Genomic DNA, 248,387 nt, shown 5'->3' on the forward strand with positions numbered 1-248,387 from the left:
TGCAAAACGCCAGGCTCTGCCATTTTTAAGCTAGTATTTCTGGGAGTCCACCAAACAGCCTCTAAGATGGAACTGATTGTGAATACGCTGGTGCCGGGTGCAACGGCTCACACCTGTAATCCAGGCTACTTGGGAGGCTGAGATGGGAGAATCACTTGAAGCCAGGAGTTCGAGGCCAGCCTCGGCCTCTCCAAAAAAAAAAGCTGTAAGTCAAAATGATATAGCCTCTAGAAGCCACAGTTTGCTCATTTATAAACTGGAGGAGAATAAGATGAGAATTGCTTGATATTGAGGATCAGAAAGTGCTTCATGATGCATAAAGCGGATAATGGATTATCAATGCTTTGCTGCTCAGACATACAGCAATGGGTTCATACCATTCTGAGAGTCTGAATTTAGGATGTGATGTGACCAAAATTACCAGTAATTTTCTTATGCTTCTGAGGCTCTGCTTCCTCATCTGTACACTGTGGCAAGACCTTGTTCTGACTATGCACTGAGCATAAAATAAGGCTTTTTGAAAAAGAGGATGACACTGACCACTAATTAATGATTTCAATGTTCCCGTCCAAGGTCAGACAAAAGCGACGCAGATCCATAGAGAATGTTGGTGCAACACTGCCCTCTGCTGGTCAGTAGCAGCACCACCATGGTTACAGAGAAAAAGGTCTTTACAAACGGATTCCTGGGAAACTGAGGCAGAGAGGGGAAGGGATTTGCCCAAGGGCACAGAGTTAGCTTTGGACAAAGTGATGGCTCAAACTTGAGATTCCTGATTCCTAGTTCTTTCTAGAGGGAAAAAAATAAGGGCTGGAAACTAGTGGATTGTGGTTTCACTCTCACTAGGCTCTGCATGGCGTTTTAAATAGGCTGATTGGAATTTCTCTCTCCTTTTCTTCCCTTGCCACCCAAACTGCTTGGGTTTCTTGTCCTTTTCTTCATCCCAGGATAACCATCTGTGTGGCCCCATAAGGCCCAAAGTCCTCTTGGGTGCTGGGTGCTTTACAAAAATTACCTTGGATCTTTACAACTGCTTTGTAAGTTAGGCCAGGAAACTAAAACTCAGAGAGGTTACGACACTTGCCGGAGGTCCAACAGCCAGTAAAGCATGGAAGCTGGGATCTGAGCACTCACTTGAGACCCCAAAGCCCACAATCTATTTGCCACCAAAAAACAAGACAAAGCAAAACACCATGGTAACTTGTGTTGAAAAAGACGGATCTTGTGTTTTGTTATTTCCCCAAACAGTATTTGTTGGGCAGACACACGTGTGCGTACAGGGCAGCAGTCAGGATGGACCACAGGCCCCCACACCATGAAACCCTTTAGACTCTCCCAGAGAAATAAGGGGAACTGAGCCAGGTGCAGTGGCTGGTGCCCATAATCCCAACTTGGGAGACTGAGGCAGGAGGATGGCTTGAACCCAGGAGTTCAAGACTGCAGTAAGCCATGATTGTGCCACTGCACTCTAGCCTGGGGGACAGAGTGAGACTGTAACTGAAAAATAGAAGGGAAGGAAGGAAGGAAGGAAGGAAGGAAGGAAGGAAGGAAGGAAGGAGGGGAGCCAGGCACAGTGGCTCACACCTGTAATCCTAGCACTTTGGGAGGCCAAGGCAGGCACATCACTTGAGCCTAAGAGTTTGAGACCAGTCTAGGCAACATGGTGAAACCCGTCTCTACAAAACATACAAAAATTATCTGGGCATGGTGGCACGTGCCTGTAGTCCCAGCTACTCGAGAGGCTGAGGTGGGAGGATCACCTGAGCCTGGGAGGTCAAGGCTGCAGTGAGCTGTGATCGCCCCTCAGGACTGGAAGTCCTCCTGGTCTGGGTTCACATCCTGCATTTCTGAACACTACTGTGTGCCAAGCCCTGGCAAATCTTATTTCTTTTAATTTGATAACACTGTGAGGTCGGTACAATTATTATCGCCATTTTACAGGTGAGCAAATGGAAGCTCTGAGACATTAAGTATCTTAAAAGCAAGAGTTGTGGGCGAACCCAGGTGTTGATAATTTGCCAGCATTTGAAGTGATGCTTCATGGTTTTATTCCTCCCCATTTGCAGACAGGAAAACCGAGTTACAGACAAATGAAAGTGACTTACCTCAGGGCCTTTGCATGTGCCATCCTCTCTGCCTGGAATGTTCTTCTCAGATATCACCTTGGCATCCCCTATCACCTTCTTAAGGTCTTCACTTAAAAGCCATCATCTGGCCGGACGCGGTGGCTCACCCTGTAATCCCAGCACTTTGGGAGGCCAAGGTGGGTGGATCACGAGGTCGGGAGATCGTAGACCATCCTGGCTAACACGGTGAAACCCCGTTTCTACTAAAAATACAAAAAATTAGCTGGGCGTGGTGGCAGGCTCCTGTAGTCCCAGCTACTCAGGAGGCTGAGGCAGGAGAATGGCGTGAACCCGGGAGGCGGAGCTTGCAGTGAGCCGAGATCACGCCACTGCACTCCAGCCTGAGCAACAGAGCGAGACTCCATCTTGGAAAAAAAAAAAAAAAGTCATCATCTTAGGGAGGTCTTTTCTGATCACCCTATTTAAAAGTTCAGGCTGGGCGTCATGGCTCACACCTGTAATCCTAGCACTTTGGGAGGCTGAGGCAGGAGAATCACTTGAGACCAGGAGTTCAAGACCAGCCTGGGCAACATGGTGAAACCCAGTCTCTGTAGAAAATACAAAAATTAGCCTGGTGTGGTAATGCGTGCCTGTGGTCCCAGCTACACAAGAGGCTCACGTGGCAGGATCGCTTGAGCCAAGGAGGTTGAGGTTGCAGTGAGCTGTAATTGCACCACTGCACTCCAGCCTGGGTGACAGAGTGAGACCTTGTCACAAAAAATAAAAATAAAGGCCAGGCATGGTGGCTCACGACTGTAATCCCAGCACTTTGGGAGGCTGAGGGAGGAGGATCACAAGGTCAGGAGTTCAAGACCAGCCTAGCCAATATGGTGAAACCTCGTCTCTACTTAAAAATACAAAAATTAGCCCGGCATGGTGGCATGCACCTGTAGTCCTAGCTACTCGGGAGGCTGAGGCAGGAGAATCACTTGAACCTGGGAGGCAGAGGTTGCAGTGAGCTGAGATTGCGCCACTCCACTCCAGCCTGGGCGACAGAGTGAGACTCTGTCTCAAAAAAAATAAAAAATAAATAAAATAAAAATAAGTTAACTCCATGCTTTTAAATCAGTAACAAAAAGACAAATGACCGAAGTCAAAAGTGAGCAAAGGACTGTGTAAGAAGATATATACACATGGCCAATGGGCACATGAAAAGATGCTCACCACGTGATGATGTGCATTAGAGAAACACAGATCAAAACCACAGGACACTCGACTTCCTATCCCTAGGATGACTGTTATTTTAAAAATGGAAAATAACAAGTATTGGTGAGGAGATGAAGAAATTGGAACCTTTGTATATTACTGATAGGAGTGTAAAATGGTGCTGCTGCTGTGGAAAACTGGCCATCCCTAAAAAAGTTAAACATAGAATTACCATATACCCAGCAGTTCCACTTTTAGGTTTTTACCCCAAAGAATTGAAAATGGGGACTCAAGTAGATACCATTTTTATTTTTATTGTCTATTTTTAGTAGAGATGGGGTTTCACCGTGTTGGCCAGGCTGGTCTCGAACTCCTGATCTCGAGTGATCCACCCGCCTCAGCCTCCCAAAGTGCTGGGACTGCTGGCGTGAGCCACCATGCCTGGCCTCAAACAGATACTTGTAACCTAAATGTTCACAGCAGCACTATTCACTATAGCCAAAGATGGAGGCAACCCAGATGTCCCTAAACAGATGAATGGATTAACAAAATGTGGTCTATCCATGTAATTCAATTTTACTCAGCCATAAAAAAGAATGAAAGGCACATGCTACCACATGAATGAACCTTGAAAACAAGGTAAGATTCTTGTGAAAGGAGCTAGTCACAAAAGGCCACATAGTGTATGATGCCATTTATGTGAAATATCCAAAAACAGACAAATCCATACAGAGAAAGAAAAGCAATGGTTACCAGGGGCTGGAGGAAGGGGGAATGGCTGAATGGGTATGGGGTTTTCTTTTGGGATGATGAGAATGTTCTGGAACTAGACAGAAATAGTGGTTACATAACATTGTGAATCAATTAAATGCTGCTCAATTGTTCACTTAAAAAAAGTAGAGATGGTGTCTTGTCATGTTGCCCAGATTGGTCTCTAACTCCTGGGATCAAGCAATCCTCCTGCCTCAGCCTCCCAAAGTGCTGGGATTACAGGCCTGAGGCACTGCGCCGGCCAATTGTTCACTTTTAAATGATTAATTTCATGTTATGTGAATTTCACCTCAATGGAAAAACTCAACCCCAAACATGCCTTATCTTCCCTCCCTACCTGATTTTTCTCCTAATGCACAGGGCCCCTCACATATGGTATGTCCAACCTATGTGTCCATTGTTCATCTTGCTTCTTTAAAATACAAATTCCAACAGGGTAAGGATTTCATCTGTTTTGTTAACTCACATAGCCCAAAAGTCTCTGGTACTCAATAAATATTTGTTGAATAAATGAATTAGATAGGGTGTTGGTGATGAAGAGAGTTCCGCTGCCATCCCTGCCCCCATCTCTAATTCTAACGTTCTAACGGGCTCTTGACCTTGGAGCCAGTTAACAATGATCCTGTCTGGGTTCATTTTCCCTCCTTTTCCTGAAGAGCAGCATCCACAGGCCCTCACTCAGCTCAGCCCCTTTCAACCCTTCTCTGCTGAGAGTTTGAGATAAAGGGGGCCACGAGAGAAGACAATGAATCCATCACAATGTGTGATGAGCTGTCTGCCCTGTGGCTTCCCACAGCAATTTATCATGACCTGGAACCACAGCTGTGAGGCTGGGTGTTGCCCCGCCAGGACCCCACTCCCCAGCTGCTTCAGAGGGAACCTGTCCATACCTATTTAATGAACAGTTGCTCAGATGCAGCCCTGTCCCAGGCGCTCAGCCAAATGACACATGAACTATGTAATCATTCATTCATTCGATGATTCATTCAATGATTGATTCATTCATTCATTCATGTGGTTGTCAAACATTCACTGAGCACCTCCTATGTGCCAGACACTGTACCTTGCACTGTGGTCCTTAATATCAGAGATGTCAATGCGTTATAGACCAGGATTCCTCAGCCTAGGCACTGCGGACACTTTTGTTTTTTGTTTTTGTTGTTACTGTTTTTGAGACAGGGTTTCACTCTATGGCCCAGGCTGGAGTGCAGCAGCACAATCATAGCTCACTGCAGCCTCAGCCTCCTGGGCTGAAGCAATCCTCCCGCCTCAGCCTGTCAAGTAGCTGCGACTATAGGCACACGCCACCATGCCTGGCTAATTTTTTTGTATTTTTTGTAGAGATAGGTTCTCCCAATATTACTTAATCTGGTCTTGAACTCCTGAGCTCAAGCTATCCTCCTGCCTCGGCCTCCTAAAGTGCTGGGATTACAGATGTGAGCCACCATGCCTGGCTACTGTGCACATTGGAACCAGATATTTCTTTGTCACACGGGTTGTCCTATATATTAGCAGCATCCCTGGCTGCAGATGCCAGTAGCACTCCCTCAGTCATGACAACTAAGATGTCTCCAGACATTGCCAAACGTCCTTGGGGCACATAGCCACCCCTAGTTGAGAACCACTGGTCTAGACAAGTATATTTTCCTGAAATTATCAGAGAAAAAAATGCTTTTATTTTTGCTGTTTCCTCCTTCTCTCCCTCTCTCTCTACCCCTACTTACCTACCTACCTGGCTAGTTAAACTGGAAAGCAAAAGCATAATTACAGCTAACATTTGTAAACAGCACATAGTAAGGGGTCACTTTATCTTGGTTATTCTCGCAACAACTATATGGGCAAAATACCACCAATGTTCATTTTACAGATGAAGAAATCAAGGTCCAGAGATGCTAAGCAAGTTGTCCAGGGTGACACCAAGATGAAGGGGCAGAGCTGGGGTTCAAATCCAGGTCCATATGACTCCAGAGCCCGGGTGCCACCAGATTAAGATTAAGATTAAGAGACCAGATTAAGCAATATAGGAAGACCCTATCTCTACAAAAAAATTAGCCAGGCATGGTGGCATGCTTCAGCCCAGGAGGTTGAGGCTGCAGTGAGCTGTGATTGTGCTACCGCACTCCAGCTGGGCCATAGAGTGAAACCCTGTCTCAAAAACAATAACAACAAAAACAAAAAACAAAAGTGTCCGCAGTGCCTAGGCTGAGAAATCCACTGAGTCACACTCCCTGGCACAGAGCTTCACACACTGTAGTGACCAATAAGCATTTATTACCTCAGTGAATGAACACAAGAATGGGGCAAGGATTCTGAGAAAGGCCTGGAGAAGCATAGGCTGCAATTGGAGGCTTGATGTTCTGGAGGGATGTGTATCATCTTAATTATTTCCATCCATTAGTCCATCCATCCATCGATCCAGCCACTCATTCACCAAGCATTCCCCAAACACCTGAGTTGTGCCTGGCACCTAGGAGGAATTCTGGTTTCAAGATCTCATAGCCGGCTGGGCACAGTGGCTCATGCCTGTGATCCCAGCACTTTGGGAGGCTGAGGAGGGCAGATCACTTGAGGTCAGGAGTTCGAGACCTGCCTGGCCAACATGGTGAAACCCTGTCTCTACTAAAAATATAAAAATTAGCCAGGCGTGGTGACACGCACCTGTAGTCCCAGCTACTCAGGAGGCTGAGGCAGGAGAATCACTTGCATCCAGCAGGTGGAGGTTGCAGTGAGCTGAGATCGCACTGCTGCATTCCAGCCTGGATAAGAGAGAGACTCCATCTAAAAAAAAAAAAAGAAAAAAATATTCTCGTAGCCAAGGAGGATGCATTAAACATGCTCAGGAATAATTGCAACATCAGATGCAAAGTGAGAAGCCACGTTATGAAGGGACACAGAGATGCTAGTTTAGCTAAGACTCTTGGTCAAAAGTGATACATGTGCCTGCTCCAATTGGCTTTGGCAATAAAGGGAGGTTATTGGCTCCTAAATCTAGTGAGGTTTCAGGTATGGCTTGATCAGGGTGTTCAAATGATGTCATCAGAAATCCCTCCATCATTGCCCTCTGTTTTTCTCTGAGTCAACTTAATTCCCTGCTGGCATGATGGCCACCAAGAGCTTTAGGCTTATATCCTGCCAGCTTAGCAACTCCAACTCAAACAGCACCACTTTTTCAATGATTTTAGCCAAAATTCCAAGACTTGTCTCAGACCAACCTGAATCATGTGCCTGCTCTTGAACAAAGCACAGTAGCCAGGGAAAAATTGTGTTTTCATTGTCTAAGACTAGATCCTGGACCCCCCCCGGGACTTGTGGAAGGGGACAGCTCAACCTGAGCCATATCAACTGAGAACACAAGAAGCATGGTCCTACCAAGAGATGTCTATTCTAGGTATGGTGGAGCCTCAGAGGACAGCATGACTCCCTTTCAGCTGGTGGATCAGGGAATGGTCCAATAAGGCACAGCTGTGGATATGAAGGTCTGTTGATTTCAGGTTGAGCTAGAGGGGGATATAGGGCATGGCAGAAAAATCTATCAATCTCTGCTATAGTTAAATATTTGAATATTGGATTGTTTGCAGATCTTGTGAAATCAGTGACCTCTGGGTCATGTAGGAACCCAGCACATTCCCACAGGACACAGCCTAGCAGTTGATCAGAGCAACAGTTCATACCCGAGACCCTGGATTTTCAGACCCTCCCCCAGCCCCCACCAGCCTCTGTCAGTGCCAAGCTGGACAGAACAAACCTCATGAGGTTGGTCGGGCCTCTACCCCGTGGAAAAACACAGAATGGTGATTTTTTGCCTGTACATTCCTGGACAAATAAATTCTCTTTTGGGAGCTTTTTCCTGGCTGGGCTATGTTATATGCCTCAGAGCTGCCCAGATCCCCTGGAAACCCAAAGGTTTCCTTCCATGTGTAGGACTCATTCAGCCCCAGCTCAGAGGACTGCTTCATGGGTCTTGGTGGCAGGAATTCTTGGTTGTCTTCAATGTCTGGATCCCTGATTTTCGGTGGGGAACATGGTCAGCAGAATAAGGACAGCATTTCCTACCTTCTACTCCAGGTAGATGTGACCATGTGACTACGCTCTGGCCAGTGACCTGCAAGTGGCAGTGACAGATCACATCCTTCAAGGGAGGAGCATGCCCTCTCTTTCTCCTTTCCTCTTTCTTCCAGGCTTTTTATTTTTTATTTATTTTTTTTTTTGAAACGGAGTCTCGCTCTGTCACCCGGGCTGGGGTATAGTAGTGTAATCTCGGCTCATTGCAACCTCCACCTCCTGGGTTCAAGCAATTCTCCTGCTTCAGCTTCCCAAGTAGCTGGGATTATAGGCACGTGCCACCATGCCCGGCTCATTTTTTGTATTTTTAGTAAAGACGAGGTTTCACCATGTTGGCCAGGCTGGTCTCGAACTCCTGACCTCAGGTGATCCACCTGCCTCAGCCTCCCAAAGTGCTTCCAGTCTTTTTAGAATTCAGTTCTGGTGGGAACCATTTTGGATCATGCTGATGAAGGTAACACCATAGAGATGGCAGAGCTGGGGTTGGGTCTGGTGGCTCACGCTTGTAATCTTACCACTCTGGGAGGCCGAGGTGGGAGGACTGCTTGAGCCCAGGAGTTTGAGACCAGCCTGGGCAACATAGTGAAACCTCATCTCTACGAATAAACTCTTGGCTCAAGCAATCCTCCCACCTCAGGCTCCCAAGTAGCTGGGCTACAAGCACACACCACCATGCCTGACTAATTAAAAAAAATTTTTTTTGTAGAGACAGGGTCTCACTATGTTGCCCAGGCTGGTCTTGAACTCCTGGCCTCAAGTGATCCTCCTGCCTCGGCCTCCCAAATTGCTGAGATTACAAGCATGAGCCACTGCACATGGTTCATATTCTCAATAGAGTGGTCCCAATTGGCCACTGACCAGCCAATAGTCTGGCTCTCCTGGGCAGATGTTCACCCTGGTCCAAGAAGCCACATCTATGGATATGAAAGTCTGTGATTTCAAATTGAGCTAGAGGGGGATGTTGGGCATGGCAGAAAAATCTATCAATCTCTGCTACAATTAAGTATTTGAGGCCAGATGCGGTGGTTCATGCCTATAATCCCAGCACTTCGGGAGGCTGAGGCGGGTGGATCACGAGGTCAGGAGTTTAAGACCAGCCTGAACAAGATGGTGAAACCCTGTCTTTACTAAAAATACAAAAATTAGCTGGGCATGGTGGCAGGCGCCTGTAATCTCAGCTACTCGGGAGGCTGAGGCAGAGAATTGCTTGAACCCAGGAGGTGGAGGTTGCAGTGAGCCGAAATCGTGCCATTGCACTCCAGCCTGAGCGACAGAGCGAGATTCTGTCTCAAAAAAAAAAAAAAAAAAATTAAATATTGGATTATTGAACCTTGGCATAGAGTAGCCACTGTCCTTGTCTTCTAAGAGCTTATATCCTATTATTATTTTATTATTAATAATATATCATTATTAGTTAATAGCTGCAGTTCACTGAACAGTATTAGATACCAGGCATGGTGCTTGTAATTAGTCATCTCACTGAATTCCCTTAATGAAAATTAGGTAGTCAGAGACCTTTCTTCATGGATCACAACCCCAGGGGCATGTGGGATTTCAGAGATGTGTTTTGGGGAAAGAGGTATAATTATTCAACTTTCAGTTAATTAGCCATTTAGAGAAATTAAGTGGTAGGTGGAGTTGTAAAGGAAGGCAAAGAACTGGACAGGCATATGCTAAGTGGGAGACTGTTCCAGGCATAAGAGAAATGGGGGTGGGTATGAAAAAAAGCAAGAGACAGAGAAAGAGTGGAGCCAAGGGAAATTTGGTTTGACTGGATAAAAAGGCCAGTGAAAAGAGGGAGTTTTGGTAAGAGCTATGCCATGGGCAGGGAGAAGTACAGAGATCTTCAATCATGGACTCTATCGCCATCCCCTCTTCTCTTCCTGCAGGTGGGCAGAGCCAAGGTGCCCTCCCTATGCCTTCTTCTTAGGGCCGCCAGCGATCCTGAGCTCATCCTCCTGACCTGCAGACCCCTCAGCTCTGGCCCTCACGTCCTGCTTGCTGTACCTGCTTTATCCCATGTCACCATCTCCATTCCCCAGCATGGTGACAATCCCAGTTCCTACCCATTCCACTGGCTTCTCCATTTGGCTTGGAGCTCTTTAGCCGGACTGAGACGACTACTCTGATGAGTGCCATGTCACTGGCTCAACAGAATGGGCCCAAGTGAGTCAATGTCATTGACATGAAGGTGCTGTCAGTTTGGTGGGGACCAAGGGAATGAGACTGTGTTTTAGTTGCATTCGTTTGAACAGTTACACACTTGGGGCTTCTTATGCGGATGCTCAGAGAGAAATATGGAAGACGAGATCTCATAGAAAACAGGAAGACATGTTGTAAATGAGTCAGGCCTCCTGGAGTCCAGGACTAGGGAGGAACTCTCTATTGAGGATCACTCGAGGGAGTCTTGGGGCTGGTGGTCTTCACGCCACAGCCCTGTAACTCAGCTCCTCTCTTCCTTCTCTCAGTCCCTCTGCTTCTGTTTTTTTGTCTCATGTCCTAAATGTCCAACTATTCAGCATAACTTTATTCTGCTTCCCCTCTCTATCCTCTGTAGCAAAATGCACTGTTGGAATTACATTTTTATTTTTATTTTTATTTTTTTTTTTTTTTTGAGGTCTTCTGTGCTAGGTGGAGTGCAGTGCGCATCTCGCTCCTGCAGCTCCGCCCCGGTCACCCATTCCTCCCAGCCTCCGATACTAACACCCCCCCACCCCGCTTAATTTTTTATTTTTAGTAGAGACGTTTCACTGGTTCATCTCTGACCTCGTGACCGCCGCCTCGCCCCAAGTGCTGGACAAGCGTGAGCCACCGCACCCCTTTTTATTTTTTTAAGACGGAGTCTCACTCATTGCCTAGGCTGGAATGCAGTGGTGTGATCTCGGCTCACTGCAACCTCCACCTCCCAAGTTCAAGTGATTCCCCTGCCTCAGCCTCCTGAGTAGCCGGGACTACAGGTGCCTACCACCATGCCCAGTTAATTTTTTATTTTTAGTAGAGACGGGATTTCACCATGTTGGCCAAGCTGGTCTCGAACCCCTGACCTCAGATGATCCGCCTGCCTTGGCCTCCCAAAATGCTGGGATCACAGGCATGAGCCACTGTGCCCAGCTGGAATTAAATTAATAATTTTTATTTCTGCTTTAGCGAGAGAGGCAGTGACTCACTGATACAAGGAAGGTATTTCCCCTTCCAAGAGTGATGTACTCAGCTTTTGGGTTTAAAAGGAGATGCTATCAGGCACATGTGGCTATCCTGGTAGATTACATAAAAACACAGAAGAAATGCTCTTTGTGTTAAAAGAATAAAAAGAAAAAATAAAACTTGTTTCCTCAAAAACTTAAATACAGAATTACCACATGATTCAGCAATTCTACTACTGGCTATATCCCCCCAAAGAACTGAAGGCAGGAACATGAACAGGAATTTGTAGAACCATGTTTATACCAGCATTATCCACAGTAGCCAAAAAAGTGGAAAGAAACTAAATGTTCATCAACGGATTAATAGATAAACAAAATGTGGAATATCTGTACAACAGATTTATTATTCAGCCTTTAAAAGAAATGAAATTCTGGGCCAGGTGCAGTGGCTCCCGCCTATAATCCCAGCACTTTGGGAGGTTGAGGCAGCAGATTTCTTGAGCCCAGCAACATGACGAAACCCTATGTCTCCAAAAAATACAAAAATTAGCCCAGTGTGGTGATGCACACCTGTAGTTCCAGCTACTGGGAGGCTGAGGTGGGAGGATTGCTTGAGCTCTGGAGGTTGAGGCTGCAGTGAGCTATGATGGTGCCACTGCACTCTAACCCAAATGACAAAGCAAGATCTTGTCTCAAAAAAGAAAGAGAGCAAGAGATAGGAAGGAGGAAGGAAGGAAGGAAGGAAGGAAGGAAGGAAGGAAGGAAGGAAGGAAGGAAGGGCGGACTAGTGAGAGGCAGTCAACCCATCCATTATTTGAAAGAGAGCATCTCTTCTGTGTTAGTTGGACTAAAGGAGAAGCTTCCAGAACTCTCAAGGGGAATGAGAAAATGGAAGGGAATTGAGGCTTTGGTTCTATAAGGCAGTAGACACCTGAGCTACATTCCAGTACCTTATTCCAGGACATATCGATGACCAGGAGATGCCAGGGCAAGGACACCATAGGAAAGATGCCAGCGTGGGTGGCCCATTGTGTGCTAGATTTGAGACTAATCCCAGCACCCAGGCAGGTGCCTCCAGCAGGCGGATGTTTGCCTGGCTCTGTACTGCAGGGATGCTGTAGTCAGTCTTCTGATCATCACAGAATTCTTTGGCTATGAGTAAATGAAAGCCCAGTTAAAATGACTTAAACAATATTTCAGAGAGAGAGAGAGAGAAGTCCCAAGGTAGGGTGGCTCCTGGGTTAGTTAACTCAGCGGTTCAAACCAAGTTCTTTCCATCATTCTGCTCTACCACCCAGAGCATGTCATTTCAGAAAGGCCATCTCTTCTTGTGTCTGTTTCTTAGGAGTGACTCCTTCCTTCTTTCCTTCCCTCCTTCCTTCCTTCCTGGCTTCTTTCCTACTTTCCTTCGTTTCCTCTGTCCCTCCCTCCTGCCCTCCCTCCTTCCTTCCTTGATGGGCTCTCACTCTGTTACCCAGGCTGGAGTGCAGCAATGCGCAACCTTGACTCATGTGCTCAAGTGACCCTCCCACATCAGCCTCCCAAGTAGCTGGGACTGTAAGTGTGCACCACCCATGCCTGGCCAATTTTTAGCATTTTTGTAGGCGGGCTTCACTATGTTGCCCAGGCTGGTCTTGAACTCCTGATCTGAAGCAATCCTCCCGTCTCAGCCTCCCAAAGTGCTGAGATTACAAGTGTGAGCCACTGTGCCCAGCCCCTACATCTTTCTTTAGAAGCCCCCCAACAAGTTTCCTCTCACGTTTCGTAGCCATATACTCATTTTCATATCCATTCCTACACCAGTCACCCACAAGCAGAATGAGACTAACGTGATACTCCTGAATTGGGGATGAAGTTGGCTTTCTCTAGGGTTTCAAACCTGAACAAAATTGGGGATTCTGTTAATAAGGAAAATAGAATGGATTATTTATTTATTTATTTATTTATTGAGACAGGGTCTCACTCAGCACTCAAGGCTGGAGTGCAGTAGCGTGATCACGGCTCACCTTGACCTCCTGGGCTCAAATGATCCCCTGCAGCCACCACCCAGCTTCCAGAGTAACTGGGACTATAGGTGCATGCCCACCACACCTGGTTATTTTTTCTATTTTTTTGTAGAGAAAAGGGGTCTCGCTATGTTGCCCAGGCTGGTCTCGAACTCCTGGGCCCAAGGGATCCTCCTGCCTCAGCCTCCCAAAGTGCTAGGATTACAGGCATTAGGCACTGTGCCCTACCTAAAATGGATTTTGAATGGGCAACTAGGAGTGTCTGCTACACCCCTGATACTGACGAGCTCTAAGGATTAACGGACACGTGGGAAGGATTGTTTCAAGCACGCTTCTGTTACCAATTACCGGGTAGGGATATGACCCAAACTCTGGGTAAATGGTGGCTCACCTACAGATTCTCATTCCAGCCTGTGAGATGGAGAAAGGGAAGAGTGGAACGTGCTCTTTATTTTTAAGGTCCTGACCTCTGCATACAAAGTTCCTTCTACTTCCTGCCCTGAGTAAGACCTGGCTCTTCCCTGACAGTCCTTGAAGCCCTTCCCAGGGGATGGTGGTCCGTCTGCCACCTCTATGGTGTCCTCTATGCTCCACACCTCTATTTCCAGATCCATAGTCCTCCATCTTGAGTAAGCACTGAGGCTCCTGACATCTGGCTGTACCACCTTCTGTGCCTTCTCATTGATGATGCCTACTCAATCAACCTTTATTCATGCCTACTTATCAATCAATCAATCAACTGTTATTCTCAGAGGGCTTTGGCAACTGGCTTATCCTTCTTGCCCCAGTTCTTACTGCCATATTGGTGACTTTAATGACCCAGGACCTGGCCGAACTCCTGGCCCCTCAGCTCCTGTCCCTTCTTATTCCAATGACCTTCACCTCCACTCTACTTTAGCCACCATCTCCCTGGACCATGTACTGGCCCTCAGTTTCTCCTGGAACGAATCTTCCTCTAAAGTCTCAACATTTCTCTGATCACAGACTTGTACCTTCTGTTCTTTTGATCATTCCAGCTTAGCAGTTCTTTGAACTCCAGAATCCCCTGGCCCTTCCACTTTCTCCCTCTCAGGCCCCTCCTTCCTCCAATTCCTTTCTCGTCCAGCCTAGATTCCATGATCTTTGCTATGCCCAGTCATGGATGTTGTGAACGACTCCCCGACATCCATTCCAACCCAGACGGTTGGTCCAAGTTGGTCATGGTCATTCCCTGTCTCTTATCAGGAGAGGAACAGTCATGTGACTCACTTCTAGTTCTAGAGGGTAGAGTGAGGTGGGGTAAAGAGGACTCTGGGAAAGATTTTCCCATGAAAGAGACAAAAGAATTGATGATCTTTCCCTCTGAGGATGAACCCAACAACAAGGGTGGCAGGGCAGAGAGACAGGCAGAACCCAGATCCTTGATGATATTGTCAAACCACTAAATCAACCCCATCTGAAGTATGTTCCCCCAGGATATCCTAATACATGAAATAATAATTTATTTCATATTTAAGCCAGCTTGAGTCAGGCATTCTGCTACTTTCAGACAAAAGCACCCTAAATAACATAATTTGCAACTTGCAGCAAAAGCCCAGTCCTGGATCAATGTAAATTTCCTTCCATTCTGTTTTTTACCTGTTCTGCTTAGACTGGTGGAGAAAACAATAGGTCCTCAGTCCTCCAGAAACCTCAGACATCTCTCTACTCATCCACCATTAGGAGAGCCTGTCCCCATCCATCTCCAGCCTTTGTTTAGGGTTGCAGAAGACCTGCGTTTTTATGTGAAGTGGCCAGCTGTCTTGACTAGGAAATCGGTATTTTTTAAAGTTCCCGAGGATAGCATGAGTATTTGGCTTGGGTAGAGGGGAACAGAGGGGAGATCTTGAGGTTAAAAGAAATCCAGCATTCATAAGAAGGTAGGGTAGTTATACCCAGATTAAGTTGAATGAACCAAGTCATTCCCAGTGGCTGAGTTGAGTTAGGGGACAAAGAGAAGCTTCCTGCCCCGTGTTGTGGCCTGGCAGGGGTGCAAGCCCCAGGGAAGGGTGACCTATGGGCAGAGCAATAGAATCAGCCTTTTGCTCCTGTATCTTGGGCCTGACTAGTTACTGTCCCAGTAAAACATGTCGACACCATAACAAACATAGTAGATACCAATGATGACACATCTTAAAACTATGTGAACCAGTTGGCAAGTCCTGGTGGTTGCTGAGTGTGGAGGTAGGAGGCGGTTCCTGTTGGTGGGAAGGCCCCAGGCCCCTACCATAATCTCAGTCACCTAGCCTGTTGGCAATAACAAATTCATGGTCTCTAATTCTTACCACTACCCCAGAATTCCTGTTTTCCCTGTTGGCTCTCTCCTCCCCATTCACCATAGCAACTATTTTGAATCTTCTCTACACTCACCCCACCTCCCACCTGCCTGCCTTCCCTCTCACTCTCAGGCACCTCTGCCTCCCCTCCCTCCCTCCCTCCCTCCCTCCCTCCCTCCCTCCTCCCTCCTCCCTTCCTTCCTTCCTTCCTTCCTTCCTTCCTCCTTCTCTCTCTTTCTCTTTCTTTCTCTCTTTCTTTCTTCTTTCTCTCTCTCTCTCTCTTTCTCTCTTTCTTTCCTCCCTCCTTCCCTCCCTCCTTCCTTCCTTCCTTTGAATCTTCTCTATACTCATCCCACCTCCCACCCACCTGCCTTCCCTCTCACTCTCAGGCAACTCTGCCTCCTATTTCTTTTTCTCTCTGTCTTTCCTTTCTCTCTTTCTTTCTTTTTTTTTCAGGGTCTTGCTGTGTTGCCCAGACTGGGGTGCAGTGGTGCAATCATGGCTCACTGCAGCCTTGACCTCCTGGGCTCAGGTGATTCTCCCTCCTTAGCCTCCCAAGTAGCTGGGACTACTCTGCCTCCTATTTCACACAGAAAATAATTTTTTTATTTTCATTTCGTTATGTTGCCCAGGCTGGTCTCAAACTCTTGACCTCAAGTGATCTTCCTACCTCAGCTTCCCAAGTAGCTGGGACTACAGGTGTGAGCCACCACACAAGGCTTCACACAAAATAGATGCCATCTATCTCATTGGGACTATCCTTACCTTCCTTGCTTACCCGCAACTGTTGTAGCACTGTCCAATTGAGCTTTCTATACTGCTGGGCAAGTTCTGTATATCTTTGCTGTTCAATATGGTAGCCACTAGCTACATGTGGCTATCAAAATATGGCTTGTACAGCTGAAAACGTGAATTTTAAATTTTACATCATTTTAATCAATTTAAATTGAAGTAGGTATGAGTGGCTGCCCTATTAGGCAGCACCAGTTTAGCATAACTAAAAGAAAAACATTTGTGGATACCAAGGCACTGGGGTTTCTGCTAACCCTCTGACATCACTAGGCAATAGACTCTTGACCAACTATTATAGGAATTCTGAATTAGGTGATGAGAAGGAAGTAAGAGAGAGTTTAAAAAAAAAAAATTACATTCAGCAGGGTGCAGTGGCTCACGCCTGTAATCCCAGCACTTTGGGAGGCCAAGGCGGGCGAATCACAAAGTCAGGAGTTCAAGATCAGCCTGGCCAACGTGGTGAAACCTCGTCCCTACTAAAAATACAAAAAAGTTAGCTCGGTGTGGTGGCACGTGCCTGTAATCCCAGCTACTCGGGAGGCTGAGGCAGGAGAATCGCTTGAACCTGGGAGGCGGAGGTTGCAGTGAGTAGAGATCACGCCATTACTCTCCAGTCTGGGTGACAGAGTGAGATTCCGTCTCAAAAAAAAGGAAAAAGAAATAAAAAAGGCACATTCACTGAGAAATTGCCCCGGAGAAATAAAGAGGAAAAAATATTGCTTTGACATGTTGTTTTAGTCGTGGCAGTAATGAAGAAAGAAACCACACAGTGAACCATGGCTGGAACATTGGTTCCATGATGGTACATGGCTCTGTACACCTGACAGAGAAGGAAAGCCTTGTATCATGGCTGCAAAGCCCCACTGGTACTGACATGCTCGCAGCGTCTGTAGGAGGAAAAATGGAACATCAGCCACGTAGAGAAGAGAGTGAGGTGTCGTCATCAGTTGAGTAACTTCAAAGAGCGTCCAGTTATCTTTGTTTGCATTTTCTACCTTTCATGCAAAATGTGTGCAACACAATCAGATTGGTAACTTGCATGTCCCATTTTGTGTAGCTGATTTTGCTCACTTTTGGAGACTCTGCTGTTGGGGCAGTCCTGGAGAAATAGCTGAGAGAGCAAACCAGCTGAACACTCATTATTTTCTTAAGCAGTAGATAGCTGCAAAAGCTCCATTTCATTTCTTAAACAGTTTCTTTCAGTCTCTTTACCTGTAGGTATGCTAGTTTACAAGGACTCCAGATGGCCTCGGAGCTTCAGAACCTTTTGCCAACTATCAGAGAAAGGTAAAGCCTGCTGGAAACCAGAGCAACCCAGAATCAGGGACTCCTTGTTATCTTTAGACCATTAATATATCATTATAATACTAAAATTCCCACCCATAGAAGAAAATTACTATTTTTTTTTCCTTTTTTTGAGACAGAGTCTTGCTTTGTCACCAAGGCTGGAGTGCAGTGGTGCAATCTTGGCTCACTGCAACCTCCACCTCCTGGGTTCAAGTGATTCTCCTGTCTCAGCCTCCCAAGTAGCTGGGATTACAGGTGTGCGCCACCACACCTGGCTAATCTTTGTAGAAAATTGCCATTTTCTAAACATGCATCCTGTGAAGAGACATGTTTATGATTTGCACCTGCACATCTAAAGTTCCTCCCTACACAAACATACAAACCCCGCCCCATATCTAACTCCTTAAAATTCCCCAGCTACCCACAACTTGGGGAGGAGGTGTCTCTGGAGCAAGAGGTCATTCCTTCTCCTTCTCTGGCCAAAGAATAAATCCTGCTTGCCTTCCCCCACCCCATCCCCCAATTTGTGTGTTCTTTCTTTGCAACTGATACAAAGTAGGGAAAGGACTCAGTTTACCCGTGGCAGTTCTATCACATTTTAAATAGTTATACACCTTTGCAAATCTGTAAAGTTTGAGCACATTTTCCTGTCTCCTCTGACCTCCCCTGAATGAGCAACCAATTGTTTAAAGATCCTATTTGGAGGCCGGGCACAGTGGCTCACGCCTGTAATCCCAGCACTTTGGGAGGCCGAGGCGGGCGGATCACGAGGTCAGGAGATCGAGACCATCCTGGCTAACACAGTGAGACCCCGTCTCTACTAAAAATACAAAAAACTAGCCGGGCGAGGTGGCGGGCGCCTGTAGTCCCAGCTACTCAGGAGGCTGAGGCAGGAGAATGGCGTGAACCCCGGGAGGCGGAGCCTGCAGTGAGCGGAGAAGGCTCCACTACACGCCAGCCTGGGTGACAGCAAGACTCCGTCTCAAAAAAAAAAAAAAGATCCAATTTGGGGAAATTTCTTTCTCCCCTGATTTAAATGCTTTTATTACACACTAAGTTCCTACTCTTTTTTTTTTTTTTTTTTTTTTTCATTATTGCATACAGAGTCTCACTCTGTGGCCCAGGCTGGAGTACAGTGACATAACCTTGGCTCACTGCAGCCTTGACCTTCCGGGGTCAAACGATCCTCCCATTTCAGCCTTTCGAGAAGCTGGAACTACAGGTGTGCACTCCCACAACTGGCTAATTTTTTTATTTTTTTATAGAGACAGGGTTTTGCCATGTTGCCCAGGCTGGTCCCAAACTTCTGGGCTCAAGCAATCCTCCTGCCTTGGCCTCCCAAAGTGCTGAGACTACAAGTAGGAGCCACCGCACCCAGCCTGCACCTATCTTTGTGTTTAATACTTGACTCCACTCTGTTCCAATAATGTATCTGTCAGTTCCCTTACTAGAGCTGCTTTAATTACACAGCTTTACCATCGCTCTTAATATCTCCGTGGCCGCCGGTTTATTTGTGAAGTGTTCATCCCGTGGCCTTTGGGAACTCACTGTCTCCCGGATTTCCTCTCCTCCCTACTCTGCCTCAGCTTAGTCTCCTTCGTGTTGGTGTCCTTCAGGGATCTGTCTTCGGTCCCCCTCCATGTCACTGTACCCTCTCCCTGGGCAGACCCCTGGCTCCACTCTTACCCCTTCCGCCCGTTTTCCAAGGTGCAGCTAGAGTGCTCTGACTGAGCTGCAAATGAGATCATGCACACCCGTTTATAAACCCACCTACTGTTCTCAGGGTAAATTCCAGACAGACTCTTTAACACCAGCACAGAAGGCTGGACGAGATTCAGGTGCAAGTAGTTTGTTTGGGAGGTGACCCAGGAAGAGAAGTGGGGAAGTGAGACAAGGAAGGGAAGGCAGTCAACACAGGAAGCATTAAAGAGTAGGTCAGGAGGCCGGACGCAGTGGCTCACGCCCTTTGGGAGGCTGAGGCGGGCGGATCACCTGAGGTCGGCAGTTCTAGACCAGCCAGGGCAACACAGTGAAACTCCAACTCTACTAAAAATACAAAAATTAGCCGGGAGTGGTGGCACGCGCCTGTAGTCCCAGCTACTAGGGAGGCTGAGGCAGGAGAATCGCTTGAACCCGGGAGGCAGAGGTTGCAGTGAGCCAAGATCGCGCCACTGCACTCCAGCCTGGACGACAGAGCAAGACACTGAAAATAAATAAAGCTAATTAATTAATTAAAGAGCAGGTCACGGCTGTGGGCATCTGGGCTCAGTCCCCCTCAGGCCCTCTGGAGACTGCCTAGACTTGTCTCAGAGTTGTCCCACCTGGGGGAGGAATTGGGGTATTTAACCAGCAGTCCCTCAGCCTTGGAGCCTCTATTCTCTGAGTCACATCTTCATTCTCTCTCTCCCTCTCACTCTCCCTCTCTCTCTCTTCCCACCCCTCTCCTCGATCTGTCTCTGCCCTTCGGCCTTTCTTTCCTCCCTCCCTTCTCCCCTCACAGACGTTGGCCCTTGACGACGCCATGTTTGATTATGGCCCCGCCCACAGCCATAGCTGACTGGACCAGGGATAAAGAATTAGGCCAATCAGATTCATTCCCCTTGAGTTCTGGAACTGGGCAGGGGATCCGGGCTTGCATTTGAACTGTGGAACCTAACTTGGAGAGCATTGCTGAACCACGTGCCCTGGGAGAAACAGAGGAAACCAGTGTTTAGAGAGACTCGCAATGGGCACACAGAGACAAACAGAGGTGGGCTTCAGACAAACTGAAAGAGCAACCTCGGCACAGGACAGTTTGGTTTCTGATTCTACTAATAGGTTCTCATGAGGTTGGGCACATTTCCTGCACTTGCAGTCTGTGAGAGAAGTGTTTCCTCAAAAAAAAAAACTCCCTTTTCTGCTGAAGAATGTCACTTGATTTTCTGTGAATTGTAAACACACCCACACACTGACAAGACTAAGAAATCCACCATTCAATCCCCAATTTTTTTTTTTTTTGGTAACTTTACATTCTTTCCATCATGAAGTCAGAACATTTCATTGCTGCTGTGAGACTCTCCAGAGTTCTCATTGAAGAGTTCAAGAAAATGGCTGTTCCGTTAGCTTCGATCTCTGAGTGATTACAGAGAGCAGAGCCTTCTGGGAGACCCATGATGGACACATAGTGTGAGTGAGAATTAATTCATCACTGCTCTAAGCCATGAGACACTGAGAGTGCTTTGTTATTGCAGCATAACCTGTCCTATCCTGATAGAATCATAAAAAGTGCTGAGAGACAATTTGCTGGAATTGATATTTACAGGGAGAAGAGAGCCAGAGAAAGATAAGACAAAGGTTGGATGCAGTGGCTCATGCCTGTAACCCCACCACTTTGGAAGGCTGAGGCAGGAGGATCACTTGAGGCCAGGAGTTCGAGACCAGCCTGGGCAGCATAGCAAGACCCTATCTCTACAAAATTTAAAAAAAAATTTAAAGAGGCTCGGTGGCCTGTGCCTTGGTCCCAGCTACTCAGGAGGCTGTGGTAGGGGGATCACTGGAACCCAGAAGTTTGAAGCTGCAGTGAGCTATGATTGCACCACCACACTCCAGCCTGGACGACAGAGCAAGACCCAGTCTCTAAAATAAATTAATTAAATGAATTTTTTAAAAAGAAGGATAAGATAAAGAGTCATAGAAGTACGAATGAGAAACCAGGAGAACATGGGACCCTGGAAAGTCATGGAAACCAAGGGAAAAAACTGGTCCAAGACACAGAATGTGGCCAGTGATGTTGAATGCATCCAAGAGATCAAGTAAAATACGGAATAAAATATATCCACCCAGTCTGGCAACTGAGAAGTCTTTGGTAATCTCACTGAGAACAGAATCCATGGAGTGGTGGAGGTAGCAGTGGTGAAATAGTGGACAAGGGCTGAGGGAGTGGAGAGGGGACAGCATGAGGGACCAGTGCAAGAGTGCAGCAGAGAGACAAGAAAACAGGCCGGGTGTAGTAGCTCACACCTGTAATCCCAACACTTTGGTAGGCTAAGGCAGGCAGATCACTTGTGACCAGGCGTTCGAGACCAACCTAGCCAACATGGTGAAACCCCATCTCTACTAAAAACACAAAAATTAGCCGAGTGCGGTGGCACATGGCTCTAATTGCAGATACTCAGGAGGCTGAGGCACAAGAATCGCTTGAATCCAGGAGGCAGGGGCTGCAGTGACCCAAAATCTTGCCACTGCACTACAGCCTGGGCAACAGAGGGAGACTCCATCTCAAAAAAAAAAAGAAAGAAAGAAAGACAAGAAAATAGATGTCTTTGAGTGGTAGCAAGAGCAACACTGAAGTGGTGATTTGCCTATTCTGGACATTTCCTATAAATGGAGTCATAGAAGATGCATCCTTTTGTGCCTGGCTTCTTTCACTTAGCATAATGTTTTCAAAGTTCATCCATGTTGGAGCATGGGTCAGTCAGTATTTCATTCCTTTTTATGGCTGAATAATATTCCCTTGTATGGACTTTTGTCCTTTGGTGTATCCATCCATCAGTGGATGGACATTTGACTTGTCTGCCTGTTCACTGCCATATCTACTATTCCTGGTGCTCTTGGGAATGAGTGAATGAATAGTATAAACAGAGCTGTCCAAGGTCACAGAGCTGGTAAGATGTGAAGCCAGGATTGGAAGCCAGGCCATTAGTCCCCTAGAGCCTATGTTCTAAGCATCAGGCTTTACCTGTGAATCTCCTCTTTTTACAGATGAAGATGACCGTATCACTCAGATTCCCGGCAGGAAAGCAATGGCATACTCAAGCGGGGTAACTAATGATGGAACCATTTACAAAGGTGTGGACAGAGTTAAGAAAAAGCAATAGGAGATAGTGAGCTCCCTGGGGCTGGCAAGAGTGGGGAGCCCGTACCACTCCCAGGACTAAAGGAGGGAGTGGTGCCCAGAAGCCCTGCCTATATGCAACTGAGAAGGGTGGGGCCAGGGACTCACGTCCATCCTCACTGCTGTCCAGTCTCCTGAACTGGAAGCCAGAGGGTGAGGGGAACCCTGATGCAGTTTGTATGGGTGGGAAAGTACAATTAGTTTAGACTGAAAAACTAAAAATCTACCCGGCCACTTAGCAGGCTGGAATAACAGAAATAGATCAAGCCAGCTGTAAAGGTAACAGGGAACAATATTTCTCTGTAGCTGTAAAGTGATAATACAACCCTGCATTTTTGAGTGACTGCTGAAACATTGTCCTTAAAAATCAGAGACCCTCAGAAACTCTGCTGTTTGAAATTACATGACTAAGACTGAAATATTCCAATTTTGCCTGGAGGATCTAACTCATCTTGACACAGAGAAGCAGCCTCAATTTACAACTCAGGAGCAGAGCTTCAGATAAAGACTTTCTGGACACATTCGACATTTATCTTAGCTATGTTGCTTCCTAGGAAACAGGGCCCTGGGTCCTCTTTGCAATCCAGACTTGAAGTTGACTGCTTTGTACAGACCTGTTTTGCTTTGAGTCTATCAAAACATGACTTCATTTAGATTTTATCTAAACACCACTTTCCTCAGAATCCTATAATAAATCACTGTCTTCCTTTGTTTGATGATGTGCAGTAGCTCTTCTGGTGGGTGGTGTCCCTCACTGAATAGGTCAATAAACCTAACTTTGTTGGACTGCCACTGTGTCCCTGGTGATTGATCTAGGTCATGGGTCAACCTTCCGGGGTGCAGAGCAGGGTGGAGAGTAACTCAGAGGTTCAAGCATGAAAGATCTGGCAGAAAAATAAAGCCTCTCCACCCCCACCACCCCTACCCCTGCAAATCTGATTTCCCTACCAACTGCAGACCAGAGTATTATAAGGGGTGGTGGAGGAAGAGGGGGAGATCTTCATTTACCCAGAGCTCCTATACATCAGGGGCTGAATAAAGGGTTGTAGAAATGAGTGAATCAATCTCTGAGTGGGGCTTCAGGCAACGGAAAGATCTCAGTCCTTTTCTGAGGCACAATGGAAGCTCCGGGTCTTGTGACATTTGCAAGCCTGCCCCTTTCTCCCAACAGACATGAGACCAAAAAAATGAAAGGAAAGGGGGGAAAAGGGAGAATTCTAAAAATGCCCATCCTCTGAACACCATCTTTGTGTAGGCATCTGGGGGAGGCCAGCTGGGGCGAGGTCATCTGCCAGCCAGGCCTGTAGAACTTGGCGCTTCTTGTTTATCGCAGCCATATGCGGGGCCACTGCCAGGGCCCGCCCCACCTCTGCAGTCATTGGAGGAGCTTGAAGTTAAAGACTCCTGCTAAAAACCAGTAGGTTTCATTTCGCAGTTACTGGGAGGGGGCTTGCTGTGGCCTGGTCAGGAGAGTAGAGCTCTGGTCCAGCTCCGCGCAGGGAGGGAGCCTGTCACCATGCCAGCCTGCTGCAGCTGCAGTGATGTTTTCCAGTATGAGACGAACAAAGTCACTCGGATCCAGAGCATGAATTATGGCACCATTAAGTGGTTCTTCCACGTGATCATCTTTTCCTACGTTTGGTAAGTGGGATCTTGGGAGGACACATATCTCTGCAGTGGCCGACAGCACAGAAAGCCCCAGGGGGAAGCTTCAGGTGCACATTCTGAATCTCACATGGTTTTCGAATCTGAGACGTGCTCTCACAGCCAGCTGCGCGGGAGGGAGGAAGCAGCAGCAGGCAAGAGGAAACGGTGCCAGGCTGCAGCAGAGAGAAGCCACAGGACGAGCGGGATTCCTTTCAGCTCTACTCCAGGCCCGCCAGGACGAGCAGGGCAGGGCGTGCCTGGGGAAGGTGGGAAAGCACAGGGTAACACCCTGGATTCCCAGGGAGGAGGCGAGGATCTCAGGGCACGCCTAGTGATTATGCTGGCATCTGAATCACCGTGCTTGGGAGGAATAGGACCAGGCTTGAAAATGTATTATAACTTTAGGTCCTCACCAATGTCAGGAAGGCCCTGCTTTTTGGTTTTTCTTTTTCCTAAAAGAAACTTACTGAGATATAATTTATACACCATACAATTTACCCATTGGAAGGGTACCATTTAATGATTTTCAGATTATTCTCAGAGTTGTGCAACCATCCCCACAATCAATTTTAGAATATTTTCATTGACTCGGCCGGGCGCGGTGGCTCACGCCTGTAATCTCAGCACTTTGGGAGGCCGAGGCGGGCGGATCACGAGGTCAGGAGATCGAGACCATGGTGAAACCCCGTCTCTACTAAAAATACAAAAAATTAGCTGGGCACAGTGACGGGCGCCTGTAGTCCCAGCTACTCAGGAGGCTGAGGCGGGAGAATGGCGTGAACCCGGGAGGCGGAGCTTGCAGTGAGCTGAGATCGCGCCACTGCACTCCAGCCTGGGCGACATAGCGAGACTCCATCTCAAAAAAAAAAAAAAAAAAAGAATATTTTCATTGACTCAAAAGGAATCCCACACTCCTTCGCCATCATTTTCAACACTGTTCCTCCTCCTTCCACCCATTAATTTACTTTCTGCCTCTATGGATTTGCCAATTCTGGACATTTCATATAAATGGAATCGCACAATATGCAGTCCTTTGTGGCTGGCTGTTTGCACTTAGCATGTTTTCCATGCTCATCCATGTTGTAGTATGTGTTGATACTTCATTCAATTTTTTTTTAAGAGACAGTGTCTCACTATGTGGTCCAGGCTGGTCTCAAACTCCTGGACTCAAGTGATCTGCCTGCCTCAGCCTCCCAAAGTGTCAGGATTACAGGCATGAGCCATTGCAGCCAGCCGATACGTCATTCCTTTTTATGGCTGAGTAATATTCCATTGCATGGATAGATCACTTTTATCTATCCATTCATCCATTGATGGACATTGGGGTTGTTTCTCTTTTTTGGCTATCATGAATAATGCCACGTGAACATTTGTGTACAAGGTTTTATGTGGATATAAATTCTCCTTTCTCTTGAGTATGTACCTAAGAATAAAATCGCTAGGTCATATGTTAACTACGCTTCACCTTTGGGGGGAATGTGGAGCTGAATTTCACAGCAGCTGCAATTTTTTATGTTCTCGTCAGCAGAGTATGAGGGGTCCAGTTTCTCCACATCCTCACCAAAGCTTGTTATTGTCTGCCTTTTTGGGTTTTGTTGTTGCTGTTTTGTTTTTGTTTTTGAGATGAAGTCTTGCTCTGTTGCCCAGGCTGGAATCCAGTGGCGCAATCTTGGCTCACTGCAACCTCCACCTCCCCGGTTCAAGCGATTCTCCTGCTCAGCCTCCCTAGTAGCTGGGATTACAGATGTGCGTCACCACTCCTGGCTAATTTTTGTATTTTTAGTAGAGACGAGGTTTCGCCATGTAGGCCAGGCTGGTCTCAAACTCCTGACCTCAAGTGATCCGCCCACCTCGGCCTCCCAAAGTGTTGGGATGACAGGCATGAGCCGCCACACCCAGCCTATTGTCTGTCTTTTTTATTAAAGCCATGCTAGTGGGTGTGAAGTGGTAGTTCATTGTGGTTGTGATTTGAATTTCCCTGATGGTGAGTGCCTCTTATTCTCTGTGCTGATTGATAATGATGATGGAGGAAATTTGTATCTATAGAGAGTGGCAGTGTAGTTTACTAAGAGTTAGGGTAACTTATTTCATAATACTGGTTATGTCTTCTGGGCCAAGTCATTAACTTCTCTGAGCCTCAGTTTCTGCATCTGTTCATAGGGTTGTGGCAATTAACCAAAAAAAAGGCATGAACAGCCCTTATCATGATAACTGACATAGGATAAGAGCTCCATAACTGGTATCTATTTTTAAAAATAATCTTAATAATCTTTTTGAGTCCGGGAGCAGTGGCTCATACCTGTAATCCCAACACTTTGGGAGGCCGAGGCAGGTGGATCATGAAGTCAGGAGTTTGAGACCAGCCTGGCCAATATGGTGAAACCCCGTCTCTACTAAAAATACAAAAATTAGCGGGGCGTGGTGATGCATGCCTGTAATCCCAGCTACTCGGGAGGCTGAGGCAGGAGAATCGCTTGAAGCCAGGAGGTGGAGGTTGCAGTGAGCTGAGATCATACCACTGCACTCCAGCTAGGCAACAGAGCAAGACTCCATCTCAAAATAATAATAATAATAATAATAATAATAATCTTTTTGATTATATAATAGTATATATGTATATAAAATACTTGTATGTATTTTTATATACATCCTCTGCTCTGGCCCTCAAAGTAACCACATCCAAGTTCAGGATTTGAGATCTGGAAATGTGGATTCAAATATCCTTCACTTCTTTGAGCCTTGGTTTCATCATCTGTAAAATGGGGAGAATTGTTGATAGGCATTTAATAAATGCAAAGCTGTTTGAGAAATATATGGCATATAGCAATCCCTGATTGTTAGTTCTTATTCTTAATAATGCTATTATTAGGATTATTATTATTTGATTCATATGTTTACTGTTCAACAAATATTGAATGATAAACATAAATGCTGGGTTGGGCACAGTGGCCCATGCCTGTAATTCCAGCACTTTGGGAGGCCAAGGCAGGCAGGTCACTTGAGGTCAGGAGTTCGAGACCAGCCTGGCCGATGTGGTGGAAACCCCATCTGTACTAAAAATACAAAAATTAGCCGGGCATGGTGGTGGCTGCCTGTAATCCCAGCTACTTGGGAGGCTGAGGCAAGATAATCACTTGAACCTAGGAAGTAGAGGTTGCAATGAGCTGAGATTGCACCACTGCACTCCAACCTGAGCCACAGAGCAAGACTCTGTCTCAAAAAATATATATATGTATTTATATATATTTTATATATATATTTATATATTATATATATGTTTTATATATATTATATATTTTATATATTTTATATATTTTTATATTTTTATATATATTTATATATTTTTTATATATTTATATATATATATGTGCTGAAATCTAAAAAAAGACATATTACTTAAATAAGCTGTCATAAGACCAATGGTAAAGAGCATAATTAGTAAATGCTCCCTTCTGCATTAATACATAGATTGTATGTCACAATTTCATGTAGCAAGTGATGAGACTTCCTGACATTCTTGGGCCCAGCATACAATCTTTTTATTTCTTTCTTTTTTAGAGACAGGGTCTCATTGTGTCGCCTTAGGCTGGAGTGCAGTGGCATGATCACAGCTCACTGCAGCCTCAACTTCTCAGGCTCAAGTGATCCTCCCACCTCATCCTCCCAAGTAGCTGGGACCATAGGCACACATCATGATGTCTAATTTTTTATTTTTTTTGTAGAGATGGGGGTCTCCCTATGTTGCTCAGGCTGGTCTCAAACTCATGGCCTCAAGTGATCCTCCTGTTTTGGCCTCCCAAAGTGCTAGGATTATAGGCATGAGCCACTGTATCTGGCCTACAATTCCTTTTTCTTTCTTTTTTCTTTTTTCTTTTTTTTTTTTCTTGACATGAGGTCTCACTCTGTCACCGAGGCTGTAGTGCAGTGGTGTGATCTCAGCTCACTGCAACCTATGCCTCCCAGGCCCAAGCAATCCTCCCACCTCAGCCTCCCAAGTAGCTGGGACCACAGGTGTACACCACCACGCCCAGCTAATTTTTTGCATTTTTGGTGGAGACAGGGTTTCACCATAGTTGTCCAGGCTGGTCTTGAACTCCTGAGCTCAAGCGATCCACCTGCCTTGGCCTCCCAAAATGCTGGGATTACTAGTGTGAGTCATCATGGCCAGCCTTCAATTTATTAAAAGTAGATTATTGTATAATAATAAAATTTCTAAAAACAGATTACTATGAGAACACCTTGTAATGATAAATATTTTTCTTTCACATAGTGAAATCATAACTTACATGTATTTAACTCCCTCAAATTCAGTTATACATGTTCCATGGGGACATGGAAAGAGAGAGAACAATATAAATAATGCAATGATTCAGCAACCGGATTCCCTGGAGTAGGTGTGAGATGGGGTACTGGCATCTGGTGTTCCCTCCGTCAGTCTCTGTTCCCACATGCTTTTTAGCGAGCATCTTGCTGCTCTACTTATTAATCTAGGTACATATTTTTCAGCCACACGACCCCTAAAATAAGTCAACTCCTTCACCTTCACCTGGAGCAAAACTGTAAAAACAGCAACTTGTTCTAGATCTGGAGGCAAAATTGGCTCCAGCAGACCCACTGGGAAGTGGGAGGTGTTTGCTATGCTTTGTGGACAATTTAAGGGTTTAAAAGGCAATTTTGATGAGCCATGATTTTCATCTTAAGTGCCAACTTTAGAAGATAACCTTCAAATAAAAGTTTCTCTACTGTTTGTATTTTAAAATATAAAATGGAAGAAAAAACTATCGCCAGCTTTGCTTTTTCCTCTTGGTTAATGGACTATCTATTAACATCTCACTAAATGGCCAAATGGAGTCTCACAGTACACAGGTTGGGAAATGCTGCCTTAAGTTGCTCTGTGAAGCCTTAAGTTCGTGTAACCATGACTTAGCCATCTGTGAAATGGGTGGACCCATGGGGCATAGGAATTGGGGAATGTATTTTGCATCAAGTAGGACTGGTGTGGACCATGGGTGGAAATCCAGACAGGCTAGAGCAATGTTCAGGATACAGCAGCGACAGGTTCTGGCCAGCTTCCCTACTGGGGCTGGAAGGACTAAGAACCAGGATAAGGAGACAGGACCTCGGTTATTGAAAATGTGATACAAAGCAGGGACTGGTTATGGAGGAAATGAACCAAGAGGCTGTTCAGCTTCTCCTATTCTCACAACCAAGTTCAGATCTGGAGTCAAAGGCAGGGATGCGGCTACAAGATGAGTTTGTGTTGGAGGTCTGTGTAGATAGGATGCTAAGCAGGTCTGTGTCAGCCAGGATCGTTTGGGCAGTAAGTGACAGAAACCCAACTTATTTAACCACAAAGCCTCAAAGGGGAATTTATTTGATCATGTAACTGGGCAGTTGAAGAGATGGTGCTGTCCTTGGACATGGTTGAAGATAAGAGTTCAAACTATGTCATCAGGGCAGATCCCTCTCCCTACATCCTGGCTCCATTTGCTTCTATTTGGCTTCTTTCTTGAACAACCCTGTATGTAGCAAGATATCCTCACATTCTCTTCTTTTAACAACCTCAGATGAGCAAACAAGTCTTTCCTGATAGCACTGCTAGGAAAGTCCCAAGAAAGACTCTGATTGATCAGATGTGAGTTACAGATCCATCCCTGAACTAACCACTGTGGCCAGGGCCAAGGTGTCATCCCATTGGCCAGCCTGGGTCATGTGCTGGCTCCCGTGGCAGGAAGTAGGGAGAAGACGAGGGAGCCGTGTGAGCCCTGTGTGAACCACATCCAGTGGATTTTCCTTAAGAAGGAAGATTCTGTTACCAGACAAAATGGGAAAAGTAAGTGGGGAGGGTAGGCAGACAAAAATCAGTGATCTATTACAAGGTCTTTCCAAAAGCCAGAAATTAGGGATTTCTAAGTCTACCTCTCTAGTCCTGGCTTGTCTCAGCCCTGCAGCTGGGCTGTGGAGACTCCATCAGCAATTGCTGACCTCCTATTCCTACCTCGGCCCCTTCCTGAGTCCCACCAGGAGCCCTGCTCCTCATCTGGGACGTGCTTGTTGGCCCATGGAGGTTGCCAGCTCACCTTGGTACTTTACTGCTATTTGGTTTCTGTGACCACCAAGCTGTTGCTTAAACCAAGCCGCCTATGGTGGCGCCACCTTGGAGAATTCTTTTTTATTTTTTGAAACAGGTTCTCACTCTGGTTACCGAGACTGGAGTGCAGTGGTATGATCTTGGCTCACTGCAGCCTCCATCTCCCAGGCTCAGGTGATTTTCCCACCTCAGCCTCCCCAGTAACTGGGGCTATAGGTGCATGCCACTACACCCGGCTAACTTTTGTATTTTTAGTGGAGACGGGGTTTCGCCATGTTGGCCAGGCTGGTCTCGAACTCCTGACCTCAGGTGATCTGCCCGCCTTGGCCTCTCCAAGTGCTGAAATTACAGGTGTGAGCCACGGCGCCCGGCTGGATAATTCTTTCGATTTTATTCCGAGTGGGTTGAGAAGCCATGGGAAGATTGTAAGCAAAGGAATAAAAGCTGGTTGCATTCTCTTTGGAGGATTTCCCTCTTCCCTGGAGACCAGTCCTCACAGAAGCTTTTTCAATGGCCACAGAAGACTAAGGAAGATTGAGAGAGGCAGAGGAAACAATTCCACTCAGAGCTGCTGCTTCTCCACTGCCCAGTCAGCCTCCACGGGCGCCAACAGTGAGCCTGTGCTGTCTGGTCCCAGGCTGGCTGTGACCGTGGAGATGGTGCTGCTATGCTAGTTTGTGGCTGTTAAAGTGGAGCTCCTGGCTGGACGCCTGTTTCCCAGTGGGTGGCCACAAACCTGTGAGTCTGGGCATCCTCCAGCTGAGGAGAAGTGAGCCCAGCCCAGAGGCCGGGGAGGCCGCAGATGCCAGCAGGAGCAAATCCAAATCCAACCCAAGCATGGCCCCTCTCATCCTGACCATTTTTTTTTTTTTTTTTTTTTTTGAGACAGGGTCTCCCTCTGTCACCCAGACTGGAGTGCAGTGGCACAATCTTGGCTCATTGCAACCCCCGCCTCCTGGGTTCATGCCATTCTCCTGCCTCGCCTCCCTAGTAGGGACTACATGCACGCGCCACCACACCCAGATAATTTTTGTATTTTTAGTAGAGATTGGGTTCTGCCGTGTTGGCTAGGCTGGTCTCGAACTCCTGGCCTCAAGCGATCCGTCTGCCTTGGCTTCCCAAAATGCTGAGATTACAGGCGTGAGCCACCGCACCCAGCCTGCCCCTGACTGTCTTCAGGGAAGTAGAAGCAGGAGGTCTGCCACATTCTCATCCCACCCTTGACACCTGGGTAATGTGCTAGAGCTTGAGTGGAAGGTCAGAGATAACCCAGTTCAGGAAGTGACCCCGTAGGAGGAGAAGAATCCAGCCACGTGACACACGGTACGAAGAGAACAGTAAATGCAAAGATCTGGAAACACAAGAGGAACAGCAAGGACAGCATGTCCCAGAACCTGGGGAGAGAGGAGGGAGCAGCCGCAGCTGAGGGCAGGTCAGGGGAAGAGTTGCTATTTGATTTTCAGTGCCATGGGAGGCCACTGAAAAGTTTTATGCTGAGAAGTGAAACCATCTCACTCATTTTTCTAGAAGCCTCATGGGCCACTGTGCAGAGCATAGAGTGTGGTGGGATAAGAATGACAGTGAGGGACCAGTGAGAAGGTTCCTGGGGTCGCCAGATGCAAGGAGATGGAGGCTTGGGCTAGAACAGGCTGGCGGAGCTGGAGAGAGGGGGACAAAGCTGGGATGTGTTTTGGAGGCAGAAATGACAGATTTGCTAGAAGGTGAAAGATGGCTCTCGATTCCTGAGGGACGATGATGCCTTTTACCAACTTGAAGAAAACCAAGGAGAGACTTGAGGACTAACACAGCACTGTGAAGGAGGCCAGGCAAAGGTGGACACTGCCGTGAGCTGTGATCACGCCACTGCACCCTCGCCTGGGTGACTGACTGAGACCCTGTCTTAAAATATATATGTAATAAAAAATAATAAATAAAGGGCCAGGCGTGGTGGCTCACGCCTGTAATCCCAACACTGTGGGAGGCTGAGGCAGCTGGATCACCTGAGGTCAGAAGTTCAAGACCAGCCTGGTCAACATGGCAAAATCCCATCTCTACTAAAAATACAAAAATTAGCCAGGTATGGTGGCACAAGCCTGTAATCCCAGCTACTTGGGAGGCCAAGGCAGGAGAATCACTTGAACCTGGGAGGCAGAGGTTGCAGTGAGCCTAAATCGTACCATTGCACTCCAGCCTAGGCTACAGAGTGAGACCCCATAAATAAATAAATAAATAAATAAATAAGTAAATAATATCAGGCAAGCAATTAAAACACCTGCCTACGGCCGGGTGCGGTGGCTCACGCCTGTAATCCCAGCACTTTGGGAGTCCAAGGCGGGTGGATCACGAGGTCAGGAGATCGATACCATCCTGGCTAACAGTGAAACCCCGTCTCTGCTAAAAATACAAAAAATTAGCTGGGCGTGGTGGCGGGCGCCTGTAGTCCCAGCTACTCAGGAGGCTGAGGCAGGAGAATGGCGTGAACCCGGGAGGCGGAGCTTGCAGTGAGCCGAGATTGACAGAGCAAGACTCCATCTCAAAAAAAAAAAAAAAAAACAAAAAAAAACACCTGCCTACTACCATCTATCCACATCCTTTTTTTCATGTCTAACACCAAAACACCAAAATAGCTGGAAGCACATCATGTCAAAAGATAAACATGATTCTTTCAAATGAATGGCTGTGGCCTTATGAAAAGCTGCCTCCGTGTCTGATTTTCTTGTTTCAAGGGGTAATGATGGAGGCTTCTCTCCTGCACCCGCAGGCCTCCGGGGATGCTGCCCCAGTCCAGCCTCCCACCCTGGGCTGGAGCCTCCCAGTCCCGCTGCATGGGTAGCACAGTGCTGGGAAAAGGAAGGAGCAGTTTGTCTGGCTTTTTTACAGGCCCACAGCTGGCCGGTACAGTGGCAGAGAAGGCGAGGCCGAGGTGGGGCTAGGGAAGACGGCAGGGGCCAGATCATGGAGTGCCTTGTGCTGCATCCAGCAGGCACTGAGAAAGCGTGGAGAGCTGTCCCCCAGCCCCCAGCATCTTATTAGAAAATATTCAAACGTAACAGAAAACATGAAGGGTTTTATGCTCATATTTTCATTTTAGAGAGATCATTCTGCTTGAAATATAACACCTACTGAGTACTGCTGAGGACTTAGCATGTGCCAGGTTCTGTTCTTAGCATGTGATGTGTGTTGGCCTATTTGATTCTCCTATATAATCCTGGAAGATTGGTTGTGGGAGTGGGTGATCATGACCTGAACAGCCTAACCATGTTTCGGGAACGCTCTGTGTTATGAGTTCCACTCCCCTAATCCATGTCACAGTTGAATGTCCCAGCTTCCCTTGCAGCTAGGACACAACAGGAGACCCAAGCTTTCCAAACATATGCCCCAGGCAACACTTTGATACACAAGGAATAACACTGGATGCTGGGTGTGCACAGAATTCAAATTCAGGAATGGAGGGAAGTACTGCCCTTTGACCCATACAATAGGGGATCCCCTTCCTTGGACCCCATGCCTTAGAGGGCCCCACTCTGTCCCTCTGCAGACTGTGAGCTGCCCTATGGAATGAGGGGTGTCTGAGGCTGTATTAGTTTCTATTTGTTACACAGCAGTGGAAACTAACACAGTCCCACAGGCCTAAATCAAGACGTCAGCAGGCTGAGTTCTGCCTGGAGACTCCAGGGAAAATTCACTTCCAAACTCATTTTTGTTGTTGGCAAAATTCAATCCCTTGAGGCTGCAGGACTGAGATCTGCTTCTCGCTGGCTGTCAGCCTGGGGCTACTCTCAGATTCTGATGTCCTCCCACATTCCCTGCCACGTGTTCCTCTCCATCTCCAAGCCTGCTATGACACAACACATTGTCCTTATGCTTCAAATCTCTGACTTCTCTCCTGGGTCCAGAAGAAGAACACTGTCTTCTTTTAAGGGGCTCATGTGATTGGGTCAGGTCAACTCTACCATATCATGGAGTCTCACCAACTTGCCCAGGCTGGTCTTGAACACCTGGGCTCAAGTGATCCTCCTGCGTTGGCCTCCCAAAGTGCTGGGATTATAGGTGGGAGCTGCTGTGCCCAGCCAAGGCCAGCATCTTCAGACCTCTCTGCCCTGTTTTCACATGGCCTTCTCTTTGTGCGTGTGTCAAATCTCCTTCTGCCTCTCTCTTATAAGAACGCATGTAATGGCACTTAGGGCCCACCTGGATGACACAGGGTCATCTCACCATCTCAAAATCGTTAACTTTGGCTGGGTGCAGTGGCTCATGCCTGTAATCTCAGCACTTTGGGAGGCCGAGACAGGTGGATCACTTGAGGTCAGGAGTTCAAGACCAGCCTGGCCAGCATGGTGAAACCCTGTCTCTACTAAAAATACGAAAGTTAGCTGGGCTCGCGCCTCTGGTCCCAGCTACTCAGGAGACTAAGGCAAAAGAATCGGTAGAACCTGGGAGGCAGAGACTGCAGCGAGCCGAGATTATGCCACTGCACTCCAGCCTAGGGGGCAGAGTGAGACTTCATCTCAAAAAAAAAAAAAAATGGCTGGGCACGGTGGCTCACGTCTGTAATCCCAGCATTTGGGAGGCCCAGGTGGGCAGATCACTTGGGGTCAGGAGTTCATTCGAGACCAGCCTGGCCAACATGGTGAAAGTCTATCTCTACTAAAAAAAAAAAAAAATTACCCAGATGTGGTGGCAGGTGCCTGTAATCCCAGCTACTTGGCAGGCCGAGGCAGGAGAATCACTTAAACCTGGGAGGCAGAGGGTGCAGTGAGCTGAGATCGCTCTGCCGCACTCCAGCCTGGGCGACAGAGCGAAACTCCATCTCAGAGTTAACCAGGCATGGTGCTGCATGCCTGTAGTCCCAGCTACTGGGAAGGCTGAGGTGGGAGGACTGCTTGATCCTGGGAGGTTGAGGCTGCAGTGAGCTGTGTTTGTGCCACTGCACTCCAGCCTGGGTGACCGAGTGAGACCCTATCTCAAAAAAAAATAATATCGGCCAGGCACAGTGGCTCACGTCTGTAATCCCAGAACTCTGGGAGACCGAGGTGGGTGGATCACCTGAGGTCAGGAGTTCGAGCCCAGCCTGACCAACATGGTGAAACCCCGTCTCTACTAAAAATACAAAAATTAGCTGGGCGTGGTGGCAGGCACCTATATAATCCCAGCTACTCGGGAGGCTGAGGCAGGAGAATCGCTTGAACTCAGGAGGCAGAGGTTGCAGTGAGCCGAGGTCATGCCATTGCACTCCAGCCTGGTGGCAGAGTGAGACTCCGTCTCAAAAAAAGAAAGTCTCTTTTTACAACTTTTTTGAGGTATAACTTACATATCATAAAATCACCGGTTTTAAATATACATTTCAATGACTTTTAGTAAATTTACCAAGTCGTGCAACCATCATCACAATCCGGTTTCAGAACATTTCATCAGCCCAGGAAGAGCCCTCACACCCGCTAAGAGTCACTCCCCACTCCTACTCCCTCCTGGTGGTTGCTCAACCCAGGTAACCATGAATCTATTCTCTGCCTCTGGGTATTTGTCTTTTCTGGTCAATCTTTCTTCTTAAACTCAGCAGAGTGAGTTCTGTTGTTTAGAACTGGAAACCCTGCCCAATAGAATACTAATATCCTCTTGTTTTGTGGGGCAGTCAGAGTCTCGCTCGGTCGCCCAGGCTGGAGTGCAGTGATATGATCTCGCCTCACTTCGACCTCTACCTTCCGGATTCAAGCGATTCTCCTACCTCAGCTTCCTGAGTAGCTGAGATTACAGATGTGCACCAACACACCTGGCTAATTTTTGTACTTTTAGTAGAGATGGGGTCTCACCATGTTGGCCAAGCTGGTCTCGAACTCCTGACCTCAAATGAGCCACCCGCCTTGGCCTCCCAAAGTTCTGGAATTACAGGCATGAGCCACTGCACCCAGCCCTAATATCCTCTTATTACAGAAGAAGAAACAATGACTTAGAAAGATTAAGTCACTTACCCAAGGTCGTGTAGTCAGTAAGCAATAGAGCTGAGATTGAACCTCACTCCAGAGCCTATGCTCTCACTAAAGTATTGCAGTGTAGAGAGTAGAGGGGACGGGGTGAGACTGGAGGAAGGGAGGGCATTTAGGAGACTATTGGGACGTCCAGATCTGAGAGGTGATGGTGACCTGGACTGAGGAGGTGATAGAGGCAGAGGAGAGAAGCAGATGAATTTGAGCATATTAGGAAGTGAAACAGTAGGATTTGGCAACTGAATGGGTGAGTGGACAAGAGGGAGAGGATGAGTCAAGGAGTGCGCCATGCTTCTGGCTTGGGCAACTGATGGGTACTGGAATAACTTGCTGGGATAGGAAATGCAGGAGAAACAGCCAATTTGGGGTGGAAGATGAGGTCAGGACTGAAGGCATTGAGTTTGAGGTGTCTATGGAATGTACAAATGGAGATGTTGAATGGATGGTTGGATATATGAATCTGGAGCTGAGATGTAGGTTTCTATAACACCAGCATATAGACGGCAACCAGAACCCTGGAAGAAGCTGCAACCGACCAGCAAGAGAAGATGTAGATGAGAAAGCAAAAGGGCCTAGAACATGCCCCCGAGGAGTGCTAACCTTTAAGGGGTGGGAGCGCAGAAGTCCCCAAAAGATTCTGAGGAGTCGCCATGGCGATCCAATGAAAGTCAGGCGCAAGTGGATTCCTGCAAGCTAAGGGAAGGAGGCGAGGGAAGTGGGGCATGGTCACAGTCAGTGTCAACTGCTGCTGACAGTTCCAGGAAGGTCAGGTCCATGGTGTATCTATTGGATTTAGTGACAATGATGTTGTTGTTTACTTGGCAAGAGAGGCTTTAGAGAAGGGATGGGGGTGGGAGCCAGACTGGAATGGGTAGAGGAGTGAGTGAATTGAGATGTGGAAGTGGATGTGATGACTCACCCTTTCTTTCTTTCTTTCTTTCTTTCTTTCTTTATTACTATTATTATACTTTAAGTTTTAGGGTACATGTGCACAATGTGCAGGTTTGTTACATATGTATCCATGTGCCATGTTGGTGTGCTGCACCCATTAACTCATCATTTAGCATTAGGTATATCTCCTAATGCTGTCCCTCCCCCCTCCCCCTACCCTTTATTTTATTTTATTTTTTTTGAGACTCAGTCTTCCTCTGTCGCCCAGGCTGGAGTGTGATGGTGTGATCTCCACTCACCACAACCTCTGCCTCCTGGGTTCAAGTGATTCTCCTGCCTCAGCCTTCCAAGTAGCTGGGATTACAGGCATGTGCCACCACACCCGCCTAATTTTTTGTATTTTAAGTAGAGATGGGGTTTCACCATATTGGCCAGGCTGGTCTCAAACTCCTGACCTCTTGATCCACCTGCCCCAGCCTCCCAAAGTGCTGGGATTACAGGCGTGAGCCACTGTACCCGGCCTGGTGACTCACTCTTTCAAGGGACTTGGCTATAAAGAAGAGAGGCATGGAGTGGTGGTAGGATGGATTAAGCTGGGGAGGGGAGGCATTTTTAAGATGAGAAATGATGTTTAAATGCAGATGGAAATGGGACAGTAGAGAAAGGGAAGTTGATGGGGTAAATGAAAATTATCATCGTCATCTTCCTCACCATCACCAGCAGCAACCACAAGGAAAGCTCGTTCTGCTCTGGGACTGCCCTGTTAGACATTTCTTCCTTATATTGAGCCACAATCTATCTCCCTGTAACTTTCGCCTTTGGTTAGAGTTCTGCCTTGTGTCCCTCTTCTACTCTTCAAATGGCTGCACACTGCTACTATGTCTGTCCTCTTCTTCAGACTCACAGCTCCCATCCTACAGGCGCTGTGCTCCCGGCCTGGAGACCAGACCCTCTACTGTCCCAGCCAAGTTCACATGACCATCCTCTTATTTGTCAAGCCTCTTTTTTTTTTTTTTTTTTTTTTTTTGAGATGGAGTCTCACTCTGTTGCCCAAGCTGGAGGGCATGGCACGATCTCAGCTCACTGTAACTTCTGCCTCCTGGTTTCAAGTGATTCTCCTGCCTCAGCCTCCCGAATGCTGGGATTACAGGCACACATCGCCATGCCTGGTTAATTTTTGTATTTTTAGTAGAGACGAGGTTTCACCATGTTGGCCAGGCTGGTCTTGAACTCCTGACCTCCAGTGATCCGCCCACCTCAGCTTCCCAAAGCGCTGGGATTACAGACATGAGCCATTGAGCTGGGCCAAGCCCCTCTGAAGAGGCAGTGTGCACACTCTTGCTTTGCTGATAGAAGCATGAAATGGTTTAAGCTTTTGTGATTTGGGAAAATGAACTCAGATATAAAATGTGCACACCCTTTGAACCAGAAGTTGTCCTATGGACTTAATGTCTTAGGTGTGAGAAGAAGCTTGTGCAGGGATTCCTGGCAACATGAATGCGGGGTGGACAGACAGTGAGCACAGTGTTTAGGAGCACAGCCTGAGTGCATCTCCCTGAGATCAGGAACAGGACAAGGATGCCTGCTTTCACCGCTGCCGTTCAACATTGTACTGGAAGTTCTAGCCAGAGCAATCAGGCAAGAAAAAGCAATAAAAGGCATCCAGATGGTAAAGGATGAAGTAAAACTATCTGTAGTCACAGGCGGCACAATCCCATATGGGGAGAATCCCAAAGAATTCACAAGAAAACTGTTAGATAGAGCAAATAAACCAATTCAGTCAAGTTGCAAGGAACAAGATCAACACACAAAATTTAATTGTGTGTTGTTGTCTTTTTCACACCAGCAATGAACGTTTGAAAAGGAAATTCAAAAAAGAATTCCATTTACTGTAGCATTTAAGAGAGCTGAGGCTGTGAAGCCACATGGCTGTGTTTGGAGCTGGTGCTGCTATTTACCATGTGACCTTGGACAAGCTTCTCACTTCATTCATGCCACCATTTATTCAGCTATTAGGTGGGGGTAATACTAGTACCTTCCTTATAGAATTGGTTTTTTGTTTTTGTTTTTTTGTTTTTGTTTTTAGTGGGGGAGAGTAAGGATTGAAAGAGTTAATATATGTTAGCAAAATGGACTTAGAAGAGTGGTTGGCACATGGTAAGGATTATATTAGGGTTACCAAAAGATGTTTATAATTGGGAAAATTGAACAAAGGTTTCAGCAAATATCCATCCTGGAGGCTGGTTGACAAATTATCACAATGTACCTTTTAGCTCGAACCATATGGAACTGCCTATATTCTATAGCTATGGCCTACAAAATGCAAAATGGGCAGTTTTTTTGCTTGTTTGTTTGTTTGTCTTGAGACAGTCTCAGTCTGTCACCAGGCTGAAGTGCAGTGGCACGATCTTGGCTCACTGCAACCTCCGCCTCCCAGGTTCAAGTGATTCTCCTGCCTCAGCCTCCCAAGTAGCTGGGATTACAGGTGTGCACCACCACGCCCAGCTAATTTTTGTATTTTTAGTAGAGATGGGGTTTCCACCATGTTGGCCAGGCTGGTCTTGAACTCCTGGCCTCAAGTGATCTGCCTGCCTTGGCCTCCCAGAGTTCTGGGATTACATGCGTGAGCCGCCGCGCCCAGCCAAAATGGGCCATTTCATATGTTCAATCTAAACACTAAGATACTCTTTAGCCACTGAAAATGACTGTATCACAGATCTATCTTTATCACAGATATATCTTTACTGTCATAGAAAGAATAACATATTATTGAATAAAAATAAATTACAAAACAGCTTGCAGCCACGTTTGTAACATCAGTATATCTATTTGTGTGTCTAGGTGTGCACATAAAGAGATATCTAGAAGACACTCCCATTGCCTATGGGAATGACTTGGGCTGGGATCTTATTTATTTATTTGTTTATTTATTTATTTATTTATTTTGAGACAGAGTCTTGCTCTGTCACCCAGGCTGGAGTGCAATGGCATAATCTTGGCTCACTGCAACCTCCGCCTCCCAGGTTCAAACGAGTCTCCCACCTCAGCCTCCCAAGTAGCTGGAATTATAGGCACCCACCACTGCACCTAGCTAATTTTTGCCTTTTTAGTAGAAATGGGGTTTCGCCATGTTGCCCCGGCTGGTCTCAAACTCTTGATCTCAAATTATCCACCTACCTCAGCCTCCCAAAGTGCTGGAATTACAGGCGTGGGTCACCGCACCAAGCTGTGATCTTAATTTATATTTTTTCTTTTTAACCCTTGATTTTTACCCTGTTAGACTGACTTTAGGAGTCTCACCCCCAAAACTGCAAAAGAATAAATTAGTGTTGTTGAAAGCCACTAAGTTTGCGGTAATTTGTTAGAGCAACAACCAGAAACTAATACAATCGGGATTTAACTTGCCCTGGGGGTGCTGGCTCTCCCCAACTTTCTTCTCAGAGCAGGGGTCCTTGCCCCTTGCTGAGCCCCCACCATGGCCGGGTGGACCAGCGATGAGCCTGATCAGTTCTCTTGGGATTTTAAATAAAATATTCAGAGGCTGCACGCCAAGCTTCTCTGTGCCACACTGCAGGCACAGTGCCTGGAGCTACCATGCTTTAGGGGTCCATGAAGATGTCTGTTGGCTTGGGTTGAGCGTGAGCTAAGAGATACAAGGGGTACACTTTGGGGCCTCAGCCCTTTGATGTTACCTTTGCTCTGGAAGCCCAGGGGCTATAAGACGGAGAGGAACTTTGCTGAAAGTGAGGTCCTCCCTGCAGAGCTTGAAGAACAATCTAACCATGCTGGCATGGGGCCCATCCCACCTGCAATGCCAGTGTAAGTCTGTGACAGTCACTCATATTCAGAGCATGTGGACTGAGACTCTGAAGAACGACTTTATGGTGGGCACCTTCATCTCCATCTGGTGGGTCCAGAGCAAGCAGCCTGAGGGTCCTATGGGCCCAACCTCACCCTCCATCCTTATTTCCCTGCCACTCCAGGGCTCCTCCTCAGCCAGACTTGCCTGTGAGTGCCCCTTGATGGCTGTATTAGTCTGTTCTCATGCTGCTAATAAAGACATACCCAAGACCGGGTACTTTACAAAGGAAAGAGGTTTAATGGGCCCACAGTTCCACATGGCTGGGGAGGCCTCACAATCAAGGCAGAGGTCGAAAGTCATGTCTTACATGGTGGCAGGCAAAAAGCGAATGACAACCAAGCAAAAGAAGAAACCTCTTATAAAACCATCAGATCCCATGAGACGTATTCACTACCACGAGAACAGTATGGGGGAAACCGCCCCCATGATTCAATTATCTCCCACAAGGTCCCTCCCACAACACATGGAAATTATGGGAGCTACAATTCAAGATGAAATTTGGATGGGGACACAGCCAAACCATATCGGTGGCCCTGGCTTCTCTCCCATTAGCTCTCTTCTACTTCCCAAAATCTTTCCAGCTTTGTTTTTCTGTTTTAGAGACTGGAGTCTCACTGTGTTGCCCAGGCTTGTCTTGAACTCCTGGGCTCAAGGGATCCTCCTACCTCGGTCTAACAAGTAGCTGTGACTATAGGCGCACACCACTACACCCCCACAACTTACCCATCCTCCCCGGCCCAGTGAAATCCCTAGGTTCTTCACACTCCCGTTAGCTCCAGGCACCAGTGGCTTTGCCTTCTACAGAATGCATAACATTATAGCCTCTTAGAACAAAAAGGTCATGGGGATTGGGGAGGCTGGGAGCTCTCTCTTCATTTGGGGATTAAACCTACCACCTGGAGGGGTGACATGGCTTGCCTTAGTCACCAAGCAAGGTTGGGAGAGTATTTCTGGGATGATCATTAGCACTTTCTTTCCAAAGGAAGGACACTACAACTCACTTTCATGATCACAGGATCCCCCCGACAGGTAAGGTGTGCAAACTCGCTTTCATTCCCTTTTTGTCTTTGACGCAGCTCTGAAGCATTTTAATTCTTAAAATTTACATGTTCATGATGACACAGAGACAGGTTTTCTGTTTAGGAGAGGGCCTGATTCCATTAAGGCTGATCGATCTATGTTGCACATTGTGGGATGAACATGAGAGATCAGAACTGAGCTTCCCAAATGGTGGGTCACATGACCCAGTGTTGTTCCAGGAGAACGTTGCAACATTCAGCATGAGAAAGCGCTGCACGCACCATGTATGTGTTGGGATGCTGGGCCGAAATGTATTAATGAGCAAGTGTTATCATATTTGTCTATGGAATTCTATTTAATAGCTATGTCTTGTATGTGCTGATTGGGTCTCAAATCTGGGTATCTTACCCCAACATCTTTCTAGAAAATCCTTCTTTTTAAATAAATGTTGGCTGTGTGCAGTGGCTCATGCCTGTAATCCCAACACTTTGGGAGGCCAAGGCGGGTGGATCACCTGAGGTCGGGAGTTCAAGACCAGCCTGACCAACATGGAGAAACCCCGTCTCTACTAAAAATACAAAAATTCGCTGGGCATGATGGTGGGTGCCTGTAATCCCAGCTACTTGGGAGGCTGAGGCAGGAGAATCACTTGAACCTGGGAGGCGGAGGTTGCAGTGAGCTGAGATCGCACCATTGCACTCTAGCCTTGGCAACAGAGTGAGGCTCCATCTCAAATAAGTAATAAATAAATGTTATAGAAATACTAAAATGTATTGTGAATAATATAACACCCACGTACCACCATCCAACTTAAGAAATAAAGCATTACTAATCCAGTTTTGCTCCCTGCAAACTCATCCTTCATCCCATTCTCTTTCCTTTCGCTTTATAAACATCCTGCAGCCGGGCACAGTGGCTACACCTGCAGCCCGAGCTACTCAGGAGGCCGAGATGGGAAGATCACTTGAGCCCAGGAGTTTGTGGCTGTAGTGTGCTGATTGCACCTGTGAAATAGCCACTGTGTTCCAGCATGGGCAACATAGCAAGACTCCATCTCTAAACGAAATCCTTTTCTTTTTGAGACAGAGTCTCACTCTATCACCCAGGCTGGAGTGCAGTGGCGCCATCTCGGCTCACTGCAACCTCTGTCTCCCGGGTTCCTGCCTCAGCCTCCGGAGTAGCTGGGACTACAGGCACACACCACCACAACTGGCTAATTTTTGTATTTTTAGTAGAGACGGGGTTTTGCCATGTTGGCCAGGTTGGTTTCAAACCCAGGGCCTGAGATGATCTACCTGCCTTGGCCTCCCAAAGTGCTGGGATTATAGGCATGAGCCACGGCGCCCAGCCTAAAAGAAATCCTGAATTTGACATTTTTAATTCCCTTGTTTGTTTTAATATTTCTATAGCACATATATGTCTACATATGTAAAAAATATAATTTGTATTGGGGTGAAATTCACATAACATTAAATTAACCACTGTAAACATGAACAATTCAGTGGCATTTTGGGCTGTGCAACCACCACCTCTATCTATCTAGTTCCAGAACATTTTCATCACCCCAAAAGGATGCCCCATGCCCCTCAGGAGTCACTCCCCATTTCTCCCCACTCTGTCCCCTGCAACGACCAATCTACTCTCTGTCTCTGTGGATTTACCTATTCTGGATATTTCATATAAATGGAATCATACAATATGTGGCCTTTTGTGACTGGTCTGTTTGACTTAGCTGGGTGTAGTGGCACCAGCTACCCACCTACCTGGGAGGCTGAGGCAGGAGAATCGCTTGAACTCCAGCCATAAATTATATTGTTTTCAAGGTTCATCAATGTTATTTGCCCAGGCTGGAGTGCAATAGTGTGACCTTGGACACCTGCAACCTCCACTTCCCTGGTTCAAACGATTCTCCTGCCTCACCCTCCTGAGTAGTTGGGATTACAGGCGCATGCCACCACACCCGGCTAATTTTTTGTATTTTTAGTAGAGAGAGGGCTTCACCATGTTGGTCAGGCTAGTCCTGAACTCCTAACCTCAAGTGATTCACCCGCCTTGGCCTCCCAAAATGCTGAGATTACAGGTGTGAGCCACTATATCAGGCCTAGTCAATTCATTTTCACTGCTGCAAAGCATCTCATTTTTAAAAATTATTTTATTATTATTTTTTGAGACAGGGTCTCACTCTGTTGCCCAGGCTGGAGTACAGGGGTGCAATCACAGCTTACTGTAGCCTTGACCTCCTGGGCCCAAGCAATCCTCCCACCTTGGCCTCCAGAGTAGCTGGGACTACAGGCATGTGCCACCACACCCAGCTAATTTTTGTTCTTTGTTTTTTGTTTTGTTTTGTTTTTTGAGACGGAGCTTCGCTCTTGTTGCCCAGGCTGGAGTGCAGTGGCGCAATCTCAGCTCACTGGAACTTCCATCTCCCAGGTTCAAGCGATTCTCCTGCCTCAGCCTCCCGAGTAGGTAGGACTACAGGCTCACGCCATCGTACCCAGCTAATTTTTATTTTTAGTAGAGACGAGATTTCACCATATTGGCCAGGATGGCCTCAAACTCCTGACCTCAGGTTATCCATCCGCCTCGGCCTCCCAAAGTTCTGGGATTACAGGCGTGAGCCACTGTGCCTGGCTCAAAGCATCTCATTGTATGAATCCAACAATTTATTTATCCATTTGTTGTTTGAGTACATTTAGGTTATTTCCTCCTTTCCCTCTTACAAGCAATGCTGCAGAAACATTCTTGTCCACAGCTCCCCCGGCACATGTACAAGAGTTTCTCTAGGGCACAAATGTAAGAGTTTTATTGCTGGGCCATGGGGAATGCTCTTCTTCAAATGTACTTGCTATTGTCAAATCTGAGCTGTCTTTTCAGGAGCCTACTAGTGGTTCTCAGCCCTGGCTATGCATTAGAATCACTTGGGAACTTTTAAAAAATATGTGGGTGTCTGGATAACTCCCCCAACCCATGGAATCATAGTCTCCAGGGATGGGACTGGGGACCTGCAATTTTGAAAGCTCCCTGGGTGATTTACACAGCCAAGGTGGAGAACAGCTGGGACTGAGCCTTGGCCCACTCTGTCTCAGCTTCCCAAGGTCAGCTCACAGAGGGCAGCCAGCATCTTAGACTTGCTAATATCACTCAGCAGCTGGGCAGAGAGAAGGGACTAAATAAATAAAGTCTGAATGAGTAAACAAAGCATTTAAAACAAACCCTTTAGGGCTGGGTGCGGTGGCTCACACCTGTAATCCCAGTACTTTGGGAGGCTGAGGCGGGTGGATCACTTGAGGTTGGGCATTCAAGACCAGCCTGACCAACATGACGAAACCTTGTCTCTACTAAAAATACAAAAATTAGCCAAGTGTGGTGGTATGCACCTGTAATCCCAGCTACTCTGGAGGCTGAGGCAGGAAAATCACTTGAGCCCAGCAGGCAGAGTTTGCAGTGAACTGAGATGGCGCCACTGCACTCCAGCCTGGGCTACAGAGCAAGACTCCATCTCAAAAAAACATAATAAAACAAACCCTTTGGGCTGGGTGCAGTGGCATATGCCGGTAATCCTGGTAACTATCTCCTACTGTTGTGAGGATTAAAGGAGATGGTGCGTGTAGAGCACTTGGCACATATGAAGTGCTCAATAAAGAGCAGCTTCTGCAGCCTGGTGTGGTGGCCCATACCTGTAACCACAACATGTTGGGAGGCTCCGGCAGGAGGATCAGTTGAGGCCAAGGGTTCGAGACCAGCCTGGGCAACATAAAGAGACTCCATCTCTACAAAAAATAATAAAAACTAGCTGAGCGTGGTGGTACATGCCCGTAGTTCCAGATACTCAGGAGGCCGAGGTGGGAGGATCAACTTGAGCTCGGGAGTTGGAGGCTGCAGTGAGCTACGATCACACCACTGCCCTCCAGCATGGGTGACAGAGCAAGGCCCTTTCTCTGGAATAAAAAAAAAAGAGAGGCTGGGCGCAGTGGCTCACGCCTGTAATCCCAGCTACTTGGGAGGCTGAGGCAGGAGAATCACTTGAACCTGGGAGGTGGAAGTTGCAGTGAGCTGAGATCGCACCATTGCACTCCAGTCTGGGCAACAAGAGCAAAACTCTGTCTCAAAAAAAAAAAAAAAGAGAGAGAGCGCAGCTGCCATTTTCAATGTTATTGATAAAAGCAGATGGGTGTTTCTGAAAATGCACCAGATACAGCCTTAGACTGGAAGGTGCTGATGTCTTACTGAGCCTCCAGACAAAGCTGGTGAACCCACCAGGTCGGGACTTTATGACTTGAGAAGCTGTCCTATCTATGAGGGTCCGTGTTAGGGAATATTAAAGAATAGGATTGGGGGCAGTAGCTTTCCTGTAGCAAGTGCTCACCTGTGCCAGATACTGGGCAAAGGAGTCTGCAGACATCCCTCATTTCATCCTCACAATCCATGAGGCAAGTATGACTATTCTTCCCATTGTCCAGAGAGGGAAAACAAGTCACAAGGAAGCAAGTCACGCAGCAGAGCTAGGATTGGAATGGAAGTGCCTGCATCCTCCAACGCCTGCATCCCAACCCGCTGTGCTATGCCTCCCGTTGATGCTTTCCCATGTCTGCCATTTAGCTTTGCTCTGGTGAGTGACAAGCTGTACCAGCGGAAAGAGCCTGTCATCAGTTCTGTGCACACCAAGGTGAAGGGGATAGCAGAGGTGAAAGAGGAGATCGTGGAGAACGGAGTGAAGAAGTTGGTGCACAGTGTCTTTGACACCGCAGACTACACCTTTCCTTTGCAGGTAAGCACCTTGTAGCATCTCCCAGGCTCGTTGCTGGTCACCATCGCCAGGGCTTTGCTCCTTTCCCCCAGGATCTAAAGCCTCACTCCAGAAAAAACGCTGGTCCTATTTTAAAAGCTCTGTGAACATCCCAACTGAGAAAACCTAAAAATTGCAAAACTGGGTGAGATCCAGGAGATGATTCTTTGCTTTATCAAGTCCTACAGGGTTTCTCAAAATAGCCTCATGTCCTGGTGCATTGAAAACAGGATTTGATTCACTCACGCTTGATTTATATGCAACTTTTTAGAGGCACAGCCACCAAGCCAGCAAGGTCTGCCTAGATTCAGAAGGACAGAGAACTTTCTACCAAAGAGTACCAGCCCTTCTAGATTGTGTAGCATTTCATCAACAAAAACGACTCCAGGAGACCATTCTTGGGTACATTTTTCCACAAAGAAAGGATATAAATGACAAAAAGAAGAAAGGCATTGGTCACTGAGAGAAGGCGTGTGACTTCTAAATTTGCAAGCAGGGAAAATGAAAGCAGAATTGCCAAAAAGGAGAAATTAAAGTAGGGTTGAGGAGGCCAAAAAACAGATAAGGGGGCAGGAGGAACAAAGGGGCGTGTTTGTGGCCTGAGGAGCTAAAATGCTTTGCAAAAACCCATAAAGCCCAAGCTGCTATCCATTTGTTTCTAACAGTGGGTCATTAAAATCCTGTGATTACTCAGTTGGTGGGATACCCTAGTGCCCTTTCATTAAAGTCCGGGAAAATCTGAACAGTGTTCCGATGAAGTATGCTCCCCTACCCTCGCCTCCCCAGGTCTCTTGAGTTTCAATTTAATGAGATTTTACTGTGCAAAAAAAAAAAACATGAAAAAGCTGCTTTTGAGATTGCACTGGTAAATGACTCCTCAACCCATGCAAATGCTCCTTCACTCTCCCTCAGCTCAGCAGGGCTGCTCGTCCAGCTTTGATATTAAGCCCTCAGTATATTCCAAGTTGCCCACAGATCCTGATTTCTAGAAGCTTAGAAAAGTGGAGAGGTTCACCCAGCAAGCTGGATTATTATAATTAAGTAGTTCTCTTTTTAAAGGCCTTGCATTTTCTTAGCCTCTCCTTCTCCACAGGGGAACTCTTTCTTCGTGATGACAAACTTTCTCAAAACAGAAGGCCAAGAGCAGCGGTTGTGTCCGGAGGTAAGGAGGGGACCTGGAGTGGTGGGTCAGGTCGTAAGAGTTCCTGGGGGAGGTACAAGTCAGAAGAAGCAGAAATGAGGACCCGGGGTGTATTTGAGCCCACAAATATTTACTGAGCACCTGTCTCTTTTGTGGGGTAGGGCTGGGCTGAGTGGAGGAAGGGAGAGAACACATGGCAGTGTCTCTCCATGGCCACCAGATCTTTGTCTGCCTGCCTCAGTCTCTGGTTCTAGCACTAGGGACCCGTGCAGATGGCAACCCTGCTCTTTCTATCTCTGGCTCTCTTTGCAGCTTATGACAATGGTGATTCTTGGCATTTGCACAACATTTCACATTTGATTTGAGGCTCACAATGACTTTAGGAGAAAAATGGCATTTTACAACGCAGGACACAGATTCAGAGAGGTTGTGACTTCCCTAGGGTCACACAGCTTGCTGCAGGCAAAGCCAGGGTTAGGACCTGAGTGTCCTCACTCACAGCTTCTCCTACCACGGTTCACAGTGAACTGTCTGCAGGGCTGGTCTTGGAAAACCCTGGCACACAGCTCTCTTGCTCATTCATCCACTTCTTAGGGTCTCAGCCTCTCCATCATGTGCCTGTGCCCCCATGACTCCCTGCCACCACCCCAGACAATCTTTCCCAACTTGGCTTTGCCCTCTCCAAAGAGCTGCCTCTTTCTGGAAGAGCTTCTTCCCTATCAAATCATATTTGTTTTATTCTGTGCTAGGCATGGTGGCTCACACCTATAATCTCAGCACTTTGGGAGGCCAAGGCAGGAGAATCACTGGAGCCCAGGAGTTCAAGACCAGCCTGGGCAACATAGTGAGACCTTGTCTCTAAAAACAAAACAAAACAAAACAAAAACTGTATTTGTCCTATTCTTTACCTCACCATCCTGCTCTCTGCTCTTAAACCAGCTTTTCTTCTAAGTTTATCTATATCAGCGTGTTACTGCTAGGCATTACCTGTAACTCCCAACCTCCCAGCCTCCCCTCTCAGGTAACGTAATTGTGCTGTACCAGGGACCATTTCCAACACTGACAGTTGCAGCAGCGCTGGTGATACCCAGCCAGATCCTCCACTGATGAGCAGGACCAGCCCTGCCGGTGGGGTTTTGCTCACAGGCCCACTCTGGCAACAAGGTCTAGCTTCCTGAGTGTCCAGGACCTCTGGGCAAAAGTGCTGTCTTTGAGTACAGTCTTTGCCATCATTTGTACCCAAACGCAGAACCAAGATAACATTCCCTTGGTGTCTATCTTGGTAACGCTTCCTCTAAAAGGAGAGCTTTCTACATTTGTTTTGTCCTCATCGCCCCTTAACTTTCCCTGCTGCTCAGATGAAATCTCTGACAGCCAGGCCAGCCAAGCCCTCCCTTCTGTCTCCCTTCCCAGCAGTGTTCCGTCTCCAATCCAGTTTGGGGGCCTGTTTCTCGTTTGTCCCGTCCTTTGGTCATCTCTACACCACACTCTACCTCCATGTACACATAAAGACACTTTTGGACTTGTTGAGACTTGGAAGAAAAAGAATTAGGATAGCCCAGAGATTAAGAGCCTGGGCTCAGAAGCTAGACTGCTAAAGGTTCAAAACTTAAACTTCTTAGCTCTGTGACCTCAGGCAGGTGACTCTTCACCTCTCTGTGCCAAGTTGTGTGCATCTGTGAAATGGGGCTGAGAACAAAACCTAGCTGTTCGGATCATTGAAACAAATGAGTGAATACCTGTGACATGCTTAAAACAAGGCATGGTACATTATAAGCACTCAATGAATGTCAGTTGTTATGATTCAAATGACATGTTACTCCTCAGATAGGATGTCACTCAGAGTGGCTGGAACCCAACAGGCTCCATGGAGGCACTACCAGCCCAGAGAGCACATGTGACTCTTTGGGATTTTAACTTATGCTCCAGGCTGGTTTGGGCTGGTCTAATTGGGCATTCACCTCCTCTCTGCCCGTCAACACCCCTCTATCTCGGGTTGTCTCGGTAAATATGACCAAGTTCCAGTTACACACCAACATGAATAGATAATTACTCCAGTTATCTGTGGCTGCAAAACAAACTACCCTGATCATGGTGGGCTTAACACAAGCATTTTATTAACTCTCACAGTTCAGTGGTTGACTGAGTTCAGCTGGGTGGTTCTTCTGCTGGTCTCACTAGGGATCTCTCAAGGAGCTGCAGTCAGATGGCAGCTGGGGTTGGCATCCCTTGGAGCCTCAATTGGCACCCAGGGATAGCTAGACATCTCTTCCTCTCTGGGAACCCCTAAGAGTTAACCTCTCTTCAAGGTCTGTCCACATTGTCTCTCCAGCAGGGTAGTCAAACTTTCTAATAGTGGCTCAGGTTCCTCAAAACAAAACAAAAAAATAGAAGCTTCCAGGCCTTCTTAAGGCTTAGGCCTGGAACTGGCAACAGCATTCCTTCTGCTACTTCTATTGGTTTTGCAGTCACAGCACAGGCTCAGCTTCAGAAAGTAGGGGAAACACTCCACCTCTCAATGGGGAAAGTGACCAAGAATTTGTGGCCATCTTTAATCCATGAAACAATCACAAAAGAGAAGATTAAAACAAAACTAATGCTGTTTTTTTTCTAATTTTAGAATTCCTTTTGGAAAGCAAAATAAAACTGATTTCTCTTCTTTCCTGAGATTCATCTCCAGTTGATAATGAAAATGTAAACTTTCCATGAGCCACAGTTAATGATCACACATTCATTCCTTCCATGACTATCAAGACCTACTATTTGCCAGGCACTTGGGCTACAAAGATATGACCTTGGCTCTGTATTCAAAGGGTTCATAATTTAATTTGGGGAGTCACAAGGAGAGGAGACCAACGGCATGCCATGTGACAAGGCAGCCTGGGAAATAAAGAGATCATGAGAGAGTCTGAAAACTACAAGAAACATTCATTGAGCATGTACTATGTGCTAAACCCTTTCTTTTCATAACTCATTTAATCTTCACAACAATCATGCAAGACAATTTGTTGGCTGGGCATGATGGCTCACGCCTATAATCCCAGCACTTTGGGAGGTTGAGGCAGGCGGATCATGAGGCCAGGAGTTCAAGACCAGCCTGGCCAAGATGGTGAAACACCGTCTCTACTAAAAATACAAAAATTAGCCAGGCGTGGTGGTGCGTGCCTGTAATCCCAGCTACTCAGGAGGCTGAGGCAGGAGAATTGCTTGAACCCGGGAGGTGGAGGTTACAGTGAGCCAAGATCACATCATTGCATTCTAGCCTGGTCGACAGAGCAAGACTCTGTCTCCAAAAAAAAAAAGACAAATCTGTTCACCCTGCTTTTACAGATGATGAAACTGAGGCTCAGAGAAGTGAGTGAGCTGGCCGAGGTCTCTGAGCTAGAAAATGGTGCAGCTACTGCTGAACCAGATATACCTGGGTCCAAGACCTAGGTCCTTGACCTGAATCACTGTAGAAGCCACAAATTGCACAGATGACAAGGAGCAGAGGCTATTTTCACACCTATGTCATGTTCTGGCTTCCCCAAGACTGGCCATGAAGCCTGCTCCCTAGAAAACAGGAAGAGAAATATGCATAAACCAGGGCAGCTCATTTCTCTCTTCCATGTTCTGTCTTTCAGCCCTGAGACCAAGCTGGTCTCGTTTTCTTGGGCCAGGCGAGTGTCCTGGCCAATGTCTCTCAGTTCCATGTGTCCTGCTGAGTCTCCGCACCTGTTTGCCCTGCTCAGTCCTTTCAGCCACAAGGCCACTTGGACCAAGCCACCTGTCCTCCACCCCAGCCAGCATCCCTGAAAGTGATCCCTAGCTGCCCAGACTTCTGCTTTTCCCATTTTTATTTATTTGTATTGGGATATAATTCACATACCATAAACCCCACCATTTTAAAGTATACATATGATTCAGTGGTTTTTAGTATATTCACAGAGTTGTGCAACCATCACCACCGTCTAATTCCAGAATATTTTCATCTTTCTTTCTTTCTTTCTTTCTTTCTTTCTTTCTTTCTTTCTTTCTTTCTTTTTCTTTCTTTCTTTCTCTTTCTTTCCCTTTCTTTCTTTCTCTTTCTTTCCCTTTCTTTCTTTCCTTTCTTTCCTTCTCTTTCTTTCCCTTTCTTTCTTTCTCTTTCTTTCCCTTTCTTTCTTTCTTTCTTTCTTTCCTTTCTTTCCTTCCTTCCTTCCTTCCTTTCTTCCTTTCTTTGTTTCTTTTTTTAGGTGGAGTTTTGCTCTTGTCACCCAGGCTGGAGTGCAGTGACACAATCTCAGCTCACTATAACCTCCGCCTCCCGGGTTCAAGCGATTCTCCTGCCTCAGCCTCCCTAGTAGCTGGGATTACAGGCACGTACCACCACACCTGATAATTTTTGTATTTTTAGTAGAGACGGGGTTTCACCATGTTGAGCAGGCTGGTCTCAGACTCCCGACCTCAGGTGATCTGCCCGCCTTGGCCTCCCACAGTGCTGAGATTACAGGCATGATGAGCCACGGTGCCCGGCCTCCAGAACATTTTCATCACCTACAAAGGAAACCCCAAATCCAATAGCAGTCACTCCCCATTCTCCCCTTCCCCTGTCCCTGGCCACAGTCTGCTTTCTGTCTCTATAGATGCCTATTCTGGACATTTCCTATAAATAGAATCGTACATGGTGTGGCCTTTTGTGTCTGGCTTCTTTCACTCAGCATCACGTTCTTGAGGTCCATCCATGTTGTAGCCTGTGTCAACGCTTCATCCTTCCTATGGCTAAATAAGATTCTGTGTATGAATGTACCACATTTTATTTGTCCATTCATCCATCAGTGGCCACTTGCGTGGTTTCCACTTTTTTGGTGATTCTGAGTAGTGCTGCTATAAGCATTCATGTGCACATCCTGATGGATATCGAATCGCTTCTCCATGTCTTAGTAACACACGTCACTTACTCCCCACTCTCTCATCCTTCTATCTGCAGTATCCCACCCGCAGGACACTCTGTTCCTCTGACCGAGGTTGTAAAAAGGGATGGATGGACCCGCAGAGCAAAGGTACCTTCTGTTTCTTTTCCCGAGACCCTAGGGGTGGATGGTCTGGCATCTTGGTGACATTTGTGATGCCCAGTTCAGGTCTTCAGCCTCTGCTCTCAGCTGCCCTCTTCCACCATCACCAAGCCATAGGCGAGTCTGCCCATGCTTCAGCTCTGTCCCCAGCAGACCAGCTGTTGACTGTAAACATGACTCCAGTTTTCCAGTGAGAGAAGAAGCTCCTAAAAACCTAGCAGGTTCAGGGTTCTTATCGGTAGAAAAATCACATGGCCTATAGCATCATCTGAGTATTCTAAACTTTCCCCCTGAACCTCCTCAAAGGTTGAGGACCATGAACTTATACCCCCAGGGAACCTGGCAGCAACATCCATATTAACCTGCAGATTTTTTTTTGTTTTTTATTTTATTTTTTTAAATATTTTTTGTACTGTTTTATTTTATTTTTCTTTTGATTTTATTTATATCTAAGAGCAGTGCTATTGCGATACCTGCAGAATTTCTTTATCTCACATTTTAACTTAAAAAGGCACAGGGCACCGAGTGCAGAGGCTCATGCCTGTAATCCCAGCACTTTGGGAGGGTGAGGCAGATGGATGCTTGAGGCCAGGGGTTCAAGACCAGCCTGGAAAACATGGTGAAACCCCATCTCTACTAAAAATACAAAAATTAGCCAGATATGGTGGCGCACGCTTGTAATCCCAGCTACTTGGGAGGCTGAGACATGAGAATCACTTGAACCTGGAAGGCAGAGGTTGCAGTGAACCAAGATCGTGCCACTGCACTCCAGCATGGGTGACAGAGCGAGACTCCGTCAAAAAAAAAAAAAATCAGTGGTTATAATGCAAACACACACAAAAAGGCATATGCCCATTACTGCATTCTACTCCATACTGTATGTGTATTTGAGTTGGTATAAAAGTTATTTTAACATTGCTCACTATTTAATTAATTCTCCCTTGGAAACTGATTAATCATCCTGACACTCCAGGAAGATAACGCCATGCTGATTTCATGGCTTTGCGCATCCTGGACAGGCTGTGTGCCCCTTGAGGGACTTATGCCCCTTTGAGAGGCCATGTTCTAGTCCATTTATACTAAGTGAGAGTGTACACCTGTTCCGCTCCCCTCATGGGCACCTTTTCTTGTAAAGAAACAAAAGAGCCAGCAGAATCCACAGTCTTTCTGTGTTCTCTCTGCTCTTTATTATGTTTTGCTTGTTTGCCTTGCCTTGTGTTCACTGTGGTTAGGATGGGCTTGATGGAAGCTGAAGCTGCTTGGGTTGGAAAGCCTGGTCAAAGCCTAGACTCTTGCCTGGGTTGAGTTAATGACGTCCCTCCTGGAGAATGTCCTCTCCACAGTTCTTTCACATCTGTGGTTCTACGATGCTTTGACCCCCATAGGAATTCAGACTGGAAGGTGTATAGTGTATGAAGGGAAGCAGAAGACCTGTGAAGTCTCTGCCTGGTGCCCCATCGAGGCAGTGGAAGAGGCCCCCCGGTGAGTCGCATGGGTAGACAGACACAGCGGCCCTCAGCGGCGACCAGATGAGGCCTTGCCGAGGCTGCTTGGGCCTTCCCCTCTCAGCACAGCTCTGCAAAGTCCTGGGTCCTACCGGCTTGGAGACCCCTGCGCTCTGGATGCACTGCTTGGCACAAACTAGTGTCTCTGGGAGGGCCATGGTGGTTGGTAAACTATTGTAACAATCCTGTACCAACTGGTAAATAGCTACTACCCTGAGCATCCTTGGGTGTCCCTGGCCCCCTTCCCTCCCCCAGAACTTCCAGGATACCCCCAGACCCCCTCCTCCAGTGCCACAGCAGGATCCCTTCCGACTTGTCAGTGTCCATACTGAGTGGTTAAGGATAGGAAGGAAGGAGGGAGATGGAAGGGAAGGATGAAGGAAGGAAAGAGAAGGGGAAGGGGAGGAAAAAGGAAAAGGGGTGAGAGTAAAAGAGGGGAGGGAAAGGAAGTTTTCTCAAATTAAATGCTTACAATGACATACAGATTTGGTGGCCCCTTGTATTGATGCTTCGCTTCAATACACAAAGTCACAACGTTAAATCTCGGAAGCCACAAGGGCTGATGGATTTCAGTGGAGAATAGTCAGAAAGACCTGGATTCAATTCCTAGCTCTAACACATTTTTGCTGTGTGTCCTTGGGCAAATGGCTTAACCTCTCTGAGTTTCAGTGTCCTCACCTTTAAAAGCAGAATAATAATTTCACCAACTTCATAGGGCTGTTGTAAGGATTAAATGAGATGATACTTGTACAGTTATTGTAAGGTAAGCCCCTGGCTTACACACACACTCACACACACACACACACACACAATCTGCCCCTAGAAGTGTGGTGGTTCCAGACCAGCACTGTCCAATAGAACTTGATGCAGTGATGGAAATTTCTGTATCTGTGCTGTCCAATAGGGCAGCTACTAGGCACATGTGGCTATTGAGTACATGAAATGTGACTACTGAATTTTTGAAAGATAGATGATAGATGATAGATAATAGATAGATAGATAGATAGATAGATAGATAGATAGATAGATAGAGTCTTGCTATGTTGCCCAGGCTGGTTTTGAACTCCTGGGCTCAAGAGATCCTCCTGCCTTGGCCTCCCAAAGTGCTGGGATTACAGGTGTGAGCCATTGCTCCCAGCCTGAATTTCTAATTTAATTTAAATTTAAATAGCCACACATGTCTAGTGGCTACCATATTGGACAGCGCAGTTCTAGACTGACGTGATTCAGGATCATTCCCTCAGCATCGTGGGGCAAAGAGAAAACTGCCCCAAGCTGGCTTGTAGAAGGCTCAGGCGAAGGTTTTCCAGTGCCTGGATGGGGGGTGCACTCAGCAGCATCACCCCTTATGGTTCTCAATCACTAATAGCTCCACTCAGGTTCATTTCTAGGTCAGGGGCGTTTCTTTGTCACAGAAGGAATCACCCAGCTCTGGGAGATACAGCAGCCTCCACTCAGGTAGTCCTTGTTCAATACAAGCAGTCCTTGACTGGCTGTAGTTTCAGTTCCATCTCTGCCATCAACTCACTCATTAAATAAACTGCATCTCCAGTGTGCCTGCCTCTGGGCTGGATTTTGACATGACCTGGGCAAGCAACTCCCTGAACTTCAGTTTATCATATATTATATGAATTAGCTAAGATGGTTCGTTTAATCATTCATTCAACACATCCATCACCACGTAGTAGGTGTTAGATATTTATTTCATACGTAACTACGTAACTACGCATAAGAGACTTTGCTAAGTTTTAGGTAAAATACAAGTCCCAGATACGGAGCAAGTCTCAACACTGTACATACCTGAATGTGTAATTTCATCAGTGTGAGAGGTGCCACAGTAAATGCCACTGGGTCTTGTATTATTCCGTTCTCACACAAAGAACTAGCTAGCCAGGTGCGGTGGCTCACGCCTGTAATCCCAGCACTTTGGGAGGCTGAGGCAGGTGGATCACTTGAGGTCAGGAGTTGGATACCACCCTGGCAAACATGGTGAAACCCCATCTCTACTAAAAAATACATAAATTAGCCAGGTGTGGTGGCACACGCCTGTAATCCTGGCTACTTGGGAGGCTGAGGCAGGAGAGTTGCTTGAACCCAGGAGGTGGAGGTTGCAGTGACCCGAGATCGCGCCACTGCACCCCAGCCTGGGTGACAGAGTGAGACTCCATCTCAGAAAAAAAAAAAAAAAAGAACTACCTGAGACCGAATACTTTATGAAAAAAAGAGGTTTGACTCGCAGCTCCACAGGCTTAACAGGAAGCCTTAGGAGACTTACAATCATGGCAGAAGGCAAAGAGGAAGCAAACACATCTTACCATGAGGGAGCAGGAGGCGGGTTGTAGAGGATGTGCCGCACACTTTTAAACGATCAGATCTCGTGAGAACTCCCTCACTATCACGAGAACAGCAAGGGGGAAGTCCGCCCCCACGATTCCGTCACCTCCCACCAGGCCCCTCCTCCGGCACACAGGGATTACAATTCAAGATGAGATTTGGGTGGGGACACAGACCCAAACCATATCAGATCTCAAGAAGGGAGAAATTCTTAGAGGAGCTGGAGGGGCTTTGTGGAGAGTTTCAAAATGCTTTGCCCACTAGGTTTGCTGTATCCATTTCTCTTCACGCATCCCAAAGACCAAGCCAAGAAACCAGAAGCCTCTGGTCCCACTGGCCCATGGGCTCCCTCGGTCCCCACTGTCGCTAATGGCCATTTTGCATGTCTCTCTCCCAGGCCTGCCCTCTTGAACAGTGCTGAAAACTTCACCGTGCTCATCAAGAACAATATCGACTTCCCCGGCCACAACTACACCACGTAAGTACCCAGGCTGCCTGGCTGTCTTAGTTATCTACTGCTGCGTAATAAATTATCCCAAACCTCAGAAGCCTGAAACAACAAATGCCTATTGTCTCCCACGGTTTCTGTGGGTCAGGAATCTGGGAATGACTTTGCTGTGTGGTTCTGTCTCAAGGTCTGTCAGGTTGTAGCCAAGCTGTCAACCAGGCCTGCAGTCATTTCTAGGCTTGCCTGGGGCTGGAGAACCCTTTTCCAAGCTCTCACACAGTTGCTGGTGGGAGGGCTCAGTTCTTCACCACGTGAACCTCGCCCTAGGACCACTTGAGTATCCTCGGTACATGGTGGCTGGCTTCTCCCAGAGCAAGTGACCCAAGAGAAACAGAGCAAGCAACCAAGAGTGCAACCAAGATGGAAGCCACAGTCTTTGGGAGTGAGACCCCAACACTTCTGCCATATGCCATTGGTCACACAGATCAACCCTGGTCCAATGTGAGAGGCCACTGCCCAGGGGTCCCAGGAGGCAGGGATCATTTAGGGCTTTCATGGAACCTCTCCACTGCACTGGCTCACTCCTGGGAAAGAGACAGATCTGTTTTCAATCGAGATGTCCGTTTGTTTGCTTTTAATTATGCACAGGAGAAACATCTTGCCAGGTTTAAACATCACTTGTACCTTCCACAAGACTCAGAATCCACAGTGTCCCATTTTCCGACTAGGAGACATCTTCCGAGAAACAGGCGATAATTTTTCAGATGTGGCAATTCAGGTTGGTGGTGCTTTGTACACTGGGATGTGGGGCTGTGTGTCTGGGGGATGGAGGATGTCAAAACAGCCAAGAGGCCGGGCCACTGGGTCTTCATAATGTGGCTCACATTTACTGAGCATTTAGTAAATCCACCCACTGCGCTAAGGACTTTACCTACGCTGCCTCGTCAAATCCCAAAACAATCTTATGAGTGAGAGCTTCTTGGTATTCCTTTCCTGTGGCTGCCGTAACAAGTTACCAAAGCTTAGTGGCTTAAAACAACACATATTTGCTTATGTTGCCAGAGATCAGAAGTTGGAGATGTTTTTCCCTGAGCCAGGGCCATGCTCCCTCCGGGGTTTTAAGGGAGAATCCAGTTCCTCAGCTTTTCCACCTTCTGGAACTGCATTCCTTGCATTTCTTCAAAGCCAGCAGCATAACATCTTGCCTCAGTGGCCACTTTCACTCCCTATCCTGTGTCCAATCTCTCTTTGCCTCTGTCTTACAAAGAGAGAGAGCATTTACAAGAGGGGGCATTTAAGGACCAGCTGGATAATCCAGGATAATCTCCCATCTCAAGATCCTTCATTTAGGCTGGGAGTGGTGGCTCACGCCTGTAATCCCAGCACTTTGGGAGGCTGAGGTGGGTGGATCACCTGAGATCAGGAGTTCAACACCAGCCTGGCCAACATGGTGAAAGCCCATCTCTACTAAAAATACAAAAAACAAAAATAGCCAGGCGTGGTGGCAAGCTCCTGTAATCCCAGCTACTCGGGAGGCTGAGGCAGGAGAATCACTTGAACCTGGGAGGCAGAGGCTGCAGTGAGCCGAGATCGCACCACTGCACTCCAGCCTGGGTGACAAGAGCGAAGCTCCATCTAAAAAAAAAAAAAAAAAAAAATCCTTCATGTAATCGCATCTGCAAAGAGCTTTCCCTAGGGGAGTACTAGGAGGTAAAGCAGAAAAGATATTTGATAGAGTGCCCTGAATTCCAGTCTAATAAGTTTGGACTTGATCTTTAATGGGGGCGTGGGGGGCATTACAGGTGTTTGGGTACAGGAGTGGTCTGTTGAAGTTGTATTTTAGGACAATGAGTTTAACTGTGATGTGTCCCAGACGGGAGTAGGGAGAGTGAGGAGATGCCATTGTGGCCGCCACAATAACACTTGTGCGAGTTAGATGGGGCTGTACATATGGTTCTTCAGTCAGCATTTTTCCTCTAAAAACCTGAAGCAATCGTGGCTATGCAGGGAGATGTCTGGCGGTTGCATAACTCACACCCAGCAGCCATAGAGACTGTCTCTTGTTAATCCTTCAGGGCGGAATAATGGGCATTGAGATCTACTGGGACTGCAACCTAGACCGTTGGTTCCATCACTGCCGTCCCAAATACAGTTTCCGTCGCCTTGACGACAAGACCACCAACGTGTCCTTGTACCCTGGCTACAACTTCAGGTAACTCCAAGGCCCAGGTCGAACTCACGCAGTGGCTGAATCGCATTCCCAGGAACTGGTGAGACTAATTTTGATTTCCAAGGCAACAAGATGAATGAAAAAAGACTTTCTCTAAGAACTAGGTGATAACTGAATTTTTTCCATAAGTTTTTAAAATTCTCAAAAGAGATGCACGCTCTTTATTTTTTACTTATTTATTTTTTTGAAATGGAGTCTCGCTCTGTCACCCAGGCTGGATGCAATGGTGCCATCTCAGTCACTGCAAACTTCCGCTTCCCAGGTTCAAGCGACTCTCCTGCCTCAGCCTCCCAAGTAGCTGAGATTACAGGCAGATGCACACTGTTTATAAAACAAAACTATTGGGAAACAGAAAAGCATAGAGGGGGATCAAAACCACCCATAATTCCCCTACCCTGAAATAATCGATGATAACCCTCGGGGAAATTTTCCTCATCTGTACCGATTATTTCATACAGCTCCTACGAGATCATAGCATATATATATATATATATCGTGGTATTCTGCGGGGTTTTTCATACCCCAGTCACTCAAAATTCTTTGTAACCATCACATTAATGATCATAACATTCCATTTTGTAGGTGAACAAATAACAACTGCTACAATTCAGGGAGTGCTTTCTTTTCGTTTCTTTTCTTTTTTTTTTTTTTTTAGATGGAGTCACACTCTGTTTGCCCAGGCTGGAGTGCAGTGGCACGATCTCAGCTCACTGCAACCTCTGCCTCCTAGGTCCAAGCGATCCTCCCACCTCAGCCTCCTGAGTTGCTAGGACTACAGGTGCACACCACCATGCCCAGCTAATTTTTAAAATTTTTTTGTAGAGATGGGGTCTCACTATATTGCCCAGGCTGGTCTCAAACTCCTGGCTCAAGCAATCTGCCTGCCTTGGCCTCCTAAAGCGTTGGGATTGCAGGTGTGAGCCACTGTGCCTGGCCTCTAATTTTCATTTCTAGGATTTTTATTTGGTGCTTTTTCAAAGTCATGTATTATTGTTCCAGTGAGTCCCATTCTAACTTTAAGGATCCTACTCCTTCTATCTATTCTACTGTATCATTCTTTTCATACTGACCTATTATCCGAAGTAACTTGGGTGGGAGTTCTCCTCGTGGGCTTTGAAATACTGTCTTCAGTAGAAAAGATCTTATGCAAAGTTCTGCATGTGCTGTGTGTTATGGAGGTATTCCTTATATATTACTCAAAGCAGCCTCATAAACTGGCAGGCAGCCCCTTAAATGTGTTTCTGTTTCTGTTTTTTTGTTTTTTGGCCTGCATGAGACAGGGAGGTGTAATGGCTTGAGACAGGTCAGGTGCGGTGGCTCATGCCTGTAATCCCAGCACTTTGGGAGGCCAAGGTGGGAGGATCACTTGAACCCAAGGGTTTGAGGCTAGCCTGGGCAACATAAGGAGACCCCATCTCTACAAATAATAATTTTTAAAACATCAGCCAGGTGTGGGGGCATGCAACTCTGGTCCCAGCTACTCAGGAGGCTGAGGCAGGAGGATTGCTTGAACCTGGGAGGTTGAGGCTGCAGTGAACCGTGGTTGTGCCACTGCACTCCAGCCTGGGTGACAGAGTGAGACCCTGTCTCAAAAATAAATAAGTAAAAATAAAATTTGAGACATTCAATGTAAAACCTTGGACTTTCTGCTTTTCTTGAAAAATTAAACTATTTGATTAAAAAAATTAAACTATTTGACAACCCAAGGTCCGTATCTTACATGGTGACCACTGGCTGGAGCTGAGTATCAGGGGTCCTATTTAGAAAGGGGCTGGGCCTTCTGCTTCATCACTGTCCCCGTCACTCCTGAGTGCTTATACCTGGCCTGCATCACTCATTTCTGTCATCTGCCTGGCCCCTGTAGGCATTTGAGTTTGAAACCCTTGACTTAAAGGTGGGCTGATGCTTTTTGCTTCCTCTGGGTCAATGGAATTTCATCCAGGGCACTGAAACCAGCTCCCAACTGAGATAACTTTTTGATCATCCCCTGCTGCTGTGCTGAACAGGCTTATGGCCATTAGTAAGAAGAGAGGACAGGATGAGTGGTCCCCTGACTGCCCTTCCAGGGTGTTGTTTTAGCTGTCAGCAGAAGCATGCGGCACAGCGTACCAATCAGGTGTCAGCCAATGTCCTTCCAGTGGCTGAGTTGAGCCCAAGAACATCCGCTTCTGGAAAGATCTGAGCCCTCTGAAGGCCTGAGCCAGTTATGATGTTAATATTCTTTTAGAACAAAGTGGTAGAGCATTTGTTGTCTAGAATGAGCACCAGAAGAAAGCTTTGGCCAAAAATAAATTGTTGAGGGCTGGGAGCAGTGGCTTATGCCTGTAATCCCAACACTTTGGGAGGCCGAAGCAGGAGGATCAGGAGTTAGAGACCAGCCTGGCCAACATGGCGGAATGCTGTCTCTCCTAAAAATATAAAAATTAGCTGGACGTGGTGACAGGTGCCTGTAGTACAGCTACATGGGAGGCTGAGGCAGGGAGAATTGCTTGAACCTGGAAGGTGGAGGTTGCAGTGAGCCAGGGTCATGCCAGTTCACTCCAGCCTGGGCGACAGAGTGAGACTCTGTCTCAAAAAAAAACACTTAAATGAATAAATAAATAAATAAATAGTTGAGGTCTGATGAGTAAGTGGACAAGATATTTTCCAGCAGACACACAAAAGAGAAGGAAATTACAGGTTATAGGAGATATTTCAGAAAATATAACTTTCTAAAACATAGGAAGTTGAAGAAGTTGATCACATTACAGAATTCTGTCCTTTACAAAACGATCTGTGGCGAAATGTCCTTATTCAGTGAATAGGTGATTCCGCTTATGCACGACCTGTGTGAAGTGGATCAGGCCACACAGAATGCACGACGCGCTTCTCAGGCCCAGCAGGAGTTATGTATCTGTGTTAATTTCCTGTGGCTGCTATGACTCATTGCCACAAATGTGGTGGCTTAAAACAACAGAAATTAATCTTCTTATAGTTCTGGAAGCCAGAAGTTTGGAATCAAGATGTCAGCAGGGCCACACTCACTCTGATGCTCTACGGGAGGGTCCTCTCTTGCCTCTTCCAGCGTCTGGTGGCTCCAGGCATTCCATAACTTTATAGCAGCATCACTCAAATCTCTGCCTCCATCCTCACATGGCCTTCTCCACTGTGTTTCTATGTCTTCAGTCTCTTTTTCTTTTTCTTTTTCTTTTTTTTTTTTTTTTTTTTGAGACAGGGTTTCACTCCAGTCTCCTAGACTGAAGTGCAATGGCATAATTTCGGATCACTGCAACCTCTGCCTCCCGGGCTCAAGCAATTTGATCTCTCCTTTATCTTATAAAGATACTAATCATTGGATTTGGGGCTTACCCTAAATCCAGGATAATCTCATCTTGAGATGTTTGACTTAATTATATCTGCAATCACTGTATTTCCAAATAAGGTCATATCACAGCCACTAGGGATTAGATACTGGAACATATCTTATTTGGGGGCTCAACCCATTCCAGTGTACAAAAAACACTATTGTTCAAGGCCCAGTGTTTCTCAGGGCATGGCCCACTGACTACCTGCAACAGAATAATCACTTGGTACCTGTACTGGAAATACAGATTCCTAGAAACATCTCAGAGCTTCTGCAACCACTCTTTGGAGGAGGGGCTCAGGAGTCTGCCTTTGAACATACTCACCCCAAGTGATTCCTTTTTTTTTTTCTGAGATGGAGTCTTGCTCTGTCACCCAGGCTGGAGTGCAGTGGCGTGATCTTGGCTCACTGCAAGCTCCGCCTCCCAGGTTCACACCATTCTCCTGCCTCAGCCTCCCAAGTAGCTGGGACTACAGGCGCCTGCCACCACACCCAGCTAATTTTTTGCATTTTTAGTACAGACGGGGTTTCACCGTGTTAGCCAGGATGGTCTCGATCTCCTGACCTCGTGATCTGCCTGCCTCGGCCTCCCAAAGTACTGGGATTACAGGCGTGAGCCACCGTGCCCGGCCGTCACCCCAAGTGATTCTTGCCTTCAGTTTAAGAGCCACCATAACAAGACTCTGGAAGCAGAAATTCGCATGCTTACTACACAATGTTAACCTTCCCAGGCAAACCAACTCACATAGGGAGATAATGCCAATCCCAGGGCAGGCAGTGGCAATGCATGCTTGCTTGCGTATTAAAAAACAAATCACTGCCTGGGCATGTTGGCTCATGCCTATAATCCCAACACTTTGGGAGACTGAGGTGGGTGCATCACTTGAGCTCAGGAGTTCAAGCCAGCCTAGGCAACACAGTGAGACCATCATCTCTATAAAAAATTTTAAAAAATTAGTTGGGTGTAATGGTTTGCACCTGTAGTCTCAGCTGCCCAGAGGCTGAGGTGGGAGGATGACTTGAGCCCGGGAGGCGGATGCTGCAGTGAGCTATGTTCGAGCCACTGCACTCCAGCCTGGGCGACAGAGCCAGATCCTGTCACAAAAAACAAAAACACACAACAAGAACAACAACAATAAAGATAAATCACTCAATATAGCAGCAGGAGAAAAAGCTCTCTTGAAATAGTCACATGCAAAGAAATTGAATTCCCTCCAGTCAGAAAGAGGCACTGAAGTGCCTGAGAATTTCTGATCGATTTCAACGTCAGGTTTTGAGAGGTTTTTTAAAAACAGTTTCAGATGTTTCTTACTATTTTTTTGGCAGAACATCTGCCATCTGCTTTCTTCTCTCCCCACATCTTGTAACTAGATGGTGAATTAATAATTCAGAAAAAATATATATGTATATGTAACCTTATCTAAAAACAATCACCAAATGTGGTGAGAAGAAGGGGCAGATTTAAAAGTTTTATGAAGCATTCGTTTTAAGCCTCCTTAATTATTCTTGAAAAACAAAACACACCACTTTTCCTGACTGCAGCACTGGTGAGGGTTGCATATTACGGGTGACTGTGATGATTTGTGTCTGGGGCTTAATTTTTAAAGTTAGTACTGAGTGATGACAGAGAGAGGTCAATGCCACTGAAAGAATATTTTGATTGTTTGTTTGTTTGAGAAGGAGTCTTACTCTGTCACCCAGACCGGAGTGCAGAGGCGTGATCTTGGCTCACTGCAACCTCTGCCTCCTGGGTTCAAGTGATTCTCCTGCCTCAGCTTCCCGAGTAGCTGGGATTACAGGCGTCTGCCACCACACCCAGCTAATTTTTGTATTTTTAGTAGAGACAGGGTTTCATCATGTTGGCCAGGCTGGTCTCAAACTCCTGACCTGAGGTGATCTGCCTACCTTGGCCTCCCAAAGTGCTGGGATTACAGGCGTGAGCCACTGCACCTGGCCAAGAAGAATTTATTACATACTTTTCCCAAGAGATGGGGCCATACCACACCATGCCAGGCCACACCAGGCCATGCCACGGTAGACAGGGCCACAGGAGGAAGTACCAGATTCGGTCAAGAGGCAGAATAAAAGGGAAAGAATGGTCCAGAGCTTTATTGTGTTACCCAATGTAAGGGCAAGGCAGGACTGGAGAAACAGCTTAGGGTTAACTACTTTGAAAAATGCCAGTGGGTTCTGAGTTACAGGAATGCTCTCTAAATGTCTGGCCCTCACCCTACCTGTCCCTAAGGAGAAATACTGGAGAGTTAGAAAAGGAGGTGGTTGAGGGATTGGTTGAAGGGTTTGTAATATGATTTTCACACCCTCACAAAAGCTGGATTGCAGAGGAGATGTAAACAACTTCAGCCTCGGGAAGCCAAGATGAAAGGATGGCTTGAAGCCAGGAGTTCAAGGCTGCAACAAGCTATGATCACACCACTGCACTCCAGCCTGGTTGAAAGAATGAGATCCTGACTCTACAAAACATTTTTGAAAAAAATTTTTTTTCTTTTTCCTTTTTTTTTTTTTTTTTCTTTAGACAGTCTTGCTCTGTCACCCAGGCTGGAGTGCAGTGGTATAATCTCGGCTCATGCAACCTCCGTCTCCTGGGTTCAAGTGATTCTCATGCCTCAGCGTCCTAAGTAGCTGGGATTACAGGCATGTGCCACCATGCATGGCTAATTTTTGTACTTTTAGTAAAGATGGGGTTTCACCATGTTGTCCAGGCCGGTCTTGAACTCCTGACCTCAAGTGATCCACCCACCTCGGCCTCCCAAAGTGCTGGGATTACAGGCGTGAGCCACCGTGCCCAGCCGAAAAATTTAAAAATAAAAATTAGCCACGTGTGGTGGTGCACGCTTGTAGTCCCACCCAGCTACTTGGGAGGCTGAGGTGGGAGTATCACTTGGGCCCAGGAGATGGAGGCTGCAGTGAGCTCTGATCATGACAGTGCTGTCCAACCTGGGTGACAGAACAAGACCCCACCTCAAAACAAAACAAAACAAAACAAAAAACACAACTTCAGCCTTTAGTTTGGCCCTGTGATTAGTGATTGCCAAATAGACGTATACACAATCTAAGAAAATACAGTGTGCCTGTCCCCAGTCCAGTAATTAGTATCTAAGATTTACCACCACCCACTCCTGCTTTGTTCTAGATGCCAAACCTCTTCTTCCCCCTTCAGGAATAGTCATATTGCGTGAAGTTATTTTTTTTAATTTCTCTGCTTGTTGTTAATCCTGTATTGGTTTAAAATGTGCATTTTAATCTTAAGCGACAAGCTGATTTTCTGTCACTCTGAGATGATGCAAGTACAGGTGGTGACACGGGGAGGGGGGAATGCTCTTTGGTTCCAGGTGGTTGGAGAGAGTCACCCAGGGCTTTGCATTGTGTTCCTTCCCCTGCCATCTGTCACAGAGCCAGGGGACAGACCAGGAGGACTAGATGGGCCACGGTTTCGCCTTTTCCTTCCATAAAATACCAGCATTTTTTGCCAGATGCAGTGGCTCATGCCTGTAACCCTAGAACTTTGGGAGCCTGAGGCAGGCAAATCACTTGAGCTCAGAAGTTCGAGACCAGCCTGGGCAACATGGCAAAAGCCCGTCTCTACAAAAAATTAGCCAAGCATTGCATACCTGTAGTCCCAGCTACCTCAGAGACTGAGGTGGGAGAATCACCTGAGCCTAGGAAGTCAAGGCTGCAGTGAGCGGTAATTCTGCTACTGCACTCCAGCCTGGGTGACAGAGTGAGACCCTGTCTCAAAAAAAAAACAACCCAAAAACCCAGCACTTTCAAAGAGATCTTATAAATACAGATCCTTTTCTTCCACAGATACGCCAAGTACTACAAGGAAAACAATGTGGAGAAACGGACTCTGATTAAAGTCTTCGGGATCCGTTTTGACATCCTGGTTTTTGGCACCGTAAGTCTCCTTTCCCAGCTCCGGGTACCGGCATCCTATGACTGTGTCCTACTTATTGCTGTGGGGCCTCCATGGAGGGAAGGGTTTTGGTCTCAGCCATCAGCTAGCACTGGGCATTCCGCACATGGGATAAAAGAGGAAGATGATGTTCTCGGGGTGCTGTCCCTGAATGAGTCATCTGACGAGTACAGGAGTGGGCCTGGAAAGCAATTCTAACATTCGGCTTTAAAAATACTCTGATACTTAACAAGAGAGAGAAAGAAATCTCTCTGTAAAATAGTTTGTAAGTAACAGAATCCAATTCAAATTGGCTTAAGGGGAAAAAAACGTTTTGAGTGGGCTTTTTTGGGTTCACGTAACTGAAAAAATCCAGGGGTTATTTTTAAGCTACAAGCATGGTTGGATCCAGGTGTTCAAACAACAACATCATCATCAAGAACTTGCCACCCTCCGTGTCTTATATACGTCCTCCTTGGTCTTGACAGCCATCTCTCTATGAAGGTATCAGGCAGTACCTTCGATCTGACCAGTTTAGCAACCTCAGTGAAAAGAAAACACCTCTTTGCCAGAAGGTTCAGCAAAGGTCTCAGACAAATGTCATTGGCTCTGATTGGCCCGCTATGGATGACATGCCCACTGCTGAACTAATCACTGTGACCAGGGTCATGCCATACTCCCAGTGGTTGGTCTCGAACCAGCCCTAACCCAGCCCAGGGGCCAGCGGAGAGGCCAACACCCCAGCCCCTTCAACACACACACACACACACACACACACACACACACACACACACACTACATGGACTGAAAAGAAAATTGGAGTGTTGCCTTCTGAAGATGGAAGGAAAAGATGCCAGGTATGCAAAAATCAACATATCCCACCATATCCTGTCCAAGAGCATGTTATCTATGTAAGATGGTGATAAGCAGGACGAGAAGCAGTAAGATATAGCTGAGAGAATGCAAAGACCACTGGGAATAAAAACCACAAGGCTGGGCCGGGCACAGTGGCTCATGCCTGTAATCCCAGCTCTTTGGGAGGCTGAGGCAGGTGGATCATGAGGTCAGGAGTTCAAGACCAGCCTGGCCAACATGGTGAAACCCTGTCTCTACTAAAAATGCAAAAAATTAGCTGGGTGTGGTGGCGGGTACCTGTAATCCCAGCTACTTGGGAGGCTGAGGCAGGAGTATCTCTTGAACCCAGGAGGCGGAGCTTGCAGTGAGCCGAGATCGCACCACTGCACTACAGCCCGGGCAACAGTGCAAGACTCTGTCTCAAAAAAAAACAAAACAAACAAACAAACAAAAAACAAACAAAAAAAACCCACGAGGCCACCCAGACATTCCTTCCTTCTGCTTCTGAAGTAATGTCAAACCTTTTGGAGGAGAAGCTTGTCTGAAACCCTCACCTTGTATGGAGAAACGATAGCCCTTCAGTGGGTCTCCCCTTAATGTGTGGGCCTCAGTGCTTGCTCATGTAAAACCTTTATGAGTCCAAGCACACCCTGCACGGCTGAAGCAGGATGCCTGAGAATCAGCTTCAGTCTGCATAGTCTCCGCCTCAGCCAGCACTTGAATGCATCTATCCAAGTCACAGCATGAGGCTCCGCTCCCTGATAGAACCAACAATTGCACGTTGAAGCAAAAGAGCGTTGTTCTGAATTTCACCTGAGTAAACTCTCCCACTCTGTTTTTAGGGAGGAAAATTTGACATTATCCAGCTGGTTGTGTACATCGGCTCAACCCTCTCCTACTTTGGTCTGGTAAGAGATTCTCTTTTCCACGCCTTAGGAAAATGGTTTGGAGAAGGAAGTTACTAACGTGGCGCGTGTCTGCATTTTCCCGAGGCCACTGTGTTCATCGACTTCCTCATCAACACTTACTCCAGTAACTGCTGTCGCTCCCATATTTATCCCTGGTGCAAGTGCTGTCAGCCCTGTGTGGTCAACGAATACTACTACAGGAAGAAGTTCGAGTCCATTGTGGAGCCAAAGCCGGTGAGGCCGCTGTGTTCACAGGACACCAAGACACGGAGAGATTCCGTGAAATCACTGAGAAATGCACGAAAGTTAGGCCCAAATCACAGGCTTCATCCTGTAGTGGATACGTCTCTGGGCTCTATCCGATCAACCAACTCTCAGATAAATTTTTTGGTCTTAGAGAAGAATAGAAACAAAAATGGAGGGGCAAGATAGAGGGAAGGCAAATTTTTATGTCCAGGACTTGCCTATTTTGTCAGTTATTTATTTATTTATTTATTTATTTATTTATTTTCAGATGGAGTCTTGCTCTATCACCCAGGCTGGAGTGCAGTGGCATGATCTCCGCTCACTGCAGCCTCTGCCTTCCAGGTTTAAGTGATTCTCCTGCCTCAACCTCCCAAGTAGCTGGGACTACAGGGGCACACCACCACACCCGGCTAATTTTTGTGTTTTTAGTAGAGACCGTGTTTAGCTATGTTGGCCAGGCTGGTCTCAAACTCCTGACTTCAAATGATCCACCCACTCGGCCTCCCACAGTGCTGGGATTACAAGTGTGAGCCACTGAGCCCAACTTGTTTTGTCATTTATTAAATTGGTTTAGCCAAAAAAAAAAAAAAAAGAAAAGAAAAGAAGAATAACGACTTTGGAGAACAATTTGGCAGTGACTAATGTTTAAATGGGACATACTTTACAGCCTGGCATTTTCAGTTCTCCATACCTGCCCTAGAAAAACACTCACATGAGTCCCCAAGCAGTACATGAGTATAGGATGTTCAAAGCAGGATCGTTTATTAAATTATCAATAATATATGATTATTAACAGTGAAGAAATAGCATCTAACCAAATATCCAACAGGTGAATGGTGAAAGAAACTATGGTAAATCCATAGAAACGAATACCAGGCACCAATTTAAAAAAATGAGATAGATAATAATAATGGCAAACATTTACACAGCACTTCTAAATGCTTTATCTATTAACTCACTCAATCTTCACAGCAACCTGATGTAGACAGATGCTACTATTATCTCTTTCTATATATGAGGAAATTGAGCCACAGAAAGGTTAAATAATTGGCCCAAAGCTGGGCACAGGGGCTCACACCTGTAATCCCAACACTTTGGGAGGCTGAGGCAGGCAGATCGCTTGAGGTCAAGAGTTCGAGACCAGCTTGGCCAACATGGTGAAACCCCATCTCTACTAAAAATACAAAAATTAGCCAGGTGTGGTGGTGCATGCCTGAAGTCCCAGCTACTTGGGAGGCTGAGGCAGGAGAATTGCTTGAACCTGGTAGGCAGAGGTTGCAGTGAGCCGAGATCATGCCATTGCACTCCAGCCTGGGTGACAGAGGGAAACTCTTTCTTAAAAAAAAAAAAAAAAAAAAAAAAAAAAAAAAAAAAAAAAACAGGGCTTGACAAGACCAGATCTCCAAGACATTTTGTTAAAAGAAAAAAAAGCAAACTGCAGAACAATATATATGATATAATATATAGCTAAAAAAAAAAAACACTACACATAGAAGCTAATCTATATATTTTCTGCATGTATATTCTATATATACACAAGAATATATATACACAAATATATATTCTATATACACACATATACATATGTGTGGGTGCATATATGTACACAAAATTGTACCAGTGGCTGCTTCTGGAAAGGAGCTTAGGGTGGGGGAGTAGTCAAAGAGATTTTAGCGTCATCTGTATTGTTTTGATTTGATTAATTTGGACTTTATTAAGCAGGTCCTCTGCGTTCAACTCCATGATTTCCCCCAAAGATAAATCTCTGGTACCTAAAAACAAAGATGATTGGCCGGGTGCAATGGCTCACGCCTGTAATGCCAGCACTTTGGGAGGCCAAGGTGGACGGATCACCTGAGGTCAGGAGTTCAAAACCACCCTGGCCAACATGGAGAAACCCCGTCTCTACTAAAAATATAAAAAATTAGCCAGGCGTGGTGGCGCATGCCTATAATCCCAGCTTCTCCGGAGGCTGAGGCAGGAGAATCGCTTGAACCCAGGAGGTGGAGGTTGCGGTGAGCCAGGATCGCGCCATTGCACTCCAGCCTGGGCAAGAAGAGCGAAACTCCGTCTCAAAAAAAAAAAAAAAAAAAAATGATTTCTTTGTCTTTCCCTCATCCAAAAACATGATTGTCCTGTTCCAGCAGCTGAATGCACAATTCACTGTCCATTGTATATGCATTCGCAATTTGAAATAAAAGTTCATCTTTGCAGCTAAAACTAATCACCACTTCATGGCCCAAGATGAGATGAAATTTAACAAACATAAATAATTTAAGTTGCAATAGTACAACTTTCTGGAGATACTGAATGTAGAGTTACTGAAATTGAGAGAATACAACAAAGAAATTTTACGCAGCAATTGGGGGATCCAATGTAAAAACATTAAGCAGTAAGCTGTGGCTGTGTTGAATTTACAAGTTAAGATGCATTGGGGTTCCACCCGGCTCGGTGGCTCACTCCTGTAATCCCAGCATTTTGGGAGGCTGAGGCTGGTGGATCACCTGAGGTCAGGAGTTCAAGAACAGCCTGACCAACATGGAGAAACCCCAACTCTACTAAAAATACAAAATTAGCTGGGCATGGTGGTGCATGCCTATAATCCCAGCTACTCGGGAGGCTGAGGCAGGAGAATCACTTGAACCTGGGAGGCGGAGGTTGCAGTGAGCCAAGATCGTGCCATTGCACTCCAGCCTGGGCAACAAGAGTGAACTCCGTCTCAAAAAAAAAAAAAGCATGGGGTTCCATTTCTGATTTACTTACCTTTAGACTCAGAAATCATTCATTCTTGGTTAATGAGAGCTTTGAGCCAGCTTGTTCAATAGTCTATCATTTGGCAAATAGGAATTACAGTTGCCTTTAGATAGGCAATTCTTGATAATTCTGTACAAAAATGGGTAAACTTTTAAACCATCTTTTCCTAGACATTAAAGTATGTGTCCTTTGTGGATGAATCCCACATTAGGATGGTGAACCAGCAGCTACTAGGGAGAAGTCTGCAAGATGTCAAGGGCCAAGAAGTCCCAGTAAGTTAAATCATTTTGTCTTTTTTTTTTTTTTAAGGAAATTTACTATTAAATATAAACACATCTAGAAACTTGTACAAATCAAAACTGATGGATTTTAACAAAGTAAACATACTCATGTAAACAGCACTCAGATTAAACAATTGAAAATTACTAGCAGGAGTCCCTTTTATGCCCCCCTCCAATCACTACCCCCTCTTTCCCTTTTTTTAATTTTTAAAATTTGGCTGGGCACGGTGGCTCACACCTGCAATCCCAGCACTTTGGGAGGCCAAGGCAGTTGGATCACTTGAGGTCAGGAGTTCGAGACCAACCTGGCCAACATGGTGAAACCCCGTCTCTACCAAAAATACAAAAATTAGCCGGGCGGTGTGGTGGCACACATGTAATCCCAGCTACTCAGGAGGCTGAGGCAGGAGAATTGCTTGAATCCAGGAGGTGGAGGTTGCAGTGAGCTGAGATTGTGCCATTGCACTCCAGCCTGGGTGACAGAGCAAGACTCCATCTCAAAAAAAAAAGAAAAAAAAATGTATATTTTTAAATTACAAACGAGGTCTCACTATGTTGCCCAGGCTGGTCTCAAGCAGTCCTCCCACCTCAGCTGTACCAAGCCTGCCCAACTGCCCTCTCTTAAAAGTAGTCATTATCCTGTATCCAAAGATTAACTTTACTTCTGCTAGAATTTTCTAAAAACTGAATCATGTAGTGTGTAAGTGGTATATACTCGGTTGAGTGTCTGGCTTCCTTTACTCAACATTATTTTTATGAGAGTTGTTCATGACGCCATGTATAGTTCATTCTCATTGTATAATTCTGTTTTATAAATATCCATCTTATTCAGCCATCCTACTGTTGATGGACATTTGGGTAGTGTCCAGTTTGGGGCTAATGCCAATAATGCTGCTATGCTCAACATACGGCACTCTACTGGGCAGTTACCTAACAGTGGAATTGCTGAGTCATAAGGCAGACATATGTTCAGTTTTAGGAGATACTAACAAACAGTGCTGAAAAATGGTTGTTCACATTCACACTCTCCCCAGCAGTTCTGGTTGCTGGGCATCTTCAATTTCCTAGGGCTGAATTACCAAAAACTAAGTGGCTTAAAACAACAAAAATGGCCAGGCATGGTGGCTCATGCCTGTAATCTCAGCACTTTGGGAGGCTGAGGCGGGTGGATAACCTGAGGTTGGGAGTTTGAGACCAGCCTGACCAACATGAAGAAACCCTTTCTCTACTAAAAATACAAAAAAATAGCCAGGCGTGGTGGCGGGCGCCTGTAGTCCCAGCTACTCAAGAGGCTGAGGCAGGAGAATGGCATGAACCCGGGAGGCAGAGCTTGCAGTGAGCCAAGATCGCGCCACTTTGAGAGGCCAAGGTGGGCGGATCACCTGAAGTCAGGAGTTTGAGAACAGCCTGGCCAACATGGCGAAACCCTGAAAAATACAAAAATTAGCCAGGCATGGTGGTGCACACCTGTAATCCCAGCTACTCAGGACACTGAGGTGGGAGAATTGCTTGAACCTGGGAGGTGGAGGCTGCAGTTAGCTGAGATCACGCCACTGCACTCTAGCCTAGGCAACAGAACAAGACTCCATCTAAAAAAAAAAAAAAAGTTTTTTCTGCTCCTTTTGAAATATCAATGAGTTTTCTTCTTTTTTTCTGTTAGGTGAATTGTACCGATTGATTTTCAAATATTAAGCCAACCTTGCATTCCTGAAGTAAACTCAATTTGAATGTGTTGTACTATTCTTTGTATTTATTGCTGAATTCCATTCACTAATATTTAGGATTTTTACATCTCTTCTTGAGAAAGACTGACCAAAGTGTTTCCATTTTTGTAATGTTCTTGTTGGATTTGTGTATGAAGTGAACTACAGTCATGCATCACTTAACGATGGGGATATGTTCTGAAAAATGCATCAGTAGGTGATTCTGTGGTTGTCTGAATATCATAGACTCTATTTACACAAACCTAAATGGAATAGCCTATTATACTTAGGTTATATGGTGTAGTCTATTGCTCCTAGGCTGCAAACCCGTACAGCATGTTACTGTATTGAATATTGTAAGCAAATGTAACAGAATGGCAAGATTTGTATATCTAAATATAGAAAAGGTACAGTGAAAATATGATATAAAAGCTTAGAAATGGTACATCTGCATAGGGCACTTACCATGAATGGAGCTTGTAGGACTGAAGGTTGCTCTGGGTGTCAGTGAGTGAGTGGTGAGTGAATGTGAAGGCCTAGGTTGTTACCGTGCACTGCAGTAGACTTCATAAAGACTGTACACTTAGGCTACACTAAATTTACTTCAAAATATTTATCTTCAATAATAAATTAATCTTAGCTTACTGTGACTTTTTTACTTTATACATTTTTAAATTTTTTAAACTTTGTACAATGGTATAAAAATATTTTCTTTCTCACCGGGCATGGTGGCTCATGCCTGTAATCCTAGCACTTTGGGAGGCCGAGGCAGGCAGATCACAAGGTCAGGAGATTGAGACCATCCTGGCCAACATGGTGAAACCCCGTCTCTACTAAAAATATAAAAAAAATAGCCAGGCGTGGTGGCAGGCGCCTGTAGTCCCAGCTATTCAGGACGCTGAGGCAGAAGAATGGCGTGAACCTGGGAGGTAGAGCTTGCAGTGAGCCAAGATCGCGCCACTGCACTCCAGCCTGGGCGACAGAGCAAGACTCCATCTCAAAAAAAAAAAGTTTCTTTTTCTATATCCTTATTCTATATACTTTTTTCTATTTTTAACATTTTTTATTTTTACTTTTTAAACATTTTTGTTAAAAACAAAGTCACAGCCAGGTGCAGTGGCTCACGCTTGTAATCCCAGCACTTTGGGAGGCTGAGGTGGGTGGATCACTTGAGGTCAGGAGTTCAACACCAGCCTGACCAAGATGGTGAAACTCTGCCTCTACTAAAAATATAAAAATTAGCCAGGCATGGTGGTGCATGCCTGTAGTCCCAGCTACTTGGGAGGCTGAGGCAGAAGAATTGCTTGAACCCGGGAGGCGGAGGTTGCAGTAGGCCGAGATCATGCCACTGCACTCCAGCCTGGGAGACAGAGCAAGACTCCATCTCAAAAAAAAAAAAAACACAAAAAAACAAAAAAACACACACGCACAAAAACCATTTACAATAGTGCTAAGTCCTTTGAAGAATATGGAATACCACGGTGTGATCAGGGAACCATGTGGGAGAAAACCTGCTACATAGGGTGGTCAGGACAAGAGGTGACATCTCAACAGAGGCCTGGCTTTTCTGAACTTCATTTTCCAAAATCTGTAAAATAGGCAGGGTGCAGCTCATGCCTGTAATCCCAGCACTTTGGGAGGCTGAGGCAGGTGGATCACCTGAGGTCAGGAGTTCCAAACCAGCCTGGCCAACACGTTGAAATCCCGTTTATTACTAGAAATAGGAAAGAATTAGCTGGGCATGGTGGCGTGCACCTGTAATCCCAGCTACTTAGGAGGCTAAGGCATGAAAATTGCCTGAACCTGGGAGGTAGAAGTTGCAGTGAGCCAAGATCACACCACTGCACTTCAGCCGGTGATAGAGTGAGACCCTCTCTCAAAAAAAAAAAAATCTGTAAAATAGAGACACGGATACATTATCTCACAAGCATCTTCAAAGGCTTAAATGAGGCAATGCTTACAGAACACATGCATGGTCCTGATATCTACACCTAATAAATGATGGCCACTATAACTCATGTAATACTAAATGTAACTTTATAACTTAATAAAATTAAAGAACCTAGAACCTGAGGGCTTGTCATTGCTAATAGGTTTGGAAACTTGCTTTTTCAGAGACCTGCGATGGACTTCACAGACTTGTCCAAGCTGCCCCTGGCCCTCCATGACACACCCCCGATTCCTGGACAACCAGAGGAGATACAGCTGCTTAGAAAGGAGGCGACTCCTAGATCCAGGGATAGCCCTGTCTGGTGCCAGTGTGGAAGCTGCCTCCCATCCCAACTCCCTGAGAGCCACAGGTGCCTGGAGGAGCTGTGCTGCCGAAAAAAGCCAGGGGCCTGCATCACCACCTCAGAGCTGTTCAGGAAGCTGGTCCTGTCCAGACACGTCCTGCAGTTCCTCCTGCTCTACCAGGAGCCCTTGCTGGTGCTGGATGTGGATTCCACCAACAGCCGGCTGCGGCACTGTGCCTACAGGTGCTACACCACCTGGCGCTTCGGCTCCCAGGACATGGCTGACTTTGCCATCCTGCCCAGCTGCTGCCGCTGGAGGATCCGGAAAGAGTTTCCCAAGAGTGAAGGGCAGTACAGTGGCTTCAAGAGTCCTTACTGAAGCCAGGCGCGGTGGCTCACGTCTGTAATCCCAGCCCTTTGGGAGGCTGAGGCAGGCAGATCACCTGAGGCTGGGAGTTGGAGACCCGCCTGGCTAACAAGGCGAAATCCTGTCTGTACTAAAAATACAAAAATCAGCCAGACATGGTGGCATGCACCTGTAATCCCAGCTACTCGGGAGGCTGAGGCACAAGGATCACTTGAACCCGGGAGGCGGAGGTTGTAGCGAGCCCAGATTGTGCCACTGCACTCCAGCCTGGGAGGCACAGCAAACTGTCTCAAAAAAAAAAAAAAAAAAAAAAAAAAATGAGTCCTTACCAATAGCAAGGGCTGCAGTAGCCATAGTAACATGAGCTTTACCAGCAACTTGAACTTCACCTGCAAAGCTCTGTGGCCACATTTTCAGCCAAAGGGAAGTGTGCTTTCATCTTCTATAGCTCTCTGTGTCTGAGAGCAAAGTGACCTGGTTAAACAAACTAGAATCCCTCTGCATGGACTGAGAGCAAAGAGATTGAGATGTAAGTCTCAACTCTGTCCCCAGAAAGTTGTGTGACCTTAGGCCTCTCACCTCTGTGCCTCTGTCTCCTCGTTGCCCAACTACTATCTCAGAGATATTGTGAGCACAAACTGAGACAGTGCACATGAACTCTCTTGTTAATGTGTAAAGATCTACATGAATGCAAAACATTTCATTATGAGGTCAGACTAGGATAATGTCCAACTAAAAACAAACCCTTTTCGCCCTGGTTGGAGAATGTGGAGGACAAAAGGTGGCCACAAATTCTTTGATACTCAAGTCCCCCAAGACCTAAGGGTTTTATCTCATCCCCTTGAGTATGGGTGGCTCTGATTGCTTTATCCAAAAGTGGAAGTGACATTGTGTCAGTTTCAGATCCTGGTCTTAAGAGGCTGACAGCTTCTACTTCCTGTCCCTTGGAACTCTTGCTATCAGGGAAGCCAGACTCCATTTAAAAGTCTGCCTATCCTGGCCAAGTGTGGTGGCTCACACCTGTAATCCCAGCACTTTGGGAGACCAAAGTGGGCGGATCACTTAAGAGTCTGAGACCAGACTCGCCAACATGGTGAAACTATATCTCTAATAAAAATACAAAATTTAGCTGGGCATTGTGCGGGCACCTGTAATCCTAGCTATCAAGAGGCTGAGACAGGAGAAACACTTGAACCTGGGAGGTGGAGGTTGCATTGAGCTGAGATCGTGCCACTGCCCTCCAGGCTGGGTGACAGAGCGAGACTCCATCTCAAAAAAAAACAAAAGTCTGCCTATCCTGAGACTGCCCTGCTGTGAGGAAGCCCAAGCAGCCACGTGGACAGTGCCTGACCAGCCCCAGCTTTCAAGTTATCCAAGCCCAGTCACCAAACATGAGAGAGAAGAAGCCTTCAGGTGATTCTGGACTCTACTAACATATGACTGATACCGCATGATACATCCCAGGTGAGAACTGCCCCATAAATCCAGAAAACCACGTTGCTATCTTAAGTCCCTAAGTTTTGGGCTTGTTTGTTCCACAGCAACAGATAACTGGAACAGAGAGCAAGCCTGACGAATGGGCACACAGACTCAGCCCATACCTTCCCTGGTTCTAATGTTCTTAGGGAGCCCGGACCAACCCTGGAACCCTCAGGAACTTAGGCTTCCACTGGACACTTCTAGAAGGGCTATAGACCAAATCAGGTAACTCACCAGACCAGCCTTGGAATCTATTAAATCTAACTGCTGAGCTACCCAATGCATTCCAATCCTCATCACGGTTCTTTGACTGAAGGCCGGGCGCAGTGGCTCATGCCTGTAATCCCAGCACTTCGGGAGGCCGAGGCGGGTGGATCACCTGAGGTCAGGAGTTCGAGACGAGCCTGGCCAACGTGGTGAGACCCTGTCTCTACTAAGAATACAAAAATTAGGTGGGTGTGGTGGCACACACCTGTAATCCCAGCTACTTGGGAGGCTGAGGCAGGAGAATCTCTTGAACCTGGAAGGTGGAGGTTGCAATAAGCCGAGATAGTGCCACTGCACTCCAGCCTGGATGACAGAGCAAGACTCTGTCTCAAAAAACAACAACAACAACAACAAAACAAAACAATTCTATGACTGAAAGTGACTAAAAAGCTGCCTTTATGCCATTAACACCCTGTACTTTGCAGCCAATCAGAAGTGACGCAGTCTGGGTGTTAGCTGCTTCAAAAGCAACCCACACCACACCATTACCATTTCCATACATCAACTGCTGAGAATATGAAAATGCACAGTGACAGGTTTTAGGATCCTGCTTCAGGATTTCCTTTTCCTGGTTTGGTCACTAGAGTTGGCTATTTATCTGTTTCTAAACAACAGCCATTTTATCAAATAGTTTAGAGACCACTATTAAATGTTGTGACTGATGAAGGATCTGTGAATTTTTTTATACATATTCTAAGAGTTACCATTTTGATTCCTTTTAAAAACCAGCAGCTTTCTACTATATTCATGTAAAACAGCATGAATAAAAACGTTTTTTGGTACAGGGTTTTACCTGGCTTTAAACTCAGGAACCAAGTTAATTACGCCAGATTGAACTTTGATTTTTACTACCTTTTCAAATATATTTTAAAAAGTGGATTATTATATATGATTTCTTTGGAGCTGACATTTCTTTACTTCACGAATTCTATGTCACTGTTACAGGTTGCCATTCTGATGGCCTCTGGGCCTTTGTACCTTTGTTTTTGTGCCTTATTCCTAGTATGTTTCTATCACCTTAATGAGGCCGCAGATGGAGTCAGAATGTGAAATTACAAATAATCACTGGATCCATCTACTGTTTTCCTTCACCTTCCCCACTGATGGTCTGGGCGAGAGAGTGATGTGTCACTTCAACTGTGTGTAATATGTCAGACACGTCCTACAATAACAGGCATCATATTTGTATTCTTATTTTTAGTTTACTGTAGAAAATAATGTCATCGCCAAAGGTGATGAGAGTCACATTTTGTAGGATCTGTTTTCTTATACTTAAAGACAGACTTCTGTTATGGTAATTGCCAGTATTCATGGCTTCCTCTCTGCCTCAGAAGAGAAGGGATCTGCTTTCTCTTGGCTGATTTCACATAGTATTGGTAATAGACTTGCATTTCTCTTTCTAAAGGGGAATAACTTTTTAAACCCTTCCTGATTTTAGCCTGGCAATGTAAGTGTCCTTAATGTGACTGTTTTGATAATTAAAAAAAGATGTATAATTGGTTTATTTAAATCTTCATTTCCTTTCTTTTCAGAAGGTCCTCAAATCACTGTTAACTCATTCATTGACGCATTCATTCAACAACTATTCAATGAGGCACTCTCTAGAGACCAAGGAAAAATAAGGTTGCCGGTCTCATAGAGATATGAGAAGATGGAAATTAATCAAATAATTCAAGCAAATAGAATCTTGCAGCTTGTGCTGAGTAGCATGGTGAAAAGGCAAATGATGGCATGAGAGCTTATAGTAGGGGAATTTGGCCTATTTGGAGAGATCAGCCTACCTGAGGAAGGAATGTTTTAGCTAAAATCTGAAGAATGAGTATTACTTAACTAGTGAATGGGGGAGGAAAGAGCATTCTAGGCAGAGGACAGTATGTGCGAAGGTCCTGGGGCAGGAAAAGCACAGCAGGTTTATAGAACTTAAAGAAGACCTGTATGACTGTGCCATAAACAGTACAGGAAAGTAAGGCATGCATCACAGTTGGACAAGCAGGCGGGGGCTAGGCTGCCTGGAGCCTGTGGGCCACAGTAGAGTTTGTCTTTATCCTAAGACCTAAGCCACATAAAGGTTCTAAGCAGGAATCTGGTAAGATCGCAGTTAATTTTAATTTTATTTATTTTATTTATTTATTTTTTTTGAGAGGGAGTCTTGCTTTGTTGCCCAGGCTGGAGTGCAGTGGCTCAACCTCAGCTCACTGCAACCTCCCTCCTGGGTTCAAGCGTTTCTCCTGCCTCAGCCTCCCGAGTATCTGGGATTACAGGCGCCTGCCACCACACCCAGCTAATTTTTGTATTTTTAGTAGAGACGGGGTTTCACCATGTTGGCTAAGCTGGTCTCGAACGCCTGACCTCAAGTGATCCACCGGCCTCAGCCTCTCACAGTGCTGGGATTACAAGTGTAAGCCACCACACCCAGCCATATTAATTTATTTTATTTTATTTATTTTGAGACAGAGTTTCACTCTTGTTGCCTAGGCTGGAGTGCAATGCCACTATCTCAGCTCACTGCAACCTCCACCTCCTGGGTTCAATCAATTCTCCTGCCTCAGCCTCCTGAGTAGCCAGGATTACATGTGTGCCACCATCATGCCTGGCTAATTTTTGTATTTTTAGTAGAGACGGGGTTTCTCCATGTTGGTCAGACTGGTGTCAAATGCCTGACCTCAAGTGATCCGCCAGCCTCGGCCTCCCAAAGTGCTGGGATTACAGGCGTGCGCCACGGCGCCCAGCCACCAAATTAATTTTTAAAGATCACTGTGATCGCTGTGTGGAAAATGAGCTGGGAGTAGTGTTGGATATAGTTTTTGTTTTTGTTTCAGTCTTTCCCTACTCCATGAAACATTTGCACTATATATGCGGCCAAAGGGAATGTTTCTCTTTTCTCCCTTCCCCTTCCTCTTGGGAAGTCACCAAAAAAAAAAAAAAAAGAAAAGAAAAAAGAAAAGAAAACATATCAACAGCAAGAGAAAAGGAGGAAAAGCTGTGGTGGCCTTGAATTTTGGAATGGCCCCTGTCCCAAGCTGGCAGGGGTGAGGCTGTGTGTTGAGCTTCAGATCACAGGAAGAAGTGCACCAAATCAGGAGACGAAGGGCAGTCAGCAGGACCCACTGGGTACCCACCCTGTGGTGTAAGGCCTAAAATCAAGCTCTAATATGAGGTGCTGCCTTGACATCAGGTGAAATCAGGAGCACCTGGAATAGCCTCACTCCAAGTTTCTCTCCCAGTCCTCCCTTGGCAAAGGGCGCCCAGTGAAACAGCCTTCCTTATCAAAAAGACCAGATGCAGTTCCTGCTAATCCCTGAGCGGCAGGTGTGAGTCTCCTGCCAATCCATGGAATTGTCCAAATGAGCCAGTCACATCCTCCGGGGAATCAGGGCCTCCTCATCCTCTTGGCGCTACAAAGCCTGCCCCCTACTGGCCCTGGTTGTTCACTCTGTTTCTGTGTAGCCCTGCACGGCATGTGGGGTCTTCCTCCCCGAGCTGTGTGTGTGACCAAAAACTGCTGCCAATCTCATTTGCCCAGTGTTGGGTGTCACGTGTTCAGCCACCGCCATAACCCTGGGGTGGGAACTGGGAATCCCTCCCTCACCACTGAGGTAAAGAGGTTATTAAAACATCCCTAATTCAGCTGGGTGCGGTGACTCACGCCTGTAATCCCAGCACTTTGGGAGGCTGAGGTGGGTGGAGCACCTGAGGTCCGGAGTTCGAGACCAGCCTGGCCAACATGGTGAAACCCTGTTTCTACCAAAAATACAAAAAATTAGCTGGGCGTGGTGGCGCATGCCTGTAATCCCAGCTACTTGGGAGGCTGAAGCAGGAGAATCGCTTGAACCCGGGTGGCGGAGGTTGCAGTGAGCCACGATTGCACCACTGCACTCCAGCCTGGGCAACAAGAGCGAAACTCCGTCTCAAAAAAAAAAAAAACACCCTAATTCCAGGCCAACCAGCAGCCCTAAAAAATTAATCTTGGTTTGGCTTCTGCCCAAAGTCATGGTCTACACAAAGCCCTGCCTACTAGTGGCAATAAGGAACCATGACCACCACCCCCATTTATTCAAATTACCACTGGAATGCACCGAGTGGGGTTTCACCCTCTGCTGCTTATATGTTTCTCAACCCATGTTCTAATCCCATGCAGTCGTCATTCAGGAATCCCTGAGGATCCCCTGACTCAACTTCTCTTTTTTGAATAGATTAGAAATTCCTATTTTCTTTCACTTTTACTGTGACTTTTCAGCTTCCTGTTTTCCATTCCTGAGGGCTATGAATCATATTTCCAAAATAAATGACGATCTATGGAGAGGATTTTGCATTTCCAACATCCTTAGCTAACTTTAATGAATTATCATGGTCACATGATCCTAAGGCTTCAGAAATCGGAGGAAGTGGCTGACACTGGCTTACCATTTTAACCAAATAATCACCGCAAGCTTAGATAAGGGTCAACTAAAACTAACAGGGCTCTTATGCAAGCCCTTCCAGTCTGGTAAGTTATGAGTATTTATGTTTTATTTCCCCCAAAAAACAATAAGACCCTCAGAGGCAAGGAACTCATCTTGGTTTTTGTCCCTTACACACCTATCTCAGCCCAGTGGCATGGTGGACACTGGACAGACCACCTGGGTTCAAATCCTGGCTTGGTGACTTATTGGCCAAGTGGCCTGATATGGTTTGGCTGTGTCCTCACCCAAATCTCATCTTGAATTGTAGGTCCCATAATTCCCATGTGTTGTGGGAGGGAGCCGGTGGGAGATAATTGAATCATGGGGGCAGTTTCCCCTATACTGTTCTCGTGGTAGTGAATACGTCTCACAAGATCTGAGGGTTTTATAAGGGGTTTCCCCTTTTGCTTGGCTCTCATTCTCATTTTGCCTGCCACCATGTAAGACATGGCTTTGCTCCTCCTTGCCTTTGTCATGATTGTGAGGCCTCCCCAGCCCTCTGGAACTGTGAATCAATTAAACCTCTTTTCTTTATAAATTACCCCGTCTTGGGTATGTCTTTATTAGCAGCGTGAGAACAGACTAATACATGGCTTTGGGCGTCTTCTCATGTCTAGCCATGGTAGCTATTCTTATGATTTGGATGGTGCCCAAGCATTGCTCTTGAGCTCCAGGCCCATATATTTAACCACCTCCAGATATTCTATACTTAAGTGGTTTAGAGGCAACTCAAACAAGTACAAAAGACAAATCATGATCTCAGTTCACCCCACCCACATGTGACTTCCAGAGCTCCCAAGATCAGCCAGTAGCACCACCTGCCATCAGTTCAACTTCCCAAGCCAGAAATTCAAAGGACACCTTGATGTCTCCCTTCTCCTTCCCCATTCTGTCCAATCTCATCTGTTCATTCAGCAAACACTTACTGAGTACCCCAGCACTGTACAGGAGCTAGGGATGAACAGGTGAATAAGACAGGCTCTTTGGGAGGTTAGGTGCAGTGGGGGAGACAGGCAATCACGGTGAAAAGAAATGGGGCGAGGACAGCTTGGGATACAGAGTTTGAAAGAAACAAGCAGGATGCTGTGATAGGAGCAAGGGAGTTACTTCTGATGGGGCAGGGATAGTGTCTCCAAGGAAGTGACATTTACACTAGATCTGAATATTGAGAAGGAGCCAGCTGTAATGAGTTGAAAGAAGGGCATTCCAGGAAGAGGGACAGAAAACATAAAACTGAGGGGTGAGAGAGAAATAAGAGTGTTCCAGAGCCTGGTGCAGAAGCACACACCTGTAGTCCCAGCAACAAGAGATCATCCCTTAAGCCCAGGAGTTTGAGGCCAGCCTGGGTAACATAGTAATAATCTATCTCAAAAAGAAAGAAAGAAAAGAAAAGAAAAGAAATTAGTGTGCTCCAGGAACTGTCAGATGGCCAGTGCAACTATGCGATGAGAGACACAGGCTTGCTTGTTTTCTTACTGCCTCCTAAACTGGGTGGTTCCATCTCACTGAAACAGACGCTCAAAGAAAGGCGAAATTCACACAGGCAAGCACAGCCTTGGGAGGGTTATGAAGCTCCTGAGATGTAAGCGGGCCCTCACTGGAGGAAGGGGCTGGAAACGGTGGGATGAGAGGAGGCATTCCCAACAGGACCAGCGGCACAAGCCAGGCCCAGAAACAAATGACTATCATAGTGGAGGGAGATTAAATGGGACTGATTTGGGGAAACCTTCAAAAAGAAAAAAAGGCTGAGATGTTTGAACCAGTTGCAAAGTTAAGATGGAGCCATTCTTGGGGCTGACAGAGGACATGAGAAAAGCAGTGACTTGAGAACATCCCAGCTGGGTGCGGCGGCTCACGCCTGTAATCTCAGCACTTTCGGAGGCCAATGCGGGTGGATCATGAGATCAGCAGATCAAGACCATCCTGGCTAACACGGTGAAACCCTGTCTGTACTAAAAATACAAAAAATTAGCCAGGGGTGGTGGCATGCACCTATAGTCCCAGCTACTCGGGAGGCTGAGGCAGGAGAATCGCTTGAACCCGGGAGGCAGAGGTTGCAGTGAGCCAAGATCGCTCCACTGCACTCCAGCCTGGGTGACAGAGCGAGACTCCTTCTCAAAAATCTAAAAAAAAAAAAAAAAAATCCCTCAGACTGACATGAGGACGTGGGATGGGAGGGGAAGCCTGGGGAAGTGACATCATTTAGAAGTCAGCTGGGATTATATAGGAGTGACTCAGTAAGCCACCTGTGCTACTGAATTGGTGGTCATAGAAAAGGAAGATATATATATATATATATATGTGTGCGTGTGTGTGTGTGTGTGTGTAGGGGTGTTTTGTTGTTATTTTTTTGGTTGTTGTTGTTTTTGTTTTTGTTTTGTAGAGAGAGGGTCTCCGTATGTTGCCCAGGCTGGCCTTAAACTCCTGGCCTCAAGCAATCCTCCCGCCTGGGCCTCTCAAAGCTCTGGAATTATAGGTGTGAGCCGCCACCCCCAGCCTGGTTAAATGAATTTTTAAAAATTCCTCTAAGTCCAACAGGAGGAGATTGGTTAAGTAAATTATGCCACAGTCATATAACAGAAGGGTATGCAGCTATTTTAAATGATGCCATAGCAAGATAGTTAATGGGCCGGGCGCGGTGGCTCATGTAATCCCAGTACTTTGGGAGGCCGAGGCGGGTGGATCATGAGGTCAGGAGTTCGAAACCAGCCTGGCCATATGGTGAAACCCCGTCTCTACTAAAAATACAAAAATCAGCTGGGCGTGGTAGCACGCACCTGTAGTCCCAGCTGCTCAGGAGGCTGCAGCAAGAGAATCGCTTGAAGTCGGGAGGTGGAGGTCGCAGTGAGCCGAGATTATGCCACTCACTGCACACCAGCCTGGGCGACAGAGCAAGACTCCGTCTCAAAAAAAAAAAAAAAAGAAAATCCAATTGATAAAAATCTACATTTACAAAAAAAGTAAATGGGAGGGGCGAGAGTAATTTTTGCTTTACAGAGGAGTTCATAAGAAGATAAGATTCCTTCAAGAACATCTGAATGAAATTGTAAGAACTGAGTCCTCCTTTTCAGGAGCTTGTCTATGGAAGAGGCAGAGGGATGCGCAGACCCTGGCTGTGAGAACACTTTAGAACTCTTCTTAGTTTCCCTATTTGCAAAAGAAAAAGGATTAGGCTAAGCATGATCTCTAAGGTACTTTTAAAATTTTTATTTATTTATTTGATTTTTTTGGAGACAGGGTCTCACTCTGTCACCCAGGCTAGAGTGCAGTGGCATGAACACAGTTCACTGTAGCCTCAATCTTCTGGGCTCAACTGACCCTCCTGCCTCAGCCTCCCAAGTAGCTGGGACAACAGGTACGTGCCACCATGCCTGGCTAATTTTTTTATGTTTCGTAGAGTCGAGGTCTCACCATGTTGCACAGGCTGGTCTCAAACTCCCAGGCTCAAATAATCCTCCTGACTTGGCCTCCCAAAGTGCTGGGATTACAAGTATGAGCCACTGCACCCAGCCTGTAAGGTATTCTTAATCTCAGAATGTGAGGATGGGACGGCCTCGGCCTCCCAAAGTGTTAGGATTACAGGCGTGAGCCACCACGCCTGGCCTAATCTAGCACTTTAAAGACAAATACTAGGGAAGAAAAGAGATTGATTCAAAGAATCATTCCGGGTCAGGCGCGGTGGCTCACACCTGTAATCCCAACACTTTGGGAGGCCAAGACAAGAGGTTTGCTTGAGCCCAGGAATCAAGACCAGGCTGGGTAACACAGTGAGACTCCATCTCTGTCAAAAAAAAAAAAAAAAAAAGATGAAGCAAGATGCTTCTCTTCTTTTGATGTGTATAATTTGGATTCTAACACTTTTGCATTACAAAATCTCACACTTGTAATCCCAGCACCTTGGGAGGCTGAGCCGGGCGGATCACAAGGTCAGGAGTTCAAGACCAGCCTGACCAACATGGTGAAACCCCGTCTGTACTAAAAATACAAAAATGAGCCAGGCGTGGTGGCGGGCGCCTGTAATCCCAGCAACTCCAGAGGCTGAGGCAAGGAGAATTGCCTGAACCTGGGAGGCTGAGGTTGCAGTGAACCAAGATCACACCAGCCTAGGTGACAGAGCAAGACTCTGTCTCAAAAAAAAAAAAAAAAAGTAATAATGATAATAATCTCAAAATGCTCTCTCCATTGTATAAGATGAGACGAATTTGTACCTGACATTATGCTTCTATGAAGTGCTTGGCAAACCACCCGTAGGTATCAGTGAATGTACTGCATTAGCTAAAGCTGAAGTCCATACTCTGGCCTCGAAGGCCCTACTCGATCTGGCCTCTGACTATCTCCCAAGAGATTAGCTCACATCACTCTCCTCCTTGCCCACTATGCTCCATTCATATTGACTTTCCTTCTGTTCCTGGAACATATCAAGCTCATTCCTACCTCAGGGACTTTGCACCTGCTATTCCCTTGCCTAGAACACTTTCTCCTAGGAAAAGTATTCAGAGAGCTGGCTCCTTCCTGACATCCAGATCTCAGCTCAGATGGACTTCCTCAGAGAGGGCCTCACTCAAGCTATCAGATATAGAAGGTACATTCTTTTTTTTTTTTTTTTTTTTTTTTTTTGAGATGGAGTCTCGCTCTGTGGCCCAGGCTGGGGTGCAGTGGTGCGATCTCAGCTTACTGCAACCTCTGCCTCCTGGGTTTAAGCAATTCTCCTGCCTCAGCCTCCCAAATAGCTGGGATTACAGGCGCCTGCCACCGTGTCCGGATAATTTTTGTATTTTTAGTAGAGACAGAGTTTCACCATGTTGACCAGGCTGGTCTCGAACTCCTGACCTCAGGTGATCTGCCCGCCTTGGCCTCCCAAAGTGCTGGGATTACAGGCATGAGCCACCGTGCCTGGCCCATACATTCTTTTTTAGGATGCACAAGGAAGGGTTATAACAACAGATATGCATTAGATCATGTATTTTCCTCAATACATTCCCAACAGCAATATGATACAGACCAGGTTCTCTAACCACATTTCAAGGAAATTAGAAATTCATTTTCTTTTTTTTCTTTTTTTTTTTTTATTTGAGACAGAGTCTCACTCTGTCACCCGGGCTGGAGTGCAGTGGTGCACTCTCGGCTTGCTGAAACCTCCACCTCCCGGGTTCAAGCAATTCTCCCTATCTCAGCCTCCCGAGTAGCTGGGATTACAGACGCCTGCCACCATGCCCGGCTAATTTTTGTATTTTTAGTAGAGACAGGGTTTTCCTATGTTGGCCAGGCTGGACTCGAACTCTTGACCTTAGGTGATCTGCCTGCCTCAGCCTCCCAAAGTGTTGGGATTACAAGCGTGAGCCACCACGCCAGCCAGAAATTAACTTTTAAAAGGTAGATTTTTAAAATATTTGGAAGCTGATTGAAATATTGTAAGAAATATTGCTAAATGACTCAATAGAACTGGATAATGAACGTAATATATGTCAAAATCGGTGGCACACAGCTAAAGCAGAGCTTTATTTTTTATATTTATATTATTATTTTTATTTTTATTTTTTTTTTTTTTTGAGATGGAGTCTCGCTCTGTTGCCCAGGCTGGAATGCAGTGGCACGATCTTGGCTCACTGCAAGCTCCGCCTCCCGGGTTCACACTATTTTTATATTATTATAATTATTATTATTATTATTTGAGCTGTAGTCTTACTCTGTCATGCAGACTGGAGTACAGTGGCGTGATCTTGGCTCACTGCAAACTCCGCCTCCCAGGTTCAAGTGATTCTCCTGCCTCGGCCCCCCAAGTAACTGGGATTACCAGTGTGCACCACCACATGCAGATAATTTTTGTATTTTCGTAGAGATGGGGTTTCGCCATGTTGGCCAGTCTGTTCTCGAACTCCTGGCCTCAAGAAATCTGCCCTCCTCAGCCTCCCAAAGTGCTGGGACTACAGGCATGAGCCACTGAGCCCTGCCAAATGGCAGATTTTGTCCAAATGGAAGGCTAAGGCTGACCCTAAGGCTAACCCTAACCTTAGCCCTAATGCTAACCCTAATTGGGTTAGGGTAAAATGACTAAAGGCAAGAGATGAGCATTCTGGACATTTCTCAGGGCAGGAAAGAAGCAACTTTTATCCTCCACTGACCCAAAGAAATTGACTGTACTTTGTCCCCCACTTCCCACTCAATTTCCTACTTTGATGCCCATTCCCCCTCCCCTTGTCCATCCCAAGCTTCACTCTGGAGACAGTAGCTAAACCTGTGCTAGTTAAACTTGACCCAGATCTGTTAGAAAAGAAGGGGCTATTGCAAGAAGCAGGGCGGCTTCAAAGAAAGCCAAAAGAAACTAACTGTACTGAGTCACCCCACTTCCCTCTCAATTTCCTATGGCCCAGAGAATGGAACTCATGAGATGGAAAAATGAGAAAAAGGGAAGCAAGTGAAGAAAGGGACAGGGCGCTACTCTCCACAAACACTTCCTGTTGGCTGTGCTGACATCACGGCACACCATGTATCTCATGACTTGGGGTGTAGCTCACACACCTAATGCCTTAGACAACAAGAGCGAAAATCCGTCTCAAAACAAATAAATAAATAATAATAATTAGGAAAATCTCAACAGAAAGTTTTGTGATTCTTATGTGGACTTAAAGGTTATTCTTATCAACCTGTAAAACAACTAAAACACAAAATGTTATAACACGTTGATAGTTTTGGAGTCTGAGGAGTCCTGCTTTCCTTCCTTCCCTCTTAGCGACCAACTATTATCTTTTTTTATTATTTTTTTTTATTTTTAGATGGAGTCTCGCTCTGTTGCCCAGGCTGCAGTGCAGCAGCACAATCTCGGCTCACTGCAACCTCCGCCTCCTGGGTTCAAGCAATTCTCCTGCCTCAGCTTCCTGAGTAGCTGGGATTACAGGCACCCACCACCATTCCCAGCTAATTTTTGTATTTTTAGTAGAGATAGGGTTTCACCATATTGGTCAGGCTGGTCTCGAACTCCTGACCTCGTGATCCACCCACCTCAGCCTCCCAAAGTTCTGGTATTACAGGCGTGAGCCACCGTGCCTGGCTATCTTTTTTTAAATTATTTTTTAGAGACATAGTCTCACCATGTTGCCCAGACTGGCTTTGAACTCCTGGGCTCAAGCCTCCTGAGTAGCTGGGACTATAGGCTATCAACTATTATCTTATGGAGGATAAAGGGAGGCATAATGAACCAGAAAAATTTGCAAGGAGACCTCCAGAATGTTTTATCAGACACAAATGAGTTTGAGCTTTCACTCGACTGTAAAATGGGATTCTGAGTATCACTCACGTGAAGGTGGTTTTCAAAAGATAAAATGCTGTTCAGAGCCAAAGAAACGTGCATTCTTGTGTCAGATTTAGATCTACTGGAGAATGCTTATTTAGCTAATAATCCAATAATTGTTGAGGGATAGGAAAGACTTAGCACTGTGTGTTTCAGAAAACCTGTCTTCACCAGAGAAAAAAGCAGATGGGTCTTCACAACGAGACAAGTTATATAAAAGGCACACTTTGTTATTTTGTTTTGATTCAAACTTTCAGGTAGGCTTGAAGATGTCTGATACAAGATCACAAGAAATGTGGTTTTCTTTTTTTTTTCATACCTTAAAAAGAAATTCCCCACAGCTTTTGTTTTGTTTTTGAGACACAGTCTCACTCTGTCGCCCACAGCAAGTGCAGTAGCGCGATCTCGGCTCACTGCAACCTGTCTCCTGAGTTCAAGCAAATCTCTTGTCTCAGCCTCCCAAGCAGCTGGGATTACAGGTGCCCACCACCTGACACCTGGCTAATTTTTGTATTTTTAGTAGAGATGGGGTTTCACCATATTGGTCAGGCTGGTCTCAAACTCCTGATCTCAGGTGATCCACCCACCTTAGCCTCCCAAAATGCTGGGATTACAGGTGTGAGCCACTATGCCCGGCTGGTTTGGTTTTTTTTGAAACAGGGTCTTGCTCTGTCACCCAGGCTGGAGTGCAGTGGTATGATCTTAGCTCTCCGCCTCGTGGGCTCAAGGGATCCTCCCACCTCAGACTCCTGAGTAGCTGGAACTACAGACATGTGCCACCATGCCTGGCTAATTTTTTGTACTTTTTATAGAGATGGGGTCTTGCCATGTTGCCCAGGCTGGTCTTGAACTCTTGGACTCAAGGGATCTGCCTGCCTTGGCCTCCCAAAGTGCTGGGATTACAGATGTAAGCCACTGTGCCCGACCAGAAATATGGTTTTGGAAGCCACATTTCCTGGAAAGCCTCCGTGCTTCTTGCAATAGCCCCTTTTTTTCTAACAGATCTGTTTCAAGGTTCTTTGTTTCCTTGATTCCCCGACGCCTGCCCCCGCCGCCCCACCACCCCGTAAAACTGTCTTTCAAGGAAGGTTTGAGTTTAACTAGTACAGGTTTAGCCATTCTCTCCAGAGTGAAGCCTGGTATGGACAAGGGAAGGAAGAGAGGGTGTCATGGCTTGTAGAGTTCTGGCCTGAATACAACCTGTCATCAGTCTTCCTGAAGTCCATTGACTTAATCCTTCTGAAGGTGACCGACTCATCCTGTTTGGCCTTGACCTTCCCAGTTTTAGCAGAGAAAGTCCCTTGTCCAGGAAACCTCTCTGTCCCAGGCAAATCAGAGGGCTGATCAGCCAAGGACTTACCTTCCTTGCTTCCATCTGTAACAGATACAAATACATAGCTTGAGTGGGATTGAAATTACTGTAAGCTTTTTTTTTTTTTTTTTTTTGAGACAGAGTCTCGCTCTATTGCCCAGGCTGGAGTACAGCGGCACAATCTCGGCTCACCGCAGCTTCCGCCTCCTGGGTTCAAGCAATTCTCCTGCCTCAGCTTCCCAAGTAGCTGGGACTACAGGTACGTGCCACCACGCCTGGCTAATTTTTTGTATTTTTAGTAGAGATGGGGTTTCACTGTGTTAGCCAGGATGGTCTTAATCTCCTGACCTCATAATCCACCCGTCTCTGCCTCCCAAAGTGCTGGGATTACAGGCTTTTTTTTTTTTTTTTTTTTGAGCCGAAGTCTCCCTCTGTTGGTGTAGTGGTGTGATCTCGGCTCACTGCAACCTCTGCCTCCCGGGTTCAAGCAATTCTCCTACCTCAGCCTCCTGAGTAGCTGGGACTACAGGTGCATTCCACCATGCCTGGCTAATTTTTCTATTTTTAGTAGAGATAGGGTTTCACTATATTGGCCAGACTGGTCTCGAACTCCTGACCTCGTGATCTGCCCACCTCGGCCTCCCAAAGTGTTGGGATTACAGGCGTGAGCCACCGCACCTGGCCTAATCTAGCACTTTAAAGACAAATACTAGGGAAGAAAAGAGATTGATTCAAAGAATCATTCCGGTCAGGCACGGTGGCTCACACCTGTAATCCCAACACTTTGGGAGGCCAAGACAGGAGGTTTGCTTGAGCCCAGGAATCAAGACCAGGCTGGGTAACACAGTGAGACTCCATCTTTATCAAAAAAAAAAAAAAAGATGAAGCAAGATGCTTCTCTTCTTTTGATGTGTATAATTTGGATTCTAACACTTTTGCATCTTGCCTTGCCTTTTTCCTCACTTAACATTACAGCATAAGCATTTCCTCCAATAATTAAATATACTTCATAAACATTTTTAGGAGTAGCTTTAAAATTGTTTTTTCTTTTCTTTTTTTTTTTTTTTTTTTTGAGACAGAGTTTTGCTTTGTCACCCAGGCTGGAGTGCAGCAGCACAATCTCGGCTCACTGCAACCTCTGCCTCCCAGGTTCAAGCGATTCTCCTGCCTCAGCCTCCAAAGTAGCTGGGACTAGAGGTGCCCGCCACCACACCCAGCTAATTTTTGTATTTTTAGTAGAGATGGGGTTTCACCATGTTGGCCAGGCTGGTCTCGATCTCTTGACCTCGTGATCGGCCCACCTTGGCCTCCCAAAGTGCTGGGATTACAGGTGTGAGCCACCGTGCCTGGCCTTCTCTTAAGTAATCAACTTCAGAGTAGACATTTTTAAAAATGCAGATAAGTATGCAGAGCAAAAATCATCTATAGTTTTACCCTTCCCAGAAAAACCAGTTAAGATTTTAATTTATAATCTGCCACACTTTTCTATAAACACAAAAATTTGAAGACCAGTACACATATTGCCCTGTAATCTTTTTACATTTAATTATCTCGAATATCTTTCCACATCATACTATTATTTTATTTTATTTTTATTTTATTTATTTTATTTTATTTTATTTTATTTTATTTTATTTATCTTGAGATGGAGCCTCGTTCAGCCAGGCACGGTGGCTCACACCTATAATCACAGCACTTTGGGAGGCCAAGGCAGGTGGATCACCTGAGGTCTGGAGTTCGAGACCAGCCTGGCCAACATGGGGAAACCCCATCTCTACTAAAAATACAAAAAATTAGCCAGGCGTGGTGGTGGGCACCTATAATCCCAGCTACTTGGGAGGCTGAGGCAGGAGAATTGCTTGAACCCAGGAGATGGAGGTTGCAGTGAGCCAAGATGACGCCATTGCACTCCAGCCTGGGGGACAGAGCAAGACTCTATCTACAAAAAAATAAATAAATAAAAAATAAAAAAGCTTTTCAATAGTTTTGCCTTGCTGGACTCACTGGCTCATGTCTGTAATCCCAGCACTTTGGGAAGCACAGCTGGGAGAATTGCTTGAGACCAGGAGTTTGACATCAGCCTGGGCAACATAGTGAGACCCCATTTCTCTTTTTTTTTTTTTAAGAATTTTAAAAAATGGGCCTGGCACAGTGGCTCACGCCTGTAATCCTAGCACTTTGGGAGGCCCAGGTGGGCAGATCACCTGAGGTTGGGAGTTCGAGACCAGCCTGACCAACATGGAGAAACCCTGTCTCTACTAAAAATACAAAATTAGCTGAGCATGGTGGTGCATGCCTGTAATGCCAGCTACTTGGGAGGCTGAGGCAGGAGGATTGCCTGAACCCAGGAGTTGCAGTGAGCCAAGATTGCACCATTGCACTCCAGCCTGGGCAACAAGAGCAAAATTCCATCTCAAAAAAAAAAAATTTTAAAAAAAGTTAAAAACTAAAAAAAAATCATAAATGTTATACATTTTCAACTAACTAAAACAAATATAAAATATATAGATTTTATATTATTTCCATTCTATGTATTACAATTTTTTCTTTGTGGCACAGTGACATGAAATTTCATTGTGAAATTAAAAAAGAAACAAACAAAAATTTGCTGTGAAAATCACATACCGGATTGATGAATTTGGGGCTGCCTGTTGTTTTCAGCAGTATCAGACAATTCCCCCACACTGCCTCTTGCAGTCACAGGTTATTCCCCATCCACCTTTTATTCTATGCTGCCTATCAAAGGGTATGATCTCTGAGGTCTTTTACAGCCTAGAGACCGAATGTCAAATGTACTAAGATGTCAAGATCCAGGTATTAGGATAGGTCCAGCTCATCTGCAGGAATATCATCCTTCCCCTTCTCCTCAGTTTCAACAACCTGTAATTCCTCCCACCCACTGAATGGGAGGAAACATCTATAGATCATATATCTGATATGGAATTTGTATCTAGAATATATAAAGAAGTCTTACACTTTAAAGCCATAATACAAGTGGCCGGCATGGTGGCTCACGCCTGTAATCCCAGCAATTTGGGAGGCCGAGGTGGGCAGATCACCTGAGGTCAGGAGTTCGAGACCAGCCTGATCAACAGGGTGAAACCCCGTCTTTACTAAAAATACAAAAATTAGCAGGGCATGGTGGTGGGTGCCTGAAATCCCAGCTACTTGGGAGGCTGAGGCAGGAGAATTGCTTGAACCTGGGAGGCGGAGGTTGCAGTGAGCTGAGATCCTGCCACTGCACACCAGCCTGGGCAACAGAGACAGACCCTGTGTCAAAAAAACAAAAAGGACATTGGGTCTGATGGGGTTGAGAGGATTATCTGTGATCAACATATGGCCTGTTAGATAAGAGTCAGGGTTTTTCTGTTCTGTTTTTTTGCTTTTTGGTTTTTTTTTGTTGTTGTTCCACAATAGATTCAGTCTCAAGGACTACCCGGGGAAAGCAACAGCAAAATTATAAAATAATTTATTCCTCACTTCTGCTATCAACTTGTTCTTTATTTAGACGTTCTGTTTCTGGAAGTATGTATAATTATACTGTGTGCCACACGTATCTGTCATTCTGTTATACAATGACGTATTTCACAATGTCTATGTGCCAGATAAGCGAGTCTTACATCTTTAAATGCCTAAACATTTAATTTAAACATTTTTTCATTGTAGATTCTCCTGAACAAATGACACTGTCTCTTCCGACTGGCCTTTTGTGGCTCAAGGCCATTGTGACAAATGTTAGTCTTACATAACTATAACCAAATGACACCCTAAGGCACACTGAGGTCTCTAAACTAAATGGCCCCAGACTGATGAGTTTTTTGGAGTTCTTGGCTCTGCTTTTTATAGAAACATTTCTTTTTTTATGGGCCATTTGTGTATCGCTGCTCTTAGTATTGGTGGCCTTGGGCAATGAGTCCCATCTCTTTCTAATTTGCTGCATTCAAACAAATGTTTGTTTTACCACCTATGTTACTGGTGACATAATACATTTTTCATCTGTTAGATCCTAGGGCCATAGCCATAGTCTTTTTAATTCCAAGTTTCAGAAGGCTACTAGGTTAAGTAAAAAATGAATGTTTATTATAAGATTATGGGGGTATCTCAAAGGTAAAGGTGACTGGGGGGAAGGGGCAGAACCAAGAAGTGGAAGCTCAGCAAAAACCAGAGGCCATTCTCTTCGTCTCTCTCACCTCTGTGCATCTTTGCCCAGCTGTTTCATACTTTTGCTTCTGCAGATTACTGTTCTCAGCTCCTCCATGCATACGATGGTTATGTCAAATCAGTTCCAGTCATCTGCAGAGAAGAAAGAGTTGTCACTATCCCAATGCCAAAGCCAGAGGAGAGACTGGCCCGGTTGGGTCAGTTTCCCACCTGTGGTCCAGTCAGCTGTGGCCAGGAGGATAAGGTCACATAGTATAAAAACAGCTGCTGCACCGCCTCTGCGAGAAATGACAGCCTAGAGAAAGCAGGTACTGATGAACCGGCTTCACCAGCAACAAAGGAACCAGAAAATTGAAACTGCTCCAATCGCATCTGAACTAAAAGGAGGCCGGGCGCGGTGGCTCACGACTGTAATCCCACGCTTTGGGAGGCCGAGGCAGATGGATCGCTTGAACTCAGGAGTTCAAGACCAGCCTGGGCAACCTGGTGAAACCCCAACTCTACCAAAAATACAAAAAATTAGCTGGGCATGGTGGCACGTGCATGTAGTCTTAGCTACTTGGGAGGCTGAGGTGGGAGGATTGCTCGAACCCAGGAGGCGGAGGTTGCACTGAGCCGAGATCACGCCATTGCATTCCAGTCTGGGTGACACAGTGAGACCCTGTCTCAAAAAGAAAAAAAAAAAAAAAAGGTAAGCTTGGTGTGAGGGCCTGAGATGCTCCCCTGTGAAGAAGGAATATGACGTCTGGCCCCATGGATTCGTGGTATATACTTTGCTTTTCTTGAGACCTTGATTGTTTACTCCCTGTTTATTGGAATTATTACTGAGACATAACTCACATACCATAAAATTTACTCTTTTTAAATGTACAATTCAGCGGCTTTTAGTATATTCACAGGTTCCGCAACTATCACCACTTTCTTTTCCAGCACATTTTCATCACCCTAAATGGAAACCTTGTATTCATTAGCAGTCACTTTCCATCCTTTCTTTCCCCCAGCCCCTGGCAACCACTAATCTACTTTCAGTTTTGTTTTGAGACGGAGTTTTGCCCTTGTCGCCCAGGCTGGAGTGCAATGGCACGATCTCAGCTCACCACAACCTCCGCCTCCCAGGTTCAAGCAATTTTCCTGCCTCAGCCTCCAGAGTAGCTGGGATTACAGGCGTGCACCACCATTCCCAGCTAATTTTGTATTTTTAGTAGAGATGGGGTTTCTCCATGTTGGTCAGGCTGGTCTCAAACTCCTGATATCAGGTGATCTGCCCGCCTCAGCCTCCCAAAGTGCTGGGATTACAGGCGTGAGCCACCACACCCGGCCTCTACTTTCAGTTTCTATGGATTTGCCTATTCCAGACATTTCCTGTACACAGAATCATAGAATAAGTGCCCTGTCGCATCTGGCTCCTCTCACTCAGCGTGATGTTTTCAAGGGTCATCTGTGGTGTGGCGCGTGTCAGCGCTTCCTTCCTTTCTGTGACTGAATCATATTCCATTGTATGGATGGACCACATTGTGTTTATGTGTTCATTAGTCGACGGACATTTAGGTTGTTTCCCCTTTTTGGCCATTATGAATGCTGCTATGAATACTCATGTACAAGTTTTCGCATGAACATTTTTTTTTTCAGAGCAGGGGTGGAAGTTTATTTGAAATGCCTTAGAACGGGAAAGGAAGCTGCACTTGGAAGAGACCCAAGTGGGCATGGGAAGGTTAAAGAGACAAGGTCAAATGCCGAACATTTCTTTTTTTTTTTTTTTCTTGAGACGGAGTCTCACTCTGTCACCGAGGCTGGAGTGCAATGGTGCGATCTCGGCTCACTGCAACCTCCACCTCCCAGGTTCAAGTGATTCTCTTGTGTCAGCCTCCTGAGTGGCTGATTACAGGGATTACAAGCGTGCACCACCATGCCTGGCTAATTTTTGTATTTTCAGTAGAGATGGGGTTTCTTCATGTTGCCCAGCCTGGTTTCGAACTCCTGGCCTCAAGTGATCCACTCACCTCGGCCTCCCAAAATGCTGGGATGACAGGCGTGAACCACTGAGCCCCGCCCAGAACATATCTTTTTAATTCTCTGGGGAAATCCTAGAAAAGGAATATCTTGGTCCTACGGTAATTCCATGTTTAACATTTTGAGGAACTGCTGTTTTCCGAAGCAGCTGGACCATTTTACATTCCCACGAGTAATGTGTGAGGGTTCCAGTTTCTCCACATCGTTGCCAGCTTTTTGATTGTCCATCTTTTTAATTATAACCATGCTAGTGGGGAGGAAATGGTATCTCACTGTGGCTTTGATTTGCATTTCCCTAACGATAATGATATCGAGCATCTTCTTGTGTTCATTAATCTCATGTGTATATCTTCTTTGGAGAAATGTCTATTCAGATATGTTTGCCCATTTTTAAATAGGGTTGTCATTTTATTGGTGAGTTGTAAGAGTTCTTACAATATCTGAAATACTAGATCCTTAACAGATACAGGATATGTGAATATTTTTCTCATTCTGTGGGTTTTTCCCTTTCTTAATGGTAACTTTGAAGCACAAACTTTTCAGTTTTGACAAAGTAGTCCAATTTATCTATTTTTTTCTTTGGTTGCCTTGCTTTAGGCAACAAATTCTAAATCTAAAAAACCACTGCCTAATCCAAGGTCACAAAGATTTGCCCCTATGTTTTCATCAGAGAGATTTATAATTTTAGCTCTTATATTTGTGTCTTTGATCCATTTTTAATTTTCTCTCTTTCCTTATTAATTTATTTTTATTATTATTTTTTAAGACAGAGTCTCACTGTGTCACCCAGGGTGGAATGCGGTGGCACAATCTCAGCTCACTGCACCCTCCGCCTGCTGGGTTTAAGCAGTTGTCCTACCTCACCCTCCCAAGTAGCTGGGATTATAGGCATGCGCTACCACACCTAGCTAGTTTTTGTATTTTTAGTAGAGATGGGGTTTCACCATGTTGGTCAGGCTGGTCTCAAACTCCCGAACTCAAGTGATCCACCTGCCTCCATCTCTCAAAGTGCTAGGATTATAGGTGTGAGCCACACCTGGCCAATTTATTTTTTTAAAAATTTTATGTAGCTGGGACTACAGGTGCGTGCTACCATGCCCAGCTAATTTTGTACTTTTTGTAGAAGTACAAAAATTCACCATGTTGCCCAGGCTGGTCTGGAACTCCTGAGCTCAAGTGATCCACCCACCTCGGCCTCCCAAAGTGCTGGGATTACAGGCGTGAGCCACTGCGCCCGGCCTTCTTATTTATTTTTGAGACAGGGTCTCACTCTGTCACCCAGGCTGGAGTGCAGTGGCACAATTGCAGTTCACTGCAGCCTTGACCTCCTAAACTCAAGTGATCCTCCTGCCTCAGCCTCCCAAGTAGCTGGGACCACAGGCATGCACCAGCATGGCTGGCTAATTTTTAAAGTATTTATAGAGATGGGGGTCTCCCTATGTTGTCCAGGCTGGTCTCAAACTCCTGGGCTCTAGCAATCCTCCCAACTTAGTCTCTCAAAGTGCTGGGATTATAGGACTGGGCCACCATGTCTGGTCAATAAAGTTATTTTTTAAAAAGAGACAAACCAAGGGCAACAGTGTAAACAAAATAACTTTCTTTTCCAAATCATTTTTTAGGATCAGCTTCTTTGGTCAGGCCTAATGATGTTACCAACTAGTAATTTATGAAAACTTGCATTTCTACGCTTTTCTTAACTGACCCCATGCCAAAACACAAGCAAACCATCTAAATTCAAGATTTGTAAGGTTGGGACTAACTCATTACTATAGGGTAAGTATGAATGAAGGCTGGAAATGTGTTTTGATTACTGCCATTATTTTTTACTTTTATTTTTTCTGAGATGGAGTTTCACTCTTGTCGCCCAGGCTGGAATGCAATGGCCTGATCTCAGCTCACCACAACCTCCACCTCCCCGGTTCAAGCAATTCTCCTGCCTCAGCCTCCTGAGTAGCTGGGATTACAGGCATGCGCCACCACGCTCAGCAAATTTTTGTATTTTTAGTAGAGACAGGGTTTCTCTATGTTGGTCAGGCTGGTCTCGAACTCCCAATCTCAGGTGATCCACCAACCTCGGCCTGCCAAAGTGCTGGGATTAAAGGTGTGAGCCACCGTGCCTGCTGTTTTTTGGGGGGTTTTTGCTTGTTTGTTTGTTTGTTTCGAGATGGAGTCTGTCACCCAGGCTGGAGTGCAGTGGCACAATATCAGCTCACTACAACCTCCGCCTCCCAGGTTCAAGCAATTCTTCCTGCCTCAGCCTCCCGAGTAGCTGGGATTACAGGCACCTGCCACAACGCCCAGCTAAGTTTTTTATATTTTTAGTAGAGATGGGGTTTCACCATGTTGGCCAGGCTGGTCTCCAGCTCCTGGCCTCACAAGATCATCCGCCTGCCTCGGCCTCCCAAAGTGCTGGAGTTATAGGTGTGAGCCACTGTACCCAGCCATGTTTTGATTCTTAAGGAAATGATTTTTAAGTCCCCTTCCAATGAGGATTTAGCAATGGAGTTTTCTTCTACAGATAATTTGAGGCTTCCCAATTGCACCAAGCTCCATTTGGGCAGAGACCTCACCTGTCTGTTCACTCCATATCCCTAGCATGAAGAAAAGTGCCAAGCCCACAACAGGCACTCAGTAAATTTCTGTCAAATGAGCGAATAAAATACCACCAGCTTTTCCTGAGACCATTTTGGACCAAGGCTGGCATGGGCATCTCTGTTCCTCCCTCTAACTTAAGAATTCCATCTCTTAGAGGCAGATGCTGCCTGTTTTCTGCAAATTTTATTATTCACCTTTCTATATTTGGAAAAACAAGTTGGTGTGGCTTACTTAGGAATCTCACATCCAGGAAATGAACTAAAAATGTTGTATCAAAGATTATGCATAGGATCCACAAACTAAGAAGCAAGCAGATGAGAGCAGTTAGAGATATGGTAATATTTTCCGGAAGAAATGGTCCATGGATTAAAAATTATCATTATGATGAGTCTGCAGGAACATAGAAACCAAGTAGTGTGAATCAGAAAATGAAAAGCACAGCCATTGACTATGATACAAACCAAAACATTATACCAATTACCTGCTGGAATTTATGCTGCATGAAGGCAGGATATTTTGCTTGTCCTGTTCTCTGGACAGTACTTGGCATAAAGGATGTGCTTATGAATATTTTCTGGGAAACTAAATATAACATTCACCTATGAAAACACATCTGGGCCAGGCGCAGTGGCTCACACCTGTAATCCCAACACGTTGGGAGCCCGAGGCGGGTGGATCATGGGAGGTCAGGAGCTGGAGATCAGCCTGGCCAACATGGTGAAAACCTGTCTCTACCAAAAATACAAAAATCAGCTGGGCGTGGTGGCAGGCACTTGTAATCCCAGCTACTCAAGAGGCTGAGGCAGGAAAATTGCTTGAACTTGGGAGGCGGAGGTTACAGTGAGCCGAGATCGCGCCACCGCACTCCAGACTGGACAAGAGTGAAATTCCGTCTCAAAAAAAAAAAAAAAGAAAAGAAAAAGAAAAAACATATCTGAAGGGAATGAACAAATATACATGCAGAAAATTGTATTCATGGGGTAGAACGGTGGCTGTTTCCCCCACTTTCACTATTTTCTCTCCTAAAGTTGTGATAGCATTTTCTCAGTGGAAAGGATGACCACAGAATCATCTCCCCTGGGCGGCAGCTAAGGAAGTATTTGAATTGGAGTGAGAATGCGACCAGGCTTCAAATCCAGGAGGGGCATTTTACAGGGCGTGTGGCTCTCACCCAGGGCTCACAGGACATCTGATATTTAGGCTGTTCCCCAAGAGGCTGAGGACAGCGCGGCCCCAGCTCCCCCAACCACAGCTACCCAAGTTTAGGAGCCCGCACTCGTGAGTGATGGCTGCTCCGCATAGCCCCGGGGTCCTCTACGGAAGTCCCTGGCACCTATCAGGACCCCTAAGGGAGGTCGCTCGTTACCCCTCACTTGAACTCTGTCCCAAATGGGAGGTCACTCTCTCTTCGCGGACCCCATCTTCCCCGAAAGGGTCTCTTGTTCTCTCTAGCCCTCCTGAGAAGGTCATTACTCCCCAACTCGCCTTTTTTGTTGTTTTTTGGTTTCTGGTTTATTGAGGCAGGGTCTCGCTTTGTCTCCCAGAGTGGAGTGCAGTGGCGCGATGGCAGCCTCTACCTCCTGGGCTCAAGCGATCCTCTCACCTCAGCCTCCCTGGGACCACAGGCGAGCGCCATTACGCCCGCTTTTTTTTTTTTTTTTTTTTTTTTTTTTTTTTGATAGAGACGAGGTCTCGCGATGTTGTCCAGGCTGGTCTCTAACTCAAGATCCTCTCACCTCGGCCTCCGAAAGTGCTGGGATGACAGGTGTGAGCCACGGCGCCCGGCCCCTCGCCCGCCTTCTGAAGGAGCCTTTCGTCCTCAAGGGCGAGGCCACTCCCTCCCCGCGAGTTCCATGCCCCTTAGAGGGTCATAGTTCCCTACGGGTAGGTGGCGCCCTCCCCCAGGCCCGGGGCCCCGACCGCCCGTGCCGCCTCCTTCCGGACCCTCCTCTGCGATGACGGCGCCGCGAGCAGGCCGGGCGGACTGGGCGGGGCTCCGAGAGGGGACTGGGACCCAGACCGGCTAGGAGACGGGGAGCGGGCGGCGCGGCCATGGCTGGCTGCTGCGCCGCGCTGGCGGCCTTCCTGTTCGAGTACGACACGCCGCGCATCGTGCTCATCCGCAGCCGCAAAGTGGGGCTCATGAACCGCGCCGTGCAGCTGCTCATCCTGGCCTACGTCATCGGGTGAGCACGGGGCCGCGCGGGGGACGCGGCGGGGGGCGCGGCGTTTGCTACCCTCGGGTCCGCGCCGTGCGGCGGCTCATCCCGGCCTCGGTCACCTGGGCGAGTCCGGGAGCGGCGAGCCGAGGCGGTGACACCTTCCCTGGGCCCCAGCCGCCGCGCCGGGGCCCCAGGGGCGGGAGGCTGCTTGCTGCTGTTTTAAAGCCACAGCCTGGGCCGGGCGCGGTGGCGCACGCCTGTAATCCCAGCACTTTGGGAGCCCGAGGTGGCACCATCGCCTGAGCCCAGGAGTTCGAAACCAGTTTGGGCAACATCGTAGGACCCCTTCTCTGCAAAAAATTAAAAATCAGCCGGGCCTGGTGGCGCGTGCCTGGGGTCCCAGCTACTTAGGAGGCTGAGGTGGGAGGATCGCCTGAGCCCAAGAGGCTGAGGTTGCAGTGAGCTATGATCACACCACTTAACTCGAGCCTGGGAGACAGTCCGAGACCCGTCTTTTTACAAAATAAAGGCAAAGCCTGGCTAGGCCGTTACCCTCTCCTGCCTGACCCCCCATAGTGCCGCTTGGCTGTAGGGGCTTCGTCCTGAACATCTCAATCTTCGCTCTCCACTTCCCATCTTGCTGATTTGCTGACAAAACCAAAGCTTGGAATTTCCGCTTGGTTCCTTCTGGGTCGGTGGCTTCTGGTCATTCCTTTTGATCACTATGCGGTGTCACTATGTGGTAGTAACGAGGTCAGTCTTCAAGGGTGTTTAAAGTTTGCTTCCTTTGTTTTCTGGGGTTGTGGAGCTTTTTGTGGTACCTGCCCTAGCCTAGTCAGTCATTCCCCATGCTGCCCCCTTAGGCTAGAGATGCCCTGCCGCCTTCAGGCCTCGCTGAATGTGCCATTGTACTTGAAGGCACCTGTTACTTTTTTTTTTTTTTTTTTTTTTTTTTTGAGACAGAGTTTCTCTCTTGTCGCCCGGGCTGGAGTGCAAAGGCACGATCTCGGCTCACTGCAACCTCTGCCTCCCGGGTTCAAGCAATTCTCCTGTCTCAGTCTCCCGAGTGGCTGGGATTACAGGCGCCCGCCACCACGCCCGGCCAATTTTTGTATTTTTTAGTAGAGACTGGGTTTCAGGCTGGTCTTGAACTGACCTCAAGTGATCCGCCCACCTCAGCCTCCCAAAGTGCTGGGATTACAGGCGTGAGACCCCGCACCGGGCTGGCACTTGTTACAATTGAATACAACCCGAGAGAGAAGATGAGAATTACCTTGCCACCTGGGGCCACTTTAAAGGCTTACCTGGGGTGTTCTGGTGTCTACAGCTGCTGGGCTGACACGTATTGCCTCGTGCAGTGATCCCCAAACTGCACATTGGAACCATCTGGGAATCTTTGGCTCCCATCCCCAGACCCTTTTTTATTTTTTTGATGGAGTCTCCCTCTGTCGCCCAGGCTGGAGTGCAGTGGTGCAATCTTGGCTCGCTGCAACCTCCACCTCCCTGGTTCAAGCGATTCTCCTGCCTCAGCCTCCTGAGTAGCTGGGATTACAGGCACCCACCACCATGCCCGGCTAATTTTTGTATTTTTAGTAGGGACAGGGTTTCACCATGTTGACCAGGCTGGTCTTGAACTCCTGGCCTCAGGTGATCCACCTGCCTTGGCCTCCCAGAGTGCTGGGATTACGGGCGTGAGCCACCGCACCCAGACGCGTCCCCAGACCTTCTGATTTAATTGCTGTAGAGTATGGTCAGCTGCCCAGGTGATTCTGATGTTCAGCAACATTTTGGAACCAATGAACTGTGTTTCCCAAGTTTACCTGATCATGGAAGACTCATCTGAGGAATTGTTTAAAAGTAACAAATCCCCCCCTCTTTGGGGTGAGGTTTGGAATCTTAACAGTGCCCAAGGGAAGCCCAAGCAGGTTTGGCTTCCAATATCTGTCAGCAGCAGCAGTAGATACAGACAGTATTCAAGAGGATGGCTTTCCAGGTGCAGACGCAACATCAGAACCACCAGGCCCACACCCAGATTTGGACTCATTGGCTCACACCTGTAGTCCCAGTGCTTTGGGAGGCCAAGGTGGGAGGATTGCTTGAGGCCAGGAGCTCAAGACCAGCCTGGACACAAGACCAGCCTGGACAACATAGCGAGACCCCATCTGTAAGAGAAAAATAAAGGTTAAAATGGTAAATTGTACTGATGGAGGTGTGCAAAAAAAAGACTTTTTTTTTTTTTTTTTTTTTTTTGCCAAGCACCGTGGCTCATGGCTATAATCCCAGCACTTTGGGAGGCTGAGGAGGGTGGATCACCTGAGGTCAGGAGTTCGAGACCAGCCTGGCCAACATGGTGAAACCCCATCTCTACTAAAAGTACAAAAAATTAGCCAGGCCTAGTGGCTGATGCCTGTAATCCCAGCTACGTGGGAGGCTGAGGCAGGAGAATCGTTTGAATCCAGGAGGCAGAGGTTGCAGTGAGCCGAGATTGCGCCACTGTACTCCGGCCTCGGCAACAAGAGCAAAACTCCATCTCAAATATATATGTGTGTATATATATATATATATATATATATATATATATATATATTTTTTTTTTTTTTTTTTTTTTTTTTTTTTTTGAGACTCACTGCTAGCCAGTTAACTGAACTCACATCCCTGGTTGGACCTGAAGCATTTGGGGGCAGGAGCTCCCCTGCAGCTTTTTGCTTTTGGCGTTTGCTGCTAGTGGGAGGATCAGTGCACATCTACCTTAGGGTACCTGTAAAATTACGACTGTAGAAAATATCCATAGTGGTGTTGCACTGTATAGTAGCCACTAGTAACTTGTATCTATTGAACGCTTTAACTCTTCCTACTCTACACTGAGATGTGCTATAACCATAAAATACACACTGGATTTCAAAGACATAGTACAGAAAAAGAGGCTGGGCACAGTGGCTCATGCCTGAAATCACAGTACTTTGGGAGGCTGAGGTGGGAAGATCGCTTGAGCTCAAGAGTTTGAGACAAACCTGGGCAACATAGCAAGAACTTGCCTCTACAAAAAAATACAAAAATTAGCCTGGCATGGTGGCACACACCTATAGGCCTACCTATTTGGGAGGTTGAGGCAGAAGGACTGCTTGAGCCTGGGAGGTTGAGGCCACAGAGAGCTGTGATCACACCACCACACTCCAGCCTGGGCAACAGAGCAAGACACTGTCTCAAAAAAAACAAAGAGTACCACTATCACATGAATACATTTTTTATTGATGACATGTTAAAATATTTTGGATATATTGGGTTACACAGAATATATCATTACAATTAATTTTTCCTGTCTCTTTTCTTTTCTTTTTTCTTTTTTTCTTTTTAAACGGCGTCTTGCTTTGTCACCCAGACTGGAGTGCAATGCACTGCAACCTCTGCCTCCCAGGCTCAAGTGATTCTACCATCTCAGCCTCTGGAATTATGGGCCTACAGGTGCACACCACCATGACTGGCTAATTATTGTGTTTTTGTTTGTTTGTTTGTTTGTTTGTAGAGATGAGAAATCTCATCTCTACAATCATGAGGTTTCCATGTTGCCCAGGCTGGTCTCGAACTCCTGAGCTCTAGCAATCTGTCTGCCTCAGCCTCCCAAAGTGCTAGGATTACAGGCATGAGCCAACGTGCCCGGCCCTTTCTATTTCTTTTTACTTTTTGACATGGCTCCTAGAAACTTTCAAATTACAGGGTCTTGCCCTGTGGTAGCTCATGCCTGTAATCCCAATAGTTTGGGAGGCTGAGGCAGGTGGATCCCTTGAGCTTAGGAATTTTGAGACCAGCCTGGGCAACATAGTGAAACCCCATCTCTACCAAAAATACAAAAAATTAGCTTGGCATAGTGGCGCACACCTGTAGACCCAGCTGCTTGGGAGGCTGAGGTGGGAGGATTGCTGTAGCCTGGGAGGCGGAGGTTGCAGTGAGCCGAGATTGTGCCACTGCACTTCAGCCTGGGCAACAGAGCGAGAGCCTGTCTCAAAAAAAAAAAAAAAAAAAAAAAAAAAAAAAAAAAAAAAAGGGCTTGCATTATGTTTTTATTGGACAGCACAGCTCTGTAGGATTCCTTATGATGTATTCACTGTCTCGGTCATGAGAATCTTTAAAGCAGTAAATGCTTTGCTTTTGTCCATCTTGCTATAATCAAAACTGACTCAGGACCTGAATTAAGGCTCTTTTTTTTTTAACCTCATCTCTTTAACTTTTTGATCCAACTCATCTTGGTGAAATTGTGGTCTCCTACAGCAACCCTTCCTCAAAAAGAGACCGAACATGCAATTCTCATCTAACTCTGTTAACAGTCATATGATGAGGAAATAATCACATGATAATGAGTGGCATGAAACCCTGTGTCTCTAAATTAAGCAACTCACTGTACTTGATGAGTACATCAGTCTTCCTGCCCCAAGCTTTTGTGTGTCAGACTGGAATTAAATGGAAGCTTACACTGCAGCTGAATTCCTAGAAGCCCTGGACTTGTCAGGGGAAAAGCCCATCGGGGGAAAGCCTATCTCTAGGCTGGGCAATGAACTTGGAGACTGCTTGATCACACACACTCATAAGTAACCAAAACCATTAATTTCTTTTCTTTTTTGGCGGGGGGACAGAGTCTCATTCTTGCCCAGGCTGAAGTGCAGTGGCATGATCTCAGCCCACTGCAATCTCCACCTCCCGGGTTCAAGTGATTCTCCTGCCTCAGCCTCCCGAGTATCTGGGACTACAGGCACCCACCACCACACCCAGCTAATTTTTTGTATTTTTAGTAGAGACGGGGTTTCACAATGTTGGCCAGGCTGGTCTTAGACTCTTGACCTCAACAAAATCAGTGAATTTCTGAAGTCTCAGCACCTAGAACTTAGAAGAAGGAGAAACCTAGCATTTCCTGATTCTATAAATAACAACACTGATAGTCTCTAGTAGATGTTTAACAGCAGTTCGAAGGGGAGGGGTTCTGATTTGTAGTACTGGCCAATTTCCATGGTGTCAGTACTTGCTCCGTGACCAACGATGACTTACAAACATTGTTGTAAGCATTTGACATACATTAATTCATTTACCCTCACAAGAATCCTGTGAAGTTCTACTATCATTCCCAGATTATAGATGGGAAAAACTGAGGTACAGTGAGGTTAAGCACCTTGGCCAAAGTTATGCCTCGTGAATGGTGGAGCTGAGCCATGAACCAAGACCTGCTGCCTCCAGTCTGTCCTAACCCCTATCAGCTAATGCCTGTAGATGGTTTTTTGTTTTTTGTTTTTGAGACAGAGCCTTGCCCTGTCGCCCAGGCTGGAGTGTGTTGGCATCACAGCTCACTGCAGCCTCTGTCTCCCAGGCTCAAGTGATCCTCCCACCTCAGCCTCCCAAGTAGCTGGAATTTTTATTGGACAGCACAGCTCTGTAGGATTCCTTATGACGTATTCACTATCTCAGTCATGAGAATCTTTAAAGCAGTAAATGCTTTGCTTTTGTCCATCTTGCTATAATCAAAACTGACCATGCCCAGCTAATTTTTTATTTTTTGTAGGGATCCCTATGTTGCCCAGGCTTGTCTCGAGCTCTTGGGCACAAATGATCTTCCCCCCTTGACCTCGCAAAGTTCTGGGATTACAGGCATGAGCCACTGTACCCAGCCCCTTTGGATTTTTAATTGTTCAAACTGGTAGTCATAATCCCACTTCAGAGGAGAGAACCATATATGTGACCAGAATTCTTGGGGGAAAAGTAAGAAACTACTCTTAAAAGTTCCTTAAACGGTAGAATTCTCTTTTTTAGAAAGAGTAGCCTAGGGGTGTCCAATCTTTTGGCTTTCCTGGGCCACTTTGGAAGAAGAATAATTATCTTGGGCCACACATAAAATATGCTAACACTAACAATAGCTGATGAGCTAAAAAACAAATTTTTTTTTAATCACAAAAAAAAACTCAACGTTTTAAGAAAGTTTACGAATTTGTATTGGGCCTCATTCAAAGCCATCCTGGGCCACATGTGGCCTGTGTGCTGTGGGCTGGACAAGCTTAGAGCAGAGCATAGTGGGTGAGAGAAGAGGCTTCAGATGCTTCTGGCTTGAGTTCAAATCCTGACTCTGCCACTCACTAGCTGTGTGACCTTGGGCAAGTGACTTAACCTCTCTGTGTTTCCATTTCCTCCTCTGTAAAATGGAAATAATAATAATGATACCTGTCTCATAAAGTGGTCAGGATTAAATGAGTTAATACATATAAAGAGCTTAGATCTGTGCCTGGTGCCTATAAACACTCCAGTGGTAACTATTATAATTTGTATTATCCCTTGGTGATTCCCATAGGTCACAAGCATTGAAAGTGCTCAAAGGGCCAGGTGCGGTAGCTCATGCCTGTAATCCTGGCACTTTGGGAGGTCGAGGTGGGCAGATCACTTGAGGTCAGGAGTTCGAGATCAGCCTGGCCAACATGGTGAAACCCGTCTCTACTAAAAATACAAAATTAGCCAGGTATGGTGGCACATGCCTGTAATCCCAGCTACTTGGAAGGCTGAGGCAAGATAATTGCCTGAACTCAGGAGGCGGAGGTTGCAGTGAGCCGAGATCGCGCCATTGCTCTCCAGCTTGTGGGCAACAAGAGCGAAACTTCGTCTCAAAAAAAAAAAAGAAAGTGCTCAAATGTCATAAAGACAGTATTCATCGAGTGTTTTCTCTGTGCCATCAGTGTGCTGAGTGCTTTACCTGCACCACCTCATTTATTTCCCACAAACCCTCCTGTGGTTTAGGTGCTACTATCCCCATTTGGCAGAAGTGGAAATAGAGCCCCCTGGAAGGTACGTAGCTTGTAGAAAGTCATGTAATTAGTCAACACCGGACTTCCCACCACTGGCCAGCAGAAGCTTCCCCATCAATTCAAATCCATTGAATCCTAATGGCAATTTAAGAGGCCTGTTTTATTTTATAGGTGGGTGTTTGTGTGGGAAAAGGGCTACCAGGAAACTGACTCCGTGGTCAGCTCCGTTACGACCAAGGTCAAGGGCGTGGCTGTGACCAACACTTCTAAACTTGGATTCCGGATCTGGGATGTGGCGGATTATGTGATACCAGCTCAGGTGTGTCTCCCACTGTGTCTTCTGTCTAACACTGACACCTTGCTCTTTACTGAGTTTGCACACTTGATTAATGATTGACGTGGCCTAAGTCCTGACATCGCCGATGCCCAGAATGATTGTTTTAGTCCAAGAAAACGGTGCAGCCAGATCTCTTTTCAGCTTAGGATCTAACGGAGTGTATCCAGGCAGCTGTGCTTCCTCAGCCTGAAAGCATGGCAGGCTGAAAGACAGGAAGCCTTCCAGGTAGACATCTCGGTCTCTCTCAGGCCCTGAAAGATGAGAAAACAAATGTCTTAAATCCTGATAAAAATTCAAGTGGAAATATCACCTTTCCACATTTGGGTTTGTGTTATTGTCCCAAATCCACAAAGTAAATCTTTTCAGACAGTGTAAAAACTTTAGGCTGGGCACGGTGGCTCACACCTGTAATCCCAGCACTTTGGGAGGCCAAGGCAGGTGTATCACGAGGTCAAGAGATTGAGACCATCCTGGCTAACACAGTGAAACCTTGTCTACTAAAAATACAAAAATTAGCGGGGTGTTGTGGTGGGCGCCTGTAGTCCCAGCTTCTAGGGAGGCTGAGGCAGGAGAATCTCTTGAACCTGGGAGGCGGAGGTTGTAGTGAGCCAAGATGGTGCCACTGCACTCCAGCCTGGTGACAGAGCAAGACTCCGTCTCAAAAAAAAAAAAAAAGATCAAGTGGAACAGGGGATTTGTAGTTGGCTGGAGGGGGCAGTCCTGTTAGCATGCACCTGTCTCAGCAGAGAGACAGCTGTCTCCTGTGCAGGCATAGCCTTGTCCCGGTGAGCTCTGGGAATGTCATGCTCGGTGTGTTTACTGGGCAGATGAGGAAGGGCACAAGCCCCACTTTTGTCCCTTGGTGGAAAGGAGCACCCCCAACTCAGCCTTCGGTGGATCTGGGCAGGGGCTGTATGAGTTCCCCAGGGCTTTCCTCATGAGCTTTCACAACGTCTGTGTTCTTCGTAGATGGAACACAGTCATCTATTGGCAGCCCCTTGGCTCATCTCCAGATTGAAATTCCCCTTAATTTGAAGTAGATAAGAGATAGGAAACAGACCAGATGTGGTGGTTCATGCCTGTAATCTCAACACTTTTGGAGGCCAAGGCAGAAGGATCGCTTGAGCCCAGGAGTTTGAGGCTGAAGTGAACTGTGATCACGCCACTGCACTCCAGCTAGGGCAATAGAGCAAGACCCCAACTCTAAAAGAGAGAGAAAGAAGGAGAGATAGGAAACAAAAAGTAGACCATACTGGATTGCTCCAAGTATAACTCAGGAGGGTCGTAGGAGCGGCCTTCTCTAACACCAAACGCGGAGTGTGTTTGTACATTGAACACCTGGGAACATGACAGCATGGTGGGAGAGAGGCTGCAGCTCATGCCACATCCTCACGCCTGCTCCTGTGGCCTTCTCCTTGTCTCCCAACATAGTTTGCCCTAGGCCTTTGGAGGACGCCAGCTGTTCCTAGAGCTTCCACCACATGTCAGACGTGGGGTTGGGGATGTCTACAGACTGGTTGGTTTCTGAGTTGCCCTGATCCTCAAGATGGCTCCCACTACTGACTGTTCTTCTCAGCAGTGTGAAATGCTGAAAGCTTTGGGCATCTCCTTTTAAAATGCCTGGGCCCAGCCAGGCGCAGTGGCTTACGCCTGTAGACCCAGCACTTTTGGAGGCCAAGGCAGGAGGATCACTTGAGCTCAGGAGTTCAAGACCAGCCTGGGCAATATAGTGAGACCCCATCTTGATTGGATGGGTGGTGGATGGATGGATGGATAGATGGATGGATGGATGGATGGATGGATGGATGGATAGATAGATAGATAGATAGATATAGATAAATGATAGGAGAAAGAAAAAGAAAGAAAAGAGAAGAGAGAAAAGAAAGAAAGAAAAGGAATAGATAGGATAGATGACAGATAGATGATAGGATAGATTAGATAGGTGATAGATAATAGATAAATAGAAAATAGATGATAGATATAGGATAGATTACATAGAGAGATAGACAGACAGATAATAGATTAGATTAGATAGATGGATACCAGCCCCCAATGAGAGGAGGATCCAACTAGAATCTTTTGGGGTCTTTGCCTTTTATTCCTTATATGAGGAGGTCATTATCAGCAATTTTTCAGTCTCATCCCTAGCAAATTGCTTTCCAGAAACTCTAAATCAATTATTTGGCACCTTTATACGTATAAGGAGGAAACAGAACCTTCTCAAAGAGAAATGTCACTTGCTGACCCTGACCGAGTCTTCTCTAGAATGTTTTATTTATAATTTCAGTTAGGAAAGAAAACCAGCCAGATTTGAGCCCCATGAGGCCTCATGTTTTTATTCCTCTGAGATCATCTGATTGGCAGGGAATGTTTTTAGCACTTGTTGGCTCTTTCCCTCAATAAGTCAAGTTTGATTGAGAAACCATTGTTTCAGTTTGCAGACGCCCCCCCCTTTTTTTAACTGCAGTCAAATTCACTTACAGAAATTAACCACTTTAAGTCAGGCACAGTGGCTCATGCTTGTAATCCCAGCACTTTGGGAGGCTGAGGCAGGTAGATCACTTGAGGCCAGGAGTTGGAGACCAGCCTAGCCAACATGGTGAAATCCTATCTCTACTAAAAATACAAAAATTAGCCAGGTGTGGTGGTGTACACCTGTAGTCCCAGCTACTCAGAAGGGTGAGGCTAGAGAATCGCTTGAACCCAGGAGGCGGAGATTGCAGTGAGCCAAGATCGTGCCACTGCCCTGCAGCCTGGGTGACAGAGCAAGGCTCCATCTCAAATAAATAAATAAATAAGAAAGAAATTAACCATTTTAAAATGAAAAATTCAGCACATTTAGTGCATTCAGTGTTATGAAAGCATCACCTCTATCTAGTTCAAAACATTTCCATCACCCCAAAGGGAAGCCTCGTATGTTACACAACCACTCCCCATTCCCCACTTCTCTCACTCCCTGGCAACCCCTAAGTGCTTTGTCTCTATGGACTTGACTGTTCTGGAAATTTCACATCAATGTAATCGTGTCCTGTGTGGCCTTTGTGTCTGGCTTCTTTCACTCAGCATCATGTTTTTGGGGTTCATCCATGTCGTAGCCTGTGTCAGTGGTTTATTCCTTTATTTTATTATTTTATTTGTTGAGACGAAGTCTCACTTCGTCACCCAGGCTGAAGTGCACTGGCGTGATCTTGGCTCACTGCAACCTCTGCCTCCCGGGTTCCAGTGATTCTCCTGGCTCAGCCTCCTGAGTAGCTGGGATTACAGGTGCCTGCCACCACACCCGGCTCCGTGTGTGTGTGTGTGTGTGTGTGTGTGTGTGTGTGTGTGTGTGTGTTTTAGTAGAGACGAAGTTTCACCGTGTTGGCCAGGCTGATCTGGAATTCTTGACCTCAGGTGATCCGCCTGCCTCAGCCTCCCAAAGTGCTGGGATTACAGGTGTGAGCCACCGTGCCTGGCCCCTTCATTCCTTTTCATTCATGGCTGAATCACATTTCATTGTGTGACTAGACTAGGACAGACATTTGGGCTGTTTCCACTTTTTTTTTTTTTTTTGAGACAGAGTCTCATTGTGTCATCCAGGCTGGAGTGCAGTGGCGTGATCTCGGCTCACTGCAACCTCTGACTCCTGGATTCAAGCAATTCTCCTGCCTCAGCCTCCCAAGTAGCTGGGACTACAGGCACCCACCACCACGCCTGGCTAATTTTTGTATTTTTAGTAGAGACGGGGTTTCACTGTGTTGACCAGGCTGGTCTTGAACTCCTGACCTCGTGATCCGCCCGCCTCAGCCTCCCAAAGTGTTGGGATTACAGGCTTGAGCCACCGCGCCTGACCTGTTTCCACCTTTTGGCTCTTGTGAAAAGTGTTGCTCTGAACATTTATGTACAAGGATTTGTTTGAGTCGCCGTTTTCCATTAGGTTATAAACTTTGATGGGAGAGAGCGGGAGACCATGCGGTCAGTGTTTGAGTTGTCCTCTTCAGTCAGCGTCTGCCTTTCTTGGCTCTCCGTGAGTCCTCTGAGCGTGACTTGCCCGTGCTCTCTCCCCTCTGCAGGAGGAAAACTCCGTCTTCGTCATGACCAATGTGATCCTCACCATGAACCAGACCCAGGGCCTGTGCCCCGAGGTAGGAGGCCCCCCGGGGAAGAGCTCCAGGCCCCACACCCCTCTCCACGCCTGTCCACCTGTGTGTGGGGCCTGACCACGTGGACCTTGTTTTCACTCCTTCTTTTTCCAGATTCCAGATGAGACCACTGTGTGTGAATCAGATGCCAGCTGTACTGCCGGCTCTGCTGGCACCCACAGCAACGGTACGAGCTTGCGGCCTCCTGGGGAGGGCAGCCCCTGAGCAGATCGCCCCCACTGTGGAGCCTCTCTGATAGAGAAATCCTCCCAATTCCTTCACGTGACCCTGGGTGAGCCAGGTGTCGAGGTTGGGGTCCTGGAACCCTCTCTACATTCACTGCTGTCATTGGAGCCCCACAAACCATCCCAGCTCTTGCCCTACTCTCAGTTTTGGTTTTTGGTTTTTGGGTTTTGGTTTTTTGTTTTTTGTTTTTTTTTTTTTGAGCCAGAGTCTCGCTCTGTCGCCCAAGCTGGAGTGCAGTGACGTGATCTCGGCCCACTGCAACCTCCACCTCCTGGGTTCAAGCAATTCTCCTGCCTCAACCTCCCGAGTAGCTGGGATTACAGGCACGCGCCACCACGCCCAACTAATTTTTGTATTTTTGGTAGAGATGGGGTTTTACCATGTTGGCCAGGCTGCTCTCGAACTCCTGACCTCGTGATCCACCCGCCTCAGCCTCCCAAAGTGCTAGGATTACAGGCATGAGCCACCGTGCCTGGCCTCTTGTCCCATTCTTTAGCTTGGCGTCACCCTGGCTGAGATGTGGATGGGAACTCCTGAACACTGACACTGTCTAAATCCCAGATTTGCACAGCTCAAGACTGGCACATGGGAGGCTGGATGGGACTCTCACTCTCTACTCCAAAAAGGTAGAAAATAGGAGACCCCTGTGGACGTGGGACCCCCCCTTGTGCTTGTAGGAGTCTCAACAGGCAGATGTGTACCTTTCAACCGGTCCGTCAAGACGTGTGAGGTGGCAGCCTGGTGCCCGGTGGAGGATGACACACACGTGCCACAGTGAGTCCAGCCCTAGGGAAGGAAGTGCTTTTTTTTTTTTTTTTTGAGACACAGTTTCACTCTGTACCCCAGGCTGGAGTGCAGTGGTGCGATCTTGGCTCACCACAACCTCCGCCTCCTGGGTTCAAGCGATTTTCTGTGCCTCAGCCTCCCGAGTAGCTGGGATTACAGGCGCCCGCCACCACGCCCAGCTAATTTTTTGTATTTTTAGTAGAGACGGGGTTTTGCCATGTTGGCCAAGCTGGTCTCCAACTCCTGACCTCAAGTGATCCACCTGCCTTGGCCTCCCAAAGTGCTGGGATTACAGGCAGGAGCCACCACACCCAGCCGGAAGCCACCACACCCAGCCGGAAACACCTTCAACTCTGGGTGTCAGCCTTGAGCAGAGGTGGTCAAGGAGTTACACCTGTGTGTTTCTGGTGTCTGTGTGGAGTCAGGCTGCCCTAGGATGGCTGCTCTCAACCACAAGGCAGCGACCATCAGTGGCAAGGTGGGCCACAAGTGTCTGTCACTCACGAGAAGGGTGCAAGTGACCTCCTTGTATGTTAGGACTCTGTCAGTTGCAAATAACTGACAGGAAACAGTTCTCAGTGCCTTAAGCACATGTACACACACACACACACACACACACATGCGTGCATAGCGGGGAACAGTGTATTGTTCGGCTAACCAAAAAGATCCAGCGTGGCCATGAGAATCTTATGCCACGCTGAGGCAGAAGAATCTCTTGAACCTGGGAGGCAGAGGTTGCTGAGCTGAGATGGTGCCACTGCACTCCCTCCTGGGCAACAGAGGCCACTGCACTCCTGCCTGGGCGACAGAATGAGGGATAAAGGACAACACCCTAGTCTCCCCTCCTGGCTCTGCGTCCCTCCATGCCAGCTTCACTCGCAGGACCCACAGCATAGCCCAGGAGGCAGCGCTGCACTTACAGCCCCCCAAGGCTGGGTCTCCCTTTCCAGCTGTCCCTGGAGATTCTAGACCTGTCCATCATCACATCAACGGCCATATCTCTCAACACATCTCTGTGGCTGGGGCATGGGTTTTGCTTATCGGCTTGGGCCTGGGTCACATGCCCACCTCTGCAGCTGGGGCTAGAGTCAGACCCACCCAAGTGACACAGGCAAGCATTGGGGAGATATGGCTTCCAAAGGACATTTGGGGTTCTGTTACCAGAAAAGCTGGGAGCAAATGCTGGGAAGAAAACAACAGATGTTTGCTACAGTGTATTTTAAACTAAACTAGACAGGTTCGTCCTGGCACGGTGGCTCATGCTGTAATCCTAGCACTTTGGGAGGCTGAGGCAGGCGGATCATCTGAGGCCAGGAGTTCGAGACCAGCCTGGACAACATGGAGAAACCCCGTCTCTACTAAAAATACAAAAATTAGCTGGGCATGGTGGCGGTCGTCTGTAATCCCAGCTACTTGGGAGGCTGAGGTAGGAGAATTGCTTGAACCCGGGAAGTGGAGGTTGCAGTAAGCTGAGATCGCTCTTCTGTACTCTAACCTGGGCGACAGAGAGAGACTCTGTCTCAAAAAATAAAAATTTTAGAAAATAAATAAAAATTTAAAAATCAACTAAACTAGCCAGATTCAAGGTTGCTCTAGAATAACATTCTTCGTGGTTGTAATTGGCTGTGCTTCGTGGGGTGGAGTCCAGGCAGCACTCTGAGAAGTGCGTGCAGCCCAGGGCCTTTCTCACCGAGAGCTCAGACTGAGGCCTCCATGAGCCCCGGGGAGTAGGAAGTCACTGAACCTCATCCTGGGTGTGTTGAGACAGAAGGAAAGGCTGAGAACTGCAGATTTAGAGATTGCTAAGGCAAAGGAAGGAGATAGAAAAAGAAAAGGAATCCTAGCATCTTAGAGCTGGAGAGGATCTCACAGAGCTGTGCTCTCCAGCACAGGAGACTCTGACCACGTGTGGCTATTGAAAATTGAAATATGGCTGGGTCCGAAAGGAGATGGGCTGTCCATAGGAAGTGCACTCATCATCAAATCCGATTGTTGTTTTTTTTTTTTTTTTTTTTTTGAGACGAAGTCTCACTCTGTCGCCCAAGCTGGAGTGCAGTGGCGTGATCTCGGCTCACCGCAACCTCCGCCTCCTGGGTTCAAGTGATTCTCCTGCCTCAGCCTCCTGAGTAGCTGGGATTATAGGCACCCCCCCCACCACACCTTGCTAATTTTTGTATTTTTAGTAGAGATGGGGTTTCACCATGTTGGCCAGGCTGGTCTCAAACTCCTGACCTCAGGTTATCCACCTGCCTCAGCCTCCCAAAGTGCTGGGATTACAGGTGTGAGCCACCGCGCCCAGCCTGATTCTGAATATTTATTATTTGTTTATTTTTTATTTATTTTTATTTATTTATTTATTTATTTTTTTGAGACAGAGTCTCGTTCTGTCGCCCAGGCTGGAGTGCAGTGGCGCCATCTCTGCTCACTACAAGCTCTGCCTCCTGCACTCACACCATTCTCCTGCCTCAGCCTCCCAAGTAGCTGGGATTACTGGGACCCACCACCACACCCAGCTAATTTTTTTTGTAGTTTTAGTAGAGACGGGGTTCCACTGTGTTAGCCAGGATGGTCTCGATCTCCTGACCTCGTGATCTGCCTGCCTTGGCCTCCCAAAGTGCTGGGATTACAGGCGTGAGTCACCGCGCCCAGCCCTGAATATTTATTATGAAAAAAAGAATGTATAATATCTCATTGATTTTTTTATGTTAGTTACATGTTAAAGTAATATTTTGGGTTACTGTACAAAATTTTACTTGTTTCTTTTACTTTGTAACGTGGCTATTAGGAAACTTTAAATTGGAGTGTGGCTTGTAGTTGTGTCTCATAAGATGCTTTTTTTTGACACAGGATCTTGCTCTGTCACCCAGTGCAGTGATAACGATCATGGCTCACTGCAGCTTCGAACTCCTGGACTCAAGTGATCTTCCCGCCTCATCCTCCTGTGTAGCTGGGACCACAGGGGCGCACCACCATGCCCAGCTAACTTATTTTTTGTAGAGACAGGGTCTCGCCATGTTGCCCAGGCTGGTCTTGAACTCCTGGGCTCAAGCAACCCACCTGCCTTAGCCTCCCAAAGTGCTGGGATTACAGCGTGAGCTACCACACCTGGCCTCACAATATACTTTTATTGGACATCACTGTTAAAGATCTAATGCAGTGTAACATGATTTTTAAGTGCACACTGATGTAAGAAATAACACTGGCCGGGCACGGTGGCTCACGCCTATAATCTCAGCACTTTGGGAGGCAGAGACGGGTGGATCACTTGAGGCCAGGAGTTCAAAACCAGCCTGGCCAACATGGTGAAACCCCCTCTCTACTAAAAATATAAAAATTATCCAGGCGTGGTGGTGCGCCCCTGTAATCCCGCTACTCAGGAGGCTGAGGCACGAGAATTGCTTGAACCTGGGAGATGGAAGTTGCAGTGAGCCGAGATCATGCCACTGCGCTCCAGCCTGGGCGACAGAATAAGACTCTGTCTCAAAAACAAAACAAAAAATAAAACGTTTTGGAACTAGATAGAGGTGATGATTGCACAACATTACGAATGTACTAAATGCCACAGAATTGTCCAGTTTAAAATGGTTAATTTTGTGTTATGTGAATTTCATCTCAATTTCTCTAAAAAGGTGAGCTGATCTTAAAGTATTACATATGAGGTACACAGGTGTGTGTGGGGGGGTGTTATGGTACAGGAAATGACAAAAACTTGAACACCCCTGTTGTAAGCCATCCCTCTTGAGGGAGTGGGGACTTTGAAAACCTGAGAGAAGTCCAGGCATGGTGGCCGATGCCTGTAATCCCAGCACTTTGGGAGACCGAGGTGGGTGGATCACCTGAGGTCAGGTGTTCGAGACCAGCCTGGCCAACATGGTGAAACCCCATCTCTACTAAAAATATGAAAAAATTAGCCAGGCGTGGTGGTGCATGCCTGTAACCCCAGCTACTCGGGAGGCTGAGGTAGGAGAATCACTTGAACCCAGAGGTTGCAGTGAGCCGAGATCGCGGCATTGCAATCCAGCCTGAGCAACAGGAGCAAGAGTCCATCTCAAAAAAAAAATCTGAGAGAAGCTCCTTGGTCCCAGCCTTTCTCTGACAGCAGCAATGACAGGCTCAGCTCTCCTCAGAGTGCGGCCCTGTCACTGGCCTTGCTCCTGTCTCAGGGCTGGGAAGACTGTTGACGTTGTCATTCCAAAGATCCCACCTGGATCAGGGGAACATCCCCCACAGAAGAGTTAGCCGTACAGTGCCAGATTCTCCAGGAGAAATTCACCAAAGAAATGGAGTCCCCTTGGGGACAGATTCAACTTGTATTGTCAGCCAGGAGCTGACGTGGCACTTCTGACAAGAGGCAGGCGCACCTGCTGGCAGGTGCTTTGTGCACTTTTCAGACAGATCAGGATCCAGCCTGTAGGCAAATTTACTTTTGCTTTGACTTGTAAAACCGGATCTGCCCAGCCTTCATTCTTTCCCTGGAGAACACCTGAGGCCCCAAAGCCTGGCCTCCTCTGAGGCCACAAATCCCCTCCCTGGTTAGCAATTCAGTTTTCACTGCCTTGGGGGAGAGGGCCTGCTCTTCCTTGAGAGGAAGAACCTGGAAGGCTTGGCTCAGTGTCTTCTCTTGGAAGAGAAGAAGAGTGTGTATGCAGAAGGGAATAGAAAATGCTAGACGTGTTTCATCTTCTTGACAAAATGGCATTGTAAGATGTGTGTATATGTTTTTAAAAATATTACATAGGGGCTGAACATGGTGGCCCACTCCTGTAGTCCAGCACAGAGAGGCAGAGGTGGGAGGATCGCTTGAGGTCAGGAGTTCCAGGCCAGCCTGGGCAATGTAGCAAGACTTTGTCTCTACAAAAAAAAAAAAAAATTTAATTAGCCAGGCATGGTGATGCATGCCTATATTTCCAGCTACTTGAGAGGCTGAGGTGGGAGAATCCCTTGAGCCTGGGAGGTGGAGGCTACAAGAAGCTGTGTTCATGCAATTTACTCCAGCCTGGGCAACAGAGCAAGACCCTGTCTCAAAAATATACATAGGCTGGGCGTGGTAGCTCATGCCTGTAATCTCAGCACTTTGGGAGGCTGAAGCAGGCAGATCACTTGAGGCCAGGAGTTGGAGACCAGCCTGATCAACATGGTGGAACCCCGTCTCTACTAAAAATACACAAAAAGTTAACCAGGCATAGTGGCACACGCCTGTAATCCCAGCTACACAGGAGGCTGAGGCAGGAGAATTGCCTGAACCCGGGAGGCTGAGGTTGCAGTGAGCTGAGATCATGCCATTGCACTCAAGCCTGGGTGACAGAGTGACTCCATCTCAAAAAAATAAATAAATAAAATATATATATACACATACACACTATACATATTTTATTTTTATATATATATATAGCATGGGTATGTGAGTATTTGTATATATTTGTATTTTATTAACAGTAATGTTATCATTGTTTTTCAGACCTGCCTTTTTAAAGGCTGCAGAAAACTTCACTCTTTTGGTTAAGAACAACATCTGGTATCCCAAATTTAATTTCAGCAAGTAAGTGGTGGCCAGGTGTGTGAGTTCACCAGGGTCTTGGAGAAACTTACGGCTCTTCCCTCTTCTCTGAGGTTTTTGTCGCTCTGATTTCCTGCTTCCTCTCGACTTTAGGAGGAATATCCTTCCCAACATCACCACTACTTACCTCAAGTCGTGCATTTATGATGCTAAAACAGATCCCTTCTGCCCCATATTCCATCTTGGCAAAATAGTGGAGAACGCAGGACACAGCTTCCAGGACATGGCTGTGGAGGTGGGTGCGGGCCCTGGCTCTCCTGACCCGGCCCTGGAGGCGTCTCGTGCCAGGCGCTGAGGAAAGCCTTGCCGTGTCTCTGCTGCTCACCCCCAGGGAGGCATCATGGGCATCCAGGTCAACTGGGACTGCAACCTGGACAGAGCCGCCTCCCACTGCTTGCCCAGGTACTCCTTCCGCCGCCTGGATACACGGGACGTCGAGCACAACGTGTCTCCTGGCTACAATTTCAGGTGGGCATGAGCTTGGGCCCCTCGCTCATGTTGTGGGGGGTGCTGGTGGCTGGGTACGCGCCAGTGGGCCGCCCACTGAAGACCAGCACTCAGGCAGCACCCCATGGGCAGGCTGCCGGTCCCCCGTCCAAGGCGGCGGGAAGGCCATGCTGGGAAAATGCCCTTAGTAGTGTCCTGCTCCGGGGCCATCCCGGCCCCCGAGACCCCTCCTTGCCCTTTCCTGCCGCAAGAAACGTGTTGAGATGGTTCTTAGAGCAGCCAGGAGAGGCTGGGGGCTCGAGCTTTCCAGCGCCAGGCTCAGCCATGACCTCCATTCACTGTCTCGAGGAGCGGATGATCTCGTGATCCTCCAGTCCAAAGGCCTCTGGGGCCTGGCGCAGGAATTGGTTTCTCGAAGGTTGAACCAGTGCCAGAATCTCCAGAGTGCAGGGGACACAGGATTGAGGCCCTGAAAGGCCTTGCTGGGTTCCCTGCTGCAAATGCTGTCATCTCGGTGTCCTGGGGCAGGTGTAAGCGAGTCCCACAAACAGTGGCTTGCAACCACGGGACTTGATTCTCTCGCAGTTCTGGAGGCCACAACCTAAAATCCAGGCGTCAGCAGGGCCGTGCTCGCTCTGAAGGCTCTGGAGAGAGTCCTTACTTGTCTCTCCTGGCTTCTGGTAGCCCATGGCATTCCTTGGTTTGTGGACGCATAACTCAAGTCTCTGCCTCTGCCGTCATGAGGCCTTCTGCCCTGTGTCTCTGTGTCTTTTCTTCTTGTAAGGACATCAGTTACTGAATTTAGGGCCCACCCTACTCTAATATGCCTCATCTTAACAAATTACGTCTGCCAAGATCCTATTTCCAAATAAGGTCACACTCCCAGGCTTCAGGTAAATGTAAATTTTTGGGGACACACTGTTCAACCCACTACAGCTGATGATCTCATGACGGGGTCTTATTGCCACTTCCTCGAGGCAGCAGAATCTGTAGCCAGGTACATTTCCATGTACCCTTTGTTGCATTTTTCACACTCCTTAAAAAATAGGCCCTCCAGGCCAGGCACAGTGACTCACGCCTGTAATCCTAGCACTTTGGGAGGCCAAGGCGGGCAGATCACCTGATGTCGGGAGTTCAAGACCAGCCTGGCCAGCATGGCGAAAGCCCGTCTCTACTAAAAAAAATACAAAAATTAGCAGGGCATGGTGGCGCATGCCTGTAATCCCAGCTGCTTGGGAGGCTGAGGCAGGAGAATCGCTTGAGCCAGGGAGGCAGAGGTTGCAGTGAGCCGAGATCGCACTGCTGCACTCCAGCCTGGGCGACAAAGCAAGTCTTCGTCTCAAGGGGAAAAAAAAAGGCCCTGCAAGGACGCTCCTGGGCGCATTCAGCGGTGCTTTGGGCTGCACTTGCCTCCCCCTAGTGGTGACGTGTGGAATCCGATCCATACGGGATCCTAAGACCTCTGTAATTGTAGGATCTGCTGGCTCACTGAGTAAAGCAGCTATTTGAATTTTTCTTTTCTAGCAGTTAGATTTGTGTTATTCCATCTCTTACTGTCACACACTTCTTGTGGAAACCTCAAGCTTAGGTCAGAGCCCTAAAACGGAAAGACCTCAGGACGCCTATCCCCTGACCTCGGGCAGCACCAGGTCCTGCCTGAGTCTCCCAGGCCTGGCCCATGGCATGGAAGTTGTGGGCCAGATAGAGCATGGAGCTAGGGTGCAGGCCGAGGCTCCTGGTGGATCCCTGGAGAACACGGGGCAGCAGATGGTATGTCTTGATGGTTCTTCACCAACCATCCATCCCCTGCTCACGCGTGTGCGCTCTCTGTTATATATATATATCCTTTTGCGTCTGGCTCCTTCCCCTTAGCCTGATGTTTTCAAGCTTCATCCATGTTGTAGCCTGTGTCAGTACCTCGTCTCTTTTTATGGCCAAATGATATTCTCTTGTGTTGACAGATGACGTTTTGTTCATCTCTTTATCTGCATGACGAATCAGTGGTTCTTTTTGTTGTTGTTCTTGAAGACTGCGTGCACAGAATCAATGTTTCTTTGAAAAAATAAAAAAATAAAAAAGCCCTGGGTCGAGAGATTGAGACCATCCTGGCCAACTTGGTGAAACCCCGTCTCTACTAAAAAAATCCAAAAATTAGCTGGGTGTGGTGGTGCGCACCTGTAGTCCCAGCTACTCGGGAGGCTGAGGCAGGAGAATTGCTTGAACCCGGGAGGCAGAGGTTGCAGTGAGCCAAGATTGATGCCCCTACACTCCAGCCTGGCAACAGAGGGAGACCATCTCAAAAAAAAAAAAAAAAAAGGCCCTGCACTGATGCTGTGTTTGGGGCTGGCTTAGTCCCCTCCTGCAATGCTGGCTGGTCACATTCTTACTGTTGGATGTTGGAGGCCAGGGTCCCTTGAGGGAGGCAGGCAAGATGTACCAGGTGGGATGTTGACAGCAAACTGTTCAGGTTCAGGAGAGGACGGTGGTGCTGGAGGAGGAGGTCTCCCTGTGCCCCTCCACCTCGTGGGCCCCGCATCCTCCTGCTTGCACAGCCTGCCTCAGCCAGGAGAGGCCCCGAGCCACTCCAGCATCCGTTCAGCCGGCAGAGTGGGCCATTCGCCTGTGCCAGCTCCACTCTAACATCCTCTCACAGGGCCCAAGGTCCTGCCCCAGCCATCTCCCCGATCCATCCTCTTTCCCCTCAGGTTTGCCAAGTACTACAGAGACCTGGCTGGCAACGAGCAGCGCACGCTCATCAAGGCCTATGGCATCCGCTTCGACATCATCGTGTTTGGGAAGGTAGCTCGCCGCCACTGGCTCCCCTCCGTCACTCCCTGCAGGGACAAGGGGCCTCTCCCTGCCCCTGCGGAAACACTTTTTTTCTTTTTCTCTGTCTTGGCAGGCAGGGAAATTTGACATCATCCCCACTATGATCAACATCGGCTCTGGCCTGGCGCTGCTAGGCATGGTGAGTGGTTTAGGCCCTGCCTTCACCCTCACGGTGAGGTGAGACCCTGGGCTGGGGTCCTGGTCCTGGCCCTGGGCCCTAGACCTCAGATGAGTTTCTAGACTTGACCCTCCCACCTTCTTTCCCTTGGCCCCCAGCCCTCCTCCCACCTTCCCTTCGCCAAGACCACCCCCCTCGGGTCCCAGCCTTCTCCCAAGAGATGGGAGTGCCTTTCCATTCCGGTAAAGATTCCAGGCTTCTCAGGAAGGGGCATGCAAAGAATAAGATGGGCTGCAAGCATCCTGGCTTACTCTCACCCTGTGCTAAATTCAGGCGACCGTGCTGTGTGACATCATAGTCCTCTACTGCACGAAGAAAAGACTCTACTATCGGGAGAAGAAATATAAATATGTGGAAGATTACGAGCAGGTAGGCCCCTCCTGGCCCCCAGCAGGCACAGACCTCTCATCTCCCGCGTGTGGGAGCCCTTGGCGTGGGCCCATCTGGGGAGGCCCTTCTGCAGGGGCTGGCACCAGTGTGGCGTGGTGTCCCCATTAACCCAGGCAGTCTCGCCACTCTCAGCAGCTGCGCCATCCCTAAGCCCCTGTACTAGATTGACTCTTTAAACCCAGCTTCGTTTCAATGAGCAACATCTCAGGTTGGTGATGATAGTGCATGCTCTGAGAACGCCTGTGTGCACACACGACTTCAGTTCACCTTGCCGAACAGGAAGGGTTGGGTTCCAGGCCTGGGACCAACTTGAGAACCCCTGGCGGTGAATTCCCGGGCGCGCACCTCCCTCCCGCCTGCCACAAGGGGTCCTGGGGGCACCTTGATCTGCTTGTGTCCTTCTTTGCAGGGTCTTGCTAGCGAGCTGGACCAGTGAGGCCTACCCCACGCCTGGGCTCTCCACGGCCCCATCGAAGAACAGAGAGGAGGAGGAGGGAGAAATGGCCGCCATATCACCCCAGAGAAATTTCTGGAATCTGATTGAGTCTCCACTCCACAAGCACTCAGGGTTCCCCAGCAGCTCCTGTGTGTTGTGTGCAGGATCTGTTTGCCCACTCGGCCCAGGAGGTCACCAGTTTGTTCTTGGCTGGGTCAACTCTGTTATTCCCGCAACCTGGGGTTGTCGAGGGAGTGCTGGCCCGAGGCAGTGGCACTGCTGTGGCTTTCAGGGCTGGAGCTGGCTTTGCTCAGAAGCCTCCTGTCTCCAGCTGTCTCCAGGACAGGCCCAGTCCTCTGAGGCACGGCGGCTCTGTTCAAGCACTTCATGCGGCAGGGGAGGCCGCCTGGCTGCAGTCACTAGACTTGTAGCAGGCCTGGGCTGCAGGCTTCCCCCGACCATTCACTGCAGCCATGAGGCAGAGCTGGCATTTCTCCTCAGAGAAGCGCTGTGCTAAGGTGATCGAGGACCAGACATTAAAGCGTGATTTTCTTAATCCCTGTCTGTTGTCTCGTAGCATGTGCTAGAACTTTCCTTCCTACCCTTTCAAGACAACCAGTAAATCCACTTGTCCGGCTCACTGTGCTCAGAAAAGGTCCATGGGATGGTCTATTTCTGGCACTTATGCACATTTTCCCCTACTTCTTTATTTATTTATTTTTGAGGCAGAGTCTCACTGTTGCCCAGGCTGGAGTGCAGTGGTGCAATATCGGCTCATTGCAACCTCCACCTCCTGGGTTCAAGCGATTCTCCTGCCTCAGCCTCCCGAGTAGCTGGGATTACAGGCGCGTGCCACCATGCCCAGCTAATTTTTGTATTTTTAGTAGAGACGGGGTTTCACCATATTGGCCAGCCAGGCTGGTCTCGAACTCCTGACCTCAAATGATCCACCCGCCTCAGCCTCTCAAAGTGATTGGATTACAGGGGTGCACCACCACACCTGGCCTATTTATTTTTATTACCCAGGCTGGAGTGCAGTGGTGCGATCACTGCTCACTGCAGCCTCCACCTCCTGGGTTTAAGCGATCCTCCTACCTCAGCCTCCCATAGTGCTGGGATTACAGGCATGAGCCACTGCACCCAGCCGCCTACTTTTTAAAGCCTAATAATTTCTGTCATTAGCTTGTCTTCCTATACAGTTCACAGGACACTTTTTCTCTAGTGACATCTTACCTGTGCTTCCATTTTGACATAAAATTACAATTCTATGCTGTGGGTAACACAATTTTTGGTAACATGGAAGTGGCTTCCTCTCCCCTCCCCATTTGCTTCCCAAAAGTCTCCAACCAAAAGCAGCAGCACGCATACCTAGCTCCGCACAGGTTCGAAATGTGATGAAGCTATTTCCAGCTGCAACTTCACACCAACTAAATGTTTGTGTTTTTTTGTTTTTGAGACAGAGTCTTGCCCTATTGCCCAGGCTGGAGTGCAGTGGCATGATCTCGGCTCACTGCAACCTCTGCCTCCCGGGTTCAAGCAATTCTCCTGCCTCAGCCTCCCAAGTAGCTGGGATTACAGGTGCCTGCCACCATACCCAGCTAATTTTTGTATTTTTAGTAGAGACAAGAGGTTCACCATGTTGGCCAGGCTGGTCTCGAACTCCTGACCTCATGATCCACCGCCTCAGCCTCCCAAAGTGCTGGGATTACAGGCGTGAGCCAGCGCACCCGGCCACACACCAGCTGAATTTTCCATCAGGTATTCAGAATTCCCCTAGAGGAAGCAGTTTGCCCTTCGCCTCTGCCATGAATTCACTTCCAAGTACTGAGGGGAACCATTATTTTAGAAATACTCCGCTTCTGCTGGATAAATGGCCAAGCTGGGTTTTTCTTGCTTTTGGAAAAAAAAAAAAAAAAAGTTTACCAACTCCCTTTATTGAAGCTCTGGCTCATGCTGCCTTTTAAAAAAAATGCTTGTTGCCTATAATCCCAGGACTTTGGGAGGCCAAGGTGGATCATTTAAGCACAGGCATTCAAGACCAGCCCGGTCAACATGGTGAGACCCTATCTCTACAAAAAATTAAATTAGCCGGGTGCGGTGGTGTACATCTGTAGTTCCAGCTACTTGGGTGGCTGAAGCCGGAGGACCACTTGAGCCCAGGAGGTTGAGGCTGCAGTGAGCGATGATGGTGCCACTGTACTCCAGCCTGGGCACCAAAGTGAGACCCTGTCTGAAAAAATAAAAAGTGCTTGCTTAGGCACATGGGTCAAATGAAGCTGGAATGTTTAGGAATGGTGATACGGGCTGAATGTGTCTACCAAAATTCACATGTTGGAAACTTAATCCCCAATGCAACCTTATTGGGAGGCGAAGCCTTGGGGAGGTGACTGAGTCAGGATTGCGCTGCCCTCATGAATGGGGTCGGTGCCCTATACGAGGGCTAGAGAGGGAGATCATCCCCTGTCTGCCTTGCCACTGTCTGCCATGTGAGGACAAGTGTTCCTCCCTCCAAAGGATGCAGCACCAAAGCACCCTCTTGGAAGCAGAGAGCAGCCCTCACCAGATACCAAACCTGCTGGCACCTTGATCTTGAACTTCCTGGCCTCCAGAAATGTGAGAAATCAATTTTTGTTCTTTATAAATTACCCAGTCTTAGGTCCCTGTAACAGCAGCACAAAACAGACTTAAGGGCAATGGGTGTGTTTATGATCTTGCTCGTCAAGGAGTGATGGTCACTGGCTGTCTTCCGAAGTGGGGGAGATGCTGTTTAGCCTCCTCTTTTCTAAAACAAATGTGAAAGCAAGCCAGTGTTGGGGTGAGGGGTGGGTGTGTTTCTAGATGCCACGAACACCAGCAGGAGGCTGGGTGTGGCGACGCGCGCCTGTCATCCCGGCACTTCAGGAGGCTGAGGCAGGAGGATTACTTGGTCCAAAAGTTTGAGACCAGCCTGGGCAAACACATAGTGAGACCTCATCCCTACAAATAATTTAAAAATTAGCCAGGCATGGTGGTGCACATCTGTAGTCCCAGCAACTCAGGAGGCTGAGGTGGGAGGACTGCTTGAGTCCAGGAGTTTGAGACCAGGCCTGGGCAATATAGTGAGATTCTGTCTCTATAAAAAATTTAAGAATTATCTGGGTGTGGGGGCTGCTGTGGTGGTGGGCCCCTGTGGTCCCAGCTACTTTGGAACCCAAAGTGGATGGATCACTTAAGCCTGAGAGGTGGAGGGTGCAGTGAGCCGAGACTGCCACTGCACTCCAGCCTGGGTGACAGAACGAGACCCTGTCTCAAAAAAGAAAAAAAGAAAACCAGAAGGGTTTTGCTGGCAAATTCTAACCCTTGGACAACTGACTTAACTTTTTGGAGCCTCACCTCACAGATGATGATCCATAAAACGGGGTTAATCCCTACCTCGTGGGGTAAAGTATCATGTGGCCATAGTTCAGTGTGACTAAGACTGCTCGGGGGCTGCCCACCTGTCTGGCCTCCACCAGAATCTTGCAATTACCTGCCTGCGAAAGCCGTGCTGCTCAAACGTCAGCACGCAGACGAGTCACCTGGGGAGCAGGTTTAAGCCAAGCCTGGGCATCTGCATTTCTTTTTTTCTTTTAATTTTTGAGACAGGGTCTCGCCCTGTTGCCCAGGCTAGTGTGCAGTGGCATGATCACAGCTCACTGCAGCCTTGACCTCCAGGGCTCACGCAGTCCCACCTCAGCCTCCCGAGTAGCTGTGGGACCATAGGCATGCACCACCACACTCGATTAATTTTGTAATTTTTTTTTTTTTTTTAGAGATGGGGTCTTGTCATGTTGTCCAGGCTGGTCTCGAACTCCTAGGCTCAAGCAATCCTCCCACCTTGGCCTCCCAAAGTGCTGGGATTGCAGGCGTGAGCCGCCGTGCCCGGCTGGCACCTGCGTTTCTAATCCACTCACAGGTGACACTGGCACTCCTGGTCTGGGAGCCACACTGAGTACCGAGGTCCTAGGACATGCTCTAAATTAGAGATTTGCTGAATACATTAGCCTTGACTTGGGCGTCTGACTCGCTGTCAGCCTGAGGAAGGAATACAGACATCAGGGCAGGCGGCCTGAATCAACAACCACCAATACAAACCTCCCGAAGAGGCCCGGGCTTGGCACCATTTTGCTGTCTGTTTATTTCAACTTTACAGAGAAGCTTAAACATCTGTGGAAAAACACGAAAGGCTTATTTTTCTCTTAAGTTCATGTACTTTTTAGTGATAAATACACAGTATTTAACTTTATACACCTGGTAAAAGGAAAATGCATAGTAGAAAGGGTCGGGAATGAAACAGAAGCATCGGGCATTGAATCGATCACAGAGTAGAAAAGTCTGCAGTCCCCAGAAACTCGGCCTCCAGCTGGAGAGGGGAACCAGCGTACCATGAAACTTCCCTAGCACCTTGGAAGCAAGTGGAGGTCATGGTTCTTCCACTCGGCAACGTGAAGCTCCCCGCTGGAAGACAAGTGAGAGCGACAGGCCAGGCCTGTGTGTCCACCTGCACAGGCATTCTCCTTGTTCCAGAAAGGCTCTGAGGACAGAAGACCTGCCTCTCAGGAAAGGCCAGACCAGTGGGGAGAGGGCTCCGCAGCCCCAAGTGTCAACAGGGGCTCAATAAGGCTTTCTGGGAGCCACTGGAAGCTGGTGGGATGGAAGGGGGAGGTGGAAAAGGGCAGAGGAAATGGGAAGTGGATGGAGGGTTTGTGCTTCCTTCGAGGCCACAGGTGCAGGCCACAGGTTGCTTACACCAAATTGGTCCCACAGATGAGCTAGCAATGGAAGAAATTATGGGCGTCCTCTTTGCCCAGTGGAAGAGCTGCTCATAAGAGCACCTCCTTTCCTGACAGAGCTGGCTTTTGAAAAATCAATGTGCTCCAAGAGTGGCAGCTCAAATGCTTTGTGTTTACAGCCATCTTGGCTTACCCTTTTCATGTGGGGCAGGTCCTTTCCACAGCTTTCTTTGGTGTTTCTTCGTTAAAAGAAAAAAAAAAAGTCATCAATGTGGGTCTCCCCAACCCCATTGCCCCACAGCTGGGTGCTGCCTGATTGCTGGCATTCCCCGGAAGAAATCTTAGATGGAAGTTTCCGTGGTGGGGAGAAATGGCATTGTCTGATGCAGCTGTGTAAACAAGAGAAGCCCTGCAGAAGCTCTGAGCACTGCCGCCCCCTGGGCCAGCCACCGGGCCAGGCCAGAGCCCACACAAGCAGGCTGGGCCTAAGATTAGGGACCCACTGGCTTTAACCTCTGCAAGGTGCTTATTGCAAACTAACCAAGCCCCATCTGGTGCCAGAAGGGGTGGAGCTATTGAGTCTTCTCCCCATAAATGTAAAGCCAGGAGGGCAAGAGGAAGTGCTGGGTTACAAACACCCAGCAAGCAGGCCAGACGACCCTCTCTAGACTACCTGTCCTTTGCTCTTCAAAACCAGCATTCCTTAATTCTGAACTGCTTATAAGATAGCAAAACAAGTCTGGCTAAACTACAGTCAAGAGCTTAGGATCTATGGAAGCCAAGAAAGCCCAGGGCTCCATGAATAGGCTGGGCAGGGGCACGAGGCCTTGCCTTTGTCTGAGAAGTCCTCACACCACGGCTGATCAGATGGAAACGATGGGGAAGTAGAGTTTCCCGGTGCCATCTTTCCCCAGCCCAGATTCCACCAAGCGCTGGAAAGCAGAGCTGGGAATCTCCCAGGGTAGAGTCCTTCCAGGTTTCCTCCCGCTCAACTTCACACTCCCCTACCTGTGGCTCTGGAAGGAGTCACACTTGAACCTCAACCAAACTTCCCAATATCAGTTGGAAGTCAAAAAGATGAACCCTTTCTTTCTGGACTTTTAACTACAAAGGAAAACTTCCTGTGCCAAGCCCTGGTTTCCTCATACCCTGAGGAGTGCTGTGGGTTTCAACAGTCTTCTCTAAAAGGGTGCCCCAAGGTTACTGTGTGGAGTCTAGGGAAGCTCAGATCCTCAGGATGATCATTTGTGTGTTGGACAGTGAAAGCATTTCCCACCTGGCCCTCCAGAAACTGGGTATTTCATTGACCACAACAATCAGCTAGGATTTAAAATGAAAACAAAACCTTAGCAGTCTTTAGAATATACAGGTTATGAACTAGCTAAGCTGCTAATATATACAGGCGGGCACAGGTTTCATCGGCTGTAACTCATCACATGCCTGAAGCCATGAAATATATCCTGGAAGCTCTAAATAATTTCTGAACTACTGTGCTCCAGAGTTCACTCTAGTTAGAGACTTGAAAATCTTTTTTGTTTAATCTTAAGCCATGTAATGTACATGGAAGCATAGGATTTCACCCTGAAGTTTTTGTAATTTGACAAAGAGATTTACCAGAGTTCGGTCAACTATCTCAAAAAACCTGCTTTGAGCAGCTGTCATGAAGAAACACGTTCAGTCTTTCAGGAGAAATGCTGCCCCATCACAGCTGCTGAATACCCTTCCAGGCTTGGAAAATCCCCTTCCAGAAGCACTTATTAAATTTCAAGCCCTTTCTGTTTCCCTGACTACAATTCTACCCATACAAAATTTAAAAATCCTTCTTACAAATAAGTTGCATCAAAGCTCCCTGCAACTACTGAGGGCCAGCCCTGCTCTGACTCCTTGAGACCCCGGCTCTGGAAGGTGCCGTGGTTTGGGGTTTGCACTAGGAGCCACATCTAGCCCCCTACTCCCTCTCGAATGCAGCAACCGCCTCCATGGCCTCAGACCGCCGGAGTTTTCTGCTCGCCTTTCCACAGGGTCAAACCCCACACACGGTCACTTGGTATATCTGACATGGTTCTGAAAATCACAATGAGGGATTTTTGGCATAAAAACGTTTTAAAAAGCAATTGTCCCAAAATACACGTGGGTTTGGGTCTGCAACTCCTCACACCTGCCTGTCCAGCCAGCCAGCGGCCACGGTCGACGTCATGGAGTCAAGTCCTTTTTTTTTTTTTTTTGTCCCCTTTAAAACAACAAAGGAAAAAACAAATAACCAGAGATGACGATCGAGGCTCTACACACGTGCTGGGTTTCCGTAGGACATGCTGCTATGGAAACGCGGTGCAGCAGCCCCCCAGAGGCGACGCGGCGTGCATGCGAGGTCGAGCGATCCAGGCAGCTACTCGGGCTCCATGGCCTCCTCCAGCCGCGGTGGATGCATGCGTGCGGGGGAGCCGGGGGCGGGGGCCCCGCAACTTTCCACGCAGGGACTGCCTCTCACAAGAGCACTTCCTCCTCCCCCACGGGGGGCGGGTTGGTGCCCTGGAGGTTGTCTTCGCTGCCTTGATTCCTGCTCACCGAACAGAAAACCAACATTAAGACTCTGAGAAATGCCAGCAAGGCCCTGAGCCAGCTGCTCCCACATCTGGGCCCCCTGCCCAAGTGGGCCGTCACGCACCCCCTGGAACGTGATCTACGTAACCCAATCTTTGAGATCCTCTCCCTTTTTCCTTGCTCACATAAATTTTTCAAAGGAGACTTTGCACCCAACCCCTCTGCAAATGAAAGACCAGCATCATTTGCCAAAAACAGCAAGGAACTGTACAACAGTTCCAAAACTATGTAACACCAAAATTCACTGCACAAATCCCAAGTAGAAGGCGCCCCCCCACCCCATGGCGCCTGTCATACCAGGTTTTTAGGTACTTCGATCCCCCACTATGAGCTCTTACAGGGAAGGGACTGTGACGCTTGTCCTCAGTCACCAGATGTTGAGTTCCTTGTGTGGGGCGGTGATCAGAGCCTCCCCTGCCTGGCCTGGCACACAGCTGGCGCTCAAGAAAGGGCTGATGACAACTGCTCCAGGGATCCTCCCGCCTCAGCCCTCCTGCAGCCAGCCCTGAGGGAGGAGCACCTCTGACAGAAGAGGAGGCCCCTTCCTTCTTGGAAGTGGCAGGAGGAGAGCCCTTGTGTCCCTGAAGAGCCCAGGCTAGAGCCGCCGCTGTGACAGCGTGGATGGTGTGACAGGTGCGAGGGGAATCCCCGAGGGGCCTATCCCCTCACCACCATCACACAGCTCCCCTGTTCTTAGGGATGCCACTGGGCATGCCACATGGGTTACTATCCTTCCCCAATAACAATCCGTGTCTCCTATCCAGGAGGGAGACTGTCCTTACACAAGGGAAGAGGAAGCATGATGTCTGGCTTGCTATGTTTCTGATGGAGAATGCGGGTAAGGTCCCCGGGGAGGAGGGCGCTGTAACTAGACGTTAGGTCAGGCCCTCAGTCTCTGCCCTCGAAGTTGCCTGTTGGTAGGGGCTGGGTCTCACTGCACACGGCAGGCAGGCCTCCAGTCCAAGACCCCCAGTGCCTCAATCAGCTCTGTGAGCTCCCATGACCAAGGCATCCCACCTGCTGGTGGCTGAGGGCAGGGGATCCCAGGTGAGGGAAGGAAGGGGCAGTACAGCCCTTTGGGCCAGTCTCCATCTGCTGGTGTCTTGTTTGATCTCATTGAAAATAAGGCCGGGCGCAGTGGCTCATGCCTGTAATCCCAGTACTTTGGGGGGCCAAGGCAGGCGGATCACCTGAGGTCAGGAGTTCAAGACCAGCCTGGCCAACATGGTGAAACCCCCGTCTCTACTAAAAAATTACAAAAACTAGCTGGGCATGGTGTCACACGTCTGTAATCCCAGCTACTCAGGAAGCTGAGGCAGGAGAATCGCTTGAGCCTAGAAGGCAGAGGTTGCAGTGAGCCGAGGTCACACCACTACACTCCAACACTCCAACCTGGGCAACAGAGCAAGACCCTGTCTCAAAAAAAAAAAAAAAAAAAGAAAGAAAGAAAGAAAGTAAATAGAAGAGAAACCAACAGCAGACTTGCTCACAGACAGGAGGCAGCCCCAGTTTGGCAGACCCTAAAATGGAGATTGAGAGGAGGAAGGCCGAGGAAAGGCCAGCCCGCTGGGTTTCCACTCCATCATCCGAGAGGCTCACACCCAAGGCTGGGCTGCTCAGGCATCTGTCTGGGCACAAGCTGGGGACTGTGTCCACCTTCTGAGGCTGCTGAAGACCGGTTCTGAAGGACTGCCATTTTCCCTGCTCTATGCTGGAGGGCAAGATTTCTCTCAAAAGCATAAATAATTCCCAAACAGGTGTTCCTCCTAGATTACTATATAAGCCCTGATTCCCACAGGATGGGTGGCCAATCCATTTCTATTTCTTTTTCTTTTCTTTTTTTTTTTTTTTTTTTTTGAGATGGAGTCTCGCTCTGTCACCCAGGCTGGAGTGCAGTGGTGCAATCTTGGCTCACTGCAAGCTCCGCCTCCCGGGTTCACACCATTCTTCTGCCTCAGCCTCCCGAGTAGCTGGGACTACAGGTGCCCGCCACCACGCCTCGCTAATTTTTTTGTATTTTTAGTAGAGACGGGGTTTCACTGTGTTAGCCAGGATGGTCTCGATCTCCTGACCTCGTGATTCGTCTGCCTCAGCCTCCCCAAAGCACTGGGATTACAGGCATGAGCCACCGTGCCCAGCCTTTTTTTTTTTTTTTTGAGACAGATTTTCACTCTTGTTGCCCAGGCTGGAGTGCAATGATGCGATCTCAGCTCACCGCAACCTCCACCTCCTGGGTTCAAACGATTCTCCTGCCTCACCTCCCGAGTAGCTGGGACTACAAGTGCGTGCCACCATGCCCCGCTAATTTTTGTATTTTTAGTAGAGACGGGGTTTCACCATATTGGCCAGGCTGGTCTCAAACTCCTGATCTCATGATCCACCTGCCTCGGCCTCCCAAAGTGCTGGGATTACAGGCGTGAGCCACTGCACCCAGCCTGCTGGTCAATCCATTTCATCTCGTAAGCCAACTCCTAACACTTGTACACGAATGTTCATAGCATCAGTCTTCATTCAATAGCCAAAAGGTGGAGACAAGTCCATCCACAGAGGAATGGATGAACAAAGTGAGGTGCATCCATACAATGCAATATTATTTGGCCACAAAAAGGAATGAAGCACTAATACATGTAGAGCATGGAGGAACCTTGAAAACATGATGCTGAAAGAAGCCAGACACAGAAGGCCACGTAGTGTATGACGCCATTTATACGAAACGTCCAGAATAGGCAAATCCATAGAAAACTAAGAGATGAGTGGTTACTGCGTGGGGGAGTTGGATGGGAACAGCTAAGGAGTGTAGGGTGTCTTCTCGGGCTGATGAAAATGTCGTAAAGTTGATGGTGGTGATGGCTGCAGAAGTCTGTATTAGGAACCACTGAATCATACACTTCCCATGGGTGAATTACATGGTATGTGAATTGTACCTCAATAAAGCTATTTTTAAGAAACAGAAGTGACTGCCTGGAAATCCCACCAAGTCAGGTGGCCAAGATGGGCTCAGTGGGAAGGGCAGTGGGGTCCCCACCCACCACAGCACCTGCAGCAGGGGTGCCCAGCAGGTTCTCCCAGTCTCATAAGGACACAAAGCCTCATCTGTCCTGGGAGGTTCTGGTCACCTGGGCTGGGTATGTGTATGAAGGAAGGGTGGCTGACAGCAAGGTCTGCATCCACTCGGGTGAGGGAACTCTTACGTTACTTTGCAACAGGCAGGAAGGGGACTTATTTTCTAGGTCTAAACACATCAAAGAAAGAGAAGTGGAGGCTGGAGAGCCCCTAGCGAAGAGCCACACAGTGCAGCATGCCTGACCTATGCGCTGACCATGCGGACTCGGGGGGCACCCACGGGCCCCGTGACAGAGCTTCAACGCCATTGACGTGCACTGAGAAGACATGGGTGCCACACAGGATCTTCAGACCTGGGTGCATTCTCAGGCATTCCAGCTGGAGCGCCATGCACCCGCAGCCCCAGCCCACATGCATGACCCACCATCGGGTCCAAGCCCCCGAGGCCCCTCATTCTAATACTGGGTCTGGAGGCCCGTGGTGAGCCGGGCCACAGCAGCCCAGGCTGGAAGGAGCATCTGCCTGGGTGGGGATGCCCCCGTGCTCTGCAGCTGCCCACCCACCCCGCTCAGGCCCCAGCAGAGGCTACAGCACAGGCAGGCGGTCGTTACCTTGAGCTCAGACAGGGACTCACATTCCCTGGTTGGTTTTTTGCTGGAATCACCAGAGGGAGGGAAAAGGGAAGTGAGAAGGGACCCTTGGGATCCACGGGATGGCCGTTCCCCCACCCAGAGACACTCAGACCCCAAACACCAGCTTCATAGAGCTGGAGCCAGGGTGGCGTTGACAGCAGATGAGTGGACACCTCTCTGCATGGACACACAGGGTCCTGAGTGAGACCACACTGCTCGCCCAGCACAGAGCCTCAAACCTCCCGATCAGGCACTCACGCTCCTGGGCCACAAAAGTGCTTTTCTTCTGACTGACCAAGAGCCCCCCAGCTACAGTGCAAGTCCCCGAGAAAGGTAAACTTCAGGTGGATTAACTGTCAGCAAAAGGAGGTGGGCTGAGCCCAGGTTGGGGTGCTGACTGTCCCATTGCACCAGGTGGGTTTCATCTGAGTCTCTCCAGATGGCACCACTTCAGGGAGGACCTGTGCAGAGTGGTCTGGGCAGGGCTGCCCCAAGCTCAGCCTCCAGCCACCACTCCCCAACCCAAGAAGGCAGGCGGCCACTCACGTGAGCAGGTTTCCAGGCGCTGACAGTGAGCGTTCCTCCCGCCGGCTGCCCTCGAATGGGTTCCCAAAGGAGCGTTTACGTATCATGGTCTTCACCAGGATCTGAAGAGGGAGAAAAGAGAAGGTGGCAGGCGACTGCTTGGCCAGGTGGGGGCAATTCTGGGCAACATCCTCCCTCTTCTTTCTCCCCAGCCCCTGCCAGCTCCCAGGGCTGGTGGCCGATGGCAGACTTTGAGAGAAACTGGGTGGCACCACCCGCAACCAACCCCCGCCGAAAGAATCCTCTGGGAAAAGGTGCTGTCCTGCACCACACCCTCAGCCACTGCTCAGCGTCTCTCCCAGGCCTCCCTGCTTTCCACCTCCCTCCCTCCCATCCCTTCCAAAACCCAGATCTGGTCCCCTCACTCCCTGACTCAGAATCCCCACCCAGAGGGGTCTGGAACTTGGGCTGTCGTCAGCCAGAGAGTCCCGGAAAGTTCTGGAGCAAGGACGTGAACCAGTCACTCTTGGTGATGCTCTTGGCTGCCATTTCCCATGAAGGGAATGGCCTGCGGGCCCCATAAGCATCACTGGGCCCCTCACCCCACCCCAACCAAGGCACGGTGCCCCTTCAAGCTGTTTCGGGAATTCACGGAGCTTCTGACTTTTTAAGCATTTGCTGCTAACAAGAAAAATAAGTGTTTAAGAAACACTGATTTACCAAAAGATGCAAACACCCAAATGCCCATCAAATGAAGAAGATAAACTCAAAGCGGTCTGTCCGTGCAATGGAACATGATTCAGCCAGAAGGAGTGAAGCACTGATCCATGCTACAACACGAACGGACCCTGAAAACCTTCTGCCACGTCAAAGAAGCCAAGCCCAAAAGGCCTCAGAGTGTAGGATTCCCCCAGAATACACAAATCTATAGACACAGAGGGCAGGTGAGTGGGTGCCCAGGGCTGGGGGAAGGCGAATGGAGAGTCACTGCTGATGGGCGGGGGTGTGAAGTAATGAAAATGTTCAGAACTATTGAGGGGATAATTGCATGTCACTGTGAATGTCCCAAATGCCACTAAATTATTCACTTTAATTTTGTGTTATGTGAATTCTACCTCAATTTAAAAGAAGGAGCAGGGGGTGGGGGGCAGGCGTGGTGGCTCATGCCTATAATACCAGCACTTTGGGAGGCTGAGGCAGGTGGATCACCTGAGGTCAGGAGTTTGAGACCAGCCTGGCCAGCATGGAGAAACCCCATCTCCACTAAAAATACAAAAATTAGCTGGGCGTGGTGGTGGGCACCTGTCATCCCAGCTACACGGGAGGCTGAGGCAGAAGAATTGCTTGAACCTGGGAGGCGGAGGTTGCAGTGAGCCCAGACCACACCACTGCCCTCCAGCCTGGGCAACAAGAGCAAAACTCCGTCTTAAAAAAAAAAGAGAGAGAGAGAATGAAGGCCTCTTTCCCTACTGAGGTTCTTACAGTCAGTCACTGGGACATGCCAGCCCCTGTTTCCTCTGAGTCTGGGCAGGTGTCACTCCCCAGGCGAGCCCACCCTGCTGCCTCCCCTGTTGTCTTGTCAACCCAGAGCAGGAGCTCCTCCTCTGTGAAGCCCCAGCCCTTGCATCTCTCTGCACTGGCCTCTGACCACACAGGAGGCTGATTCTTCCCAGGTCCATCTTTCTTATAAGGCCAGGAGCCCCTCCCCCAGCCTCCCAGCCCCCCACCCCTGAGAGCAAGCACTGGGCTGAGCTCATCTTTGACACCTGTGCCTGGCACATGCTGGCTGCTCTGTGAGTGTTTGCTAAATGATGAACACATGCAGGGAGCCTGGACCTTGCCATCTTGTCCCAAGTCAGACCACTTCCCAGTATCTACCTGCCCATCCCTGCTCCAGCTGCCCTGGTTCAAACCCTGATTCAAACCCATGCTCTTGGAGTAAAGATGTAAAACCTCGCCGCACCCTCCCTCCACCTTCCTTGCCCTGCTTCAGTGGCCCCACCCAGTGTGTGTTAGCCCCTCTGCCCTCTCTCGGCGGAGTTAACACCGTACCATCCTCTCGGTGTCTATCCACTTCTTCCCAGTGGGGCCAAGTGTGCCTCCATTAGGGGCATGTCCTGCAGTCCCTCTACTGCACTGTACGTACATTGTTGGTTTGACCAGCATCTGCCTCTCAAGCATGGCAGAGGCCATGGGGGTTTTGCTCATCACTCCACCCAGCCCCTGCTCCCAGCACAGGCCTGAGAAACCACTTGGTGTTCAACAAGTGTTTCCCGAATAATGAATGCCTACTCCAGACCTCCAGGGCCAGACGCTTTCTCCCAAGAACCTGCCCCTGAGACCCTGGAAGGGCAACTGATTCAGGACTAGAACCTCCTGAGCCTGGAACAGAGTAACCCATGGTGCGTGCAGAGTCCGACGCCAGCTGCCTCCTCGCCTGCGGGCACAGGGGGTGGGAGGGTGGCTGAGGAAGGGTGAGTGGGTGTGGCTGAGTCTTCAACAGTGAAGGTCATGCGCAGCCCTGGGTGGGGAAAGAGTGGAGGAAGATGTGCATGGATGCCCCAGCCAGGGCTCAGCTTTGGGAGGAGGAGAGAGGAAGTGTGTGGGGAAGCAAGGAGGAGAGGTGCAAAGCTGGAGGAGCAAGAGCAGCATCTGGGCTCCTACAGGGGCAATCTTTCACAGCTGGACCTTCTGTGCCTTTCCGGCCAGTCTCAAGGGTCCCTCCCAGAGCCCAGGGGCCTGCCAGCCCACTGGGACTAGTGCTGGCCAACTGCAGCCAGGCCTTTTGAGGTGGCTGTGGTGGGACAGCCTGCTGGTCTCTGTCCCCAAGCCTGCTGCCTGGAACCTGGATCCCTGGGACTCCTGGTCTCCCTCTTGGAGCTAACTGTCCTCCTGGACAGGGACTTGGTCAGTGGCGATTCCCAGAGCCTCCAAGGTTAGGCCTGACGACTCTACATTCTGGCTCCTTCTTCCTGGGTCAGGATCCAAATTCAAGGCCATAAAAGGGGACCTGCTGGCTCCTAAGCAAAATCTCACTCTCAGGAGATGGGCAGAACTTTCTGAGCATGTGCGTGGAAGTCCCTGCCCCTATCCCTGGTGGCTGCCCACACAGCAGGGATGTGAGATGTGCTACGCCATCCACCCTGGAGCCTAAAATTCCAGCTAAGCGGGAATCTTGGCTTAGAGACCTCGGCTCCGGCTCCCAACCCTTGCCCCTGCCTGATACTTCTCCTAGTTCCTCTCCCCTGATGAGCTCTGAAAGCAGGAATTCCAGAGGGAGAATCTCCCCCTCCCTATGGTAACACGGAACCTGGCTCAGAAGATGCAGGGGTCACCTGGCCTGATACGTGACCGAGGCCCAGAGGCCAGCAGCTGTGGGTTAGGGGCGGCCCCCGGACATCTCCTGACTCCCAGGCACCCGCCTGTGTCTGGCCTGTCCTGGCCAGGCCCCGCCTCAGGCTCCTGGGTCCCTGCTCTGGGTCAGGGGTCCATCCACCTTACCACGGTCGCCAGGCTGGGAATGTGTTTGACTGAGTTCTCAACCTCCTCTTCGGTCACTTCGACCAGCGTGCAGTTCTCATCCTCCGACGGCAACGGCTCCGCCCCATGCCTCGTGACCCAGGGGTGCAGCTTCAACGAACGACAGGAGGGGTGAGGGGCAGGTGAGGCTGGCTCCCGGAGGGCCCTGCCAGCGAACGGAGCCACGAGGGCATGCAGGAGGGAGAGGCGAGGGCCTGTGGTCAGGCATGCAGAACAGCTGGCGAGCAGAGGGTGGGGTGAGCGAAGGGGCGGAAACGTGAAGACGGAGTGACAGGACGGGAGGAGCTACGAGGCTGAAGTGGGAGTGGGGCAATTCTCCACTCGGCCCAGGTCTTGGCCGAAGTGATGGGAATTTGGCATCTGCCTTGCCTGGCTGCCCAAGGAGCATCCATCACTCCTCAGCCACAATCCCTGACACCTGGGAGGCTCAGCGCACAGCAGGCAGCATTCTCCCCATCTCACAGCAGGAGAGAGAGGCTTGGAGGCATGGTGGGACCAGCTGGCAGGACACGACCAGGAGAGGACCCAGGCAGGGGTCTGCCCCCTGGGGTCCAAGCCCCAACCCATGACTTTTTGGGCTGCCTTCTGTTAAGACCTTCAAATGCCAGTTAGCTAGCTGCCTAGGAGGTCCCAGGGCAAATCTCTAGATTTCTTAAAGGGCCAGATATATGTGTGTGGCCTTAGTGGAGATGTGTAGGGGAATACACTTTCCTAAAAGTGCTTTCTGCAAGAGGTGGGATTCAGCAGGCTGGGGAGGTCGAATTGCTCATTAACTTCCTCCCATCCTCACTGCAGTTTCTCAAAGGGACTGGCCTCTGGAAAGGACCTGAGCTCTGGGAGCAGGGTGTGGAGCACGGAGGCCCCATGCTGGTCTGCAGAGGGTGGATCCCATCAGCCCACGCCAATCGGAGCAAGTGCAGGCTGGCGGGTCATAGATCCCACTCCCACAATCACAGTGCACACAACGCCCAAATCTTCCTCCCCAGCCCTCAACAGCCCCCAGCAGCTCAGAGGCCCTGGGGCATGGGAGAACAGCGGTGCCAAGGAGGGTGCGGCGCTGTGGACACATGGGTGTGGGGTCTGGCTGAGGCAGGGCTGAGCCAAACAATTCCAAGCATGGGGCACAGGCCGAGCCAAGGGTACCTTGATTTCTGGCACCACGATCCTTGACTCGGGGTTCTTGTCCAGCATACGGGTGATCAGGTCCTTCAAGTCCTCAGCTATGTCAGGCCTGGGGATGGAGAGGCATCAGGGTGGGAGACATGGGACCGCCAAGAACTCGGACAGGAGAGATGCTGGACGGCGGGAAATACTCACTGGTCTGGAAATTCCAGGGCCTGACTCTTGATCTTACTGTGTAAACACATAATCCGCTCGTCCATGAATGGGCACTGCAAAGAGGCCAGGGACAGAGTGGCGGTCAATGGCGGCCACATCTGCCCTTCGAGGGCCACCTGTGCTGTGCCACTCCACATAGGATACAGCAGAGAAATCAACAATCGCGGCCCAGGCTAGGGGGCAAGCAGCTCCCATTCTCCCCAAGAATGGCCCAGACACAGGGGTGTGGGGCCTGGCCGACGCATGGCGGAGCCAGGAATGGCCCTCTCGAAGGGCTAGAGCCTTTCCCAGCACACTGCAGCCTCCCTATGTAGCTGGGCCTCAGTTTACCTCCTTACACCAAAGCAAACACTGCTCGTCACCCACTTGCCAGGTGAACAACAGGAACAATAAGAATAACACAAAAGACTGTGGCAGCGGCAGTGATTTTCAAGGGCTTAGCCTGGACCACGCCACACCCTGCCCTGAGGTTTTCATTCACTGTTCCGCATCCCTGGAATGTTCTTCCCACCAACATCTACGTGGTTGGTCTCTCCCAGCATGCAGGTGTCTGACTAAAGTTCACCTTCTCAGGGAGGCCTTCCTGAAGCCCTGTCTAAAACAGACAACCCCCAGTGCCGCCACCGCCCACATCACTCCTCATCGTAGCACTTATCCCTGACGTTATCGTACAGATTTGTTTATTGCTTAACCCCTCCCACGGGAATGTTAGCTCCGAGAAAGCAGGGATTTCTGTCTGTCTTGCTCACTGCGGACTCTCCTGTGCCTAGGAGCGTTCCTGCACAAAGTAAGGGCTCAGTAAATATCTGCTGAATTAATGGATACTTGAATTATTTCTGTCAATCCTCTCAGAAGCCATCAGAAATAATAAGCAGTATTCTCATTTTACAGAAGAGAAAAACAGAAGTTCAGAGAAATAACGTGTCCCAGGAAGTACGAAGAGGGATTTAAGCCTAGATTCAGCTGACTCCGAAGCCTATTTTTGCACCACCTTCTGGGTGACAAATCGATGCTTTCACCCAGCCGAGGGCCTGAGTCAAGAGCGGCTCGGTCATGTGTGCTGGAAAAGGAATCTTTACATGGGGCACTGAAAATGTTGGAGAAGGGGGCAGAGAGGTACCTGAACCACCCCTATCTAAGGAAAACGATTTCATTAAGAGCAGTGACTTGAGCTCTAGCTAATCACTGCCTTCTAAGGCATTTGGAAGGAAGAGCGGAGATGGTGGTAACTTACTCTGAAATACATTAAGAAACCAGATGGACTGAGGGATGGGTAAGGAATGAACAGACAAGCACAGGAAAAGGTTAATATAGTAGAATCCGGGTGGTGGGTATGTGGGTGTTCACTGGACAGTTCTTCCAGCTTTGCTACACGATTGAAAAATTTTCTAATCAAATATTGAGAGGCAATCGTTGTAAACTCCTTTACTTCTTCACGGGACCAGTTTCTTAGGCTTTCCTCAATAAGAATACAAGCTCAGGAAAGGGAAAAATCTACGTTTTTATTGCTCACATAATCAAACTGAACTTCAGAGTTAAAACGAGAGGGCCAAGCGTGGTGGCTCACGCCTGTAATCCCAAATGCTGGGAGGCCCAGGCTGGCAGATCATTTGAGGTCAGGAGTTTGAGACCAGTCTGGCCAACATGGCAAAACGCCATCTCTACAAAAATGCAAAAATTAGCCGGTGTGGTGGCTGGCATCAGGAGGCTGAGGCAGAAGAATGGCTTGAACTCGGGAGGCGGAGGTTGCAATGAGCTGAGATCGCACCACTACACTCCAGCCTGGGTGACAGAGCAAGACTCCATCTCAAAAAAAAAAAAATAAATAAAGAGAGAAACCCCTAGATATCAATAATAACAAAATAACAACAACAGGAAAGCCCAAACAGCACTCCCTAAATCAATAATGGTAAACAGCTTTTAACTTCCATTCCAATGCTACCCCTCTGACAAAAGCTTCTAGGAATACCCTGATGGAAAGAACATCAGAGCAGTATCAGGCTCAGGAGGAACGAGTACAGTTATTGATTAGTAATGTCTGTCTTGGGCTCAGAAATGGGAGAGGTGGCAGAACTGCTGTCCTTGCCCTAAATTTATCAACTATTTATAAACTCTAGAGCCTCTGCCAATCTTTCTGTTTTAACAGATCATTTTTTCATAGATATGATTATGACATACATACACATGTACATTTAGGAAGGCATCCTTTTTCACATTGAGATCTAGGTGCAGAAATAAAATAACTCTTATTTTATTTTTTGAGATGGAGTCTCACTCTTGTTGCCCGGGCTGGAATACAATGGTGCAATCTCAGCTCACTGCAACCTCCACCTCCCGGGTTCAGGCGATTCTCCTGCCTCAGCCTCCTGAGTAGCTGGGACTATAGGCATGCGCCACCATGCCCGGCTAATTTTTTGTATTTTTAGTAAAGACGGGGTTTCACCATGTTGGCCAGGCTGGTCTCCAACTCCTAACCTCAGGTGATCCGCCTGCCTCGGCCTTCCAAAGTGCTGGGATTACAGGCATGAGCCACCATGCCCAGCCTAAAATAACTCTTAAGTAAGTACTGTCTCCTGGCAAGGGTGACAATTAACCCAGGGGCCACCCAGCAGCACTGAGGGGACAGGATACCCCACCCTCTTACCTGGCCAAAGACAAAGCAATATAGTGTCACGCCCATGGCCCAAACATCCAAGGCCTGCAAGAAAAAGAGCTTAGTGTGAGGGCACAAGGGGCGGTCCAGCCTCCAATCCTCCAGCTTTCCTTTGGGGAGCCACCTCTTGACTCGCAGCCCTTGGAATTGGGGCGGGACCAATCCTGCCTCCTAGGCTCTGGGGCAGGCACAGGATCCAGGCCAGGCCAATGAGAGCACCACTACCCCCAGCCACAGTGATTGGTTCAAGCATGGGCACATGACCCACGTTGGGCCAATCAGAGCCAACCCCAGGGTTTTCATAGGCGCTATCTGAATAGCTCCTCTGAAGGAATGCTCTTGCCACTGAGGTTGGCAAATGATAGAAAGTAACCTGGTCCCTGGGTGCCTGACCCACCTGTGGAAGAAACCAAACAAGAAAAACAACTGAAAGATGGCAAGAGATGGTTTCTGTTTGAGTCCCTGGATCTAGCCAAGCCTGAAGCCTACCCCTCAGTATCTTGATCCAGTGGATTCACTGTTTAAGCCTGTGTGCATTGGGTTTCTGCTGCTTACAATCCAAAAGACACTAACACAGGCAGAACTCTGTGGCTGAGGCAGGCCCAAGCTTACCTTCCCAGAGAAGATCTTGCGGGTCTCAGAGAGCGACTCGGGCGCCATGAAGGCGGGCGTGCCCACGGTGTTGGAGAGGAGCGCGTCACTGCCCTTGAATTCATTGCTCACACCGAAGTCAGCAATCTTGATGTGCCCATCTTCTCCGACCAGGAGGTTGGAAGGTTTGATGTCACGGTGGATGATCTTCTGGTAGTGTACTGGGGAGGCGTAGACAGCAGGTGAGAGACGGGGGCAGGAAAACCCGGTGAGCACCTCTATGCGGCCACATGGCCTGGAGACACAGGCATGGCACCCTCTGGTGCCTTGTCTCCCACAGCCCCAGGCCTTTTCCAACCTTCCGCTCCCCAGACCCGCTGGGCACTGACATGCTCTAAAAGATGAGAGGAAAAGTGTCTTCAAGGAAGTCCCAGCCCACCATCACCCCACCCCTTCTCCACAATGACACATAAAACACTGCCAATAGCAATTTGTAATCGCCTGTTATTTATTAAGTCACAAGTGACAGTGCATGGAAAGTTTTTGCTGGGCTTGACTCGCAGCTAGGAGCAAAACTGACAGTGAAACATAGTTTCATTCACCAACAGCCAATACTCAACTGATTTACCAAATCGACAATGACCTGAGCATGCCGATTTGAAATGTGAACCACACACAGAACTGGGGGCTTGGCTAACTCCTCCTGGCTGGATATCAGCCCATGGTACAGGACAGTTCTACAGCCTGGAAGACTCAACTGCCATTTCTGGGGTGATGATGATGATGAAGATGATTTCAGTAAAAGCAGCAGCACAGCACCAAGTGAGGGGCAGAGCACCAAGTGAGGGGCCTGGCCCTGCGTTGTGTTTCACATTCACATTTTACATTTAATTAAACCTCACAATTAAACCTGTCACATCCTATGTGACAGGCAGGGATAAGAGATAATGTGGTGGCCGGGTGCGGTGGCTCACACCTGTCATCCCAGCACTTTGGGAGGCCAAGGCAGGCAGATCACCTGAGGTCAGGAGTTCAAGACCAGCCTGACCAACATAGCGAAACCCCATCTCTATGAAAAATACAAAAATTAGCCGGGCATGGTGGCATATACCTGTAATCTCAGCTACTTGGGAGGCTGAGACATGCGAATTGCTTGAACTCAGGAGGCAGAGGTTGCAGTGACCTGAGATGGCACCACTGCACTCCAGCCTGGACGACAGAGCAAGAATCTCAAAGAAAAAAAAGAGCTAAGATGTTTAACAAGCAGAAGCAGAAAGGACACCTGCCAATCAAACCACTGATGTGTACTGGCTGATCTCAGCCCTGGTGAGAGATATGTTATCCCCGTTTTACAGATAAGGAAGCTAAGGTTCCAGGAGGTTAACAGGACCCTGATCCCAGGGTCACTGGGAGGAATAAGAAACAAAAAAAATAGAGCCCCAAACAGTGCCTGGTGCACATAGAAAGTGCTAAATAGTCACTATTGCTACTGCTCTTCATTTTGCCAAGTGGCAGGAAGAAGGGTTTTGGCTCGTCTGGGCCATGGCCATAGGGTGGCTCTCTGCAGCTGGCCCTGATTGTGCATTTCACACAATTCTGTTTCCCACTATGGTGGTTAATACTGAGTGTCAACTTGATTGGACTGAAGGATACAAAGTATTAATCCTGGGTGTGTCTGTGTGAGTGTTGCCAAAGGAGATTAACATTTGAGTCAGTGGGCTGGGGACGGCAGACCCACAATCTAATCAGCTGCCAGCAAATATAAAGCAGGCAGAAAAACGTGAAAGGTGAGACTGGCCTAGTCTCCCAGCCTATGTCTTTTTCCTATCTGGATGCTTCCTGCCCTCAAACATCAGACTCCAAATTCTTCAGTTTTGAGAGTTAGATGGGCACTCCTTGCTCCTCAAGCTTGCAGACAGCCTATTGTGGGACCTTGTGATCATATAAGTTAATAGTTAATAAACTCCCTTTTATATATATATTATATACGTATATGATATATATGATATATTATATATGTATATGATATATATCATATATATCATGATATATATATCATATATATCATGATATATATATCATATATATCATATATATCATATACATATAATACATATATAACATATGATATATATATCATATATATATCATATATATATTTTATATAATATATATATCTCCTATTAGTTCTGTCCGTCTCGAGAACCCCAATCCACCCACCCACCTCCCTGTGCTCCAGGAAGAAAATAAGACACTTTCTATTTGCACCCACGCTCAGAATGCTAACTACCCACTGGGTGAGAGCCCTCCCGCAGGCCCTGCTTACAGTACTCGATGCCTTTGATCAGATCCTGGAAGTAGAAACGGGCCTGGTCTTCAGATAGTGGTTTGAGGGTGGGCACTTCCATCACGGGCCTGAAAGGTCGACACTTGTGTGAAACACAAACCGACCCGCCCAGCCCTTGCCCTCTCCATGAGCAGAGCCCAGTGGCACCTCACTCAGCTATGCAGCTAGAGAAGCTTCTCGCATCACCCCTGCCGGGAGCTGGGACACTCACCCTTGGTTGACCAGTTCGAACACTATAGGGAAGAAAAGGGAGTGAAACTGTTACATGGGAAACTGAACATCCATCTCTCTCTGTGTCCTCCCCACCTCCCAACCACCTCCAGAAACACCAAGAAAGACAGAAACTAGTATTAGAGCTGGGGAGAGGAACGGTCCACTGAACCAAGCTGGCCAAGGTCCTGCTTTGCTAAATTTCCATCAGAAGGCAAAGAACCAGGGATTTCTGACGTCCCCAGGCCCACAGTCTGGCTTGACTTCCAGTGCTCAAATGGGCCCAGGATCCACTGGTCAAAGAAAACAAGGCAGGGGACTGGGCATGGTGGCTCACGCCAGTGTAATCCCAGCACTTTGGGAGGCCGAGGTGGGCGAATCACCTGAGGTCAAGAGCTCAAGACCAGCCTGGCCAACATGGCAAAACCCTATCTCTACTAAAAATACAAAAATCAGCCAGGCATGATGGCAGGTGCCTGTAATCCCAGCTACTTGGGAGACTGAGGCACAAGAATCACTTGAACCTGAACAGCAGAGGTTGCAGTGAGCCAAGATTGCGCCACTGCACTCTAGCCTGGGCAACAGAGCAAGACTGTCTCAAAAAAAAAATTTTTTTGAGAGGAAATTTACGTAACTTAAAATTACCCATTTTAAAGCATGTAATTGAGTGGCATTTAGTATATTCACAATGTTGGGCAATCATCACAACTATCTAGTTCCAGAACATTCTCATCACCTCAAGAAAACCTTATACCCATTAGCAGTCACTCCCCATTCTTCCCTCCCTCAATCCCCTGGCCACCACCAAGCTGTTTCCTGTCTCTATAGATTTGCCTGTTCTGGACATTTCATATAAATGGAATTGTACACTATGTGGCCTTTTGTGTCTGGCTTCTTTGACTTATCATCATTAGCACGTTTTTGAGGTTCATCCACACTGGTGCATGGATCAGTGCTTCATTCCCTTTAATGGCTGAATAATATTCCATTGTATGAATAGACCACATTTTCTTTGTCCATTCATCTGTCGAGGGGCATATGGACTGTTTCTACTTTCTGGCTGTTGGGAAGTGCCGCAATGAACATTCGTGTACATGGATATGTCCGTGTGTGGATATCTGTTTTCGGTTCTTTTGGGTATATACCTAGGAGTGGAATTGCTGGGTCACATGGTATAGTTATTTATTTTGATTCTGCTATGACAAGCATAAATGGGAATACAAGGCTGTACTTTAGGAAGTAAAAAAAAAAGAGCACCGTCGATTTCAAAATCCAGTGGAGGATGACTCTGGGGTTGCTTGTTGTTCTGGAATCATACACCCACGATGAGATGAGCATGTAACAGAAACCAGAGGGGATACCCCATTTTCCATGATGGGATTATTATGCATTGCATGCCGGTATTAAAACATCTCGTGTAACCTACGACTATATCCACCCACCACGTACCCACAAAAATTAAAAAAACTTTTTTTTTTTTTTGAAATGGAGTCTTGCTCTGTTGTCCAGGCTGGAGTGCAGTGGCACGATCTTGGCTCACTGCAACCTCTGCCTCCTGGGTTCAAGCAATTCTTCTGCCTCAGCCTCCCGAGTAGCTGGGACTACAGGCGCCTGCCACCACACCGGCTAATTTTTTGTATTTTTAGTAAAGATGGGGTTTCACCATATTGGTCAGGCTGGTCTCGAATTTCTGACATCAGGTGATCTACCCACCTCGGCCTCCCAAAGTGCTGGGATTACAGGCAAAAAAATTTTTTTTAAATGAAACCAAAGGGTTGTTTCAAAGCTCGCCAAGGGCTGAGGTGGCCAAGGGGAACAGGGAAGCTACTCAGACAAAAAGAAGGCTTAAAGGTTCTGATCAGGAAAAGAACTGAACTCTCCCAGGCATTCCCCATCTTCAGTTTCATCAACCAGTGTGAGTTAGGGCAGATTTGTCATTGCTTCAGGCCATAGTTAAAAACAAAGGCAATGCTGCTAAGGTACAGCTTCTACAGACAACCCAGCGCTGGCCCCCTCAGCTCTGGCCTTTCCTGCCTTGGTTATTTCAGTCTTCACTTGCAAACTTCATGAATTTCTGCACCATCCTCCCACCCACCCAAGCACCATAAATCAGGTGGCATGAGGGAGGGTGGCCTGTTGAAACAGGTCTATTTTCAGTCGCTGACAGTTCAACCACTTTTGGGGCTGAGCAGTGGGTGGGAATATTTTAACCTCTAGAAATAGAGATTGAGTTTTCTACCTTTTTTTTTTTTGAGACAAAGTCTTGCTCTGTCACCCAGACTGGAGTGCAATGGCACGATCTCCGTTCACTGCAAACTCTGCTTTGCAGGTTGAAGTGATTCTCCTGCTTCACCCTCCCAAGTAGCTGGGATTACAGGCATGCGCCACCACATCTGGCTAATTTTGTATTTTTAGCAGAAACATGGTTTCACCATGTTGGTTAGGTTGGTCTCAAACTCCTGACCTCAGGGGATCCACCCGCCTCGGCCTCCCAAAGTGCTGAGATTACAGGCATGAGCCACCACGCCCAGCCCCCTCCCCCACCTTTTTTTTTTTTTTTTTATTGAGACAGGGTCTTGCTCTGTCGCCCAGGCTAGAGTGCAGTGGCAAAATCATAGCTCACTGCAGCCTCAAACTCCTGGCCTCAAGCAATCCTCCCACCTCAGCCTCCCAAGTGCTGGGGTTACAGGCATGAGCCACTGCTCCTGGACTGAGTTTTCTGCCCTTTGCATGTCAGGCCTGTAGCTGCAGACCCTTCTTGAAACCTACTACCTGGCCTCATGCACTGCCCTGTCTGTCTCAGGCTCACACAGCTGTGGCTGGAAAGTAAAATATAACCGTGTCAGGATTTTCAAAACCACTGGAATCACATACCCCAAATTAGCATGGCTCCTTTCTGCAACTGCCACCTCGAGGAGTGAAAAACGGTCCCTGCAGCTGCCCAGCTCAAGCAGATCACGAAACTCTTCTTTGAGGCTTGGACCATGTTCTCTTTATTCTCATTCCACCCGTCAGCTCAAACCCCCCAGTGGCTTCCATCACCCTCAGAGTCAAAGCCAAATTTTTTTTTTTTTTTTTTTTTTTTGAGACAGTCTCACTTTGTTGCCCAGGCTGGAGTGCAGTGGCGCCATCTTGGCTCACTGCAACCTCCACCTCTCAGGTTCAAGTGATTCTCATGCCTCAGCCTCCTGAGTAGCCAAGATTACAGGTACACACCCCCATGCCCAGCTAATTTTTGTATTTTTAGTAGAGACGAGGTTTCGCTATGCTGCCCAGGCTAGTCTCAAACTCCTGAGCTCAGGTGATCCACCCGCTCAGACTCCCAAAGCACTGGGATTACAGGAGTGAGCCACTGCGCCCGATCCAAGTTCTTTACAATGTTGTAAAATACCTGCTGCCACCTGGTCCTTACTGTTCTGCCCAAATGTCACCTTGGTGAGACATTCCCTGGGGAGCCACTGTATTTCTCCATCCCCCAACCCAAAACTGGCGGCCCCTCATGCCCTGCTCGGGGTTTTCGTTTTGTTACGGTGTTGTCGCTTTCGAAACCCATGCATCACACTCAGTGAGCTCCCCAAGGACAGGTGGTTTTGAATGTTGTCCCTGATGAACCTACAGCAGGGTCTGACAAATTGTAACATTTGTTGAATGAACAAAGGCACGCCTCAGAAAGAGCTCAAAGCCATTCTGACCTGGATCTGGGGTCCCAAGTGAGAGAATTATGCTAAGAATGCCATTCTGGGCCAAAATGACTTTTGACATACTGTGATTTCTGCTGTATCTCCCCAAACTTCATTTATTTGCCAACTATGTTTATAATCTGCCCATACTTATATGCCACATCAATTATTTATTGAATGTTTTTCTTTAAATTGCCTCAGTTTTCAGTTTTTTAGCCTTGTCCTAGATGATAATATCCATGAAATCATGAGCTTGGGGTACTGGTTATAGCTTTTCCTATACAATGTTAAATTAAATCTAAAATTGTTTTTCTACCTTTTTTCTATGTACCACCTAGAACAGTGCCCACCATGTAGGAGGTTGTCAATAAATACATGCTTTGGGAGGCCAATGCAGGAGGATCTCTTGGGCCCAGGCATTTGAGGCCAGGCTGGACAACATAGTGAGACTTTGTCTCTACAAAAATTTTAAAAATTAGCTGGGTATGCTGGCACATGCCTATAATCCAGCTACTCAGGAGGCTGAGGTGGGAGGATCACTTGAGCCTGGGAGATCAAGGCTGCAGTGAGCTGTGATCACACCATTGAACTGTAAGCCTGGGCAACAGAGCAAGACCCTAACTCAAAAAAATAAATACATGCAAATGAATGAATAGGGAATCCAGATAAAGTTCCAGCAAGAACTCCCTTCCAACTCCTGATCCCAACCAGGGATGTGGCCTCCGGTGGGGCCAGCTGGACCAGGAAAGGGAAAGCTGTCTTTGGTGGAAGGTGCCAGGGCACAGGCTGCCTCGAGAGAACCCCTGGGCATTGGCAGGTGTGGTGCCTGGGTGAGGGTGGCAGAAGAAAAGGGCTTCCTTACCCATGTACAGATGGTCCTCGTTGGGGTCATCCAGGACCTTGGCACAGCCACATGGAATAGGCAGGAGATGGACGGCGGGGGAGAAAAAGAGAGAACAGATATGAGCAGGGAGGAGGCAGCATCCGCATGGCTGCATTTGCCAACAGGAGGGCTGCACTTGGCAGTGTGTTTCCCAGTTAAGATGGAGGATAGGGAAAACCCCCAGAGTGTGAGATCCTAATGGCTATTTGGAAAATAAACACCTCTCTGTCTGATCCTCAAGGATCTGAACACTCAGATAGAAGGTTGCAAAAGGGAGGGGCCAAAATATCCCCCCGGAAACATCTCATGCTTGAATAAGAATCCAACCCATCTCCGGCTGGGTGCAGTGGCTCATGCCTGAAATCCCAGCACTTTGGGAGGCCGAGGCGGACGGATCCCCTGAGGTCGGGAGTTCGATACCAGCCTGATCAACATGGAGAAATCCCATCTCTACTAAAAATACAGAATTAGTCTGGTGTGGTGGTGCATGCCTGTAATCCAGCTACTCAGCAAGCTGAGGCAGGAGAATCACTTGAACCTGGGAGGCGGAGGTTGCAGTGAGCCAAGATCGCACCATTACACTTCAGCCTGGACAACAGAGCAAGACTCTGTCTCAAAAAAAAAAAAAAGAATCCAACCCATCTCCTAGGAGACAACGGTGTTCAGGGTGAAAATTCCAATCCTATCTGGGCTCAAGTGACTCCATGAAGCCTCCCCATTGCCCCTACCCCCACAGGAAATGATGTCTCCCTGCCCAGAACAGCCACAGCACTTTCTTTCCAAAGGGCAGGCAGCAGGCTACATCCACCTTGGTTTCCTCAGTGGCGTCCTGTACAGGGCACGGCATACAGAAGGTGCCCAGGGAATATCTGATGAATGAACAAACAGATGGGCTGGCAGAGAGTCTTGTTGGGTGAAAAGGCCAAATGCCATAGGGCAGCGGAGAGAAAAGACACCCTGCCAGGACCCAGGGCCCCTCGCTAACCAAATGCCCTTGGGCTTCCTCGAAAATGGCCAACTCTAGCACCAGCGAGTCGAGATTGTGGCACTTAGTGTAGTGGTGGTGGTGATGGCCTGCAACTGCCATCTCTCTTCTTTGGGGAGAAAAAAGTGCAGCCTCCCTGGCTAGACTAGTCCCCCTGATTCTTCCCCCATCATGTCCGCTTTCTCCAGCCACCCAAGATCAATAAGACAACAGGCCCCAGGAAAGGGAGGCACTCTAGGCAGAGCCTGGGCAAGCGGCCTGAAGCCCTGAGCCATGCCCTGTGGGGAAGGCACACCCAGGGCCTTGTCCACCTAGAGTTCTGCACCAGATGAGTCCCAGGCAAGGTGGTAACTAGCCCTCACATCTCCCAAAGGGACCGTGTACTCCCCCAAACAGAGGCTTCCAGCCCTTTCCACATGCAGCTCCCTGCCCTGCAATGACTTTCTCTGACTTCTCATCCAGGAACCACCCCAGCCATCTCAAACATCACTTCCTCTAAGAGGCCTCTCCCAGCTTCTCCCAGTGAGCTGGCTGCCCCTGCTCTGTACTCCCATGGCACTCTGAACATCCAGCATGGTGACAAGTCCTCGTCATCTAGACCAGAGGTGCTCCAAACATGATCTGGAGACGTCTGCAGATCCCCAAGATGCTTCAGGGAGTTTACAAGGTTCACTATTTTCACTTTAAAATGAAGACAATATTTGCCTTTTTGACTATCATTCTCCACTAGTCTACAGGGTTTTCCAGAAACCTGATGATATGTGATGTCACAACACATTGAATGCAAAAGCAGATATGAGAATCCAAATGTCTCCTATCAAGCTAAACAGTAACCCAAACAAAAGGCAAAAATGAAAAATGAAGCCACTCTTCTACTTTTTATTTTTCATAAAAATGTATTACTCAGCCAGGTGCAGTGGCTCACACCTGTAATCCCAGCACTTTGGGAGGCCAAGGCAGCCGGATCACGAGTTCAGGAGATCGAGACCATCCTGACTAACATGGTGAAACCCCATCTCTATTAAAAATACAAAAAGTTAGCCTGGCGTGGTGGTGGGCACCTGGAGTCCCAGCTACTTGGGAGGCTGATGCAGGAGAATCGCTTGAACCCAGGAGGCAGAGGTTGCAGTGAGCTGAGATCACGTCACTGCACTCCAGCCTGGGCAACAGAGCAAGACTCCATCTCAAAAAAGAAAAAAAATGTATTACTCATGTTAATATGTAATAAGCTTATTGTTCTCTTTTTGTTTTTTTTCTTTTCTTTTTTAGAAACGGGGTCTCACTCTCTCTCCCAGGCTGGAGTGCAGTGGCGCAGTCATGGCTCACTGTAGCCTTGAACTCCCTGGGCTGAAGCGATACTCCCGCCTCGGCCTTCGGAATAGCTGGGACCAAAGGCGTGCACCACCATACCCAGCTAATTTTTTAAATTTTTTGTAGAGACGAGGTTTCATCATGTTGCTCAGGCTGGTCTCAAACTGCTGTCCTCAGGCGATCCTCCCACCTCAGCCTCCCAAAGTGCTGGGATTATAGGCGTGAGCCATCGCACCCAGCCTATTGTTTTAAAATAATTAATAGTTTACATTTTCTCAGTTTTAAATGATAATGTGGTAGATATTAATAAATATAAGTCATATAAGTGAAAGTGCTTTTGGGTCTTCAAAAAAAAATTTTTTTTTTGAGACAGAGTTTCACTCTTGTTGCCGAGGCTGGAGTGCAATGGCGTGATCTCAGCTCACTGTAACCTCTGCCTCCCTGGTTCAAGCGATTCTCCTGCCTCAGCCTCCCAAAGTGGCTGGGATTACAGGTACCCGCCACCACGCCCAGCTAATTTTTTTGTACTTTTAATCGAGTACAAGGGGATCCTGAGACCAAAAAGTATGAGAATGGCTGATCTAGAGCAGGGGCTGGCAAACTACAGCATGTGGGCCAAATTCAGCCCTCTGTCTTGTTTGTTTGTTTTGTATTTTTAGCAGAGACAGGGTTTCACCATGTTGGCCAGGCTGGTCTCAAACTCCTGATCTCAGATGATCTGCCCACCTCGGCCTCCCAGAGTACTGTCATTATAAGCATGAGCCAGTGCACCCGGACTTGTTTTTGGAAATAAAGTTTTACTGGAACACAGCCGTGCCGTTTGTTTACATCATGTGTGTGGCTGCTTTTGCGCTGCAACTACCCATATGTGTAAGGAGAAAGAGAACCAGCTTCAAAGAGACAGAAATGCGTGAAGGGATCCCTCTGAGCCTCAATTCCTTTGTCCGTAAAATGAGAGTAATAAATATCTGACAGAAAAACAAAGCAGGCAAAAGAAAGAAGGGAAAAATAGTTAATGTGAGTAACAAATAGTCTTAGGGAGCAGTAAATACAACTCAGCCCTGCAGTGAGCAGTCTGGTGTGACCTGGCTCTCCCTGGAAACCAGTGGCGGGGTGTTTAGGTATTAACAAAGCCAGGGCCTCCCTCCCTCCTGGGCGCCTCCACCCTTTTACCTCCACCAGCTTCACCACATTGGGGTGGTCCAGCTTCTTGAGGATGGCAATTTCCTGGTACACCTGCTCAATGGGGCCCCTGGGCTGGATGCAGCCTCCAGGAGCTGGCCGGGTGCCTCGGGGTGGGGGGCGACCTGAAGGAAACAAAAACAGACCCAGGGTCAGGGCAAAGAGACTTTCCTCCGCAGAGGGCAGCTGCAGGTGGGATGCCAAAAGGGGGAGGGTCTCTGCAGGGCTGGAGTGGCTGCTGCCACCAGGGGCTTTAACTAGCCCTCTCCTCCTCTGTCTCCTCTGGTGCTGGAAGTGAGTAAGGGTGGAGCCCTCGGCTGTCCTGTGAATTCCCTCCTTCCTGTCACATCCCCAGTCCATGCCCCAGTCCACAGTGAAAGGCAGGAGTGCTGAGGCAACTGCAGTCTAGCTCAGCAATCTCAACACCCAGGGTGAGTCAATCACTTCCCCTCTCTGGGCTCAGTTTTTGCAGTCCATAAAATGGACATAAACATGAACTCTTATCTCCTTAACTCATAGCACAGATGGCCGGCTGGGCGCTGTGGCTCATGCCTGTAATCCCAGCACTTTGGAAGGCTGAGGCGGGCAGATTGCTTGAGCCCAGGAGTTCAAGACCAGCCTGGGCAACACGGCAAAACCCTGACTCTATAAAAATAATCACAAAAAATTAGGGCCGGGCACAGTGGCTCACTCCTGTAATCCCAGCACTTTGGGAGGCTGAGGCGGGCGGATCACGAGGTCAGGAGATCGAGACCATCCTGACTAACACAGTGAAACCCCATCTCTACTAAAAATACAAAAAATTAGCTGGGCGTGGTGGTGGGCGCCTGTAGTCCCAGCTACTCGGGAGGCTGAGGCAGGAGAATGGCGTGAACCTGGGAGGCGGAGCTTGCAGTGAGCCAAGATAGCGCCACTGCACTCGAGCCTCGGCGACACAGCAAGACTCCATCTCAAAAATAATAATAATAATAATAATAATAATAAAAATCACAAAAAATTAGCCAGGTATGGTGGCACATGCCTGTGGTCCCAGCTACTCAAGAGGCTGGGGTGGGAGGATCACCTGCGCCCAGGAAGATCAAGCCTGCAGTGAGAAGTGATCATGCCACTGCACTCAGCCTGGGTGACACAGCGAGACCCTATCAAAAAAAAAAAAAAATGAAATAGCACTGATTTAAAATGAAGCCAGGGAGAAGAAAAGAAGCAAGCATCAGGAGAGAAAAACAAAAGGCTATCCAGAAAGGAGAGGCACTCAGGCCACCGCTTGATCCTGCAGTAAACAATAGGCAGTCACAAGGATGTACAGGCCTACAGTGAAAACCCTCACGATGGCACACATCCCATGTAAGTAAGGCTCTAAGTGTGACTAACAGAATAGAACAGGGATGTGATCGGCCTTGGAAAAGGAAAGGCAAAAGTACAGGTGTCAGAGGGAGGATGTGAAAGGAGGAAAGCTGAGTTCAAAGGAAAAGGGAGGGCGTGGGGAGGTGGGAGACACTCGCCATACAGCTGGAGAGAGGGGAAAGTGGTGGGTGTGTGTCCACAGAGGAGCTGACCATCAGGAGAGCGTTCCACTGCCTGCTGGGGAAAGGCAGGTGCTACAGTCAGGATGTCTGTGCTCCTCCAAAATTCATATGTCAAAACCTAATCCCCAATGTGATGGTATTAGGAGATGGGACATTTGGGAGAAGAGTAGGTCACAAGGGTAGAGCTCTCATGAATGAGATTAGTGCTGTTATAAAAGAGACCCCAGGCCGGGCACAGTGGCTCAGGCTTGTAATCCAAGCACTTTGGGAGGCCGAGGCGGGTGGATCATGAGGTCAGGAGATCAAGACCATCCTGGCCAAACCCCGTCTCTACTAAAAATACAAAAATTAGCCGGATGTGGTGGTGCACACCTGTAGTCCCAGCTACTTGGGAGCCTGAGGCAGGAGAATCGCTTGAACCCAGGAGGCGGAGGTTGCAGTGAACCAAGATTGCGCCACTGCACTCCAGCCTGGTGACAGAGTGAGACTCTGTGACTCTGCCTCAAAAAAAAAAAAAAAAAAAGACCCCAAAGAGCTGTCTAGCCCCTCTGCCATGTAAGGATGCGGTCAGAAGGCACTACCTGTGTTTGTTTGTCTGTTTTGAGACAGGGTTTGTCTACCAGGCTGGAGTGCAGTGGCGCAATCAAGAATCACTGCAGCCTCGAACTCCCAGGCTCAAGTGATCCTCCCACCTCAACCTCCCGAGTAGCTAGGACTACAGGTGCACACCACCATGCCCAGCTAATTTTTAAATTTTTGGTAGAGGCAGGGGTCTCACTACATTGCCCACATTGGTCTCAAACTCCTGGGCTCAAGTGATTTGCCCATCACGGCCTCCCAAAGTGCTGGCATGAGCCACCACTCCCAGCCTGAGATGGTGCTAACTATGAACCAGCCTCCAGAAGCGTGAGAAATAAATGTCTGTTAGGTTAAGCCACCCAGTCTCTGGTATGTTGTTACAGGACACCATTTGTTATTTTGTTAAGACAGGAGGTAAGAAGGAGTGTTTAAGCAAGCGAAATCCTCTACTGTCACTGGAAGAAGCCAGAAGCAGATGCCAAAAATTGATAATAGTGATGTGAGGATTATGACCTGGTGCAGCGTTTGTATAAGCAGGATAAACCAGGGTCCTACGGTTAGGATGGGGTTTGTTTGTTCTTTTTTTTTTTTCTTTTGAGATGGAGTCTCGCTCTGTTGCCTAGGCTGGAGTGCAGCGGCGCGATCTCGGCTCACTGTAACCTCCGCTTCCCAGGTTCAAGCAGTTCTCTGCCTCAGCCTCCCGAGTAGCTGGGATTATAGGCGCCCACCACGCCTGGCTACTTTTTTGTATTTTTGGTAGAGACAGGGTTTCACCATCTTGACCAGGTTGGTCTTGAACTCCTGACCTCGTGATCCACCTGCCTCGGCCTCCCAAAGTGCTGGGATTACAGGCATGCGCCACCATGCCCAGCTGTTTTTTTTTTTTTTTTTTTTTTTTTTACTTTAGGGTTTTAGGGTACATGTGCACAATGTGCAGGTTTGTTACATATGTATCCATGTGCCATGTTGATTTCCTGCACCCATTAACACCAGCTGTTTGTTCTTATCTAATTTCTCTTTTTGGCCCAAGCTGACATTTTGCCCAGCAATGCTGACAGGGAGCTTATGTTGAAGCAGCCTCCAATACGCTCACCTGCAGCCTATCATCTGACCACACACAGGAGCTACCAGTAACTAAAAGTGCTAAAAGCCAAGGCTGCCTATAGGAGAAGGAAAGAGGTCAGCAAGAAACTGGTCTCCATCATGAGCCCTCCTGTGCTCTGGCCTTTTTTTTTTTTTTGTAGATATAATTCAAATACCTCGTGGTATTTAAATTTTTTTAATTTATCTTTTTTTTTTTTTTTTTTGAGAGATGGAGTCTCACTCTGTCACCAAGGCTGGAGGGCAGTGGCGCAATCTCAGCTCACTCCAACCTCCGCCTCCCAGGTTCCAGCAATTCTCCTGCCTCAGCCTCCCGAGTAGCCAGGGATTTACAGGTGCGTACCACCACGCCAGGCTAATTTTTGTATTTTTTAGTAGACGCAGGGTTTCACCATATTGGCCAGAATGATCTCAAACTCCTGACCTCGTGATCCACAAACCTTGGCCTCCCAAAGTGCTAGGATTATAGGCGTGAGCCACCGTGCCCTGCTAAATTTACCATTTTAAAATGTGTATTTTAATGGTTTTTAGTGCATCGACAAGGTTGTGCAACCATCACCATTATCTATTGCATAATTTTTTTTTCTTTTTTTGAGACGGAGTCTTGCTCTGTCACCCAGGCGGGAGTGCAGTGGCGTGATCTCGGCTCACTGCAACCTCCACCACCTTGGCTCATGCAAATTCTCCTGCCTCAGCCTCCCGCGTAGCTGGGATTACAGGCACGCACCACTACACTCAGCTAGTTTTTCTATTTTTAGTAGAGATGGGGCTTCACCATGTTGAGTCAGGCTGGTCTTGAACTCCTGACCTCAAGTGATCCACCCGCCTCGGCTTCCCAGAGTGCTGGGATTACAGGTGTGAGCCACCACGCCCGGCCAACTGCAGAATATTTTCAATGCCTCCCTAAATATCTATATACATATCTGATATCTATCAGCATTCACCCCTCATTTCCCCTGTTCCCCAGAGCCCCTAGCAATCACAAATCTACTTTTGTTCCTATGGATTGGCCTATTCTGGGTATTTCACATAAACAGAATCACATAATACGTGACCTTTTGTGTCAGGCTTCTTTCACTTAGCATAATGTCTTTAAGACCCCTCTGTGCTGGGGCATGAATTGGTACTTCATTACTTTTAATGGCTGAATAATATTCCATTGGATGCATATATAATCTATTCATTCTCTGAAGCCGTGTGTGCTGTTTCCACTTTTTAGTTATTGTGACTAAACCTGCTATGAACATTCACACACCAGCTCCTGTGTGAACATGGATGTTCCGTTCTCTTGGGTATATAAGTAGGAGTGAAATTACTGAGTCATATGGTAACATCATGTTTAACTTTTTGAGGAATTGCCAGTGTTTTCCTCTATTGGATTTTTTGACTTGATACCTATATAACTTTAATAAATATTTTTATTTTATTATTTTTTGAGACAGAGTCTTGCTCTGTCACCCAGGCTGGAGTGCAGTGGTACGATCTTGGCTCACTGCAAACTCCTCCTCCCAGGTTCAAGCAATTCTTGTGCCTCAGCCTCCCAAGTAGCTGGAACTACAGGCATGTGCCACCATGCCCAATGCAATGGTTCCCATTCAGGGGGCTCTGCCCTATCTTGCCCCAGCCCCTGTACCTAAGAACAAAGGCCCGCCAAACTCACGTGGAAAGCCGGCCTGCCGGATCAGCTTCTTTTTGGACAGCACCTTCATTGCCTGCAGGAAAAAAAGACCCCAGGTCCTGGTTAAAGCAGGGAGGAGAAGGGGAAGGAGGGCGCAGTGGGGGTTCCTCTGCTCCAAAGCCGGCCCAAGCTCCTGGTCCCCTGGCAGGCTCAGATCAACAGAGTGAGCCCCTCATTACCAGAGGGGGTCAAGCAGCCATGGGGTTGTAGGGAGGCTGGACTCCTGGGGTGCCTCCAGCCCTGAGGTGTTCCTGAGGCTGACAGTCGTCTCTCTCAGCTGGGAAACCACGAGCCTCGGGACTTGCTGCCATCGAATCAAAACACAAGTGAGCTGGAGTGATGGGCAAAGGAGGGGCAGGACTGGTTGTTTTACACATGGGGAAACTGAGGCTCAGCTGTTTTACACATGGGGAAATATCACTTGTCAAAGTCACATGGTTGGCACACAATAGAGTCAGGTTCAAAACTACGCTGGACTGACTCCAAAGCCACCCACGCAGACATCTGTCTCACTGCTGCCTTGTTCTCAGTACTATGGAGGATGCAGAGATGACAGCTCAGAGGAAGGGCATAAAAGCCTTTTGCTGAATGAGTAACTCTTTCTGGGCCAATCCCCTCACCTCCCCATTTTCCCATCTGTAAAATGGGCATACCACTTCCTTCCTAAGGCACAAAATAAACATGACCTAAGAATAAAATGAGACAACAGCTAGGAAAACTTCCCAGGAAGCTGAGTGCTGGAAAGGAGGCTCTTCTGTGGATAAGGATGGGGCAGGGAGGAGAATGCGGATACTCACATAGTAGGTATTGTCATTTTCATTGTAGGCCAACTTGACGACACCATAGGAGCCCTGGATAAAGGGAGATGCCCATGACATACTATCCAGAAGTTAAGATCTGCAAAATGAGAACCCTAATACAGACGTTGCAAACCGGCAGCCCATTGGTCAAATCTGTCCCGCAACTGTATTTTATTGGAGCCCAGGTTTTTACAAAGTTTGGATTAGTTGCCAAGATTTAAAAACAGAAAGATCTGGGCTGGGCGCAGTGGCTCCTACCTGTAATCCCAATACTTTGGGAGGCCGAGGCAGGCGGATCACTGGAGGTCAGGAGTTTGAGACCAGCCTGGCCAACATGGCGAAACCCCATCTTTACTAAAAATACAAAAATTAGCCGGGGCATGGTAGCAGGCACCTGTAATCCCAGCTACTCCGGGGCTGAGGCTTGAGAATCACTTAAACCTGAAAGTGGAGGCTGCAGTGAGCCAAGACTGCGGCACTGCACTCCAGCCTGGGCGACACAGTGAAACTCAGTCTCGAAAAAAACAGAAAGGTCCAATATAAAAATCTATATTCCTTGCCAGGCATGGTGGCTTACACCTGTAATCCCAGCACTTTGGAAGGCCGAGGCGGGCAGATCACTTGAGGTCAGGTTTGAGAACAGCCTGGGCAACACAGTGAAACCGTCTCTACGAAAATTACAAAAATTAGCCAGGTGTGGTGGTACACACCTGTACTCCCAACTACTTGGGAGGCTGAGGCAGGAGAATCGCTTGAGCCTAGGAGGCAGAGGTTACAGTGAGCCGAGACTGCACCACTGCACTCCAGCCTTGGTGATAGAGCAAGACCCTGTCTAAAAAAAAAAAAAAAAAAAAAAATCAAGATTCCTAGTTTCTTTTGAAAAAATGGAAAGATCTAGCTATAGGTAGCCCTCATTTCCATATGTTAATGGTTTGCCACCGTCCTTACCACTTCCTACTACCTTACAGCTGGCATGCCTCACTCCTTTATATTACTGACTTGTTTTCTATTGGCATTCGGATTTTTGACCATGGTGATGATACCCCCCATTGGCTAAAACAAAAGCAAAACTAGATGTCAGAGTACCTCAGGGTAAAACAAAACCCCAAATGTATTGGGAATGTAACTATCACCAAGGCGATATGGAATTTCATTGGAAGCTTTCTGAGCTTCTGCAGAAACATATTTAATTTTAAGATACAAGAAAACAAAACTAAACCAAAAACCTAGATCATTAATGACAAAACTCTCTCCACCAACCTCGCCTTCAAAGACTCCTCTCCTGCTCCCAGCTTTACTCCGTTCCCTCCACAGTATCTGAATGCCCCTGGTGAATGCAGAAAGCCAGCCTAGCCCCGGGGATATTTACCTTTCCAATTTCATCCTTCAGGGTATACTGATTCAGCTGCACACAGTCCTAGAGAGTAAGCAGAGACACGTGGAAAATGAATTTTAAGTTTGCAACTAGAGGCCAGGCGCAGTGGCTCACACCTATAAGCCCTTCAGGAGACCAAGGCGGGAGGATCACTTGAATTCAGGAGTTCCAGACCAGCCTGGCTAACATGGTGAAATCCCGTCTCTATTAATAATATAAAAATTAGCCAGGCGTGGTGGTGGGCACCTGTAATCCCAGCTACTCAGAAGGCTGAGGCACGAGAATCGCATGAGCCCGGGAGGTGGAGGTTGCGTGAGCCGAGATTGCACCATTGCACTCCAGCCTGGGCAACAGAGTAAAACTGTGTCTCAAAAAAAAAAAAAGTTTGCAACTAGATACATTTCTCCAAATTAAACACATACAGGTAACCAGAACCCAAATCAAGAAAGAGAACATCCCCAGCTCCCAGAAGCCACTCGCACCTCTGCCCTCCTCCGGGTGGCCACTCTCCTAACTTCTAACAACACTGATTTTGCTTGTTGTACTTTGTCAAAATGTAACCACACACTGTGGACTCTTGTAAAACCCATTTTTTAAAGAAAGTTGTTCCTACTTTTAAAAAGTAAATTTTAAATCAAACAAGTAATCCTTGGCTACATTGTCCTGTAAAAACATAAAGTGATACAAGAAAAGCAAGTCTGTGCAACCTTGGGGTAGACAAGGGTTTCTTAGATAATACAAAAAAGGTACAGACAAAAGAAACAAATGATAAATTGGACTTCACCAAAATTAAAACTTTGGCTCTTTTTTTTTTTTTGAGATGGAGTTTTGCTCTTGCTGCCCAGGCTGGAGTGCAATGGCACAATCTCGGCTCACCACAACCTCCGCCTCCCAGATTCAAGCAATTGTCCTGCCTCAGCCTCCCGAGTAGCTGGGATTACAGGCACCCACCACCACGCCCAGCTAAATTTTTTGTATTTTTAGTAGAGACGGGGTTTCTCCATGTTGGCCAGGCTGGTCTCTAACTCCTGACCTCAGGTGATCCTCCCGCCTTGGCCTCCCAAAGTGCTGCGATTACAGGCATGAGCTACTGGGCCTAGCCTATTTTGTTTTTTGTAGAGATGGGTCTTGCTATATTGCCCAGGCTGGTCTCAAACTCCTGGTCTTAAGTGATCCTCCCGCCTCAGTCTCCCAAGTAGCTGGGATTACAGGCATAAGCCATTGCACCAGGCCTTGGCAGTTTCTTAACAAACATCTGCCGTACCACAGACCATTCTACCCAATAGAAGTGAAAATGTGTTTACAAAGAATTGCGTATAAATATTAATAACAGCTTTAGTTGTAATAATAAAAAATTGGAAGCAGTCCAAATGTCCTTCAACAGGTAAATGAATAAACAACTGGTACGTCCATATAACTGAAATTATTCAGCAATAAAAAGGAACTACAGATATACGCCACAACATGGATAAATCTCAAAATAATGATGCTGTGAAAGAAGCTAAGCTAAAAAGGAGCCATTGCTCATAGGTCCTAGCTCTGTTTTTGGTTCATGCTGTGAATTCTCCCTCCTCTCAACTCTCCAGGGCCCCATCTCCAATTATGAAAGTTTTTCCTGGCCTTCAAAATGTAGTCCCTATAGCCCCTTCAAAATCAGCTTCTTTGGCAGGGCACAGTGGCTCGTGCCTGCAATCCCAGCACTTTGGGAGGCTGAGGCAGATGGATCACTTGAGGTCAGGAGTTCGAGACCAGCCTGGCCAATATGGCATAACCCCATCTCTACTTAAAAAAAAAAAAAAAAAAAAAAAATTAACTGGGCGTGGTGGTGCACACCTGTAGTCCCAGCTACTCGTGAGGCTGAGGCAGGAGAATAGCTTGAACCTGGAAGGTGGAGGTTGCAATCAGCCAAAATTGCATAACTGCACTCCAGCCTGGGCGACAGAGCAACCCTCTATCTCCACAACAACAACAACAAAAAAGCCCCTTTAGAAAGGCATTCTGATGCTGGGTCTTCTTCCAATTAAATTCATTCATTCCTTCAACAAATATTTTTGCACTCCTACTATGGCCAGGTACTGTGCTAGGCTCTGGGGATGGGATGGGGTGTGGGGGTGGATGTATGATCCTATGGAGCTTACGTTCTGGCTGGGAGGAGACAGGCAGTGAACAACTCAACCAACACACAGATAATCAGATGCTGATGAATGTTACGAAGGAAAGCAAATAGGGCCATGGGGCAGAGAGAGGCTGGAGGGTGCTTTAGGGAGGGTGGCCCGGGAAGCCTTTTGGAGGAGGTGATACTGGAACTGAGACTTGGACGTTAGACGGAATAGGCCTTACAAAGTTGGCATGGGGTGGTGGGGGAGGTGGTTCCAAGCAGAAGGAACAGCGAGAGTAGAGACCCAAGGCAAGAGCTTGGATTCCGAGGAATGCGAAGGCAGGAACGGAGGGAGCTTAGGGAGCTGGCAGCAGAATAGCAGGAGGGGTGGGAAAGGGTCAGACCACACAGGGCCCTGTGAACCCTGGTGGGGATCTGAGTTCTAATCTATCCCCCCAGGGTTTACGGTAAGGGTCTTGTGAGAAATGCACAGGAAAAGCTGAACCCAGTGCCTGGTGCCAACGCACACTCGGCCAGGCGGGTTGTCGCCAGGCTCTCAGTGACCCGCCTCATTCCATCACACCTTCACCCACACCTCAGTCTCTTTGCTGGAGGCTCCCTCTGGCCCTGCAGCTGCTCTGTCCACACCCGCAGCGGGTCACACACACCGCCCCAGCAGCCCTCACCCACGAGTATAAACACCCCAGCTCCCTCACCCCTGGCGGGATGACTCTGAGGCTGCTGTTCTGTGCTGTTTCCCAGGGTCCCCCAGAAGGAACAAGCCCCAGCGGCCCACACTCCACACTGGTAACCAGCTCCATGACCCACCCTTTGCTGACCACCTTCCCTTCCCCATGCTGATTCACGACCCACTAGGGCCCCTTTTTGGCCCCAGCTGCCCCCCAGGTTCCCTGGAGTCAACTCCTAGGTCAACCGTGGCACTCAAATCCTTCTGGGGGAACCCAACCTTCCACAGAGGCCCTGCTGGGGGCAGGGAAGGGCACCGGGGACCCCTAGGACCTGGCTCACCACCAGCTCACGCACCTGCATACCCGTGATGGAGACGTGGTGAGACTCCACTGTCGGCCGCCGGGGCAGCCGAGGCGAGGACTGCGGAGAGCCGACAGGCGAGTAGGGCAGGGACGGGCAGATGCAGCGTCCGTTCATGTCCAGGCTGCCGCCGGCTGCCAGCCCACCCTGGGACCGCTCTTGCAGAGACAGCTTGCGACCGGAGAGGTGGGGCCGGGCCTGGGACCCGGAGGTGTCGAGGGGGACCTCTTGGCCATCGGCCTCCAGGGGCCGGTCCCGGGCCAAGCCGAGGTCCACAGCACAGCCCGGCTCACACTCGGTGACCACAATGAAGGACTCCATGCCCAGGTGGATGCTCAAGGATGAGAGGCCCCGCAGGGCCTCACAGGGCTTCTGGCTTTCGCTGCTGCTGCTGCCCCTGCCCCCCAGCTCATCCTGGGGGGCGGCCCGGTTGCTGCTGGGCTGGCTAGAGACACATGATGACATGGTGCATGCGCCAGCTTCATCCAGCACACTGGGGCACTCCCATCCGGCAGCGGAGCCACCTGCAGAAAGAGAAAGGATCAGCCGGCCCAGCTCCTACAGGCAGAGACAGGAAAGGATCCCCTCTCCTCCTGGCCCAGGCTGCTGTCTAATTCCTGCCTCTAGTTGACATCCTAAAAAAATATTGCAAAACATGGTGTGATCCGATCTCTGAGTCTATACGGAAAAGCACAGTCTGCATCTTCTTATTTTTTTCTTTTATTATTTTTTCTTTTTGTCTTTTTTTTTTTTTTTTTGAGACAAGATCTCTCTCTCTCTGTTGCCCAGGCTGGAGTACAGTGGTGCAATCATAGCTCACTGCACCCTTGAACTCCTAGGCTCAAGTGATCCTCCCATCTTAGCCTCCCAAGTAGCTGGAACTACTTCTCACACACCATGACAATAATTCCTAACTCAATTCCTATAGGAACAAGTATAAGAAAACCCCCAAGTAGAGCACACATGTCCCCTACAGAATTGACAGCTGCTTCCAGCTCAAGCCAATTGTTGCTCGGCAGGAATTTGGGCCTACTATTGCTGGTCTTCCCTTTGTTTTTCCCAAGAGAAGCCCTAAGGAGGTTAATAAGGTTGCCTGACTTTTTATTTTTAAATGCTGGACATTAACAATGCAGGTCAGGGCTGGAGTCCGTGGCTCACACCTGTAATCCCAGCACTTTGGGAGGCTAAGGCAGGCAGATCACTTGAGGCCAGGAATTCCAGATCAGCCTGGCCAACATGGTGAAACCTCGTCTCTACTAAAAATACAAAAATTAGCCTGGCATGGTGGCATGTGCCTGTAATCCCAGCTACTCAGGAGGCTGAGGCAGGAGAATCGCTGGAACCCAGCAGGCGGAGGTTGCAGCGAGCCGAGATCATGCCACTGCACTCCAGCCTCAGCAATAGACCAAGACTGTCTCAAAAAAAAAAAAAAAAAAGGTCGGGGGGAATCAAGTATATGCCATAATATGGATGAACCTCTAAAATATTACGCTTACTGAAGGAAGCCAGTCACAAAAGGTCACATATATATGATGCTATTTATATGAGATTTTTAGAACACGCAACTCCACAGAGACAGAAAGTAGACTAATGGTTGCCTAGGACTATGGGGGTGGTGACACTAGCGGGTGTGGGGAATGGCTGCTTAATGGGCACAGGGTTTCCTTTTGGGGTGATTAAAACGTTTTGAAACTAGATAGAGGTAATGGTTGCACAGCATTGTGAATGTACTAAATGCCACTGAACTATGCACTTCAAAATGGTCAACTTATGTTATATGAACTTTTATCTCAATTGTTTTAAAAAAGGCCAGGCACGGCGGCTCACGCCTGTAATCTCAGCACTTTGGGAGGACAGGGCGGGTGGATCATGAGGTCAGGAGTTCAAGGCCAGCCTGACCAACATGGTGAAACCCCATCTCTACTAAAAATACAAAAATTAGCCGAGTGTGGTGACGTACACCTATAGTCCCAGCTACTAAGGAGGCTGAGGCAGGAGAATCACTTGAACCCGGGAGACGGAGGTTGCAGTGAGCCAAGATCGCGCCACTGCACTTCAGCCTGGATGACAGAGCGAGACTCTGTCTCAAAAAAACAAAAAAAAGAGAGAGAGAGAGAGAGAGAGAGAGGTCGGGCACAGTGGCTCACACCTGTAATCCTCCCAGCACTTTGGGAGGCCAAGGCAGGTGGATCACCGGAGGTCAGAAGTTCAAGACCAGCCTGGCCAACCTGGTGAAACCCCGTCTCTACTAAAAATACAAAAATTACCTGGGCATGGTGGTGGGCACCTGTAATCCCAGCTACTCGGGAGGCTGACGCAGGAGAATCACTTGAATCCGGGAGGTGGAGTTTGCAGTGACTGAGCCGAGATCGCGCCACTGCACTCCAGCCTGGGTGACTGAACAAGACTCGTCTCAAAAAATAAAAATAAAAAAGATTAACACATCCCCTTAGGCTGTCAATTCTTACCGTCTCTGGGACAGAACATTAACCTTTGGTTAACGTGTTTGACAAATTCTGCTGGACAAATGTCACAGGTACCGCTGGAATTCAGGGAGTACATTTGTGGACAGACACCTGTGGATGATGGCCACTCCATGCTAATTACCCACATCACAAAGTGTCTCTCTGGACCATGCTGGCCAACATGGTGAAACCCCGTCTCTACTGAAAATACAAAAATTAGCCAGGTGTAGTGGCGCATGCCCATAATCCTAGCTACTGGAGAGGCTGAGGCAGGAGAATTGCTTGAACCTGGGAGGCGGAGGTTGCAGTGAGCTGAGGTTGCGCCACTGCACACCAGCCTGGCAACAGAGGGAGACTCTGTCTCAAAAAAAAAGGAGGGGGGAATCTCTCTAGATGTCCCAGGAAACAGTGGGGGCTCAGCAGAGATTTTATGAATGAATAAAATGGTATCTCCGATGACACTGGGTGGTAGTGGGGTAACACAGAGGAAGGTACAGACAGCAGAAAGCCAGAGCTCCCTGGAGGATCTGGCTGAGAGGCAGAAAATGTCCCTCAGTGCTCTAGGAACAGTCCTTCCAGAAGAACTGATGGAGTAGCTACTATGCCAGGCATATGGCAGGGGAAGCCCAACAGGAAAGGCAAAAGGGAAAAACCCAATGTCCCAGCCCTGACACGGGCCTGACTCATGCACACAGAGTATGTGGTAAGAGAACGCCAAAGAGTCCAATCATGTGGCAAGATGTTCAACCTCATAGTAAGAGAACTGCAAATTCAAACTACAATCAGGCAGCCTGGTGGCTCCCCAAAAAGTTAAATGTAGAGTTACCATATAACCAGCAATTCCTCTCCTAGGTATAGACCCAAAAGAATTGAAAGCAGGGATTCAAACAGATACTTGTACACTAATGTTCATAGCAGCATCATTCACAATAGCCAAAAGGTATAACCAAGTGTCCATCAACAGATGAATGAATAAACAAAATGTGGCAGAGCCATACAACAGAATACTATACAGCCACAAAAAAGAAGGAAACTCTGACTCATGCTACAAAACCGACGAACCGTGCAGACGTATGTAAGTGAAACAAGCCAGATACTAAAGGACAAGTGTTGTAAGATTTCAGTTACATAAAGTATCTAGAATAGTCAAATTCAGGCCAGATGCAGTGGTTCGCACCTGTAATCCCAACACCTTGGGAGGCCAAGGCGGGCAGATCACTTGAGGTTAGGAGTTGCAGACCAGCCTGGCCAATATGGTGAAACCCCATCTCTACTAAAAATACAAAAATTCGCCAGGCGTGGTGGTGGGCACCTGTAATCCCAGCTACTCAGGAGGCTGAGGCAGGAGAATCACTTGAACCCAGGAGGCAGAGGTTGCAGCGAGGCGAGATTGCGCCACTGCACTCCAGCCTGGGTAACAGAGCGAGACTCCATCTAAAAAAAAAAAAAAAAAGTGTTTTAAAGGAAAGAAAATACCTGTAACCATGATCGGAGTTACGATGATAAGGCCTAGGATGCTACGGGATCAGACGGGGCAGGAGGTCGGGAGAGGGGAGCAGTTGGTCTTATCTCCTATTTCTCTGTCCCCCATTCCCCCTTACTGTATCCGAGAAAGAAATCATCAACTCTGTCCCTGTCTCAGCTTCCCCATCAATGAGAGAATACAACTCAAGTTTGATATTTCTCTGTGGCCCTAGCTGCTGCTACTTTACATCTCCTTTTCATGATCCTTATGTCCCAGAAGAGGAAACTCAGATCCCCTGAAGTTCAACAGCTTAAGGTCATTGACATCCTGTAAAGTTGGTGCCCATCCGATAGTCATAGGATTAGATGAACCAAGCACTCAGAATCATGCCCGGCACGTGGTTAAGTGCTCAAAAACTATTACTTCAACAAACGCCTGTTGGATGCTGATATGGTTTGACTCTGTGTCCTCTCCCAAATCTCATCTTGAATTGTACTCCCATAATTCCCGTGTGTTGTGGGAGGGACCCGGTGGGAGATAATTGAATCACGGGGGCGGGTTCCCCCATACTGTTCTCGTGGTGGTAAGTCTCACGAGATCTGATGGTTTTATCAAGGGGCTCCGCTTTTGCGTCTTCCTCATTCTCTCTGCCTGCTGCCCTCCAGGAAAGACGGGACTTGCTCCTCCTTGCCTTCTGCCATGATTGTGGGGCTTCCCCAGCCACGTGGAACTATAAGTCTAGTTAAACCTCTTTCTGTTGTAAATTGCCCAGTCTCGGATATGTCTTTACCAGCAGCGCGAACGGACTAATACAGATGCCCATGGCCTGCTCTGGTAGGTAGCCTATGCTCTGGAATGTTCCCACGAGGACTGATGTCCAAGCGAGCTGGCCTGCTCTTGAGTGTGTCCCTCAGCCCTGGCCGCGTGGCCTGCGTCCCCCAGGGCAGGCAGGTAGTCTCTCCCCCATCCTAGAGCTGCCTCTGATAGGGCTGCAAGAGTTCCTGAGAAGAAAATGAGGCCCAGCAGTGCCTGGGAAAGTCAATGAAGATTTGTTTTTTTCTCACCAACAGGAAAATAATTGCTTATCGAACTCTACACCAGGCCAAGGGCACCGAGCCATCCGCCCCCGGCAAGGCTGCTTTTAATCGGCCTCCTTGGCAAGTTGGCATCTGGCCCGGGCCTCCCTCACAGCTCTGACGGAGTCTCGGCCTCTGCGGTCTGGAGGAGGATGGAGAGGAGAGACGGCTCAGACCCAGGGCACGCACCTCGGCGCTGGCAGGGCAAGCATGAAACCCCAGAGCTCAGCAGAGAGGAGCCCCAGGGACGCAGGCCCTGACAGGAAGAGATGCATCCAGGGGCTTCTGGCCTCACAGACACCTACAGAGTCTAGGCCAGTGTCCTGAACGGTTTGGGGGTCACAGACCCTACAAAGATCTGATGAAAGCTACCAACACTCTGTGCAGAAGAAATCATGCAAAAAAACAATAGTTTAGCCTGGAAACAGCAACGGCTAACATTCAACTGAGCTCTCACCAGGCACCCAGCACCGAGATAACCGCCTGCCATGTCACCCTCACAGGACCGGGCCCTCAGCCAGGGAAGGACAGTGAAACATTCGATTCCAGGGGGCGGAGCGTGAGAGGACTTTTTCGCAAAGTTGCTTGGATTTGACAAAATGTCAGCCCCGGCCCTGCATCCTTCCCCATGAAATCCAGGCAGAGGCCATCCCCCAAGGCCGTGCTTCTACCCTGTTCCCTCTCACAGGGCAGCTCATCACAAGCCACCAGAGCCTTCCTAGAGCAGATGGACCCGGGACCTGGGCCAGGATGAGGGAAACGCTCCTTCCTCTGCCAGGAAGCTGAGTGGCGCAGGCCTCCAGGAAACACCTTCTCATTTCCTAGGGGCTGTTTCCAACCTGCATCCGCTACCTCCCGCGCAGCAAGCTGCCAGTGGGTGCCAAAGAGGTGCTCCCAAGCCCGGACACACCTGTGCAGGCTCCCCTGAGGTTGCCTCATCCCAGGCACAACAAAAAGGCCCAAAACAGCTCTGAGGATCCTGCCAAGGCCACGGACAATGTCCTGCCCGGGACATCAATGTCCTCCTTGGGAAAATGGGCTCAGCCAGCCACACCCTGTCTCACATGGGGAAACTGAGGCCCACGGAGGTCCTCAAGGAAATGCATTCATTCATTCATTCATTCATTCATTTGTTCTTTCATGTAGTAATTATAAAGCAATGATCATGTGCTGGATAAACAAAACAGATGTGGTTTTTGCCCCCGAGGGGACTGACAGTCCAGTGGGGGGGACCAACATTTAAAAGTAGGTGCACAAGGCCGGGCGCCGTGGCTCACGCCTGGAATCCCAGCACTTTGGGAGGCCGAGATGGGTGGATCACCTGAGGTTAGGAGTTCAAGACCAGCCTGGCCAAATGGTGAAACCCCATTTCTACTAAAAATACAAAAATAGCCAGGTGTGGTGGCGGGTGCCTGTAATCCCAGCTACTTGGGAGGCTGAGGCAGGAGAATCGCTTGAGCCTGGGAGGCAGAGGTTGTGGTGAGCCAAGATTGGGCCATTGCACTCCAGCCTGGGTGACAAAGCGAGACTCCATCTTAAAAAAGTAGGGCCCAAGTGAATCTATAAGCACAGACTGGGGCAGAAGACCAGGATGTGATCAAAGAGAATACCAGAGGGGACCATTTTAGATTTGAAGGGAGGCGGTGGGTGAAAGAAGGCCCCTCTTGGTGAACGTCTGTTCGGCTGAGACCTACAGGGTGAGTAGATACTAAAGGAGCAGGAACTTGTTCCCAGCAGAGGAAACAGCTTCTGAGAAGGCCCCCTGTGGAAAAGAGGCAGGAGAGTGGAGGCAACAGAAACAAGTTCCCTGGGTCTGGAGGCCGGGAGCAGGAATGAAGTTGGGGAGGAGGGGCTGGAAGGGGCTACAGCTTTGTGGGAAGTGGATGATGATGAGGAGAGCCAAGGGCAGCCCAGGGCAATGCTACAGGGACTGGGCTCAGACCCTGCTGTGGGTTGAACTGTGTCCCCCAAAAAAGTTATGTGGCAGTTCTAACCCTCAAGACCGCAGAATGTGGCCTTATTTGGAGACAGGTCTTTACAGAGATTATGAAGTTAAAATGAGGTCATTAGGGTGGGCCCCAGTCCAACAGGCCTAGTCCAATAAAGGGGAAAGGTAGACACACAGCCAGCCAGCACGGAGGGGGAAGGCCACACAGAGATGGAGGCGGAGACGATGCTCCTTCTAGAAGCCAAGGAGCATCAAAGATTATCAACAACCACCAGCAGCCAGATTCCCCTCGGAGCCCTCAGAAGGGACCAACCCTGCCAAGGCTTGATCCCAGACTTCTGGCCTCCAGAAATGACAGAATATATCTCTGTTCTTTTTTTTTTTTTTTTTTTTGACAGAGTCTTGCTCTGTCCCCCAGGCTAGAGTGCAATGGCGCAATTTCAGCTCACTGCAACCTCCGCCTCCCAAGTTCAAGTGCTTCTCCTGCTTCAGCCTCCTGAGTAGTTGGGACTACAGGCACCCACCACCACGCTTGGCTAATTTTTGTATTTTTAGTGGAGACAGGGTTTCACCATGTTGGTCAGGCTGGTCTCGAACTACTGACCTCAGGTGATCCACCCACCTCAGCCTCCCAAAGTGCTGAGATTACAGGCATGAGCCACCGTGCCCTGCCTAATATCTCTGTTCTTTAAGCCGCCCAGCATGTGAGACTTGGTCATGGCTTCTCTGGGAAGATAATACAGCACCCCACCCAACCAGTGGGGTTCAGAGAACCCGGCTGCCTTGGAGGCCACAGACTCTGAGGCATTTCCCAAAGCTCTAGGGGGAGACCTGAGAGGCTCGGCTGCATCCACGGAGGCAGTGCTGGAATATTTCAGACCCAGGGCCCTAGCCCAGCTAAGCAGGGTTATCAGATACAGTGACACCAACTGTTACAACCGGCTCTCCTTCAACACTCTTTAATTTGGGGCCACTGAAACAACTGGGTCCACAAAAACAAAGGCCCTCCCTTGTCAGATGGCAATAGAGATATCTCAGGCTTCAGAGACCCCATCCTCATCACAGTCCCTAGAACAAAAACGTTGCAAATGGTGACTCCTGTGTGACATCTGGCCACCCATATATTGGCCTTACACCAGGTTCAAAGCTATTTGAAGAAGAGGTGGCTCATGGCCGTAATCCCAGCACTCTAGGAGACCGAGGTGGGAGGATGACTTGATGCTGAATTCAAGATCAGCCTGGGCAACATAGTGAGACCCCATCTCTACAAAAAAAATTTTTTTAATTAGTTCAGCATGGTAGTCACACCTGTAGTCCCAGCTACTCAGGAGGCTGAGGCAGGAGGATGGCTTGAGCCCAGGAGTTGGAGGCTGCAGTGAACTACGATTGCACCACTGCACTCCAGCCTGGGTGGCAGAATGAGATCCTGTCGCTAAATAAATAAATATTTGAATGAGATGCCAACATTTCAGAGCCAGGAGATATCAGATAAAAGTGTAAATTTACAGATTCTCTTGAAGAACTGCACACTGATAGCAGTGGGCCTGTGTTCTATCCTGGCAACCACTCTCTGCAGCTCTGGGCAGGGGACACACTCGCCAGCACGCCACAGTCCTCACCACTCCCCAGTGCCTCTCCAAAGCTGAGGACAGGCTGCCTGCCACGGCCCACGCCCTCCCCTCGGCCCACATCTCATGCCCTGCCTCTCTGCTACAGGTGTGTGAGTCTGCAGCCCCTGCTTTCAAGCCATTGAATGTCAGTGCAAAGACAGGTGCACATCAGTGGTCACCTGCTCTGACCATTTCATTCGCCAATGAGGAAAATGAAGGTTCAGAAGGATTTACTGATTTGCCCGAAGTCACACAGTGGTTCTAGGCAGGGCGACAATTGGGCTGAGTTTTGTTGTTCTCGTTTATTTTTATTTTTATTTATTTACTTTTGAGATGGAGTCTCGCTCTGTTGCCCAGGCTAGAATGCAGTGGCATGATCTCGGCTCACCACAACCTCTGCCTCCCAGGTTTAAGCAGTTCTCCTGCTTCAGCTTCCCAAGGAGCTGGGGACTACAGGTGCGCCACCATGCCCAGCTAATTTCTGTACTTTTTGGCACCATGTTGCCCAGGCTGGTCTCGAACTTCTGACTTCAAGTGATCCACCTGCCTTGGCCTCCCAGAGTGCTGGGATTACAGGCATGAGTCACCGCACCCGGCTGGGCTGAGTTTTTCAGGAAGGGGCCAACAATTACAGGCACAGCCTTGCCATGTCCACATATTGCGTCCTGAATAAAGTCCAGGCTGGGCCAAAATCTCTAACAAGGGGGAGCACGCAGCCCATTCCTCTGCCTTCCTGGGACCTCGACCTGTGTTTGAGAGAGAAGAGAGCGAAAGCACAGGGTCTCAAAGTGCTTGGAGGAGAAATGCACAGGACTTGGGCACAGGGACATGGACGTGACTAACTCATGAGAGCTATGGCTTTGCCCTCCTTGTTTACAGCTGAATTCCTGGGCCTAGAACTTTCTAGGACACTGCTCGCACTCAGTAAATACTGGCTAGAAGTTGTTGTTTATTTCTTCTGTCCCATGGCCACTCAGAAGGTCAGAAGCTTTCTTTAGCTGGCCTAGACTTGACGTTTCTTTAGTCTGATAATAGCAGCCCAATTTATGTCTGGGAAGCCATCCCTCCATATGAGAGGTGGCCCTACAGGGCTGACCCCACCATCAGCTTCAGAGATTTGCATGTGACTCAAGCCTGGCCAGCTGGGTAGCAATTGCTCTGGTCAAGTGGGTAACTCAAGAATAGATATGAGGCCGGGTACAGCGGTTCACGCCTGTAATCCCAGCACTTTGGGAGGCCAAGGCGGACAGATCACTTGAGGCCAGGCATTCGAGACCAGTGTAGCCAACATGGTGAAACTCCACCTCTACTATAAATACAAAAATTAGCCAGGTATGGCGGTGCATGCCTGTTATCCCAGCTACTCAGGAGGCTGAGGCACTAGAATCACTTGAACCCAGGAGGAGAGGTTGCAGTGAGCCAAAATTGCACCACTGAACTCCAGCCTAGGCAACAGAGCAGGACCTTATCTAAAAAAGAAACAGAGTAGATGTGTGGGCCAGGCATGGTGGCTCACACCTGTGCTCCTAGCACTGTGGAAGTCTGAGGTGGGCAGATCTCTTGAGCCCAGGAGTTTGAGACCAGCCTGGGCAACATGGCAAGATCTCATCGCTACAAAAGTACAAAAAAAAAAACTAGCTGGGCATGGTGGCGTACACCTGTAGTCCCAGCTACAAGGGAGGCTGAGGTGGGAGGATCACTTGAGCTGGGGAGATTGATGCAGCAGTGAGCCATGATCACGCCACTGCACTCTAGCCTGGGTGACAGAGTGAGACCCTGTCTCAAAAAAGAGAGCAGATGTGTGACCCAAGTCAGTCTGTTGGATCTTATTCTGTGATTTTGTGGAAGTGTTGAAAAGAAAGAATGTCCTTTCTGTTGAACCTAGAGCTCAGAGGATATATTCCTAAAGCTGCCAGGGGCTGGAGAGAACCCTGCCTCAGAATGAAGTCTAAGAAGAGAGAAGAGAGGTAATGGAGGGCAAAGAGCTGAGGCTGAAGACACTGTTTAGGCACCTGGATTCAGCCATGCCTGAAGCTCATGTACCTCAATTTTTAACTACATGAGCCAACATATTTCCATTTTTGCTTAAGCTAGTTCATGATTAGTTTTCCCTCATTTACAGTCAAAGGCCCTGACTTACAAATGACAGAGCTGATTGACAGGGAAGCTGCTGTCTCCCTACACCCCAGGGCTCTCATCCAGGCCAAACTGCCAGGCAGCTACAAGGCTTCTGGCAACCTGGACAGCCTTCACCTTGACAGGCAGAAACCAGCACTTCCAACACTGTTTTTCTTCTTTCTTTTAATCTTAAAACATCAAGGATGGGGCAGGGAAGGGCTGATGAACAGGGAGAGAAGAAACTGGCATTTTCAACACAAGAACTGCATTGCTGCAGATGCAGTGATACTAATGCTTAGCCTTCATGAGTGCTTGGCACTCTTCTAAGCCTGTGTCATCTCATTTAATTGTCACAACCACCTTATGAGTTACAGATACTGTTTGGTTTGGTTTGATTTGGTTTGGTTGAGACAGGGTCTCACTCTGTCACCCAGGCTGGAGTACAGTGGCACAATCTTGGCTCACTGCAGCCTTGATCTCCTGGGCTCAAGCATTCCTCCCACCTCAGCACCCCAAGTAGCTGCAACTACAGGTGCGCACCACTACACCTAGCTAAATAGGTCCTGCTATTATCCCTGTTCCACCAGTGAGGAAACTGAGGCACAGGGAGCCTGGCTGACTTGCCCACAATCATCCAGCTACCGAGTGCTTCAGGAGGGCACAAGTGAATGCTCACTACATAGAAGCTGTTGCTAAGAAAGAACTTTGGCAGTTATTGAATTCACGGCCCTCAATTGGCTTCCATTTTTTTTCGGGGGGTGGGGGAGATAAGGTCTCACTCTATTGCCCAGGCTGGAGTGCAGTGGTGCAATCATAGCTCACTGCAGCCTCGAACTCCTGGGCTCAGGTGATCCTCCCACCTTACCTCCCGAGTATCTGGGACTACAGGCACACACCACCACACTTGGCTAACTTTTTGTATTTTCTGTAGAGACGGGGTTTTGCCATGTTGCCCAGGCTGGTCTCAAACTCCTGGGCTCAAGTGATCCACCTGCCTCAGCCTCCCAAAGTGCTGGGATTATAGGCATGAGCCACTGTGCCTAGCCGGTTTCAATTTATTTTAAAACAAAATCTCTTAAATCTCTAATCCCGCCATGCTAACTCTTCATCTTCCCCTCTAGCCCTTGTCCATATGCATCACATTTTACAAAATTAAAAATAGCATATGCATATCATTTCACATCCTTGCTTCCATGTGTCATAAGAGCACATTCTCACATGGCTTTTGCAATCAGCGCAACAGAGGCTGCAGATGGAGTCACTGAGACTCAGAGAAGTTGAGATGACCTCATCCAGGCAGCCCAGCAGGCTCGCAGTTGGGCCAGGAGGAGATCCAGGTGGCCGGCCCTGCAGCCCAGTGACCCCTGAGGCCCTGGATGCTCAAAGAGTAAGCAGCTCCCCTGTCTTGCTGCTCGCCAGGGCCAACTGTCTTAAGAGTTCTTAGGCAGCTATTACTTAGTCAATAATGAAATATCACTGAAGAATGGCCCTAGTCACGCAGTCAGGCATCTAAAGCCAGCTGTGGGCCAGGCACGGTGGTGGCTCACGCCTGTAATGCTAGTGCTTTGGGAGGCCAAGGCAGGAAGATCGCTTGAGGCCAGGATTCGAGACCAGCTTGGGCAACATAGCAAGACCCCATCGCCACAAAAAAAATTTAAAAATTAGCCAAGTGTGGTGCTGCACACCTGTGGTCCCAGCTCCATCGGAGGCTGAGGTGGGAAGACCCCTTAAGGCCAGGAGGTTGGGGCTGTATTGGGCTATGATTGCACCGTTGCATTCCAGCCTGAGCAACAGAGAAAGGCTCTGTCTCGAAAAATTTTAAATTTAAAAAATATAAATAAAAATAAAGCCAGGTGTGCATAGGTAGCCCCAGCGTTGAAGTGTGAGGAACTTACGAATGTGTGGGTGAGTTTGGGTATATGTTTAGGGGAGGGAGGTATTTGGAAATAAAATGTAGAAACCATCTTCCTTCCTTCCTCTTCCCCCACTGCATCCCTCCCAATCTTTCACTGAACCAAAGGAAGAGGCTGGAAAACAACTGGAATTTCAGTTTGTAATGAACAAGAAAAAGACTTCTACTCCAACATGCTCTTGGCAAATCAGAGATGGAGAGGGCCAGCTCGAAACCCACAGGCTGATATCAGCGCCTGGGCCACCCACGGCCCTTCTCCCTCCCTCCTCCCCACCTTTTGGACATCATGCTAAATCTAGCTGCAAGCCTCCTCAGCTGAGGGACAAGAAGAGTGCAGGGAGCCAGCTCTGCAGCTCTGCGGGGCCCAACGTCCCCACACCTGGACCTAGAGGGCAGAACTGTCCGGGATGAACCTAATAAAATATTTCTCTGCCAGAAGCCTTGAAGGCAATACCCCAAAGCACATTTCAAAAACAAAAAAGGGAGTGTGCTCTCCCTCCTGCACCCTGGCCCCCGCAAAACACTGGTTCCCCATTTAAACTTCTCTAACAGAAGCTTCTCTCAGGCACCACCCACAATGCTCCTACCCCACCCGCTGGGTTCCTGCCTCATGCCTAAGCCACGTGGGCAGAGGGGCAACACCTTGGCCTCCCCACTGACTCCCACCCCGCTTTCCTCCGAGGACCACCCTCCCTCTCTTTTCCAGGTTGGGATTAGCATTTTTATCTCTGCAACTGCCATCTCTCAACTATTTACAGAAGCCACCAGGATAAAAAGAGGCAACATAAAAATAGTTGCTCAGCAGCTTTCAGGATGGGGTGGGGTGGGGGTGGGGGCACAACAGAATCTTCTCATTTTCTTTCATTCCTTTTCAAAAGGGAAAGGATGTCAGAATTCTTCATCTTTTCCAAAAGGCTCCGAGACCACTCACCTGGGACAGGAACCAAGTCCCAGCATTTCTCGGTTCCCCAGGGTAGAGCCTGTCACCAGCACCAACCCCCCTACCCCACCCCAACCAAAAGAGCGGGCTGGGTGAAGGGTTGAGGCTGCAGAGCCAGGGCGCCCCACTCTGCCCCGTTTCCGTCACCTCCTGGGCCTCCTTCCAGCTTTCCAAAAAGCGAGCCAGTCCAAAAAAACAAAGCAAAACTTTGGCTTTTCTCTATGCTTAAAATGTTTCATAATTGGAAAAAAAAAAAAAAAAAAAAACCTTCAGTGGCAATACTACAAACATGACTGAAACCGAAAACACTGGCAGCTACAATAATCCCTTTCCCATTTGGATCAGTAACGTCCCCGACGGGGAAAGCAGGAGCCAGGGGTCTTCCCTACAAAATCTAACAGAACTCACATTATTTTAAAGATGTCTTTTTTATTATTATTATTTTGGTTTTGTTGAGAAAGGGGTCCAATCAGGGAAGAAAACAAATAATAATTCTAAATCTTATTTCTCAGAGCCCAAAACTATTCGGAAATGCTTTCCATCCCATAACCTCCCGGGGAAGGTGGACTCCACTCCATCAGAAAACGAGCATAATTTGCCAGTATAAGGAGCCAAAGCTGGGCGCGGTGGCTCCTGGGATTACGCCTGTAATCCCAGCACTTTCAGAGACTGAGGCGGGCGGATCACCTGAGGTCAGGAGTTCGAGACCAGCCTGGCCTACATGGTGAAACCTCGTCTCTACTAAAAATACAAAAATTAGCCAGGCGTGATGGGACGTGCCTGTAATTCCAGCTACTTGGAAGGTTGAGGCACAAGAATCACTTGAACCCGGGAGGCAGAGGTTGCAGTGAGCTGAGATCATGCCACCGCACTCCAGCCTGAGGGGCAGAGCAAGACCCTGTCTTTAAAAAAAAAAGGGTTGCGGGGGGAGCCAAGGGAGGCCTGAGACCTCAGGAAGAGAAGGTGCATCAGGAAATGATACAGATCCCAGAGGACCTTGAGCCTTGATTTTCTCATCTGTGAAATGGTGCCAGACCTACCTAGAGGGTGGCTATAGAGTTGATCTTCTCCATGGCAGTCCCTAGTACACAGCGTGGCTCAAGGTAATTGTTCCACAATGATCACGTCCTCCCTTCCTTTCTGCACTCCGCTTCCCTGGTCTGGAACATGGAAGGGTTCAGGAGCTGATCTCTGCTGGCCTTCCTCTCAGGCCAGCTTTCCATTTCTGCTTTCTTAGCGGGTATTCCTGGCAAAGCTATCAGGACAGACTGGGCTGACTCCACTCATGGCCACAGGGCCGTGGCACTATCTGTCTGGTTTTCTCTACTTTGTGGATTTACTTACCTGGAAAAAAGTCTCACAAAATATATAGTAATAAAATCACATGGGGACCTTCATTTAACAAAACATGGCCGGTTGTAATGGCTGACAACTGTAATCCCAGCACTTTTGGAGGCCAAGGCGGGAGGATCACTTGAGCCCAAGAGTTCGAGACTAGCCTGGGCAACAAAGCAAGACCCTGTCTCTACAAAAAAAATTAAAAATATTAGCCAGGCGTGGTGGCGCAGGGCTGTATTCCTAGCTACTCAGGAGGCTGAGGCAAGAGGATCTCTTGAGCCTGGGAGGTTGAGGCTGCAGTGAGCCATGATGGCAACACTGCACTCCAGCCTGGGCAACCGAGTGAGATCCCATCTCAAAAACAAACAAAAAGTCACCATAACTGAAAAGAATGGAACTGAATAAAATAAAGACTGTCCCTGAAAATTGTAATGAAATGACCATGAATTGATCCAGGAGGCAATGGGTTTGTTTTGTTGTTGTTGTTGTTTTGTGGGGTTTTTTTTTTTTGACATGGAGTCTCGCTCTGTCACCCAGGCTGGAGTGCAGTCACACTGATCTCGACTCACTGCAGCCTCCACCTCCCAGGTTCAAGCAATTCTCCTACCTCAGCCTCCAGAGCAGCTGGGATTACAGGCGTGCATCACCACACCTGGCTAATTTTTGAATTTTTAGTAGAGACGGGGTTTCACCATATTGGCCAGACTGGTCTTGAACTCCTGACCTTAAGTGATCCACCTGCCTCGGCCTCCCAAAATGCTGTGATTACAGGCGTGAGCCACTGCATCTGGCCAGCAATGGGTTTAAATGGGGAGCCACGATTCTTGTAGAGGGGTAGGTAAGGGTGCAATGAAGGGAATCCCGAAAACCTTGGGTTGGGAAACTGATTCCTGAGTGATTTCAAGAAACCTTTCTTCCATCACCTGCTCTCTCCAAACAGAGTGACAAAAAAATGTCTCATGCCCAGAAGTTCATTAACTGAGGGGCTACGGAGACACGGGAATAGACAAAGTAGCCTTAAGACGCCCTTATGATGGAAACAACCCAAATGTCTATCAATGGACGAATGAATACACAAAATGCGGTCCATCCACACAATGGAATAGTACTGGGCTGTAGAAGCGAATGAAGCACTGACAGCCACTACGGCGTGGATCAGTCTTGAAAGCATGATGCCAAATGAAAGAAGCCAGACACAAAAGTCATATATTACATGATTCTATGAAATGTCCAAAACAGGCAAATCCAGAGAGACAGAAAGTAGGCTGGTGGTTGCCAGGGGCTGTGGGGAGGGGCACTGGGAAGACAGAGTGATAGTTTAATGGGTACAAGGTTTCCTCTGGGGGTGATGAAAATGCTCTGGAACTAGACAGAAGTAGTGGTTGTACAACATTATGAATGTACTAAATACCACTGAATTGTTCACTTTAAAATGGTTAAGTTTAGGCTGGGCATGGTGGCTCACGCCTGTAATCCCAGCACTTTGGGAGGCAGAGGCGGGCGGATCACAAGGTCAAGAGATCAAGACCATCCTGGCCAACATGGTGAAACTCCATCTCTACTAAAAATACAAAAATTAGCTGGGTGTGGTGTCACGTGCCTGTAATCCCAGCTCCTCGGGAGGCTGAGGCAGGAGAATCGCTTGAACCCAGGAGCCAGAGGTTGCAGTGAGCCGAGATCACACCCACTGCACTCCAGCCTGGCGACAGAGTGAGACTCTGTCTCAAAAAAATAAATAAAATAAAATGGTTAAGCTTATATTATGTGAATTTCACCTCCATTTTTTTTCTTTTGAGAAGGTGTCTTGCTTTGTCGCCCAGGCGGGAGTGCAGTGGCACGATCTTGGCTCACTGCAACGTCCACCTCCCGGGTTCAAGTGATTCTCCTGTCTCAGCCTCCCGAGTGGCTGGGATTACTGGCACAAGCTACCAGGCTCGACTAATTTTTATTGTATTTTTAGTGGGGACGGGGTTTCGCTACGTTGGCCAGCCTGATCTTGAACTCCTAACCCCAAGTGATCTACCCGCCTTGGCCTCCCAAAGTGCTGGGATTACAAGCATGAGCCACCGTGCCCGGCCCTCCTCAATTTTTTTTAAAAAGAAGCCCTTATGAATCTCTACTAACAGGTCAGTAAGGTAACAAGCACAGCCTGAAATAAAGTCAATTTCAAAAGGGAAATGCAATTTCCTCAACTGTCAGGAAAGAGACACAGACGCAAGGCTGAGGCTGCAGCAGCACCATGCAGCCAGCCGGCCTGAACCCCATATCCAGGTTCTCTAACCCCATCCAAAGGCAAGAAGTGAGTGGGAAAGCAAAACATGGAAGAAAAATAGCAGTAGGCCAGGCAAAATGGCTATAATCCAATCCCAGCACTTTGGGAGGCTGAGCCTGGAGGATCATTTGAGTCCAGGAGTTCGAGACCAGCCTGGGCAAAATAGTAAGACCCTGTTTCTATAAAGAAATTAAAAATTTAGCCAAGTGTGGTGGCATGCACCTGTAGTCTCATCTGCTCTGGAGGTTGAGGTAGAAGGATCACTTGAGCCCAGGAGTTGGAGGCTACAGTGAGCTATGATAGCACCACCACCCTCCACCCTGAGCAACAGAGCGGGATCCCATCTCAAAAAAAAAAGAAAAAAATGCTGGGCGCGGTAGCTCACGCCTGTAATCCCAACACTTTGGGAGGCTGAGGCAGGCAGATCATCTGAGGTCAGGAGTTCGAGACCAGCCTGGCTAACATGGTGAAACCCCGTTTCTACTAAAAATACAAAAAATAAGCCAGCCGTGCTGGTGTGCACCTGTAACCCCAGCCACTCGGGAGGCTGAGGCAGGAGAATCACTTGAACCCGGGAGGCAGAGGTTGCAGTGAACCGAGATCACGCCACTGCACTCTGGCTCGGGCAATAAGAGCGAAACTCCATCTCAAAGAAAAGAAACAAAACAAAGCAATAAGCAATATAAGACCCTCTGATTTAAAGGAAAATCTGAAATAGCATTTGCCCCAAATCCCCAGGATCAGGAAATGAAATGTTCCCCATAACCACCAGAAGAAAGTATGCTGGGGAGGGAAGAAGATCGCAGGTGACCCTGAGCAAATTACTCAGCCTCTCTGAGCCCTTCCATAAAATGAGTTGATAGAATAATGGTGATTCTGTGGCCCATGTTAAAATTTGAGCCAAAATGCCTTGAAAACAGGCTTTGCCTACCCCACTTGGCCTGGTCCTCTCCCCTGAGAGTGGTGTCCCGCCACTCATCTTCCATCTAGGATGAGGTTCTCAAAGGGGAAACTGCCGGCTACTGCACAAAGTTCCCTGCTAGGTCACCCCACCCTATCTCCTTCCCCTCCTACTCCCATCCAATCTCCCATTTCTGGCCCATCCTCCAAGGCTCTGCACAAATGACAACTCTTTCAGGGAGTCTCCCAGATTCACACCAGTCTGAGGAGATTTCTCCAGAACCCTCAGTGCCCTGTGCTCCTTCGATCGCAACAGCACTGATTCCTTGTGGTGTTTCTCAACAGTGGCACTGCTGGCATTTGGGGGAGGGTGATTCTTTTTTTGTTTTTTGTTTGTTTGTTTGTTTTTTGGGAGGAAGTCTCATTCTTGTGCCCCAGGCTGGAGTGCAATGGTGCGATCTCAGCTCACTGCAACCTCCGCCTTCCAGGTTCAAGCAATTCTCCTGCCTCAGCCTCCCATGTAGATGGGATTACAGGTGTGTGCCACCATGCCCAGCTAATTTTTGTATTTTTAGTAGAGACGGGGTTTCGCCATGTTGGCCAGGCTGGTCTCGAACTCCTGACCTCAGGTGATCCTCCTGCCTCGGCCTCCCAAAGTGCTGGGATTACAAGCGTGAGCCACCACGCCTGGCCAGGGGAGGGTGATTCTTTATGTCGTGGCCCTGGCCTGCCTACAGGACACTTTAGTAGGCATCCCTGACTCCCGCCCACTAAAAGCCAGGAGTGCTTAGCATCATTTTGACAACCAAAAGTCGCCCCCACACTTTCCCAAATCCTTGCCAGAACGGTGGGACTACCCCCGGATGAGAACTAGTGCATTGTTATTAGTGACTATATTTGGCTACCAGCCCACTAGCCACATCTAAGGATGGGCAGTACTACAGACCCTGCATAGAGCTGCATCGGCAAACACTGATGTAGTGAATAAACAAAACAAAACAAACACCTGGGCTCCTCAAGAAGCTCAGAGGAGCCTTGCCAGGGTCTCTGCTCTTGAAGAGGTGCACAAAGGTTCTAAGGCCTGACATGCCTGCACTGGCTGTGTGACCCTGGCCAAGTTACTTAACTTCTCTGAGCCCTTCTATAAAATGGGGCTAAATCCTAGCAACACTGCAGGACTTCTGTAAACCTCAAACTCCTAATATCTACTATGGGGTTAAAATTCCCTACATGGTAGGATTTAGTAGGCATTAAATGAGATAATGCATGTAACACATAGCACAGAATCTGGCAGGCAGCAAGAACTCAATAGATGTTAGTTTTTAATACAGTTATTATTATTATTGTCCAGGGCCAGGTGGCAGCTCATGCCTGTAATCCTAGCACTTTGGGAGACTGAGGTAGGCGGATCGCTTGAGGTGAGGAGTTCAAGACCAGCCTGACCAACACGGTGAAACCCCTTCTCTACTAAAAATACAAAAATTAGCCAGGCATGGTGGTGGTGCCTGTAATCCCAGCTACTAGAGAGGCTGAGGCATGAGAATCGCTTGAACCCGGGAGGCGGAGGTTGCAGTGAGCCAAGATTGTGCCACTGCACTCCACCCTGGGCAACAGAGTGAGACTCCGTCTCAAAATAAATAAATAAATAAATAAGTATTCTTATTATTATCCAAGTTAGGGGCTCATCAAATGATGGCTATTACTCTTCATTACAAAAATATGTTTTGCATCCTCATCACCAATGCCTGCTTCCTCCATAGGAAGGGTGTGTGTCACCAATGCCTGCTTCCTCCATAGGAAGGGTGTATGAGCAGCAATCTGGAAGGGGTATGTGGGGCTTGCCCTAAAGCTGCATTTGCATGGCATGCACACTATTTATTCTGAAACTGCATGTTTTTGTGGAGTGATTAGGGAAGAGGGTGGCTAACTCCCCCAAAGCCCTCCCCTTTTTGCAGCCCCCGCCTCCTCCAAGGAACAAAGGAGCTTATGGGGACATAAAGCCATCATCTTCTCTCTCCTCTGGGGGCAGAGCTAGGGGAGGGGGAGTGGTAAATGGCAGCACAGCTCTAGGGCACCTGAAGTTTCTATCCCCTGCGTGGGGACTCCAAACACCAGGCTGGGGAAGGTAAAAGTTGCCTGTAGGGAGATGGACGCTGCAGGTCCCATCCGGAGGCCAGGTATCCCTCTCTTCCTGATAGCACTGAGACGCCCTCCCCAAAGCTCAGCCTTCTGGGGAGGATTGAAGGGGCTGAGCTGCATCCTGTCCAGCACCAAGTGAGAGTGGCCAGGAGGGTAGGCTGGCAGAGCTGTGAAAGCACCCCACTTCCCCAGCTAGGCAGTGCAGGGGGTGGGGGAAAGCCAGGAAAAGCTCAAGGCTGGGTCGGGTGGCACCCCAGGCACCGAGCCCCAATGCTGAGAGGGGCTGGGTCCAGTGTCCCTGAGAGTCAGGCGGACGCCTCTCCGCATTCACAGCATACTGCAACCCCGAGGTGAATTTAGGTCAGAAGGACCAAGCCTGTGAGGCTCCGGCTGAGAGAAGAGGTGCGGTGGGGGTGGTCAAAGGGCAAACCGAAGACAGCCAAAGGTCCCCTAGGTCCCCACAACTGCTGGCCTAGGGTCCTGCCACCTGGTGTCCAAGCCACCAGGGCCTGGGTTTGCCCCGAGACAGGCAGGCTGCGGGGTGGGGGTGCTCAAAGTCCGCTGGTCCTCTCTCCCCCGGAACGCTCCAGATTTCCCCACCTGTCAAGCGCGAGGGGGTGGGCCTAGGCCGCCTCCACGAACCCTGACGGACCCGGCCCCCGGTGACAGCGGTTCCAAACTCCAGGACCGCCCCTGCAACCCGGACAGGGCGCGGCCCAGCCGAGGAGGCCATCCCGAGGCCCAGGGCGCCCCGAGGACGCGGGGGAAGGGCTGTCGGGGACCGTGTCCCTCCACGTGGCGGGGCGTGGGGAGGCACACGTGGGGTCCCTCAGTGTTGGGAGCCCCAGGCCAGCATCGGGGCTTTGTGTGCCATCCCGGCAGCGGTCCCCCGCCTCGAGAGGGAAACGGAGCGGGCGCCCGGGGCCGCGGCGGCTCCGTCCCTTGCCCCGGGCCCGGCTACCGCCAGCTCACCTGGGCTCCGCGCCGCCGCCGCCTCCCGCGCTCTGCGCCCCCAGCTCGGCTCGGCTCGGCTCGGCTCTGCTTGCTCTGCGCGGCCGCGCGCTCCTCTCCTCTGCCCGGGCGGCGGGCGCGCGGGGGGCGGGGGCGGGAGGAGCCGCCCGGCTCGGCTTGGGCGCGACGCCGCCCCGGGCAGCGCGGGGATTGGCCACGGCCGCGGGAAACCCGAACGCGGAACCGCCCCCGCCCGCCGCGCACCGCCCCCTGCGCGCCCCCGCCGGCTCGGCCCTGCGCCGGGGAGGGGTGGGGAGGCGGGAGCCTGCGAAGACGAAAGTAGCGGCGAGGCGGAGGGCAAGGAGAAGAAAGGGAGGAGACGAAGAACGGGGGAAGAGAGGCCCGGCCGGGAGGATCGGAGGCGGCTGAGAGGAGAGCCTGGAGGGGCGTGGAGCGCGGGAGGGGGCGCCGCAACTTTGTACCCGCTCGCCCGCGGCGCGCACCTGCCCAGGTTCTTCCTGCGGCGCCCTCCGTCGGGCCGCGCAGGCAGCGCTTGCTTTGTTTAGCCAAATGCCGGGGCTGCCGGGCGCCTCCGGGCTGACCCTGGGAAAGTTCCCCAAGCCGGCGAGAACACCCGGGGCATTTCCTAGCGACCCGGCTGCTGTCCTGCGCTAGGATCCGGGCGGTGGATGCGGCCTGGACTTCGGGCCACCACCGACTCGGGGAGCCCCCTTCCGCAGCTGCCTGCCGACTGACCACTTGCTCAGGGCCGGCCCTAAAGGCTGAGGGAAGGCGTTCCTCTCCCATCCCCAGCCCACCTGGATGCACCATTGAAGTTCATTCTGGCTTTTCCAGATGGCTACTTAAATGCTTTTTGTGAAATAGAGCATATTCTTCCCATTCTCCCCTTTTTGGCACCTACTTTGCTGGAGCCTTAAGTGTGCGTTGGGTCCCCCAGCTGGATAACAGCACTGTGCGGGGAAGAGGGGAAACGAAGACCTGGAGGGCTCCCTGAACCGTCCTACGGGGTCCAGCGACCCAGGGGATGTCTCACTGACCCTGCCAAACAGCCAAAAGGGAATCGAGTTGAGAGGAGAGTCGACCTCCAAATTAATAAAAGGTTCAAAGCCCTCTAGTCAACTGTGTGGATTTCCAGCCGGTTCCAATGAGCTTCTCTGGTATTTCTAGGTCATAGGGACACTCACATGCAATGAGCAATGAGAGCTCCACCCCGACTCCCTTTTTTCTTTCTTTCTTTCTTTTCTGAGACAGAGTCTCGCTCTGTCGCCCAGGCTGGAGTGCAGTGACGCGATCTCGGATCACTGCAACCCCCGCCTCCCAGGTTGAAGCAATTCTCTGCCTCAGTCTCCCGAGTAGCTGGGATTACAGGCGCCGGCCACCATACCTGGCTAATTTTTGTATTTTTCGTAGAGACGGGGTTTCACCATGTTGTCCAGGCTAGTCTTGAATTCCTGACCTCGTGATCCAACCGCCTTGGCCTCCCAAAGTGCTGGGATTACAGGTGTGAGCCACCGTGCCCGGCCCACTACTTTTTTTTTTTTTTTTTTTTGAGACAGGGTCTCCCTGTGTTGCCCAGGCTGGAGTGCAGTAGCACGATCACGGCTCGCTGCACCTTCGACCTCCCCAGGCTCAGGTGATCCTCCAGCCTCAGCCTCCTGAATAGCTGGGACTACAGGCACACACCACCACACCTGGCTAATTTTTTCTATTTTTTGTAGAGACAGAGTTCTCCCTGTGTTGCCCAGGCTGGTCTCAAACTCCTGGGCTCAAGTGATCCTCCTGCCTCTGCCTCCCAAAGTGCTGGGATTATAGGCATGAGCCAACACGCTCGGCCATCCACCTCTTCTGATGTTACTCAACATGCATGCATTTGTTGGAAATGGCAAAAACCTGAGGCTGGGCATGGTGGCTCACGCCTATAATCCCAGCACTTTGGGAGGCCCAGGTGGACAGATCACTTGAGGCCAGAAGTTCGAGACTAGCCTGGCCAGCATGGTGAAACCCCATCTCTATCAAAAATACAAAAATTAGCCCAGTGTGGTGGCGGGTGTCTGTAATCCCAGCTACTCAGGAGGCTGAAGCATGAGAATCGCTTGAACCGGGAGGCAGAGAGATCGCACCACTACACTCCAGCCTGGGCGACAGACCAAGACTGTTTCAAAAAAAAAAAAAAAAAAGGCTGGGCACAGTGGCTCACCTATGTAATCCCAGCACTTTGGGAGGCCAAGGTGGGCGGATCACGAAGTCAGGAGTTCGAGTCCAGCCTGACCAACATGGTGAAACCCCGTCTCTACTAAAAAAAAAAAATGCAAAAATTAGCCAGGCATGGTGGTGCGCACCTGTAATCCTAACTACTCAGGAGGCTGAGGCAGGAGAATCGCTTGAAACCGGGAGGCAGAGGTTGCAGTGAGCCGAGATCACACCACTGCACTCCAGCCTGGGCGACAGAGCAAGACTCCATCTCAAAAACAAAACAAAACAAAACAAAAAAACAAAAACACAAAAAAAAAACCCACCTGGGAACAACTTCCTATGTCTTCATCAAAGGAATGGATAAATGAAACTCATTATAGTTGTTTGATGGAATACCATCTAATAGTTAAAAAGGGTGTATTGGATCTGTACTGACATAAGGAAATCCCAAAAACATAATGTTGAGTAAAACAGCAAGTTGCAGAATACAACATGATGCACAATTTGTGTAGATACTGTTCATGGACACATGCTTACATACAAGATTTTTAAAGTCAAAGGGAAGAATATACATTAAATTCATGACAGTCTGCCACAAACAAGGAAAAAAGCACAGAACGGGGCAGGGCGCATACGGAATGTTGTAAAGTTTTATTCCTTTTAGTACTTATAAATGGCTGTGAGGCAAATGGCAAACTTAGCAACAGTCAATTCTGAATGGGGGATGCATAGTCCCGTATTTTTCTATATTCTCATATTTTCTCCCCCCGCAAAAAAATATGTGTCAGGGCTGGTGGAGATTATCTGGGGCACTTTAAGGCAGGGTCAGCAAACTTTGTTAAGAGCCAAATAGTAAATATTTTAGGCTTTGCAAGCCATAGGCTCTGTAATGCAGCTACTCAACCCTGCCATCCTAGCAGCCACAGGAAATAGTAAATGAATGCATGCGGCAGTGTTCCAATAAAACTTTATTTACAGACACTGAAAACTGAATTTCATATAATTTTCATAAGTCACAAAATATTACTGTTTTGGTTTTTATTTAACCATTGAAAAATGTGAAAGGCCAGGTGCAGTGGCTTACACCTACATGCGTGATTACAATCTCAGCATTTTGGGAGGCCGAGAGGGGAGGATCACTTGAGCCTAGAAGTTTGAGACCAGCCTGGACAACATGGCAAGACCCATCTTGACAAAAAGAAAAAAGAAAAACGCAAAAACCATGCTTAGGCCATAAAAAACAGGTGGCATGACAGATTTAGCCTATGGGCAATACATAGTTTGGCAACCCTGCTTTACTAAGGTAACCAAAATAGATTTGGGTATCCTTTCCTGTTACTGGTTGTCTTTTCCTGGTACTTGTTAAACAATTCTGTATGTTTACATCATGTTACTAAATTGCCTAGGTTTTATTAGAACACTGTAGCTCACACAGGCAGAAACTTAGATATACACACAGCTCTGTAAACTTAAAAGCCAATTAAGTAAGAAAGGTTGGGAAGTGCCCCTACAAATCCAAACCCTAGCTCAAGAGTTGCTTCTCCTGATAGTTTCCTGAAATGCTGTGCGCCAGGCCCTCCCTGCCCTCTCCTCTCTCTGATGTCTTAAAGCAAGGACTGTACCATTTATTTGATGCTCAGCCACCTCCCTTCCTTCTTTATTCCTTCATTTTTCACTCTTGTGTTTTGACTTGCCAGTAGACCTATATCTTCCTGGCGTCTAGGCAGGTACCACATCTGAAACCTTTGTATACTCTCCGCATTGTGGGTGACAGCAATGACCCTGAAGTCAGATAGATTTTGTTCACATTCCAGTTTCACTAGTTACCAGCTCTGTGGCCTCGGGCAAATGACTTGATCTCTCCCAATTTGGTTTCGTCAGCTGTCAAATGGGGATAATAATAGTAACTAGCTCACAGGTTTCCCATGAGGTTTAAATCTAACGATGTATATATGTAAAGATGCTAGCTCTGTGCTTGGTACATAAGTCTTCAATGATGCTAACTAATTAAAATTAGCACAGAGCTAAAATTCCCATCAATGTATGTGCCTTCCTTATGAAAGTGAATTAGAACAAGACAGAAACATCACAGTTGCAATTCTTCTTTTTTTTTTTGAGACGGAGTTTTGCTCTTGTTGCCTGGTCTCACAGTTGCAATTCTTCTAAGAATCATCCCACTGCCAGGCGCAGTGGCTCACACCTGTAATCTCAGCACTTTGGGAGACTGAGGTGGGTAGATCACCTGAGGTCAGGAGTTTGAGACCAGCCTGACCAACATGGAGAAACCCCGTCTCTCCTAAAAATACAAAATTAGCCAGGCATGGTGGCGCATGCCTGTAATCCCAGCTACTTGGGAGGCTGAGGCAGGAGAATCGCTTGAACCTAGGAGGCAGGGGTTGCAGTGAGCCAAGATCACGTCATTGCACTCCAGCCTGGGCGACAAGAGCTAAACTCCGTCTCAAAAAAAAAAAACATCCCACTTAAGGAAACCATTTTCTTCTTAGAAATATGAAAATAAGAATTTGCTTTGTTTTTTGGATTTTTCTCCTCCAAGAACACCAGAAAATTCTATTCTAGGCAAACAGATCTTGTTGTCCTGACAACAGATTGCCAAGAAAATAAGTAAACAAAGCATCTGAATCATATTTTTACAGAAAACTTGAAGAGTACAGGGGAGGGGCTGGAAGCAAGAGTGTAAAATTACCTCACCCCCCCAGGACAGCACTGTAATTTCCTGCGGGGGTTTCATCCTTCCTTTCTGAACCGTGTGCCACTCGTGTTGCTCACTGGAATGTTCCACCTCCCAAACCTTGAACATCCAGATGCAGACAGCAGGATTCATCACACCAATGTACTGGGAAAGGAAAAGAAATCTGGGGACCCCAAACTCACTAAGCTAAAGGGAAAAGTCAAGCTGGGAATTGGGTCATGCAAACCTGCCTCCCATTTTGGTTCCTAAATAAGGTGGCTACAAAGATGAAAAGCGACACACCTCCCTCACATTTTGCCCACAAGGAAATTCCTGGTGGTCCCCAAGATCTTTACCCTAAAGCAGTTCTGTTGAAGTTCTCCAAGGCAATGCAAATGGATAGCTTATCTTCACAGGTGCGGGGGACATAGGACAGAACTCAAAGTCATCCCTCTACTCACCTGAGACAAATGCATATCTGATTGCTTCCTCGGCCCTATCTTCTGTGTTATCTTATATAAAAATTCAGATTCACCAAGCCAGGCAAAGGGATGAATGACTATTTTTCCCCTACCCACTCTCACATGAAAACTGTGTATTTCTCAATATCCTGCCCTTTCCCCTTTAAATACTGAAGCCCTCAAAATCATTTTCGGAGAAAGGCATACACCTATCTCCCAGGCAGTTCCTTAACTTTGGCAAGTAAGCCTCCTAAAATGATTGAGACTTGCCTCGGTCATTTTCTTTGATTTACAGCACTTGTTGAACTTTTTTTTCCCATTCACCAGGACAGTAGAAAAACATTGTCACTAGCTAGGCATGGTGGCGGGCACCTGTAATCCCAGCTACTTAGGAGGCTGAGTCAGGAGAATCACTTGAACCCAGGAGGCGTAGGTTGCAATGAGCCGAGATCGCGCCACTGCATTCTAGCCTGAGGGACAGAGCCAGATTCTGTCTCAAAAAAAAAGAAAGAAAAATGCTGTAGGGCTGGGCACAGTGGCTCATGCCTGTAATCCCAGCACTTTGGGAGGCCAAGGCAGGGGATCACTTGACGTCAGGAGTCTGAGACCAGCCTGGTCAACATGGTGAAACCCTGTCTCTGCTAAAAAATTCAAAAATTAGCCAGGTATGTTAGTGCGTGCCTGTTATCCCAGCTACTCAGGAAGCCGAGGCACGAGAATCGCTTGGACCCCGGAGGAGGAGGTTGCAGTGAGCTGAGATCGTGCCACTGCACTCCAGCCTGGGCCACAGAGCGAGACTCCGTCTCAGAAAAAAAAAAAAAAGAAAAGAAAAAGAAAAGGAGAAAAATGCTGTCAAGTCAGGCTCACAGGCACGGGCATGCAGTCCCAGCTACTTGGGAGGCTGAGGTGAGAGGATCACTTGAGCCTCAGATTTCAAGGCCAGCCTGGGCAACATAGCAAAACTATCTCTAAAACGAAAAGAAAAATGCTGTCAGAAAGAAGAAGATCTTGAGAAGTTTCCCTTCAACAGGCAGTGAGATTACTAGTCCCAAACATAAACAACATCATAGAAGGAGAAGTGATGGAGGCACAGGTGAGGAAGCTTTTCATTTGTCTCAGCATACATCTTCAAGGAAAAAAAAATGGCCGGGCATGGTGGCTCACACCTGTAATCCCAGCACTTTGGGAGGCCAACACGGGCGGATCACCTGAGGTCAGGAGTTCTAGACCAGCCTGAGCAACATGGAAAAACCCTGTCTCTACTAAAAATACAAAATTAGCCAGGCGTGGTGGCACATGCCTGTAATCCTAGGCTGAGGCAGGAGAATCACTTGAACCTGGGAGGCGGAGGTTGCAGTGAACCAAGATCACGCCATGGCACTCCAGCCTGGGCAACAAGAGCAAAACTCAGTCTCAAAAAAAAGAAAAAGAAACAGGAAAAAAAAAAAGCCAGTGTAACCACCCAAAAATATTAGGACCAAATTTAAAACACTTTGAACAAGTAGAAATATTCAGAGTATGGAGGTGAATACGAAGGCAGCCTGGTGATGAGAGAAAGAGCCTGGGCTGTGGAGCCCGTCACACCTGGGGCTGAATCCTGATTCTGGTCCTCACCAAGGTAGGGGCTGGGTCAGGCTCAACCTCCAGGGCCCGCTTTCCTGCCTGTAAAAAAGGGGTGATGTTTAGCTCACAAGCATTAGAGATGGTATGTGTGAAAGTACGTAGCAGTGTCTGGCCCATATTGGGCACTACATAAATAACAACTAATATTATTGTTTATGTGTTCAACAAACTGAAAAACAATGTTCACAAAAACAGGACAGTACTTTTCAAAATTCTAAGGGTAGGCCCAGCTCTGGAACCTATCAGCTGTGTGGCCTTGAGCAAGTGACTTAACCCCCTTATGCCTCCATCCTATCCTGTTCAATGGAATTCATGCTATTGCTAACTCTTGGAATTACTGTGAAGATTAAATGTGTTAATATAGCTAAGAACTTAAAACAGGGCACTCGGCTGCTGGGTAGAGTTCCCACCGTGCCACCAAGTCAGAACACCTTTTTCCTTCTCTCCCTTAGAGGATATATCCTGAAGATCTCTGGTATAGACCTGAATGCTGCTGCTTAAAAAGCTTCAATTCCGGCCAGGTGCGGTGGCTCATGCCCGTAATCCCAGCACTTTGGGAGGCCGAGGTTGGTAGATCATGAGGTCAGGAGTTCAAGACCAGCCTGGCCAAGATGGTGAAACCCTATCTCTACTAAAAATACAAAAATTAGCCAGGCATGGTGGCAGGTGCCTGTAGTCCCATCTACTCGGGAGGCCGAGGCAGGAGAATCGCTTAAACCTGGGAGGCAGAGGTTGAAGTAAGCCAAGATTGTGCCATTGCACTCCAGCCTGGGCAATAGAGTGAGACTCCATGTCAAGAAAAAGAAAAAAAAGAAAAAGTTTCAATTCCCTCTTCATTTAACCCTTTCCCCATTTAACCAGATGATCAATTCTTATACCCTTAAACCACTGATCATCACATCATTATGAAATTATTGATTCCTTTTTTTTCCCCCCACCAAATGCTCTATCAGGAGAAAAGCCAGTTAGCTGTCACCCCGACAGTTCTGAGTTTTGGGATCACAAATGTCTCTACTTTTCATTCAACCCACTCTTCCATCAGGGAGGAGACAAGCCCCTCAGTCAATAAATCTAAGTCACAGATAGCAGGAGACCCCAGACCCCTTCTATTAGCTTTGGATTTAGGCCCTGTCTCCCTGCTAGGGTGAAGTTGCCATCAGCTGAGAGCCGCTCTGGGCAGGCTGACTTTTCAGGTGTGCAAACTGTGTAGGGCTGTAGGCTCAGAAGGGCCCTATATTTGTTTAAGGATCTGCCGTTGCCGTTTTGAAATTATTTTATGTATTTTTAATTTTTTTATTTTGTTTTTTTTTTGAGACGGAGTCTTTCCCTGTCGCCCAGGCTGGAGTGCAGTGGTGCAATCTCGCTCACTGCAACCTCCACCTCCTGGGTTCAAGCGATTCTCCTGCCCCAGCCTCCCGAGTAGTTGGGATTACAGGTGCATACCTCCATGCCCAGATAATTTTTGCATTTTTATTAGAGATGGGGGTTTCACCATGTTGGTCAGGCTGGTCTCGAACTTCTGACCTCGTGATCCACCCACCTCAGCCTCCCAAAGTGCTGGGATTACAGGCATGAGCCACCGCGCCCAGCCTGTATTTATTTTTTTTGAGACAGGATCTCACTCTGTCACCCCAGACTGGAGTGCAGTGGTGCAATCTCAGCTCACTGCAACCTCTGCCTCCTGGGTTCAAGCGATTCTCCTGCCTCAGCCTCCCAAGTAGCTGGGATTACAGGCGCCCACCACCATGCCCAGCTAATTTTTGTGTTTTTAGTAGAGATGGGGTTTCACCATGTTGCAAAGGCTGGTCTTGAAACCCTGACCTTAGGAGATCTGCCCACCTCAGCCTCCCAAAGTGCTGGGATTACAGGTGTGACACACACTCGGCCTTTGAAATTTTTACTTTTTAATAGAGGCCTCACATTTTTAGTTTGCAATGGATTCCATGAGTTGCATAGCTGGTCCTGGTCAGGCGTGATGACATCAAGCTTTTATGTTGGTATCTGTGGGGTCACCTGACCCCATTTCTTCAACCTTCTGCTGAGGCAGAGTAGCTAAGGCCACTTCTTAAATTGAAAGCCTCTTACTTTAAATACATTAATCAAAAATGACATCAGATGAAAAAATATACTTGAAAGAATAAAAAAGGAACTGATAATAGTTATCTCCTAAGAGGAAGTAGTAATTTTTTTCTTTTTCTTGAGATGGAGTTAAGCTCTTGTCACCCAGGCTGGAGTGCAATGGCGTGATCTCGGCTTACTGCAAACTCTGCCTCCTAGGTTCAAGCGATTCTCCTGCCTCAGCCTCCTGAGTAGTTGGGACTACAGGCGCCCGCCACCACACCCAGCTAATTTTTTTATTTTTAGTAGAGACGGGTTTCACCACGTTAGACAGGCTGGTCTCAAACTCCTAACCTCAGGTGATCCACCCGTCTTGGCCTCCCAAAGTGCTGGGATTACAGGCGGAAGAATTACTTTTTACTACATAGCCTTTAATATTACTCAATGTTTACCATCTCTATAGATAACCTTTCAAATGAATTTAAGGAAAGATTTTCAACCAACATACCAATTAGTCTCTCCGCCAAGTCTCTTGTTTCCAGAGCAGCTGTCTTTGGCCAGCAAATGTACCGTAATGGACACAACTGTTTTACACTGCTTCAAAGAGCCCTGAAGAGAAATTACAGAAAGTTTTTCTGATGGGAAATTTAACAGAGAAAGAACCAATAACAGGAGCTGCAAAATTTAGTTGGTTCCCTGTTGCTTTATTAAGACTATTTGGGACGGGCACGGTGGCTCAGGCCTGTAATTCCAGCACTTTGGGAGGCCGAGGCAGGTGAATCACCTGAGGTCAGGAATTTGAGACCAACTTGGTCAACATGGTGAAACCCCATCTCTACTAAAAATACAAAAATTAGCCAGGCGTGGTGGTGCATGCCTGTAGTCTCAGCTACTCGGGAGGCTGAGGCAGGAGACTCCCTTGACCCAGGTGGATGTTGCAGTGAGTGAAGATCACGCCACTGCACTCCAGCCTGGGCAACAGAGCAAGGCTCCATCTAAAAAAAAAACAAACAAAAAACAAAAAAACAACTATTTGGATATAGCTGCTGCTTTGGACTTGAAACAATGGCATTTTACTGTGAACACTCAAGAATAAGAAATTCATGAACAGAAAAAGCAATTAACTGGCTCCTGCTTACTTGCAGGGTTAAGAAATGTAAACTATAATACATTGTATATTTGGTGATAGCATCTCACACCTCTGAGCTTTGGACCCTTTCTTATTTATTTATTTATTTATTTTTTGAGACAGTCTTGCTCTGTTGCCAGGCTGGAGTGCAGTGGTGCGATCTCGGCTCACTGCAACTTCCACCTCCCAGGTTCAAGCGATGCTCCTGCCCCAGCCTCCCGAGTAGCTGGGATTACAGGCATGCACCACTGTGCCCAGCTAATTTTTGTATTTTTTTTTTTAGTAGAGACAGGGTTTCACCATGTTGGCCAGGCTGGTCTCCATCTCCTGACCTCGTGATCTGCCCGCCTCGGCCTCCCAAACTGCTGGGATTACAGGAGTGAGCCACCGCGGCCGGCCCCCTTAATTTATAATCACCTTACTCATGATGAATTCCTGGACTTAATTTATCATCATCCCTCATTTATAGAGTTAAATATAGAAAAAAACAAAAACAAAAACAAAACAAACAAAAAAAAAACGTGCCCATGCAGAATATGTAAGAAAGCCAACACCTAGAATGGGACTGAAAAATGCTCCTGGTCATTGGTCCAAAAACCATGAAAAAATCTTTTCCTTCTTAATCTCCAGCCGGGGGCCAACAAGTACTCGTGAGCAGCCACGGGAACCACAAGCACTGGTTCAGTCCAACAAGGCAGGGAGGCCTCAGAAGAAAGTCCAAGCCTCATCCAGACCTGCACTGGCCACCCTGGAGAGATCCACCAATTCCAGGAAGAGCTCTTGTCTGAGAATAGGAGCTAAATGAATTTACATAATGATGGAGTGTGTACAATTTCTAATCAAGATATTGGCAATTTTGCCCAGAGAGAACATAATCTGAGATGCCTGCACTAACTTGTTAGGAAAATACCCACTTATTAACAAAAAGTTGGTGTCCTTTGCTACCAAAAGGGAAGAAAAGGGGAATAAAACAAATACGTAGTTACTAGCAACAAAATAAGACAAACTAATCAGAATGCTGTTTATTGACAAGATAGGGTGTCACAAATACATCATTTATAGGGAGAGAGGGGACATGAACAAGTCCAAAATCTTATACTCTGCACAGCAGCCCAGCAGGGATGTCCTCTCTAGAGATGGTTTATCAAGGGTACCCCGTGAGAGGGCAGCTCCTGATGCAGCTGCCGGAAGAGCATCGCACACCGATTCCTCTCCTGGGTCTTCCCCAGGGTATGGTAGAGTCTGGCCTGGAAGTAAACGACGTCCCTGATTCGCTCTTTGCAGTCAACCTTTGCAAAATAGTTCTTGGCTTCATTGAGGTTCTCAATGGCGGCCTCCAGAGCTGATGGAAAGGGGAAAATAACACACACATTTAACTCAACACTTCACATATAGTTTTCAAAACTTGGTATTTAGTTTTATTTGTTCAACAAGTACCAGAAGATTCTTTTATATTCTCCATTCTTTGAGAGAGAAAAAACAAACCACTAGGGTGAGGTTTTCAAAAAGGTCTTTAAGACTGGGTGCAGTGGCTCATGCCTGTAATCCCAGCACTTTGGGAGGCCGAGGCAGGTGGATCACCTGAGGTCAGGAGTTCGACACCAGCCTGGCCAACATGGTGAAACCTCATCTCTACTAAAAATACAAAAATTAGCCAGGTGTGGTGGTGGGCACCTGTAATCCCAGCTACTTGGGAGGCTGAGGCAGGAGAGTCACTTGAACCCGGGAGGCAGAGGTTGCAGTGAGCCGAGATTATGCCACTGCACTCCAGCCTGGGCGACAGAGTGAGACGCTATCTCAAAAAAAAAAAAAAAAAAAAAAAAAAAAAGGCCGGGCGCAGTGGCTCACACCTATAATCCCAGCACTTTGGGAGGCTGAGGTGGGCAGATCACAAGGTCAGGAGTTCAAGATCAGCCTGACCAACATGGAGAAAGCCCTACTAAAAATACAAAAATTAGCCAGTCATGGTGGTGTGCGCCTGTATATATTCAGGAGGCTGAGGCAGAATTGCTTGAACCCGGAAGGAGGAGGTTGCAGTAAGCCGAGATCGCGCCACCGCACTCCAGCCTGAACTACAGAGTGACACTTTGTCTCAAAAAAAAAAAAAAAAAAGGTCTTTAACTGCCTACTTCTAGCCTGGTACTTGGCTCTATAAGGTTAAAATAACCATTCACTTGTCCTCAATCTTTCTGCCAAGCATGCATGTGAAAGCACTTTAAATGCTGCATGAAATTTTAATATATATTTGTGAACACTCAGAACTTAAATGCTGTCCCAAATTTAATGTCTTTTCTTCTTCTGGGTCCTAAACTTTCAGTGCTTTCTGGGATAGCATTGCCTAACAGTCTTCATACAGCTTCCTACCTTCTGCTTTCTTCGGCTGATCATAGGAGGCTGCTGAAGCCACCTGGCACTTGGCCACTAAGAACATGGCACGACCTTTGTCCAGGATAGCCCCATCAGCCAAGATGGGCTCGATGGCCATGTGGAGAAGACTTAAGGCCTGTTCTGGGATTCCAAGAATAAGCTGAAAAAGAAACATCATGGCATTGTACATACCCAAACCCACTGCCCTTCACCAGGAAGGGTTTCGTTTCTGGCAGTTCTCTCCTGAATGGCTATCTCTGGCTTACCTTTTACCTGACATGTACTACATTAAAACAGGAACCACATTCCTAGAAAACACATGTGACAATCTGATTTCAGACTATGACAAATATAGCAGGGGGTGGTTATTCACACTATGGAAAGGTTCCTGTCTTTACAAAAAGATCCAGCATTAATATCCTTTAGCTTGGTGATTCTGAGGGGTTGAACTAGGTGGGAGAAAGGTAACAATTCAGAAAATAACTCAAAAGAATAGAGCAAAAGAAACAAGAGATTCCGGTTGGTGTTAGTATGTTAAAAAAAAAAGAGAGAGAGAGAGAGAATTAAAATGGTACACTAGAGCTGGGCACAGTGGCTCATGCCTATAATCCCAACACTTTGGGAGCATGAGGCAGGAAGATCACTTAAGGCCATGAGTTCAAGACCAGCCTGGGCAACACAGCAAGACCCTGTCTCAAAAAACAAATTTAAAACAATTAGCTGGGCATGGTTGCATGTGCCTGTAGTCCCAGTTACTCAGGAGGCTGAGACAGGAGAATCACTTGAGCCCAGGAAGTCAAGGTTGCAGTGAGCCACAATCGTGCCACTGCACTCCAGCCTGGGCAGCAGAGCAAGACCTTGTCTCAAAATAAAATAAAACTAGAAAACATCTACTTAACACACAAGAAAGCAGTAATGGAGGAACTGAGGGACAAAAAAGATATGACATATAGAAAACAAGGCAGGCGCAGTGACTCATGTCTGTAATCCCAGCACTTTGGGAGGTGCAGGCGGGCAGATCACTTGAGATCAGGGGTTCGAGACCAGCCTGGCCAACGTGGTGAAATCCTGTCTTTACTAAAAATATGAAAATTAGCCAGGCATAGTGGCATGCACCTGTAATCTCAGCTACTTGGATGGCTGAGACAGGAGGTAATGGATGCAGTGAGCAGAGATCACACCACTGCACTCCAGCCTGGGTGACAGAGACAGACTCCATCTCAAAAAAAAAAAAAAAATCAAATTAGAAGTAATGACATTAAATGTAAATGAGTTAAACTCTCTAATTAAAAGGCAGAAATTGTCAGAATAAACTTTTTTAAAAAGTGTCCACTGTATGCTGTCTATAAGAGACTCACTTTAGATTAAAAGACACAAATCGTATTTTAAAAATTAGTCAGGCATGATGGTGCTCTCCTGTAGTCTGAGCTACTTGGGAGACTGAGGTGGGAGGATCCCATCAGCCCAGGAGTTCAAGGTTACAGTGAGCTATGATTGCAGCACTGCACTCCAGCCTGGACGACTGAGTGAGACTCTAAAAAAATAAAATAAAGACACAAATAAGCTGAAAGTAAAAGGATAGAAAAATACTCCATGCAAACAATAACCAAAAGAAAGCTGGAGTGCCTATATGAGTATCATACAATATAGAGTTTAAGTTAAAAACCGTTACAAGAGACAAGGAAAAGGGAGGACATTATATACTCATGAAACAGTCAATTCATCAAGATACAACAATTATAAACAAACCAAACAACAGTGCTCCAAAGCATATGATGCAAAAACTGACAGAATTGAAGGGAGAAATAGACAATTCAACAATAATAGGCCAGGCACAGTATCTCACGCCTGTAATCCCTGCACTTTGGGAAGCTGAGGCAGGTGGATCTCTTGAGACCAGGAGTTTGAGACCGGCCTGGGTAACATGGCAAAATACAAAAAATCAGCTAGTTATGGTAAGGCACACCTGTAATCCCAGATGCTCAGAAGAGTGAGGTGGGAGGATCACTTGAGCTCGGGCAGTTGAGGGTGCAGTGAGCCATGATTGTGCCATGGTATTCTAGCCTGGGCAACAGAGTGAGACTCAGTCTCAAACAAAATAAAACAAAAACCACAATAATAGTTGGGGAGCTCAATATCCCACCTTTCAATCACAGATAGCAAAATTAGAAGATCGGCAAGGAAAGAGAAGACTTGAATGACACTACAAATGAACTGGCCCTAACATATATATATAAAGCATGCCACCCAATGATACATCAGAATACAAATTATTCTCAAGTGCATATGGAACATTTTCCAGGACAGACTGTGTTGGGCCACAAAATAACACTCAATAATTTTAAGAAGAATGAAATCATACAAAGAATCTCCTCTGATCACATGAAATCAAAAATCAGTAACAGAAGGAAACTAGAAAATTCACAAATATGTGGAAATTAACATACTCTTAAATAACCAATGTGTCAAAGAATAAATCACAAGAGAAATTAGAAATGCAATGAGGTGTATAAAAATACCACAGACTGGCTGGGCGCGGTGGCTCATGCCTGTAATCCTAGCACTCTGGGAGGCCGAGGCAGGTGGATCACCTGAGGGCAGGAGTTCTAGACCAGCCTGGCCAACATGATGAAAGCCCATCTCTACTAAAAATACAAATATTACCGGGGTAGCCAGCCAGAGCGGCTCACACCTGTAATCCCAGCACTTTGGGAGGCCGAGGCAGGCGGATCACGAGGTCAGGAGATTGAGACCATCCTAACACGATGAAACCCCATCTCTACTAAAAATACAAAAAAAAAAAAAAAAAAAAATTAGCCCGGTGTGGTGGCACATGCCTGTAGTTCCAGCTACTCAGGAGGCTGAGGCAGAAGAATCGCTTGAGCCCAGGAGGCAGAGGATGCAGTGAGCTGAGATCGCGCCACCGCACTCCAGCCTAGGCGACAGAGCAAGACTCCGTCTCAAAAAAAATTACCCTAGTGTGGTGGTGTGCATCTGTAATCCCAGCTACTTGGGAGGCTGAGGCAGGAGAATTGCTTGAACTCAGGAGGCGGAGGTTGCAGTGAGCCAAGATTGTGCCACTGCACTCCAACGTGGGTGACAGAGCAAGCCTCTGTCTCAAAAAAAAAAAAAAAAAAATACACAGACTCTCATTTATGAAATTTGTGGGATAAAGTACAAATTTATGAAATATAGTTCTCAAGGAAATTTATAACTATAAAGGCCTACATTACAAAAGAAGGAAGATCTCAAATCAATAAGCAAATCTTCCACCTTAAGAAACTAGAAAAAGAGGCTGGGCGTGGTGGTTCCCGCCTGTAATCCTAGCACTTTGGGAGGCTGAGGCGGGTGAATCACCTGAGGTCAGGAGTTCGAGGCCAGCCTGGCCAACATGGCGAAACCCCATCTCTATTAAAATTACAAAAATCAGCCAGGCATGGTAGCATGCGCCTGCAATCCCAGCTACAAGGGAGGCTGAGGTAGAATTGCTTGAACCTGGGAGGCGGAGGTTGCAGAGAGCTAAGATTGCACCATTGCACTCCAGCCTCGGTGACAAGAGCTAAACTCCATCTCAAAAAAAAAAAAAAGAAAGAAACTAGAAAATGAAAAGCAAACTAGACCTAAAGCTAACTAATAGAACCAAGGAAAAAATAAGGATTAAAGTGGAGATAAACAAAATGGAGACTAAGAGAACAACACAGAGAATCAATAAAACCAAAAGTTGGTTCTTTGAAGAGATCAATAAAATTGATAAACTGTTAGACTGACCAAGAAAAAAAAGGGAGAAGACTCAAATGACTGAAGTCAGGGATGACAGTGGGGACTTTACTAACAACCTTACAAAAGTAAAATGGATTATACAAGAATACCATGAACAATTCTATGCAAGAAATTAGATAAACTACGTAAAGTGAACAAATTCCTAGAAAGACCAAACTACTAAAATTGACTCAAGAAACAGGAAATCTGAATAGACCTGTAACAACTAAAGAGACTGAATTAGTAACCAAAAAAACTTCCAACAAAGAAAAGCCCAGGGCCAGACTGCTTCACTGGTGAATTTTACCAAACTTTTAAAGAATTAACACCAATCCTTCTCAAATTCTTCCCAAAAAAAGGAGAGAAGAGAATACTTTCTAACTCATTTTGTGGGGCCACTATTACCCTAATACTAAAGCCAAAGAAAGATATCACAAGAAAACTACAGATCAACATCCTTTATGAATACAGATGCAAAAATTCTCAACAAAATACTTGCAAACCAAATCCAACAGCACGTTAAAAGGCACATACACTATGACCATGTGAAATTTATTCCAGGAATGCAAGGTAGTTCAATACACAAATATATAAATAAAATGAAAGAAAAAATCGGGGCTGGGCGCAGTGGCTCACGCCTGTAATCCCAGTACCTTGCGAGGCAGAGGTGGGTGGATCACGAGGCCAGGAGTTCGAGACCAGCCTGGCCAACATGGCAAAATCCTGTCTCTACTAACATACAAAAATTAGCCGGGTGTGGTGGTGCACACCTGTGATCCCAGCTACTTGGGAGGCTGAGGCACAAGAACTGCTTGAATCTGGGAGACAGAAGTTGCAGTGAGCCAAGACTGCACCACTGTACTCCAGCCTGGGCAACAGTGACACCCTGTCTCAAAAACAAACAAACAAAAACCCATATGATCAAATCAATCAATGCAGAAAAAATATTTGACAAAATCCAATAACTTTTCATGAAAAAAACACTAAATAAACTAGGAACAGAGGGAACTTCCTCAACCTCTATAAAAAACCCACAGTTAGCATGATATTTGATGATGAAAGACTGAAAGCTTTCCCCCTACAGGAACAAAATAAGGACATACACTTTTTTTTTTTTTTTTGAGAGGGAGTCTCGCTGTTGCCCAACCGGTAGTGCAGTGGCATGATCTCGGTTCACTGCAACCTCCACCTCCTGGGTTCAAGTGATTCTCAGTCCTCAGCCTACCTAGTAGCTGGGATTACAGGTATGAACCACCACTACCCTCAGCTAATTTTTCTATTTTTAGTAGAGACGGGGTTTCACCATGTCGTCCAGGCTGGTCTCGAACTCCTGGCCTTAAGTAATCTGCCTCGGCCTCAAAAAGTGCTGGGATTACAGGTGTGAGATACCGAGCCAAGACACACACTTTTGCCACATTTATTCATCATGTATTGCAAGTTTTACTCAAAGCATTTAAGCAAGAAAAAGAAATGCAGGGCATCTAAGTGGGAATGGATGAGGCAAAACTGTCTCTATTTGCAGATGACATGATCTTATACATACAAAACCATAAAAAAAATCCCCAAAACCTGTTACAGGTAATAAGTTTGGCAAAGTTACAGGATATAAGATCAATATAAGCTAGCAATGAGCAATCCAAAAATAAATGTTTAAAAAAATTTCATTTAAATTACCATCAAAAAGAATAAAATACTTAGGAATAAATTTAACCAAGGAAGTGAAAGACTTATATACAGAAAGCTACAAAACATTGTTGAAGTAAGTTAAAGATCCAAATAAAAGGAAAGACATCCTGTGTTCATGGGTTGGAAGAGAATAGCATTAAGATGGCAATGTTCTCCAAACTGACCTACAGATTCAAATACAAGCCCTATCAAAATTACAACTACCGCCGGGCACGGTGGCTCACGCTTGTAATCCCAGCACTTTGGGAGGCCAAGGCGGGCGGATCACGAGGTCAGGAGATCGAGACCACGGTGAAACCCCGTCTCTACTAAAAGTACAAAAAAATTAGCCGGGCGTGGTGGCGGGCGCCTGTAGTCCCAGCTACGTGGAGAGGCTGAGGCAGGAGAATGGTGTGAACCCGGGAGGCAGAGCTTGCAGTGAGCCAAGATCGCGCCACTGCACTCCAGCCTGGATGAGAGAGTGAGACTCTGTCTCAAAAAAAAAAAAAAAAAAAAATCAAAATTACAACTACCGTTTTTGCAGAAATGAAATAGCTAATTCTAAAATCAACATATAATTGCAAGGGATGCTGAATAGCCAAAACAATCCTGAAAAAGAACAAAGAAGACTCCCACTTCCTGATTTCAAAACTTACTACAAAGCTATAGTAATCAAAACAATGTGGTACTGGCATAAGGGTAACATATAGATCAAGGGCATAGAATTGAGAGTCCAAAAATAAACCTACATATCTACGATCAATTGTTTTCTTTTTTTCTTTGATCAACTGGTTTTTAACAGGGGTGCCAAAACCATTAAATGGGGAAAGAGGAGTCTTCAACAAATGGTGCTAGAATAACCTATATCTGCATGCAGAAGAATAAGAGTGGAGCCCTATCTCACAGTATATACAAAAATTAACTCAAAATTATTCAGACTTAAACATAAGCATTAAAACTATAATACTGTGAGAAGAAAACATAGGAGAAAATCACCATGACATTAGATTTGTCAATATCTTAGATATGATACCAAAAACACAAGCAACAAAAGAAAAATAAATTGGACTTCATAAAAAGTTTAAACTTTTATATATCAAAAGACACTATCAAGAAAGTGAAAAGACCAAACACAGAACAGGAGAAAATATTTGTAAATTATATATCTGATAAGGGTCTAGTATCCACAATATATAAACAATTTTTACAAGTGAACATCAAAAAGATAAACAACTCAGTTAAAAAACAGTAAAGGATCTGAATAGATGTTTCTCCAAAGAACATATGCAAATGGCCAATAAGCACATGAAAAGATACTCAACATCATTAGTCATTAGAGAAATACATATCAAAATCACAATGAGACACCACTTCATACCCACTAGGAAGGATATAATAATAAAAAATGGAAAATAACAAGGGTTGGCAAGATTGTGGAGAAATTGGAACCCTCATACATTGCAGGTGGAAACAAAATGGTGCAGCCACTGTGGCATTTCCTTAAGAAGTTAAACACAAAATTATCATGTCTCAGCAATTCCATTCACAGGCATCAAATGAAAACAGGTATTCAAGGCCGGGCACGGTGGCTAACGCCTGTAATCCCAGCACTTTGGGAGGCCAAGACGGGCGGATCACGAGGTCAGGAGATCGAGACTATCCTGGCTAACACAGTGAAACCCCATCTCTACTAAAAATACAAAAAATTAGCTGGGCGTGGTGACGGGTGCCTGTAGTCCCAGCTACTCGGAAGGCTGAGGCAGGAGAATGGCGTGAACCCGGGAGGCGGAGCTTGCAGTGAGCCGAGATTGCACCACTGCACTCCAGCCTGGGTGACAGAGCCAGACTCCGTCTCAAAAAAAAAAAAAAAAAAAAAAAGAAAACAGGTATTCAAACAAAAACTGTACAGAAATGTAAAGAGCCGCTATTCATAATAGCCAAAAGGTAGAAACGACTCAAATGTCCATCAGCTGATGAATGGATAAGCAAAATGTGATCTAACCATACAGTGAAATATTCTTCAGCCATGAAAAAGAATGAAGCACTGATACCTATTGCTACATGGATAAAACCTAAAAACATCAAGCTAAGTAAAATAAGCCAATCAAAAAAGGCCACATTTATATGAGTCCAATTATGCAAACTGTTCAGAATAGGCAAACTCATAGAGATAGAAACCGGTGAGAGGTTACCAGAGGCTGGGGGAAGGGAGGACTGGGGAAGGACTGCTTAATGGGTACAGTTTCCTTTTTTGTGTAATGAAAATAGTCTGAAATTAGACAGCAGTAATGGTTGCACAATGTTGTCAATATTCTCAAAACCACTGAAATGTACACTTTAAAATGGTTAAAGTGGTAAATCTTGTGTTATGTACTTTTTTTTTTTTTTTTGAGATGGAGTCTCGCTCTGTTGCCCAGGCTGGGAGTACGGTGGCATGATCCCGGCTCACTGCAACCTCCGCCTCCCAGGGTCAAGCGATTTTGTCTGCCTCAGCCTCCCGAGTGGCTGGGATTACAGGCATGCGCCATCATGCCCGGCTAATTTTTGTATTTTTAATAGAGATGGGGTTTCACCATGCTGGCCAGGCTGGTCTCGAACTCCTGACTTTGTGATCTGCCCACCTCGGCCTCCCAAAGTGCTAGGATTACAGGCATGAGCCACCACGCCTGGCCATGTACATTTTATCTCAAGAAAAAAAAAAAGAATCACTAAGGAAGGTGGTAAGAAACAGATCCCTTAGCTCCACCCCTAGAGATTCTGACTCCACAGGTCTGAGGCAAGGCCTCAGGTATGAAGATATTTTTTAAATCTCCACAATAATTCTAATGTACAACCAGTGTGGAGAACCTCCACTTTAATTAATAAATTCTTCCAGTGAGTTTGACCTTCACTCATTCATTGATTAATATTTATTGAAAGCCTTCTATGTGTAGGGCCTATAAGGTACCAGGGAATATAGATGAAAATGAAGAGTCAATTCCTTTGTGGCCTTTACTGGGGGAAAAAGAAAACAAACATAAAATACAATTTGATTTCCAAAAGCTTTCAGTGAACATCTGTGTTCCTCATTTCTTTATTCACATCCCCTTGTTGCTAAATCAAGCATCACTCTGTGTCAGCTAATCATTAATATGATGCAGGTGTTCTCACTGAAGAGGCGAGTCCTCCTTACTGAATACACAGCTCAGGAAAGCCAGTGCCACTGGAAGGTGTCAGTTTGTCACCAGGTTCACACCTCCACAGGCTTCCTTGGAGGGCTTGCACATGAAGACTACCTTTCCAGACTTCAATACGAACAAATGAAAACTCATTATCCTTTCAATACTCAAACGTAGTCACAGACTCACCAGCTCTTGAGCACAAATATGTGCTATAAAAACAGAGATCGGCTTACCTGCGCAAAAGCCAAGTTCAGCACTGTTTCAGAGGCCAAGTACTGTAACCGGTACTCCTTGGAGAGGGCCAGAGCCTGCAGGAGCATGGGCAGCGCGATGGTAGGGGAGGAAGATCGCCAGTACAGCTCTGCCACGGACAGTAGGACACTGACCGTAAAGAGGAAAACACAGGATGAGAAGATCCACCACCACATCTCCATGAGATGCACAAGAGACCCCTTACCTGATCACCATTTCTGTGTTCTTCAGTTTCTGACAATGAACCAACAATTTTTGTAAAAGCTTATGTGCCTCTGACATTTGGTTCTGAGCTTGTAATACAACTGCTTTCCTGAAACAGAATCAAAATGAACACAAGTGTTTTAACTAGTCACTTTGAGGGTAAGAATCTCAATTTATTCAACTGCGCTATAAACCTCCCAAGGGAAAAAACTGTGCCTGATTTAATTTTTGTTGAAAGAGGCTGAGCGCGGTGGCTCACACCTGTAATCCCAGCACTTTGAGAGGCCGAGGTGGGCGAATCACAAGGTTAGGAGCTCGAGACAAGCCTGGCCAACATGGTGAAACCCTGCCTCTACTAAAAATACAAAAAATTAGCTGGGCGTAGTGGCAGGCACCTGTAATCCCAGCTACTCGGAAGGCTGAGGCAGGAGAATCACTTGAACCCAGGAGGCAGAGATTGCAGTGAGCTGAGATCGTGCCACTGCACTCCAGCCTGGGCGACAGAGTGAGACTATGCCTCAAAAAAAAAATTTTTTTGTTGTTGAAAGAATAAATTGTATGTGTGTATGAATGTGTGTGTGAGCATGTATGTGAGCATGCTGTGTATACACACACACACACACACACACGCATGCAGGAAAAATTCTGGAATTATAGATAAGAGCATGTTAATGATTATCTCTGGGAGATACTTATTTTCTTCATTTTGCTTATCTGTATTTTCTTTTTTTTTTTTTTGGAGATGGAGTCTCACTCTGTTGCCTGGGCTGGAGGCAATGGTGCGATCTTGGCTCACTGCAACCTCCGCCTCATGGGTTCAAGCAATTCTCCTCCCTCAGCCTCCCAAGTAGCTGGGATTACAGGCACCCACCACCACGCCGGCTAATTTTTTGTACTTTTAATAGAGAGAGGGTTTCACCATGTTGGCCAGGCTGGTCTCAAACTCCTGACTTCAAGTGATGTGCCCGCCTCAGCCTCCCAAAGTGCTTGGATTACAGGTGTGAGCCACCACGCCCAGCTGCTTACCTGTATTTTCTTATTCCCAGTAATAAATAGGAAAAAAAGTTTTTTTCTAAGCTAAAATAAATTAATGCACATATAGAACAAAAACAAAACCATTTAACAATTATTTTATTCTGGGGTTAGAGTTTTCAAGGTTTCTTACCGATAAACACCCTCTATGCTATTGAGAGCTGTGATTCCTGTAACAAGTGAATCAGCCAAATGATATTTGCCATCATTCATTGCTCTGTCAAACTGTATTTTCTGATCACATAGCATCCATAGCTAGTAAGAAAAAAACACAATTAAGTACAAAATGGCAAATGTTCATCTTACTTAATGGGTATATGAAAGTATTTTGGATTGCTTAGCAAATATCCTTACAATAATTCACACACATTCTTTTTTGGGGGATTTAAAATTTTTTTAAAATATCTCAAGTATGTGAAAAAGCACAGAGAATAAAATAGCAGATACATGTGTGCCAACCATCAACTTTGTCAACTCACATTTCGCTTTATCTGCTTCATATACTATTAGATACCAATGAAGTCCTTTGCAAATTCTACTTCTTTCTCTTTTTTCAAAGTAGGCACTCAATTTGGTATTTATCATTCTCATTCATGTTTTTTATACTTTTACAACATATACCCTTGTCTCTAAACAACACAGAGTATGAGCCTGTTTTTAAACTTTATATAAATAATATCATACTTATAAGCATTCTTTGACAAGTTCCTTTTTAGCTCAATATTATTTTTCTGAGGGGAGATTATGTCCCACTTTATATTATAATAAAAGCTATTCTTATCAGAAATAAATCTATTGCCATGCAAAAGGCAGATTACCTGGGCATGCTGACTATTAGGCGGAAATCGTTCCTTCAAGTGCTTTAACACTTCAGAAGCTGCAGCAAAACAGCCCTAAAGTGGAAAGACACAATTTGATCAGCATAACCTGTGTTGAAGCCACACCTGCTGTACCATGCACAGATGGTGAGAGATTCACCTGTTCCTGTTCTTGATGCAGCAACCTGGTCAGAGACTCAAATTTCTTTTCTTTTTTTTTTTTTGAGACAGAGTCTCGCTCTGTCGCCCTGCTGGAGTGCAGTGGCACCATCCTGGCTCATTGCAAGCTCCGCCTCCCGGGTTCACGCCATTCTCCTGCCTCAGCCTCCTGAGTAGCTGGGACCACAGGTGCCTGCCACCATGCCTAGCTAATTTTTTTGTATTTTTAGTAGAGACGGGGTTTCACTGTGTTAGCCAGGATGGTCTCGATCTCCTGACCTCGTGATCCGCCCGCCTCAGCCTCCCAAAGTGCTGGAATTACAGGCGTGAGCCACCGCGCCCGGCCAGAGACTCAAATTTCTAAGGGCCATTTTTTAAAGCTAATACATTTTATTTTTTAAAAAAATTTAAGGCCAGGCATGGTGGCTAACTCCTGTAATCCCAGCACTTTGGGGGGCCAAGACAGGTGGATCACCTGAGGTTGGGAGTTTGAGACCAGCCTGACCAACATGGAGAAACCCCATCTCTACTAATAATACAAAATTAGCTGGGCATGGTGGCTCATGCCTGTAATCCCAGCTACTTGGGAGGCTGAGGCAGGAGAATTGCTTGAATCCAGGAGGCGGAGGTTGCGGTGCACTGAGATCGTGCCATTGCACTCCAGCTTAGGCAACAAGAGCAAAACTCCATCTCAAAAAAAAAAAAAATTTTTTTTAATTACACACGTAAGACATATCTGTTCTAGAAAAACACTTACAAAATACATGTAAACAAGAACAGACAAATTACTTTTTTTTTTTTTTTTTTTTTTTATGAGACAGGGTCTTGCTCTGTTTCCCAGGCTAGAGTGCAGCAATGGCTTGATCTCAGCTCACTGCAGCCTCAACTTCCTAGGCTCAATCAATCCTCTCATCTCAGCCTCCCGATAGCGGGGAATACAGGTGCATGCCACCACACCTGGCTACACAAAATCCTTTTTTTTTTTTTTTTTTTTTTTTTTTGAGACAGAGTCTTGCTCTGTCACCCAGGCTGGAGTGCAGTGGCGTTATCTTGACTCACTGCAACCTCCTCCTCCTGGGTTCTAGCAATTCTGATGCCTTAGCCCCCACCTCCCGAGTAGCTGGAATTACAGGCGCGTGCCACCATGCTCAGCTAATTTTTGTATTTTTAATAGAGGCAGAGTTTTGCCATGTTGGCCAGGCTGGTCTCAAACTCCTGGCCTCAAGCAATCCACCCACCTCAACCTCCTCAAGTGCTGGGATTACAGGCATGAGCCAATGTGCCCGGCTGACAAATTACTTTTGGGTTTTGTTGTTGTTGTTGCTCTTTTTTTTTTTTTTTTTTTTTTTTGAGACAGAGTCTCACTCTGTCACCAGGCTGGAGTGCAGTGGCATGATCTCAGCTCACTGCAACCTCTGCCTCCCGGGTTCAAGCGATTCTCCTGCCTCAGCCTCCTGAGTAGCTGGGATTACAGGTGCATGCCACCACGCCCAGCTAATTTTTGTATTTTTAGTAGAGACAGGGTTTCACCATGTTGGTCAGGCTGGTCTCGATCTCGTGACCTCATGATCCACCCGCCTTGGTGTCCCAAAGTGCTGGGATTACAGGCGTGAGCCACTGTGCCCGGCTTACATATATTTTTATAAATTACTTATAACACTGTTTACCACATGGTAAGCATCCAATGAATATTTGTTGAATTAATAAATCTTTCAATGTCAATAAATACAAATCTATATCATCATAGTATTTTATCGGGAAAATCAATTATGGTACATGAAAATAATCTAGTTTTTGATATTTTGGTTATTTCTAATATTTTCCATTTAAAAAATGCTACAACGAATATCTTGGTGCATAGAGCTTTGCATACTTGTCCAATTATTTCCTTAGCATAAAACCTTAGAAGTAGGCTGGGTGCGGTATCTCATGCCTGTAATCCCAGCACTCTGGGAGGCCAAGGAGGGCAGATCACTTGAGGCCAGGAGTTTGAGACCAGCCTGGCCAACATGGTGAAACCCCGTCTCGACTAAAAGTACAAAAAAATAAGCCGGGCGCGGTGGCGGGCACCTGTAATCCCATCTACTCAAGAGGCAAAGGCAGGAGAATTGCTTGAACCCAGGAGGCAGAGGTTGCAGTGAGCTGAGATCATGCCACTGCACTCCAGCCTTGGCCCCAGAGTGAAACTCCATCTCAAAAACAAAAACAAACAACAAACAAACAAAAAACCTTAGAAGTAAAAATGACAGGCACTTTTAAGTTCTTTGACATATATTACCGTATAGAAATGTACCAAGTACTTTCATACCAGAACTCTATGTGCTTTTCCTCCTCTGATACTGAAGTATCTTTGCTTATGTAATTGGTGAAAGTAGTAACTTAACTGCTTTAAATTTAATTTCAATGACTAGATTGAAATGTTTTCATGTTTTTGGGCCATGCTTTTTCTCTGAATGTACATTCATGACTTTTTATACTCTTATATCGTCGGGATGTTTATCTTTTTTTTTGAGACAAGGTTTTGCTCTATTGCCCAGGCTGGAGTGTAGTGGTGCAATCTCAGCTCATTGCAACCTCTGCCTCCTAGGCTCAAGCAATCCTCCCACCTCAGCCTCCCTAGTAGCTGGAACTACAGGCGTGCACCACCACACACCACACCCAGCTAATTTTTGTATATTTTGTAGAGACGAGGTTTTGCCATGTTGCACAGGCTGGTCTCAAACTCCTGAGCTCAAGTGATCCGCCTGCTTCAGCCTCCCAAAGTGCTGGGGTTACAAGTATAAAGATAAACAGCGCCCAGCTGGGAGTTTTATCTTATTGATCCTGAAATCTTTTCAATTTGTCTCAACCCTTTCATGAGGTAATGCACTTTTTGTCTACACAGAAGCTCAGACCACAAGTGGAATTTTATTTGAAGTGAATAAGCAGAAATTACAGAGAATTACAATAAAAGATCATTATTCCCGTGATTTTAACTGGCCAGTCTCGCCAATTATTTTCATGACTGCCACAGGGAGTCGGGCATGGGGATATAGATCCTGCAGTATCCCCCAAAAATATTCCCATCGTGGCCTGCAATTCCTGAGACTGAGAGAGGAGTGATATAACATGAGCTAGAATTACACAGAAAGAGCAAAGGAGAATGGTTATATTCGAAAAAGAATTCACTCTACCTCCTCTGGGTTGCAAGAGGAAGCTCAGAAAGCAGTTCTGATCCCCATAACTTATTTATAGGTTTACCGAAACCCCAATCACTCCCATACCACAAAACAAAGTGCACCATCCAATTTACTTGGAGGAAGTTTCAGAAGCAGATACAAAAGAAAGAAAAGAGTAACTGGAGACTCATGATAAAGCTGCCTTCTCTGCAGCTGGCCAAACTTAATTTCACAAGTATGAGTCTAACTTGTCTAATTAAAAATGTGACAGTCATCAGCCCAGTAAGTATATATATATCCACATGGTTGATGTTCTAAAACTAGAAAGATCTAAGGCAAGATGAAGAAAGGGGTAAAGGACTGACTTAAAAAAAAAAGGCAGCTACCTTCTAGTTGTGTACTAAAAGGCTTCCTAACACACCCTGGCTGTTGAAGCCAAACAATGATTGGGTCAGCAGGTTTTTCACATAAGCCTAGAGGTGAAAGGGAGATGAAGATGGCATTATTAATATAGACCCAAAGAGCATGGTTACTTTTTAGGGTCTTACTCCCAGAAAAAAAAAGACACAAAATTCTAACAAATGGCCTTGAACAAAGTTACAAGGCTAAAGAATTGAGCCACAAGGCACTGCGACTCACACCTGTAATTCCAACACTTTGGGAGGCCAAGGCACGAAGATCACTTGAGGCCAGGAGTTCAAGACCAGCCTGGGCAACACAACATAGAAAGATTCCATCTCTAAGAAACAAGAATTAAAATAATTAGCTGGGTGAGGTGGTGTGCACCTGTAGTACCAGCTACTAGGCAGGTTGAGGTGGAGTTCAAGGCTGCAGTGAGCTATGATCGTGCCACCGCACTCCATCCTGGGCAACAGTGAGACCGCATCTCTTAAAAAAATAAAAAATACGCTGGGTGTCGTAATCCCAACACTGTGACACTCAAGTGGGAGGAATGCTTGAGCCCAGAAGTTTGAGACTGGCCTGGGCAACACAGTGAGATTCCATCTCTACAAAAAGATATTTTAATTAGCTGTGTGGTAGCACGCTCCTGTAGTCTTAGCTACTCAGGAGGCTGAGGTGGGAGGATCACTTGGGCTCAAACCCAGAAGGTTGAGGCTGCAGTTTGCTGTGATTGCACCACTACATTCCAGCCCTGGTGATAGAGCGAGACCCTGTCTCAAAAAAAATTAAAAATTGGCTGGGCGCGGTGGCTAACGCCTATAATCCCAACACTTTGGGAGGCCGAGGCAGGTGGATCATTTGAGGTCAGGAGTTTGAGACAAGCTTGGCCAACATGGTAAGACCCCATCTCTACAAAAAATACAAAAATTAGCTGGGAGTAGTGGCACACACCTGTAATCCCAGCTACTTGGGAGGCTGAGATAAGAGAATCGCTTGAACCTAGGAGGCGGAGGTAGCAGTGAGCTGAGATCACACCATTGCACTCCAGCCTGGGTGACAAGAGTGAGACTCCCTCTCAAAAAAATAAAATTAAATTTAAAATAAATTTAAAATTAAAAATTAAAAAAAAGAATTGAACCAAGACTAAGGTTTTTGAAAAGTAGTTTTCTATTCTAATAGTAAAAAAAAATAATTTCGCCAGGCACGGTGGCTCACATCTATAATCCTAGCACTTTGGGAGGCTGAGGCAGGCAGATCACCTGAGGCCAGGAGTTCGAGACTATCCTGGCTAACATGGTGAAACCTCATCTCTATTAAAAATACAAAAATTAGCTGGGCATGGTGGTGTACACCTATAGTCCCAGCTATTCGGGAGGCTGAGAAACAAGAATTGCTTGAACCCCAGAGGCGGAGGTTGCAGTGAGCTGAGATCGTGCCACTGCACTCCAGACTGGGCGACAGAGCGAGACTCCATCTCAAAAAAAACTAAATACTTCAGTATGTTCACCGACTCATTCATTACCAGATGCTTCTCTTATCCAAGGCACCAGGAAAGGAAGAGAAGTGATGTTAAGGAGGTGCCAGTGCCACGAAGAGAGAAGAAACAAGCGAGAGACAGACCTGCAACATTCCCAGGGAAAGGCAACCAGCCAGCCCTTTCGACCTCAGAAAACATGGGCAGTGCTTCCTAGACATGGGAAGAAATCAGCTGGCAAAGGCGCCATGGAACCCATCAGTCAGGGCCCATCCACCCCTCAGTTTACACAGCCATGTAAGAGACTGTAAAATGCTAACATGTTTGCTATAGGGAAGTATTTCTAGACTTCTGAAAGGAGTGGAAACCACCCAAAAATCTTTAGGCTGCAATTAGGGAATGTTGAGTGTTATGATGCAATCTAACAGTAACAGGTATCACAAAGAGTAAGAGAAAAATATGACCGAGGAAACATCTGGATTGCCACGGCAGTGTTTACTGAGATGGAGGGCTTTAGATAAAATAGCTTTCCCTGACTCTTTCCCATGAAAGAAGATATTTTGAATAAAGGGAAGATAAAGCCTACAGTAGCAGAAGAGATACTTTAATTGATCCCTTATAAAGAGAATCTCGTCAAATTACTTGGGCTGTAAGTCATCAAGATTATGTCCCATTCCCACTGCTCTTCCTCGGAGTCAACCAGGTATCGGCTGGAGACCTGCCTCTGACATTTACGGGTGTTGGATACAGGATTTAGCTCCCAGGACCTCAGTCTTTAGTTCTGTGAAATAGGGATAACAACAAACCTGAGCCCATGAAGTGGATTCTATGAGACAGTACCCATAAAATAGGCACAGGGACTGGCACAGAACAAATTTACAACCAACATAAGTTATTATGATCTCATCTGTACTTCCATTATACTCTCCTCGCTCCTAAAACACACAAACCTCTACTACCTTAAATGTCAAAGAATCCTATTTATTTCCTTAGTTACATGAAACTGGCTGACCTCTTACAATTCTCTTCACTGATGCCAAAAAAAGACCCCAAATTCAACCAACTTTGCAGACTCCATGCTTGGTCCCCTTCCACTGGTGGGATTTCACTCTTTCAGCCAGAGTGTCGAGCAGACCTATCCAAGACGTGTCCAGTGCTTTCCTCAAGCACTAGAGGAAAGAAATGGTAGAGCCTCCATTGCCCCAGAAGCACGTGGGCCCGGCCACCTGCCTACCTGCTCCGCGTGTAGCTCTGCGAGGTGGCAGAGTGCGACAGCAAAGGACTCCGTGTTGTTCTGCTGCACGCCCGCATTCACCGCCTCCAGGCTGTTCATGCTCAGCAACATCTGGGCCTGTTGCAGTGCCATGGTGCTGGGTGGGGAGAGGGAACAGGATTTCCTTTCAGCAGCAGACCTGGCTGCGCTTTGGCCATGCCCGTCAGCTATCTTGAGTGGAGGTGTAAAGTCAAACACCTCATAGGCTCTGGCTTTCTTGGGAGCAGCTGCCTCCCAGTGCCAGCAACCTTGCCCTCAGGATAAGAAAAGCAGAAAAGCATCCTGGATGTGCAGCGCGAGGAGACACGTAGTGGTTAGGGCACAGCTGGGAGTGCGTGCTCCCAGATCCCCCCGCCCCCACCCCATGTTCCCTGCAGTCATAGTATGTTAATTAGTTTTCACGGGTGAATTCAGACCCGATGCCATCCTGGCACAGGCTGCTCTGGCAATGTAAGCAGTGGCCAGTGTCTGCAGCTGTTTCAGAGCACACCGTGCCAAAAAATTATCTGAAATACAAAAACAAGACTGGTAAAAAAGGCACTTCCTTTCATTACTGAATTCCTAGAAACAGATTGTCTAAGTGAGGGGTGAGGTAGCGACAGAACTCCAGGATTAAAATGCGGCAACAAAGTTTACTTCCAGGCTAAAAGTGGCTAAATGTGAAAGTACACAAGAAGCTGAAAATATTCCACAGAAAACACCTCAGTTAATAGAAAAGCAACTTTCTTTACACAATAGCTTTGGGGTTCAGGTGACACTCAACTAGAGCAACCATGGATCATGCCTCCTATAAATAGGAAGAAAGGTTCCTGTCACAGAGCAGAGGAGCCCGGTGCTTGGAGTCAGATGACGTGGGTTTGAGTCCTTTCTCTGTCACTTGTTAACTGCATTTGTGATCTCGTGTAGATCAGATGTGTGAACCTTGGTTTACTCTCCCAGCATGGAGATCACCCACCCATTACCTCACAAAGTGGTTGGGAGGAGTAAGAAGGAACATGCATGGGAAAAAACTTTTCAGTCTGTGCAAAATACAAAATGTTTTAGACTATAAAACATTCTGTCTAATCCCCTGCAGGAACAACATCTATCCAAGGCAGGTAAATCTCGTATGTATGGCCTTTCACAGAACCAGCTTGCTAGCTCCTGCTTCTCTCTAAAGAATTCACACCCCCAGGGCCTTGGGAGACCTACCTGCGGCCATACAGCCTCCAGATGGCCGTTTTCTGTGCGATGCTGATATCGATGAGCTCTGACAGGCTGTGTTTCCAGTGCAGGAGGTCAGAGTCCTTTAGGGCATCCATCAGCTTGTTTGCCGTCTTCCCAGCAAAAGCTCTCTGTTGAACAAGGGACTGTATTCCCAGGGAGGCGAGGTACTAAGGGGACAGATATACCCACGACCCAAGATAGAGATTACATGACAGAATTTGTTTTGCTCTTCAGAAATGTGGTGGATTTCACATTTCAGCACATGCACAGTGACAGCACTATTTAAAAGGAAAGTACCTATAACCTGGCCTTAACCCTGATCCATACGAGATGTGTTCCTGAAAAACTGGGTCTGGGAGAGAGGCAGAGGGTACACGGGAAAGAGCCAGCAGGGCTTTAGCATTAGATGGACCTGGACTTAAACACTGCCTCTGCTACTTACTGTGTGACTTAGGGCCAGTCACTTAGCTTCTTAGCTAAGCCTCAGCTTCCTCATCTGTAAAATGGGCATCAAACCTATCATAAAGAATTATCGTAAGGATTACAATGAAATAATAGATGTCAAACAGTGCTGCGCACATATGTAATTGGAGATCAAAACAGGATGCTTATCATGAGCAACAAAATTATCTTGTCATTAACTTTTGGTGTCATCTTCAAGGATGAAAGCTCAACTAAAAAATGCCAGCTTAAATTCATGGCAAAAATTGTAGTTAAGCCTACACTTACTTCAAGGAGCCACTTTTGTCATTGTAATCAATTCTGTACGTATAAATTTCTTTCCCAAGTGTGAATCAATGGACAAGCTACAGATTTGTTTTTTGGTTTTAGGGTTGTTTTTGAGACGGAGTCTTGCTCTGTCGCCCAGGCTGGAGTGCAGTGCTGCAATCTTGGCTCACTGCAACCTCCGCTTCCCAGGTTCAAGCAATTCTTCTGCCTCAGCCTCCGGAGTAGCTGGGATGGGACTACAGGCACCCGCCACCACGCCCAGCTAATTTTTGTATTTTTAGTAGAGACGAGCTTTCACCATACTGGTCAGGCTGGTCTCAAACTCCTGACCTCATGATCCACCCGCCTCGGCCTCCCAAAGTGCTGGGATTATAGGCGTGAGCCACCACGCCAGGCCGATTTTAAAGTGTATACATTAAATTACTGCATGTAATTACTTTCCATTTTACTGAAGTCTGTCACAAACTTCATAAGACAGAATGCTTAAGCAGTCCCACTGCCTATGGTCTAGTTTTCAACAGGTGTTTCTGAGAGAGAATAAGGTTCTCCAAGCTTGTGCTTTTTTTTTTTTTTTTTTTTGAGATGGAATTTCATTCTTGTCCAGGCTGGAGTGCAATGGTGCAATCTCGGCTCACTGCAATCTCCGCCTCCCAGGTTCAAGTGATTCTCCTGCCTCAGCCTCCTAAGTAGCTGGGATCACAGGCATGTCCCACCACACCCAGCTAATTTTGTATTTTTAGTAGAGAGGCGGTTTCACCATGTTGGCCAGGCTAGTCTCGAACTCCTGACCTCAGGTGATCCACCCATCTCAGCCTCCCAAAGTGCTGGGATTACAGGTGTGAGCCACCACGCCTGGCTAGATAAGCCTTTTCAATGCCCCTCTGTGTATGTCATTGAGGACTATAATTCATGGCCTTCCCTATCAAAATGAGAAAGGACAAATTTGCCTGTCAGGTTTACTAGTTCCTGGCTTTGTTTATTGTTTAAAACAAGGATCAGCAAACTTGCTCTACAAAGGGCCAGAGAGTAAATAATTTCGATTTTTCAGGCCACATTTGGTTTCTGTCACATATTTTTTCTCTGTTGTTGATTTTTTTTCCACAATCACTTAAAAATGTAAAATCCACTCAGCTTGAAGCCCCTAAGTAGGCAGAAAGCCAGATTTGGCCCAAGGGCTGGGAAAGTTCACCAATCCCTGGTTTAAAAATAAGCCTTTGCTAAAATTTTTCTAAGTGACTGTGCTAAATTAATGTTGCTCAATAAACTAAACAATGATCTCTTATCAAATTGGTAAAGGGAATTTCCACAGATGTTATTAGGATACAGGGAACAGAGAGAAACCTACCACACAGAATTTAGTGGTCTGATTAATAATTAAAGTCATACGAAACTGCCAAGAATAAAACCACACTTTGAAACCCATTCTAAATCTATCGCTGGTTAATGACAGAGGTGGGCAGAAAAAGAGACAAAGGCTCGACCATTTATGGAAACAATCTCACAGAAAGATGAGCCTTACCGGTAACCCAAAATGTACTGCCTTCTTCACAGAATGCTCCAGCAGAACATAGCTATCGGATCTCTTCTGCCCCAGCACATAAAGCCAGCTCTGGCAAGAGAAATCATCAAAATATATCATAACAGTGGCAATGGCTGATGTTCTAGTGAAATATCAATGTGGTCATAAGAAAGAATTTAAAAGGGACAAAATGAATCCTCTCAAATACTCTTTCAAGAAATATCGTATAATAATAATAAAAAAAAAGAAATATCAAGAATCTCAATGAGACCTATCAAACATATCAACATCATTAAAACCAGGCTGAAATAAATGAGTCATTGTTCTGCTTCACCTGACAGCCACTGAGTGGCAGGTGTTTCAGAAAAAAAGCATGAAGCTCCTATATGGCCTTTAATTGAGAAATAAGATTCTCAGGTGCTTGTCAAGTAGCTTCTGTGTTCCACTTGCGCTGGTGATTTTGCTATTACAGGACAACATCTCACCCAGTTACTAAGTGTAGCATACACCTTTTGTTAATGCCAGTGCTAAATGTGATAAAGGTTTCTCTTCTTTCATGGCAAGTTGCATTAAACTTTGTAGACCAGATATATGCCAAAAGCAAAACAGATGTCATGAATTAAGAAAAATGAGTAAAGATAGGTTGCCCTTTCTGAATTCCCACGACCACCTAACTTGTTTCCTTTTGCTGCTGAAGATCTCTGCTCCAACTGCAAAACAACCCAATTCAAATGGGGCCTTGTGAAGGCCAATTCAACCCGTGAACAAAACTCCCAAGACCAGAGGATGGCCTCACCAAACAGTGCTGGAGACACACGTGATCGTTGGACTCCTGGGCAATCCTAATTGCCTCCTGCAGGGCGAGCTCTGCCTGTTGACTAATGACAGACTAAACATTAATATCCCATTAATAATCACAAACATGCATAAGCAACCATAGCAGGAAGTCATCTGTACACGGTCATCCAAATGCAGGTCTCTGGGTTGGAAGCTGTAACTATTTCTGGGCTTATTCTCTCAGAGGCGTGCCCCAACCCTAGCAGCAGAAAACACTGACAGAGGAAATGTAGGACATGTCTCTTCTAAGGGGAATTGCTACGAAAAGGGCATAAAGCAAAGGCTTTTATCTCTGCTCCTAAGATGTTTATTTTAAAGGTCCACTGCTGAGGGGAAGGGCAAGGAGAGGACATAATATTTTACTTTTCATGGCATTCCTTCCTACATTATTTGACCTTTTTTCTTACTATGTGCATTTGTTACTTTTATCATTTTTTCAAAATCACTTTTTTGTTTGTTTTGTTTTTTTTTTTTTGAGACGGAGTCTTGCTCTGCCGCCCAGGCGGGAGTGCAGTGGCGCAATCTCGGCTCACTGCAAGCTCCGCCTCCCGGGTTCACGCCATTCTCCTGGCTCAGCCTCTCCGAGTAGCTGGGACTACAGGCGCCTGCCACCACGCCCGGCTAATTTTTTTGTATTTTTAGTAGAGACAGGGTTTCACCGTGGTCTCGATCTCCTGACCTCGTGATCCGCCCGCCTCGGCCTCCCAAAGTACTGGGATTACAAGCGTGAGCCACCGCGCCCGGCCTGTTTGTTTGTTTTTTAGAGACAGGGTCTCCCTCTGTCACCCAGGCTGGCGTACAGTGGCACAATCCTAGCTCACTGCAGTCTTGAATTCCTGGACTCAGGCGATGGACCTCAGCCTCCTGAGTAGCTGGGACTAAGGCACTCACCACCATGCTTGGTCGGCTAATCTTTTAAAAAATAGATATAGTCTCACTATGTTCCCCAGGCTGGTAACTCCTGGCCTCAGGCGATCCTCCCACCTCAGCTTCCCAAGTAACTGGGACTACAGGCTCATATCACCATGCCCAGCTGATTTTTTTAAGGAGATAAAGTCTCACTGTGTTCCCCAGGCTGGTCTCCAACTCCTGGCCTCAAGCAATCCTCCTTCTTTGGCCTCCCAAAGTGCTGGGATTATAGACACGAGCTATGGTGCCCAGCCCAAAGCTAGTTTTAGAAAATATTTTGAGGATTCCCACTTCTGTTATATTTTTTCCTTTAAATCTCTGTTCAAATATTAAGTTGGCAGAGATCAAGGAGGGCTGATCTGCTACCTTTCTATTTAACCAGAGATTTACAAATTGAAGGAGTTGAGTGACCTATGCATGTATCTGGAGTAAGAGTGTTACTCAGGAAAACAAGAGCACTTCACCTTCACTTTCTAACCTCTTATCCTGGTCTATCACTATCTGAGATATTACAACTATGCTTAGCATTGTTTATTCCCTATTTCCCCTGATATAAGCTCTATAACAGGGTTTTTTTTCTTTGTCACTGCTGTATCCCTAGTACCTATAATAGTGCCTAGTACACAGTAAATGCTCAATAAACAACTACAAGGATTTTCAAGAAATCCTTTTAGCTAAGTGACAAAGATTTACACAGGCCCATAGATCCAGGACCAGAAACAAAGAAGCCTGGGCCTGAGTAAATCAGGAATTAAGGAAAATGTACACATTAATAAAAATCTACCTCTCCTCGTTTATATTGTGGCAATTAGCTGTCTACCCATTGATAATATTGTAAACATAGACAAATTCTGAGATGGGTGCAGTAGCTTATGCCTATAATACCAGCACTTTGGGAGGCCAAGGTGGGAGGATCACTTGAGACCAGGCATTCAAGAACTACCTGGGCAACATAGCGAAACCTTGTCTCTATATTTCTAAAAATAAAAAGAAATTCTGTTCATCAAAATATTATCTGTGGCCAGGCGCAGTGACTCATGCCTGTAATCCCAGCACTTTGGGAGGCTGAGGCAGGTGGATCACCTGAGGTCAGCAGTTCGAGACCACCCTGACCAATATGGTGAAACCCCATCTCTACTAAAAATACAAAAATTAGCTGGGTGTGGTGGCATGCACCTGTAGTCCCAGCTACTCCGGACGCTGAGACAGAATTACTTGAACCTGGGTGGCGAGGTTGCAGTGAGTCAAGATCGAGCCACTGCACTCCAGCCTGGGCAACAGAGCAAGACTCCATCTCAAAAAATAAATTAATTAATTAATTAAATAAAGATTATTTGTATCCAGAAGGCTGTGTACAAATTTCTAACCCCCAGGGGAAGCAGTTCCTTACTAAGTTAAATAGGTTATTGGTAAATATTAAAAATGGCATTTCTATTATTTTTGAGTACATAAAAAAAATGAAAGGCTCTGATCAAGAGGTTATTAAATGTGGGAAGACCAAAAGAAGTTAGTTATTACAAGATATCATGGAGTGTTGCAAAAATCATGGAGTTTTGAGGAGCCTTAAACATATTTGGGTACAACCATCAATCCGATGTTTGAATACCCTTGATAACATCTTTGGTCTAGGCCTCAGCACCCCACTGACACCTTCCTCAGAGGGTTCAATAAGGGGAAACTGTTTCCTTATAATGAGCAGAAATATTTTTTCCTTTAACCTACACTTACTTACCAGCTCTCAATCTTCTCCTGTGGCCATACCCTCGATCAATCTAAGCTCTTTTCACATGACCTTTTACTACATGAAGATGTCAAACACATGCTTGGATAAGTCATTTTTTTCCAGGCTAAACATCTCACATCCCTCCCACATTACTTATATGATATGGCTTTGAATGTCGCAACACCCTGAGACTGTTCCCCACACAAGCTTCAGCTTGTCTACATCCCTTTTAAAACCTCACAACTGGGTGGGCCCAGTGGCTCATGCTTATAATCCCAGCACTTTGGAAGGCCAAGGTGGGAGGATTGCTTGAAGCCAGGAGTTTGAGACCAGCCTGGTTAACATAGCAAGATCCTATCTCTACAAAAACTAATTTTTAAAAAAATTAGCTGGGCATTGTGGTGCATGCCTGTAGTCACAGCTAGGAGGCTGAGATGGACTGCTTGCTTGAGCCCATGAGTTTGAGGTTACAGTTAGCTATGATCACACCACTGTACTCCAGCCTGGGTGACTGAGTGAGACTTTGTCTCTTAAAAACAAAAACCAAAACCTGACAACCAGAAATAAAAAGAATTCCCTAGGTGCTGCCTGACACACAGAGAAAGGGATAGAAGTCTCCATTATTGAACTGTGAACACTATGCTCCCATTCATACACGCTATAGTCTGTATAGAAGGATGCCTATAGCAAAGACCACACTTGTCTCAACTGGTAAAAAGCCACAGGGCAGGTGGGGGGTGAAGGGATCTTTGAATTAGTAATTTCCCACCTTTCACCATTATTTACATTATTTCATTATTTCCAAGATCGTCTCCACGTTTTGAAAGTTGTTTTATCTACTTAATTCTATTTACTAAAAAATAATTGACCGATTTTCCTATTTCTATTCATTAAAAACAGAGGCATACTGAGGCAACAGTATAAACCAGTGTCACCTGACTGAGCAGCCTGAATTCTACCTGAAAGCAAACATGACTTTTAGTAAGCCTATGTAGTCTTTCATCCAGTAAAGGTACAACTGCCTTCTGGCTTTTTGAAATACTAAAAATAGCTTCTGCATCCCCATTTTTACCTCCAAAAAATCCTTTAGGGACTCTCTGGCCTAATGACCTAATTTCCTTTTCACTGAACGGCCTGTTGTTCTTAGAAGTAATGAAAGAGGCTAGGCACTAAGACGGCAATGCTACATAGTGACACTAGGGGGCAGACTATTTAGGCAGAAGGTTTTCATTAACTCTGTTCCAGTGCCAAAAAGGTTCCCTCTATGGAAGTTACTGACTAGTCCAGGTTGATGAGCTTTTTTCTTTTCTTCTTTTTAAAAAATACATTTTTTAAAAATGCATCACGATTAACATTTGAGAATTCATTTCTTCCATTTCTTTTCCCTTTTCTTTTCTCCACAAAATAGCAAATCTTTATTTATTTTTTCTTTTTTTTTGAGACGGAGTTTCACTCTTGTTGCCCAGGCTGGAGTGCAATGGCGTGGTCTCAGCTCAATGCAACCTCCACCTCCCAGGTTCAAGCTATTCTCCTGCCTCAGCCTCCTGAGTAGCTGGGACTACAGGCGCCTGCCACCACACCTGGCTAATTTTTGTATTTTTAGTAGAGATGGGGTTTCACCATGTTGGCCAGGCTGGTCTTGAACTCCTGACCTCACGTGATCCACCCGCCTTGGCCTCCCAAAGTGCTGGGATTACAGGCATGAGCCACCACACCCGGCCGAATAGCAGATTTTTTATTGTCATCAATTTCTTCAATTTGCGCAAGGACGAAAGTCTATAAACTTACTAGTGACCGAAGCGGCAGTGCAGGGCGGCAAGATTCAGAGCGGCGTATCTCAAGCTCCGGCCATAGCCCTCTTCCCCATTACTTTTGCTTTCAGCTCCGGTAAGAATCAGACGATCAAAATAATGAAGGAGACTGTGTGTTGAACTGAAAACATCTTGGACACGGAGGTTGTTTAAGTAGCTGAGATAATGCTAAAACAAGAAATAATCAATGTATTTTAAATGTTGTAAATATCTCTGGTGTAAGACAACTGCAGAGAGTCCCACTGGCTACAAACACTAGTGTATCCCATACCCTTCTAATAAGATGGTCATAGTTTAGCGTAATCTTCTCCCTAGAGGCAGAATAAAACAGCTTCAAGACACATTCCCCCTAGAGGGAGTCCACAAATTAAAAATGGGAGTTCCATTAGTATTTGTGTCAGTTTTCTCTCAAATATACTCCACTATGCCACTGGTTACATGAGTGATAGATGAGAATACTGGGCCTTACCTAGTTCAAATATTGAGGAAAACTGAGAGTTCAGAATTAAAGATCCTAAAACCTGAATTCATATAAAAATTATAAAATTAAGTTTTATTAATGTACAAGTTAAAACACTGAGACTTACTAGTTTACTAATTATTTTCATTTTTTTTTTAATGACTGAAACTTCCCTAACAGGCAGATCTCAGTTACTAGGAAGCAAAATAGATATATTTCTACACACAAAGTCAGATGGAAAATCCAAATACTATTTAAGAAAATTTTCCGAGTAAAAAATCCATTAAGGAATGGAATTATTAGAACTTTAAAAATAAACACTGACAAAAGAAGAGAAAGGAAAAGAGTTTTTCAGCCTCAAAACTGTCATTTAGGCTGAGCGCAATGGCTCATGCCTGTAATCCCAGCACTTTGGGAGGCCAAGGAGGGTGGATCACCTGAGGTCAGGAGTTCGAGACCAGCCTGGCCAACATGGTGAAACCCCGTCTCTACTAAAAATACAAAAAATTAGTTGAGCATGGTGGCACGTGCCTGTAATCCCAGCTACTCGAGAGGCTGAGGCAGGAGAATCACTGAGAACCCGGGAGGCGGAGGTTGCAGTGAGCCAAGATTGCACCACTGCACTCCAGCCTGGGCAACAAGAGCGAAACTCAGTCTCCAAAACAAACAAACAAACAAACAAACACTGTTTTTTGCATCAGTCTAGTATATTATCTCCAGTCCGAACTTTACAACATCAGGGAGATGATGACTGAAAGAGAACATCAAGAGTTTGAAGAAATCGCCTATGGCCTGGGGAGGGAGGGAGGAGCTTTGCAACCTATACCGAGTTGTTTGCCTGCCAAGAACATGATTTCCTTCAAGAAACTGGGCCAATGGGCTGATTCTCATTTGCACAGCTACTCAATATAAAAAGTAGCCTTGGCCAGGCGCAGTGGCTCACGCCTGTAATCCCAACACTTTGGGAGGCCGAGGCGGGCAGATCATGAGGTCAGGAGATCAAGACTATCCTGGCCAACATGGTGAAACCCCGTCTCTACTAAAAATACAAAAATTAGCTGGGCGCGGTGGCACGTGACTGTAATTCCAGCTACTCGGGAGGCTGAGGCAGGAGAATCACTTGAACCAGGGAGTCAGAGGTTGCAGTGAGCCAAGATCATGCCACTGCACTCCAGCCTGGCAACAGAGTAAGACTCTGTTTCCAAAAACAAACAAAAAAAGTAGCCTTGTCATTCCTTTCCAACACAGCAACAAATTCTGGGAAAGACTTACCGCTTCAGCAAAATCAGGATTAAATTTCAACAAATTGTTCAATTCCTTCTGCAAGGAAGCTGGAGTGAGGGCCTTAGTCTCATCATTCTTTAGCAAAGAAGCCTGAAATTTAAAAATGGTAACTAAGTAGAAAGGGTCAATAAACATATGAAAAGATATACTAACTAGCATCACCTGATTATTTTCTTTTCTACAGGGGTCCCTTCAGGCTCTGGCCCCTCATCTTGCCAGCCTTGGCTGGCCTTCCCTCACTCTAGGTACACTGAAGGTGGACCCTGCCACATGCTCTCCTCTTGACCATATACAACACTGTTTCCTCTTCCAGAAACACCAAGCCTCCCACCCATCGCTCCCCAGCCATATACTACCCAAAGCTGAGCAAACCCACACCCACGCCTAGCTCATCCTCTGGGCCACCTGCTTCTGTCACCTTCTAGATGAAGGTGAGATCCTATAAGCCCCTCCATGCTCCCATAAGCCCTCTGCACTTACCCTTCCTGTAGCACTATCAAACTATAGTAAAATTGCCAATCTGACCCCACCCCAGACTGTAAGCTCCTTCCAGGCAGGTAACGTGTTTGCTTCTTGTATCTCCAGTGTCTGTATGGGGCCTTACGGAAGCCAGGTGCCTTGCCCCAGCCCTGCTTATTTGTTTCATATGGATGATATCAGCAACAATTATATAAAATATGTAGAAAGTTAGCTACAAATTAAATGTTTACATTTAACTGGGTTATAGACACTTAACTCCAATTTTCCCTAGACGAGTTTTTCTATAAGTAAAGTAATTTCTAAGGGCAGGGTATGGTGGTTGATGCCTGTAATCCCAACACTTTGGGAGGCAGAGGCTGAGGCAGGAGTATCGCTTGAGCCCAGGAGTTCAAGAACAACCTGGGCAATATACTGAGACCTCATCTCTATTTAAAAATAATAATTTCTTTAAAAAAAATTTTTTAAGTAAAAATAATTTCTAATTCCATTGTTAATTTATGTCATTATAGAAAATTATTGGCCAGATGTGGTGGCTCACACCTGTAATCCCAGCACTTTGGGAGGCCTAGGTGGGCAGATCATGAGGTCAGGAGTTGGAGACCAGTCTGGCCAACATAGTGAAACCCTGTCTCTACTAAAGATACAAAACATTAGCCTTTCCTTTCTTTCTTTTCTTTTCTTCTCTCTGTGGCCCAAGCTGGAATCTAGTCGGCTCGCTGCAGACTCCCTGCGTCCGGCTCCCGTGATTCTCCTGCCCCGGCCTGAGGGCTGCCTGGGATTGCCGGCGCGCGCCACCACCGCTGCCTGCTTTTTCTCCTTTGGCTGGAGGCGCAGCTTCGCCATGTTGGCCAGGCTGGTCTCCAGCTCCTGACCCCGAGTGCTCTGCCGGCCTCGGCCTCCCGAGGTGCTGGGACTGCAGACGGAGTCTCGCTCACTCGGTGCTCGGTGTTGCCCGGGCTGGAGTGCGGTGGCGTGGTCTTGGCTCGCTGCAGACTCCGCCTCCCAGCCGCCTGCCTTGGCCTCCCAGGGTGCTGGGATTTCAGCCTCTGCCCTGCCGCCGCCCCGTCTGGGAGGTGGGGAGCATCTCTGCCTGGCCGCCCATTGTCTGGGATGTGAGGAGCGCCTCTGCCCGGCCGCCCCGTCTGGGAGGTGAGGGGCTCCTCTGCCCAGCCGCCACCCCGTCTAGGAAGTGAGGAGCGTCTCTGCCTGGCCGCCCATCGTCTGGGATGTGAGGAGCACCTCTGCCTGGCCGCCACCCCGTCTGGGAAGTGAGGAGCGCCTCTGCCAGGCTGCCCCATCTGGGAAGTGAGGAGCAGCGCCTCTGCCCGGCCACCCATCGTCTGGGAAGTGAGGAGCGCCTCTGCCCGGCCGCCCCGTCAGGGAAGTGAGGAGCGCCTCTACCTGGCCGCCCCGTCTGGGAAGTGAGGAGCGCCTCTGCCCGGCCGCCCCGTCTGGGAAGTGAGGAGCGCCTCTGCCCGGCCGCCCATCGTCTGGGAAGTGAGGAGCGCCTCTGTCCGGCCGCCCCGTCTGGGAAAAAGTGAGGAGCGCCTCTGCCCGGCCACCCTGTCTGGGAAGTGAGGAGCGCCTCTGCCCGGCGGCCCCGTCTGGGAAGTGAGGAGCGCCTCTGCCCGGCCGCCCCGTCTGGGAAGTGAGGAGCGCCTCTGCCCGGCCGCCCCGTCTGGGAAGTGAGGAGCGCCTCTGCCTGGCCGCCCCTTCCGGGAAGTGAGGAGCCCCTCTGCCCGGTCACCACCCTGTCTAGGAAGTGAGGAGCGTCTCTGCCCGGCCGCCCCGTCTGGGAAGTGAGGAGCGCCTCTGCCCGGCCACCCCGTCTGGGATGTGGGGAGCGCCTCTGCCCGACCGCCCCGTCTGGGAGGTCTACCACGGAGGCCAGAAGCAATGTGGGGGCTGGACGTGGTGGCTCACGCCTGTAGTCCCAGCACTCTGGGAGGCCGAGGCGGGTTGATCACTTGGGGCTAGGAGTTCGAGACCAGCCTGGCCAACATGGCGAAACATATGAAAAATACAACAGACAAACCAACCAACCAACCTAGCGACAACAAAACAGGTCTACCCTGGAGTCATACTCTAATTTTTTTTTTTTTTTTTTTTTTTTTTTTTTTTTTTTTTTTTTTTTTTTTGAGACGGAGTCTTGCTCTGTCCCCAGGCTGGAGTGCAGTGCGCAATCTCGGCTCACTGCAAGCTCCGCTCCCAGGTTCACGCCATTCTCCTGCCTCAGCCTCCTGAGTAGCTACTACAGGCCCCCCACGCCCGGCTAATTTTTTTATTTTAGTAGAACGATTCACCGTTTAGCAGGATGGTCTCGATCTCCTGACCTCGTGATCCGCCCCTCGCCTCCAAAGTGCTGGGATTACAGGCTTGAGCCACCGCGCCCGGCCCACTTTCTTTTTCTTCCTCTTCCTTCTCCTTCTTCTTTGTCAAATAGAGGATTGAGTTATTATCATTGATCCATACAAAGTCCCTCTCTCATTTATTTTCTTTAATTCCCACTCCCCATTTCTATTCCGTCTTCCCATGTGCAACCTTCCTAATGTTTGATATGCATCTTTTTGTTTGTGTGTATTTTTAGAAAATGCTTATTGTTTTGTGTGCAAAAAATTAATAAAAAAAAATGTAAAAAAAAAAAAAAAAACATTAGCTGGGTGTGGTGGCACACACCTGTAATCCTAGCTACTCGGGAGGCTGAGGCAGGAGAATCACTTGAACCCAGGAGGCAGAGGTTACAGTGAGCCGAAATCACACCACTGCACTCTAGCCTGGGCGACAGGGCAAGACTCAGTCTCAAAAAAAAAAAAAAAGAAAAGAAAAAATTATTATGTAGGTGTAGTATGGGGAAAAATTATTCCAAAAATATAGAAAACCTACAGAAGAAAACAAAAATCTTCTGCAATCTCACTACCCAGAAATAACACTATTAATACTTTAGTGTATATTATCCTAGTCTTTGTTCTGTATGTGTGTATATGTTACATATCATATGCTGATTTTGTTAAAAATATGTGTGTATACACATTATATAAATTTACAATATACCCTGTATTGTAAACATATATTGTGCATACACATTATATTTTTAACAAAATCACAATATATGTTTATAATACAGGGTGTATTCCAAATTTATATGTGTATATACACATTATATTTTTAACAAAATCAGAATACGATAGGTAACTTTATTTCCTGTTCTTTTCATTTTATATTGTAAAATTTGTCTCATCGTCAAATATGATTTCTTTTTTTTTCTTTTTAAGACAGAGTCTTGCTCTGTCGCCAAGGCTGGAGTGCAGTGGCACAATCTTGGCTCACTACAACCTCCACCTCTCAGGTTCAAGCGATTCTCCTGCCTCAGCATCCCAAGTAGCTGGGATTACAAGCATCCACCATCACATCTGGCTAATTTTTTGTATTTTCAGTAGAGACAGTACTTCTCCATGATGGCCAGCATGGTGATCCACCTGCCTCTGCCTCCCAAAGTGCTGGGATTATAGGCATGAGCCACCGTGCCCGGCCTGAAAATATGATTTCTAAACCAAAACCAAAATCTAAACTTTAACTGTCATATTTATTGTAAATACTTTTTCCCAAAGTATTGGAGCCCAAGAACACCTTTGTTATTTGCCTTTTAATTTTTGAATTTTAATTTTATTTCTTTTTGAGAAGGAGTCTCGTTCTGTCGCCCAGGCTGAAGTGCAGTGGCGAAATCTTGGCTCACCGCAAACTCCGCCTCATGGGTTCAAGCGATTCTTCTGCTTCAGCCTCCCAAGTAGCTGGGACTACAGGCACACGCCACCACATCAGCTAATTTTTGTGTTTTAATAGAGACGGGGTTTCACCATGTTGGTCAGGCTGGTCTCGAACTTCTGACCTCAAATGATCCACCCGCCTTGGCCTTCCAAATTGCTGGGATTACAGGCGTGAGACGCCACGCCCATCCTGTTTGCCTGTTAATTATGTTAAAACAAGTTCTGACATGGAGATGCTTTCAATTTTTACTCTGAAAATCAAATTATCTTCTCCTACATGTTTTCTTCCACAGTTTTTTTTTTTTTCCCCCCAGATGGAGTGTCGTTCTTGTGGCCCAGGCTGGAGTGCAGTGGTGTGATCTCGACTCACTGCAACTGCTTCCCAGGTTCAAGCGATTCTCCTGCCTCAGCCTCTGAAGTATTCCACAGCTTTTATGTTAGAAAGCGCTGGCAAGGCACAGTGGCTCACACCTATAATCCCAGCACTTTGGGATGCCGAGGTGGGCAGATCACCTGAGGTCAGGTGTTTGAGACCAGCCTGCCCAACATGGCAAAACCCCATCTCTACTAAAAATACAAAAAATTAGGCAGGTGTGGTGGCAGGCACCTCTAATCCCAGCTACTCAGGAGGCTGAGGCAGGAGAATCGCTTGAACCCTGGAGGCGGAAGTTGCAGTGAGCTGAGATCACTACCGCACTCCAGCCTGGGCAACAAAAGCAAAACTCCGTCTCAAAAAAAAAAAACCCAACAATGTGTAGCTCATTCTAGCCTAATTACCTAATTAAAGCTGTAAATATTTACGTTTAACCCTGTAATCCATATGTAATATACTGAGGTACAAGGTAAGGTAAGGAAGGATCCAGCTGTACTTTTTCCTTACAGTTAACCAATCATGTAGACAGGTTTTTCTAATCTGTTTGAAATTCATCTGCAGAGGTAATTCCGTAAATTTTTTTTTTTTTTAGATGGAGTCTCACTTCGTCACCCAGGCCAGAGTGCAGTAGCACAATCTTGGCTCACTGCAACCTCCGCTCACTGCAACCTCCACCTCCCGGGTTCAAGCGATTCTCCTGCCTCAGCCTCCCGAGTAGCTGGGACTACAGGCGGGCGTCACCACACCCGGCTAATTTTTGTGTTTGTTTTTTTTTTTTTAGCAGAAACAGGGTTTCACCATGTTGGTCAGGCTGCTCTCAAACACCTGACCTTGTGATCCACCTGCCTCAGCCTCCCAAAGTGCTGGGATTACAGGCGTGAGCCACCGTGCCCAGCCTCTATCACTTTTGTCTAGATATAAACATTACATCTTTCTGCAGAAAGCTCATAACAAAATTAGGGAAAACTAGAAAAATAGAGCAAAAACTAAAAATTCTATGCTGAAAATAACACAGAAAAATGTTCAGATTATGTTTCCAAGAAAATGAAAAAATATGGCTGAAAAGCATCCATAAGAAATGTTTGGGCTGGGCACGGTGGCTCACACCTGTAATCCCAGCACTTTGGGAGGCAGAGGTGGCAGTGAGCTGAGATTGTGCCACTGCACTCCAGCCTCAGTGACAGAGTGAGACTCCATCTCAAAAAAAAGAAACAAAAAAGAAATGTTTGGGGCACAGTGGTTCATGTCTGTAATCCCAGCACTTTGGGAAGCCAAGGCAGGTGGATCACCTTAGATCGAGAGTTCAAGACCAGCCTGGCCAACGTGGTGAAACCCCATCTCTACTAAAAATACAAAAATTAGCCGAGTGTGGTGGTGCACGCCTGTAATCCCAGCTACTTGGGAGTCTGATGCATGAGAATAGCTTCAACCCAGGAGACAGAGGTTGCAGGGACCCGAGATCATGCCACTGCACTCCAGCCTGGGCAACGCTCTAGCCTGGGCAACAGAGTGAGACTCTGTCTCAAAGACAACAAAAAAAGAGAGAAGTGTTTGGAGCAAAGTGTATTAATATCTGCAACTGGAAATATATATCAAAAAATAAGATGAAATGGCTGGACAGAGAGTGGTTAGATAAGTAATAAATAGAACAAAAATATTAATTGTAGAATCGAGGTAATAGGTATGAGTAATTACTATACACTGCTTTTCAGGCTCTCTTTATAGTTTGCAAATGTCTATAATAAAATGTTGAGAGAAGGGTTAAATCACAGAGTTTTAGGCTGTTAGTCACATACCATTACTAAATGAAACCTGGATTATAACTTTAATAGAAAAATAAAATCACACACAAAACAGGAAGGGGCACAGAGCTACAAGCGCTTCGTTAGTGAGGCAGAGGGGACCAAGAGTAAAGGCTGACACAGACTGACTAACAAATCTATGCACATAACAGGCCTATGCCACGACACACATCACAGAACTGGAAACATCACAGGACTAGAAGAGAAGTTCATGATAAATTACAGAATTCACATACCTGTTGAGAAAGAAAAAATTCTGCTTGTTTTTGGGACAGAGGCCCACTGCAAGATACCTCCTCTTCTCTGGAAAAAATAAAAAAACAAAAATAGTAAAGAATTTACACAAAAGTGAAAATGATAACATTTAAAATCAAATGGATTCTTGTATTGAAAGAGTTCAAAAAATTTAATTCTCTCCTCAGAACTAGGAAAGAAAAACATAAAAAGTGATGTTGAGATCAATGCACAGAGCCCAGAAAGAAGCCTTGTCATGCATGGTCAAATGGTTTTTGGCAACAGTGCCAAGACCATTTGATAGGGAAAGGACAGCCTTTCCAACCAATGATGCTGGGAAAACTGCACATCCACATGCAAAAGCATGAAGGTGGATCCTTATCTAATACCATATTCAAAAATTAACTCACAAGGACTCAAAGACCTCAATGTGAGGCCAAGGACTCAAAGACCTCAATGTGAGGCCAAAAACTGTAAAACTCTTAGAAGATCTTCCTTCCACCTGCTAGTAATAAAAAATAAATAATACATTTTTAAATAAAAAAATTAAAAACTCTTAGAAGAAAACATCGAGGAGGCCAGGCACGGTGGCTCACACCTGTAATCCCAGCACTTTGGGAGGCCAAGGCAGGTGGATCACAGGGTCAAGTGATCAAGACCATCCTGACCAACATGGTGAAAACCTGTCTCTACTAAAATACAAAAAATTAGCCAGGCGTGGTGGTGCGTGCTTGTAGTCCCAGCTACTCAGGAGGCTGAGGCAGGAAAATTGTTTGAACCCGGGAGGCAGAGGTTGCAGTGAGCCGAGATCACGCCTGCACTCCAGCCTGGCGGCAGAGCAAGACTCCATCTCAAAAAGAAAAGATCACAAAAAGAAAAAAATTGAAATTTTCCTTTAAAAAAGAACTAAGAAATATATGTAAGTACATCCTATAAAATAAAAAGGTTCTCTAACAAAGTAATTTCTTTTAGACAAAGAATTATAATCATTAGTTAGATTTAAATTTAAAGAATACATTTCTTCAATTCTCATGATGAAATTCAGTTTACTAAATATGCACGATTTTCTGAAACCATATACCTTTATAGAAAATATATTGGCTTATACATAAATGACTTCTTAGAATAAGATAAAAACAAAAAGATGGAGTTAGACCTAAATCAATCAAGTTAATTTAAGAGAAAACCAACCCAAATAAGAAAAGTCTGAATTTTAACATTTCTGCAGAAGTGACACTTTGCTACTTTAAGCATATAAAGTAGCTAGAAAAAGGATTACACTGTAGCCTAGAAGCATTTCTGAGGGGAACTAACTAAAAGAGAAAGTAGAGAATAATAATAGTTAACATTTCTAGGCACAGTTCTGAATACTTCATATGAATTTATCATTTAATTCTGACAACCCTCTGGGGAAGTGGTATGAGCCCCATTTTGCAGATAAAGAGCTCAAAGCACAGAAAGGGTGAGTAACTTGCCCAAGGTCTCACAGACCAAAGGCAGAGGAGCAGCAGGCAAACCTGGGGATCTGACTGCAGAGCCAGACTCTTAACCCCACACTATGTTGTCTTTCCACCAGACAAGAAGCATTTGTAAGGAAATGAGTTTTGGGGAGCAGTTAATGGTACTATTATCCTCTTGCTCTCAATATGTGCTGAACAAATCATTTAACAGTTCAAAAACTACTCATAGAAAGTGCGATAAGCATTCCCCATTTATAAACAATGTCACCCCCTGCCACCCTGGGGATTACAGTACCCCCCGCCACCCTGGGGATTACAGTAGCCTAACAGCCTGCAATGCAGTAAATAATAAGCTCCCAGGAAATGATAAGGTCCCTTGACCACCTCCTTAGGGCAGGTGGGGCTTACTTCTCTCAGAGCTCTGGACAGCCTATCTGTTTACCTGTCAGCCTTCCTCACCAGATCACAGGCTCTTTGACACCAGGGAATATGAAATACATACATATCTTTTTGCCTGCAAGTACAAGTAGTTTATTTGGAAGCAATCCCAGATAACAGTAGTTGGGGAAGGGGAAGTAAAACAGCAAAAGGAAGGACAGTTAATACAAAGTGTGTTACTGGGCCAGTTACCAGTATGGGTGATGGACTATATATTGATTCATCCAACATTCAGGTACAGAACACATTCTATGAGTCAGGCACTCTACTAAACACTGGGGAAATGTGATGAAACAAGACAGAGAAGGGTCTCAGTTCTCAAGGGGTGAAGAGGCAGGGGAAACAGATAAGCAAGCAAGCAAGTAAATTAAGAAGGTTACTTAGTGATGAGAGGTATGGAGGAATAAAGAAATAGAAAGTATTTGGGGCCGAGTGGGTGGCTCATGCCTGTAATCCCAGCACTTTGGGAGGCCAAGGCGGGTGGATCACCTGAGGTCAGGAGTTTGAGACCAGCCTGGCCAACACAGTGAAACCCTATCTCTACTAAAAATACAAAAATATTAGCGGGTGTGGTGGTGGGTGCCTGTAATCCCAGCTACTTGGGAGGTGGAGGCAGGAGAATCGCTTGAACCCAGGAGGTGGAGGTTGCATTGAGTCAAGATCGTGCCATTGCACTCCAGGCTGGGTGACAGTGAGACTCGATCTCAAAAAAAAAAGAAAAAGAAAGTATTTGGGATAGGGGCTACCTCATGGTCAGGGAGGCCTGTCTGAGGAAAGTTGAGCTGCGATCTGAATGGTGCAAGGGAGCACACGAGGTGAAAAGCCAGGGAACAGCATTCTAGGCAACCTGAGGCAGAAACTGACTGGAGTAGTCAAGAAACTGAAGGATAAAGTCAGAGCAGTCACTATGCTGAGAGTGAAGGAGAAAGTAAAGAGAAAGGTGTCAGGGAAGTTCATCGGGCCAGGTTATACAGGCACTGAGGCCATGGTAAGCTCAGACTCCTCTCTAAGTTCCAAAGGGTTTAGGCAGAAAAGTGCTGGGATCTGATTAATATTCTTAGGGGCTTCTCCGGATGCTGCCTGAAGAACAGATGTAGGGAGACGGGAGTTAAGTCAAGGAGAAAAGTGATGCTAGTGCAGGTTTGGTGTGCAGATTTGGTGCTTAGACTCCAGGGACAGCAGTGGCCATGAGATAAGTGAACAAGTTCCAGACATAGCAGGGAGGAAGTACTGACCGGATCTGCTGAGGGACTGGGGTGAAGGACAGGGAGGAATCAAGGATACTACTGCATTTTGGGCTTGACCAACTAAGTGAGTAACTTCCTTACAACAGCTTCCTTAGAGGCTAGACCTTAGAAGGCATTCAATAAATTTTCACTGAATTAATCAAGTGTTACTTCACTCTGATGTAACAAACAATACCAGTCAGGGACCCAGCAGAAAACAAAGAACACATTCGAATTGAGTAGTCTGAGAAGAGTTTAACAAAGGATCAATTTACAAAAGTAGGGGAAAGGACAGAGAAGTCATAAGAGACAACACAGTCCCCAGGACTGATAATAGTGGGGTACCTTTCACCTGGGGCCTGCAAACACTTGCTCCTAATTACCGAACCCCCTGAAGGAGTGCAGAAAGAGCGACCTGACAGAAGCTGTGACCCTACAGCCAGCCCCCCAGGACCCCCAAGAAAGGGAGCCAATGAATCCACACTCCACTTCATTCTCCCTGGCCATTGGGATTTCCTGCCAGTGCCTCCCATTGGCCAATCACAAGTCAGAGGGCAAGGGACCCACTGGTGCAGCCCTTATCAGTTAACTTCCCAGATCTGGAAGGGTAAAAAGGGCATAAGCCAGCACGTGAACTCTAAATCAACAAGGACTTATTGCACTTGAAATTATACTATTTCACAGGAAAAGGATCCCTGTCAGAAAAGCCAAATTACCTTACAGATACATCAAGTTCTTCTTTTTCCATTTTTCTTTCACCCTCATCTCTACTGGTCAGTTCCATATCAGCATCCTCCACTGTCTTTTTCTCACCATTCTGGAAGTACTGCTGAAGGGCAGTGTACAGTTTAAACACTTGGCTGAAAGAAAGCTTACTGTAGGCCAAGATCATGTGACGCAGAAACAAACCTACAAAATAAGACCAGAGACAAGGGGAAAGCATTAACTGACATCCAGGCTACACAATGGCAACTCCACAATGGCAATGACTGTTTGCTGCAATTCTTCCTTCAGAAGAATAAAAAAGAGACACTTGCAGTTGCCATTCCCTCCTCCTGGAATGTTCTTCCCCAGTCCTTTACAAAGCTTGTTTCTTCTTATACAGGGCTCAATCTACCCACCCCACCTCCACCTGAAGGCTTCCATTTTACTTTCTTCATGGCAGTTACACTATCTGAAATGATATTTATGTGTTTACTTTTACCAACTGGCTCCCCCAACCAGAGGTAATCTCCGTAAGAGGAAATTCCATGTCTATCTTACACGTCCAGAGCCTGGCACATAGGAAGAGACAGAGAAATAGCTCACGCTGAATAACATAAAAATTACCATGCAAAAAAGCCAGAGGGATAGAGCATGGGATAAAGATAATAGAAAAGCATCAAAGAAACACCACGCACGTATGCCCTCATTTTGCATACTATACCAATAATGTATTTTTACTTACCTCTCTTCATAAGTCTGGGCTGGTGACCCTCACTTACAGATGGACCATGCAGGCAAGTGATCCAGAGGACTGTGAGAAAGAGCTGGGAACCCCTAAAAACCCCAGGACCAGGCTCTGACTCTTACTATTGTAGACAAAACAGAAGGTGCTTTTCCACAGTTAATGACTTAAATATAGATCAAAACAGTAAGGCAATAAATACAAACTGCAACACCTCCAACATCCCCACTGTGTCTGTTCACAGATATAGCAGAGCAATGATAGACATGACTTAGAAAGCTGCTCACTTCAATGAAAATACTCTCTGCTCTTCTTAGAAGAGTTTCATACCTACTACACTTGTTTTGTGAACCTCTGGTTCAGTTCCAGAGAAAGAATCTGAAAGGTCATCAAAAAACTGTTCCATATCCTTCAACTCGCCTTCAGCCATCAGTTTGATTCTGAATGAGAAAATCGAGGTGCATATTTTAGAAAGGCCCTTTGAACAACTTCTCATGTTTCATATTCCTCAATTATCTCAAATAATGTATTTTACAGGCAATTCAAAGACTTGTATAAAATGGTGGCTTATAAAACAAACTTCACAATTCAAAATGTTACTCCCGTATTTCTGAAAAGTATCATTGTTGTTTTCTTGATCATAAAATTTGTCAAACTATCGCATCAACCAATAAACGTTCAATTATCTGCAATGACTAAAAAGAATAAGATGGATCTATAAAGAATAATAAAATTTGGGGAAAAAAGCTATGAAACAGTATGTTTAATGTTACCCATTTTTCAGCCAGGTGCGGTTGCTCAAACTTGTAATCCCAGCACTTTGCGAGGTGGAAGCGGACGGATTGCTTGAGCCCAGGAGTTCAAGACCAGCCTAGGCAACACAGCAAAATCCCATCTCTACTAAAAATACAAAAAATTACCCAGGTTTGGTGGCGTATGCTTGTAGTCCCAGCTACTTGGGAGTCTGAGGTGGGAAGATCACCTGAGCTCGGGAAGTCCAGGCTGTGGTGAGCCCTGATTGCGCCATTGTACTCCAGCCTGGGCAACAGAGTGAGACCCTGTCTCCAAAAAAAAGCTATCCATTTTTCAACAAAAAAGAATTAAGTAAAGATTCTTGGGAAAACAACCTAGAATAATAAAGGTATCTTTTTAAAAGAATTAACTACCACATACCCTTTTGTGATTTTCATCTACCTTGACACCTTTTCATATATAAAGAAGAAAATGAAGTTTACCTGATCTGCACTGAATTCGCCAGCTGTGGACAAGATTCTTCAATTAACTTGTAAAGTTTTGACAGTGTAATATCTGGGCCCTGTGTAAAGGAGAGATAGGGAGGTATGGATTTTAAAGAGCTGGAGACTGATAAAGAATTGCAAACGCCGGGCGCAGTGGTTCACACCTGTAATCCCAGCTCTCAGGGACGCAAGAGGCGGGAGGATAGCTTGAGCCCAGGAGTTCGAGACCTGCCTAGGCAATATAGCGAGACCCCATTCCCCAGAAAAAGAAAAAAAAAAGACAAAAAAAAAATAAGCGTAAGAATTGCAAACATAAATTCATTTATCAACCCCTCTGCTTTAATAATCACTCCAAATATGCAAATAAGGATTTTTCTATCTACCTAAAACACTAAAGTAATACTTCACATTTGCATACCATTTTTGTCTAGTCAGTGGAATGGTCTAAAATAGAAAAAAAGCATAGGATTTATAGTCTGAGGATCCACTGTTCCTTCCTTCTTAGCTTTGTAATCATGGCAAAATTGTGACCTCTGAGTCCTAGTTTCCTTCATCAGTAAAATGGAGATAATAATATCTCCCTTGTTTTTGGCAAAGATTAAATAAGATAATACAAAGTGCTTTGTAAACTGGAAAACACTGTACAAATACTATTTTTCACAAACACAATCTCATTTGATCTTCTCCCAAACCTTGTAAGGTAGGCAGACATACTATGTGCTGAAGTCTATAAAGAGTACCACGAGAGGCCGGGCACAGTGGCTCATGCCTATAATCCCAACATTTTGGGAGGCCAAGGTGGGCAGATCACCTGAGGCCAGGAGTTCAAGACCAGCCTGGCTGACATGGCAAAACCCCGTCTCTACTAAAAACACAAAAATTAGCCAGGCATGGTGGCACACTCCTGTAGTCCCAGCTACTCGGGAGGCTGAGGCGGGAGAATGGCTTGAACCCGGGAGGTGGGGGTTGCAGAGAGCCAAGATCATGCCATTGCACTCCAGCCTGGGTGACAGAGAAAGACTCCGTCTCCAATAAAAAAAAAAAAAAAAAGAGTACCACAAGGAACAAAGAGTATGCAACCTCAGCTACCAAGAAGATTACAGTCTAGTTGAGATTTAAAACTAAATATAGAAACTTTTTCAGAGAATAAGATGACTGCATATATGCCAACTTTAGATGTGGATAACCCAGCAATTGTACTTCTAGGGAAGTTATTTTGGCATACATTGTTTGAAATGAAGAAAAACTGAAAAGAGCCTGTAAGTCCAATAAAGACTTAATTTATAATACAGAGTTGAATTATGTTGCTTTTCTTACTGTGAAATATAACGCGGCCATTAAAAAGACCATTCAGGGCCTGGCGCAGTGGCTCATGCCTGTAATACTAGCACCTTGGGAGGCTGAAGCAGGCAGATTACTTGAGGTCAGGAGTTCGAGACCAGCCTGGGCAACATGGTGAAATCCCATGCCCAGGCTGCTCTTGAACTCCTAGGCTCAAGTGATCCTCCCACCTTGGCCTCCCAAAGTCTAGGCACCCAGCCAAAAATGAACTAATTTAAGAAATCAAACAGTTAGTAAAGGAGTTGAGGTCTGGCTGGGATGCTACTAGATGAACTCTACATACATTTTGATTAAAACTATACAGTAGGGGGCCAGGTGTGGTGGCTCATGCCTATAATTCCAGCACTTTGGGAAGCTGAGGCAGGTGGATCCCTTGAGCCCAGGAGTTCAAGACTAGCCTGAGCAACAAAGGGAGACCACATCTCTACCAAAATTTAAAAATTAGCCAGGCATGGTGGCAGGTGCCTATAGTCCCAGCTACTTAGGAGACTGAGGTAGGAGGACAGCTTGAGCCAGGGAGGTGGAGGCTATGGTAAGCTATGATCGCACCACGGCACTCCAGTCCAGGTGACTGAGGGAGTGAGATCCCACCACTCTAAAAAATTTTAAAAATAAATAAATTTAAAAATAAAAAATTAAATAAAATAACTATATAGTAGTTAGCCAGGTTAAAAACCAGAAAGAATTCCAAACAGCAAAAAACAACATAAGCAGGACGGTGAGAGTTAAGAGACCAGAATAGCTGTTTCTTTTTTTTTTTTGGAGACGGATGCCCAGGCTGGAGTGCAGTGATGTGATCTCAGCTCACTGCAACCTCCGCCTCCTGGGTTCAAATGATTCTCCTGCCTCAGCCTCCCGAGTAGCTGGGACTACAGGCGCACATCACAATGCCCAGCTAATTTTTTTGTATTTTTAGTACAGATGGGGTTTCACCATGTTGCCCAGGCTGGTCTCGAACTCCTGACCTCAAGTGATCCACCCACCTCAACCTCCCAAAGTGCAGGGATCACAGGTGTAATCCCACCCGGCCTTTTATTTACCAAAATTTTAGTATTGTAACTTTAATAATGGAGGGAAATGCATTTATAATAATAGCAAACGTGGCTAGACCTGGGAGCTACAAATTATAAAGACATCCCTTTTATGTAACTGGGTAAGTCTCTTAACCATGGTGTCCTCAGTTCTCCCCTCTTCCCATTCCCCTCACCCACAAATACAAGTGATAAATTTTTTAAAAAATCCTTTATAAACTATACTAAGGAATATAAATGCAACTCTAGATACTAATTTTATTAGGTTTATCTTTTAAGATCCCATAATATGGAGGCCCAGGAACCCAGATCTGTTTCTGCCATCGCTGTTACTCAACAGACAATGCTTATCCATCAAGGCACAGCTTCACACTTTCTGTAAGAAATCCTCAGGCTGGGTTCGGTGGCTCACGCCTGTAATCCCAGCACTTTGGGAGGCCGAGGCGGACGGATCACGAGGTCCGGAGATCAAGACCATCCTGGCTAACACGGTGAAACCCCATCTCTACTAAAAATCCAAAAAATTAGCCAGGCGTGGTGACGGGAGCCTATAGTCCCAGCTACTCGGGAGGCTGAGGCAGGAGAATGGCGTGAACCCGGGAGATGGAGCCTGCAGTGAGCCGAGATTGTGCCACTGCACTCCGGCCTAGGCGACAGAGCATGACTCCGTCTCAAATAAAAAACAAAAAAATCCTCTCCATTCACCTGAGTGCACTCATCCACCTCTATCGCATTTCACTCATTTTACAAAAAACTACTCAGGCATTTTAGGAGGCTTTGGGGATGTACCAGTAAACAAAAACAGGACTAAGTACTGAGCTCTTGGAGGTTACCATCTAATGGGGGAGAAGGCCATCAATCACGTAACCATGAATATAAATGGAAAAACCACAACTGATACAGGGGAAGGTATATGCCCTATGTGAACACACTAAAATGAAAATACTAGTAATATTGAGCATTTACTACATGCTAATAACAGTTTCTACTATTGTTCCCATTTTACAGAGATAAAACTGAGACCCAAATGAATTAAGGAACTTAATTATCTGAGCTAGACCTGTATCTGCAAAATGAAGTAACACATGACCGCCGGGCACAGTGGCTCACACCTGTAATCCCAATACTCTGGGAGACCAGGCGGGAGGATCTCTTGAGTCCAGGAGTTCAAGACCAGCCTGAGTAACATGGCAAAATCCCGTCTCTACAAAAAATACAAAAAAATTAGCTGGGCGTAGTGACCCGCGCCTGTACTCCCAGCTACTTGGCAGGCTGAGGTGGGAGGATCACTTGAGCCTGAGAGATCGAGGCTGCAGTGAGCCGCAATCACACTACTGCACTCCAGCCTGGGTGACAAAGCGAGACCCTGTCTCAAAAAAATAGTAATAATTTAAAACAAATTTTAAGTGAAGTGCTTAGCACACAGTTAAGTATTCAATCAGTGCTCGTCCTTGGATTTATGCCTTTTTTTTTTTTTTTTTTTTTGAAACGGAGTCTTGCACTGTCGCCCAAGCTGGAGTGCAGTGGCGCAATCTCGGCTCACTGCAACCTCCGCCTCTCAGGTTCTAGCGATTCTCCTGCCTCAGTCTCCCGAGTAGCTGAAATTTCAGGTGCCCGCCACCACATCCAGCTAATTTTTTGTGTTTTTAGTAGAGACGGGGTTGCACTACGTTGGTCAGGCTGGTCTCGAACTCCTGACCTCGTGATCCACCCGCCTTGCCCTCCCAAAGTGCTGAGATTATAGGCGTAAGCCACCGCGCCCGGCCCGGTTTTATGGCATTTTTACTGTTTATTACGGTCCTCTAGGATAGGGAGACTGTATGACTTATCCCTGTGTCTCCAACGCTCTATTGTATAGCCCCATTCTAAAGAAGATACAGGATCTGAGACTCTAACTCTCAGCTAATAAATACTGGAGCCAGACATGAACTTGCAAAAAAAAAAAAAATGCATGTAAAGCGCCTGGCCCACCATAAACGCTCAGTACGTGTTAGCTACCGGTAGTAGCTTTCTTAATTTCTTCACGTTCTTCCAGGCAGGGAGAGTATCTGATGGACACGCGTGTCCCCAAGCCCAGGGTTCCGCACAGAGCAGATGCTCAGGAAAAGTTTGCTGCACCAGCAGGAGCCAGCGGGCGCCTCTCACCTGCAGCAGGGGCAGGAGCAGCTGGTTAAGCCTCCGCCGCTCCATGAGGCTGACGGCGCCCTCGCCTGTGCGGCTCATCTCGTTCAGGAGCACCAGCACCGCGATCTTGTACGGCGTCACCCAGTCCTTGATGCCGAACACATTGGCGTGCACCACCCCATTGGTCATCATGGGATTGAAATAGAGGCTCTCGTGGACGCTGGCCATGGCGGCCCGAGACTAAGTCTCGGGCCCGCGGCGCGCTGCTGCCAGTTTTCACCACAAGGAACAACACTACCGGGTCTACATCTCCGCCCGCCCTCACAGTATCCCAGGAAACAGACATCTGCGTGCTCGCGGCATGTTGTTAACCAATCAGAACAGTCTGTCAGAGCACATGGGAGAGCGACAGCCAGTCAGAATGTACAAGACTGCGGGGAGGGGTGCACCAAAAGACTGATTCCCTACAGAAATTTTTGCCGAGTGGGAGCAGGTTCCCAGGCTACGTGGACAGGGACCGGATGGGAGGGGAAGTCGATGCTTGGGGTCAGGGCTGAAGGGACTGAGGACCTCCCAATGTGGTTTTGTTGTTGTTGTTGGTTGGTGGTGGTGGTGGTTGTTGTCGTTGTTGTTGTTTGAGACGATATCTCGCTGTGTTACCAAGACTGGAGGGCAGTGGTTATTCGTAGGCGCCCTCAAAGACCTGGGCTTGAGCGATCCTCCCGCCTCACCTTCCCGAGAAGCTAGGACTACAGGCAGCGCGCCTGGCTTGTTCATAGAATTTGAAAATAGTTCAGATTGAATGTTTAAATGATTGTGTTTAAAAGTAACGAAATTAAATTTGCACCCTTAAAGTATGTATTTAATTCATTATGTTACTTTTAAACTCAAATGTTTAGGAGTTTCATTTAACTCTGTCTTTTTAAAGATAGGAACATGAGATTTTTCTTCAGCGTTTCACAAATGCCATTTGCAGACAGCCAGATCAGGTTGCCAGTGGTCATGTATCCTTACGTGAAATAGATTAGCAATATCACCTCCCTGTGCTGAGTCAGTTTCCTACCTAATAAACTACAAAATCTATACTCTGCATTTCAAAACCCTCCAAAAGCAATCCCCAGCCAATATTTTGAACCTGATTTTTCACAATTCCCCTTCCGTTCATCTGTACCTCTCCCAAGACACTTAGTTCTCTATACCCTGAATTATTATTAATGATCTGGTATCCCTATTAGTCTTTATGTCCCTTGAAAGAAAAACCACATACCATTCAACTTTGGCTACCCACATGCACACACTGTGCCTTGTGCCTTTTGTTTTGTTTTGAGACGCAGTCTCCTCTGTCGCCCAGGCTGGAGTGCAGTGGCACCATCTCTGCTCACTGCAAGCTCCACCTCCCTGGTTCACGCCATTCTCCTGCTTCAGCCTCCCGAGTAGCTGGGACTACAGGCACCCGCCACCACACCTGGCTAATTTTTTGTATTTTTAGTAGAGACGGGGTTTCACCGTGTTAGCCAGGATGGTCTCGATCTCCTGACCTCGTGATCCGCCCGCCTTGGCCTCCCAAAGTGCTGGGATTACAGGTGTGAGCCACCGCGCCCGGCCTGCCTTTTGCCCATATTTATGTTTGTTTAAATTATACTTTCTCTGTCTCTCATTCTGCCACCCAGGCTGGACTGCAGTGGCACGCTCACGGCTCACTGCAACCTCAGCCTCCAGTTAAAGTAGGTAATTAGACATGAGCAGGGCAGGAGACCCCCTCACCCTCAGGAATGCCAGGCTCAAGCAATCTTCCCGCCTCAGCCTCACGAGTAGTTGAGATTACAGGCTTGCGCCACCATGCATGGCTAATTTTTTTTCCCCGAGACGCAGTCTTGCTCTGTCGCCCAGTCTGGAGTACAGTGGCTTGATCTCGGCTCACTACAACCTCTGCCTCCTGGGTTCAAGCAATTCTCCTGCCTCAGCCTCCGGAGTAGCTGGAACTACAGGCACACACCACCACGCCCGGCTAATTTTTGTATTGTTTGTAGAGATGGGGTTTCACCATGTTGGCCAGGCTGGTCTTGAACTGGTTGAACTCCTGACCTCAGGTGATCTGCCCACCTCGGCCTCCAAAAGTGCTGGGATTACAGGCATGAGCCACTGCGCCTGGCTGCATGGCTAATTTTTTTATTTTTTGTAGACACGAGGTCTCGCTGTGTTGTCCAGGCTGGTCTCCAACTCCTGGAATCAAGTGATCCTCCTGCCTCAGCCTCCCAAATTGCTAGGATTAAAGGCATGGGCCACTGCATTCAGCTTCATGCCTGGTTTTTGTTTTCTCAATCGCTATTTGTTTAATGAATAATGAATGAATATGCATTATTAGTTCACAAAAACAAAAAAGAAGGCAGATGCGTGTAAGCTAAATGATGCTATCAAAAAAGAGACATTGATATCTTGAAATACAAGCTTTCCTATCTTGAGAACTCTGTATGTTTTAGTTACCATACATAATTATTATATAACTATCTTTTATTTGTGAAAGGAGAAGCTGGCTTTTGCCAGGAATTTAATACTTACTTAACCTGTTTCTTTGCCTCGGTTTATTTTTATGCCTCACTCCATTAATGAAAAAGCACACTTACAATCTCCCAGCTCTTTAGGATATTTTCGCATATGTGTGTACCATAAATAAGGTTTGACAAAGGGTCTATGTGGAATAAACTAGTATTCAACCTTAAAATCCTGAGTAGGAACACTTAATGAATGGAAAGAGGAAAGTAATTTTACAAAATCCTAAATCACAATTTTACTCTAAATTGGTAAGACTTTCAAGCCATTGATTCATTTATTCAGTAATTCTGTGCTAAGCTCCTGCTATATTTAAGGCACTGTTCTGGGTGATGGGGACCAAAAGGGATGAATTTCTTTTTTTTTTTTTTTTTTTTTTTTTTCTGAGACGGAGTCTTGCTTTGTCACCCAGGCTGGAGTGCAGTGGCGCAATCTCGGCTCACTGCAAGCTCCGGGTTCACGCCATTCTCCTGCCTCAGCCTCTCCGAGTAGCTGGGACTACAGGCGCCCGCCACCACGCCCGGCTAATTTTTTTGTATTTTTAGTAGAGACAGGGTTTCATCGTGTTAGCCAGCATGGTCTCGATCTCCTGACCTCGTGATCCGCCCGCCTCGGCCTCCCAAAGTGCTGGGATTCCAAGCGTGAGCCACCGCGCCCGGCCCAAAAGGGATGAATTTCTAAACCAGAAGTTGCAAACTGAAGTTGCAATCTAAACTAAATGCGGCTCATTAGATATATTTTATTTGCTTTGTATGGTGTTTGCCAACACTTAAAAATTAGGATATTTCTGCCAACAAAGAACTACATTTCCAGCTTCACTTGAAAAATTAGAAAATTTGGTAACGTGATTTATTCCTAGATGGTAACAACTGACTGGATATGCACAGCATAAGCTGCCTTTGGCCAAGTGCAGTGGCTCATGCCTGTAATCCCAACATTTTGGGAGGCCAAGGCAGGCAGAGCACTTGAGGTCAGGAGCTCGAGACCAGCCTGGCCAACATGGTGAAAACCTGTCTCTACTAAAAATATAAGAATTAGCCAGGCATGGTGGCAGGTGCCTGTAATCCCAGCTATTCGGGAGGCTGAGGCAGGAGGATCGGTTGAACCCAGGAGGCAGAGGTTGTAGTGAGCCGAGATCATGCCACTGCACTCCAGCCTGGGCAACAAGGCAAAAACTCCTTCTCAAAAATAAATACATAAATAGGCTGGAGGTGGTGGCTCATGCCTATAATCCCAGCACTTTGGGAGACCAAGGTGGGTGGATCACTTTGAGGCCAGGAGTTCAACACATGCCTGATCAACATGGTGAAACCCCGTCTCTACTAAAAATACAAAAATTAGCCAGGCATGCTAGGATGCACCTGTAATCCCAGCTACTTGGGAGGCTGAGGCCGGAGGATGCCTTGAGCCCAGGAGTTCAAGGCTGCAGTGACCTATGATTACCACTGCACTCTAGCCTGAGTGACAGAGTGAGACTCTGTCTCATAAACAAATAAATAAATAAGCCACCTTTATTAGGGCATGCCATTTCCAACTCACTACAATCCTCATCAATCGTTATTGGGTTTTTTTGTTTTGTTTTGTTTTGTTTTGTTTTTTGGAGCCAGGGTCTCACTCTGTGGCCCAGGCTGGAGTGCAGTGGCATGATCACAGCTTACTGCAGCCTCCACCTCCTGTGCTCAAGCGATCTTCCCACCTCAGCCTCTCGAGTAGCTGGGACCACAGGCATGCACCACCACATGTGGCTAATTTTTAATTTTTTTGTAGAGATAGAGTCTCACTGTGTTGCCCAGGCTGGTCTGTTAACTCCTGGGCTCACAAAATCCTCCCACCTCAGTCTCCCAAAATGCTGGGATTACAGGTGCCAGCCATCATGCCCAGCCTAGACTTTTCTATTTGTATATATCTGATTTTAAGAACATGGCTAGGCCAGGTGCCGTGGCTCACGCCTATAATGACAGCACTTTGGGAGGCCGAGTCAGGTGGATCACCTGAGGTCAGGAGTTCGAGACCATCCTGACCAACATGGTGAAACCTTTCTACTAAAAATAAAAAATTAGCCAGGCATGGAGGCACATGCCTGTAATCCCAGCTACTTGGGAGGCTGAGGCAGGAGAATGATTTGAACCCAGTAGGCAGAGGATTCAGTGAACCAAGATCACGCCATTGCACTCCAGCCTAGGCAACAAGAGCGAAACTTCTTCTAAAAAAAAAAAAAAAAAAAAAGAACATGGCTAAATGTCAAAACCCTGAAAACATTTGAACTCTTTTGGACTTACTCCATCATCTTAGAGATCATGTGACCATTTTCGTAGCACTTTGTTCAAGCTTCATTTATTATGTGTATGATTTTATATCTATGACTTACTTAAGTAACTGCCTCCTTTGATGGACTGTCATAGGCAGGGAGCAGGTTTGCTTTTTTTAAAAAATCTTTGCATCCTTAGTTTCTGACACATTTAGTATATGCTCAGTTATTGTCAATATGCCTTTGAGTCAACTGTGCTGCAAATCCTTACATTCACTCAACAAATATTTCTGAGTATGTGCTATATGCCAGACATTGTGCTAAGTCCATGCGGGTACAGCAGTGAATATACAAACCAGGTGCTTGACCTCATGGAGGAAAACAATTGTCATAAGAAACTACCCAAGGCTGGGCACAGTGGCTTATGCCTGTAGTCTCAGCACTTGGGAGGCCGAGGGTGGGAGGATTGCTTGAGCCCAGGACTTTAAGACCAGCCTGGACAACATGATAAGACCCTGTGTCTACAAGAAATTTAAAAAAAATAGCCAGGCATGGTGGTGTGTGCTTGTAGTCCTAGTTACTTAGGAGGCTGAGGTGGGAGAATCACTTGAGTCCAGGAAGTCAAGGCTGCAGTGAGCAAGACACTGTACTCCAGCCTGGGTGACGGTGAGACATTGTATCAAAATGAAAGAAAAGGAGAGAGACAGAGAGAGAAAGAGAGAGAAGGAGG

The 248,387-nt window shown here is 47.2% G+C and overlaps 4 protein-coding genes, 1 long non-coding RNA gene and 1 pseudogene across 11 annotated transcripts; 2 read left to right on the forward strand and 4 right to left on the reverse strand.

Moving 5' to 3' along the window:
• The window catches only part of LOC105740359, an 8,450-nt pseudogene extending 5,966 nt beyond the window's left edge, over window positions 1-2,484 (reverse strand).
• A 21,390-nt stretch (window positions 2,485-23,874) lies between these two features.
• P2RX7 (purinergic receptor P2X 7) lies at window positions 23,875-79,326 on the forward strand. Its single transcript, XM_003280296.3, has 13 exons — window positions 23,875-24,141; window positions 46,595-46,763; window positions 47,875-47,943; window positions 52,871-52,943; window positions 54,341-54,437; window positions 57,192-57,272; window positions 57,891-58,020; window positions 59,318-59,454; window positions 66,641-66,731; window positions 68,426-68,491; window positions 68,576-68,725; window positions 71,662-71,763; window positions 75,591-79,326. Exons 1-13 carry the CDS (start codon window positions 24,017-24,019, stop codon window positions 76,086-76,088), a joined length of 1,788 nt encoding a protein of 595 aa, XP_003280344.1. The 5' UTR covers window positions 23,875-24,016; the 3' UTR covers window positions 76,089-79,326.
• A 14,941-nt stretch (window positions 79,327-94,267) lies between these two features.
• LOC115837006 lies at window positions 94,268-100,294 on the reverse strand. The gene is made up of 2 exons (XR_004032072.1): window positions 100,112-100,294; window positions 94,268-95,157 (listed from the first exon to the last, which is right to left on the reverse strand). It is a non-coding gene; the product is annotated as an uncharacterized LOC115837006 (long non-coding RNA).
• A 1,086-nt stretch (window positions 100,295-101,380) lies between these two features.
• On the forward strand, window positions 101,381-124,448 carry P2RX4 (purinergic receptor P2X 4). The gene is made up of 12 exons (XM_030821517.1): window positions 101,381-101,816; window positions 108,737-108,884; window positions 112,955-113,026; window positions 113,138-113,210; window positions 113,947-114,043; window positions 119,514-119,594; window positions 119,706-119,847; window positions 119,944-120,080; window positions 122,765-122,858; window positions 122,962-123,027; window positions 123,340-123,435; window positions 123,866-124,448. The coding sequence occupies exons 1-12, from the start codon at window positions 101,683-101,685 to the stop codon at window positions 123,890-123,892; spliced, it is 1,167 nt and encodes a 388-aa protein (XP_030677377.1). The 5' UTR covers window positions 101,381-101,682; the 3' UTR covers window positions 123,893-124,448.
• Window positions 124,449-128,024: 3,576 nt separating this feature from the next.
• Window positions 128,025-185,662, reverse strand: CAMKK2 (calcium/calmodulin dependent protein kinase kinase 2). Of its 5 annotated transcripts, none has more exons than XM_030821520.1 (17): window positions 185,547-185,662; window positions 164,386-164,915; window positions 161,238-161,285; window positions 159,866-159,919; window positions 159,051-159,102; window positions 154,176-154,309; window positions 150,686-150,722; window positions 146,145-146,166; window positions 145,913-146,001; window positions 143,608-143,807; window positions 142,987-143,040; window positions 140,322-140,395; window positions 140,148-140,235; window positions 138,966-139,094; window positions 135,486-135,586; window positions 134,919-134,961; window positions 128,025-128,882 (listed from the first exon to the last, which is right to left on the reverse strand). In XM_030821520.1, the coding sequence occupies exons 2-17, from the start codon at window positions 164,854-164,856 to the stop codon at window positions 128,817-128,819; spliced, it is 1,662 nt and encodes a 553-aa protein (XP_030677380.1). In that variant the 5' UTR covers window positions 164,857-164,915; window positions 185,547-185,662; the 3' UTR covers window positions 128,025-128,816. The 5 variants fall into 5 exon arrangements, with proteins under 5 accessions (XP_030677380.1, XP_030677379.1, XP_030677378.1 ...); XM_030821519.1 differs by having other exon boundaries at window positions 128,025-130,873; XM_030821518.1 differs by having other exon boundaries at window positions 128,025-131,200.
• Window positions 185,663-196,696: 11,034 nt separating this feature from the next.
• ANAPC5 (anaphase promoting complex subunit 5) lies at window positions 196,697-243,209 on the reverse strand. 3 transcript variants are annotated; one of them, XR_004032074.1, is made up of 17 exons: window positions 242,881-243,185; window positions 238,361-238,440; window positions 237,456-237,565; window positions 236,395-236,587; window positions 232,557-232,623; window positions 225,890-225,991; window positions 224,135-224,325; window positions 219,674-219,755; window positions 218,878-218,967; window positions 216,615-216,796; window positions 215,385-215,520; window positions 208,958-209,032; window positions 208,273-208,394; window positions 207,109-207,216; window positions 206,885-207,012; window positions 198,064-198,226; window positions 196,697-197,041 (listed from the first exon to the last, which is right to left on the reverse strand). XR_004032074.1 is itself a non-coding variant. In XM_003280302.2 (17 exons), the coding sequence occupies exons 1-17, from the start codon at window positions 243,085-243,087 to the stop codon at window positions 196,830-196,832; spliced, it is 2,268 nt and encodes a 755-aa protein (XP_003280350.1). In that variant the 5' UTR covers window positions 243,088-243,209; the 3' UTR covers window positions 196,707-196,829. The 3 variants fall into 3 exon arrangements, 2 of the variants coding, with proteins under 2 accessions (XP_003280350.1, XP_004089506.1); XM_003280302.2 differs by having other exon boundaries at window positions 196,707-197,041; window positions 206,885-207,032; window positions 242,881-243,209; XM_004089458.3 differs by having other exon boundaries at window positions 196,707-197,041; window positions 206,885-207,032; window positions 216,615-216,757; window positions 242,881-243,158.
• Between the last annotated feature and the right edge of the window lie 5,178 nt (window positions 243,210-248,387).

Source organism: Nomascus leucogenys, chromosome 10 (genome assembly GCF_006542625.1).
Source record: "Nomascus leucogenys isolate Asia chromosome 10, Asia_NLE_v1, whole genome shotgun sequence".
Classification (NCBI taxonomy): domain Eukaryota; kingdom Metazoa; phylum Chordata; class Mammalia; order Primates; family Hylobatidae; genus Nomascus; species Nomascus leucogenys.

What these genes read in the sequence shown, in the direction of transcription:
- P2RX7 (XM_003280296.3), top strand. Translation starts at nt 24,017, where the DNA reads ATGCCAGCCTGCTGCAGCTGCAGTGATGTTTTCCAGTATGAGACGAAC. An exon ending in GATGGACCCGCAGAGCAAAG is followed by an intron (nt 52,944 to 54,340) that starts GTACCTTCTGTT and finishes TGACCCCCATAG; the next exon opens with GAATTCAGACTGGAAGGTGT. An exon ending in ACATCCTGGTTTTTGGCACC is followed by an intron (nt 66,732 to 68,425) that starts GTAAGTCTCCTT and finishes CTCTGTTTTTAG; the next exon opens with GGAGGAAAATTTGACATTAT.
- ANAPC5 (XM_003280302.2), bottom strand. Translation starts at nt 243,087, where the DNA reads ATGGCCAGCGTCCACGAGAGCCTCTATTTCAATCCCATGATGACCAAT. An exon ending in TCACAAAACAAGTGTAGTAG is followed by an intron (nt 236,588 to 237,455) that starts GTATGAAACTCT and finishes CTTATTTTGTAG; the next exon opens with GTTTGTTTCTGCGTCACATG. An exon ending in AACACAGAAATGGTGATCAG is followed by an intron (nt 207,033 to 207,108) that starts GTAAGGGGTCTC and finishes CTTTACGGTCAG; the next exon opens with TGTCCTACTGTCCGTGGCAG.
- P2RX4 (XM_030821517.1), top strand. Translation starts at nt 101,683, where the DNA reads ATGGCTGGCTGCTGCGCCGCGCTGGCGGCCTTCCTGTTCGAGTACGAC. An exon ending in TGCTGGCACCCACAGCAACG is followed by an intron (nt 113,211 to 113,946) that starts GTACGAGCTTGC and finishes TTGTGCTTGTAG; the next exon opens with GAGTCTCAACAGGCAGATGT. An exon ending in TCCAGGACATGGCTGTGGAG is followed by an intron (nt 119,848 to 119,943) that starts GTGGGTGCGGGC and finishes GCTCACCCCCAG; the next exon opens with GGAGGCATCATGGGCATCCA.
- CAMKK2 (XM_030821518.1), bottom strand. Translation starts at nt 164,856, where the DNA reads ATGTCATCATGTGTCTCTAGCCAGCCCAGCAGCAACCGGGCCGCCCCC. An exon ending in CCGGCAGGCCGGCTTTCCAC is followed by an intron (nt 154,310 to 159,050) that starts GTGAGTTTGGCG and finishes TGTTTCCTTCAG; the next exon opens with GTCGCCCCCCACCCCGAGGC. An exon ending in CGAGGACCATCTGTACATGG is followed by an intron (nt 146,167 to 150,685) that starts GTAAGGAAGCCC and finishes TCTTCCCTATAG; the next exon opens with TGTTCGAACTGGTCAACCAA.